Source organism: Xyrauchen texanus, chromosome 50 (genome assembly GCF_025860055.1).
Source record: "Xyrauchen texanus isolate HMW12.3.18 chromosome 50, RBS_HiC_50CHRs, whole genome shotgun sequence".
Taxonomy (NCBI): Eukaryota; Metazoa; Chordata; class Actinopteri; order Cypriniformes; family Catostomidae; genus Xyrauchen; species Xyrauchen texanus.
In genome coordinates this window covers 6,934,570-7,206,645 of record NC_068325.1, presented here as the reverse complement: position 1 = coordinate 7,206,645, position 272,076 = coordinate 6,934,570, and the positions used below count along the sequence as shown (strand labels likewise).

General features: G+C 38.3%; 2 protein-coding genes across 3 annotated transcripts; one reads left to right on the top strand and one right to left on the bottom strand.

The window, feature by feature from the left end:
• Positions 1-105,992: 105,992 nt before the first annotated feature.
• LOC127641508 (glutamate receptor-interacting protein 2-like) lies at positions 105,993-227,477 on the top strand. Its single transcript, XM_052124548.1, has 24 exons — positions 105,993-106,130; positions 171,726-171,806; positions 172,618-172,750; positions 173,572-173,717; positions 174,955-175,041; positions 175,818-175,893; positions 182,488-182,633; positions 182,968-183,115; positions 183,705-183,874; positions 190,570-190,710; positions 193,240-193,392; positions 194,926-195,115; positions 204,956-205,101; positions 205,225-205,305; positions 206,246-206,309; positions 208,034-208,179; positions 209,534-209,678; positions 213,080-213,219; positions 213,746-213,928; positions 217,472-217,622; positions 218,670-218,787; positions 221,625-221,852; positions 223,619-223,765; positions 227,046-227,477. The coding sequence occupies exons 1-24, from the start codon at positions 106,076-106,078 to the stop codon at positions 227,241-227,243; spliced, it is 3,273 nt and encodes a 1,090-aa protein (XP_051980508.1). The 5' UTR covers positions 105,993-106,075; the 3' UTR covers positions 227,244-227,477.
• Positions 227,478-238,246: 10,769 nt separating this feature from the next.
• On the bottom strand, positions 238,247-271,825 carry LOC127640960 (sodium- and chloride-dependent taurine transporter-like). 2 transcript variants are annotated; one of them, XM_052123702.1, is made up of 14 exons: positions 271,650-271,825; positions 260,308-260,537; positions 258,496-258,630; positions 255,768-256,002; positions 255,270-255,402; positions 254,132-254,266; positions 253,557-253,660; positions 253,321-253,445; positions 250,539-250,651; positions 247,879-248,016; positions 246,664-246,766; positions 244,298-244,398; positions 243,308-243,478; positions 238,247-241,949 (listed from the first exon to the last, which is right to left on the bottom strand). In XM_052123702.1, the coding sequence occupies exons 2-14, from the start codon at positions 260,534-260,536 to the stop codon at positions 241,794-241,796; spliced, it is 1,878 nt and encodes a 625-aa protein (XP_051979662.1). In that variant the 5' UTR covers position 260,537; positions 271,650-271,825; the 3' UTR covers positions 238,247-241,793. The 2 variants fall into 2 exon arrangements, with proteins under 2 accessions (XP_051979662.1, XP_051979661.1); XM_052123701.1 differs by lacking the exon at positions 271,650-271,825 and adding an exon at positions 264,691-264,817.
• Between the last annotated feature and the right edge of the window lie 251 nt (positions 271,826-272,076).

Genomic DNA, 272,076 nt, shown 5'->3' with positions numbered 1-272,076 from the left:
TATATATATATATATATATATATATATTTATACATACTAGAGCTGTCAATCGATAACATTTTTAATCAAATTAATTACGTGGTGTCCCTATTAATTAATCGCAATGAATCGCATATACAAATATTTGCTGAGAAAGCCCCTCATATAACAATAATTCAATATATAAAGATTATACATATTTATATCAATATATAATTATACATAGTTATCTTAAATTTTAATACATTTTATATATATATAATAAAAAAATTCAGATAATTAAAATGCATTACATTCTAATGGCAGAAGAGTTAATCATTGATAAGACAATACAAAAAGCAGCTATAGAATACAATGTATTGTTTACTACCATATTATTGATCATAAGTCAATCATTGGCACACAGTTCACAGCAATCCATTACACAAGTGAATTTGTCAATCAGTTCGAGATTTACTATGAGGGCTTGTTTAAGAGGCCGTCAATCTACAGCTGTGTCAGACATGCTTGTGTAGCGTCTCGGGTGCGTCGCATCATAAACATACAATATTTAGTTCACTCTTTCAAGTTAAATACAGTTTAATACTCAATCTTTAAACACATCTTGAGATCCCTTAGTTTGCATTTGCGCTCCTTCGAGTGTTTTGAACGCAAGAATGTAAAGTATGTTTGCGTTCTTCCTACTGAAGGGTTTTCTTCACTGTATAAACTGTGCGTTGCTCACACAGCTGAAATTTCACTTACTGCCCTCTGGAGTAAACAGGTGGTACTACAAGCTTGCATTTCTCAGGACTCTTCCTTATTATGGTGCAACTGATTGCGTTAATTTTTTTAACGCGTTATTTTATGTCAAATTAATCACACTGAATTCACGCGTTAAATCGAAAACCCTAATACATACACTTTTTTTTTTTGGTTCATGTCATATTGGACTGACACCAAGTGGTGTGGATGCAGCATCATTCAAACACAACAGTTTTCAGTTAAAGATGCCATTGTAGAAAGTCACTGTCATTCATGATTCATTTAATCCATGAGTGTCCAATGACAGGGCAGTTAATGTGATTAAGGGAGTAGTTTTCGACTGGTCATGTGATCCTAACATGGCCACCCCCATGAGGGGACCCTCTCCATGTAGAATAAAACAGCTTTTATAATGTTACTGATATGACTGGAGTCTTCATCACATGTGAGTACTCATGATTTTATACCTATGTTTCAAAATAACTATTTATTTCTTAAGCAGTAAAACTTTTTTATGAGGAAAGAAACGACTGAATGCACCTTTAAACATCCAAAACGCCTGACACAGCAACATCTTGACCAATGGTGTGTGTTTTGGGCGGGATCTGTTTGGACAACCAATGGCAGACTGGGGTAGTTTTCTCAGAATATGCTTTTTTAAACAAGTGATGCTAAGCAGTTTGTCGAAGCTAGTGGTGCAGAAATTACTTCACTATGTGTTTGAAACCAAGTAACTATCATACTGTACAAAACCCCTGCTAAAGTAAACGTTTATGTTATTGAACTTTTGACTCAAACCCTTACTGAGATATAGCCTTCGTGACAACTAGCCCCGGGTTTATCAATTTGTTTTTATATAGTGGTTGTGCTAGGTGGTCCAAGCGTTCACACACTTGGTAAATGAGGCGGCACTCCGTAAGTCATTTGCGCTTTGGTCTCGTGCACGGAGTGACAGCTGATCCCGCTCATGGACCACTGCATGAACACAACAGGATCTGTCCACGACACACCTGATCACCAAGAGATCTCCTGCGTCCTCCGTGTCCATCACCATTATTCTATCTGAGCAACTGTTTCTGCCTCGCGCCGCATAACGCATTACTTGTTTGCAATGCCAAGCTGGAGGAGAAACCTGACTTTCTGTCTGCAGAGAATGCACGATGAAGGTAAGTGAAGGGATTTATATCGAGGGTCGGTTGCATATACGCGTAGTATATGTGCGCAAATATGTGCGTAACAGGGATCAGGCATGGGCATTTACCACGTGTGACTGCGTTTGGTGCTCCAACGCACGTGTTTCTTGGTGGCATGTGTTTTTCTTTCTTTGTTTTGCGAATATAACGTGTTTAATGGGTTGTATAATGATGGACTAGGCTGAATGAGTTGTGCCCTAGTACGCAATGAAGCCACGAAGTACTCACCTGTCTAACATGGTGTGAGGAAAAAAGAGGTGCACTGGGTCATTCCTGTTATTGGATATCAAGTTTAACGCACCATTTTAAGGATTAAAATCATATTCGTTTGTTTTCTTTGATCACAATTAAGTGTATATAGGAGTGACATAAAAAAAAAAAATATTCTGGAACTAACTTGTAAAATAATATATATTATCTATAATTTAAACCAAACATGTTTTCTTGCAAATATAAAAATTATTTTGTAATCAATATGTAGTCCCCCCCCTCCTAAATACTCAATATTACTTTCCATCCGTCATGTGTAATATCCCTTTATTTTTTTATATGTAAGGTTTGTACAAACTGGCACCAAAGGTAAACAATACATACATAAATGAACACATATATATACTTTATGCCGGTCTTTTTTGTTTCTAATTCCATTCGAAGCAGAACCAAATTGATTAAATTCTTAAAAAAATGGTTGAAACTAGATTGGATTGGATTGGCTTTAGCCCTTTTTTTTTTTTTTTCACATGAATATGATGTTTTCGAAGTAAAAAAAAAACACCGTCTGTAGTGTCTTGTACAAAAAAGAAAATCACATGTTATCCTGTCATTCAATTTTTAAATAATTATAATATGCTTGATGACATCATCCTACAGGACGTGACCAGGTGGGAAATCATCAGCACAATAATTTGGTTGATTTTAATTTGATGAATTCGGTGATGTTTTGTGGTATTAGTTAGTTGATTTGTCTCCTAAACATCCCATCTTCTTTGAAATAATTTCAAATGGGAGTTGGGCTAAAATATCCAATTTAACTTCGTATTGACCTCGTCATATAGGCTTCCTCTCAATCCCCCAATGAGCAATGGCTAATTTTAGCTTTTTATTTCCATCCTGTTAGTTATTTTCTTGCCATTGTGTAAATAATCACTCTATGATCTTCTGTTCATAGAAGATCTCATGAATTGTTCATGTTGAAGTGAGAGTGTCAAGCTGTGAAGGCATTGTGTAAAACCATTGCACCATAGTTGCTTAACAAGAAATGGTTCACCCCAAAATTAAAATTCTGTCATAATTTACTCACCATACAACAACAATTCATAGTGAACATGGCTGTCAATTCCATAAAAGATCAAAAACTCAACTAAAGAACCATATAAGTAGTCCATATGGCTCATGAACCATTTCATAAGGTTTGTGAAGACTCGTATGATAGCTTTGTGTGAGGAACGGACTGAAATTTAGGTTGTTATTTCCCAAAAATGTTCCCCCAATAACTCCCAAATCTCATTCTTCATTTGCTTTCGGTTACAACACATGCTAGAAACCATGAGTCTAAAACCGAAAGTATACTTAAGTCAGATAAGAACGCTGAACGTCCATGTACTGAAAGCAGCAGCAGCATCATCATCAGCAGACTGCACGAGCACTGAATTTGCACAGCAAGATTATTCTAACCACGAGTCTTTGAATACGCAGAATGCACATGCACCTTGAATTATGTGCACTAATTAGTGGTTCCACAAGGTGGCAACACTCATATTTAAGCATTGCTGTCACGAAGAAGTGTAAGATTGCGATTAAGATTAAATTGCATCTAAACATCAGGAGATGAAGGTGAAAACAACAACAGTGGATTTGCAAGTCAAGAGCGCATGTGGGAGGATGTCAGGAGAAAGCTGCATTTGTATAACTTGTGTCTGAAGGACTATGAAGACATCTTTATGGGTCTAAACTCCTGAAGAGAAATAGTCCGGTGTCTAATATCAGTCATAGCATTCATGCGCCAACCACCTGTGTATGCACGCACAGTCATATGGAGTATACTTTGACTGGCTTGTGTTCGACTGTACTCAAATGCTGAGCATTCACGTCAAGTATACTTTGGGCTTAAAGTGGGGCATGGATCCCCTAGATTTGCCTCAAGCACCCCTAGAAACTTTGTATGCCCCCATCCTGACTGACAGTGAAACAATCAACATTGCCCCCCAAACATATAAGTGCCCCACCAAAGATCACATCCTAATACTTGCCAGAAACAACAGTGTTTTGGCATCACTGATGGCAAACTTGTTGTGAGGCATTTTAAAATCGGAACACTTTCAAAACTTTGGTGGATGTGAAGATTAACAGTGGGAAAATAACTTACATTTTGGTCTTTCCCTGGCATTAAGCATTATGGCAATGGTTTCAAAAGACTTGGAATAGTGTGCATGAGTAAATGGAGCATTTTTTCCATTTTGGACAAACTGCAAAGCTTCAAGATGCCCCTTTTTGTGGTGGAAGAAAAAGTAAAAGGGGAAAATAATGGCAGAATTTTTTTTTTATCTATCCCTTTAAAATTGGAAATTGGCCACTATCAGGGGATACGGTCCACATACATGACAAAAAGTTAATTTGCATTGGACTCGGTTTGGTCATCGTTGACCAAAGTGTAATTGAAACATTTGCAATGAACAAGCAAAAATGCTCAATCACTCACTCAGAAGCACATCCCATTTCCTTATCATAATTTGAGTTCCAAGACAGGAGATCTCATTAATCTTAAGAACCAAGATATATTCAAAAAAGCGGGATGAATTTGCAGTTTGCCAAGTGTGTGTGCATTTAGAGGAAGTTGTAGCACTGATAGAGGCTTGGCTGATCATATCTTGTAGTGTCTGCTGCAGTATATCTAGACACAATCCTGTGCTTTGCTCCAGCAAGTTTGATCATAGCTGCATGACTCAAGATTTTGAGTTGAATTTCTGCACCAAATTTTAAGCCATTGGCTTCCTAATTCTGAGTAGTAATGACCGATATTTCCTATCCCTGGTGGAAATAAAGCCTCCGCTTAAACCAACTTAAGTTGGTCACAGCCTTGCCAAACTGCTTGGGCTAGTCTGTTCTGATGGTTTTAGTGGGATTTTAGGCACTTGCCAGCTGGTCTGGTTGGGAAACCAGCTAACTGAGCAACTAAACGAGCTAAACGCCATCTTGGCCAGGACTGGTTTGAGCTGCATTTTCAGCAGGGGCTACATTTTGATAAGAGGCACCAATTTGATTTCTGTCAAAAGTATTTATTTGATCAGGCACCTATCTTTTCAAGTGATGTTTTACTGGCGCTATTTTTATAGAATCATTGTGATGCTATGGTGACGTGAGTTTGTGACATATATATAACCTTAATATTTTTTAATAATCGAGGGTGGACCTTTTCAAAGACACTTGTGATAAGCAACTCTTTCCAAGAAAACATCTTTGAATCCAATGGTTACAAAAATAGCTGGTGAATTACTATAGTATAAATGCAGAGGAGAACCTTAAAGATAACACACAACTCTCTCTTTATATCTGAACATTTCACCTTGACTCCTCTGAATGGGAGAACTGAAAGTGCAAGTTTCTCCTTGGAAACTCACTAAGCTGATGTGGAACGTTTTTCAGACTGGAAAGTAAAGCAGCAACAGGAAACTAGGAACAAGACAGAGCATTGGTCTATCATAAGCCAGTATTATATCCTTTTAAATTAAGAAATTAAAAATAACATTTATGTTCTTATGAGATGTAATCTACTGTCTTGACGTTGCTCTATGTGTAAAGTAATGTCAATAATTTAGAAACTAACCAGAGACTATAAAGCCAGAGACATGGCACTTTTGTATTAAAATGAATGGGAGAAATTGTAAGGCCCAATATTGCGGGTGTTGAAAAGGAAGGACATTCTGACATCTTACAGGTGAATGAGCCAATAAACTTTTAGATACAGCCATCACATTTCAGTCAACTCAAGAACGTGCAGGCACAGCTAAAGAACAATAAATTATACCATTGTTGTCAGATCGTAGAACTGATTTGAAATGTATTCTTTGATACTGACATTTTGAACCCTTGCAAAAATCAAGAGTTCTGGCAAACTTGCTTGTAAACTTGCCGCAAATTCGGCATGCATAATTGCACGTGAAAATGAGCTTTGCGGCAAAATCTTTATTGTTGCCAAAGGTTTGCTGCAGGTTCACCTGGTGAAGAGCTGCAAACTTCTGGCAAATATTTGCGGCTCATTTGCATTCGAAAATAATCAAGTGTTAAATTTGGGGCAAGGTCCGACGAGCCCGACACTAATTCTGATACCGCGTGATAGTAATGGTTGTTAACGTAAAGCCAAACAACATAAAATAACCATAAAAGCACCATTAGAGTAGTCCTTATGAGTTGTGCACATCTCAGACATCGTTTATATTATCCATTGAAAACAGCGCCGGAAGAACATTTGACCAGATTTTGAATGAAAAGTGAATAAAACTCTCTCAAGTGTACTCCGTTGTAACACAAAGTAGGCATGTACTTTTCAGAGAGGTGAATATTATCCAATGTATGTTAATATTGTTTTTGTTTGGGGTCAATTTGAAAATGCTGTTGGCATACTGCTAGGCCCTAAACAGAACAAGAGGTTTAAATAACCACTTTATACATTTTGTATTTTAAGAAAAGAACGAGTTCAGTCTTATTATAAAAAGACATATAATAAGATGCTTATTATAATTCCTAATAAGTTAGTGCTACGCTCTGTATGCAGTACTCTTTTGAAATTCAGAAAAAATGTATCTTGCCTGTTTCTAAGAGCCAAATGCTACACATTACTCCTCTGCCATACAGCCGTCATTTACTTCCTCCTATTTCTAGAACAGTCTGGAATTGCATGTATGTTAAATATCAAAGGTTTTGGCCCGTCGCTGAAGTCCAGTCATAGCAAACATTATTTAATTCATGCCATGACACTTTGAAGTCTCAAGTCATCACAGTTTCTTGTGTATTGAAAATGTTATTATGAGGGCAGTCAAATAAGGTTATTATTTTTTAGTTTTATTTGAAACGATAGTATAAGTTCTGATAATGCGAGACCCAAGTGTTCTGCTTGTTTTTCATGAATAAGGCTCATTGTATTGATAAATAGCAACCACTTGGATTCACCTGAATTATTGCTGCCCCTCAACACGTTTCTCAACCCATCTGATGCTGGTAGCTGTGTTTTGAAACATGGTTGCTGGTTTCTTAAGCTACAGTATATGACCAACTTGTAGCTGGTTTGTTGCTGGTCCAAGATGGTTTATCAGCTTGGACCAGCTAGAAACTCCCTACCATGTTTCAAAACACAGCTACTATCTTAAGATAGATTTTCCACCTGTTCAACTCGCCTCTCCAGAAGCACTTGATATTCCATTAAAATAATAATCTGAGCTTCGCTGTCACTCTCTGGGAATGCTGATGACTCTGGGGCTTCTCTGGGACACGCAGAAGCAGTAATGAAGAGATGTGTTGCACGCTATTTAGTTATTTATTTTATTTGTTTATGTAAATGGTTGACAAAGCGCAATGAGGGATATCTTGATTCTCTGGCTTGTCAAGCTCCTCGGAAGATGCTTTAAATAGATAGCCTTGGATGAAACACTCCCCAAAGGCTGGCGTTTAAAGCACTGTTGGAATAGTTAAGCACATAAACAGATCTCAAGACAAATCTGTAAAACATTTCCAGGGTGCTTGGTACAAGGAGAATACAGCAGTTTTTCTTCTCTAACAGGTTTTACCCAAACTCTCATCCCTAACCCGAACTCTTACTCTTAAACTGTGCTTGTCTTGTATTGAATTTGAGGATATTGGTCTAATTATGGATTGTTGTTGGACGGTCCCATTCATTAAGATTGATTACTGTAATTCACAGTCTAAACAGTTTAGCTGAAACGATAAACAGTAATGAGAATGTGTTTGGTCAATTTTATGTCCATTGGTGTAATGACTCACAATCTTTCTTTGTAGTGGCATCACTTCAATCAATCATTATAACTGGGGGTGATCATTTTTAGAAGGTCATTGATTCACCCCAGTTTTTGGTCAATAATATTGATATATTCATTGTTCAAAATTGTTACAAATTATAAATCTGAAAAAATTCAAAATTACAGACTATGCTTTTCGCTTCTGTTCTAAAGCTACTTTTCGAGTGTCAGTTGAAACGGGTGAAATATAAAGCAAGTATCTGGGGATCATCCTGTTTAAAACTTGCGCATTAAGATCGATTGTCATTACTGATAGGGTTATAGACTAATTTAAGTGTCTCTGATTCGCCATTGCCATTTCATTGCTCAATGGGCAAACACATTGTGAATGGAAACCTTTAAGGCAACAGGAGTAGACTTAAATCGAATGCTGTGATCGGCAATTTTCATTATTCGTTAATTGTGGCAGACGTAATAACAATCTTGATTACTTTTTGAATAATTGTGCAGCCCTACGTAAATGTAATTATTATGTTTGCATTTTGCATTTAGTCATTTGGCAGATTTTATCCAAAGTGACTTAGAATTTGAAGAAAGATACAGCATAAGCAATTCAACTTAAGGAAACCGTAACACTAAAAGTACTGCAATACTATTTTTCAGCTGCATTAGAAAAGTACTAACCAAGACAGAGGTTAGGGTGCAACTAGTATTGTTTTTTTATTATTATTATTTTGAGTGTATGATCAATTGCTCACGAAAATGTTGTCTTTAGACTTTTTGAAAGACTGAGAGGTATTCTGCTTCATGGTTGAAGTTGGGAAGTTCATTCCACCATCAAGGTACAGTGAAGCCAAAATTCTATAAAAGGAGCGGTGCCTTGTGGTACCAAGACACATTTGGTACCACAAGGCAGCGCTCATTTGCAGACTGCTGCCTTCTGGTGGGAACGTAGCTTTGCAGGATAGATTTTAGGTAAGCTGGCGCAGACCCAGTGACTGTTCAGTATCCCACCATCAGAGCCTTGAACTTGATATGTACAGCAGCTAGCAACCAGTGTAGAGAGACAAGGAGGGGTGTAACATGCTCTCTCTTAGGTTCATTGAAGACTAGCCATGCTGCATTCTGGATCATTTGCAGAGGCCTAATTGCGCATACAGGGAGGCTGGCTAAGAGAGCATTTCAGTAGGTCAGTCTAGATATGACAAGAGACTGAACAAGGAGTTGTGTGGCATGATTAGAGGAGAAGGGTCTTATCTTTCTTATTTTGAGTGCAAAGCTTCATGATCAGTCTGTTTTTTTAGATGTGGTCAGTGAAATTGAGTTGGTTGTCGATGGTTACCCCTACATTTCTGACCATTTTGGATGGTGTTATTGTAGATTAACCCAGCTGAATGGTGATGTTGTGCTCAACAGCAGGGTTACAATGGGTTACAATCTTACAGTGGCTAGCACCTATTTACAAACGTACATCTTAGAGCAAATCAGGTCAGACTACTGAGTGGAATATCACAATTAATATTGATGGGCAAAACTAATAGGGTTATCATTTGCCCCTCATTTTCGGATTGTTCTTACACCTCTGCGTGATTATGTCATGTTATTTTTATGTGAACGGAAAAGCTAGACTTTTTTTCTTTTTCTTTTTTTCTTTTGTCTGGAATGTTTTTTTTTTTTTACTTAATTACCATATTCAAATTGATCTTGGCCAGAATCTTCCTAAACATTCGTTTTTTTTTCAGCATGTGGTAAAGTGTTTAATTACCTTTCTTGGCTTCCTGAGCCTGGCATTTTGGCAGATTGTCTGTAAGCTGCCGCTTGCATGCTTATCAAGCAGATAACAGTTGGGATCATCAAGCAAATCTGATTGAGATAAATTCATTGAGCTTAATTTTATTCATACATCCATGCTTATTTCAGTGCATTATAGGATGTGAGGCTGCTGTACACTGAATGACTGCAACCTCAAAACAGATTGTGTCAATTGAATGCAGCTTGCCGTGAGACCATGTTAAGCGACACGTGTGCCAGCGCATTAATGAATCTTCATCTAGGGCACTCATTGGAAATGTGGGTAATGTGATTTGATGACTCACCAAAGCAGAAAAAAATAGCTTCATTTTCTCTCACCATCTCTTATCTTCAGAAGAATGCCACAGTTGTGTGTAATGCAGATCAAGCCAAGTGTAGCATACATTTCAGTGCACATTCACAGTTATAATCAATCTACTTCGGTCTTTGGTAGTCAAGTCCTGATCTGTCCAAGTATGCATGACAAAAGTGTAATCGAATATTTGAAAGAAGGATATCAGCTAATGAAGTGTTAAAATATGACATGCGTCACCATCATGTCTTTTAGAGACGAGGCCAATTGTGGTCAGATTTATGCGTAAATGTGCTGGACGAAGCTGAGCTACATGTCCATTATCAAGGTTGGTTAGTCCGGTGTAACAGGTAAAGGTGGGCATGGAAGAGGCGGGAACCGGCTTAACAGTAAACAAAGTTTAATGATGTATCTCAACTTAAAACAATATGAAACATGATCTTGTGTCTCTCTTTTTCTCGAACTGGCGTCTTCGGCTCCCCCTTATCTCACTCTCCTGCTGATCAGCTGATTCAGCGCTGGCCATGCACCCTCATAGCCCGGCCCGTTGCCCGATTCAGGTCGTGGCACCACCGGACTGACAACCCCCCCCCCCATCTCTGGAGGGGAGACGCTGCCCTTCCGGTCGTTGAGTCGGCCAGTGGTCCACCAAACCTGATGAACAGTAAACAAATTTTAATGATATAACCCAAAACAATATAAAACAAACATGAACACTGCGTCTCCCCCTTATCTCGCTCCCCCACAGATCAGCTGATTCCAGCAACGTCTGACTAAAGCATTTATATGACATTTTACAAAGATGGAATGATGTTTTAAGATGGCTGAAATTAAACTTGTAAAAGTGTATGTACTGTCAAGGCCCCAATATACTTCTGGAGATGTTCTTCTTTGTTCTGTGTTCAGGAGTAAAAGAAGTTCTAAACAGACGAGCAGCGGTATACTGTTTGCGAACATTCAAACACCAGTCATACTGCTGTGGGAGGCGCATTTAAATATGAAAACGCTACATGTAAAACCTAAACAAATATGACATTAAAATGTGTTATCAGTCACTTTATGCCTCTTTCTAGGAGTAGAATTCACATGAAGTCAGTAAGAAGCTCTTTTAACCACTCAATGATTATTTAAAGAAATATATATGCAGTATAAAATGTTTAATTTTGTCTTGTTTACATATTGAATTCATGACGCTAATGCGCTAACACACTACAAGCTGCCTTAATATGTACTGATTACACTGTTATTGTATTTTATGATGACAATGATACTACTTCAAAGATATTCAGAAAACAGACAAAAGAATGGTGATAGAGGCATATCTTACTTTGGGCAGATGTTTGAATGGCTTACGCAGCAGAGGGCACACGAGTGAATGGGCACTTGACAGTATTTGAGTGGATTTTATTTTGTAGACTAATTATACAAAAGAATCACATGACATGGTCTTGCACGCCAGTTGAATACTGACTGAAACACAAAACATAGTAGGTGGAGCTTCGGGTCACAGATATACAGATAACGATTTTTTCCTAAAAGTTTGCCCAGACGAGATCACCAGAAGGAACGCAAAAACACCTTCTTTTTGGCCAGATTTTGTTGTAAATTACATCATATGAAATGGACGAACGAACGGGTATGAAGTATAGCTGGACCTTCAACGTACAGATGAACTAAATTCCTAGTCAAAAACACAAAAATGTGTTTTCTATAGATGTTGTTTTGTATGTTGAATGTTGATTTCAAATCCCTTGTAAGAAATATTCACTGGAGTAAAGAAAGAGTGACAACTTGCCTCAGCCTCCTCCTATAATCCTGTGAATATTTGGTTCTTGTATAGATTGTTCTTATTTCTTACCTATGCAAGATTTAGTGAGGTTTTAAAAATATTTCCTGACCGTAAACGTTGCTCACTATGACTCGTACACGACATTGTGCTGAGTGACCCCGAAGGTTGATCTACACAGTGTCTTCAAGCATGGGCTTTTTGGCCTGCTTGGTTTTGTGCAGTAAAGCCTGTTGGGACATGATTGCTCTGAGGTGCAGTGGCCTGTGAATGCAGACAACCACAGTGAGGGCAGCTCCTGTGAAAGACAGTCTGGCATTTTTCACTTTGTCAGAGATCAGGGGTTGAGCTAGTTCAAGAATATACGGCTGTGCTCTTTCGCTGCGACGGCTTCAGCCTTTTATGTTGAGTTATATTTGAGAAACAGCGTTTGACCTTTTAAAATGTTTTCTCTTACGATTTGTTGTTTTTATTCTCTTTGTAAAGAAAAGGTTCCTCATTTTATCATTGCATTTGTTCTGTCCATGTGCTCATTGGGTTCTGGTCCCGTAGAAACCATGAAGTAATCAAGTTTACATTAACATTGGGGAGATTTAGGGTTGATGCTTGTGTTAGGGGGTAGGGTTAATAAAATATGCATTCCTGTTGACTGTATTACATAGTTTACAACTTAAAATACATCTGGCTTTTGTCTAGAGGTCTGCACAGGCCTTAAAATGAAACCCGACCAGTAACCGAGACGCGTGGCCCCACCGATTTGAAGACCGAACCCGAAATGCTCACTATATTTATAATTAATTTTCCTAAGTACTGTTGCAATAGTAACAGTAGTATTTTATGTAAGCTTCGTGGCCAACATTCGTAACCCTATTGAGTAAACATATACAGTTTTTACAAGGCATTTTGCCTCTCAGTAAACTAGAGCTGAAGGGGAAAACACGTGGCCTTACCATTTATTAAGCATTGAAATTTTGCTTGGTGCAGAACAATCTGGAATAATATGTAACAATGCAACAGTCCCCTCTTTGCAGCCTGATCTCCCCTCTTTGAAATGCCCAATTCCCAATGCGCTCTTAAGTCCTTGTGGTGGTGTAGTGACTCGCCTCGATCCGGGTGGTGGAGGACAAATCTCAGTTGCCTCAACACCTGAGACCGTCAATCTGCGCATCTTTATCACGTGGCTTGTTGAGCATTCTACCGTGGAGACATGGCACGTGTGGAGGCTTCACGCTATTCTATGTGGCATCCACTCACAACTCACCTCGTGCCCGAGAGCAAGAACCACATTATAGCGACCACGTGGAGGTTACCCCCACGTGATTCTACCCTCCCTATCAACCAGGCTAATTTGGTTGCTTGGGAGACCTACCCAGGCCTCCCAACTTGAAACTTTGTGAGAGATGCACTAAAACGATCTAGACGGCGCACAACAAATAAAACCGAACACGGGTGTCTTGACACGCGTTTTAAAAAATAGACTCTGTTTAATCTGTGCCGGTCGTGCAAAAGATGCTGAAGATGCAAGACGTGGTGCAACAGTCAAAAACATTCGTCCAACTGTAACAGTCAAGTCTGTGTACATGTTTTTGTTTTTTTTGTTTGGGGTTGTAATTGCACTACACACCTTGAGGGGGCAACAAGGAGTAATACTTTCAGGCATAAAACAGGTGTAGAGAGTAGAAGTAGCAGATTGGTAATGGAGGAATAAGCATGCTTTATGAATACAAAAGATCACTAGTCCTGATTGGGAAACTAAGAGTTTGATGCTCAATCGGAAGTAAGCAGTATTTATTTTCTTATGTTGACTGTTGGATGTATGAATATTTATTTTCCTAATGTAATGATTTTGTTTTGTAGAAGGACTTCACATTCTGTGGGGTTTGTACTTCTGTCGCTTATGCCTGATTGGGTTTGTTTGAAACTACATGAAGTGAGTTTAGAAGCCATATGTCTTACTTCTGTTGATCCTGAAATTGGATTATACCCGCACAGCTGTGGATCATGAAGCTGAATGTACCACCTATGTGATTTTGGATCAACAATAAGGTGGACTCTGGGAAGACGTGGAATTTGTATTCTTGGATCTGAGGTTTCCTGGACATTGAGTTTGAGACATTGGTCAATGAACTTTCAACGTGATTATCTTTGGCATTGTCACCTTCGTCATTATCATCAGTCAAAAACAGATAAGACTTTCATTTATATGTAACTGGTTATTGAGTAAAAAAAACCTGTAAGATCTTTTGTGTGTCCATAAGAGGGTTCCAAAAGATAAAAGAAAAATATAATGAATGAGAAGTATTCGTTTATTATTTTCTGCATGTCACAGATGGTTTAAGATTGGTAATAAATATTTCCTGTGTACTTAAACAACATATAGTTAGTGAAACCCACCCTATAAAAACAGATTTATAACTAATTCTTTTGTGAGGTTAAGGAGACAGTTATATAATAGCGCCCGAACAGGGACCCTAACTATATGTGTGGAAAATAGGAGCTAAGATGGCAAGTCAAACAGTGATGGATAAAGATGAGTGTGTGCCAGAGGTAGAGTTCTCATCTGACACATTCACCACGCCTAGAGAACCCGTTAGAGGTTTAATAGATACCTTTAGTGATCTATACATAGATTCTGAAAATGAAAGTGAAGACAGCATAGTTGATGCCTCAGATTGTGGTTTTCCACCACCTCCACCAACTGCCATAGAGAGAGAAACCTTTTCTGATTCCTTTACCAACCTTATCGAACAGCTCACTGGTAGAGTCAATGTGTTGGAAGAGCGAGTTGATGAATGGGTAAAGAATATGAGTGGCTTTGTTTCACAAGAGGAATTTCAGAACAAATGTAAAGGGATGGAAGATCGTTTGATGTATCAAATGGAACTTGAATGTGAGAGAATAAAGAAAGTTGGGGAAATGTCGGTGAAGGAACTCGGTCAGTCAATGATAGATTGTCTGAAAAGAAGGGATGTGCAGCTTGAAGCCAAGTTCAAATCACGAATTCCAATATCCACGCCTGTAACGTCTAAAATTTGGTGTGGTGCTCATGATTCTGGGCAAAATCAAAATCACACCTATGAAGTTCAGCAAGGATCTTTAACAAGTCAAGAGAAAACTATGTTAAAGGGGTCATGACATGGGTTTTTTTATTGTATTATTATGTTCCCTTAGGTGCAATTATAGTATTAATATATTTTTTTTTTAAGAAAAACTTTTAAAATCTAGTGATTTATGACCTTTTCCCACCCTGTTTCTCATCCTCTGATTCAAACAGTCTGTTTTGGGGGCGTTTTCCATTTAAGACTTCAGTGTTAACGCTCACTGTTATGATTGGCTAACGCCAGTGCCTATGTATCAATTATTGACGCCCCCAGCCAGAACAATATGCAAGTAAACTAAGTAAAAACACTGTGATTATTCATAATGAATGAAATTGCGCTTTAAAAAGTAGTTTAAAGTTTAAAATAGATTACTTACAGTTTGCATCGTCGTTGTTCCCAGAATAGTCGGCACGGACTTATCTTTGAGCAACAGTTTTCTGGCAAAGCCAGCATCATATTGAGATTTGTTCTCAAAACAGTCATCCTTAAAATGTACAGAACAAACGCTTAAGTTAACACTGCCGTGACTGGGTCGTCCGCAAAAAATAAACTGCATCCATTTTTCCCTGACGCCTGGATCTTTCGGCAGCTTATTCAGAGGTTTTGTTTGACCACAGCCAGGAACAGCACATCTGTGTGGCATCGTAATTTTCCTGTGCACAAGTAGTCTCTGTCAGAGCTCGCTGTCCATCGACTGAACACTTGTGAGGCGACGGCGATACTGAAATGAGCGTAGTTATCTTGGCGCTTATAGCGTAGTTATGTTGTGCTGGAGGCGGTCATATGCAAACGCTGTTACGTCACTTCTAACCGACACGTCACTTCTAACCATGAATCCAGAACCAGCTGTATTTTGAGCTTGATTAAATAAATGATTCGTTTAGAATGGGGAGGACGTCTTAAAATATTAAACTTGCAGGACGTTTTAATGATACAAAGACCTTTTATATACCAAAAGATCAAGGCAAATTTGGTTTCTCATGTCATGACCCCTTTAATGCCCTACAATCCACCGGACAAATTAGACTTTCCCTGTTTCAGTAATAAGCAAGATGAGGATCCTATTCTGTTCATTGAACGCTGTGAGGAGTACTTTGCAGTTAGACCACTGAGTGATCAGGAAATATTGGCTTCTCTTAATACAGTGCTTAAGGAAACGGCTAAAGACTGGTGGCAAGCAGAGAGAAGGAAAGTAAATAGTTGGGGGCAATTCAAGGATATCTTTCTACAGTCTTTTCTCAGCGAAGATTATGAAGATGTGGCGTCAAGACGGCTTATGGAGAGAAAGCAAGGGCCAAAGGAGAGCATAAGAGACTTTGCCTTTCATTATCGTGCTCTTTGTTTGAGATGGAGGAAGACTATGTCAGAGAAAGACATTGTATTGGCCATATTACGTAACTGCAATCCCCGCTTGGCTAGTTTGTTAAGAGGTACTGTGATAAAGGTGGGCTGAACTGGTTAGAATTGGAACACAAATTGAACGTGATTTTGATGAAGCAAAAAAATATTGGAGTCAAGTAAATTCTGGAGAGCAAAAAGAAATGTGCCAGCAAGCACTCGAGTGGTGCAGTCCATCGAAAAGCAACATCCAACTGTAACTAAGACGGTCAATATACCTATAATCCTACGGGATAGGTTTTTTCAGCCATGGTGGACACAGGTAGTTCATTGTCTTTAATTCAAGAATCAGTCTGGAAACAACTGAATCATGGTGAACCAAGTCAGCCGAGCAAGGGCCAAACATTTATGTTGGCCAATGGGCAAAAGCAAGCAGCTACTGGAAAGGTGACATGGCAGTGTAAAATGCAGGGTCAAAAATTTGCCTTGACACTGTTTATATTGAAAGACAGAGATTTAACAGTGCCGGTCATTTTAGGAATGGATTTCTTGTTGCATTCTGGGATTGTGCTGGATTTCAATAAAGCCCAATATAGTCTACCATCTACAAGCAGCCAAGAAGCAAACCAGTTTTTCCCCTTTGTGACGCTAAGATTCTTCTTCGTCAGTCTATTTCTACTTGGCCATGCCCACACTTCCCATTGATGACACAGTGGCTGAATCTATACACAGACTAATAGGTAAAGCAGGGACCACAACACTATACAAGGAAAAATTGGAACATCTGTTGACTGACTGGCCTACTGTATGCATAAAAGAGATTGGACATTCGAGCATGGTTAAACATCGGATTATAACCACTGATGAACTGCCAGTCAGAAAAAGGACATATAGACTGTCTGTGGATAAACAGAAATTTGTTGATGATGAAGTTCAGGAACTGTTGAGTAAAAATATCATACAACCATCTGTTTCACCGTGGGCATCTCCTGTCGTGGTGGTACCCAAAAAGGATGGAGGTAGCAGGTTGTGCATTGATTATAGAGGCTTAAATGCCAAAACACATCTTGATGCGTACCCCATGCCACAAATCCAGGAAATATTGGAGTCTTTCCATGGCACTACTATCTTCAGTACACTGGATCTCAAAAGTGGCTATTGGCAACTTGAGATGGAAGAGGATAGAGTTCAAAAAACAGCATTTGTGACATCAGCAGGCTTATTTGAATTCTTGCGTTTACCTTTTGGCCTCAAAAACTCAGCGGCCTCATTTCAGAGACTTATGGAGACAGTGTTGAGAGCCCTCAAAGGAAAGTGTTGTCTGGTATATATAGATGATGTAGTCGTGTACTCCAAAAACGAAGAGGAACACATCAATGACCTCACTCAGGTATTTCATTGTTTACACAATGCTGGACTTACGCTTAATCTAGGAAAGTGTCACTTCATGCAACGCGACATCACTTACCTGGGTCACATCATTTCGGCAGAGGGAGTCAAGACGGATCATAACAAAGTCTCAGCCATCAATAATTTTCCCACACCACAGTCTCTCAAAGAGGTACAGCGATTCTTAGGTTTAGCTGGGTGGTATCATCGTTTTATTCCACATTTCTCAATAAAAGCAGCACCTTTACATGCCCTCAAGCAAAAGAAATCCACCTGGATGTGGGAAGAAGAATGCCAAAGAGCTTTCAACACTATAAAACAGGACTTGACTCAAGCACCAGTTCTCCTGCCGCCGGACTTTAATAAACCATTTCGGGTCCAAACGGATGCAAGTGAGATGGGACTGGGTGCAGTACTTACCCAAGAAATGGAGGATGGTGAAAGAGTCATTTCATATGCATCCCGACTTCTCAGAGGAGCAGAGAAGTCGTATTCAGTATCTGAAAAGGAGTGTTTAGCAGTCATCTGGGCAGTTGAAAAATGGAGACCATATCTAGAAGGGAGGACATTTGAGGTCATTACCGATCACACTGCACTCACGTGGGTATTTCAGCATCCTAAGCCTTCATCGAGATTAACTCGTTGGACCATACGGTTGCAGGGTTATGACTTTACAGTCAAATATCGTAAAGGTCATTGCAATGTAGTGCCTGATGTGTTATCCAGGTCACCAGAACAACCATCTTCAGATATTATTGCAGTGGTACGGGGTTCAAAATCCAGCAACCTACCCACCAACCTACCAGTGGACATATCTAATATCTCGGCAGCACAACAAAAGGACCCAGAGATTCAAGAGCTAGTCTTAAAGGTAAAATCACAGACGGCCCAAGACATTTCTCGTGTACATTACCTGATTGAAAATGGTCTTTTGTTCCGGAGCATGCCAGACAGACAAATAGGTCAGAAACTACAACTCGTCATTCCCTCAGATTTGCGTAAAGAATTTCTGCATTATGCACATGACAGTCCTTTGAGTGGACATTTGGGTAGATTAAAACACTACTTAGACTACTAGACATGGTATGTTGGCCAAGAGTAAGATCTGACGTATGGAAGCATTGCAAAGAATGTATCACGTGCCAACAGTATAAACCATCCTTGAGCAAATTATCTGGTTACCTCCAATCTACACCCATTATCGAACCAGGTTATATGATTGGAGTCGACCTCAAGGGACCATTCCCAAAGAGTGTTAGGCAGAATGAACACCTTTTGGTCGTGGTTGACTATTGCTCTAAATGGGTGGAGTTGTTTCCATTGAGGCAGGCCAAGGCACCACGAATTGCCCAGATCCTGATAGAGGAGATTTTTACAAGATGGGGCACTCCTGCCTATCTTGTTTCTGACAGAGGGGCTCAGTTTACTTCAAATTTACTTAGCCAAGCATGCAAGCAATGGGGAGTTGTCCAAAAGCTCACGACCGCCTACCATCCTCAAACCAACCTCACTGAACGCATCAACCGGACTTTGAAGACAATGATGGCATCTTATGTCGAAGAACAGCATCGACACTGGGACCAATGGTTGCCTGAATTCCGATTTGCTATAAATACTGCTTGGCAGGAGAGTACCGGTCATTCCCCATCACAGATTGCCTTAGGTCGAAACATAAAAGGTCCAGTAGAAAGAGCAATTCAATTTCACAAGATACCCGATCCAACAAGTCCTATCTATCCAGTACTGGACAGACATCATCAACTCCTCCGTCTGGTAAAAGAGAATGTAGAAAAAGCACAAAACAAACAACAGCGATATTACAATCTGCGCCGCAAACAAAACCAGTATCAAGTTGGAGATGTAGTTTGGGTACGTGCTCATCCGTTGTCCAGAGCAGAGGAGGGTTTCATGGCTAAGTTATCTGGTAGGTGGAAGGGACCAGCCAGAATAGTTAAACGGCTAGGCCCCGTTAATTACTCTGTTGCTTTGCTTAATGACACTGAAAGGATATATACTTATCATGTGCAAAATTTAAAACCTTGCCACGGATATGTACAGGCTTAAAGTGAGGGGGTGCATATGTAACAGTCAAGTCTGTGTACATGTTTTTGTTTTTTTTTGTTGGTTGGGGTTGTAATTGCACTACACACCTTGAGGGGGCAACAAGGAGTAATACTTTCAGGCATAAAACAGGTGTAGAGAGTAGAAGTAGCAGATTGGTAATGGAGGAATAAGCATGCCTTATGAATACAAACGATCACTAGTCCTGATTGGGAAACTAAGAGTTTGATGCTCAATCGGAAGTAAGCAGTATTTATTTTCTTATGTTGACTGTTGGATGTATGAATATTTATTTTCCTAATGTAATGATTTTGTTTTGTAGAAGGACTTCACATTCTGTGGGGTTTGTACTTCTGTACGCTTATGCCTGATTGGGTTTGTTTGAAACTACATGAAGTGAGTTTAGAAGCCATATGTCTTACTTCTGTTGATCCTGAAATTGGATTATACCCGCACAGCTGTGGATCATGAAGCTGAATATACCACCTATGTGATTTTGGATCAGCAATAAGGTGGACTCTGGGAAGACGTGGAATTTGTATTCTTGGATCTGAGGTTTCCTGGACATTGAGTTTGAGACATTGGTCAATGAACTTTCAACGTGATTATCTTTGGCATCGTCACCTTCGTCATTATCATCAGTCAAAAACAGATAAGACTTTCATTTATATGTAACTGGTTATTGAGTAAAAAAAACCTGTAAGATCTTTTGTGTGTCCATAAGAGGGTTCCAAAAGATAAAAGAAAAATATAATGAATGAGAAGTATTCGTTTATTATTTTCTGCATGTCACAGATGGTTTAAGATTGGTAATAAACATTTCCTGTGTACTTAAACAACATATAGTTAGTGAAACCCACCCTATAAAAACAGATTTATAACTAATTATTTTGTGAGGTTAAGGAGACAGTTATACAACATGTGTTTTACATATTAAAGCAATGTGAAAACAGAACAGACGTGCTCAAAAACAAGTTCGGTGTGAACGGCCCCTAACTTGCGCATGTCTGTATGTGCGTGTGTGCATGCGTGAACAAGTTTGGTAGGCCTGTTTCTTTTTTCATTAATTACAAACACAAAGACCTAATTGAAAAACTGACCCGAACCCAGCCCGAAACCCTTCTTATTCTCTGGTCCCTTTGGGCTTGGGTCGGGTTGCAGATCTCTAATTTTGGTGCCAATTTCACCCAGAAATTGTAGCACACACGTGCCCATACGTTCAACAACCCTTCCAGATTTGGCCACTGGGGGACGGAGGTTCAAATTTCGGTACACACAAACCAATTTCAGCAGCAGACTGACTGTACAGTGCAGTCAACTACTGTAGTACTATTACCATTTCTTTCTGCTTCAAGAAAAATGAATCACCTTTTTAAACCTAAAATTATTTTCTGATTGGCTGTGATTTTGACATGTTGCTTAGCATTTTCGCTTTCGGTGTGCACAGACAAATTACTTTCAATCAAGCTTGTTATCTAATGTAAGGACATTGTGAAATATAGTAAACCAGATACTAATGCTTGACATGTTCTATGGCTCTAAGTTTGCCTCATTTAATTTGTCTGTGGAGAAATGAGTTTCCCCAGTGACTAAATCCAATGACACTGGGTGTCAGGCATAGAAAATGAATGTCTCCATTTGTAAATTTATAGACAGTCTATATCCCCTTCCTGTCTTTGTTTCTTTATCTCCATCACTTTGTTCCTTCTCAATTGTTCCGAGTCTATACTTTCAGCTTTTAATGTGCACATGTTGTCCACTGTAAAAACGTACACCGTTTTGGTGTACGTTTTTAACCTACAGAAGCGATTTTTAAATTTTTTGTCAAATGTGTCTCAATGATATCCAATCAAAAATTATTACTTACTGCACCTTGTACACTAAAGTCCACTTTTAATTTCATAAGGTCTTTAAGAAGCAGAATTCTGTGAATCTAAAGGGCTGTATCGGTTGTATTAAAATAGCTTTTATTTTGATTTCACCCTCTGCTCAGCTCACTGCACAATAGTTTGTTTATCAGTCACTAGAAGTCATCATTGCACTTTCTTCTTTTTGGATAATGGTCATTATTTAGTGTCATTCTGCCTTTCCAACCGAGTTGCTGTTGTGGTTTCAAGATTTGAGGTCAAGGGGAACAGCGCTGTTCTTTATCATTCTGGCTGCAGGGCCCTGTCACTTCATGTTTAAGATCTGCGTATCATTAAAAGAACATCTATTCCCATCTCTTCAGCACAAAGCCTCAGTTGTCATACTATCAATGTCTTATACCTAAGTTTCAAAGACTGCTCAATGTAGAAGTCATATTGAATTATATATTGCCCAAAGTTACCTAATATTTGAAGTTCAAACCAATAGTCACCTAAAAAGTACTGTAGTGGTACCATGGTTCAATGATGGTATCAGATGGTGATACAATGGTACTGAATGACTACCAAATGCATATACCATAGTGTTTACACAGTACTTTTAGGTACTTTAAAGAATACCATGGAATTTACCATGGTACATGGCCAGATATACATGGTAAAAAAGTATGGCTCCACAATCAGGAGCTTGCCGCTCCCTGGCATGCATTCAATGTAAAAAAAAAAAGGTTAGCCAAAACCTCCAAATAAGCTTATATTTTGAGTTTTGCAGTGAATTTTTTTTTTGCCTGTATATATTTATGCCATAGCTTGCACCTCGAAATTAAAGGTGTGCTGTTACTTTAGTCTTTTCAACATGTCCAAAAACACAGTATTACCATGTTGCATGTCCAACAACAGGGTTTTATTATGGTGGATGTACATAAAAAAAAAAGAAAAACAAACATGGTCAATGTAGATGTCCAAAAAAAGACTATGGTATTAAAATGGCACACTTTTTTCCCCTTTTTTGTTAGTGGTGTTCGTGTTTAATCCATTACATGCCTGTAATCCAATGATTAGCCACAACATTTAATTTCTAATAAAACTTTGAGAGCTTGCTGGTGTGCTTCCAGAGAAGCATTGTAATACATCATAGCACTCTTGATTTGAACAGTTTATGATATGTGCAAAGCTTCCGTGCGACCCATTGGAGTGCAAAAGGATCTTTTCTCTCTCAACCTTTGACTCAAACTGGCAGATCTGTCTGGTGTGAGCACTCACGCTCTCCTGATCTGCCCCTACGCCACACAAGTAGAACATGAGGTATCTGAGCAGGACAATTATCAGCGTGATGATTCACAAGAGAGATGTCTATGGGGGGCTTTACTTTTTTTTATTATTATTTTTTTTTTGTGTCGGTTGGCAGATGTTAAAGAAAGCTTTAGGGCAGCCATAGCAGAAATTCGCTCTGTAAAATGAAGAATATAATCCAAGATGAAAGCTTGTGTTGAGACTGCAAGCATCAAATCCCATTCACTGTTGTGTGAAACTGGCAGGAGGCCATGGAAACTGCAGTGTAAGCAATCTTTCTGGATGCGTAGCTTTCTTAGCCTAGCTAAAATGCACCAGTAGGCTCCAACGTATGGTTGCGAAAGGTGAAAAAGAGCATTTAGGGATAAAAAAAAAGTGTTTATGGTGACTACAGTATATACACTTGTGAAAGCTATGGCATAGCATTTGACCGATAGAAATGTGTACAATTTGTTGTCGCTGTCAGTTTAAAATTAAGCTGGAATACAACAAATAAGATTTCCGAAACCACAAGTGAACCAACCTCTCTGAAATTCTTATTGGTCAACAGATGGCTACGTCAGAGTGTATTGCCAATTTATTTTTTTAATTCTCAACTTTAGGTTTCAGTGACCAACACAATCTACAATCTACAACAATCTACAACAAAAATGCATATGGTTCAATATTTAATAAATCTGTCTCTTGGAAGGTTCAAACTAAATGTTATTTTTTCCATAGTGAAGACATCCTTCAAGACTTCGATCCAGTTGCTTATTTGTACAGAATTGGGTTTATACCAACATCAGTAATGGCCTTCTTGCTTTATGAAAGAAGGAATTTAATCAAATATTTATTCCGACTTTCCCATGTGTCCATGTCCAAGAGTTACAAAGAAACAAATAGTATATCTCCAGCAAAGTTCCTTCAATTATGAAGAGTGAGTAGTTGACCATTGCAGCTTGCAGATATTTCCCATTTCCTCCATAGTTATTACAGCACCACTCTCTTTTTAAATACATTAATATGTCATGTGCAAATAATACTATTTTATGCTCCTCTCCCTTTTATATGAATTCCTTTTATTTTGAGGTTCTGCCTAATCCATTGGCCTAGAGGTTCAATAAACAACACAAAAAGAAGAGACAGAAGGCGCACCTGGCTTGTGCCCCGCTCCAGTATAAATGTCCCTGACAAATTGCCATTTATTTTAATTCCTGTGGACGGTTTAGAATATATGTTTTGTACAACTTATTTTTTATCATGAAATTTAAACTTTAATTGAACCCTAATAAGAAAAAGCCAATTAACTGAATGAAAAGCCTTTTTGGCATTTAGGCTTAAAAGTACTGCCTGTAAGTTACTATCCTGAATGCGATTTAATAATGTGAAGAGTCCACCTAATATTATTTTGGGTTTGTCTGCCCCTAATAAAACCGGTCTGATCTAAACCTGTTCTGTCAGAATAGCTTCAACACTTTATTAATTTTTTTTACCTTTCCTAAAATGTAAGCATATATCTTATAATCTAAATTAAAGACAGAAATGGGTCTTTATGAGGCACAATGCTGTTTGTATTTTCCTTCTTTTAGTATCACAGAAATAACTGCTACCCTCCATGAGGGTGGTAATTCACCTTATAATACATAATTAAATGCAGATAGTAAGGTTGGAGTAATTTTCTGTTTAAATACCTTATACCACACTGATGTAAACCCATCTGGACACCGTTTTTGATACTGTTTTTCTCCCAAAAGTCTCTTCCTCTGGGTAATTTCTTTCATCATTATGTTGATTTGTTTACTCACTGGACTCGCTGATTGCCGAGATGGATTTGAGCAATCCAATTTAGGGTTTATTTGAACATTTAAAGTCACCTCCTCAAATGAAGATTCCTTGTGATTCAGAGGCTATCTTGTCTCTTATGAAGAGGTCTTCACGGGTCCACCCTAACCAGAGGATCCAAGACCTGGGGTCCCATTGTAGTGCTGCGGGTCCCGGGTCTGTTTAGCGTTGTGTAATACCAGAGTCGATCCGAGAAGACCCGGCTGTGATCAGACAAGAGCTGATGATGATGTGGATGTGTGTTGGAACTTGCAACAATATAAAATCAGGATGAGAAAGTGTGGGCCTGGATATAAGGTGAAAATCGGAGCGGTGCCACAACGAGCTGAGTGACGTCAGAGGCACATTAAGGGAGTTAAGGCACACTTTGAAAATTAGCAATGTTAAAGTTAGTAGCCATGGCAATTAACGAGCAATCGTTATTATAGTTCAAAAGGGCAAACAAAGTAATCTTATGCGAGATACAAAAAAACCTTTTTCTAAAAGTTTTTAACCTGATTCTAAACTTTTGAAGCTGAAATAATGAGTTGATTAGCTTAGCTGTTTCAATCAGCAAGAGTGGAATCACAGAAAACATGGATGTATTTTACCAACTTTTTTGGCAAGCAGGATGGATTATATGTGTCAGGAGAGAACGCTACCAATGTTACGTTAGCTAAGACACGAAGTAATACTATACTGTGTATATACTGTATATGTCTATAGTTTGAAACTTAGAAAACATCTCTTGCGACACCTGCATTCTGAGTTGTAGTCTGGCCATTTTTGTTTGAAAGCAAGACTGCATCCACATCTTCTGCTGTCAGTAAAGTGTGGTATGTGCGCATTGTGCTTAATGGCCCCTGCTGACAGGGGCTTGTAAAAACAAGCTTGTACATCAAGCAATTTCTTATTACGGTCCAGGGGAATGATTATTGCATTAACTTTTTTGATGTTTTATTTTTGATAATTGCAATGAATCATCGCATTAAATTGACTGCCCTAGTTGCTCCCAAACCCTGATATCGACCCCATTCTGCAGAGTTACTGAAAAGCAGGATCCCCCATCAGAAATGTTTGTCTTTTCCTGTGGCACTACTGATAGCACGTCATATGAGCAGCCTCAGAGACAGGTTCTGGACCTGTGTGGAAACCAGGAAGTAATCGAGTTCAAATAATATGATGTAGAGACCATGTTTTCACTCTAAAATGAAATTTTTACTTCACTGACAGTTAGGTTTAAGGTTGGGGTTTGGGTTAGTTGTATGGTTCATACAATATGCATGCCTGTTGACTGTATTACATCCTTTACAATGAAAAACAACTGTCTTTACAACTCTCCTTCGGCACCACTCTGTGGACATTTCACCTGGAATATGGAGCTCAAATGTGCCCAATGTTCAACACCAATTTTAAAAACAAATGCATATTTTTGAGTGTGATTTCACTCTGTAGAAGAGAAACTTTAGCTCAAGAAAAAGATGAGGATGTGTCATGTAGACACCGTATCCATTCCAATTCCTGTGATTATTGAGCCATCTCTCGCCATGCCAGATTAGAGCTAAGGAAGATGATGGATGATTGCTCTCAAACTTTCAGCTTTTTATGTAATCAATAGTGCTCGTCTGAACAATCTATATGCCATCATATCAATCATTCTGACTCAGCCTTTGCCGTTCATTTCACTCTTGGAAGTCTCGAGCAATTTTCACTCTGGATTGAAACTAACTGCTGACAGATGATTTCTTTGGCCATGAATATTGACTTTAATACCTTCTCCATTTTGCCTTTTGCTTTCTTCCCTTTCTTTTTTTTCTTCAACAAAAGCTACTTTACTCTTCAGGGCTTTATTGTAAGGGACTTGGCCTTCATGTCGGTTGCCTTTGTTTCCTGCCCCTTCGGTTACGTAATTCTATCCCCTGCACAGAAATCCAATAAGCACCTCACTGGGGAGAATTTATCACAGTGGGTCACCCAAATCAGTTCATACTGGTATTGATGTTTTCATATAGCCTTTAGAAAATGAGTTGAATTCGAATTTCTAAATGTCTGTAGTTTTGGCACTGGGGTTTGTAATGAATGGATGCCAAAAATAGTTTGGCAAGTTTTTTTTATTTTTAAAAAGCATGTTTGAGTACATAAATCCATACCCAAGTATTAGCAAGAGTAAAAACGATTATTGCCTTATTCTTACAGTATCTATTCATAAATGAATAATACAGGTTCAATATAAGATAAAGGCTAAATCAGCAGCATTTGTGGCATAATGTTTATTTGCATAAAACGTATTTAGATTTATAAAAAATAAAGAAGCAAAAATCAAGGTTAAAACTATGATTTAAACAACTTTACAGCTCATAATAAATGAGTTTTAACAGAATAATTCATGTGAGTGCTTTTATAAAATTATAAACTTGACATTTCTGCCTTTTTAAACATAATTATTTTTAAGGGAAAATGGGGGACAAATCGAAAATGTATTTTGTGCTAATCAACATTATGCCACACATGCTGTCGATTGAGTTTAACTTGTATTAAACCCGAATATATATATATATATATATATATATATATATATATATAATATAATATAATTGTGCAATGTCCCCAAAATATGCAAAAATCTGGAAACTCAATTCCACTACTCATGTTTCCATCCAAGTTCCGAATTTATTTTATGCACAAAATCTGAATATCGCAAAAACAATTGCAAATAAAGCAGCATCACTTCTGGTGGGTTTAAAAAAATAAATACAAATAATAATTAACTTCAGGTGCAATTGCTGCAAAATGGACATGTTGAAGCCACTGTGGCTCTTTTATTAAATGTAGCCTTGCTATGTCAACACACTTGTTAAAATTTTTTTTCGTATATGTTCATATATGTGACCCCCGCCCCCCCCTTCCCCAACCAACCTGCCAGATCTATCATCATTCCTTGTTGCACAACCTCATAATTTACAACAGATTTAACATGTTAGTTGTGTCTGTCAGTAGCCTCTCATGGACCGTATGGCTGCACTCTCCGGGGTCAGTCATGCATGTTTGCACAGCTGGGAGCCTGTGTGGTTACATGAGCACCATTGTACTGAATGTACCACATGGATGCCTGGGAAAATGTCTGTCAGTTCTGGTCCCACAGGCAGGAGGGTTTGGCAACACATCACGATATGCACAACGACAACATCACTCTGTTATTTAACCCTTTAACCTAATAATGATTACTCTATTGGAACTCCATCTTGATAATTTTTCTGACTGACTGATGCATGCCATCGCCATCTGCCCCTCACCCACCTAGATAAAAAGGACTTAATACGTTTGAATGCTGTTCGTAGACAACACAATAATTACTCTGCAACTGATTGGAAAGCTGAACCTACTGGGCCTGGACACCTCTCTGTGCAACTGGATCCTGGACTTCCTGACTGGGAGACCTCAGTCAGTCCGGATCGGGAACAGCATCACCACCACCACCACACTGAGCACTGGGGCCCCCCAGGGCTGTGTGCTCAGTCCACTGCTGTTCACTCTGCTGAATCACGACTGTGCAGCAATGCACAGCTCGAACCACATCAAGTTTGCCGATGACATAACCGTGGTGGGTCTCATCAGCAAGAACGACGAGTCAGCATACAGAGAGGAGGTGCAGCTCTAACGGACTGGTGTAGAGCCAACAACGTGTCTCTGAATGTCGACAAAACAAAAGAGATGGTTGTTGAATTTAGGAGAGCACAAGGTGAACACTCTCCGCTGAACATCGACGGTTCCTCTGTGGAGATCATCAAGAGCACCAAATTCCTTGGTGTTCACCTGGCAGATAACCTCACCTGGTCCCTCAACACCAGCTCTATTACCAAGAAAGCCCAGTAGCGTCTCTACTTTCTTCGAAGGCTGAGGAAAGCACATCTCCCACCGTGTGTGTTTTAACGGATTTGTACCTTGCCCAAATATTTTGCATACATTTTTATCCCAAAGCTGTACCGTTGTGCTGGATGCATAATCTGTGAACTTCTGCAGAATTTCACCTTTGACATTGAACCTGCATCAATCCCTGGTTGGCCTTGTTTTCCCCAATGGTAATCGGCAGACCAAAGACCATTGGCCGTTGGTCCCGAGAAAGCCTTGAGGAGGCACGATGAAGCCCCGGAAGTGACCGTGGAACGCAACTGGCCCTGGCACACACTAGCACACCCTCATTTGACTCAATAGTGGAAACACAGCTATTGACACCCTGTCTACAGGGATTGCGAGCGGCACAGTACATTTGGAGTGACTATCTAGGGACCAGATAATCGACCTAGAGACTAGAATGTAGGCTCTTTTTACTTGGGCCAGTAGTCAACCACCCAGAATCCCCTAGTAAAATGTAAAAATTATACTTGCCTTTTCATCTTTAAATATAAAATTTATATTTTAAGATGAATGAGGTGGGTGATCCACTAAATTAGGGTCCAGATCTAATTCAGGAGGTGCCAGATCTTGATTCGGCCGTTTCCAACACAAATTAAGCCCTGCTTTTAGGTCTGATTGTCAAGTTGAAGTGCTCCTTTCCAGAGACTATACATTACTGTCACTGACTGAACAGATTCTAGCACAGATGTCTGAGGGTTTCTCTCCAGTTCTAATCAACATTGTTGGTTGGCTGTTTATTGGTAACTTGATGTTTGAGCTTTTCAGTCAAAAGTCTTTGTTATTATAAATGAGCTTGCTCTCCTAAATTATCCTGTTTTTGCATAAAAACAGCACATAGTACTGCAAACATTGAACGTTGCAACTCAAAATAGATAAACTACTCTTGCTACCAGGTGTTAATGAAATTTCAAGCCGCTGGCGTGAAGAATAAAGGAAAGCTTCTTTTCTTTAGACATTTCCGAACAGCTGCAGGCTCCTGATAGTGGGAGAGCCATGTGCTGACTTAACGCTTATCTGTGCTTGTAGCATTATATTGACAATGATCTCATATTTTCAACTAATACAATTCCACAAGAATGTTCCACTTCAAAAGATTGGAAAAGCAGTGTTCGTACTATCTGCTGCATTTCTTCAGTGACAAATGGACAGCTAAATTTGTCCATGGGATTTGATTGAACTGACAGTATAAACCTGAATTCGATTGTGTTTCAAGTGATGTATGGAGACTAATGTTGCTGTTTTTTTTGGCACTTCTGAACTTTGGCACTTCTGAGGTGGTCAGACTAGGAGACCAGCTGGTCTGCCATCTAAACCAGCTGAGCCCCATCTTGGCCAGGCTAGGTGACAAGCTTAAACCAGCTAAGACCAGCATACCATCTTGTCTGTTTTTAAAGCTTAGCAAGACATAGCAACACTGACTTAACCAATTCTTGCTTGCCTTCATAGCCAGTTATAACCCCCTCAGTCAATTTAAATATGGGGTTATCTCTGTACAAACACTACGATATTTCTGGATGTCTTTCTTCAGGCTAAGCTCTGTTTAAAGAGTGTTTGACGTTTTGAATGGCTGCATTCTGTTTTGACTGAATTGCAGACTGTCTCTACTAAAGCCTTTTTTTTTGTAAAATAGATGCTTCCGGCAAGTCTGTTGCATGGTTGCTTTTCTCTCATCTTTTTTTAGGGATGCTAAAACAAGCTGATTATTCGTCTGCTCATTGTGAGATAAAATTAATTCTGCTCATTCATCAAGTGTGAAATTTCTGTTCCGCCTTTTTATACATACATTTTTATCAGTGTGTAAATTTGGGCTGTGTGTTACACTTTGAGCCATTTTAAATTCATATGGGAGAACAAATGAAAAGCTAATAAAATGTGTAAAGGAGTCAAAACAGCACCAGGAATTCCTCCGTTGCACACACAAATTGAGATAGGTTACAAGGACGGCTGACAGCAGTTCCGACACCTGTACCGAACTGAAATGGGCAACATAGCTCCTATGATGAGAAAAATTTCTTGTTCACACTTGTTCAAAAGAACCGCACTAACAGAGCAATCGCACCAGAGTTCGTTTTAATCTACGGTATTGAGAAAAAAATGCAACCGGACTGATAATCTCACATGCGTGTGCGCATCTCCTTTATTCCTTGTCTGCCTGTCAGACTCGTCAACTTGCGACACACGCATTATTTTCATTGGATATTTCAGTTAACTTGCATTGGGACGTCACGCGTCTCCAGACGCATATAACATGCTCAGGAAACGCACCAGTTTGAGATTTATACTTGCGCAAATTGGAAATATTCCACCTAATGTTATAGTTATTTTCTGCAATCTGGTTTCAATAATAATAGTGTTTGCTCAAAAATAAATGGATAAATAAAATAAGCCATCTGTTTTCACTGATAATAGTAATTGTGTAATACCATATACAGTGATCATTTCTGAGACTGTTATCATACCGTGAAAATCTCATACCGTTGCAACCCTAGTGTAACAGCACAGGAACGCTTCACTGCTTGTATCACTGTAATTATTTGTATTCACATGTTTCAAGGGAACATCGAGGAACAACAGGCTGTCAGTCTGTTCAGTGCTCTGTGACGCACAATTGTTGATCCTGCTTTGGCTTCTTTTGGAACTTTTTTTTTGTTAGTGGAGAAAAAAAATGAACAAAAATGTAGTCTAAAATATAAGTTACTTTTTAGAATGGTTGTTATCACACAAGCAAGTGCTGTTGTACTGAATATATTTGTACATACTGGTAAAGTGTATACCTTCAATACATTGTTATAGCTTTGCCAAGTTCTTAAAAGTAATAGTTATTTCTCTATTTTGCTCTTTTATGTTTATTTTTATTTGTTTGTTTTCAAATCAATCATTTATTTGTTGACTTAATGCCTAATGAATTTTACAGTGCTCATGTAGGGCGTACCCTGCAGTTTTGAAATATTTGTCATTTCAAATATCTTTCCATGCAACAGATCGCTACATTTTGCCCTGTTTTCCTCAGTCAATACCAGCTTTTTATCCTATTTATTATTTCACCCTGTGCTTTTCTACTAATGTTATTTCCACAGCTGAGTGACAGCCAAGTATCTATTTGCCAGTTTGTTGGGCCTTGCAATTATTTTATTCAGCTAATCGTTTGCACAATTTGGAGAGACTATAAAAGCAATTTTCTCTCCCTTTCTCCAGCTGTGATTTACAAATGGCAGTTAAATTCAGCATTATCTGTTTAGAGCTCAAATGTGTGAATATTTCAAAGACTGTGGTTTTGATGATATTCAAGGCTTAAGCAGAGCTTCTGAATAAACATTTCAAATGTATTAATATTTATTTAAAATGTAGGGCCTAGGTAGCTTGGCGAGTACCACCCCTGGAGACATGAGTTCCAATTCAGGGTGTGCTGAGTGACTCCAGCCAGGTCTCCTAAACAACCAAATTGGCCCGGTTGCTAGGGAGGGTAGGGTCACATCGGGTAACCTCTTTGTGGTTGCGATTAGTGGTTCTCGTTCTCAATGGGGAGTGTGGTAAGTTGTGAGTGGATTGCGGAGAGTAGCATGAGCCTCCACATGTTGTGAGTCTCCGCGGTGTCATGCACAGCGAGCCACGTGATAAGATGCGCAGATTGACCATCTCAGAAACTGAGGCAACTGAGACTTGTCCTCCTCCACCCGGATTGAGGCGAGTAAACGCACCAACATGGGGACCTACTAAGTAGTAGGAATTGGGCATTCCAAAACACGGAGAAAAGGGTATAAATTCAAATGCGAAAAAGTCTATTTATGTCAAGTAAAAGTGACAAGACAATAAGAATATATATATATTTTTAATGAAGTTTATAGCTGTCACAGTGTTGCATCATAGCTGTACAATTTCCAACTATTATTGTAGATTAAAACTATATAAAAAAATATATATTTTGTAAAAATATGTACTAGAAAGTACACAAAAAATCCTAATTGTTTGGACCTTGCATACATTATTTAACATTACATTTGTACACTCTTTTTGGCTAGTCCTCATTTTTAAATGAAATCTGTTTATTATTCTGAGATCAAACAATAGGAAATCGCTCTGTGGAAATTCTATGCTAATGAATGGAAGAGTGGATGACTTTGGGTAGGCTGCTTTTGGTTTTGTCATCGTTATTCATGCCCTTTGAATGTTACTCATGATCATTGTCTCACCCCACTGCCCTATTACTCAACAGCCCATGAGCACAACTTAATCTTTCCTTATAAAATGCAGTTCATTCCCTTCCATGCCAAAAGAGCTTAGTCATAGCATAGTTGACCCTGCAGTGAAACATTTCAGAACATTCATGAGGGCTTGACATTCAAAATACATGCAACGCAAACCACGATTGGCCAAATTACAGCTCCGTTTCAAATTCTAGAGAGCTGCCTTGCTCTCTACCATCTACATAGGCAGCTAAGTTCTAAGGGGCCTTTTGCAAATGATTGAGTTTTTGGTCAAGATGCCATTTCAAGTTAAAATAACTTTTTAAATATCTAAAGAACGCGTTTGGACATAGGCCCCTAAAGGCCACAGTATACTTAGGTTTTCCACGTGCTGGTACTTCTCGCGCACAATTTCGTTTGTAAACTGGCTATTTTTTATTCAGAATTAAATGTTTTATCAATACATTTTAGTGTTGAATGAAATGCAAGCGTATTTGTAGTTGACATTTCTTCAAAATAACGTTTTGAAAGTGGATCCTGCAGAAGCTACCACATGAACGAGGTATCTTAGAAGGCAGCATCATTAAAGAACTGCTAATTCATTTCAGAGTAAATACATAATTATCAAGATGATAAACATATTGAATATTGTAAATTGGCTGAAAAATATTGAGATTTCCTTTTCATCTTTTCATTTTTGCCTTTATTTTTCTTCCCTCCTTTTTTAAATTGTTTTCTTCATTTTCATTTTTCTTCCTTTCTTCCTTCATTACTTCTCACTTGTTCAATTTTCCTTCCTTTTTCCTTTGTTCCTTTTGTTTTTCTTTTTTGCTTCTCATTTGTATAATTTGTCCTTTCCTTCCTCCTTCCTTTCATTTTTCTTCCTTTTCATTTGTTTAATTATTCTTCCTTTCTTACTACTTTTCATTTCCCTTCCTTTCTTTTAATTTGTCTTCCTTCATTGTCATTTGTTTCATATTCATTCCTTTTAATTTATTTCATTTTCCTTCCTTCCACACAAAAAAATGCTTCTAGTGAAGCACACTGAAAACTCAACTCTCAGTTGATTCCAATTGTGTTTAAAACATTCGAAACGGGTTTGTCGTTAGCATGTTGCTAAGCTATCGCTGTGATTTTCCAATAAGCATAAAATGAAATATGAGCATATTCATATTCAAGATTTTGTTGACAGTATTCTGGAATTGGCTTCTCTGCCAAATCTACCACATGAACAAGGTGTCTAACAAGGCTACATAATGAAGTGAAAGATTCAGTTTGCCGATAATGAACTGCTGATGTCAGAGATGTATTCCCCAGAAGATACTGCATAGTTTAATCAATTTCTTCTCCATTTGTACATCTCTCACAGGGTGTAAAAACACATTTCCACATTTTCAGACGTTCATTAATTTAAGGAGAACTCCGTTCTTTCACACACTGTAGATTGTATGCGTTTGGGTGACTGTGGACAATGATGTCCTTTAGTTGTTGTCTGTCTCCTTGTGGGAGATATGACAGTAGATTCAGGTGGGCTGTTTATTCACATACTTGGTATCAAATTAAAGCTTAAAAAAATGTCTGCAGTCTATTTTGCAATTAGAACATTACAGTGAAAAACATATTTTAAAATGTTAAGAGTGCATTTTTAAAACATGCAACATGTGAGCGACAGTATGTTTCATGTTCTCTGCTTATGATCCAATCCAGTGATTGAAGAAAAAACAGCATGCATTTCATTAGGCTCATTTGAGATTAGCAAGTTCTGCACAGAACTATCACCGGTGATAACCGACAGGTGCATGCCAGTTAGAAATCTGTCTGACTTGCTGCGATATCATGACCACTTATGTCAAAAATACTCCTGCAAGAGTGAGGCAGTTGTAGCAGGCAGGCGTTTCTGAGTTGTGTGAACTGCAAGCACGAAGTCAAAAATATTGCAGATGACACAGCTTAATGTTCATTGGCTTAAACAACTGTGTTGTTTTGTTCTCTTTTAAAAAAAAATATTTATATAAATTACATGTGGAACATTCTAACAGTAAATGTTATAATGTTATAGAGCAATCACTGTATGGGATATGTGATTGGGATCATAATTCTGAAATATGTGTCTTTTTATTATTCTAAAATGTCTAATTTCAATAAAATATGGATACTAATGAATTTTTATGCTATCAAAATCAATGGCTGTGTCCAATCGTTCAATCATTCACTATTTCCCATATAGTGAATGGCAGTGAGTGCACTATATCTCAGCATTGATTGAACAAAATGAGTGAATTCGGACATATACATGAGCGTCAGATCTCTGGGGGTGTCACAGAAACAACGTCACATATGAAAGTTTACAATAATTGGGGCCGGTTGCATAAAGCACCTTAAGTGTAATTTTCCCTTAAGAATGCCCTAAAGTTTCCCTTATAATTCAAGGAGTTGCAGAAAATAACTATTTAAGGGGTTTATAATTAAAACATCATAATCCCTTTCGGTTTCCCATATGTATTTATTTTTTACTTAACGCCCTTAAAACACGTTAAGTGTTGCATGAAGCCCCTTAAGTGCCATTTTTCAAAGTGAACCTTAAGGTTGGGTAGTTGAAGGTTATCAAAAAGCAAGATGGCTTAGTTTATATAACCAATTGAAGAGTACAGTAGGTCAAGGCGATTTATTTCGTGATAGAAAAACCATTGCAGGAGTACATATTTGACCATCACATAATAAGAGAACTCGCCAACAAGCTGGAGGGCGATCTAATAGGAACGCACATGGAGAAAAAAGTTGTCACATGACAATGCTCCCCTCGTGCATTTATTTGCCACTTCAGAAGAGTTCGGACAATAATTTGCATATTAATAATGATAGTGTGAGTTTAATAGTCATTTAAATGTAAATCAAAACATAGTATGAAGTTAAAGTATTTCCTATGTGGTAAAATTGCCCAAATGATGGTCGGGACATTTCCAATCTTCTGAAATTGGGTATGGACATGTTGTATCCATGGTAACAGTCTAATTTTACTTTGGTAAAACCTTGCTCACTGTAGTAAATCCCTTAACGGTTTCCTTTTAGCTAAGAGAAGTGTCTAAGGGATTATATGCAACACCCTCATGTCAATTTAGGAGGTAAGGTAAAATACGCTAAGTGTTATACTTAAGGGAAAAACGTAGTGTTTTATGCAACATTTGGCCTTATGTGTTATTCTTATTAAATAATATATTAATACAATAAATCTTCATTCTGTTTAGGCAATAGTGTGAGGTTTCCATGGTTACATCGGCTGCACTTTCGCAGTTTAGAAAGCGACATAAACCATGTGATCATTTGGAGCGTTTCAGAAGATTTATCTTGCATGATTGATGGGAGAAAAATATGCTGAAAATGAAAATAGTTGCTGGCTCCAACTGCTAACAGCACTTACATTGTAACTAGTTATTTTAGAAGTTATAGAAACAGCTGCTGTTGCTCTGATGTTATTAGTGGACTGCACAACTGGCTATAGTAGCATTTGAAATGCTGTTTACAGATGATACTGTTGATAAAACCAAGATCCTAAGTTGACAAGGAATCAGTTCCTTTGCCTCTAAAAATGCCCTTTCTGCAGGGGAGAGCATTTTATTTAACCTGCAGCAGTGCTTCATGCATCATATCATTAAACAACGTTACATCAATATATGAATCAAACGCACTCAGAATGCCGACACTGTTTTCCACCCATAATTTTATTAGGCCATAGCTATGAAAATAATGCACTTCAATTACTTTTTACTATTTCACTTTAAAAAACACTTTCACTTGCACAATCAATGTATACGGCATCAGTATTTAAGATATCAAATATCACTTTACAATTTTACATCAGCAGTGTCTTCACATTATTCTAAAGAATTTTGAAGCAACTCATGTAAACACTTTGGGCTATTTCAAAGTCTGATAATATTGCCTTACTTCCTTGTGCCAGTTGGTGGCGCTATGACCGTTACCCATAATAGCTGCATAAATGTGATCAGCCCCCATTACAATACATACAGCTGAATTTTCATCAAAATCATACAATGCACACTATAAGGAAGATATAAGGAACTTCCTGTTTCACATTAGTGCCAAAAACAAAAAACATCCAGTGAGTGTCAGAGTGCCTTGTTGATAAGAGAAGTCAACGTAGAATGGTCAGACTGGTTCGAGCTGACAAAGACTACAGTTACTCAGATAACCACTCTGTACAATTGTGGTGAGCAGAATAGCTTCTCAAAATGCAAAAATCATCTAACCTTGAATCGGATGGGCTATAACAGCAGAAGACTTAATCACATATAATCACAATGGTCGTAATAAATTCAATTATTTATCAAATCATGTAATTCATTAGTTAATAATAAAATAATTTATTAATTGACTACTAATTTTAAGTTGTTAAGTAGATCTTTATTTGTTTTGGATAAGGTTGAACATACAATGCATTCAGAAAGTATTCAGACCCCTTCATTTTTTTCACATTTATTTTATATTTTAGCCTTATGTTAAAATGCTTTAAATTGTTTGTTTTTTTAGCACATCAATCTACACTCCATACCTCATAATGACGAAGCAAAAAACTTCTTTTTTTTTTTTTTTTAATAACTTTTATATTAATAGAAAAAACTGAAATATCACATTGACATAAGTATAAAGTACACTTGGAATTTATCTCAGGTGCATCCCATTTCTTTGGATCATCTTTGAGATGTTTGTACACTTTGATTGGAATACACCTGTGGCAAATTCAATTGATTGGACATGATTTGGATATACACTCACCTAAAGGATTATTAGGAACACCTGTTCAATTTCTCATTAATGCAATCATCTAAACAACCAATCACATGGCAGTTGCTTCAATGCATTTAGGGGTGTGGTCCTGGTCAAGACAATCTCCTAAACTCCAAACCAAATGTCAGAATGGGAAAGAAAGGTGATTTAAGCAATTTTGAGCGTGGCATGGTTGTGCCAGACGGGCCGGTCTGAGTATTTCACAATCTGCTCAGTTACTGCGATTTTCATGCACAACCATTTCTAGGGTTTACAAAGAATGGTGTGAAAAGGGAGATACATCCAGTATGCGGCAGTCCTGTGGGCAAAAATGCCTTGTTGATGCTAGAGGTCAGAGGAGAATGGGCCGACTGATTCAAGCTGATAGAAGAGCAACTTTGCCTGAAATAACCACTCGTTACAACCGAGGTATGCAGCAAAGCATTTGTGAAGCCACAACATGCACAACATTGAGGCGGATGGGCTACAACAGCAGAAGACCCCACCGGGTACCACTCATCTCCACTACAAATAGGAAAAAGAGGCTACAATTTGCAAGAGCTCACCAAAATTGGACAGTTGAAGACTGGAAAAATGTTGCCTGGTCTGATGAGTCTTGATTTCTGTTGAGACATTCAGATGGTAGAGTCAGAATTTGGCGTAAACAGAATGAGAACATGGATCCATCATGCCTTGTTACCACTGTGCAGGCTGCTGGTGGTGGTGTAATGGTGTGGGGGATGTTTTCTTGGCACACTTTAGGCCCCTTAGTGCCAATTGGGCATCGTTTAAATGCCACGGCCTACCTGAGCATTGTTTCTGACCATGTCTATCCCTTTATGGCCACCATGTACCCATCCTCTGATGGCTACTTCCAGCAGGATAATGCACCATGTCACAAAGCTCGAATCATTTCAAATTGGTTTCTTGAACATGACAATGAGTTCACTGTACTAAAATGGCCCCCACAGTCACCAGATCTCAACCCAATAGAGCATCTTTGGGATGTGGTGGAACGGGAGCTTCGTGCCCTGGATGTGCATCCCACAAATCTCCATCAACTGCAAGATGCTATCCTATCATTATGGGCCAACATTTCTAAAGAATGCTTTCAGCACCTTGTTGAATCAATGCCACGTAGAATTAAGGCAGTTCTGAAGGCGAAAGGTGGTCAAACACAGTATTAGTATGGTGTTCCTAATAATCCTTTAGGTGAGTGTAGAAGGTCTCACAGCTGTAAATGCATATCAGAGCAAAAAACAAGCCATGAAGTAGATGGAACTGCCTGCAAAGTTCAGAGACAGGATTGTGTCAAGGTACAGATCTGGGAAAGGCTACTTTTTTTTTTGGCTGCCTTAAAAGTTTCCAAGAGGACCATAATTCTTAAATGGAACAACCAGGACTTTCTTTGAGCTGGCTGCAAAAACTGAGCAATTGGGGGAGAAGAGCCTTAGGAGAGGTGACCAAGAACCCGATGGTCACTCTGGTTGAGGTTCTGAGATCATGTGTGGAGATGGGAGAATCTTGCAGAAGGACAACCATCACTGCAACACTCCACCGATCTGGGCTTTATGGCAGAGTGGCCAGACAAAAGCTTATCCTCAGTGCATTAATTAGCAAAAAATTACCTAAAGGACTCAAAGACTGTGACATACAAGATTCACTGGTCTGAAGAAATGAAGATTGAACTGTTTGGCCTCAATTCCAAGCATCATGTCTATAGGAACCAGGCACTGCTCATCACCTGTACGATACATCTCAGCGGTGAAGCATGGTGGTGGTAGCATTATGCTGTGGGGGTGTTTTTCAGTAGCAGGGACCGGGCGCTGGTCAGGGCTGGAGGTAAGCTAAACACCGCAAAATACAGAAATATCCTTAATGGAAACCTGGTCCAGAGCTCTCAGCACCTCAAACTGGGCCGAAGTTTCACCTTCCAACTGGACAACGACCCCAAGCACACAGCCAAGACAATGCAAGAGGGGCTTAGGGACAACTCTGTGAATGTCCTTGAGTGGTCCAGCCAGAGCCCGGACTTGAACCCATTCGAACATCTCTGGAGAGTCCTGAAAATGGCTGTCCACCGGTCCCCATCCACCATGACAGAGCTTGAGTATCTTCAGAGAAGAATGGCTGGAAATCTAGGTGTGGAAAGCTTGTCGCATTTTACCCAAAAAGACTTGAGGCTGGAATTGCTGCCAATGGTGCTTCAACTAAGAACTGATTTAAAGGTCTGAATAGTATGTCAGGGTGATTTTTATATTTGAGTTTTTTTCTTTTTAATAAATTTGCAAAGTTATCAAAAATCTGGTTTTTGCTTTGTCATTGTGGGGTATGGAGTGTAGATTGATGTGAAAAAGATAATAATTTAAAGCATTTTAGTATAAGGGTGCAACATAACAAATTGTGACAAAAATGAAGGAGTCTGAGTACTTTCTGAATGCACTGTAGAAAACATTGTCCTGGTTTTGAACTTCCTTCCAGTGTTGAAGGCTATCAATAAAAAAAGGCAAATGCCCAAGAAATTGAAAGACAATGTCAGTTATATCAAATGTGTTTTACTCCAATAAGGGTAAAAATTACCAATGGCAATATCTGTGACCAATGCCAGATCAGTGTTCCAATGGACATGTTTACTGATAAAAGTAACTACAATTTCCTGGTTCAATTGTACTTTGTATGTTTTTAGACATCAATTGATTTCATCCAGCTCCTCACATTTTCATGAACTTTCCTCATTCTTTCCTGCTTGCAGGTTTTGGCTGCTATTTTTGTCCACCTGAGAGGATATTTGGGTTATCCCTGCAGCCCATTCACAGTGTGGAAATACAGTCTTTGCTCTTTTAAATTAAGTGCTGCTTTACATGGAGTTGTTCACACACAAGCAATGTATACCACAAATTGATTTTTATTGTACCTCAGGGTCTACTACTGTTTAAATTTAAACAACTTGTCCCCTACAGGAGGAATTGAAGAAAATGCAGTCAAATGGATCCAGAACAAGTATTACAAGGTTGAATTCAAAGTGTTTCAAAATGTTTGCTTACTGATGATTGTTAGATTCCACCTTGTTAAAGCAGATATTAAACAAGCTGCCTTGTCAAGTCTGCTGAGGAACGAAGACATCAGCCTGGATTTTCACACTTTTTCAGCAGAATCAATGGAGCATTTTCTGTGCCGCACCGATGACCATGACATCAGATTTTTAGTGCAGACGTTGTAGTTTATTCTGTGTTTAGTGTGAAGAATAAACAAATTTGTTTGAAATTTGATTAATGGGAATGCTTATAGATGGCTTTCTCCGGGTATAGTAGACCTCCGTGGGCAAAACAATCATAAGTACTTGCTATTACTAGTCATACCTGGTGGCAACAGCGAGTTACGATTGACTACACTGTAGAGGTTGAAAGTCCTTATATGAAGATCATTTGCAATTTACTTACAAAATGTTCTGTTTCAGTGGCATGCCCAAAATTAAAGGCTTATAACTCTGCAGAAAAACAATGGTCAATTGTTTGGTATAATTTAAGGGAAAACTTTTCAAAAATTTTAATGATATATATGTTAAATTATGAGACATTCAGCATTAGAAACCTCAAACATTGAGCCAAAAATTCACTTTGATTTGACAATATAAATCTCTGGTTATAAATATGGCTCTGAAAAACTGCTTTTGTTTCGTTCCCAATGATGTTAACTGTAACTGATTACAATTTCTTGTTGATATGAAAAAGCAATCAAAATGTATAGCATTACAAATGTAATGTATGCAAGTGTCCAAATTTTTTTTATAAGAACAAATCTTGCACATGCAAATACAACATTGACTAATGCTAAGTTCTCTCTCCAATGCATACAGGCATGTGCAACAATATCTCATTCAGTTCCATTCTGTGTCATTTGAGCCATCAAGTCTGTGTCATATACTTGTCACCATCTCCTTGTGGCAATATTTAATTAGAATGAACAATCCTCTCTGCCCATATTTGGATGACTTACACCTCAGGTTGCAGCGATCTGAATCCTAATATAATGGTTTAGCATTCCATGATGCTGGACAACATATTACATCACTCCCAATCAAGCCATTGGATTCAGGAAAGCTTTGTCACGGCTCCGGTGAGTTAGTTGGTTTATTCTGTGTGTTTTGTTATTTTCTCTCCCTCATGTTTTGCAGGTGATGCCGGCATGCATGATTTTTTCTATGGGAACATTGATTATGCCACTGATTAGCATGATGGCAGCACCTGGTTCTCCTCCAATTCACTCGCTACTTAAACCCTTCATGTTCTCCGTAGTCTTTACTAGATTATTGTTTGATTTAAAGTAATTTAGCTCACACTCAGTGTAGTTGGTCCTGTCTCGTGTATCTGTTTGGGTGCCCGTCTCTGCCTGCGTGTCGGGAGTGTTGTTACCTTCCAGCTTGCTGTACTCTTGTTCTCTGCACCTCACTATGCTTCTACTGAGGATTCCTATGGATCTGCTCCTACTCGACTTCTACAACACAAACACTCTTCTTAGATCTACCCATTGTGCGATTTTTAGCACACACTCATTCACAAGATTCCTTCCCTCTATAGCAGACGGTGCCGGGATCTCCTGTCTTGGCCAGCACAGTTAGAATTATAATTTTTTGTAAATAAATCACTTGAACTGTTCCTCTGCTTTTGAGTCATTTTGTCTTGCTTTCACTCTCTGACAGAATAATCTAGCCAAGTATGGACCCAGTGGAGGAATCTACTCTTTACTCTGCCCTCACGCAGCGGGGAGTCCTGCTGGGACGTCAGCAGGAACAAATCTCTGCATCTAACTGGGCTCTGGAGATTATGGCATTACAGCTTGCTGAGCTCACAGTGGTTGTTCAACAACTCCGCCAACTTTTCGATGCTGGTCCCTCTCATGAAGCACCCTCACCTGCTCCGGCAGTTCCCCACTTCCCTGGGTTTTCAGAGGCTCGTATCCCTCCTCCAACCCTTTATTCAGGTGAGGTGGGATCCTGTAGCGCATTTCTTTCACAATGTTCCCTGTTCTTCATGTTACATCCCTCTGCTTTCCCATCGGAGACTATCAAGGTGGAATGTTTGATCGCACTCCTCATCAGAAGAGACGGTGAATGGGGGACTGCCATGTGAGACAACAGACATCCTTATTGCGCCTCTTTTCACGCTTCCTCCACGGAGCTCCGCCAAGTTTTTGATTGCTCAGCTCATGTTGAGGAGGCAGTGAGCATCCACGTTTCGATGATTTGGTGGATCTGGCCATCCGAGTCGATCAACGCCCTATGCCGCCGTCGACGTCACTCTCCTCCACCTCGGGTGGCCATTCCCTCCGCTCCACTTCTTTGGCCAGGTCACCAGAATCATGTCCCAACACTGAGCCTATGCAAGTTGGGAGAGCTCAGATTTCACATAAGGAGAAGCAGCAATGCCTTTTTAATGGACTATGCTTCATTGTGTCCGGTCTGGCCACCTCTCTGCTTCCTGTCTGGTAAAAAGACACCACTCATCAGTAGGAAGGGGGTTACTGGCAAGCGCAACACCTTTGGACAAAGTCCCCGGACTTCGTACACTTCTCCCAGTCTGGCTGCAGTATAAATTTACCTGTCACACGGTCCCAGCCCTGGTGGATTCCAGAGCTGAAGGGAACTTTATGGACATGACTTGGCTTCCAAATGGCGGCTTCCCATGGTCCAGTTGGATGAACCTATCACCACCCACACCCTCAGTGGCACGCCCCTGTCTGCCATCACCCAGTCCACCAAGCCAGTCACTTTCACCTCTGGTAATCATTCAGAGCAGCTGTCCAATTTACCTGATCCAATCTCTATCAGCACCAGTAGTGTTGGGTCATCCTTGGTTGGGTACGCATAACCCAAACACCGACTGATCAACCAACATTGTTCTTGCTTTGGGTCATTACTATTTGTCACACTGTCTTAATTCTGCCTTCCTTGTCCAGTCTTGTGTTTCGTTTTAGGATAAACCAGCAGATTTATCCGGAGTACCATTAATATACCAAGACTTGGGTTGTGTTCAGCATGTCCTGTGCTGTGACCCTTCCTCATCATCGCCCATATGACTGCAATTGAATAGATTCCTGGCACCTCACCTCCTCAGGGATGGCTGTATTCACTCTCGGATCCTGTGAAGGAGGAAATGAAGAGCCGTCTCCGATTGGCCAACCCCAGATTCTCGCAAGGCATTCGAGTTTTTGAGGTTCACTAACTTTTATCTGAGGTTTATTAGAAATTACAGCCAACTAGCTACACCTCAGATCTCGGGTCAGACAGATCTCACCTCCACCCGCACTGAATTTTTTATGTCACGCCGCTGGTGAGTTGGTCTGTTTATTCTGTGTGTTTTGTTATTTTCGCTCCCTCATGTTTCAGAGGAAAAGCCAGCATGCATGATCAGTTTTTCCATAGGAGTATTGATTGTTCCCAGGGGAATGCTGATCATGCCACTAATTTGTGTGCTAGCATCATCTGGTTCTCCTCTCACTCCCTACTTAAACCCTTTGTGTTCTCAGTAGTCTTTGCTAGATTATTGTTTGATGTAAAGTAACTTGCCTCACTCTCTCTGCCTAGTTGATCCTGTCTCTGTTTGGTTGCCAGTCTCTGCCTGCATGTCGGGAATGTGACGACTTTCAAATCTGCTTGCCGTTATTCTCTGCACCTCACTATGCTTCTACAGAGGATTCGTACGGATCTGCTCCTGACTTCCACAATGCACACATTCATCTACAAACACACACTTCACAGATCTGCCCATTGTGCAATTACGGCGCTCACTCATTCACAATACTCCTTTCCTCTATAGCAGCCAGTGCCAGGATCTCCAGTCTTCGCCAGCACAGTTAACATCATTCATTGTAAATAAATTACTCGAACTGTTCCTCTGCTTTTGGGTCCCTTTGTCTTTCTCTTGCTCTCTGACAAGCTTACGTGTTTTTTTGCCAGATAGCGCATTATGTGGTTTGTGCACATTGTACTTGGTGTGGATTATCTAATAATCTATGCATCCAAATACGTTGTCTGTGGGCTTGTTTTAACAGGAATCCCCTAATTTTATGTGATTAGTTTATGTTCTGTTTATTTTTCGTGACTTCATAATCGAAAAATAAACTTAGAAGCAACAACTTGTAAGCAATGCCTGTGTACTTGTAGCATGTATGTCAAAGACATGTATTTGCAGTAGCTATTACTCACTATATTTTTTAAGTGAGTAAAACACAGGCTGGTTGTTTTCTACTCTTTGATCAGTTTTTACCAATTGCATTAATATGTAGAGTGCACAATTATTAATAAATTATCAAAACAGAACACATCTGTTTGGACATGATTTGTCCTGTATTTAAGACAATCCGATGGAGTCACGGTGAAATAGTTCAAGATTGTTAATTTAACCTTGATATTCAATATAAATTGTGCCTATGGGAGGTAAGGGATCATCTGGAAATTCCTCACATTGTTCTAAAACGGTGAAGGGTGGTAAGGGACCATATGAAAACTTCAGCCTGCAATAACTCTGTGTCCCTTATTTTATAACTTCAAAAGTGGCAACCCTACCTCAGAGTCACAGTGTTACAATTTTCAGAGCAGTCAGCCCATAAACAGCTCGTTTACAGTTGACTCCATATTCAGATGGGAAATGAGAAAGTATTTTAATCAAATAAACAATCTTAAATTCATATTGTTTTGCATATATTCTTGGGTACATAAAATTATAAAAAAAATTACATTTGAAGTGTATATATAATGAATATTTAAAATCTTAAGAGTGAGTTTTCTAGAGATTTTCTTTGTTGAGTAAAGACCACTTCACCATAAATGTGTCCAAATAACTGAATATTCAAAACTTGTGTCTAAATTACAATTAGTTACAACTAATTTCTTGCATAATCCCATATTAAATCTTGATGTTAATTTATCAAAATACAGTTATTCATTGTTTGTTCATGTTTGTTCATATTGCATTTACTAATGATAACAACATTTGGTTACACTGGAAACATATACTAGGTATATGTTGACATGCACTATGAACTAACACGAACAATGAACAATTGTATTTTTATTAACTAACATTAACTAAATTAATAAATAAATAAATATATATATATTGCTCATTGTTAATTCATGACACCTAATGCATTTACTAATGTTAACAAATGTAACCATATTATAAAGTGCCACCAATTTTTGAATTTTCATGTTAACAAATACAATCTTACTGTAAATTGGGACCACAAACCCAATTTTCTGTATAGGAATCCTCTACAAAACTGAAAGCTGAACAAATGGGGTCCAAATTACCACATTTGTACCACAGTACTGAAAGGTCTAAACTCTGAAATGTTTGAACACTGATTCCAATATTTAAATGCATATAAAGCATTTAAATGGCAACCAGTCATTAATACAACCTTAAAAGTGTTTATTATCTGGTGCAAACGGCAGCAAAAGTGCAATTTTATTTTTCTCTGCAATGACAGTGACCAAATTATGTACAGCAATTAAAACTGTGGTTTTGTAAATGCTTAGCTAATGTAATCTGTGTAAATTGTTAATGCATGCTTGCATGCTAATGAATCAAATGTATAATGTATTCCATTAATGGATCCATATACACGTATACACACAAATGCACCTCATTGTTCATGCACATATTCCTGTCTCTGCTCAATATGATGTTTTATTAAGAGATTTTCTATTCTGACTTTTCATATATAGGAATTTGAATGATGCATATGATTTGGATATCAAAAGCAAAGCAAAGCCTGTTGCGTTAACAGGCTGATTAATTTTTCAGGCGCTCAGAGCCATTGTGGGTTCAGGTCACCCCTGGAGGGCATTTGTTTTATGAATGGCAGTAAAAGAGACCCTGTTGTGTACACCATCACAACTGACCCATAGGGGGAGCTCTTATGTCATAAATGATATTGAAGTGGGTTGTTGTGATGGATGCCCATGATAAAACATGTTTTTATGAAACAAATATATATATATAAGTTTCTTCTCTTTTCATTTTTAATGATATTAATAAAAATGAATTGCATTTGAAGAAAGCATTTACACTCTCTTGTTCTTAGACCACACTGTACCTTTGCATATACATATACAGCACATTTACATATCACGGTGGTAAGGATCCTACTGGTTGACTACCTACTGTATGCTTATATATGTCCAATACATACTGCAATAAAATACTCTCTGCATACTTGACACACACATAAGACATTAAAATGTATTCAATATCAATATATTATTCATTTGTGGGCTTAAAATTGAGAAGGTTACTGTCATTAGATGAGTCTGTTTAGAGCCGCAGAGTGAAAAAGTAATTTAGCAAACATTGAATGGTCTCTCTTTGTGAGGGAATCAAGGAGACTCTTGGAAATGAGATGTGCATCTGAGCATGAAGATTAATGTCACCTTTGAACTATTATATTACAGCACCTAAAATAATCAGGGCCGTACCGCTAATCTCTACTTTGATGAGATCCTGCCTTTAGTGGGAGTGAGACACACAGATGACTGCACACTTCAGTGCACTTACGATCCCTGAGTCACCGCGGGCTGTTCAGATCAGCTCTCAGTATCGTGCTGTTGTAGTCTTTTGAATTGTATGTGAAATGAGTAGGGCATCCGAATCCTCATTATTCAACGGTGGTTGGAGTTGGTGGTTCTTTTCAGCTATACTACTACTATACAGGATATTATTATATATTACAAGAAAGTTGTTCTTTGAGGTTAAATTGTACTTAAAAAATCCTTAAATACTGTGTTTGTCATAGATTCGGGTCACATTGCTTACGTTCCTCGGTATAGTATAACCAGAAATGTATTTATATTACATACCTGCATACCTAAAAAAAAAACTACTACTTTTTTAGTTGTCGAGGTATACGTTCTAGATGAAATCAAGGACATATACTGAAAGTATGGAAATCGGGAATCTAGTGAATTTTTGCACACAGTTTTCCAAATGATTCCCTTATCCTGCCATTGGTCATCAAGCAGATAGTCACGCCTCAAACTCATGTCATTGGTTGAGCCAAAAGTAGGGTTGCAGCGGTTGTATCGGTTTCACCACAGTAGGAAAATTGCCGGTTATCATACCATGTACATTTGCTTATCTACAGTACTGAGAAAACAAATGCATCCAGACGGAGAATCTGACCTGCGCGTGTGCATCTCCTTTCCTCCTCGACTGTCTGTCAGACTAGTCAACTTGTGCCACACACACACACACACGTGTAGCAGAGACAATGGCAGAGATAAACAAGGTGAGGGGGTCTGACGTAAGTGTGTGTGTGTGTGTGTGTGTGTGATTTAAAGCAGTGTTTCTCAACCGGTGGGTTGCACGTCTAGTCGGACCAGGTCGCGGACAGAAGGGAGAGAATAATTCCATGGTTCTCCCATTGAATATATTTCGGCGGCTGCCAAAGTGATAGCCTATTTAGGACTGCCGAGGCAGATTTAATGATAATCTCTCAATCAGCTAAAGGCTTCTCATCTACAATTTCGTACGAGTGTACGGAATCAGATCGCGATCATTATCTAGTCTTCTCTCTGGCGTGTGCAACAAACGTGCTTTTCTCAATATTGAGGAGCGCAGACCTCAAAACTGATGTGACCAATTTCAATTGTTTCACAATTTTACATGAGTAAAAGTAACTGTTATATTTTGAAAAAATGTTATAGTTTCATATTAAATAATCTAAAGGTAGAATCTATCCGAGACCGTTATCGTACCGTGAAAATCTCATACCTTTGCAATCATAGCCAGAAGTTGATGTGTGTTGACATGTATTTCACTTGACAATATCATCATATTCAATATTTAAACTTGATAACAGTCTGTTTCAATTGGAAAAAAAAAATACATTCTACAGTCAAAACAAATGCAAAGACCTAATATTCCATTATTTTTATTCGGATATACTTTCACAAAATGTTGCCTGTGCGCTACAATGGTCGAGACGTGGTCCCCATAGATCTTCCGTGGTGGAATACAATAATCGTTAGGCTATATTTGACCTTGTAAATGTTGTAGCGATTGCACTTTGGAAATTAAAAACAGGAGTTTGCAAAATATTGCTGTACTAGAGTATGTTTTCAAAAAGTCTCTGGCGGAGAAAAACACCGTTCCAGTGTAGACGAGGAGTTAACATAGCAAAATCGATGCCTTCTCATACGAATATGCATTTGTGTGGATGTGGACTCAGTTTTACGTTTAACAACGTCAATGTTTTCCAAATTTTACTGTAGGCCTCCTAGAGAATGCTTTTGAAAGTCCCTGGTGGAGGAAAACACCACTCCAGTGTAGACGAGAGGAGTAAACATAGCAAAATTAAGCCGCCTTAAACTAAAATATATTGGTGTTTTATGTTTCCTAACGTCATCGTTTTCCAAAGTTTGCAGACTCGAGAACATTTTCAAAAGTCTCCGGTTGAGGAAAACACCGTTCCAGTATAGACAAGAGGAGTAAACGTAGCAAAATCAATGCCTTTATAAACTAAAACATATTAGTGTGGATATGGCCTATGTAGACCATGTTATAGGTGTGCATTCAGAAGAGAACTGTTCCCTTTTGTACTTTTGGAGTTCTGGTGTGCTGTTGGACATGATTAAGTACCAAGAAGCCTCAGCATTAGATAAAATCACTTTCCAATTAGTTTTCTGGGTGTCCTCTGCACTATAATGTGTCACCAGGCACATCTGTGTAGGACACACAAATTCATCTAGTTTACAAAACCCAGCAATCATTCGTATTCCTTCCAGTTGATATGATCAGATACTATGGTACTATTTTACCATTCTGTATAATAATCATTGCCCAATAATAATTTGAAACATACATCATACCGACTTAATGCAAACTGGAAATTAGTGAGGCTCTGGATTTTTTTATTTTTGCAAATAAATTGAGTTGCTTTTTCAGGTGCTCCAGCAGTCAATCACCACAAGGTGGTGCTATGTTCATATTTAAAGTTGTGCTTTTGGTTGAGATGTGTTTTACGACGTGTCTTCAGATTCTCTTGCGTGTGCCCTCTCATTTAATGCCTCAGTTGATTCTGTCGTTTTCTATTGAGAATCTGTCAGATATCTTTGACAGCATTACTTGGAAAGCTAGAGCAGTCTTACGACAACAAAGTGTCTCTGCAGACTTGTTGAATTAATTTGGTAGTACATGGTTTGCTGTGACCTAACCTTTAAAAGCTTTTGTAATCTTGCCTCCATTTAATACACCATGTTTAATGCTGTTGTGATTATTTTGTCATCGTAGATGTGTTAATATCTTCTGCAAGTCAAATGTTTGCGTTATTTTCTTACGATTGGGGGAAGGTTTAGTAGGCCTTGATTACACCTTGTATTAACATCCGATCCATCTCGTCCGTGTCACTGCATGTTGATGAAAAAAACCAGCACAATTTTTATTATTTTGAGAAGAATGTTCATTATTCTAGGGCAGCTGTGGCTCAGGTGGTAGATTGCGACGGCCACTAATCGCAGGGTTGGTGGGTCGATTCCCAGCCCACACGAGTCCACATGCTGAAGTGTCCTTGTGCAAGACACTGAACCCCAAGTTGCTCCCAATGGCAGGCTAGTGCCTTGCATGGCAGCTCTGTGTGAATGGGTGAATGAGACACGGTGTAAAGCCCTTTGAATACCACAAAGGTTAAAAAGGTGGTATATAAGTGCAGACCATTTACCATTATTATTTTAGTTGAGAAATGTTATTAACTTTTAAGTGTTTCACATGATCTGTCGTGTCATTGCATGCTGATGTCAAGCAAATTGAATTGTGTGTATATTAGGAGACTGATATTATATACCAGGTGTAAATATGGCCATAGGGGTGGTTTGAAATTCAGCCTTCCACTCAAAAGTTTGTTTCCAGCATCATGGTGAATAAGGGCTGAAATAGATCAAATAGAAGTTTGCCAGAGGGGCCATAGCAGTATTGACAACTGGATACAGTTTTTTCCTGCTCCAGATCCAGCTACCCTTGAAAAGATGCTTAACTTTTATCCATCTTAAGTGGAGATATTCAAATAGTGACAAGATTATCAACTTTATGGTAAATGGTCTGCACTTAAATAGCACCTTTTAAGGCGCTTTTCAAAGCACTTTACACTGCTTCTGTTCACACTAACACACCAATGACAGCAGAGCTGCCATGCAAGGTGCTAGCCTGCCATTGGGAGCAACTTGGGGTTCAGTGTCCTGCCCAAGGACACTTCGGCATGTGGAGTCATGCAACATGGGAATCAAACCACCAACCCTGCGATTAGTGGCCAACCCGCTCTACCATCTGAGCCACAGCCGCCCCTAATGCATTTCTTTATCTGTTTAGCAAGTGGGCATTTTTGATTGAAACTACATTGAAAGCCAAAAATACAAACTGATAATAGTGTATTTCATCAGAGTTGCATGCTCCTTAATTTTATCAGACATAAAAACTATTGTGACAGAAGGTTTTGCTATGGTAGTACGATGAGAGTAGCTCTCAAAATTCATTTAGAAAGTTGTACTGACTTTTCTGTATTTGGTTTTACTTTGCCTCCATTTAAAGACCCATGAAAATGGTCTGTTAGCTTTGAAGCCACCTATATGCTGAATTAGCTTTTAGCAGACATGCACATTTTAAATGATCAGTCATAAAATGTATGGGTAAATTCTTTAGGAATCCAAGCTACAATTGCATTATCTAGGTCTGTTAGTTTGACTTTAGCAAAAAACTAACTTTTACGATTTAGGCCATTCTAAAGTGATTTTGTTACATTTTTAAAAGACTATTGCTTCACACTGAAATCAAACTTTTAAAGTGCATGTAAATGCACTCATTGTCAGTGATTTAACACCTTACTATTTGCCTTTATCTGCTCAATGGGGGGAGGGAGCTATTTCAATCTTTGTTTGTGGTGAAAAAGGTGCTGTGTAGGGGGTTGTGACACTGCAAAAGATTGTAGGAGATTTGGACTGGTTTGGATTTTCATATGGTTCTGTGGATCAGGACAAACCTGTGATTTTACACTAAAAAACTTTGGTGTGGTACTAGTACACATTTCTGTCCTATTACTTTAATGATCAGTTATATTTCAATAGATCAATAAAATGGGTAAAACAAGTCTAACAGATTTACATTGAAATAGGGACCCGAGCCATATCTAGGGACCAGAATGTACAGACTTTGGGTGGGCTCTTTTGACTTGGGCCAGTAAGCAACCACCTAGCAACTACCCTGAACACTTTAGGAAACACCTAGCACTGCCATAGAAAGCACCCACAACACACTAGCATCATGGCTTGAGCAAGATTCTTAAGCTTTATTACAGGGGATTGTCCCTGTAAATAATTGGGTAGAAGTATATGCTAAATGATTGCTTACTATCGTATGTTCAAAATCAATCATTTTAGACTTGCACAGTAACTGACCAGTCTGATCTTTAAATGAGATCCCCTGGCTTTAAGGATATTAATTCCTGGGGCTTCCCTCACATAGAGCTGGTGCTTTAACCTCAATATCCTTGATTATCCTGGTTCAATATAGCCTTGTTTAAAATGGCTCCATATAATATTTTCCTGGCTAAATCTCTCCTCCATTTTGCAGCAAACATCTAATATTTGGTCAGTGCCGGCCAAGTATCAACATTTCCAAATGACTGCAAATGGATCACATTGTAGGCTAAAGTGGCAAGATCTCCCTTACAAAAATCTAGAGTTCTGCCAAACTTGCCACAAATTTTCCACTCATTATTTGAACATGACTGGCGACCTGTCCAGGGTGTCCCCCGCCTTTCGCCCAATGTTAGCTGGGATAGGCTCCAGCCCCCGCGACCCTGTACACAGGATAAGCGGTTGATGATGGATGGATGGATGGATATTTGAACATGCACATGAGATTGGGATTTGCCGCAAATTACTGCCAGAAGTTTAAAGCTCTTCGGTAGTGGTGACCCCGCAGCAAACCTTTGGCAACAGTGGACAATTTGCAGCTTCTGGCAAACCCATGGCAACAATGAAGAGATTGCCACAAAGTACATTTGCTTTTCAAAATAATGAGTGGCAAATTTGCTGCAAGTTTGCCTCAGGGGTTTTGCCAGAACTCTTGATTTTTGTATATGTATTTATTTTTTTTAATTATCAGATCGTTAGGGCACAAAGTTTGGTTTTAACCAAGTTAACCACCCTGAACACCCAAGCAACCAACTAGCAATGCCCTAACAACCAACCACAACATCGGCATCACCTCTTCAAAACTTTTCTTCACTATATCACTATATCAATTCAATGATTAATTTATTAATCTCTAGTTAAGCAAGAGGCTTCTGTGCTCTGATGGAGTTCATCCTGGATGTCAAGGAAAAGCTTTTAGATCAACGTGCAGTTTCATTAAAAGAAAATGATTGCAACACACACTGCATTTTAAAACATCTCAGCCTGGTGGGTAGTACATTTGCTCCTGCATAAGGAAGACTTGAGTTAAAATCTGGCATTTTATAATCCAATTCCCCCCTTCTCTCTGTTCTTTCCTGTTTCCATTATCTCTGGCTGTTCGGAGTACTAGAATATGGAATACTAGCTTGCTGTATACAGAAGGAATTTTCACAATGGTTTGAGTATTGTTTTCAAATATGGTTTCCAATCAATGGTGCTCTGTAGAAAATGGTCTTTGGTCGAAGTCTTTGATTTAATGACAGTCAAACAGCTTGAGCAATTCATTAACAGCATTCTCATGTTGGCAAACTTTTTTCTTGATTTATCAAGTGTGTGTGTGTTGTCTGAGAGGTTAATTAGACTTTCATCAGCCCATAGTTTCATCTCTAGGGGTTTACTCTTTTGCACATAAACAAGGCTCTTCTCAACAATTATGAGCTTGATTAAAACAGGAATTAACAGAGGAGATGTTTGATGGGAATTCGTAGTGTCTTGTTAAAAATCTGTATTTTTAGGTTGTTATTTAAAACCCTGTTTTGCAGACATGGCAGCAGATTAAATTCCAATCAGTAGCATGGCTAAAATTTCGAATTGTGAATGACTATATTTCATTGTAGTCATGGGACATTAACCTGATGCTAATTGTTTGTGTCTTGTGTCATTTCTTTTTATGTTTTTGTGAAGCATAAATAATAAAAAATTATAATAATTAAAATGTAGTATGATCCAAGAACTTAGAAGTCAAACCTTTATGCTGAAAAGTGAAATGAAATGAAGACTTCCTTAAGAAGTTTGACAATATTTCATTATTATTTCTTAAAATAAGTAGTAAAGCAGTTTTGTTTTCAAATATAAATATATAACCAACATGCATGAATTCTGTTGTCATCTGATAACAAAATGTGAAATTACACCACAAAGATCACCCCATGTACTGTATGTCCAGGCCAATATGTTTCTTAAAATATCAGATAGAATTTTTTATGACATGGAAAATTCAGATTGTCAAATGGTAAACCCTAATAAAACTCCACATTCATGATTTGAAAATGATTTAAATGTGAACACTAAATATGTAAGGAAACTTACATATTACTTTTTAAAAATACTTTTTACTTTGTGGTTACGCCACTTTACATTTTTATTTCCAGTAATCATAAAATCAAACATCACTCCACATAGCCGCTTGACGCTTCTGGTGAACGGGACGCTTCAGCATCCTGTTTCCCCGCAGCACTTTGGCAGGAGTTGTGTATCCTTATAAGCAGGTGTATATTGTTATATACCGTATATTGTGTGTCTGTGTATATATATCTAAAAGAGTCGCTTACGTGTTCACATCTTTTTAAAATTCTGTAAAGTTCCGTAAGGTCTGCATGACAGCTGCCTTCACTGTCTGGTCCACTCCCACGCAGAGTCAGTTCTCATGGAGACAGACTGCCCTCACTGTGAGGGCACGAGTCTCAAGATGCTTCGCTCGTGAATCGTCCTCGTTCTGAGGGACGGTTGAGCCTCCCGTGCCCTCCCACCTGCCTCTTCTATCCCACCCGAGAGATCACACGAGGAGGCATGGCGTGGCCATGAAGTCTAGCAGGATAAATTTGAGGTGGTCCTCGTGCCGGCACATATCCTGTGAGTCCCTCAATCTCCATGTAACGCGTCTATGCCGATACATTATGTGCCCTTCGCAGGAGCACACAGCCTGGTCTCGTTCAGCAGTTCTGATGCTGGGGATGATGTCATGTATCTCGCTGCATCAGACGAGTGGTCAGTGGATGATGCTATAGCCCCTTACCCTAGGGCGAGTAGTGCATATGCACCTCTGACGTGTGCTATTGCGTCCTTTCAAGGGCGGTCGAAGAGCTCTATTGAGTGGTCTACTGGAGATGGCAGAAATACTTGATGGGCCTCCATGGGAAATACCACTGAAGAAACACAAGGCACGATTTGGCATTTGGCAAGCCTACACATGTGGCCTTTAAACGGAGCATGCTAAACGCGCCAGATTTGACGCATTCAGTCATGAACACCATTTTACAGACCAGAGAACCATCCAAGAGTTGCCTGTATGCGCCAAAATGGAATGTGTTTACTGATTGGTATCTTTCACATGGCAAAGACCCAGTAAACTTCCTCATACATTAAATTATAATATTTCTTCAAGAGCGATTAGATGCAGGACTTACTCTGTCAACGCAAGTTTATGTGATTACTATATCTGCCTATCACGCACCTGAAGCCGGCACAACTAAAGGCAAACATGATTTAATCATAAAGTTCCTTAGAGGAGCAAGAGGATTAAATCCACCTCAGCCGACTACAGTCCCGACTTGGGGCCTAACTTTGGTCCTAAAAGCGCTCACAGGGTCCCCCTTTGAGCCTTTGGGCTCTGTTGATTTGCACATGCTCGCCATTAAAGACCGCACTACTGCTGGCTCTGGCCTCAGTAAAACTGGTTGGTGACTTACATGTGCTATCAATTGAAAATTCCTGTCTGGAGTTTGGCCTGGTCTTTCAAAGCCACTGTCAAACCCATGTGCCTAAGGTTCAAACCACACCCTTCAGAGCGCAGGTGGTTCAATTTCAAGCCTCCTTCCCTCCTTCAGATGAGGAACAGTCCTTGCAATTTTAATGCCCTGTGCAGGCGCTACATGCATATGTTGAGCACACCCGCCAGTTCAGACTGTCTGATCAGCTCTTTGTGTGCTATGGAGGACACACAAAAGGAATGTCCATCTCCAAGCAAAGACTTTCTCACTGGATCGTTGATGCGATTGCCCTGGCTTACGAGTCGCAGGGTAAGATTTACCCAATTGGTGTTAAAGCACGCTCAACTAGAGGCATAGCATCCTCATGGGCATGGACAAATAGTGTGTATTTACAAGACATGTTTTGCAGCAGGATGGTATCCTCAAAACACATTTGCAAGGTTTTACAACCTAGAAGTAATGTCTCTCTTTTCACAAGTCCTAGCGCTTGCAATTTCATTTGCCAAACATATACATATTCTGCTCCCCTTTAAGCCTGCATTCAGGCTGTTGTAATCTACCATAAATCACAAGCTCTTTCATTATTAATAAACTCCCTTCCTGACTGGGTTTGTGAAGTAGTTAATTCATACTATATGATTAGTTCATAAATGCATTCGGAGTGCTCCCCTCCTCACTTGCGGCATACTCTGCGGGACAGCGGTGTCATGTTTCCTCTGGAAGGTTATGTCATGTAGTGCAACGTGATGGGATTCTATTCCCCATATGCATTATCAAACGCAATCCTTTAGTTTTGGTCACAGTCGAGGTTCAAGTTAAAATGATGCAATCATGATTTCAATGCTGCTGGGGAGAGTGATTTGTGACCGATTGTTTAGCTGTGTGTGTGGCTTACAGAAGATTAACTGTCCTCATGGGCTGAAACAGGGGCGTGTCCAGCTGGGGCATGGGGGGGCCATGGTCCCCCCTAGAATTTGGTTGTCTACCTCAGGTGCCACCGCAAATTCTAAACTATGTTTGGTCATTTTACCAGTTGGAGGCAGGCCTTCAATAAAACCAGGGTGAATCTGGTATAAATAAACCCTCAGTTGTTTATAGCTTAGTTCTTAGTTGATTAAATTAGTATAATATTAAAAAGAGTATAAATAGACATACATATAATAGGACATACATACAATAGGTGTAATGTACATGTGCAAGTGGTAATATATATGCAAGGTAGAGGTACAGTATATACTAGGGATGTCCCGATACCACTTTTTCCACTTCCGATCCGATTCCGATATCGGAAATCTCAGTATTGGCCGATACCGATCCCGATCCGATACAGTGTTGTTTTTTTACATAATCAGTTTATAATATCTTTACAGTATTGTGTGGAAATAATTGGGTGTACTCTTTAATAGGCTATGTAAAGAAAAACAACTGTTAACTACACATTATTTCAATATAAATGTATAGCTTAAGAAACACTTTATTATTAACTAGCATACTGGCACTCCCTGAGTTCTGATTACACGCACCTGCATATCATTAGTGGCTAATCAATGACTGCATAAATAAATACCCCGCTTTTGCACGCGCTCACACACACACACTCTCTCTCTCTCTCTCTCTCTCTCTACACACACACACACACACACACACACACACACACACACACACACACACACACACACACACACACACACACACACACACACTCACTTTCTCACTCTGTGCCTGTTCTCATCGATAGTATTTCTGGGACTCCAGAACTTTCTACTATGTCAATCATGTGTCTTCATTATTGCCTGCATGTATCATAAAATTGTTTTGAGTTATCTCTTTCATCATATCTATACACTGTCTGGATATTACTTACCTGCTGTTTGCCACTCTGCTTAACTGAATTTACTCACAATGTTTACATCACTGTTTCAATCCTCTGCTCAATAAACCCTGCAGAGTTCATATCTCTGCCTCTCCGTGAGTCTCTCCATGACAGCTTTAACTTTTAAACCCTCACCCTTTTTATTCACAGTTTAATTCGCTTCTTAATTAAATTCTGGTTAAATGCACCTCCAGTGCCTTTCTAAGTCCATATTATAAGTGAACCGAACTGCTGAGCATCTACATCTGAGATGTTCGTTTGTAGTGCACAAATATTGTGCACGGGTGAAGGCTATAAATAGCCGCGTGTGTGTGTAAAAGCACCATTCACTACCGCGCTGAAGCTGCGCGTGCAAGAACATATATGTTTACTTATTAAACACAGCCTATTGCAATTCACAGAGCTATCACATGGCTTCAAGTGGCTTTGAATAAAATGCACGAGTCATATGAACCGCTTTAATGGTGTTTTAACAGTTCTTTTATGTCATTTTTTAAGCTTGACAGTAACGAACTTGACTAACACAGAGTATCGGATTTGGGTCGGGCTCGTCAGACCGATACCCGATCCGTCTAAAAACGTCAGTATCGAAGCCGATACCGATCTAGGTATCGGATCGGGACATCCCTAGTATATACAGTTATTGAATTAAATCTGATTGGATTTATATGTACATGAGATATGTATTTACATTATTGTTCTATGGGAGAGTCCTGAGGCTGTTTAATTGTTCATATGGAAAATGGCCTGAGGGTAGAAACTGTTCTTGTGCCTGGATGTCCTGGCGCTCAGTGCTCTGTAGCGCTGGCCAGAGGGCAACAGTTCAAAGAGGGATTGGGCAGGGTGCTTGGGGTCCAGAGTGATTCTACCTGCACGTTTCCTCTCTCTGCAGACATACAGGTCTTGGCGGGGGGGCATCAGTATTCCTCTCAGCAGTCCTGACTGTCCGTTGTAGTTAGCTGAACCAGTCCAGACAGTTATAGATGTACACAGGACAGACTCTATGACGGCCGATTAGAACTGTGTCAGCAGCTCCTGTGGCAGGTTGAACTTTCTCAGCTGGCAAAGGAAATACAACCTCTGCTGGGCCTTCACAGTGGAGTCTATGTGGGTGTCCCACTTAAGGTCCTGAGAGATGGTAGAACCCAGGAACCTGAATGACTCCACTGCTGCCACAGTGCTGTTCAGGATGGTAAGGGGGGAAGTGTGGGGGGATTTCTCCTGAAGTCCACTATTACTTCCTCTGTTTTGAGCGTGTTCAGCTCAAGCTTGTTGTAACCACACCGCTAGATTTTTTTATCTAGTACCTGTTTGATGGGCACACGGTCAGTAATGTTTATTTTATGTGTTTATATTTTATATCTTTATCTTTATGTCAGTTTCTTTGGTTTATGGTTATGTTGTTTATGCTTAATGTTGGATTAAATGTGGGATTTTGTATTAAAATAGCCAATTGTATTGTCTCAATGTTTTGTTTAAATCAATTTCCTCCTGCACATTCCCATACTATTTTATTTGCATGTATTAGATCTTACGGTGTGTTGTGGAGTCAAAATATGTGAACGGAATAAAAGGAAGACAATCACAAAAATCAGTGAAAGAGACCAAATTTGTTTTATTCAACTGGGCTGCTACACCTCGTTGGTTTAAATCGGAATAAAAAGCTGTGTTAGAACATTATAGTTATTCGAGTGTACTCACTCTTAGTGAAACACTCCAGACAGTCATCCGAAATTAAATATGGTTTCATTGGCTTAAACGTGCACTGTAGATTGGTCCTCGAGACCGCAAAACTGTAGTGCACCCATGAAAAAGGCTTTAGGAAATCAGATGAGGGACCATTTCACTATAAACAATGGTTACATTCACTAAAAACACTGTACATGTTCCCTCAACCCCACATTTGTTTTTCACATAGGGTGAAAGCCATACAAATAGACAACAAGTGTACACATGTAAAAACCTTTTATTTTTCTGTTAATGCAATTATCAGATGACGCGTGACACGATGCCCATCTGACTTGCCTGAGGTTGGATTCTTAACACTAAATTGACCATTTTCTTGTCCAAGTTACACTTGATGCCACAGTTTGTCCCATCATTTATAATATAAATGATACTGAAAAAATACTAAATCTAAAAACAAAATGCTATTTGGTGTCTTTTGTGTTTTGCAGTACTAACATTTTATAACAGTTAATCATTTATGTAGCTAAGTAACATTCTCAAAATGTACATATCAGCTTATTGTTAATATTGGGTATGTTGAGTTATGCTTCATGCCACCCTTGAATGAGTCTGTGCCTCACATGGGCCACCCCAGTCAAATATGTGTGGACATGCCACTGGGCTGAAACTGCCCAAGTGGGTAATCAATTAAACAGTATAATTCATATGGTGTTTGACAGTGTTTTTGTCAGGTCGATCCAACTCTCCCTATGGTTCAGGATCTGACATGATATTTCTTCACGTCGCACATTTGACTGAACAAGCACATAAATCACAAAGCCAAATGATTAAACCTAACCTGATGTATTATTGATTTTGGCAGCCATTTATGAAATGTTAGATGCCCTGCACTGTTTGTTTGAGGTATGGACAGAAATTATGTATCAAAAATGCTGCGGAGGAGCAATAGTCTATGGAAATGTTATATTCCTTTTTTCTTTTTTATGTATGCCAAGCAGCTTGTTTTCCAGAAACGGATAACTATGTTTAAACTGGAGGATAACCATTAGTTTAGTCTACTAGTCAGGTACTGTATAATCTAATGTCTAAAAGTGGTGTTAATGAAATCTGCTTCCTGGCTGAGCAATTTTAGACAAATGTCATGTAAACCTCTGGTGTAATAATGGTGCCCCTTTATGATGCATGCAGAATTTTATGGAAATGTTTAGCACAATGTCCAAGCTGCTATTTCCCATACAATGAAATCATATAGTGACCAGGGGATTTCAATCCAAAAAAGGATAAACATCACATTGATAGTTTTGTGTGAGGAACTGACCAAAATCTAATTTATTATTTGCTGAAAATCTTCCCCCTTCGCAGCAACTCTCAAATCTGATAAACTTTGTGTGGCATCGTTGACTTCAAACCTTGAGGAACACATACTGCGTTTTCCGACATTGATGTCAAACCTGTCGTGACGTGTCTTGATGCGGCAATTTTGAAAAATTGCAAGCACAAATAAGATTTGAGAGCTGCAGCAAAGGGGATGCTTTTCAGCATAGAGTCACTGACAAATAAGGTTGTCTGAGCTGACAGAAATTATAAATCTTTTAAAACTCTTGCCTAAAATGCATGCATAAAGTTCATAGAAATGTAATTTTGTAATTTTTATAAAAATAATTATAAATATTTTTGAAAAACATGATCAGTAACATTTGAAAAACCATTAGTAGAATTTGTACATCAACATCTCTCTCATGTACATGCGCACACTATTCAGTGTTATTTTTTGTCAGTCATCTATCCTGGATGACAGAAGCGTCCCACCAGATTACGGGTTCACTTGTAACTCTACCCATATCCCTTGCTGAAATGTGCGCGTGTTAGCCAATGCCCATTTCTCTGTAGTGCAGCTGTTTAAAGTGACGCCCAGCTCCACAACAAGAAAACAAGCAGAGATGAGCGCCCCATTCTGCAATTGCCAAAGGAGGCTAACAGCAGCCAGCTGGAGGAACTTCAAAGAGTACTGGATCAGAGAAGCCGAGCCGTGTCGAGGTACAGAAGTTCTCAGCAGCATTCACACTGAGCCAACATGAAGGGAGTATGTACTCATGGCCTCAAATGCCTACCTGTTTGTTACCCGTTCCAAGTGCACTAAATCAAAGTGCACACTCCTTCGCTCACTGTGGGATATAATGGATTTAAGAGGACAGGCAAGTTCTACGAAAGTTGTAGTGTTTGTGTCAGGCCAGTTATTGTTGCTTATGGCTTAGATATAGTATGTAGAATTTAGGCTAACATTATGCTAACATACTGTTTTGCCTGCTAATGCTGATGGGTGGATTCTTTTTCTGCTAAAACACTTTACCTATCCTAGTTTAATTTGCCGAAACAACTATGAGTAAGGCAATTGTAGACTGACCTTCCGAAGATTGTAAACACAGGCTTTTTGTTGCTTTAGAACTTTGCTTTGGTTGAACGACCCACCATGTCAACTTCTGGCTCAACCAATGGTGGGAGTTTGTAGAGGAACTACCTGTTTATTCGACCAATGAAAGATGTGGGGAATATTTGTTATTGGTGTTTAAGGCAAGTGTCACCACTATTACTATTGCTCATACTTTGGTTTAGGGATTTTAACAAACTCCTAAACCTTAATATTAAACATTGGAGTTTAACGCGGCTTGCACAATTTATGCTAGGGGCATGAATGCTGCAACTTAGTGAGGTATGGTGTGCTATTACTTTTATATGCAATTAGACTTACATTTTGCCAGGTGGACTATAAACTGGCAAGAAACATTTTGTAAACCCTTTGAAATTACCTGCATTTACATGTTTAAATTTGTCTTACAATCTTGTTTGATCTTGAGCTAAGTTACAATAATGAACGAACACAATCTATTTTAAATAACAAAAATTATTGTATTGTTCTTGTACATATTCAAAAATGCACAGTGTATGTTGGAAAAAGTATGTGAACCCCTAGGCTAATGACATCAACAAAAGCTAATTCGAGATAGGAGTTGGTATGCCTTGCTTACAATTAATGAAACGAGATTGGAGGTGTGGGTTAGAGCGACTTCGACAAAAAAGAGATCTCAGAAGATCTACCATCAAGAATTGTTGCTTTGTATAAAGCAGGAAAGGATTATGAAGTTATCTTGAACAGCTTCGATACTCATTTGTCAACAGTTAGACAAATTGTCTATACATGGAGATGGTGTAGTACTGTGTCTACTCTCCCTAGAAGTGACCATCCAGCCAAGATGACTCCAAGGGCACACCGCAGAAGCTAGAGCTTCAAGTTAAAGACTTGAATGAACCATTGAAACTTGTTAACATCTCTGTTCATAAGTCTATTTTATGGAAAACATTAAACAGGCATGGCGCCCATGGCAGGACACCACGAAGGAAGCCGCTGCTTTCCAACAAAATCATTGCTGTGTGCCTGAGGTTTGCCAAAGAACACTTTGACACTCCGCAACTCTACTGGTTGAATGTTTTGTGAACTGTTAAATCTATGGATGAATTGTTTGGGAAGAACACACAGTACTACATATGGCATAAAAAGGGCACCTCATACCAACATGAAAACACTATACCAACAGTGAAGTTAGGTTGAGGGCACATCATAGTTTGGGGCTGCTTTGCTGTTTTGGGGCCTGGAATGCTTGCCATCATTGACGGAAAAATGAATAACGTTTTTTAAGATATCCTACAGGATAAGGTCAGGGTGGCTGTGTGCCAGCTGGAGCTCTGTAGAATTTGGATGATTCAGCAGGACAATGACCCTAAACATTGAAGTAAATCCACTACAGAATGGCTTAAAAACAAAATCCACCTTATAGGAGTGGCCCAGTCAGAGCCCAGACCTTAACCTAATAGAGATGCTGTGGAATAACCTCAAGAGAGCCGGTCACACCAGACATCCTAAGAATATGGCTGAGCTGAAGCAGTTCTGTAAGGTAGAATGGCCTAAAATTACTTATCAACATTGTGCAGGTCTAATTTGCAGCTACCGTAAACACTTGGTTAAGATTATTGCCTTCAAGGGTGGATCGACCAGTTATTCCATTCAAGGGTTCACTTACTTTTTCCACAGCACTGTGAATGTTTAATGGGATGTGTTCAATAATGACATGAAATATTATAATTGTTTGTGTGTTGTTAGCTTATGCACATTGTGTTTGTCTATACTCGTGAAATTGATGAAGATGAAATCACATTTTGTGACCAATCAATGCAGAAAATCAGCTAATTCTAAAGGGTTCACATAATTTTTTTGCCACTGTTAAATGGATGAAAACAATTACAAATCCTTTTTATACCATTAAAAATACATTACAAGCTTGTTCAAATACAAAAAAAATTATTGGTAGCTCAACTGATAGTGTTGCACTTGTGATGCAAAGGACCGGGATACGGGTTCCGAAGAGTCGAATGTGTCATAGAAAAGTCACAAAATGATGTGATTGCTTCAGCTATTGTGTTTTTCATCTCACATTTGCTTTTATTACACTTAGGGTGGTTTAGGTTTAAGGGTAAGAGTAGGGAGATAGGACTTGATTTAAAACTCAATAGAGCATTAACCTTATAAACCTCATCCGTTTAGGAGAACATTTAACTCGCTTTTAGCACCACACGGTGGACATTTCACCTCAGAACTACCGCGACACTTGTAATTAACCACATTAGTTTGTAGAAATTATTAACCCATTTGAATTTGACACCAAATTCTCTGTTATAAACCCATCTGATACGAGACACTTAATGGCTCAGTGCTGAAGCTAGTTGAAACAAGATTAAACTTGTCATATTAAACTACCATGACGAGGTAAACAAGAAAACATTGTTCCATTCACAACAGTAATTACAGGCTTCCACAAATCAGCGCCCTTATAGAAATATACCTGACAGTTACTGTAGTAACATTAACTGTAGTAGAAACTATGCTCAGAAATATTGTCAGAAATATTGTATATATATATATATATATATATATATATATATATATATATATATATATATATATATATTTGTAATAAATGTTAATATTATTAGCCTACAAAAATATGAAATATTGTATATTAGGGCAATAAAATTCACTTTTATGGAGGTTGTTTTTATTATTTCTACATGAGTTTAGGATATTGTTTTTCATTACAAATTCTATAGATTATATTATTATTATTTATTTTTTTTACAAATTAATTACAATCATTACATCTAACCATGGTGATTTAAATATAATTTTTTTTATCTGTGATTAACATGATATTTCTAATCCCATAGTTAAACTCTGGATACTATGCATGGACAATGGGAAATTGTCATAAATGCAACTACAATGCAGAATTTAACAAAAAAGCTTTTAAGAGTGGACACTCGTGAATTAAGTATGAAGTTGTGACTTTTTCTCCTTTGTAAATATGTTTAGTTATAATGAACTTTAAATGAAGAAGGAGAATTAAAGGTAGCTACACTCAGTAACTCTTTGCTCATGTCATCTTGGACTTACAGTGACACCTAGTGGTGTGGATGCAGCATCATTTCAAATCAGTAGTTTTCAGTTACAGATATCATTGTAGAAATTCCCTATTCACCATCAACCATGATTAATTTAATCAATGAGTGAAAGTGTCCAATAACAGGATGGTTAATGCGATTAAGTGAGTAGTATTCAGCTGGTCATGTGATTCTAAAATGGCAGCCCCCATGAGGGCGCCCCTGGCCCATGTAGAATAAAACAGCTTTTATAAGGTTACTGATATGACTGGAGTCCTCATCTCATGTGAATGCTCAGTGTACCTTTAAATAATTAAGCGTCTGGCAAATGGAAAACAATAGATTTTTTTTTTTTGGATAATATCAATATGTAACGTGTTCATGTTTTGGAACTGTATAGGTGGTCATATAAGATTCCTCATAACATGAACACTTTAAACAGTTTTTTTGTGTGTGTGATTGCCTTAGAATCTTGGATCTGTATTTTACTTGGATCTGTATTTTCAAGCATATACATAACCACCTCTGAATGTAAGTGTCTTATTCTGGTTGCAATCAAATGTGATGTCAAAACACGAGTCATAAATAATCCCGACACAATAAAGGACTCGGTTTAATAATTCTTTGACTTTTTACCCAGGAGGCACAGCAAATTAAAACTTTAACTTTAAAATCCTCTGACATTATGCCTCAGACATATCACCCTGCAGCTCTTGCCTGGTTGCCCACTAAAGCTAAGCAGGGTTGAGCCTGGCCAGTACCTGGATGGGAGACCTCCTGGGGAAAACCAAGGTTGCTGTTGGAAGTGGTGTTAGGGAGACCAGCAGGGGGTGCTCACACTGTGGTCTGTGTGGGTCCTAATGCCCCAGTATAGTGATGGGGACACTATACTGTAAAAAAAAGCACTGTCTTTTGGATGAGATGTTAAACTGAGGTCCTGACTCTCTGTGGTCATTAAAAATCCCAGGGCACTTCTTGTAAAGAGTAGGGGTGTAACCCTGGTGTCCTAGCCAAATTCCCCCCATTGGCCCCTATATATCATGGCCTCCTAATAATCTCCATATCCTGAATTGGCTACATCACTCTACCATCTCCTCTCTGCCAATAGCTAGCAGGTCATGTTTGTAAATGAGAAGTGGTTCTCAAACAGTTTACCTGGATAAATAAAGGTTAAATAAAAAAATTATAACATAACTGAGCAAGATTCTTTGACAGTCATGCTATCTACATTTTTTTCCAACTTAAAGAGAAGCATGTTGTTGTTGTTTTTTAAGAGTTCTGAAAGAGAGAGTTTGGTGCTGGCATACTAAATCAAATGAATCATTCACAACAGACTTCAAACAACTTTCATGTGTAAATTGAGAGACCAGACAGCATTTTCAACTGCTCCTAAAAACCTCCCGGATTTTGATTTCACCCTTCATTGGTTTATATTTTGGTTTAAAACTTCAAGCAGCAGCACTGTGACTCATTTCTATGGAGCGCCCCACTGATTGAAGTGCTTATGGGTTTGTTCAGATTGATGTTTGCAAGTGATGATAATGGGTTTGTACTTGTGGTTTTCCACGTTAATATCACTGTGGGTTTCTCCATTAGCTCATTACTTTAGCATTAGCCCTGTTCTAGAAAGATAGCCTACTGGTTGACTAAAGACTCTGTTGCACCTCAGTTCTGTATAATAATATTTTAGCTTAAAGTTCTGCAGTTGATAATGACTCACTTTAAAGCTATCACAAAAGTTCATGCAACTCTTGAATATGGTTTTGGTGAGAAACATTTCATGACCAAATGAACAGTTAAAATAATATTTATTTTTAATCAGAGTTCTTTCTTGGCTGCTCAACACACATCTGTAATGTACCAGGAGTACCTGTGAATGTAGAGCATTAGGTTTATTCATGCTGAGACACTAATTATCAGAATGGAAATGTAATTTGTCTGGTGTAATTAGAGGTCAGTATTTGCATATAAATGGAATAAGCAACGAGCAAATGAGACTTTATGTAGAACCACATTTTCAACAGCAGATTATGGAAAATAAGTCACAAAATGAATAAAATAAAACATGTCTGAAGCATCAAGATGAACATAATTTCCAAGTGTTTTAATCTGTGTTTAGGGTATAGATTGGTCTATAATTTTTAATGACTGGTTCTACCAACATAACTGCTAAAATAAGCTTATATACATCGTATGAAATGTTAGGACCCTTTCACAATCAATGTTTCCCAATGTGTTGAACAAGAGACTATTTAGCAGAGATGGGCAAATTCTATTAAAATTAATGGGAGAAATTGGAATGCCCAACGGTCGTACAGGTAAAAGAGCCAATCACCTTTTAGGTACAGACATCGTCTGTCAATTAACTCTAGAATGTGCATGCACATTAGCTATACAGGCAGGGAAAATTGCATTTGTAGCGTAATCTGAGGTACAGAAACACAAATTATGATTCCAGTGTTGTCAAATTTTACTGCTGATTTGAAATATGTTCTTTGTTCACAATCTTGACCAACCGTGCACTTAGAATTCAGTGTTCCCCAATTCAAGTATATAAGAGCTGCACTTTCATGACTGGAAATAGCTTCCTGAGAGCATTCCAAAGATGGCCGACCGTGGACTGACTTGCTAGAAAAACTATGAATGAACTCATGGATTAAAGCATCAAGCCACAGCATAACCTGTAATGCACGTTTGGATGCGAGTACTTGAAAGCAGAGTTGTTCGGCAAAATAATTTGTTTGATTTTATGCGTTGTTTCGTTCTGAAATGTGTCAGAACACAATTCATTATGCAAGGGAAATAGGCATTGTATTCTCAACATGGCCATAACGGGCACTGTTAGCATTAGTGCAAATTATTTGCTTCTATGGTTATTTATAAAAAAAAAATTTCCTCATAAGGTCAGTTGCTGGGTGCTTCTCAAATGGAAGGCTGTGAAACGAGGCTGTCTTCCAAGGGTTCTCACAATTGAGACCGTCAGCTCTGATTGATTATGTGGCATCTGAGATATCCAGCCTAATGAGGCTGCAGCCTTCCGATTGAGAAACACCCACTGTCATTGTTGCGCAACAGTTGAAGTAGAAACCAAGTCAAACCAAGATGTTGAACACATTGTAAATGTTTTTGTTGTGCACTGTAAACACTTCATTAATAAGAACACATTCCTTAACTTTGCTCAGATTTGAAGTCTTTTTTACTGGAAATATATCATAGTACACAATCTCAAACTCATAAATAAGAGCAAGTATAACACATTTCTTAAGTATTATGACATTGTTTATCTTTCTGATTGAGTTTCTATTTTATTGAAATGTTTTATAACAATGTTTTAATGTATCATAAATAATATATTTATATATTCTTGTAATTGTTCTTTGTTTGTGTAATATGCAAATTATGAAAAAGCAACATGAGACACTATCATGCTGATACAAAATAAATAATAATCTGCTGCAAATTAGTAAATTGACATGTTTATAACTAGCTATATAATCAATAATGATTTTTGTTATAATCTTGCGAAATAATAGAGTAATTACGGCATTGCCCAGCAGAGGTTAACTGCTAATGAGCGTAATGTAAAATTACGTGGGTAGACCAGAGTGGAAAAATCCAAACACAATTTAGCCGACTCGCTTGCATGCACTTTAAAAGTTGGATTTCAGTCAAATTTAAATAATTTGTCTTTTAAAAAATCATGTTAACACATAAGTCCAATTTTAATGGCAAAGTTGTACAAACAGACATTCATTATGTGTTGTAGCTCGGCTTTGGCCAGTATGTATCCAACTTACTTTGCAAAACAGAAGTAAGCAGAGGCTGCATTTCCAGTTAGTGTGACAAAGTTCCGCTGTTATTAGCCGCTAAATAATTAAAAGTACAATAATACAGAATTTAGTGATATGGGCTGATAAACTATCGTACAACTAAAGGATGTTCAGCAGAATAATGTCCTAATGTCAGATTATAACTTCAGCATTTATAGTAAAATAGTAAGTAAATAATTCACTTGTTGCTGTGTGTTGTATTGAAGAGACGGTAATAAAATCGGCTTTTTACTTTACCGCAATCGTGACGATACAGTGTAACTTGTCTCCATGTAAACCTCCATTAATATGTATTTGCATAACCTCCGATGATGCCTTTATTTATTTCCATTGGCGAATTTTCATAAGCCATGCTGAATGCGGGATCTGCTTGTCTGTTTACTATACACCTCTAAGTAAGAGAGAATAATGCTTTTATTATTTTGTCAGGATGAAACAAGATGCAGTTTTGGTGCAAAAAGTTGAAGCAGCATTTTACCAGCGGCTCTATTCTCTCTCTCTGTGAAGAACGGTAAGACTATACGCACTCTGAGCTAATATATTTATGAAAATATTTATATTAAAGGCTGGCAACATATATTGCCAGCCTTTAATATAAAGCAGCATAATGTAGTATTTTTTTTATCACTAAAATCGCTGGAAGTGGCTTATACTAGGGCTAGGCGATATGTTGATGTATATCGTGGCGACTTTAAAAATTGTCAATCGATAGAGATTTTGCTATATTGTGTATATCGCAATATGTAAATATCCATGTGCGCAGGGTGGGCTTCTCTATCAGTGGGCAGGGCTTCACGTGAGACTGAGAGAATTGAAGAAACATGGACTGGGACTTTACAGCATTTAAAAATGTTTTGCAGCTGCCCAAGCAAATTTAATGGCCTTCACTTTGTATTTGCCACTACAAAAGCGCTAAATATTCTTCTCAGCTGACACATAAATGTTTCACGTGACTTTGGCACGTGCTGTCTCTGGACCTCTGAAGTGCGCATGAGTCAGGCAGGCATTCCGTTATTTGCAGAATACTTTTACTATATTGTGATATATATCTTTATTGTGATAGAAAATTACTCATATTGTGATATAAGATTTTGCTCATATCACCCCTAGCTTATACCAGAAGTGGTCCACATTCTAGGTTGTAATGACAGTGCCTTAGTTACGTTGAAAAAGGTGGATACACATTAACTGGACCTCAATTGGCCTCGGTGTTGCTACACGGTGATGTGTGGCGTGTATTTAACACATCCTCAGCTGACATTCTTCCTTCAAGTATTCGATTACGTGTTGTGCCTTGTATACTTTGACAGAAAGATCAAAACTGTTGCTCGACTATGCAAAAAAACCTGTAATTCGATTAATACTGTGCACAGCATGGGGGACAATGTTCTCTGCCATGGTGACTGACTTCATCACTGAATAGCAAGTTTAGAGACCCGATGCCAGCAAGCCACACATCGGAGAGATTAAAATATAACTTTCATTTAAATTGTAGATCAGCACTGTGACACATTTTATGTTGCTCATTTTATTTCTATCAATTTATCTCCACAACTGAAGTCTTATGGCCATTATTGCCCTATTAATGATGTTGTTATCTTCATCCAAAAGGCTGATACTAGAACATATTTTAAAGAAACAGTTCACCCAAAAATTTAAATGTTGTGGTTATTGCCAACCCTCATATTGTGGAACACAAATGGGGAATTTCTTAATAAAAATGTGACCACTTTTGTACATTAAATTGAATAAGAACTGACACTTTCCAGCTCCAAAATCACAAAAAACAACAACAAAAACTCCCCAAAAAACACCATAAAAGTGATGCATAAGACTATATGTCAAGCCATATGATAACGATTGTGTGATGAACAGACCAAAATTTAAGTTGTTGTTCACTGAAACTTACTGAATTCACTTAAGAAGTGTTCGGTTTGAGATCAAATAGGTCTTTTGGGCCTGATGAATTGATTGATCCACAGATTCAATATTCAGATTGGTACACAAAACCAAATCTGAATAATTTGTTCAAGATTTTGACCCTGTGTTTTTGTGTGCTAATTATTTGTGTTTATTAAAGTTTCAAGTCATCAGTTTAGCAACATGCTAACATCAAACTAAATGGGAATCAACTTTGTTGTGTTAGCCAATCCTGTTAGCATTTCACATAAAGAACTTGAGAGCAAATATATCTTATGTGTCTTGATTGTTCCAGTTAGCTTAGCAACATGCTAACAGGAGACTCTAACAGGAGTTAGTCAGTCTCTTTGTTCATGTAAGGAATGCTAATTTTGTGAGGCGAATGACTGTTAACAGAGTTTATGCCCGTGAAGACTGTTTCAAATGAGGACATGTTAGGATGCTGCCTTAGAAAGTATAGACTGTAAGGCAGCTCAATAGTTTTTGGCACAGTTGTTTATTTAGCCTTTCAGAGTAGATTTTTTTGTCTCTTTATCTGTTGCGGGGGTCATGGATCACGATTCGACATTGTCTGGGGAACATTTATGTATACGATACACACACACACACACACATACATAAACATCCTTCCACTACAACACATCATACTGTCTCTTATATGCCACACAGCCACAGGGAATCACAAGTACGACGTTGGTTTGGCTAATTATATATATATATATATATATATATATATATATATATATATATATATATATATATATATATGTGTGTGTGTGTGTGTGTGTGTGTGTGTGTGTGTGTGCGTGTGTGTGCGTGTGTGCGTGCGCAAGCTGGTTGACTGATCCCATTTTTTTTTTCAGCTCAATTGTAGCCATACTCTCTCTCTCTCTCTCTCTCTCTCTCTGTCTCTCTCTTTCTGTCTCTCTCTCTCTCTCTGTCAGGATGAAAAGGCGCTGCATTATCTTTCCTCAGCACACAGTTGACCCACTTAAAACTCTGAAAGTATGACAATTTAAGAAAACTGGCAAACTCCATTTCTCTCCTCACTTCAGCGGGCATATAGGAACTTCACGGGAACACTGCAACTATTTAAAGGTGGTTTGTGACTGAAATGACAGATATCAGAAGACATTTTCAAGATTGGATTGACACTATTGTGTCTGGGTGTATTGTTTAGGTTGTGCAGCTCATAAGAAATACATCACTCAGAAAAGAAAATGTGGTTATTGTTTACTAACCCTAATGTCAATCCTGTATGAGTTTCTTTCTTACATAGGACAAAAGAGGAGATATTTACTAGAATGTTTTCGTTGCTTTTTTCTATACACTGAAAGTAAATGAGGCCTGAGGCTGTGGAGCTCCTAAAAGGACAAAAACACCATGAAAGTATTCCATATGACATGTACACCATATTCCAAGTCTTATGAACCCATATATTAATTTTGTTTGAGGAACAGATGCAATTTAAGTTGTTGTTCACTGATTGTTTTCCCCTTCCTCAAACACCAGGAACTTGCATTAATAAAGGTCATTTTTTATTTTATGTTGACGTTCTGTTTTGGTTTTAAAAGACCATAACTTATTTTCTCACAATGTCGACATACAAGTTACCTTGAGAAAAAAAGCCATTGTTTTGAAATTGTGCTTGGTGTCGTAGAAATTACACATTTAAGCTTTTGATATTAATATTCTTTGAATATCATGATGTGTATCAAAGTATGATTTCTCTTTAAATGTCTTATTTCTAATTTAAAATGTGTGTTTGATAAATGTGAATCCGTATACACACTTTCGTTTCCCATGTTGATTTATTCACTATCTATTCACCTATTTTTCATGTGTGCAAACCGCTTCATCTGATACAAACTGCTGCTCGTGTCCTAGATTTTAGATTCGTCTTTCTTGCCGAGAAAGACAGGTGAACTCAAAAGGAAATGGGAGCTCAGCAAAACAGAGCTTTAAAAAGTGATTTTCAAGCATTTAATCAGAGTTCCAATTTTCAGCTGCAGCGCTTTTCACTCATATTAAAACGTTTACAGTTTTCTGTGCCTGAGCCAATGTCTGGGTTACTAAAGCATTAATAAGCCTACGAATACAGCAGAAATAGATTTAAAGAGATAGTTCACCCATAAATGATAATCCTGCAATTTTTTCACCCTCATGCCACTCGAAACATAACCTTTACATTTACCATTAACACTGAGGACATTTTAGGCGTCATATCTAGGCTGCTCTCTTTCAAAATAAGTTTTACATTGAAATTGGATGGAGACTGCGGTTGTCAAGCTGAGACATTATTTGCTTGTAGTAGTCAACAAAGGAGGAACTGAAGTGTCAGGGCATGGAAGTGAATGAGATTGATACATTAATTAACATTTATTAAAATTACGATATCCTAATTGGATTGCATTATTCCTTTAATATTTGATTACCCATCATAAAACTAATTTAAGTGGACTGCCACAAATCAACCTCCTGTTAAACCATTTTAGACATCCAAACTAACTTGTTTTTTTTTTCATTCGCATCTGCCTGCCTCCTTTCCAATTACTCATAAGGATATCAATTTACTAATGAACTAAAACTACTGATTTAAAAAAAGGAAAGTGAGTATTAAAGACTTCCCATGCATGTGCGGGCACTTTGTTGGCTTAGTTCAGGGTCCTGTGGGTGTTTCCACAGCCTCTGGAGAACATAATGATGTTAATACTTAATTTAAAGAGCTTTCTTTTCTCCCTGCCACCCTCAACAGATCTCCCTTTCCTGTTTCAGCTGTGTGGGAGGAATGCAGAGTGAACAATCGTTTATAGCGACACATGGTACGGCAATTCCTCAGGAGATGAATTTCCCTCCAAAATGACTTAAAGGGAATTACAAGAGATTAACGCCTTCTCAGGCAACACCAGCAAACATTGTTTGGTTGTTAGGGCAACTGCAAACATCTTGAATTTTGCCACTGATTAGTGACAAATTTCTTGGTAAGATGTCGATACCATGCCAAACTCAACGTCTGGCTGTATTTTCAATGTCTAACGGCATTAGCACAACATTTTAAACATGTCCTGTAAAGTTAAAAATAGTAAAAATCTTTACATGCATCACACTGAATCAATATCCGTAAATAACAATCAGATGAATTTGGGGGTGGGTGTATATTGTGTGTATGGGAACTTAGTCAGGGTCAATGCATATTTAATTTAATATGAATGAAAATGAGGGTGTGAGGGATAGGCATACAGGGTTGTACTGTCCTGGGGTCTTATCTCATGTCCTATTTTCTCAACCCAAGTTTTTTGTCACCTGGAAAGGTTTTGAAAAGACATCAGATGCATTTGACTTAACAATACACATTAAGGTATTCAACAGTTCAACCCATTAGCCTCGTTTTCATTCACATCAAATATGGTGTCATAAATGGGAGCATGCATAAACTTGTAACTTGGTGGTCTGTATAGCTTTTTCAAATGTGAAATTAGCAATTTCTGCACCACTAGTGACTCTTAACAGATTTGCAATCTGTTTGTTTGAGTGGTCTGTCTGGACCAGACATAAAAATATTGGCTCAACAAATGGTCTGCACTTATATAGCACCTTTTTAACCTTAACGGTAATCAAAGTGCTTTGCACTGTGACTCATTCACCCATTCACACACCAATGGCAGCAGAGCTGCCATGCCAGGTGCTAGTCTGCCATTGGGAGCAACTTGGGGTTCAGTGTCTTGCCCAAGGACACTTCGCCACGTGGGGTCATGTGGGCCAGGATTCGAACCACCAACCCTGCAATTAGTGGCCGACCCGCTCTACCAACTGAGCCACAGCCACCCACTATGTGTGCAAACAAGTCTTAATTACAAGTCTGCATGTCATTATTTTTGCAATTCCATCCATTAAGGCGCTGATGTACTTCAAGCAAAATCGAAGAACAAACGAGTGACGTCATTTGGAACAAAATTTGTCCAAGAAGGTCTTTTTGAGTTTGTTTCGGTGCTTCGAAACAGCTCGCCTGCACAAATTCTTAAAAAAATTTGTACTGGCTGCTAAACACCTTCATACTGCCATTAGTCAATGCCATCAGTGGGAGGGACCCGGTGCTCCACCTACTTTGAGGCCGACAGCTAATTCTGGTTAAGTTCTAAAGTCTGTTAAAATCAGTCAACATGAACACAATGCCGTGCAGTTACCAAGCTGGTACAATCTAACCAACATCTATATGATTGTTTGCGTAGAAGCATTATTCAAGGTCATGTGATTTTTTTGGTTTGTTTGTTAAATTAGTCTTTTAAAGGAACAAAATCTACTCAAACTGTTCACACTGTTGTTTGATATGCTGATACATACATTTGCCGTCTGCTGCGGAAAGCCATTCACACATATATGTTAGAGATGTCCCTAACCATCTTTATTTTTTCTGTATTCTGCCAATTTATGCCTGTTATACACCCATCTTTGCAGTAGTATTAGTGTGATCATAAAAATGCATAGCCGGTGTGTTTTATGGCCAGTGCCACGTATATTGTATTAGCGCATAAGTGTAAACATGACAAATTACAAATGAAATACTGCATATGTATTATTTTAATCAGCACAGTTTTTTAAAAAAGCATCTTTTACTGATCCCATGTGACTTCTACTTATATGTGGCAGGGCGGAGGGCGGGCCCCGGTCGTGATCCTACGCACCCGGTCCCGTATTAGGCTAATTATGCCTCTGTGAGGGTTAACGGCTGACTGCAGGGGACCGTGCGGGAGAGAGAGATCGCTAGCGGACATGTCCGTCATGTGTGTGTAACGTATTCAATGGAAAGGAGGAGGCGAGAACTGGCTTGACGATATAAATCATATTTTAATAGTAAACTTAAAAGACAACATAAACACACACATGACGGACATGTCCGCTAACGATCTCTCTCTCCCGCACGGGTCCCCTGCAGTCAGCCTTTAACCCTCACGGAGGCATAATTAGCCTAATACGGGACCGGGTGCGTAGGATCACGACCCGGCCCCGCCCTCCACCCTGCCACATTATAGTTCTAACACATTTTAATGTGTTTGGCCAAATTTGGCTAAAGAGGGTATGATTTCAGGGGACCTGAACTCTCAGAAGCAATCAAGTTTCCAGTTTTATCATGTTGATCTGTAGCAAAATGGTTTCAAGTCGTCTTGGTTGATCTAACTTGCAGTGTGGCCATATCGCAGCTGCTGATCTATCCTCACCGTGAGGTCACCCCTCCTCTCTCTCTTACCAATTCTAATGAGGTATTATTAGCTGATTAGAGAAGACCCTCTTAAAAAGATGAAAGCCAGAGAGAGGGAGACGGAGAGCGAGTTGTAGAGAGGGAGGGTGGTAAAAAAAAGATCAACTCACTGCTAGTTGTGCCGTGGAAGCTCTGGGATAAACCTTCACAGTGTAAGAGAGGCAAACTGGGAAATATTTCTATTTATTTCACCCCCCTGCCTTCCTGTCTCTTGGCTTGCTACAAAAGAACAAGAAAGAAAAAGGGAAACAGACAAATTTAGCATCCAAGCAGCCAAAGCGTCTCGACAACACGCTTGTTGAGAAGACTCTCCGTGGCTAATGTGACATATTAAGGGTGGAATCTCGGGACATTTGGTCACACAAACGCAAAGGATGGATAGAGTGAGCCGGGTTTTGAACATCGTAAGACAGATGTCTCCAAGAAAACGGGAAAGGGGGTCTCATTGGGAGGTGGAGAGCCCCGAGACCTGCGAGGAAAGTCTGTGCTCTCTCAGCCTTTGCATTAGCGGTAAGACCACCCCTGCCAAACTTTCTCTCTCACTCTCTCTCTCTCGCTGTCTCCCCCTCCTCCCACTTCAATATATTTTCATTGTTATGTGGGTCTGATAATAACTTTGACCAGTGGTGATCTATCACATACACAGAGGAAAAAAACGTGTCTCTCTTTCTCTTTTTTCTGTCACTCTGGCTTCACTTATTTTCATCATCATTCCTCAGAAGAGATGATGAACTGAATTAATGGTGAAACTCTTAAAGTTCATGCAGAAAGCGCGGTCTATCGTTGCTAGTGTTGTTGCGTGGACCAAATTGATTTTGCATTGTCGTTCTAAATATTTAATGCAATGGATGTTTCAGAGTGAGGCACAATTTTAATTATCTACTTTATTTATTGTTTCGACTCTGTGCCTTTCTGTCTTTGATTCAGTAGGGTTTTCAAAGATCAGTACAGCTTCACCAGTATTAACTGAGTAAGGCATATAACTCAGTCATTGGGATATGACAGGCATGATTAATGACTGTTTTAGCAGAGGTTTCTACAGTAATTGACCTATGCATTATCATCTCCAGGATCTTTGAAGTCACTCAAGTTGCTCTTATGTTTGATTTTGTATCTGTGGTAAATGGATAAGTAAAGGAAAGTGTCCATCCTTTTAAACCTTTCATCTGAAAAGTGTCACACCACTTATTTCTTTGAAATGCTCGTAACAAATCTCCAGTTGCTGTTATTTTATTTTATATATATTTATTTACTTATTTGAATATTAAAACGGCAAAAAAACACCATAAATTTGGTCCATATGACTCAAGTACTATATTCCTATAAGCTAAAAGTCTTATGAAATCTTTCTGCATGGAACAAACTTAAATTTAAGTCATTGTTCACAGATGATCTTCGCTTCCATAAGGGCTTACATTTCTCATTCGTGCTTATGTTCAAGTAAAACAATGGTGACTGGACATGTTTTGTGCAAGTTTGGATGTTATTGACAGCAAATACAATTGGTTCTCAAAGTAATTCTGTAAAGTTACGGACAAGTGCCATATCCCAAAAAATTTACCTTTTCTAGAAATGTTACTAATGGCACCTTGTTCGAGCAGCCTCCAAGACATGGGTTTTGGTTCTACAGAAACCAGGAAGTACTTGCGTTCACATAATCAGTGATGTGCGTGATTCTGAGGTCAAATTGTCACTTTAATATTACATTTTTAATCCATTGATGGTAAGGTTTAAATGGTAAATGGTCTGCACTTATATACTGCCTTTTTAACCTTAGCGGTATTCAAAGCGATTTACATTGTGTCTCATTCACCCATTCACACACACATTCAAACACCAATGTCAGCAGAGCTGCCATGCAAGGCGCTAGCCTGCCATTGGGAGCAACTTGGGTTTCAGTGTCTTGCCCAAAGACACTTTGGCATGTGGAGTCATGTGGGCCGGGAATCAAACCGCCAACCCTGCGATTAGTGTCCAACCCGCTCTACCACCTGAGCCACAACCGCCACAAGGTTTAGGTTTAGGGTTGGGGTTTGGGTTAGGGTTAGTTTGTCAAATCCTGAACTCCTAGCATGAGCAATAGTAATTGTGATGCTCGCCTTAAACACTACTAAAAATACAGAACATTAAAGGAATAGTTCAGCCAAAAAAGAAAACTTATTATTACGAAAATGCATATATGGCAACAGCTGCGTGGGTTGTGTGTCAGTAACATCAAATGTAACTGGTTCTCGCTTGTCTCGTGATTACATTTCATGATGTCAAACCTTCAAAGATCTAAGACTAAGAATGTTTGAGCTTCTATTTTCCATACAAGGAAAGTTAATGAATTATAATATTAAGCTTCATAGATGAAAAAATAATAAAAGTATTCCATGTGACTTTGTGCAGACTGATGCACACTGTAAATTCGTTGACAGTAGGTCGAAAGTTCTTTATCTGAAATCAGTCTGTGTTTACCGAATTTTGAATCACTGCCCCCCCGTGGCCAAAGGTGGAAGTGTTGTTGAAAGTATGGTCATGTGTGAGCCCCAGTTTCTGGGTGAAATGTCCACAGGGTGGCACCAAAAGTGAGTTGTATTTTTTAGTTTAAATGATGTAATACAGTCAACAGGATTGCATATATTATACATACATAATATTAAACATGTGCATTTACCCTAATCTAACCCCTAACCCTAACTCTTAAGTATTAAGCTTCAACACAACTAGTCTCACACCAATTTAGTTACAGATATAAATGATACATCAAATCATGCAGCTTGTTGAGGAGAGGTGTGCCATTACTTTTCAAAGCAGTGAACAGAATATCGTAAAGACATGGGGGTGGGCTCTTTTGACGTGGGCCAGTAAGCCACCACCTATGAACCAACCAGAACACTTTAACAACCACATAGCAATGCCCTTGCATCCACCCACAACACCCTAATTTCATAGAGGCGAGTTTTACATTGCATTTTTTAATGATCATTTACCATAATATTTGGGATTTTGTTTTTATTATTAAAATCTCAGTCCCAAGGATTATAAACTCCCTAAACAACACAAGCTCTTGTGTGTTGCCCTGGATTGCTGTTCTAGGTGCATAGATTGCAACGTTACACCCATGTTAGTTTTTAAATATTTCATCTTGTATTCAATCACAATAAGATTGCTGTGCTTTACATCTTATATATTATTTAAATCCTGGTGGAATATATTTGCTGACGTATTCACAAAAGCTCTGTGTCTGTAATGAGGCATCTCACATCTACACTCAGGGGAGGCTGTCTTGCACTCTTATGACACTCTGTAATTATGAGCAATACTGTGTAATTAGATATCACTATTATATTATTGCTTAATGCGACACCATGTTCATTCCACAATGTCCTGAAATAATTATTCTGATGAGGATTATGCATTGGACTGGAATGCTTTGTAATGGCTTGTGGGCAAGTTTGCAGGTATGTTGGTAGTCTTCTCTGCTTCAGCTCTAATGTTTGCTCTTCGGCTCCTTTCCATGGCACCAACTTTGTTTTAGGAGTTAGAATAGGGTACAAAATAGGCCCTGAGACTAGGGATGGGCATTTTCATCTACTTTTGTAGTCAAGTACTCTAATTTACAAAAAAACAAGTAATCGATTGCTTGTAAATTAAATATGATGCATACATAAAAAATGATATATTATTTTATTCAGAAATGTTACCAAGAATGATTTCAAAATATGGTAACTTCAACAAACTATGCTTTTCTTTTGGGGGAAATAATTAAATGAACAATATGCATTAATAATAATAATAAAAACAAATAATAATAATAATAATAATAAAAAGATTAATATGTAAAAAACATTTGCACTCACCTAGAGTGTAGAAACATAGAAACCAATGCTGATGGCAATAGGGTTAAGCGCACACAGTATATAAACGCTTGAGTCTACATAAGCCATCACATTATTATAATTTCACATGCTATTATTCAGAAAAACAAGTGGTGAAAGTTGGCTTTTTATAAAATGCGTTCTGCCCATGTTTACAGATTTAACACACACATACTGGTCTGATAAGTTTCAGAGTTTCTTTTACCGCCTCGCAGTTTCTTTCCACCATAAAAGCAGATCCTTGTCTGCTGGTTTGCATGACTCCAACAAGAACCAAATATCAATAGAGAAAATTTAATAAGAAAAAAATATTACAAGTTTTGCTAGCACAGACATCATTCTTCTCTCTTCCATCGTCTTGACGACACACATCCACATCGCCTCCCACTGGCCTCAATTGTAACTGCAAGATTTACAGAGAGATTCAGACGGAAAGTACAGCTTAATTCAGTTCTGCTCTCAGCAGGCAACTGTGCAAAGTAAAATCAATTTACGATACGATAGTGTTTTTAATAGTCGACTAGCTGGTGCAGAACAAGTACTCGATTAGTCAATTACTTGTGCACATCCCTACCTGAGACTATTAAAATGTATTTTTTTCTTTTCAACAAATGTTCAGTGAAAAGAGGTGCTGTTTATTAACCTCAGATGGTCAAACTAAATGTGAAGTGAGTTGATTATTTTAAATGAGGTTTACAATCTTTGCAACCCTGTTACAAAACGGAATTAGGTGAGTTACTTACATTTCTGCAGAAGGGGCCAAATCATGTTCTTTTAAACAAATTTTAACAAATGGTAGATTTTTATGTTTTTGGGGAGAAATTATTCAGTTACAGGATTACACTCAAAATGACACTGCTAAATATTAGCATTTGTTTTTTTGGAACTAATTTTATTTTAATTTTTCTATTTTACTACAATTAACTGAATAGCAATACAACAGATTTTGTAAAAACTACAATATTGTCAAGACCTTTGAGGTGGGAAAGACCAAAACTGGCTTTTTAAGCTTTTTAGTATTTGATGCTAAACTACATTTCATGCTGTTAATGCTATGTTAGAATTTATCCAACATATCTAATTGTTCACATAACAAAAAACATGGCATTTGTGGTTTTACTGCTTTAAGCAAAGTAATGGGACACCGATTTTTGTGGAAAGCGAACGATAAAATCTTTCGATATGTCTGTCACTGCAAACTGATAAATAGAGGTCTAAATATGGCACCTACAATGTCTTTCTTGTAACTTGTATGAAGCCAGTACGACAAGAAAGAACAGAAAGTACGATCTGCTCTGGCTCAGTAGCAGGGTGCAAAATATACACAATCTTTCCAGTTTTCAACACACACAGAGTGCACCTGGGACATGGGAACTGTTTTCTAACCTTACAAAAAGAAAGCTGAAAGAGATCCAGATAGTCTGGGATCTCTGTGAAGACTCTGCATCATTCTGAAAGCTGTGGGGTATGACTTTACCTAAAATTTGGATGATATACAACAAAGATTTTTGCAGATAACTGGGCTGCAATTGGGCCTTCTTAATTGTCTCAAAGGCCTGTAACGTACTCTATGCATATTCAAAGTACATAAACGCAACCGTTTTAAACTACGCAAGCCCAGCTTCAGAATGCAAGTAAATGTTGTATTTCCAACATCACCCCAAGGGGTGCTATAGTAGGAATTATGGTAAACTGTCATCTTCAATGGCAACATGATCACATGAGAAGTTGGCATGTTGCTTCCAATAGTTCCTGTACCCTAGGATCGGCCACATTATGCCAGCTCTCTAAGGGTGTACTCACACTAGGCAATCTGTACTGTGCCTGAGCACATTTGACCCCCCCAAAGTCCAGTTCGTTTGACTAGTGTGATCGCTCCGTACCGTGCCTTGGCCCACTTGAAGAGGTGGGCGAGCATGGAACTCGAAAAATAACTTCACTGATGCGACTGGGCAAATGGATCACTTTGGTCTATGGCATAGGTACAGTGTTCACTGGAAATATGGGCTGACGAGTGCATACAGGAACAACTGAATACAACACAAGAACTCAGAGATATTTGGTCATATTTGCAACTATTTTCGTGCTGTGGATACCAAAGAACCATTGAGCAATGACGTGACAAGCTGAAAAAACTGTGGGTTCAGTATCTGAAGGTACGAAATGCTCTCTGGCAGCTAGTCGGAAAAAAGGATAAATTCCAGTGGTACGAGGGCCGTGTGTCACTGCTCTCTAAACGACTCAAAATAACTCCATTGTGCTCTGCAAAAGAGCTCTTTTCTTCCTGTTTTCTTCAAAACAAAAGTTGCGTCATAATGACGTAAGATATGCTTAGGCCAGAATGCTAAGTGCAATGTGAGTGTAGGGCAGTGGGTGAGTGGGGAGGGGGACAATCGTGCTTGGTCATGGTACAAGGCAACTGGTCCTAGCGTGAGTAACCGAGAGTGGTCCTAGCGTGATGCCCTAACAAGTGGCATCTCTTTTTAGACATTTTTGCATCTGCTTCAGCATGTTTTCCTTCCACTGTGGCACGACTGAAAGGGCGTTACATCAGCAATGTGGGAGACCCGGGTTCAAATCCTGCATTGAAACAAGGAAGTGTAATCGCGTTCATATAAACAGTGATTAGCATGATTCAGAGGTTGCATTTTCCCTCTAACATTAAATTTTTACGCCACTAATATTTAGGTTTAGCTTTGGGTTGAGGGGGTTCAGTTTATAAAAATGCATTCCTCTTCACTGTATTACGGCCTGGTACAGCTGAAAACAACTCGCTTTTGGCCCCTCTGTGGACATTTCACTCGGAAAATGGCCTAACAACATAGTGTCTTGCATTTCGGTTGGCACTGACCGATTTCAGCTAAAGAGAAGTCAACGTACTGTTTCCGATTTCAATAGTGTCGCTTTTCCAGTAACAAGCAAAATTTTCCGACTAGTAGCATTGTAACATCACAAAACGCTACATTGGTCACATTGTATTGCGAGCGCAGCATTGTAGCAGTGGGAGTAATCAAACACACTCACCTAAACCTGTCTCTCCTGTCTCTCTCATTGTAGTACTGGATAAAACTAATAATTTTAACTTTATCGGACTTTTTCGGACAGTTCATGTAAATTAACCGGTTGAAATAAACCTCACTTTAGCGTTGGAAACTCCAATTTATTTTAGTGAGACGTTCATTCGGACAGTTCACTTAAAGGACTAATTCACTTGAGTACCTGTATGGCCTTAAAGGGACATTGCCCTTAAGACAGTCGTCTTATTATTTTAAATGGAATATTTAGTTCACTGCTGCCGTTTATCGATATATATATTATACTGTGGTTGATATTTCCATCTGACTGCATCTACAATAACACATCAACGCCTACTTTACCTTATTACTTCCTTAGCCCGCCCAGTAGCGGTTCGCAATGAAATGGCAAAGAGAGAGCAGGACAGAGAGCCAATCAGAACAGTGAGTGTTTACTGTCAAGCCTTAAAGGAGAAGCAACACCAAAACCAAGCGTTTCTGACTGAGGGTCAGAATTAGGGTGGAAAATTATCATGTTTTACAAATATATTTCTACTAAAAAAACTTTACTAATACTAGTGAACCTCAAAGAACTTTCAAATAACAAAAAAATGGCATATCATGACCACCTTTAAGTACTGTTGAGTTTGTTTCATTGTGGTCTCGTTCATTCGAATTGGAGGACAATAACTTAGTTTTCATTGTCACGGAGCCTCAAAAACACACTATATATAAAATATATTGCACCCCACACTGGATCCTGAATATTTTAGGAGTGCTACACACGCAGAAAGAAAACACCAGCTGCATCTGCCATAGATTTTTTTTTCTGTCTCTCATCTGTTCACATGTCATCCATATCACTGAGAACATTCACCTACTTATTTCAGAAAAATATAAAGACAGAACCAGCAGGTTTCTGAGGCATCATGAGAATGGCGAGGGCGTCTGAAAGATTTGTGGGGAATCCAAACTAATTTGATTTCACAGCAAATATGGAATGATGAATGCTAGCTGGAATTTGGAAGTGCAGAAAATAGGTAATCCTCTTTTATACTGCTGTGCATTATATTTGATTTATGTCACAAGTAAAGGAGGTTTGGATCAGATTTATCCTAAGGCAAGATCTTTCTCCTTAACACTGCACTCTAATAAAGAAAAATGTTATTGCTCAGATGTTGCTCTTTCATAGCTGAGGAGACTTAAGACACCATGAAATCTGAAGTGGTGTTTAGTGGCCATCTGTAGCTATGCTAGTGTATTTCTAAAACTTGATGAAGTTTACTACACTATCCAATTAATCATATTGCTGTCTGGGAAAAACTGTTGAGATATTAAGATCTCGATTGTCATTTTTCTTCTCGATGGGCTCACTCTTGGCTTTGTAAAGTGTGGAATGTTGAGTAACCTCAGGAATCATTCTACCTCAGTTGTGTCTGAGATCAGACAGCCAGAAATTGGTGGATAAATATGGCAACCATGTGTCATCCCTTACCAACCACGAATACAGCTTCATTTTCAAGTATTGACTTATTTTCATCCTAAACAGTCATATCGTACTTATGTGGAGATTAAATTAGGTCAGAGAACATGGGGTTTTGTTTCACTAAAGCTTTGATTCACTCATTTCAACAATTATTTAGTCAATTCATGGCCTTTTTATGGACTGAACTCATTGGCAGAACTGAGATAATTGGGCATTCCAAATTGGGAGAAAAGGGGATAAAAAAAGATTTATGAAACTTAAAAAGGATCGGTCTCTGGCATTGTTTGGGGCTTAGTTTGATGTTAATGTATGATAAGCATGACTAAGCTCAATTTGTGTAGATACATGGGCAGCACATTTTTATTTTTCCATTTTGTTGGTTGATGTTAATATTAACTGAAGCTCTTGACCCATATTTGCATGATTTTATTCATTACGCTGCTGCCACTCGATTGGCTGATTGGATAATCGCATGAATATGTATATGTACAGGTGTACCTAATAAAGTAACTGGTGATTGTATGTTACTATACTATAGCCTACTGTATACAGGTGAAACTCGAAAAATTAGAATATCGTGCAAAAGTTCATTAATTTCAGTAATTCAACTTAAAAGGTGAAACTAATATATTATATAGACTCATTACAAGCAAAGTAAGATATTTCAAGCCTTTATTTGATATAATTTTTATGATTATGGCTTATAGCTTATGAAAACCCCAAATTCAGAATCTCAGAAAATTTGAATATTACATGAAATCAATAAAAAAAAAAGGATTTTAAATACAGAAATGTCGGCCCTCTGAAAAGTATAATCATGCATATGTACTCAGTACTTGGTTTGGGCCCCTTTTGCATTAGTTACTGCCTCAATGCGGCGTGACATGGATGCTATCAGCCTGTGGCACTGCTGAGGTGTTATGGAAGACCAAGATGCTTCAATAGCGGCCTTCAGCTCTTCTGCATTGTTTGGTCTCATGTCTCTCATCTTTCTCTTGGCAATGCCCCATAGATTCTCTATGGGGTTCAGGTCAGGCGAGTTTGCTGGCCAATCAAGCACAGTAATACCATGGTCATTGAACCAGGTTTTGGTATTTTTGGCAGTGTGGGCAGGTGCCAAGTCCTGCTGGAAAATGAAGTCAGCATCTCCATAAAGCTTGTCTGCTGAAGGAAGCATAAAGTGCTCTAAAATGTCCCGGTAGACGGCTGCCTTGACTCTGGACTTAATAAAGCACAGTGGACCAACACCAGCCGATGACATGGCTCCCCAAACCAACACAGACTGTGGAAACTTCACACTGGACTTCAAGCATCTTGGATTGTGTGCCTCTCCATTCTTCCTCCAGACTCTGGGACCTTGGTTTCCAAATGAGATGAAAAATTTGCTCTCATCAGAAAAGAGGACTTTGGACCACTGAGCAACAGACCAGTTCTTTTTTTCTTTAGCCAAGGTAAGACGGTTCTGACGTTGTTTGTTGTTCAGGAGCGGCTTGACAAGAGGAATACGACATTTGAAGCCTCAGTCCACTCCTTGTGAAGCTCCCCCACACATTTGAATGGCCTTTTCCTGACAATCCTCTCCAGGCTACGGTCATCCCTGCTGCTTGTGCACCTTTTTCTTCCACACTTTTCCCTTCCACTTAACTTTATATTAATGTGCTTTGATACAGCACTTTGAGAACATCCAACTTCTTTTGCAATTACCTTTTGAGGCTTTCCCTCCTTGTGGAGGGTGTCAGTGATGGTTTTCTGCACAACTGTCAGGTCAGCAGTCTTCCCCATGATTGTGAATTCAACTGAACCAGACTGAGAGACCATTTAAAGGCTCAGGAACCCTTTGCAGGTGTTTTGGATTAATTAGCTGATTAGAGTGTGACACTTTGAGCCTACAATACTGAACCTTTTCACAATATTCTAATTTTCTGAGATTCTGAATTTGGGGTTTTCATAAGCTGTAAGCCATAATCATCAAAATTATATCAAATAAAGGCTTGACATATCTTACTTTCCTTGTAATGAGTCTATATAATATATTAGTTTCACCTTTTAAGTTGAATTACTGAAATTAATGAACTTTTGCACGATATTCTAATTTTTCGAGTTTCACCTGTATGACTATACTACACTTTGTTATACTACACTATATCATACTAAAGGCTTCTATACTATACTATACTATACAGTACTATACTATATATGCTATCAATATACCTTCTATGCTATTTTATACTATAGCCTACTATACTATACACTATATTAAACCAAAGCCTTCTTTACTTTGCTTTATTGTATAGCCTTCTATCTTTAGCCTACTGTACTATACCATAGCCTGCTGTACTAAACTACATTATAGTATAATCTTCTATACTATAATGTATGTTACAAGGAGGAGGGCAGGGCCGGGCAGTGACTATGCATGCCAGGCCCCCAAACGGGCTAATCAGCCAAGGAGAGGGATAAATGTAGATGCATTGTTCCCTCTCCATGGCTGAATTGGGGGGCAGGCATGCATAGTCATGGGCCGGCCTCGCCGTCCTCCTCGTCACTCTATAACCTACCATACTATGCTATACTATACCATAGCCTTGTATGCTATACTATACTATACTGTACTATACTATACTATACTATAGCCTACTGAATATTACTATACTACACTAGATCATACTATAGCCTTCTATACTGTAGTGTATTATACTGTAGCCTTGTATGCTCTTTTATACTATAGCCTACTATACTATAGCCTTCAGTATATTACTATAGCACACTATATTATACTACACTAGATCATACTACAGTATAGCCTTCTATACAATACTATAGCCTACTATATACTATTCAAAATGGAAAAACGGGAAATTCATGGTATTAAATTCACCTTCTGGTAGAATAACTATGCCAAGCTGTCTGTAATGTAAAACACTACTATGCTATACTAGAATATACTATACTATACCTACAGTTGGTAGTGTACTTTTTCACTGGGAATTCAGCTATAAAGCAGTAGTGCAATCACACTTAAGGCTTTAACAGAAGCATTTATCTTGGCTTAACAATCTCAGGGTGGGTCTTTCTGGGTAGGTTTATATGTAATCATTAAAAGAAAATTCTCTATAGGCAGATTTATATGGGATTAAGGGGAATAAATATCCAGAGCCATTCCGTTGACTACTATTAACAATTTTGTACTTCCACCCTGTAAATACATAAAGAGGTGGATAAACTTCATTACATTAGCTGTCTAATTTTTGACATAACGAACTGACAAAATTCAAAAGAAAATAAGTCAACTTTTTTACTCATCTGAAAATCTGTATGGTTGCAGGTTTCAAAGTTTGTTGGTTTATCACAGAGTGGCTTCGTTCCTCCACTTACAGTTTGTTCCCTATGTGATAAGTGTGAACTGCAGGAAGCGCAATACAACTGAAAATGGATTTAAGGATCCTGCTTGTAAAAAAAAAACCTGCTGCCATCTCTTCTTTGACTTGTGAAATATATGGCACAAAGATTTAGCCACAATCACACAGAACTGTATGAAATGACAGTTCTTTTTCTCTTGTGGTTTTCAGTTTTAAGACCTTGAAAAGCAAGTTTACACTGTCACATCAGTACACAGTCTGTTTTTAAAGCAACTGTGACCTTATATGTTTCCTGTACTTTTACAGGATAAAAAAAGATCAGTCCTTTAAATCTCGAGTTCATCTCCTTTATATCTGAAGAAACATTCTCTGAAGTGATATTAAAGGAAAGTTTGATTATAGTGGCCATTAGAAATCCATTTAAAATCTCCCAGCTCATTCCCATCAGTGTTGGAACCATTACATACATTTCTTTTTATTACATTTAGTGGTGGAGTGACCTAGATGTTGGCTTACAAAATAATACATTTGAAGTCATAAGGCAAGGTTCTCTTTCAGCATTTCTCTGTATTTTGCTAAAGACATCCAGTTTCCACTCATAAAATGACCATGATGTTACCACCTCCATGCTTCACTGTAGGCATGTCTTTTGTTGGTTGAGATGTGATGAGTGTTGGAGTTGTGCCACAGTTATTGTTTTGTATTATGCTAGGAAGCTTAACTTGAACTGTCTCATGGTTCTTTCAGAGTAGTGGCTTCTTTTGTATTTTCCTTATGTATGGTAGTGTAATGCAGAGCTCTTGATAAGGTTGACTGATGCAGATTTATTTATCTGCTGAACATTGTAGCTCCTTCAAGGTGACTGTTGACCTCTTAGTGGCTTCTCTCCCAAGTCTCTCTTTTTTTAACCACCGAGAGTTTTGGTTGACAGCCTATGGTGATTTATCTTGGTTTGGTTTAATGGAGCCTCCATTTTTGAACCAACAGTGTTGATTGTGGTATCAAAACTATTGAATATTACTGTATTTTCTTTCTTTTCCTAATTATATTGTTTGTTTTATCATAGTCATCTCAGAGGTGACTTGACTTCGATTTCGAAAAACAGATTTCTTTGGGGGTGGAAAACGTAGTGTTTATTAAAAAGATTAAAACAAACTGTAAATCTTATGGGATTCCACAATTAAAACACTTGAATACGGAATTGTAGAGATCAGGTTTTCATTGGCTACATACACACAGCAAAGTTTTTGGAGTGAGAACTACAATTAAATGCGTGAGTCGGAGTGAATCCTCTATATTAACGTTTTGTGTATTAGGAATACTGTAGCTACTCCTGACATTGCGATGGTTGAAATAGGGATAGCCGTAGCAATGGTTTGGCATGCGGCTGAAAAACAGAAACATAAATGCCAACAGTTTAACCTGGTTGTTGTTCACTGTTTTTGACAAAACAGTTGATCAAAAGTTTTGCTGATGAATTCGGTCTGTGCTTACTGAAATTAAAATCACTGTCCTCAGTGGCCAAAGATGAATGAGAAGTTGAACATATGAGCGTGTGTGAGCTTCAGCATCTGGTTGCAATGTCCACAAGGTGGCACCAAAAGCGAGTTGTGTTTTTACTTGTAAATGACCCTGATACAGTCAACAGGAATGCATATTTTACTAACCATACTCCCTAACCCAAACCCCAACCCTAAACCTAACCATCAGTGGAGTAAAAGTGTAATTTTAGAGGGAAAATGCAACCCCTGAATCACGCTCACCATTGTTTGTGTGAACATGATTAATTCCTGGTTCCCACAGGACTAGAACCATATCTGTGTGTTTTTTTCCCTGACGTGACATCAGTAGTGCCAGAGGTAAATGTTCACATTTGAATTAATGAATGGAAGTCGATTTCTGGGTACATAAACTTTTTGACGCTACATGTCGATTTCCTGTGTGATCATGTAGCCAAAAGAGATTGACGTCACTGTGTTATCAACTAGTTGTTCAGTTCGATTTTATATATACAATGTGGATTAATTGTGTTTTTTTCAATCCCATAAATAACTAAACTGAGTATACAGAACAGGATTAAGTACCGAGACGAGGAGTGACAACCATATTTAGCAGTTGTGTGGCCACTGACACCTTTACTTGCGCACTTGAGTGCACTTTGTCTCAGTGATATCAGAAGCTCCACAAAATGAACCTATATCTTCTAGAATGTGCTCAAACAGATGAAGACGCTACTTTTTTGTTCTTCTTAAACTAGCTGTCTCATATTCCTTGTGATCCAGCCTCAAATTGTTGCTTTTACAAAATACTTTTTGACAGCTGTATTTTCAAAGCTTCAAAGTCTTTATTGGTGTAAAAAGCATGATTCTACAATCCAGAAATGTGCCCTTTCCCCCACACTTGTTTCGTTATTTTCATTCCTGTTATAAACTTGTAGCATTTTGGAACTTTGTTTGATAGACAGACTTTGACTAATTCCCTGTTCTTTCTTTCATTTTATCTTCTCAATTTTTTGAATTCTCTGCTCTCTACTCTTTTGTTTTCCAAGCAAAACCATAATTTTCATACAAACGCCAGTACAAAACACTGGGATCTTCCTCCAGGCTATAGGTTTCTTTCTCTATTTGCCTCTCTGTTGTGCGAAATACAGAATCTCTCCAGATTCATTTGTCGGGCGGCACGGTGTGAGTAGCCAGAAGCTTGGATCAAAGAGCCACGATTTACCCACAGTTTGAGGCTTCCAGCTCTTGTTCATGACTGATCTCAGCTATGATGTTCAACGTTTGTAAGGGAGTTCAATAAACCAGCCAATGACATGAACAAACAGTCTGAATGGGTGGCAACATAACGGTATGGTGGGGGGCGGATTTTGAGGTCTAGATTTTGTCATTTTTCTCCTTTCTTATTTTAATATCCCTCCTTACTTTTATAGACTGTTCTCTGATATTCTCCAGGATTAATCACACTGCAAAAAATAACTTGTTTGTCGTTACTAATTCAAATAATTATAAATAAAACATATATCATTCAGATATTCAGATATAAATTTATTTCATTATTTTGGTAGAGTTAAATATGGATTAGAGAATACTAAAAGTGGCTTTAGGAGCAAATGTATTGTTTGTTTTTCCCTTTTCCCATATTTTCCCAGGTTCCCAAATTCCCATCTAATACAGCTTAAGCCTAGTCAACAGCAACCCATTTTGCAGTTTAGTTTGTCAATCTGTCCTGTTTTCGCTGAATGCGTTCATCAAACTGTCTGCGCTATTTTTAAAGGTCTTAGTACATATGCGTAAGAGATGCATTTCTGATGTTTTCAGCATTATAAATTGTGTTTTTAGGTGTTGTGTAAAAGGTTTTTAAGCGATTTTAGATGTTCTAACTTCCAAGACGTTGAATTAACCATGGCCCCTCTTTCCAAAATCCCATGCATCAAAGATACTGTTGAGACTGATGTGGTCAAGTGCCCGTCCAGAGAGAAAGCAGTAAGGGCACTTACACCTGAGCTAAATTATGCTACATTAACACATGTCTCTAATTCCAGTGAGCATGGGAAGAGCAGTATATAAGCACCCATGCCACCAGCAGACGGGGGAGAGAGAGATACTGGGTTGAGAGCCTTAATTTGAAGCTGATTTGATTGTGTGAAGCCGATAAGTTCGTGTGAAGCTGTAAACCATGGAAATTGCCAATTAAAAGTTCCCTACCTATGTTTGAAGAATCCAGCTCCTGTATCTTCCTTCATTGTTACAGTGTGTTCCTACGGTTGTCAAACACTACAGTAGCAAAATAGCACCCTCAGCTGACAACTATTATGAATCTGAATATTGCATTGAGCCTCAATGATCCGCTTCAACTATAACATAATAAAAATGTGCAAAACGATTGACTGGCAGAAAGCGTCAAAGTCCACAGGCCGAATACGTTTGCTGTTTACAGAGACTGGTGAGATATTGCAGGACACTTATTTCAGTGATATAATTTAGGAATATTTTCTTCATATCATTCCATTTAAAACATAAATAAATAAATGCTTACAGCAACTTTAAGTGAAAAGTAGTTGAAACTTTGAAAATTGCAAGAACAGCGAAGGCTATGCTGTCTGGTGCGAACCATCAGAAGGTCTACTGCGGCACAAGTCACAGAAACTTTTAATGATGGGTAAAGGGAGGAATGTTTCACAACACACAATGCATCGCACCCTGCTGTGTATGGGGATGTGTAGCTGCAGACCGGTCGGAGTGCCCATGATGACCCCGTCTACCATTGAAAGCACCTACAATGGGCATGCGAGCATAGTAACTGCTGGACCTTGCTGGAAAGTGCTGGACCGTGCTGGAAGAGTGTCTGGTCCGATGAGTCCTGTTTTCTTTTATATCACATGGACGACCATTTACGTGTGTGCTGTTTACTTGGGGAAGTGATGCGAGGATGCACTGTGGGAAGACGACAAGCCGTTGGAGGGAGTGCGATGCTCTGGGCAATGTTCTGCAGGGGTCCGGCCATTCATGTGGACGTCAATTTGACACGTGCCCCCTACCTAAACATTGTTGCAGACCAGGTACACCCCTTCATGGCAATGGTATTCCCTGATGGCAGTGGCCTCTTTCAGTTGGTTAATGTGTCTTGTCACACTGCACACATTGTTCGGGAATGGTTTGAGGAACATGATGAAGAGTTCATTGAAGCCCTGGCCTCAATTCCCCAGATATTAAACTGAGCATCTGCGGAACGTGCTGGACCAACAAGTCTGATCCACAGCAGTTCTAACTCACAACTTAAAGGACTTGAAGGATCTGCTGCTAATGTCTTGGTGCCAAATACCACAGGATACCTACTGGAGTCTTGTATAGTTCATGCATTGGCAGGTCGGCACTGTTTTGGCAGCATGCGGAAGACCAACAGAGTATTAGGCAGGCGATTTATTACATTATGACTAATAAATGAGGGGTGATTTTTCGAAATTACAAAAATAATCTTAAATTAGAACTGGAATTACAAAGTGGAATCTGATTCATAACCAGATTCGTTAGATTACTTAAAGGTCTAGTTCACCCAAAAATGAAAATTCTGTCATTTACTTACCCTATGTTGACCCAAACCCATATTACTTTTTTCCCCGCTGTGTAACAAAAAAGGATATTTTTTTTAAAAGTACTAACATGGCTTTTTGTTCTTTTTGAAGCTTGACAGCCCAGTGTCGCTATTCACATTCATTAAATGGCAAAAAGCAGTGCAAAGACATTTTAAACATTTTGTGTTCCACAAAAGAAAGAAAATCACACAAGTATGACATACAAGCTAAATAAACAATGACAAATTTCATTTTTGGTTACATTTTTCCTTTAAGATTCCCATCCATAGCTTAGAGCATGTCAATGTTTCTCTGATTTCCAGGTGGTAAGTGGTATGTTGTAGAGAAGTAACAGACTGAGATTGTATTGCTGTTTCATGGAGTTACATCAGAGATTATGACTACACAGTCATACCTCAGAGATAAATGAAGATCTGGAGCTGAGTACTAGACTGTAAATCAAGGGAAGTACAGAGCTTCTGAGGTCCTGCCCCAAATTCTGCACTTAATGTGCACTTTTGGTCTTTTGGCATTCTCTCGAGCCAAATAAGCAAAGGGTGTCCCATTTGTTATTAAATGAATCACAGGGGTGCTCAAGAGCTCTCCATTTGTGCACCCTGTTATTAAGACAGTGGCATGAACTTAAAAGAGGATTATTGCCCCATAGTCCCTGTGACATTACCTCAGCAAAGTTTGAATTCAGAGGGGGACCGATCCAAGCCTGTGTGTAGATGAATAAAGAAACAAATTAATAAATAATTGAGCTAATGATTAAATGAACTAGAGAACAGGAAGTGGAGATTCAGCCAATGAGGCAGCCAATATACACTCGTCAACTCTCTACAAAGGCTTTGTTCACATGGCACATTAATCTTATAAAAAAAAAAAATATATTAGATTTTCAGGATTGAATATTCAAAGTGTAATTTTGCAAGTGAGGAAATCATCTGTTTGTTCAGACAGTGTATATCAATATCTGGTGTGTCATGGGCACAGAATAATAGATTGACAAAGATGCTACTTCATTTACTGTAGCATCCATTTAATTGTATTACAACTGTTTGATTAATGATTATGTAGCATTAGTTAAATACCGGCAAGATCTAGTGCATATTAACCTCTAGTGACTGTTCAGTACCAAGATAAACAATGATTCAATAAGTGAATTATATCTTACTATTAATGTAAGACGAAAATGAGGATCCACTCTGCCAATATCATTCAGTCGCCATCTATAAATTCCTTCAGAAAACGGCACATGGCGCATTTGCTCGTTTAGAATTTTTCTGTGGCAAAACTGGATTTGGATTACTTATGAAAACTGGGATGGATAATTGACAATGTTGTGTTATTACGGCGCAATATTTTGTGGGGAAAATCTACTTTTATGTTTCTGCTATTGTAGATTAAGCACAATTAAAGGCAAGGAGGTATTGCCCCAAGTGAAGGAGTTCAAGTACCTCGGGGTCTTGTTCACGAGTGAGGGGACAATGGAGTGGGAGGTTGGCCGGAGAATCGGGGCAGCGGGGGCGCACAAAAAGAGAGCTGAGCCGGAAGGCAAAGCTCTCGATCTACCGGTCAATGTTTGTTCCTACCCTCACCTATGGTCATGAAGGCTGGGTCATGACCGAAAGGACTAGGTCGCAAGTACAAACGGCCGAAATGGGCTTCCTCAGAAGGGTGGCGGCTTCTCCCTTAGAGATAGGGTGAGGAGCTCAGTCATCCGTGAGGAGCTCAGAGTAGAGCCGCTGCTCCTTTGTGTCGAAAGGAGTCAGTTGAGGTGGTTTGGCCATCTGGTAAGGATGCCCCCTGGCCGCCTCCCTAGGGAGGTGTTTCAGGCACGTCCAGCTGGGAGGAGGCCTCGGGGGAAGACCCAGGACTAGGTGGAGAGATTACATCTCCACACTGGCCTGGGAACGCCTCGGGGTCCCCCAGTCAGAGCTGGTTAATGTGGCTTGGGATAGGGAAGTTTGGGGCCCCCTGCTGGAGCAGCTGCCCCCGCGACCCAACTTCGGATAAGCGGTTAAAGATGGATGGATGGATGGATGGATGGACAATTAATGTAATTAAATCTGAGATTTGGTTTTGCTCAAGACGGTACTTTTTTTGCCCCCAGCTTTGCCCCCAGCTTTTCCCCCAGACTTTACATTGTGACTGTAGGAATGTGAAAATGTCTTGTATTCTTAATGTGAGTAGACTGTTATTTAAAGGTTAGCATAGCATTACTGAAAATTTCAAAATTACTCTCAGAAAAATTGTACGAGGTACAAAAAAGGTACAAGTCAAAATATTGATTATCAACATTATGCCACAAATGCTTTCAATTGAGCCTAACTTGGATTGAACCCGGAACATCCCTGTAATCTTATTTTAGCAACATTTGTTTCCAACCTTTACGTAGCCAGAAGTAAGCCAAAGTTGTTGGAATTTTCCATGTTATGCCCAAAGTACACTTTGGTCAAACACGTCCACAAACATGATGCGTGATGCAAATTTTGTCATCGGCAGAGTTCTCAAGGACTGATCGCGCACAGCCCGATTTTTCGAACCGTGCATCTTTGAACGCTAGAGTGCGCATGTGCCTGGAATTATTTACACTGATTTGTGGGTCCACAAGATGCCAACACTCATATTGGGATGTGGGCTTATTTTTTCTCAGATTTGCTCCACTGAACTGGTCATTTGCTGTAACCAAACTGAAAATAAACTTCTAAATTTCCACATGCTCACATGGCCCCAACTTCCCTCAAATCAAGCCTTGGCCAATCACAGATCAATATCAGTTAGCCCGCCAGTGCTTCGGTGACATTCACCTTGGCTCTGCCGTATAATTACCCAGCAGACACTCTCCATTAAGTCTGATAGCTGATAGCCTCCGTGCTGGGACAAGACATACAGAAGCACAACAGTCCTCCCACAGATGAATTCTGACTACAGATGTGGGCTAAATTGTCAGTTTTATTACAGATCAGCATCTGCTGAGTTCCAGGATCTGAACTATATTTTAAACTATACTGCACTACAAAGTCAAAACGGAGTAACTACGAAAACGTAGAAACTGGCTGAAAATGGCTTCAAAGTATGGGTTGATCGACATGTTTTTTTTTCAGGGCCGATAACGATTATTAGTAATCAAAGAGACTGATAACTGATATTTGGGGCTGATAAACTGTAAAAATGTAAATGTTAAATCATCAGTCAAAAAGTATTTTAAGAACTGGGCAAGAATGAGGACATTGTGGCCCAAAGACAACCAAAGTAGTGGACTATGGTGGATCGTCTACCATTTCTATATACATAAGACAACACCTGAGAGAAAATGTAAGAAAGCCAAATTTTATAATTTAAAATAGTGCAGTTAAAAAATACTAGTTTAGCTATAGTTAAGTATAAATAAGCAAACTATCAAATAATGGAAATGTTTTATAAGCAGAGAACTCGTAATTTCAAAGTGTTGGTTGTCTTTCTTGCATCCATGCCAGAGATGATGTTATCTCTGATTAATTTTTTACAAATGTAAATAAAATCTCTGTTTATTATCAATAGGCTCGAAACATGTTAATTAATAATGCAAATTTTTGATGAGAAAAACAATGGTTTCTAGAACCGTCAGAGTCCTATCGGACACATGAAGATTGTTTCTGCTTAATATGAATTTTCTGCAGTGTATATTAGCAAAAGATGCTCACTGTATTTCTCCACTACGGTTTACTGTCGTTAAAATAACTGCATCTGCAGCTCTACTATGCAGCGCTTCATGTCATGGGCCAGTGAAGAGAGGCAATGTCACGAGACATCATGACAACGATTGCCCCATCTCGCCGCTAATTGGTGACCGCTGGCATTGAATATTGTGATGTGTCTTGCAACTTCAGTATCTGCATTCTTACCTTTGAAAAAAGCTTGTCCTCTCAGTGATGCGTCGTTCTCTTACTGCTTTCCTCTCTCACTTCTCCCCCATGAATACGGAGTATAGTGTTGATTGGCCATTTACTTGTGACATATAACCAATCTGATAATACTGTGGGAGGGACATGGAGCCAGACTACAAGTTGTAACCTTTCAGAGACAGGTGGATTCAGAGCCAAAGGAGCGCATTTTAAAATGTATCAGCAATCAGACAAAATAATGATTCCGATAATTAGAAAAATTATGAATATCGAATCCGATTATCGGCCAGGACGATAATTGGTCAACCCCTACTTCAAATTTTTTTGATTGTCTTGCCAAATGTGGATTATAAAAATAGTTGAATGCTCTTAAAATGTAATTTCCATCACAATGTTTTTCAAACAAAATACATAATTTAAGATAAAGAGGAAAAAATGAAATTTCAAAAATTAAAAAATTCTTCTGTGATACATAGTGTGAAAAGTGTGTTTGTGACAGGGCGGAGGGCGGGGCTGGGTCGTGATCCTATACACCCGGTCCCATATTAGGCTAATTAAGCCTCCGAGAGGGATAAAGGTCGACTGCACAGTATTGTGCGGGAGAGAGAGATCGTTTACGGACATGTCCGTCATGTGTGTGTTTGTCTTTTAAGTTTATCATTAAAACTATTATTTATATTGTCAAGCCGGTTCTCGCCTCCTCCTTTACATTGATCCCTTTACAGGGTTTTAAGAGACTTTACTTTTGAAAGTTCACGGGGCCAAAAGTGCCCAAAGTTGATGAAACACCCAGATCAGAGAGAGAAACAAATCCCTGTCCTTAGTTCAAAGTTGATTCTTTTTCTATTTGGCAACTTTATTAAATAGCACAGAATAGGCCTGAATTCTGCTATTCTGGAAATGGCCTAGTTTGTGGTCTGCTTTTTGTGTGGGCGGCATACATGCATTTCAAACAGAGTTTACAAGTAAATCACACAACATGCCCAGACATCAAAATGCATCCATATTTCCCTTCACATTTCTTTAAATGAAACGAAAAAAAAATCAGAAACCTCTTAATGTTGGAAGCAAACCAGTTTTGCTAGAGTAGAAACTGATATCTGTAAAGCAGTGAAAAAAAAACGTTTTAGGAGATATTTTTTTCTTTAACGTGAACTCATTTTGAGAAATTCATATATATTTTAGTGGAATGCAAGACTCATACTTTATGAAAAAAAAAAAACTTGCTTGGAAAACTGGAAGCTGTAACTTTATGTTTGTCTTTCAACCTTATTAGCCACACATTGCTACATAAGTACAACGTTGAATGAAAATTTGACACATTATCTGACTCAGTGGCAGCAAAAACAGATAATTGTTCATTAAGAAATGTATCATAGATTCTCTTCTGTGAAATAGCTCTTTGTCAAGTTATCACATAAAACATAGTGTGTTACAAATTTCTTACAAATGAGTATACTCAATTTTGTTTTATATTGTTTGACGAGGAAGAATTAATTATGAACCAAAGAACTGTATTATGTAACTATTTATTTTTAATGAAGCAATATGAAACAGGGCTATCATTTTCATGAAAGAATGAGAAATGTGGGTGTACTGACAGTAGAACCTTTCACAGACGTTCCATATTACACTGTCAAGAAAAAGTATATGAACCCTTTGGAATTAGCTGGTTTTCTGCATTAATTGGCCATAAAATGTGATCTCATCTTCCTTTAAGTATAGACAAAGCACATTGTGTTTAAGCTAACAACAGAAACAATTATAATCTTTCATGTCTTTATTGACCACATCCCATTAAACATTCACAGTTCAAGAAAGTGAACCCCTAGGCTAAATACATCAACAAAAGCTAATTAGAGTTGGCAAACTTGGCATCAAATTAATGCAACGGGATTGGTGGTGTAAGTTAGAGCTACTTTAACTTATAAAAAAACACTCAAACATTTTGAGTTTGCTATTCACAAGAAGCATCTGCTGGCGTTGTCCATGCCTTGCAAAAAAGAGACAATCAACAAATGTTGCTATGCATAAAGCTGGAAATCGTTAAAAAGTTACCTCGAAGAGCTTAGATATTCATATGTCCACAGTTAGACAAATTGTCTATAAATGGGGACAATTTAGTACTATGGCTACTCTCCCTAGAATTGGCCGTCCAGCCAAGATGAATCAAAGGGCACACCACAGAATGCTCAGTAAGGTAAAAAAGAACCCTAGAGTGACAGCTTAAGACTTGAAGGAATCATTGGAACTTTTCATGAGTCTACTATACAGAAACATATACAGCCAAGGAAGCTTCTACTTTCCAAAAAATAGCATTGCTGCTTGCCAAAGACAACCTTGACATTCCACAACACTACTGGTAGAATTGTTTGTGGACTGATGAAACTATGGTTGAATTGTTTGGGAAGAACACGCAGTACTACGTATGGTGTAAAAAGGGCATTGCATACCAACATGAAAATATCATCCCAACGGTGAAGTACGGTGGAGGGAGCATCTTGATTTGAGGCTGCTTTGCTGCTCATTAAGGGATAAATGAATTCCTAAATGTATCAAGATATCCTACAGGATAATGTCAGGGTTACTGTGTGCCAACTGAAGCCGAGTAGAAGTTGAGTGTCACCCTGTCAAACACCCATATCCTGTATGCAACTCCTCTAACTCTATGTTCTCTCCTCTGAGTGACACAGAGGTCTCTAAACTCCTCCTCTCCCACCACCCCACCACCTGTTCCCTTGACCCTATTCCGTCTCACCTTCTCTAGGCCATCACTCCATCCATCCTAAATGCAGTCACATCTGTACTTACAGGCACTTTTCCCACTACATTTAAGGAGGCTGGAGCTGGAGGAACATTACAGACCAGTCTTTCTCATCCCATTCATGGCAAAAACATCAGTCAGGCTTCAATAGTGGACACTCCACCGAGACTACCCTGCTCTCTGTCACTGAGTTGCAGAGACAGGCGAAAGCTGAATCCAGATCATCTGTCCTGATTCTGCTGGACCTTTCTGCAGCCTTCAACACAGTCAACCATCAGATCTTCCTCTCCACCCTCTCTTTGCTGGGCATCACAGGAACTGTGCTTGACTGGTTTAATTCCTATCTCCCAGGTAGGTCCTTTCAAGGTAGCCTGGAGAGGTGAGAGGTGTACAAGCCACATCAGCTACTTACTGGGGTACCTCAGGGTTTGGTGCTTGGGCCACTTCTCTTCTCTATATACACAACATCACTGGGACCTATCATTCAGGCACATGGTTTTTCTTATCACTGCTACACTGATGACACACAATTCTTCTTGTCTTTCCAGCCCAACAACACCACAGTGACTGCTCGAATCTCTGCCTGCCTGGCAGACATCTCAGCCTGGATGAAGAAACACCACCTGCAACTTAACCCAGCCAAGACTGATCTCCTTGTATTTCCAGCCAACCCTGCTGTTGAACACAACATCACCATGCAGCTGGGTTTGTCTACTGTAACACCTTCCAAAACGGTCAGAAATCTAGGGGTAACCATCGATAACAAACTAAATTGCACAGACCACATCTCAAAGACTGCAAGATCATGTTGATTTACACTCTACAATATCAGGAAGATAAGACCCTTCCTCTCTAAACATGCCACACAACTTCTTGTTCAGTCACTTGTCAAAACTAGACTGGACTACTGTAATGCTCTCATTGCAGGCCTCCCTGCATGTGCAATTAGACCCCTGCAAATGATCCAGAATGCAGCAGCACATCTGGTCTTTAATCAACAAAAGAGAGCACATGTTAATACACTGCTTGTCTCTCTTCACTGGCTGCTGGTTGATGCATGTATCAAGTTCAAGGCTCTGATGCTGGCATAAAGAACAGTCACTGGGTCTGCTCCAGCATACCTAAAATAATTTCTGTAGAGCTACATGTTCACTAGAAGCCTGCAGTTGGCTAAGGATCGTCGCCTTGTTGTACCAACACAAAGAGGCACCAAAACACTTTCCCAGACTTTTGGCTTCATCTTACCACATTGGTGGAATAACCTTCCCAACTCCATCCGTGAAGCTGACTCACTTTCTTTCTTCAAAAAATGGCTAAAAACGCATCTTTTGTAAGTTGCTTTGGATAAAAGCGTCTACCGAATGAATAAATGTAAATGTAAATGAGTGATGCAGCAGGGCAAAGACCGTAAACATTGAAGTAAATTATAGAATAGCTTAAAAAAAAGAACATCCACCATATGGATGTGTCCAGTCAGAGCCCAGAACTTAACCTAATAGAGATGCTGTGGAATGGCTTCAAAAGAGCTGTTCACACCAGACATTCTGAGAATATGGCTGAGCTGAAGCAGTTCATTAAGGTAGAATGGTCCTTCTGAATGTTTTGCCGGTCCAATCCGCTGCTACTAGAAATGCTTGTTTGAGGTTATGGCTTCCAAAGAAGGAACAACCAGTTTGTTAAATCCAAGGGTTCACTTACATTTTCCACAGCACTGTGAATATTTAATGGTATGTGTTCAATAAAGACATGAATGACTATATTTATTTGTGTGTTTTTAGTAGGGATGCACCGAAATTTCGGCCGCCAGAAATTTTCGGCCGAAAATGGCACTTTCGGTTTTCGGCCGAAAGAGAAAAAAGGCCGAAAATATGAGCCGAAAATATATACCTCCTCACCCCGCCCCTCAGTGCTCTGATTTCAATCTGGATCGATCTAGCCCTTATCACAGCGCTACCCAACAAAGGCCGATCATGTCAGCGGTGTGGAAATTCTTCAAAGTTTCTGATAAGGACATCAAATTTGCGATCTGCAGTGTTTGTTCAGCATAACTTTCAAGATATATATACACAGAGTACAGCAAGAGATTCTACAGGAAAGCACCCCGATCCACAGCAGTGCCACACCTAGCGCTGCTACAACACAACTTGAGACGTATCTAGCTGAACTACGCCAGAAGCGACAATCCCCTTGACTACGGTCGCATAAACAAAGACCGCTTTCCTTTGCTTGCGCGGATTGCGCACAGGTATTTATATCTGCCCAAGCACCAGCACAGAGAGTGAGAGACTGTTCAGTGCAGCATCTCATGTTCTTGATGAACTTTCTGACAGGAGAAACTGTCAGAAAATTTAGCAACTTTTGTTCTTGAAGAGAAACCTGTCACTTGTAGTTAAATAGAAAGCGGTCCAATTTGATGTGTATAGCAATTACATTACACTTGTTCTTCACTTGAGGATACATCTGTCGTTTACAGCTGAGGTTGGATTTAGTTCAATTACTGCTGTTTTGCACTGTTGTTTTGCACAATCATTTTCACTTAAAGTGTACATACGTTTACATAAACAGAATAGAGCACTGATCTATATATATAATTATATATTATAGTTTTATATAGATCAGTGGAATAGAGGCCCTCTGCCATTCTGTGTTCTGCCTTTTGTTTTAATTAAAATTATTGTTGCATATTAAACTTTTTGAAAGATGCTAGCTAAGTTCATTACTTGACTGTTGTTTTTCATATAATAGTTTTCTAAAACTTTACATTATTTGGATAATTGTTAATAAAATCTGTAAAATTAGATTTTTACAGAACTGAAAGAAGAATAATTTTTAATATAGTTTTAATATATTTTGTGTCCAATTTTGGTGTTACTTTCAATAAAAGTGTGATTTATTTTATTGGTTTGTAGTTTTTCAATTCAGATTCATTAAATTCATGAAATTACTGAAAAAGTATCAAATTAATACAATTATACACAAAATTATTATTTTTTTTAAATAGGTAAAAATTTCGGTTTCGGTTTTCGGCCAAGTGCATCCTGGATTTTCGGGTTTCGGTTTCGGCCCAGAATTTTCATTTCGGTGCATCCCTAGTTTTTAGCTTAACCACCTTTTTTTCTCTATACATGTGACTTTAAGAAGATGAGATCACATTTTATGACCAATAATGAAGAAAAACAGTTAATTCCAAAGGTTTACATACTTTTTCTGTCCACCGTAACAGTTTCAGGAATTGCTCACTGTTATCTGCCTTTAATGCACCTTATTGTGATTTTTGTGTCACATTCTCAGTGATGCCACTGTAGTGGTCAGTTTTTTTCTTTTATCTTGCAGGTAAACCACTGTCGTGGCAAAGCAACAGTCTGAAAATGTATATACATTTTGCCACATTTATACCTCTCATCCACAATAGATGGAAGTGACGTTTCAAACACGTGTGATGTGTTGCCACTAGTTTTAGCATGTTAGCCAAACTCATTTCACATTTATATCTCAAATAATGAACATATTTGAAATACAAGCTCACAAAAGATGGGGTGATGGTAAAGGATTCAACTCATGTTTGTAAGGTGCTATCTTCACTGAAGTATTGCTAGTTGCCACATTAACTTTTATTTACAAATGTTTTGTCTGACCAGCATCGCAGCCAGGTATCTCTGCCCCTTCCGCTAAATACGACAAGCCGTTTGCACGTTTTGAAGAAATATGTCATCCAGATACTCGTACGCTTAATTTTTATGCATTTTCTACTACTCACACTAGAAGAAGACTTTATTTTGTCATATATTAAACATTTGCACATATATAGTGAAATTATTTTTTCACATATCCCAGCTAAACGGGGTCAGCGCGCAGGGTCAGCCATGATACGGCGCCCCTGGAGCAGATAGGATAAGGGCCTTGTTCAAGGGCCCAATAGTGTAATCTTGGCAGTGCTTGTGAACCCCTGACCTTCTGGTGAGTAACCCAGAGCCTTAACTGCGGAGCCCCCACTGCCCCCATCCACTGCCCCACTACTTACACTACAAAATGCTGTAGAATAGTGCAGAAGTCTGTGGTTTGGGACGCACCTTGAAACTTTTGAAACCTTGCTCCATATCCACATGCTTTGGAAAACGATGATGTTGAGAAACTAAAAGTGGAGGTTTCAAACTTAAATGGATTAGTGTGGACATGTTTCTAAACACAATAAAATGGGTTAAATCAAATGGAGCTATGCCTACCAGACTCACTTTTTGGTACGCAATTTAACTCTATTTTATATTCTGTGAATCTGAGTTATTACTAAATTAGTGAATTCTCACTTAAGAAAGTAAATCTCTGGACAACTGTGCCAGTTCAAAGCCTTTCGATCTTCATAATGCATATCATTAAGAGTGTGCTGTACTGTATCTCTAATGTAGATTATCATTTTTAATAAAACTACTGCCATCTACCATTTTGTTCATCTCTTTCTCAATTTAGCACATTGCTATAGCATCAAACCAATATGCATCATAAGGTAGCATCAGAATGATTAAAGAGCAGAATCAAATATGAACATCTCATCTTGATAAGATAAAATATCAATGAATCATTATATTAAATATGTCTTCTTTTTGTTTTTCATGTACTTGAATTTTATATGCATTTGATAAAAAGCCTCAAAATGCATATCTGTGAGATTTAAGGTATGTATCACTGAGTCAATAGTGGTTTCCGTGCAGCTCAATAAGATTTTATTATCAAGCACCAATAATTTACATATGTTAATTATGATTATATGCAAATATGAAAAAATGTGATCTGTGTTACAAGTTGTAGGTAACCTATTATGTGAGATTGCATGGCATGCATAAATGCAACTGTTACTGCAAGACAATGTTTCTGTCATGGTAGCACATGGGGCTACTAATGCAAAGGTTCTGGGTTTGATTCCTAGGGAACAGACATGCTGATTAAGATGAAGCTTGAATGACTTGTAAATCACTTTGGATTAAAGTGTCTGCCAAACAATATAACAATGTTTCTTAAGTTTAACCCCTTTCAAACCTAAACCTACAATTTTATCAGGAAAATAACTTTTGTGTACCACAGAAAAAAAGAAAACATCAGGGTTTGGAATGAGACGAGGGAAGTGTATTACTGGTTGACATACATCAGTCATTTGTATTGTACAAATAAATATTGAATGAGTCACCAAATTTGTTCACAGACATTTTGTTTTTGCATTTCAAATTGCCAGTGTTGTATAAATTTTAAATTCTGTTTGTTGATTGGTTGTTCTCTATAGAAATTAAAGTTGTAAAAACCAAGTCGTATGATATCTTACGATTTTGCCATTTCATAGTTGTAATGGATTTGTAATGGAAAAAATGCATACTTCAGCTTTAATATAATTAATTATTATTAAACACATCACATGAACTCATGTTGGTTTATTTTTATACTTTGTCTGCTTGTCTTGTTGTTTATTGGTTCAAAGTTGCCTTTCATGTCCTGTGTGAAATCTTTGTAAACCCCAAGCTTACTTATAATGCTACACAACTTAATTGGGCCAAGTACAGAGCCCTGGGGAACTCCTTAAATCAAGATTAAAAGTGCAGCCTCTTTGGGTCACATTCTTTTTTTGACACTATTAGTGTGCAGGCAGAAATATCGCCCTGCTAAGGAAAGATGTAAATAAGTTGTTTTGGTTACAACAGTTGTTCTTAGCAACTTGTATTCTGCACTTATATTTAGCATAACAAAAACAGGTTCAGGTTTGAACCTTTGTACATGCAAGGTAAGGTTTCTTCTACCCCATACCTATGTGCACTGTGCATCTTTGCGTATGAGGAGTGTTTGAAGTTGATGCATTGTATGGAGTATTGCGATCATCCCTTAACAACCACCATATTACAGGGCATGCTCAACTCTGTGGTACAGTGATTAATTACACCATCCTGCAAGCGGATTTCCAATATGGGGAAAGAGAGGAGAGTAATTCTATTCAATTCCCAAAAGCTTTTCAGTGTGTATGAACTATAGAGAAAGAAAGACAATGATCAATACTGCGAAAAAGATGTTTTGTAAGAGATTGCACAAAATTTTCTTAAACAGTATTTTTGTCTTGTTTAACAGTAAAAAATTCTTAACGTCCCTCCTTTTCTTTAAAAAAGGCAAAAATCACAGTTACAGTGAAGCACTTACAATGAAAGTGAATAAGATAAAAAAATGTAAGGGTTTAAAGGTAGAAAAGTGAAGCTTATAATTTCCTAAAAGCACTTACATTAATTATCTGTGAAAACTTGTGTATTATTTGACCTGTCACGTTTAGATCATCATTTACCGGCGTTACAGGTTTTATGGCGTTATGTCGATTGAACTTTTGATCACTGTAAAATCATATTAACATGCTTAATGTTTACGTTTTGTGTCTATATTTTTGAAACTGTCAGTCAACATTATGACACAAATGCTTTCAATTGAGCTTAACTTGTTCTAAACCCAGGAATGTTCTATTAATTGCATATTAATTATTAATTGCATATTAATTATGTATTCTCTGAAAACAAGTCTTAAAATCTTTTGCCGTTTTGCTTATCAAGTGCATTTATCTTGTTTTAAGGATGTTTTGATATTTTTACTGGAAAACAAGACAGAAATGCTGTTTAAGAAAAGGACGTTTTGCAGTGCAAGAAGAAAAGAGGGAGATATTGAGGAAAAAAGAAAGAACTCAGAACAGGGAGTGTGTGTGTGTGATGTTGGAAAAGATGAGTAGTTATAAATATTGATTACCATTCTTGTACCGATTGAAAGACATGATACGGAGCTCTCAGATGTGGAGGTGTTATTTGGCAGGAGCGTGAACAACTCGTGTATTCTCAGGCTCTTTTTTTTTTTCATCCTCACTCGCGATGTCATTCTGACAGATGCCGCCTCGCCTCAGAGCGCCACAACTTTCCTCAGCTTGGATGGGGATGTAACATGTAGAGAGCTAGAGAATAAGCAATTGCCTTTTCTTGTTTTGTCCCCCTGTCTTTACGGAGTGCCATGTGACTTCTTCCAGTGCTTTGGAGCTATTTTCCCCTCTCCCTCGCTTTTTTTTTTCAACCTCCAACAATGAGTCGCTGAAGAGGAGAGGAGGCGGTAAGAGGAGGATATGTTTTCCGTTTCACTCAAGTGCCGACTGGGGGTCATCAGACGCAGGATCAAGGGTATTGTGCAATGCACCACTTCTACACAAGCTTTTGGGATGGGGGTACAAACAAGTGTTGGGGAGGGGGATGTGTCTTGGGATTAGTTTGTGATTAGAGTGTGAGATGTTGTTTTCATTATTAGTAATTGGTGTCTTTCCTTGTCCAGTGATTTCTTGTTTTTTGGATTACCAGAGTGATTGCTGTCTTTTGTAGAGGAACTTCATTTAAGATGTGACTTGTTTCAAGGTGTTTTTGTCTAAATATCAAGAAAGCCAATGAAGAAACTGCTTCGCTAAACTCAATTGTGAATATTCTTAAAAAAAAAACAGCCAAGGACAATAAATACTTCAGGGATGCTTGTAAGTGTTTTAGTTTTGTATTTGTTGAATTTACAACCTCTTCTGGTCTTGAAAACCAATGAATGGCTCATTATTAATTTATTGTGTAATATCTATTTGAATTATTCATGAATTATCAACGTCAAGAGTGCCTTAACTGTTAATCTTTGCTATGCGTTAACGTTTCACTAAAAGTTATATTTGTAGACTTCAATTAAAAGGCCTTCACACTTCTCTGTAGTGACGTCAGTGGCAGAATTTTGCAGATGCCTGTGATTAAATTGATGTCTTTGACTGCAAAACTTCAAAGCCTCTCAGTGTTTTATCTTTATTTTACGTTGTAACCACTTCATTTTGACAGCACTGTAACATATACAGCTCTGGAAAACAAAAGTTAAGAGACCACTGTAATATTATCAGTTTCTCTGGATTTACTATTTATAGGTATGTGTTTGAGTAAAATGAACATTTTAGTTTTATTCTATAAATTATTGACAAGTTTTCTCCCAAATTCCAAATACAAATATTGTCATTTAGAGCATTTATTTGCAGAGAAGAACAACTGGTCAAAATAACAAAAAAAGAAGCCGTGTTTTCAGTCCTTGAATAATGTAAAAAAACATGTTCATTTTCATTTTAAACAATACAATAATAATGTTTTCACTTAGGAAGAGTTCAGAAATCAATATTTGGTGGAATAATCCTGATTTTCAATCACAGCTTTCATGCGTCATGGCATACTCTCTACCAGTCTTTCACATTGCTGTTGGGTGATTTTATGCCAAGCAGCTCGGTTTTGTTTGATGGCTTGTTTCCATCCATCTTCCTCTTGATAACATTCCAGAGGTTTTTAATGGGGTTCAGGTCTGGAGATTGGGCTGGCCATGACTCCATCCACACCTTGTTTGATCTGGCATTGTCCTGCCGGGATATCAGATCAGGGGGACATCAGATCAGATTTATCAGGTTTGGGGAACATTGTCAGAGCAGAATGAAGCAAGTTTTCTTCCTGGATAACCTTGTACGTTGCTTGAGTCATGCGTCCTTCACAAAGACAAATCTGCCCAATTCCAGCCTTGCTGAAGCACCACAAGATCATCACCGATCCTCCACCTGGTCATCTAATGGTCAGACGGATACCTGGAGAGGCCTTCAAACCACATTGTCTCGCACCCACTGTGAAATTTGGTGGAGGACCGATGATGATCAGGGGGTGCTTCAGCAAGGCTGGAATCAGGCAGATTAATTTTTGTGAGTTAAAACATTTGTGTTGTGTTGTTTAAAAATGAATATGAACTTGTTTTCTTTGCATTATTCGAGGTCTGAATTGTTTTATTTTTTTGTCATTTTGGCCAGTTGTAATTTTCTGCAAATAAATGCTCTAAATGACAATATTTTTATTTGGAATTTGGTAGAAATTTTGTGAGTACTTTGTAGAATAAACCATTCTGAGTAAATTCTAGAGACTGTTGTGTGTGAAAATCCCGGGATATCAGCAGTTACAGAAATACTCAAACCAGCTCATCTGGCAACAAAAATCATGCCACGGTCGAAATCACTGAGATCACAATTTGTTTCCATGCTGATGGTTAATGTGAAAATTAACTGAACCTCCTGACCTGTATCTGCATGATTTTATGCATTGCTCTGCTGCCACATGATTGGCTGATAAGATAATCACATAAATAAGTAGCAGTACAGGTGTTCCTAATAAAAAGCCAAAGTGAGTGTAGTTAGATATATGTGGGAAAAAAAGACAAAATATCTTATGCTACTCAAGTACATTTATCTTGTTTTAAGAATGTTTAGATATTTTTACTTGAAAACAAGACAGAAATACTCATTAAAATATATTTTTCTCACTGTTCCTTTCAACCAACAGACTAGAAGATCTAGCTTTAATGCATATGGGATCTCTTGCCTTAAGCTAGCTTTGCAAGTAATCAATAAATCTGTATAAAGCAAAGTTCAAGACTATAGATGTAACAAAACCCATATATGGCATCCTTATATGGGGGTGGAGATTGTTTGTAAGTGCTGGTCCTTGGCTGAAGTTCAATATGTTGTATCAGTTGTGGGTGATTTGCATGATTTCCCACTCTTCCATTGTGCCTTAAATTTTTTCCATTTTCCTGTTTGCATAATACATTGTTTCTTAGATCTCATGTATCATATAGACACCTTTTTCTTCTCAAGTTGCACGTTTCTTCATAATCATTCCATACACTGAAACATAATGCAACTACCTAAAGAAGCAGTTCACCAAACCAGAGACTATTTAGCCCGAGATGAAGCACTTGTGTTCATTCTTCTCGACTGCTAACACCATATAACCCTGATAGCACATGTACATCACCCAGACACCTTTTAGATTTTTAGATTTTAAGCTCATCTGCAATACGTCTATAAGACGTTTCCTCTGATGTCAATACAACATTCATTAGATGTCTTTGAGACATTTATGATTAAGAATGTTTGAAAATTGGATCTTTTTAAGATGTTTAGTAGATGCTAATTTAAATGCAGTGCTTTCCAGATGAAACACCCCTAAACAGACGTCTCGGAGGTGATGGGAACTGATTCTATTGGGCCAATTCTCCTAACCATTACTTCAACTCTCGAAACAAAGACACATTTCTCAAAACAATTCACAATTCACCTGTTTTCACACATTTGCATTTTTTGGTTTCGTAAGACAAAGAAAAACTGCCAGGATGTGATTTGTCATGTATTTTTAAGCCAGGCCCAGACGGACCCCCAGTTGGATGGCAAAATCGATTTGATGTGTCCCTTAAGGGGGGTACATTATTTTTCAACTTTGATGCTGATGAACCAGTTAGACCGGCACCACACTACACTTGCTGGTCTAAGCTGGTCCTTTCAGAAGTGCTGTCCTCATGCACTGTAATTGGTAAACTCTTCCCTCATTTTAGTTGATCTGCTTTATACAAGTTTATCCTTCTAAAAAGAAGCTAGTCTAAGCTGGTTTGCTTGTCTTAGCTGAACCCTCTAAAGTTGTCATGCTGTTCTAAGTGATGGTTTTAGAGAGGTTTTGGGGACTTGTCAGCTGCTCAGGCTGGAAGACCAGCAGACCGACCCGCTAAATACCAGCTTGGCTAGGCTGAAAAACCAGCTTAGAACAGCAAACTATCATTGACTGGTTTAATGTTTTTATGTTTTCACGAATGGAGTTATTTGATTAATAAAATCTGCAGTAGAAATTTTTCATATGTAATTTAGCAGATATATGCTAAACTAGACTAGAAATTTTATCTGAGAAGATTGATCAATCATGACAGTTTTATTGGATTTATATAAGGACAGGTGGGCTCAGGACAAGCTTGATAAGAATGCTAAGACTAGACGGACTGGATCTGAGATTTCAGTCTGAAAATCAACTTCTCGCTCAATTTCACTATGGAGCTAAGATACTAACCGAAAGCAGCAAGCCGTATAGTTGCAATTAAATGGGAGTGGCTTTTTTCACTTTGTGTAACTTTATGATACCCTTTCAACTTCGTTAATATTCTTTCAAATGATTTCCATTGCATAGTTTGAAAAGTGACAATGGGGAAAATTTACAAAGAATGAATTGCACCAGGTAAAAGCATTGTTTATTTGCATGTGTTGTCTGAAAATCAGCAGATTAGGCAATGGTTCAAATGCGCCCACAAAATCTGTGCTGAATGCAATTTACATTACAATTTAGCACTATTGCCAATCTAGCAGAGCAGTTCTAAACACTTTGTTGCAAAGAATGCATCAGACCCCACCGCATTTGATCATTATTTGATGAACTACTGCTGCTATAATTTTTTATATATATACCCTTTTCTCCCAATTTGGAATGCCCAATTCCCACTACATTGTAGGTCCTCGTGGTGGCACGGTTTCTCACCTCAATCCGGGTTGCGGAGGACAAGTCTCAGTTGCCTCCACTTCTTAGACCATCAATCCGAGCATTTTATGACATGGCTCAATTTTGCATGACACCACGGAGACTCACAGCATGTGGAAGCTAATGCTTCTCTCCGTGATCCACGCACAATGGTTAGCCCATGTGACTCTACCCTCCCTAGCAACCGGGCCAATTTGGTTGCTTAGGAGATCTGGCTGGAGTCACTCAGCACGCCCTGGATTTGAACTCACGACTCCAGCGTCAATACTCGCTGAGCTATTATTATTTTTTTGTTTATTGCAGACTGATCTTACAGTGAAATCGGAAACAGTAGGTTGACCTTTCTTTAGCTAAAATCGATCTGTGCTAACAGAAATTCGAAACACTGGCCCCATTGGTCAAAGCGATAAGTGTTGTTGGGTGTATGGGCACGTGTGAGCTCTATTTTCTGGGTGAATGTCCACAGAGGGGTGCCAAAAATGAGTTGTTTTCAGCTGTACAGGCTGTAATACAATGAAGAGGAATGCATATTTTATAAAAAACCCTTCAACCCAAATCCCAAACCTAAACTTAACCATCAGTGGAGTGAAAATGTAATGTTTGAGGGAAAAATGCAACCTCTGAATCATGCTCGTCACTGATGAAAACATGATAAACTGGAGCGGATTCAAAAATGTCTGATAGGAGGCGCTGCTTGTCGTTGAGGAGCATAATGTGACCAATCCTAGGTTACCAGAACTAGAAACAACATTCGACTTCCCACGTGATCATGTTATATATTGAAGTCGTATTTTTGTAATATTTGGCATTAATCCTGTTTTTTTTAAATGTCTAAGTTTGTTCCTCCAACTCTTTCTGAAATCAGTATTACATTTTAAGAGTTTAATTTAACTTGGCCGCCGTGCGAAGAAATACATTCAAGCCAGCCATACACGAACACACTTTTGAGACTATACATTTTTTGTGTGTCATTGTGCCAATACAGTCATGACAACTCGTAATAATTTGTACGATAAAACTTTTAGACCAACCAATCAACAAACATAATTTCGAATTGATATAAAACAGACATAATGTTTTAGCTAGCCTCCTATCCAAAACATTTTTTTTGAGAAAGGAATTGACCGTGAACAAATTTGCTTACTCATTACATATTAATGTATGCAATACAAATGAAATACGTCAATAACCTGCTATACATTTCATCCAGTGTTTTATTTATTCTGTGTTACACAAAATGTATATTAAAATCATGGTTAGGATTAAGGTTTTGGTTAGTGGTTATACTTTATGGTTAGATTTAAGTTTGGTTTCGAGAGTTAAACTTAGGAAAAATCATAGTTTGTTGGTTTGTTTATTTTACTCTATGGGAGTAAAAGTCGTACATTTTTATATACGAGCCAACCTGTATGTTTTCTTTTACGATTTTACAATCTCGTAAAATTATTATGACTCAAGAGACTGGGTTGCATTATGCCCGTTTTGCCTTCAAAACAAGTGAAAGTATGATGGAGCTTTCAAGGAAGACAAGATCAAAGAAAGGTACAATTGTGTGGAAGAACATAGACACTTTCTATCCCAATAATATCAGTGTGGAGGGCGAAATTACTTATAAAGGTGTAAATTGCAAAGATTTATGTGGATATGTTGTTAATGCTGGAATTCTGAACAGCATCTGTTTGAAGAAGAGGAAATAAGAGGAAGATTAAAGCAAGGAGATGAAAGATGTAGGTGACACGGTGTTCAGACAATCTAAGTGAATTACAAGAAGTCATGTATTCTACATCCATTCACTGGTATTTTCCAACAAATGGAAATCCATGTTTAAGGTGTTTGAATAATGTGGTGTGAGAAAATGAAAGTTACAAGGCCAATGATTACAAACAAAAGCTTTTCCTTTAGATCCATGTCATCCATGTCGCTGATATAAGAATGTTTCTAGATGGGGGTGATTTATTACTTTCTCGCACATGCATTATTTGACAACCTTGGAATGCTTTAGGGGCCCAGCTCTGCGCACTTTCATGTAGCACCGCCGCATCATATTAGTCACTGTTGTGCAAGGTTTTTCCACTGTGGGAATGTATACAAAGTGAAAAGATTGCATAGCATTGTTTGAAGATTTTATTGTTTTTGTAAATCACAACCTGATGTGTTTGTCTTTGCACTAGACTTGTTGTGTCTACTGAAGGTTTGTAGATGAGAAAGTTGGACTGTGAAAGATCTCAAAATATATTTGCTTCTTGTTTTGTCTCAAGTGTAAATCAAAAGCATAGGGGAAATGAATGCTTTGACTGTGAGATTAATTGCTTGTAGACCTAAAAATTCAATATTCAAAGGATCTTTTATGTTTGGTAGTTCTAAAGCTCTGATCAAACGGGATTCGTTTTCCAAACAACAGATATAATTATGAACATAACATCTTCTGATTCAGGAAGGATTAGGTTTGCTTTAGTTATTACTAAGGTGGGAGTGTTAGTTGTCTGGATGTGGGTGTTAAGGAAGGTTTGCTTAAATCAAAGCAAATACTTAAATGTTCAAATAAAATTTAAAGTATTTAAAATAGATAAACAATTATTATAAATAATATTTTATTATTATTACACCATTAGCCTACTGTGGACATCTGTGGACAAAAAAAGAACTTTCAGAAATAGTTTTTTCAGCAGTTTTTGAATCACTTTCCATAGAAATGTGTACATTGTGATGGATACATTGATGAGCCAAATCATTATGACCACCTGCCTAATATGCTGTTGATCCTCCATGTGCCACCAAAACAGCACCGACCCATCAAGACATGGATTGTACAAGACCCCTGAAAGTGTCCTGTGGTATCTGGCACCAAGACATTAGCAGCAGATCATTCAAGTCCTGTATGTTGCGAGGTGGAGCCGCTGTGGATCAGACTTGTTGGTTCAGCACATCCAACAGTTGCTCAGTCGGATTGAGATCAGGGGAATTTGGATGCCAGAGTAACACCTTGAACTCTTCATTATGTTCCTCAAACCATTCCGGAAACAAAGTGTGCAGTGTGGCAGGGTGCATTATCCTGCTAAAAGAGGCCACTGCCATCAGAGAACACATTGGCCATTAAGGGGTGTACCTGGCTGCAACAATGTTTAGGTAGGTGGCACGTGTCAAATTGGCGTCCATATGAATGGCCGGACCCAGTGTTTTCCAGTAGAACCTTGCCCAGAGCATAACACTCCCTCCACTGGCGTGTTGTCTTCCCACAGTGCATCCTGGTGCCATCACTTCCCCAGTTAAGCGGCACACATGTACACAGCACGTGATGTAATAGAAAACGGGACTCATCGGACCACATGATCTTTTTCCAGTGCTCAAGGTCTAGTCCTAACATTCATTTGCCCATTGTAGGCTCTTTCGATTGTTGTAACGCATTCCTCCCATAACCATCTGTGATGAGCAGAAGGGCGTGGCCGGGCCGTGAGGATGCACGCCTGGTGCTGAGTTGCCCCAATCAGTGACAGGTGTGCATCCTCACGGCCTGACCACACCATCCTCCTCGTCACACCATCATTCACATTTTCAGTGACTTATGCCACATTAGACCTTTTGTCAGTTCGGACCAGACGGCATAGCCTTCGTTGCCCTCGCGCATCAATGAGCATTTGGCGCCCAACACCCTGTATCCAGTTTGTGGTTTGTCCCTCTTCGGACTACTGTCGAAAGGTACTCTCACCACTGCTGACCGGGAGCATCCCACTTGCCGTTTCAGTGATGCTCTCATCTAGTTGTCTGGCCTTAACAATTTGGCCCATGTCAAATTCGCTCAGGTCTTTCCTCCTGCCCATTTCTCCTGCATTCAACACATTGACTAAGAGAACTGATTGTTCACTTACCATCTATTCTACCCAGACCTTGACATGTGGCCTTGTTAGGAAATGATCAACATTATTTGCTTCACCTGTTAGTGTCAACCCTAGGATGAATGTCAGTTTCAGTCACCACTTTCTTTGTGAACTTGAAGGTAAGTTAATTATGAGACAATATACATTTTAGGTGAACTGTCTCTTTAAGTTCATCTGCAAATGTTTCAGTAGACTAAATCATAACCCAGACCATCTCACTGCATCAAGCTGAGTCAACAGTGACACTGTGTTTTCATTAAATTGCAAATAGGAGTTGTACATATGTTTTCCTTTTTGACTAAAAAACTGACAACTCTGCCTTTTTATGTGTTTATCAAAGAAAAAGTATTTAGCACTAAAAAGAGTGTCAGCTATAGTAATAATCTTTTTAATGATATTGTTGTCAGTTTGTTGTTGTTGGCCCAGGGCAAAGCTTAACAAGAGAAGAGAAACTTCTCTCTTTGTGTGGGAAACATTTAACTGCAAATGCATTTACTGTCAGTGGGTTTTCAGAGATCTGCCAAATTATGAAGCAGAGCTTAAAGAATATTCCGGGTTCAATGAAAGTTAAGCTCATTCGACTGCATTTGTGGCATAATTGTAATTGTGGCAAATCCGTAAATGTTGGGTGGGATCACTGTTTCAAAAGTATAGCCACAAGAGGTAAAAAATATGATTGTTAACATGATTTTAGTGTGATAAAATCGCATACTAACCTTTTCTGTTTAAAGCTATATCCAACTGTAAAACTCTGTTGTTGTTATCGCTTGTATTATAGATCCACTACATTTACACACTTATTCCAATGATTAGCTTCTGTGGTAGCTCACCTGATAGAGTTTTGGACTTTAGACTCGCAGACTGAGTCTTGAGCCCAGCCAAGGAAGTTATGAATAAAATTGATGTCATAGAAGTGACACAAAATTATGTGATTGCTTCAGTAAATGTGTTTATTATGTTGAATTTGCTTTTAAAACACTATCGGTTAGGTTTAAGGCATTGGTTTAGGGCAGGGGTCGGGAACCTTTTTTCACTAAGGAGCCAATTTTTTTAGTTTTGGTTGATGCATTTTTTGGAAAGAGCCATACCAAAAACTAATAATTTACTATTTTAAAAACAAAGTTTTTCAATAAAATAAAGGTTTATATTGCCCATAGACTACTCAAAAACAAACAAATATGCAAATATTCGTAGGTAACATGTTGCAATATGGAATTGAGTACACGTGTTTGTGCGGGTCTCCAAAAAATTACTTAATTTTACAATTGTTCCTGAAAAATGTAACTTCGCTTTTGGGCTGGGTGATATGTAAAAAATATTTTAATGATAATCGCATTTAAAATATTGCGACATCCGATTATATGGTGAACACTTTTGCTTGATTGATTTTGCTCTAAACATTTTATACATTTATTGAAACACCAAAAACTTAAACAAAAGACATTTTTAAATTCAAATTGCACTTTAAACGAAAAAAAAAAAAAGCTATTAAAATAACTAAGTGATTAAAGAATCACATATATAACCACCTCCACAAATACACAAATTTACTTTCTCCTACGACCCCATTTGCCAATATCAGTATGCGGCAACAAGTGCAAATTAAGACCTAAAGACAATTATAAATGTAAATGTAATTATAATAATCATCATAATAAATAAGCCTAATAAGTTCTCTTGTGTTCCCAATAAATGCTGCCAAATGAGTGTTCTTATCGAATGTGTTTGTATTGCATTTGTTAATAAAGTTTATGCTGCCTAAAGAAAAGAAAATAGAACTACATTTTAGGTTCAAGGTGAACGTGTCTTGTATGACTTTATTATTTAATCACTTTCGTCATTGTTTCTTTAATTCAAAGATACCTGTATATATTACTGAACCTGCAGAGTTGTGTTCACAATGTATAAGTGCGAACTAAACTCGCAGTACCTCACGAGATGATCGGAGAACATTTGCAGCGTTCTAATAGACTACATTATTCTTACAAACAGTTCTCAGTTGAATGAAACAGAGAAAATGGAGTGATAACTCTTAACACGTGCTTGCTCCACGAGATAGGGTCCCGCACCCTTTGCACGTTTCTGAACAAACAGTGAATCAGACACGAGCATTGACAGCTTTTCTTTCATCTGTTCTTCAAAATATAATCATGTACATCAGCAAAATATTCTGCATGAAAAATCAGCATTTGGCGGGTGTTCATTTCAAACCTTGTTCAATAGGAGTAGCTGTATGATTCAAATATATACTAATTCGGAAGAAAGGAAATAAAAACTGTCATTGACTTCAAGCTCTGCAATCGCACCCACACTTTCTCTAGAATGTTTTAAAGGTTCATGTGTTGGTGAATGGTGAGACACCCAGAGAGCCACTTGATTTTTAACAAAGAGCCACTTGTGGCTCGCGAGCCATACGTTCCCGACCCCTGGTTTTGGGTAAGGATATCTGTTTTGTTCACCTCTCATTTATTTTTTAGGATCCTATTGTTTAGGTTTATTTTAAACTTTTAGGTTAGAGAGTCACGTTTTACTCATTAAAGCATCCATCTAATATTCACCTTAAAAATCTTGTCTGAATACAACGTAATTTCACTTGCTTTTGGTGCCCCCCAATGGACATTTCACTGGAAAACTGCAGTCAAATGTGTAATGAAGCATGTAAATTTGCTTTGCTGTTTTCCATTAAATAATCAAGACATCTTCATATTTAGTAATATTAATTAGCTTGCAATGAAGATAGTGAAGATAGCTTCATTAGTCATTCCACTGTGTCACAAATTAGCGAAAGTCTTTGCTAACAACATGAAATCCCATTTGTAGCTCTTGGATTTTAAATAATTCCATTACTTGGCAATCTTTCAGAAAACATTCCACTCAACCTGTTACACCCCTCATTTTAAAAGTCCCTGGACACAATCAATTTCTTCATGCAAATTTTCAGCACCCATTCCCCTACTCTAAAGCAGCCCACTTGTCCGTTCTCAAGAGACCTCCATCCTGCATTAAATTAATCAGGCAGTGCGTCCGGCTGCACGGTGGCACTGAATACTGAGAGAATGGTGGCATGTGTCCCGTTTGCTGATATGAGCTCCAGGATTCACAAGCAAGCCAGTGAGCTGGTACTGATATGAAGCGAGAGAGTGCCATATCTCAGAATGCTGAGATGGCTATCAGGCCTTCTCCTGAGTTTGTTGGCATGTTTGATGCTCTGCAGAGACCACAGTGGCATCCTGAGGCAGATCAGTATTGATCTGGCTCTGTTTGGTTTCATTTGAGAGACAAGAAAGCAAAAAGCATTTGGCGGAATTGCAGTGTCTGCCGATCTGATTGACTGCGAGGAAACTGATGAGCATTACAATGACTAAGGGCAGGATTGCAAAGCTTGGTTTTGGGGTGTTTCTTATACTTTCAAAGTCACTGACTTTGAACTATCTGCATTTACAGCAACTTTGCAGAGCACATGCAGTGAACAAAGAGTGCTTTTCACAAGCAGCCTCTGGAAGACTCATATTACAAGAGGTTGATGAGTTTGATGTTAGCATGTTGCTAAGCTAATGATACAATCACCCTGATCTCACAGTAATTATATGACTTTGCATGGTAGCTCAGCTGACAGTGAGTGTTGCACTTTAGATGTAAAGTACCTTTTTCCCTAATTTGTAATGTGACAAATTAATTACACCCCACATTGATCATCCATTTATTACTCTCAGATTTGTTCCCCAATCGTACTTGAGCTAAATGAAATGCTCTGTATAAAAGTCGAGATCAGTCCAGTTGGCCCCTAGTAACTTCCCCCATGCCTTCAGAATGCATTGGCATTTCAATTAGTGCAGTTTATCATTTTTATGGACAGTTTTTATGTATTTTTATTGTGTCCATAACTGTCATTTCAAATATAGGTCTAGAGTAAATTCAACTCCTCTTCCATTTGGGGATGACACCTTGCTTACCTCAAATATACATATCAAATATCTCATTTTCATTATTCATAATCCAGTCAGTGCTGTTGGGTGTCTCCTGACGTGTGTGCACTCTTACTGCCCTCTACTGATTAATGGCAGTCATGCAATATGTATGGCCCTTCCTCACTTATTGCATTCTCTTGAGAGGGATAAATTTAATGCATCTGTAATGGGGTACTATTGTATATTTGAGAATATGTCTATTCACAAATTAATGAATTGTTAAGTGCAGTGAGATTGTTCCATCGGTGTTCTTGTAGATTACATTCAATTCACTGATGGAGTGTATATATATATATATATATATATATATATATATATATATATATATATGTGTGTGTCAGATCAGAGCATGTTGTCACATTTCTATTGGGGCAAGTTGTCACGCTTAAGAAATGTATGAAATACAATATATTTTTGAACTTTTTGTGTTTCATAATTGATTTCAGATTTAATATAATAGGCGTTTTAATATCAGGTTCCATTAACCCAAATAGTATGCCACTATTGGGGCGTGTTGTTACAAAATTCAACATGTGTTCAGTGAACTTCCTATTTTTTCCTGGGTGGATAACTTTCAAAAATAAACCTGCCCAGAGAAATATTCACTAAAGTAAATGTATGATACACCATCTTACATGAACAAAATGAGCTTGTATGCACTCAAGTTTGAATGAATCTTAAATATGTATAGATTACAAAAGCAAGTTACTATTACCATTATTAATATGTCAGCACCTTTTATGTATGTTTAAGCACTTATTTGAGAATCGTTGTTGTAACAGATGTAACTTTAGTTGACTCCTCACATATGTGCTGTACCAAACAAGCTGTCATGGGCAAAAGTTGAATCACCTCACAGTAATGTGCAATTAAAATGCAGTGCAAAGTTAGGTGTGAGTTTCTAAACAGCAGATTTAGGCTTGCAAATTTTTACTTCAGAACCCATTTACTTATGTAGATTGACATATTTTCGAGTATTTTTTTCTTTTTCTTTTTTATTATTTTATCCATAGAGAATTGAATGGATCATGCAAAATGGGCGTTACTGTGCATACAATAATTGAGCCATTGTTTGGAGTGAAGGGGTTGAAAAAGAAGATTAGTGACTAAAGCCATAAAGGCAACTCATTTCAGAAGCAGAGCAAGTTTTTTTTACAATCACAATTAATCGTGCACCAATGCACCAACATGCACCCATGAATCCTGTTCACTCATACTGCATCACCCATGCACATGATATGCTTTCACAGTATGCATTCCCTTTGGAAAGGGCCTTCAATTCATTTGAAATGGTTCTCCAAAAACTAGTTACTTGCCTTGAACAAAAAATAAAGACATGTTTGAGTTCATATTGAAATCTCTGCCTGATTTCATGAAAATGTCATGGCTATGGCAACAGTTTTGCAAATTTTATTATGTGGTTAATTTCACATATCGCGGTGAAATATTCACTGAATGGCGCTAAAAGCAAGGTTTTTAAGGTTAATGCTCTATCGAGTTTTAAATCAACAATACCGACCTCCCAACCCTACACCTTAAACCTAAACCAAACCAATGTGTGAGAAATGCACCCGTGATGCAACCATGTAATTTTATGGTGCTTCTATGAAACTTTCAACACACTTGTCAACTCGCATGTTCTTTAGGATTCGGTCTTTTGCATCGCAAGTGCAAGCCTTTATGAGTTAAACTACTCTCTCTTTCCTAGCATTTGTCCCACATAGGTGCAGGGTCTGCTTTGTGATAGTCCGCATATATACATATTTGATTTGGCACAAGTTTTACTCCGGATGCTCTTCCTGACACAACCCCCAGTGGGTTGCATATTTTGCATATTTCTGGACTTGTGGAGGAAACCAGAGCACCCGGAAGAAACCCACACAAACACATGGAGAACATGCAAACTCCACACAGAAAGGGATTCGAACCCAGGACCTTCTTGATGTGAGGCAACAGTGCTAACCACTGAACCACCGTTCCACCTATGTGTAATTTAATCACATTTGAACAAGCTTGTAAATGTAGTCATGCACTATGGTAAAATGTTTTTTGATGTCGCAAAAAGTATGTGTTTATGAACTGATGATCTGCCATTTTACTTGTGATTAGTACATTGTTGTTGTAGCACCTCTAGTGTTCATTTCACCGGGAGACTGCCATTATACTGTACATACAACGAGCCCCATTACAATATTTTTAAATATATAGGTATAGTAATGTGATTATATGAGACCAGGTTGCAAAATCTTTTGATTTGATTATCTTGGCAAATCTGAGCACAGTTTGAGACATTTTGTAGACATGTGTCTCCCAATCAGTGGGCGTTTTCAAAATGGGATGGGCGTTTTTCAAGCACTTTAAATGATTTGCCTACTACAGAACAATGAGATTCCTTAATTTTATTGGATAGTAGAGAAATGCACATACTTGATTGGAAACGCCTATTGACTACCCTACTTTCATTGGATTGCTTAAAAATGCCCATCCCAGTTTTAAAACGCCCGAAGGTTGGGAAATGGCCATTATTGTTCTGCAGAGACCTATAATTCCCATTGTTGAGATCTCTTCTGAAACTCTAGAGGAGACACACAGTAAATTACTTGAATGTTTTTATCAGAAGAAAAATCTGAGAAACAGTCTTCATTTGCTCTTCATTTAATCTCATTGCTCTCTAGTAGAAACAATTGCGATATTTCAAAGATCTCATATGTGAGTATACTTTCCTGCAGGCTGACTTACTCTAAAACTGCTTAGCCTTTCAGAAACCATAGCAATGGAAGCAATGGTCCTTCCGTTGTACTCAGACGGATAATGAAAGCTTGTTTCGTGGTTGTTGGACCACAAATATGTCATTGACCGACACAGGCTGTTAGATGCACCATGGATCGGTGGACAAAAAATATTAAAGGCTGAAGCACAAGGCAAACAAAGTAAATACAAACATTATAAAAAGATTCTGCTGTCAAAGATAAATAAAAAAATAAATAAAGATGTATTATGAGTGTCCTCTGCTCTAGCTGATGCACACTTACCATCATACACAGCTGATATTAACAAGCATCATCACATTATTGCTGCTTCCTGTTGTTGTGGTGCATTAGATAACCAAATAAGTTGCTGATGGACATGCCAGACCAGAATCTATCAGAACATGATGACTGACACTCTTCACATTTGCTGAAGTATTGTTCGGAATACAAGTAACGCACATGTAAATTAATATTTGTATTGGATTGCAAAATTTAAGGTAATGTGATTGAATTTATTTGGATTGACGGAAATTAGTGTATGCAAACATTCTCATTGAGCATAAGTCAACAGATTTTCAGGTCATGTAACCAAATTAAACAGGGTTCCTTTAGCGTGTTAAGGCCATAAACAGTTTAAGGATAAAATGATTGGTACATGCAAATCTTTATCAATTACCCCGATTTTGCCATACATTTTTATTGTAACCTTTATGATAATACCTGTGCGAAAGCCTGTTTATGTTTTGATGTCACAAGCAGAGAATAATCTGATTATTTCAAATCTCATGTAAACATGGTTTTCTTATTTTGAGGGATTCTTTTTAACCTTATGCGACCCTGCATCCTTCTGCGTGGACATTGTGTTTTGGCTTCGCTATATGCAACTTAATTTAAACCAACTGATCTCAGATCAGAAGACTCTGGGCTGTCAGTAAATGGTGAAAATTTTGACGTACGTAGTCATGTTATAAAACAACATGGCACTGATCACAGCAGAGTTTGTCTTTGGGAGAAATAGCAACAAAGCTACATCTGGTTAGAAACCTAATTAAGTTTTTACATTAAAACCTGTTTGAGTCAAAAGATTTGAGTCTCTAGTTTCATCCAATATGCCATTTTAAAAATGTGTGCCATATATCGCGAAACGGTATGCCGTTAAACACAATGACAACTATAGTGGACAATAGCTCTAGTTTTTTATTAGAAATCCTATATTTACTGTGCATTATCACATTGAGAAAAAAATTGCTTTCAGAGGCTTTATATAGAGTTAGAATGAAAATAAGGTGCATTTCAAACTGTTCTGAGACCAGTGCTGACAGACAGCTCACTAGAGGTTAAGTAATTTACTAAATTGAAAGCAAGGGAGCACCCTATAGATATCCAATGCAGCCAAATGCATTCACTCCTAAAATCCAACGAAAGTTCAGTTTCAGTCTGCAGATGATGTTTGGATCACTCAATATGCTTGAGATGGGACAATGGTAATCAGTACTTAGATACAGAATTTATAATGTATCATTTGAATTTAACTTGGTTGGCAGTGATTGGATGATGCTGGTCATTACTTTGAATCAGAATAATTTATGCTACTTTCTGATGTGATGTCTATAAAGTCTAAAAAACATGAATAACCAACATTCCTGGAAACATAATACACTTTTGAACTTTTTTATAAAAAAATAAGCTTTACCTTGATATTATTTAACATTTCATAACCTATTATTAGGTGCTGTTAGTTACAAATCAAAAAGGGAAATGGAAAATGCACGTTACATAGGCGTTATATTTAGGCGTTATCGGCGTATTGTTGTACATGCAAACCAGCTCACTTTTTGTAGCCTTGGAAATGAAACACTGTTTCCTGGAACACCTTGACTTCCAGCCAATTAGATTAGATCTGACTGTTCTGAGAAAGCTCTTTTCACTTTTGTGTGCACTTTAATTCAGACAATCTGTGAACAATTCATTTTTCGTGCAGTCTGAAACTTCTAGTGAAACTTCTTTCTTGTCGCAGGAAAGGTATGACACGTAAAAATCCACCTTGAGCCTTGAACATGGCCATGTGATGCTCTGAAGTTCAACGCCACTCAGGTTTTGGCTCTGTGAAAGCGATATGCTTGAGTCCCGATGGATGGGAGCAATCAGGATGCTGCAGGAACAAGGGAGTACTCCAGAGAGCCGCTGATCAAAGCAGCTCCTCTTTCCCCGCCACTGTCTTGTTGACTTGCGATGACACAAGCACAAACTGATGAATATTTGATCCCATCCGGGGTTGCACTTGAGACAGCTAGCGCAAACCCAAAAGAGCAGCACAACAACAATTTGGAACAGTGTATGATGTTTTCTGTTGGCCGATATGAATAAAACCAATTGATGGAATTGGTACAGACAATAGTCCTTTAATGGACCTCTATAACCCTCAAATATTCTAACATATATTTCAGTTTCAGTATCTCCAGTCTCTTCAGCTCAGCAGTGACATGTTTCTGCCTCAATTACAAAATATCCTCAGGGTGAATCAGGCAAATGTTATTCCCCCATACTGTTCCCATGAGAAAGCTTTCAGCTCAGGCCAGAAGAACTGGCACATCTACCAATAAACCATTTGTATGAAAAATCAGAGGTTACGTTTGATACAATGTACAGAGCTGTTGAAAAGTAAGTACAAATGTGAGCTTCATATTTGCATGTTTAGATATTATGTTTCGACAAGATTTTTACAGTTTCTAAAACGATCATGTGAGCGTTGCCTGCATACTTTATTGGAAAAGCTGCCATGATGCTATATGAAGCCCTGGGTTGTTTCCAGGGCATTGCTATGCAGTTGCCAAGGTGTTCTGGGTGGTTGCAAGGGAGTTGCTAGTTGGTAGCCTTCCAGTCTCTAGTGTCTACGCCTATTACCACTTTACCATGTGGTTGCTACAGTAGGGTGTTTTGGGTGGTTGCAAGATGGTTGTCTTTTAACCTAGAGTAGCATGTTAATTTGTGGTTGCTACAGTGTTCTCTGTGGTTTCTATGGCATTGGTCCTTTGGTGCCAAAGTATTTTTTTAGTATGTCACTATGTGGTCGCTAGGGTGCTCTGGGTTGTTGCTAAGGTGTTGCAAGTTGGTAGCCTTCTAGACTATAGAGTCCACACCGAGTGTTTTTAAGCATGTTCCCTATGTGGTTGCTATGGCTTTCTAGGTGGTTGCTAGGGCATGACTAGGTAGTTGCCTTCTAGACCTGGGGTCTTCAACCATTTTCTAACCAGGGACCCTTGGTATGTAGAGAGACGTTGCAGGGACCCCTGTTGCATATTGTCGCATTTTATGCCCATAAACTTTTATAAGGTTACTGATTGGCCTATACCTGGAGTCTTCATCTCAGGTTAGTGATCGATTTTATGCATACGTTTAAAACTTACAGATAATTTCTGTTGAAGGACAACGTTTTGAGGACAAAATGACTGTATGCACCTTGTGTTATATGAGAGTTGCCATCATTGCAACCTATGGCAGCTTGATAATCTATATAAATATATATTTAGACATATTGCACATACATAGGTCTATACTGTATATTAAGTATAGGCTATTGTAACTGTAGGCTGACATTCGGACATCACAAAAAACGTATAGCAGACACATTTACTTACGCAACCCTCTACCGCAGCGCTGCTTAACATGATATGTGTTGCGTTATGACTGGCTCATAATGAGTGTGGGCGATGGGCTAATTTAATCAAACTTACAATGTTTCGCATTCCATTTAGTTCATATCAAAATAAAACAGGATGCAGGAATATGAGGAAGGATTACTGCAAGAGGAACATTTGGCATGCAGGTTCAAGGGGCTTCAGAATGTGGATGAACTAAAATACCTACTCCTCTCTCGCCAGGGTTGTGCGAGTGTGAGGCGATTGTTTGTGTTCCGCGACTACTGCAGGGTCCTGAATAATGCATAACGTGCGAGAAAGGGCAGCTGGTGAAGTTTCTGGTGCTCCCTAGGGAGTTGGTGCCCTACACAGGCTGCGTAATATGCTTAAAGGGAGCGCCGGTACTGTCTCTCACTCTTGTGCGAGTGATTAGTGAGGGCGGCTGTGGCTCAGGTGGTAGAGCGGGTCGGCTGCCAATCGCAGGGTTGGCGGTTCGAATCCTGGCCCACATGACTCCACATGCCGAAGTGTCCTTGGGCAAGACACTGAACCCCAAGTTGTTCCCAATGGTAGACTAGCGCCTTGCATGGCAGCTCTGCCGCCATTGGTGAATGAATGTGTGTGTGAATGGGTGATTGGGACACAGTGTAAAGCGCTTTGGTAACCTCTGAGGTTAGAAAAAAGCGCTATATAAGTGCAGACCATTTACCATTATTTTGAGTACCGTTGGTGGATCAAACAGTAATTTGTGGACCACTTACAGCACTACGACCCAATGTTGAAGACCCTGAGTGGTTGCTAGGGTGTTGCTAGGTGGTTGCCTTCAAGCCAAGTATTTTGCTATGTGGTTGCTATGATAACAATTTGTTTTAGTATGTTGCTATGTGGTTGCTAGGGCATTGCTATGTGGTTGCCATATGGCCTCCCTTTTCATACCCATAAATAAATATAAAATAAAATACTTCCTGCTATGGAAGATGAAATGAGATGTTAGACACCATGTTAGGGACTGAAAACCTCGGCCACCATTCACTTTCATTTCATTAAAAAAGATGCAAAGAAAGTGAATGTTGACTGAGGCTAACATTCTGCCTAACATTTCATGTTCCACAGAAGAAAGAAAGTCATATTGATTTTGTCACATTAAGATTTGGGCTTTAAATTAGATTTTCCATAACTCTCCATTTATTGGGTCATGGGGTTCAGTCTCATCTTTATGGCAGATGGACTCAAATTTAAGCAAGCCAACAGCCCCGAGCTGTAATGCTGCCACTAGGTGGCACTTTTGTCCAAGGCAGTTTTTAGGTTTAGCAACACATTTGATATTGTGGCTAAACACTCCTACCTTTGCCTTCTCAGTCCAGAATACATTATTCAATTGTCCTAATCTTCACCTAGGTGGTGTCTGACAAACTTCAATAAATAGTAGAGGCTATTTATAGTTTCCATAAATAGTAGAGGCTCCTTCCCATCGTTGTAGGTATGGAAAATTGGTGCATCTCTTTCAGATGGTTAACTTGTATGCTTTGACACTGATTGACACTTTTATTTTGTTGTAAATGACAGTATGTTATGGTTAGGTTATTGGAGATGTCCTGCAGCATTATTTGAACAACCCTTGGGATAAATTTGGTGGGATGGCCTGGCCAGGAGAGATTTCCAGCAGTTTGAAATTCCATTTGTAGATGATGGCAGTAGAGTGATTAATTCAAATTGCTAGGAGATGCCTTTAAAAGCCTTCCAGACTCAAAGCCACCTAGCAACCTTCCTGAAATATATAGCAGACCCCAAACACCTTAGTAACCACCTAGTAACCATCTTGAAAACTATAGCGGCCACAAAGCAACCAATCCAAACACCCACCATGAAAACCACCTCAAACACCATAGTAATCAGTCCACCTAGCAACCATTCTGAAATCTATAGCAGCCAGCTAGCAATCACCCTAATAACCACCTAGGAACAACCACCTGGGAACCCCAGGACAAACCTAGTAACCATCCTGAACACCCTAGCAACCACCCCAAACACCCTAGTAACCTTCTAGCAATCATGATCACCATGGTTACCACCCCAAACCCGATAGTAACAGTCCACCTAGCAACCATCCTGAACACTCCAGTAACAACCTAGCAACCACCCCAAACACCATAGTAACCACCTTGCAACCACCCCAAATACCCTAGTAACCACCTAGTAACTATCCTGAACACCTCAGTATCAACCAAGCAACCACCCCAAACACCCTAGTATCCATCTAGCAACCACCCCAAACACCATAGTAACCACCTTGCATCCACCCCAAATACCCTAGTAACTACCTAGTTAACATCCTGAACACCTCAGTATCAACCTAGCAACCACCCCAAACACCCTAGTATCCATCTAGCAACCACCCCAAACACCATAGTAACCAACAAGCAACCCTGAACACCATGACAACCACCCAAACACGTTAGTAACCAGTCCACCTAGCAACCATCCTGAACACTCCAGTAACAACTTAGCAACCACCCCAAACACCATAGTAGCCACCTTACAACCACCCCAAATACCCTAGTAACCACCTAGTTACCATCCTGAACACTGTAGCAGCCACATAGCAACCACCCCAAACACCCTAAAACATTAATAACCACCTAGCATGCCTGAACACAATGGCAACTACCTAGCAACCACCCCACACACCATAGTAACTAGTCCACCTAGCAACCATCCTGAAAACTATAGCAGCAACCTAGCAATAACCCCATAACCACATAGCAACCATCCTGAACATCCCAGCAACAACCTAACAACTGACCCCAAAAACCCTAGGAACCACCTAGCAACCATCCCTAACATTATAGCAACCACCTACCAATGCCCTAGTAACTAGCTAAAACACCCTAGCAACCACCCAAAACAACTTAGCAACCATCTAGCAATGCACTGTCAACCACCTTCAACACCCTAGTATCACTGTTGCAGAGACAAGCTTGCAGAGACAAGCACCACTCACATTTCCTTCCAAAAATGTACAAATCTAGTTTTGCATATGTTGAAGAACTTTTGACACTCATCTAAATAGCTTCATCAGTTATGTAATGTCGGAGTTTACGATCCAAACTGAATTTGGGAGCAGGCTGAGACAGACAGAGCGAGAGAGAGTATGATCGGCGATGAAGCGATGCTGTTGTTCATCCTCCCAAACGTCTCCACACTGTGGCTTCTCTATGACTTAGAGCTGCATGTGGTAAATTAATTGTTATGTCAGCTAATTCTCCACACACATAATAGCTTGTTGAAAATTATAATAACTGAAAGCCCAGCAGACACATGCACACAGATGGCTCCCCACTGCTTTAGGAGTCCTGAGGCGTTGAAATTAAGCTGTGCTGTATCATGGTCATTATTGCCAGTGTATGGAGTCACTGTATCACACTGGTACTTTGATGTCTTTTATATCTCTCACTAAATCTTTCCCACTGGCAATCCTTCTGGATATGGGATACATGCGGACTGACAAACATTGGATACAAAATTTTTCTTCGTCCAAGAATGATCTTGGAACTGTTAAATAACATTTGATAAGAACATTTTATTGTAATCTCTACAGTATTCTTAACCAATATACTGAAAATGATGCCATAAATCTGAAATATTGCTATACAAACAAACAAAAACATTGTTTATGTTTTAATTTAATTTAATATATAAACATATGTAGTGCTATGTAATTGATAAACAAATAAGCTATATGTTTATATATAATATTAATAGAAATATTGTTATATATAATATTTAATACAAGGGATACTCTGAAATTAAATTTCATAAAATACATAAAATGTCAAAAGAGTTATGCAATATTTAAAAAATAATATCCAATATTATAAAAGTTGTTTAAGCCTATATGTTATGCATTAATATGTTTTCTAAGTGTAAACAATATGCAGTATTTAAAATATATTATATATTAATTGTATATACTGTATTATTAATGTAAAATAATGTGATATAATAACATTTAATATTTCAATATTTCAAACCATTTTCCGTTTCAGTTGTTGTCATAATAATAATAATAATAATAATAATAATAATAACAATTATTATTATTATTATCTACATACAGTGGCAAGAACATTTTTGTTTACCCTTAGGAATTAGCTGGTTTTCTGCATTAATTGCTCATGAAATGTGATCTCATCTTCATTAAAGTCAAAGCACAATGTGCTTAAGCTAACAACACACCAACAATTATAATATTTCATGTCTTTAATGAACACATCCTATTAAACATTAACAGTGCTGTGGAAAAAGTAAGTGAATCCCTAAGCTAAAGACGTCAACAATAATGAATTTGAGTCAGGAGTCGACAAACATGGCATCCAATCAATGAAACTAGAGACACCTAGGTGTGAATTAGAGCTACTTTGACAAACGGTTTGAGTTTGATATTCACAGTAAGCATCTGCTGATGTGGACCATTCCTTGCAAAAAAGAGGTCTTAGAAGACCTACGATCAAGAATTGTTGCTTTGAATAAAGCTGGAAAGGGCTGCAAAGTTATCTCAAAGGGCTAAACACTTGTTTGAGGGAATTGCTGTCAAAGCAGGATCAACCTTTTTTTAAATCCCAAGGTTCACTTACTTTTTCCACAGAACTGTGAATAATTAATGGGATGTGTTCAATAAAGACATGAAATATTATAATTGTTTGTGTGTTGTTAGCTTAAGGACATTGTTGTTTGTCTATACTCGTGAAATTGATGAAGATGAAATCAAATTTTATGACCAATTAATGCAGAAAACCAGCTAATTCTAAAGAGTTCACATACTCGCTCTTGCCACTGTGTGTGTGTGTGTGTGTGTGTGTGTGTGTGTGTGTGTGTTTGTGTATATATATATATATATATATATATATACACACTACCTGTCAAAAGTTTTGAAACATTTACTCATTCTTTATTATAATCTTTAATTTAGTAATTAATTTAGAATAATAATAAAGTCACCAAAACAATGGAATAACATAAATGGAATTATGGGAATTATGTTGTGACTAAACAAAATCTAAAATAAATCAAAACTGTGTTATATTTTAGCATCTACAAAGTAGTCACCCTTTTTAGAATTTGTAGACATGTACTCTTGACATTTTCTCAAGCATCTTCTTGAGGAATCATCCTGGGATGCTTTTTAAACTGTATTGAAGGAGCTCCAATCTATGCTGGGCACTTATTGGCTGCTTTTTTTTATTATTCGGTCATCAATTTGACAAAAAATAACGTGTTATAAAAATGAACGCAATTAATCGCAATGCTCCCGGACCATAATAAGGAAGATTCCTGAGAAATGCATGCTTGTAGTACCACCTGTTTACTCCAGAGGGCAGTAAGTGAAATTTCAGCTGTATGAGCAACGCACAGTTTATACAGTGAAGAAAACACTTCAGTGGGCAGAACAACACAAACATGCGTTACGTTCTTGCATTCAAAACACTTGAAGGAGCGCAAAGGCGAACTAAGGGATCTCAAGATGTGTTTAAAGATTGAGTATTAAACTATATTTAACTTGACACAGTGACCTAAAAAATATTTTTATGACACAACGCACCCGAGACACTACACAAGCATGTCTGACACAGATGTACATTGACGGGCTCTTAAACAAGCCCTCATAATAAATCTCCAATGATTGACAAAAGATTTTTAAGATCATAAGAAACATTTCAGTCAAGTGTTTCAAAACAGAATAGCATACTGAGATGTGGTTTGGAGCTGTATTAGAGGCACAAGGGGGACAATATTAGACAGGCGGTTTTAATGTTGTGGCTGATCGTGTGTATATATATGTATATATATATATATATATATATATATATATATTATTATTATAGTCATTTTTGTCTATGAAGTCCACTTATGTTAGTATAATGTTTCTTGCAACAAAAATGTGTAGTTTATTTGACTATTTTCCACCCTCTCTCTGTGAAATAAGACATTTTTTGCTACTTTACCTTTAATAACTTTAGTAACAAAACTTGCATAAGGGTTGTGGGTTTAGTCAGAAAAGCCTCATTCATATAAAAAAAGTACCTCTAAACCGGGCACCCAAGCTGACTTAAAACTGCTTCCCAAACCTTTTTTTCCTGCACCAAAATTGTTTCATTGGTGACATGAAAGCCATTCCATCAGAAAGAGAACAAAAGCTTGGGGCATGAAAGCCACATTCAAACTATGATCCTATTATTACTGCTTCAAGTGAAGAGACTGGAGCTTTAAATGCTGACACAGTTTCTTTTAGAGTGTTTGCTTCTCGTGGAATGGCTGTGTTCACTCAGGGGGCACTACAAAGCTGTTTCAATTATAATAAAAAAAGACAAAGCACGTCAGGTCTATTGTATTTAAAGCAATATTACTATCATTTATATATATGGTTATTTAATGAAAATCTTACAAGCACTGTTTAGATTTAAGTATCATTGTTCTGTAATACTTTTGTGTATTTTCTTAAAGGAACAGTTCACCCAAAAATGAATACTCTCTCATCATTTACTCAGCCTCATGTCATCTCAGATGTGTATGACTTATTTTCTTCTGCTGAACACAAACAAAGATTTTAAGAAGAATTTCTCTGCTTTGTAGGTCCGTACAATGCAGGTGAATGGTGACCAAAACTTTGAAGCTATAAAAGGACATAAATGCAGCACAAAAGTAATCCAAACTACTCCAGTGGTTAAATCCATATCTTCAGAAGAGTTATGATAGGGCTGGGTGAGAAACAGATCAATATTTATGTCCTTTTTTACTTGGACTTTTACTTACACGCACAAAGAAAGTAAATCGCACTTAGGTTGGATTTTCTTTTTTTTTTTTAAACATTATACAATTTTGAAAAGGCAGAAACCACCCCAGAATTTAAGGACACAATGTCTCTGCAATGAGCACTCGAAATAATAATAATAATAATAATAATAATAATAATAATAAAATAAGTCTCTGGCTGAACTTGATTCAGCTGTGGACAGTGGTTCTACATGTTTAGAATGAGTTTTACATTTAAACTTAAAATTACTGTTATCACAACACAGACATTTTGTGTAGAAATAGCCTAGTTGAATTTGGTAAACCCAACAAAATTTGATGTGTCAATGTAACTGAAATAAATCTTTTTTGTTTGTAGTTTAGCAACCATGTTATGGTTAGCACAGCAATTGCTCAATGAAGCGAGCAATCAATTTCATCTGCGACATCTTCCTGTTCTCATGTTTAGCTCAAGCTCCACTCTTCACCATAATGGTAACCCGCAAAACTCCAACATAACAGAAACTCTTCTAAATCTCAACATAGCAAAACATTTAACACATATAATTATCCCCTTTCATGTTAACCTTGCACAAAAACACATTAAATAACACTTAATTTTAACATTTGCTCTCACTATTGGAAATGGAATTCCCCTACTCCCTTTCATCAATGCTACATTAACACCACAAAAAGTATTCATGTAGTCCCAACTCAAAGGGATTATGTAAACTTCCATTTTACAAATATAAATGGATAGAACGCAATAAAATCAAGTTGTGACAAAATTTTATAGAAGTGTTGCTTTAGTTCATTTTAATCAAAGCTGCACTACGTAGAGTACCTTTGTGCTCTGTAGCAACACCTGTGGTTGAAACTTAAAATTGCAAGCAATTTGCGGAAGAACATTTTATGTCAGTCGTGTTCTGGTGGATGAATCTCCAATTTGAGCTTACCTGGACATCGACTGTGTGTGATCATGACTGGAGCCGGAGTCATAGCGTGCTATTTTCATATTGATATTATGTTATGTGATTAAACATTTGAAATGGAAATATTATTTGCTTTGATAAAGATAAACAACACTCTTATTTACATATTTACATATTAATGCTTGAATTGTACTACAATTTTCAATGCACACAATAGCATGTAAACTAAAAACATAAAACGAGGATTCAATAATGATGGGGATTTAATATAATTTATAAATATAAAGAAGTCAATTTCATGGTTGGGGCCTGGGTAGCTCAGCGAGTATTCGAATCCAGGGTGTGCTGAGTGACTCCAGCCAGGTCTCCAAAGCAACCAAATTGGCCCGGTTGCTAGTGATAGTAGAGTTACATGGGGTAACCTCCTCGTGGTCGCGATTAAGTGGTTCTCGCTCTCAAGGCTGGGCATAGAAATGTATCAATTCTTCAACTACAAACTTTTCAGACATGTTTAGTAGGTAATGTTTTCTGGTTCATGCTCAACTGTGTTGTGTTCTTTTGTCACTATCGCTATGGAGGACCTGTTTTTATATAAGCAAATTGCCCCAATGTAACAAGAGGGCTTCGAGAACTGTTGCTCTCGTGCCCTGTTATGAACGTGCACAGGAGATCAAAGTCAATGAACATTTTCACTAATTAATACAGTAGATTTCAGTTTGTTTCTCACCAAACCTTATAGTATGCTTTCATTAGCTATCATGAGTATATTTACTCATTTACTCATTGAATAATTTATTAAACTTCTGAATTATACTATTGCATTCTTTTGAAGCTTAAAGGGGAAATCACCATAAACTGCCATTGTTTACGGCAATTTTTTTCACAATTTCTCCCTTTGTGTTAAGAAAAATAAAGAAAGTCGTATAAGGTTATAACAACACAGGGGTGAGTAAACAATGACTGAATTTTCATTTTTGGGTGAACTATCCCTTTAACATTTACGGATTGGCCCCATTCACTTTCATTGAAAGTGCCTAGATTTGTATTTATTTTTTTATTTTTTTTTAAAGAAAAGCAGTGGCAAGTAAATTTTTTGTGTTAAATACACATCATGCCGCAAATGTTATCGATTGAGCTTAACTTGTATTGAACTCGTAAATCTGTTTAAAAATGAACCAGGCATTTTCCTAACAGGTTGTTATTCTACATCTCTCCCACAAAACTATCAGATAGTTGTAGATGCAACATTTATGATGGGCATTCAGAGGCTCTGTTTTGTATAGGTGCTAAAGAGAAGCTGGGGCACAAAAAAAGGACAAATTAATACACTCGCTCGTGTAAACCCTCTTATCTTCAAGTTTATTCAGGAAGGCAGCAGTTTGAGGGCAGAGAGAGAGAAAAAATGCGAGGAAAAACTAGGGCATCAAAAGTCCCGAAGGCTTTGAGCATACATTTTGCATTTGTTAATCACAGATAGAGCGCGGAGGAGAGAGAGATGGAGAGATGGTGACTTCGCATAAAATTATGGTTAATAACGACTAATGATCACTACTCGGATGAGTAATTTAAATAGGCAAAGGGTGAAACCTCTTGCATCACGAAGCGCAGTTGCCTTGGCGACGCGTATCTGAAGTTGATTTTTTATCCCAAGCTTTGATTTTGACATTGATTGGCAGCCTTAAAAAGTACCTTGCTAGCGAGTGGAGACACTGTTGGGAATATCATTAGGAAGAATACGCACTACATAAGGAGCAAAGCAGCACACAGGAAATATTTGCAAAGCTGAAGGAAAGGAGAAGGACTATGCTCTTCCTACAGGCTATCCTGAGGAAACGGATACTTAAAGGTACTCAATGTTTTTATAAAAAGTCTTAATTGCAATCAAAGACTTTCTTTCATCACCATCTATTGTTCACTTCAGGCATTGCATGTTGATTATACAGCACGTGTACAGTGTAGTAGCCTTGTCAAAATATATTTAATGCGTAAAGTTGATGGCTTTGTTATTTGGGTAGCCTTGACGCACAGCTCATCAATTACGCGTCAGTTCCAGTGGCGACAGGAGCTGTCCAACCGTGTTTGTTGGTGCTACGGGTGTAAATGTTAGTTAAGAATTTATGATAATACATTCTGGCAGTTGTATATAAGGCATATCGCTCTCATGGTGGGCTGGGATTTCTTTGGTGTGGGCTGGGCACTTTGGGTGTCCGGAGTAAGTCCTGCACAACAGAATATGTGTGCTTATTTGGGGTATTTCAGGATGAGTGCAAATATAGCTCAATTAAAATCCTGAAACTACATTAGTATGCATCATTATTCAGTTATACTACCATATTAAATGAGGAAAGAATATAGCAAATATTTAGAGCTTGTTGATTCTGTTGGTCTTGGAGATTGGACATTCATTCATTTATTGGCTGGTTTGTTTTGACTATTTGTTCTTCTTCTTAGTCAGGCACCGTTATCATTATTCAGATCCACGTTTACTGTCGCGCTCTCATGGATGAAATATTTATGAGACACAGATCACAGCTTTGAAATGTCCGTGAGGTTCTGTGTAATGGGATGAATCTGCCAGTTGTTGATGAGAAAATCAAACAGATGAAATCCTGATGTGCCCTGTCCCATGTAGTTATATTTGTTATATAAAATATCTTATAGAGTTTATTATCGGATCAATTATCTAAATAATAAGAATTATAATTTCAGACTGTTCTTTATGAAAATAGCTAGAGGCTTTAAATAATGGATATACTAATTAACTTAGGTGGATGGAAAGATGGATGGATGATGGGTAGATGGATAGATGATGGATGGATGGATGGATGGAGGGAGGGAGGGAGGGATGGATGGATGGGTGGGTGGATAGATAGATGGATAGATAGATAGATGGATAGATGGATGAATAGATAGAGATGGATAGAGATGGATGGATGATGGAGGGAGGGAGGGAGGAGGGATGGATGGGTGGATAGATAGATGGATGGATTATGGATAGATGGATGGATGGATGGATAGATGGATAGATAGATGGATAGATGAGGGAGGGAGGGAGGGATAGATGGAGGGATGGATGGATGGATGGTTGGGTGGACAGATAGATGGATAGATAGATAGATAGATAGATGGATAGATAGCTGGATAGATGATGGTTGGATGGAGGGAGGGATAGAGGGAGGGATGGATGGATGGATTATGGATAGATGGATGAATAGATAGACAGATGGATAGATAGCTGGATAGATGATGGATGGATGGAGGGAGGGATAGAGGGAGGGATGGATGGATGGATGGATAGATAGATGAGGAAGGGAGGGATGGATGGATGGATGTAGGGATAGAGGGAGGGATGGATGGGTGGATAGATAGATGGATGAATAGACAGATGGATAGATAGCTGGATGGATGGAGGAGGGATAGAGGGAGGGATGGATGGATGGATGGATAGATAGATGGATGAATAGATGGATGAATAGATAGATAGATGGATAGATGAGGGAGGGAGGGATGGATGGATGGATGGGTGGAGAGATAGATGGATGAATAGATAAGATAGATGGATGGATTATGGATAGATGGATGGATTATGGATAGTTGGATGAATAGATAGATGGATAGATAGCTGGATGGATAGATAGATGGATAGATAGATAGCTGGATAGATGATGGATGGATGGAGGGAGGGATAGAGGGAGGGATGTATGGATGGATAGTATTTTTACATCATAATAGTACTACCTTGTTACTGCCTTTTCATTTTTACAGATTTTTATTTTTTTTAATCCTTGCACAACAACTTTCTTTCTGTAATACACTGAAGAAAAGGTTTACTTTTGAAACTTTTTTTCTTTGGAAAAAATTTCCATGCAGAAATCGCAAGTAAATTTAACCTCAATAGTTGGTGCCCAAAACACGGTGACGGTAGCCATCAACCGATAATATATTTGATCATGAACGGGTAATTTTGAGTAGAAAAGAACTTCACAAAAGAAGTTGTTAACAATTGTAACAACAAATTCAACAATAAAAACGGTGTAAATCAACTTGCAAACATTAACACCATGCTTGCTCATTTATTATTCAAGCCCGGCACTTGCTGGTAATACCAACTTTGAAAATTTAAGTAAATTTAACTTATTTTATTTACCGTTTAAATAGCAGAAATTAGCAAATACATTTGAAAAGATGTTCTACTTTAAAATTGCTACATGATGCATTATAAAGATAACAGGCAATCATACATAATATTTATTTATAAGCTAGAGCATTAATTTTTACATGTTTGAATGTAGAATTTACTTAATATTTTCAATTTCTCACTTTAATTTATTCAATGTAGAAAGTAATTGCTATATTTACATAAGTTAGTATAAAGTAAACAATTACTGTTACAGCAATTAGCATCATTACTGAAAACAATGGGAATAGTACAAATAAAACATCTGGAGAATTGAGTGGTAAAATGTGCTTAATTGACCTGAGAATAAATCACAATGCAAACAACTCTTAATGGTCCCAGATGTAGCTTTCATTTTCTTAATGCAAAATATGATTTAATATCTTTTTTTAATTATTATTATTATTATTTTATTTAGTGTTAAATAAAACCAGGACGTTTTCTCGACAAGTTACATCTGAATAACTTGTATAGCTACTTTCCTATACAAGTGTTACACCACTTTAATTGGAAAAGGAAAGTAGGGGAAAAATCACTCTTTGAAGAAATATTGTGACATGAATGCTCATAGAGTGCTTTGTTCTGTATTCTTTTTTAATTATTATCACATGTGTTCAGTCAATTGGTGATGACAACCAGCAGAATGCAGCAGACATCTTCTTATTGTCTGGAAAATGTCATACAATCTCTGTTTGTTATCACCACGACTTGGTTGTTACAATGTATATAGTATATTTTATTGTATATTCTAAAAAAAATTTATACTATGCACAAATATAAACAGTAGCTAAATGAACAGGTGTTTCATGTCATAGTTGTTACTATATTGTGTACTTTAACACAGCTGGTATGCTGAATTGTCCAATTAGCATTGAGGACCAGATCTATTCATTTTATAAAAGAGTTTATGTCTTTTCTTTTAAAATTGTTTAGTATTAAATGCATTTGTTTCTAGATTCAGTGCATACTTATATTTAAGAAGTTAATGGCAGATTGTATGTCTTATGATCTGCTAAACTATAAGATGTAAGGTGGCAGACATTGCTGCCCTTATCTCCCTTATTCACAAGCTCCAGATGTTGCGCATTCTCCGCACCGATTTTCTTCTTTGTTATTGTAAGCTTGCGACTCCATCCTGCTTTTATTTGCACAGATATGCAATGGCACTTGCTCTTATTGTCATGCAGCTCTGAGAGGGCATTCAGATCTCACTGTACATGCACCTTACTCAGTTGTTTGTGAGTAAGGTGCATATGCAATTGTTTCTGTAGTGCAAAAGCTGTCACAAGCAGCATGGTAACGATTAATTATAAAATGCATAGGTGAACACGAAATAAACTCAGCAAAAAAAGAAATGTCCCTTTTTCAGGACACTGTATTTTAGAGATAATTTTGTAAAAATCCAAATAACTTTACAGATCTTTATTGTAAAGGGTTTAAACAAAGTTTTCCATGCTTGTTCAATGAACCATAAACAATTAATGAACATGCACCTGTGGAATGTCATTAAGACACTTACAGCTTACAGACGGTAGGCAATTAAGTTCACAGTTATAAAAACGTAGGACACTAAAGAGACCTTCCTACTGACTCTGAAAAACACCAAAAGAAAGAGGTCTCTGCTCATCTGCATGAATGTGCCTTAGGCATGCTGTACGGAGGCATGAGGACTGCAGATGTGGCCAGGGCAATAAATTGCAATGTCCGTACTGCGAGACGCCTAAGACAGAACTACAGGGAGACAGGAAGGACAGCTGCTCATCCTCTCAGTGGCAGACCACATGTAACAACACCTGCACAGGATTGGTACATTGGAATATCACACCTGCAAGACAGATACATTATGGCAACAAATGGGCACAAACCCACCATTGCTGGACCAGACTGGACTGGCAAAAAGTGCTCTTCATTGATGAGTCACGGTTTTGTCTCAGGCTGCGATGAGATGGCCCATCTTGAGTTTGATGGCCCATCTTGAGTTTATCTTTGAAGGAATATGTGTTACACTGAGGCCTGTACTCTGGAGCGGGATCGATTTGGAGGTGGAGGGTCCGTCATGGTCTGGGGCGGTGTGTCACAGCATCATCGGACTGAGCTTGTTGTCATTGCAGGCAATCTCAATACTGTGCGTTACAGGGAAGACATCCTCCTCCCTCATGTGGTACCCTTCCTGCAGGCTCATCCTGACATGGCAATGCCACCAGCCATACTGCTCATTCTGTGTGTGATTTCCTACAAGACATGAATGTCAGTGTTCTGCCATGGCCAGTGAAGAGCTCGGATCTCAATACCATTGAGCACGTCTGGGACCTGTTGGATCGGAGGGTGAGGGCTAGGGCCATTCCCCCCAAAAATATTTGGGAAATTGCAAGTGCCTTGGTGGAAGAGTGGGGTAACATCTCACTGCAAGAACAGGCACATCTGGTGCAGTCCATGATGAGGAGATGCACTGAAGTACTTAATGCAGCTGGTGGCCACACCAGATACTGACTGTTACTTTAGATTTTGACCCCCTCTTTGCTCAGGGACACATTATTCCATTTCTGTTAGTCACATGTCTCTGAAATTTGTTCATTTTATGTCTTAGTAGTTTAATCGTTTTATGTTCATACAAATATTTACACATGTTAAGTGTGCTGAAAATAATAGCAGTTGAAAGTGAGACAACGTTTCTTTTTTTGAGTTAATATTCTTGTTTCTGGCTACGCCACTGCATCCTATGCATATATCTTTTTCTTTTTCTTTTTGTCCAAGATGCTGAGGGAGCATCTTTATTGTTCTATATTCTGTGTTGACATAGCTTTCAAATTGAAAATAGTGTGTGATTTTTGTTTTTTATTATTATTATTATTATTATTAATAGTAGTAGTTTCCCACAACAAAACATGGCGAGTGGCTTCCCCCGGGGCTGTTCGGTTTTAATGACTCAATTTTTCATTATTTGAGTTTGCTGAGAACAACTTGAATTCAATTTGCATTTTCATACTATAACATTACTTTTCTTGGCCCTCCTGTACTGAGAACAAATGAATAAGCACTCATTTTACAGTTTATTTTTGCTTTTTTTTACCATCTGTATTGGGCCCAAAACATATGCAATGATGTGAATATGCAAGTATGTTCTCTTTCATCATCTCGTGTTTGAGATCCACCTATGGGAAGGGCATCCGTACCTGACCTCTGCAGAAGCATCCAATTGCACCAAGTCTGGCTAGACAGACAGAAGCGTGTGACCTATGCTCGTTAAGGACCCATGCCCTTACCTAAGAGCATATAACAACCTGCACGGTTAAAATTCAGCCAGGTTAGCTGTTCCCTGTTTATTGCAAGCCGGCCACGCTTGCTTAAGCTACCACCAGGCTGCCTGCCTTTCTCTCTCACCACTTCCCCTGCTCCATGGCTGTGCGCCACAGATTTTACAGAGTTTTGCCCTAATATGGCATTTTCCAAACCTACGGCTTCCTCCGGGGTCAACCTATCGCGTGCCTGCCCGGCCGCGTGCGGTGCCCTCATCGCAGCCAGAGACCATCATCCTTTCTGTGTTGTGTGCATGGGTCTCAAACATTTGGAGCAGGCTCTAGAATTCGGGAAAACTGTAGCCACTGCCTGGTGCTGCCTAAAAAACTCTGGCGCTGGAGGCTCAAGGTCGCCGCTACCCAGTGCACCGACCTCGAACTCTCCGACTCTGATGGGGGAAACGGTGATGACGACGCGCTCCTGGGTCCCTCCCGGGGCGCAGCCTCTCTTAGCTGGGCCGATCAAAATAACCCCGCGTTCCCTGAGGTCATTCTCTCAGGGGTCCCCTCGTTCGCCAATTAGCCGGCTGGTTCTGGTGACGAAGACGATGCAGGCCTTCTCGAGGGTTCGGAGGCCGAGGAGGCCATCCCGTCTTCCAAGACTCCCCAGGCTAACGCCCCCACGGCCCTCCCGTAGTCCATCCTCATCGAGGTTTGAGAGCAAGCGGCCACTCGCCTCAATATCGAATGGCCAGCCCTACAAAGTGCCACTGACCAAGAGAGGGACGTGTATGACGGGAAACTCCTGGGACCCCCTCCCGACCCGAGGAAACAACTTCTCTCCATCCTCCCTGCATGTGCTAAGCATATGAGGTATTTTTGGGGGGACCCGCTCGACCTCAAATACGGTCTTGCGGGCCTCAAAATGAAGGATATGACAGCCATTGGCATAGGTGACCCCCCCCCCCCCGCCATCGACCCCTCTATCGCCAGACACCTTAATCCCTCTCAAGGTGGCCTACTTGCCCCCCCAAGCCTGTTCTCCCCAACAAAATGGACTGATTTTCTGCCTCCATACACCAGGCCTCTTTCAAAGCCTCGGCCTTGGCTGTCAGGGCCCTCAACATCTCCTCCCTTCTCTCTGCATACCAGACTGAACTCCTGATCGACGTGGGGCAGCAACTAGAGAAAGGGACCCCCACACCCTCTCTGTGGAAGGAGATTGTCACAGTCAATTACCTTTTTCTCCATAATGCCCGTCAGGCCGTCCAAGCCTCCGGGCGCTCTATGGCTTTCTCAGTGGCCGCTTTCTCAGTGGCCGGAGAATAGCTTAATCTGTCGGGCATCCCTGACAATGAGAAGCGACACATTGCGGGTGCCCCTGTAGAGCCTGGCCAAGGCTCACTTTGGCCCTGCCATCACTTTAATGCAACAGCGTTGCGACGATGAGAAAAAGGAGGACCTTTTTCGATCAGGCAGAGATTGGTGGATCTTTTTTTTTTCTTCTACAGGATTATTGGTAGTGTATTTGTTCTCCTGAAATTCCACTATTAAACACAATTTCTAAAACAAAAAAATTAAGTGACACTGACTGATGGCTTCAACAGAAGCATATACACTTGATTAACAACCTCAGAGTTTTAAAGGTTTATATGTTATCGTTAAAAATTTATTTGTCTATTGAAAGATTGAATCGAAGTTTTACTTCCGGAGCCAGACTGTTGTAATTTATTGCAGTCACTGATTACACTGTTTATTTGCACATGTGGTTTGCATTGTTCCCGGTACACCAAATAAATTGTGCAAATCAGGAATTGGTGTAAATACACACACACACATATATATATATATATATATATATATATATATATATATATATATTTAATGCAATTTGCACAGTGCTTAATTGAAATAGAAAGGCATGTTTGCAGTGAAAAAAAAATGACAATGACTTAATTTAAACACACTGCAGCACTATTTGAGTGCATTTAGTGCTTAGTTAAATGAAAGATGCCCAACTGTTTAGTGAATTTGCCTCATGGTACGTACAATAGTACCACACACTGGCAATGCAATGGACAAACATTTGTGTCTGCATTTGCATACATATGCAGAGTATGTGCTTTCCCTTAATCCTATCAAAGACGAAGCAATGTGCCGCCTGTGCCGTGAATTAAACTGATAGAGTCTTTGTGTTTGGTTCTGCTTGCAGGCCCTATTTATTTAATTAATTTATAAGTAGTCACATTTTGCAAAGAAATGAATGTTTGTTGCAAAGAGCCAGGTTTGCTAACAGTGAATTTGTCTGTAGTAAGCATTGCCTTTGATTATGAAAGCTTTAGGTTGTAGCTGTAGTATTTAGAAATGCTTCTGTTGTACAAAAGAGACATGCCCAGGGTTTACATTGCCCGTTAGACACTTTATACTGGATGAATATGTATTGATCTATAAGACACCCATTGGACCAAAATCCTGATATAGTTCACTTTTCCATTAAGTAGCCCTCTAAGAACTCAAAGTGTTGTTGGAATCGAATAATTGATGATGTTATGTTTTGAATGCAGTGTTGTCATTTTGTTACTTCGATATTGTTAGGACTCAGACCAGGATGACAATTCTCCCTTGAATGTTTGAGCAAATATGTATTGTAGTGTGTGTGTGTGTGTGTGTGTGTGTGTGTTGCGTTGTAGTATGTGTGTGAGTGTGTATGAATATTGTCCAAGTGCTCATCCTTTATGTAGAGTCTCAGCAGACTTCTTCCAACCTTCAGCAGCTTTGAAATGAAAAACTAAAAAGGCAGATAGTGTGAACTTGTATCTGAAGTATTTTCCTCACTGGAGGTGATCATGGTCAGACACTCCAAAAGGAATAACTAATGCCTGGAAGCAGTGAATTCTTTTACACTAAAGGTTATATTAGAAAATACATTAACTAATGATCTGTTAAGCATTATATAATTTGTTTTTAATGATTTATTAAAGATAGTTAATATTAAGTTTGGTGGAGGTTTCGTACTTGCATCAAATACTGATATTACTGCTAAACTTTGACCTGGTTCTGTTTTATATATGATCACAGATATCTGATGAACAACAGCAGGAGATTTAATGCAAATAAAATAATAAAAAAGGTATTTACAGGATCAATAAAAAGATGGATGAGTTGTTGCATGAGATGTACCAGGCTGTTGTAAGGTGTTATATAAAGGTGTTTTGTTTGTAAAATAAAAATTCAGAATCACTTACAGTAGGTGAATCTACTACAAAGTAAAGGCTTTATAGTGCTAGCTCTGGGACAGGACTTAAAATGGCACTAAATGAGTATTTTCTTAAGTGAATGAACTAAAACCATTTGTGAACAAACTGAACAAATCAGGCATGTCACCGTAAATGAACTGAGACATAATTTGTGGAAAAACATGAACACGAGGCACGTCATGTGTGAACAAACTGAGATATGTCAGTCGCAAAAAAACATTTTTAACAAACGAGACATGTCGTTCGCAAACAAACTGTGTTTATATAATTCGTGAACGATCAGTCTGTACGAGGATTGTCATTTATGAATGTGCTGAGACATGTCATTCACTACAAAATTAACGAACGAGGCATGTCATTGTGAATGAACTGAATGAACAAAGACTGTCATTCGTGAACGTATTGAACGAATTGAGACATACCATTCACAAACTAATGACTAGCCACATATAATTCACAAACTAACAAGTCTCATCATTTGTAAATAAAAATGAACCAATTGGGACATTTGTGAACAAACTGAATGATCGAGACATGACATTGGTAAACAAACTGAATGAACAAGGCATGTAGTTTCTGTCAGGAAGACTTGCAGACTTGAGTGAAATTGAAGATGACGTTTATTTGATGAATAAAAAAACAGAAAAGTAATGTCTCTTTTTTTGGCGTAAGCCCCGTCTGGTGGTCCGAAGTTGTAGTACTCGGAACCGTCATATCCTGCCTGAGATAGGAGGCAGGGGCGAGGAGCCTACCCCCATGCAGGACGGGTCTCAACTGGTGGTGGTGGGGTGGTGGAGGTTGCCGCGTTAGCACACTGAAACAGCAATGTGATAGATTGTGAGCCGACTTATAAAGCAATGGCTTACATGTGATTGGCTGGGAATTACCCAGCTAATGGTGCAATGATGTACAGCTGCTAGTCTTCCCGTTAGAACTACGCTGCGCTAACATTTATGAACAAACTGAATGATCGAGACATGACATTGGTGAACAATCTGAATGAATAAGGCATGTAGTTTATGAACAAATTGAATAAAAAAGGCATGTAGTTTATGAACAAACTGAATGAACAAGGCATGTAGTTTATGAACAGACTGAACAAATGAGGCAACTTGTTAATTTACAAACTGAAAGAATGAGGTATGTTGTTAAAGAACAAACCACGTAGTTCGTGAACAAATCGAATGAAAGAGGCATGTTGTTTGTGAACAAAAGCATGTAATTCACGATGGTACTGGGACATGTCATTTAAGAACAGACTGAACAAATTGAGACATGCAATTCACAAACTAACGACTAGCCACATTTAATTCACGAACGAACAAGACTCATCATTTGTAAACAAAATTAACCAATTGGGTTATGTTGTTATTTGAAATGTTATTTCTGAACAAACTGAACCATCTATGTTGCCTGTGAACAAATTGAATGATCGAAGCATGTCATTGGTGAACAAACTGTATGTACAAGGCATGTCGTTAACGAACAAACTGAATGAACAAGGTATGGCGTTCATTAACAAACTGAACGAATGAGGCGTGTCGTTAATGAACAAACCGGATGAACGAACCATGTCATTTGTGAACAAACTGAATGAAAGAAAGATGTTGTTTATGAACTAACTGACATGTTATTCATGATCGAACAGTGACATGTCATTCATGAACGTACTGAACGAATTGAGATAAGGAATTCACGACTTAACTAGCGACATGTAATGCGCAAACAAACAAGGCATATCATTTGTGAACAAACTGAACCAACTGGGACATGTTGCCAATGAACAAACTGAATGATCAAGAAATGTTGTTTATGATCGAACTGGGACATGTCATTCAAGAACAGACTGAACGAACAAGGAATGTAATTTGTTAATGTACTGAACGAATCTAGACATGTTATTCGCTAACAAATGGCATATTATTTGTGAACAAAGTAATCAAATTGGGACAATGTCAATAAACAAACTGAATGATTGAAGTACCTTTATGTCATACATGAATGAACTGAATTAACAAGGCATGTCATTTGTGAACAAACGATGCATATCAATCGTAAAAAAACTGGAACATGTCATTCAAGATCAAACTGAATGAACAAGGAATTAATTTAATGTACATACTGAAAAAAATAATACGTAATTCGCATACTGACTAAACAAATAAGGCCAATGTCAACTGTAAAAAAATTAAATAAAAGAGAACAATTTTGGATATGTCAGGAAAAAAGATTCAACTGTTCTTTTTACTCTTAATCAGTTCATGCATCATTAACTGATTATAATTAAGAAAACAGAGAATCTTATTCTTTTGGACACAGTGTTAAATCCTGTAATTAATATCCGTTATATATAGTGGTTTAAGCTCCTCTCTGTACTGCTTAAAGTGCTAATTAATTTTTGCCAGATTCCCCATGAGATTTATATATTTTTTTATTGGTGATCATTCTTGCATGCTGGATGAAGCGGGTTAGAAACAGGTACTAAAAGAATGTGAGCTTCATTGGTGGAGTTATTTCATTGCTGGTCCTCTTCATGTTGGGCAAACAATTTTAAAAGTATAGCTACCAAACTAAAAACGAATCATAACCTAAAGTAGCTAAAGTTACAATGAGTACTTTTCGATGCTAAAATATTTGACAGGTTTTAATAGTTTTCACTATTTGCAGTCACTGATGCAACTTGCATGGACAAACTGTTGTTTAGAGTACTGTTCATTTTTGAGGCAGATTGTTATATCTTTTTGTTGCCGGACTGATCTCTCTCTGATTTTGGCAACAGTAGGTCAAAGTTCTGCAGTTGAAATTGGTCTGTGCTTACCGAACTTCAAACCCTGATTCCAGTCGCCGAAGGTGGAAGTGTTGTTGAAGTTATGGGACTTTTTCAATTCGATCCTTCATGAATTACATGCCTCGCTTGATCATTTTTTGCACTAATGACTTAAGTGAGCTTCAGTTTCCAGGTTAAATATGCACAGAATGTTGAGTTTCATTTTTATTTATAAATGAGTAAAGATGAATGCATATTTTATTGGCCATTACGTCCTGAATCCTGAACCCTAAACTCAACCGTCAGTAGGGTAAAAATTTTATATTAGAGGGAAAATACAACCTCTGAATAACGCTCACCTTTGCTTATGTGAACACGATTACTTCCTGGTTTGTGTTTACTAGAACCCGTGTCTCTGAGGCTCCTTGTGCAACACACCGTCAGTAGTGCCACAGAAAAATTTAAAAATGTTTGAATGAATGCAAAGATGTATGATGGGAATAGCGCTTGTTAGTAACTAAGCAGAACGAGGTCTATTTCATGGTACTGGAACATTCGGTAGCAACATGTCGAGTTCCTGTATGATAATGTTGCTTTTGGACATTGATGCAACCATTCAAGTTCCAACAGCCTTAGGGAACCAAATGTCTGGAAAAGATTTGAAGCCTATGCATTAATATCGGCTTCCATATAGAATTGGCACAGTTTTGCTACTGAGCCTTCTGAAGATTATTTAGCGACCTCTTGTTGGCCTTACAAACAGCAATGGCCTTCATGTAGCTTGCTGATGTGGAACACATTACTTCAAATAACAAAAACACAAAGGCCCATTTAGCTGTCCTCAAAACTGCTCAAGGTTCAATTGGTTTCTAATGCTTCTGTGTTTTCTCTGTTCAGAAGATAACAGTAAAAAGTTGAGAAGGATTTTCTGGGTGAACGTTGGCCTAGTCATGCAAAAAGCATGGAAAATGCAAGAAAAAAAACATGTAAATCTGGTGAGACATGTATGCTGCTATTTGCCCTCATTATGTCAGGTTGGTGTATGCTATCTGTGGAAAGGCAAAGGATTTAACAACACCCTTAATTTAAGAGAACGAGGGAGAAAAGGAGAGAACAGCTTTTCGGGAACCATTTGCATTTCAAGTGCAGGGTTGAAAACAGCAACCTGCTGGTTCCCTAATGGTTGAATCTTCTTTCTCAACACATGTAAAGCCGTTACACTGCAGGAGTACAGCAATAACACCGAATTGTAACTACTTGAGAATAAGTCAGTAAACAAAAGGTCTACAGTGTTAATGCTGCACTCAGTGTTTTTCTGCTAAACTTTTAAACAAAAATACATTTAGGATAGTATTATTTGAATATACATGTTTAAAAAAAAAAATCAGTCTTAGAACAATCTGTTTTATTTTACATATAATGCTGGAAGCACATTCAGGAGCACTGCAATGTTAAGATCACATGACCAACCAAACGTTTCTTTCTTTAACTCGATAGTGCCCTGTAAATGGATGTGAATATTATTTTTGTCTTGGTCATTAAGTGAAAAAGAGAAAATAATAATTAAAATGTCAAAACGGGTCCATGCTGTCCAATCGTTTGAACGCACATCACATCGTATTTTTTTACTTCTGACCACGGAAGTATGAATTTTCAAGGACGATTAAACATGAGTCTATGACTTAATTATAAAGTAATACGTTGCCAATGGAAATCGAGTGAACAGGGCAACAAAGCTCAAGAAACAAGCTTGCCCAACAAGCTTTTAACGCAACTCACCTCAACTTGCATTGCAATCTCTAAAGGCCATACTGGGACATGTTGCCCATCAACAAACTGAACGATCAAGGCATGTTGTTCATGAACGAACTAGGACATGTTATTCAATAACAAACTGAACGAACAAAGAATGTAATTCGTAAACGCACTGAAAAACGTTTTTGTGTTGTAGTGTGGACGGGTTAGATATAGATATTTGAAAACTATGACGTATTTGTTGTCATGTGACGCAGTCATGTGATCCATTCAACCCAAAACAATGAAGACGGTGGCCCATGTTATAGCAGCATTATTGTACCTGTTATTCACTTTGAGAGCACTGTTAAAGATAAATGTTACTTTGTACAACTTTACAATGCATTCATTCAAATGTGACACATAATTTACTCGGAATCGTTGTCCGACAACGAAACACAAGGACAATTGCATTTCAGCGAACTCATGGAGTTGGAAGGAAATATGAAACGTGCCGAGACAGAGTTGAACTGCCGAATATCGTCTGATGGCCTCAGAGAATTGACCCGATTGAAATACAGATATAATAAAATTGTTTTTAGGGAAGGTGGAGTTTTGGCTATTCAGGACAAGACAGTGATACTTTGAGTCAGAGGACAAGGCAGGAAAACTTCTGGCCAGATAAAACAGAAAGAGTTTTTTCCTACAACTCCCTCAGTGAAATCTGCTGGTGGTGAAATATTTACCTCAGCCATTGATATTAATAATGCCTTTAAAGAGTTCTATGTTGATCTCTATAGTTCCACGCCTTCATCTACTGATGAAGATATTTGAAATTTTGTGGAACCATTAAAACTTCCTAAACTGACGGATGAGCAAAACAATTATCTTGATTCTGAGATAACATTGGAGGAGCTTGGCGAGTGCCAATGGCTTTGCCGCTGAGTTTTTTTTATACAGGTGAAACTCGAAAAATTAGAATATCGTGCAAAAGTTCATTAATTTCAGTAATTCAACTTAAAAGGTGAAACTAATATATTATATAGACTCATTACAAGCAAAGTAAGATATTTCAAGCCTTTATTTGATATCATTTTTATGATTATGGCTTACAGCTTATGAAAACCCCAAATTCAGAATCTCAGAAAATTAGAATATTACATGAAATCAATAAAAAAAAGGATTTTAAATACAGAAATGTCGGCCCTCTGAAAATTATAATCATGTATATGTACTCAGTACTTGGTTTGGGCCCCTTTTGCATTAATTACTGCCTCAATGCGGCGTGGCATGGATGCTATCAGCCTGTGGCACTGCTGAGGTGTTATGGAAGACCAAGATGCTTCAATAGCGGCCTTCAGCTCTTCTGCATTGTTTGGTCTCATGTCTCTCATCTTTCTCTTGGCAATGCCCCATAGATTCTCTATGGGGTTCAGGTCAGGCGAGTTTGCTGGCCAATCAAGCACAGTAATACCATGGTCGTTGAACCAGGTTTTGGTACTTTTGGCAGTGTGGGCAGGTGCCAAGTCCTGCTGGAAAATGAAGTCAGCATCTCCATAAAGCTTGTCTGCTGAAGGAAGCATGAAGTGCTCTAAAATGTCCCGGTAGACGGCTGCGTTGACTCTGGACTTAATAAAGCACAGTGGACCAACACCAGCCGATGACATGGCTCCCCAAACCAACACAGACTGTGGAAACTTCACACTGGACTTCAAGCATCTTGGATTGTGTGCCTCTCCATTCTTCCTCCAGACTCTGGGACCTTGGTTTCCAAATGAGATGCAAAATTTTCTCTCATCAGAAAAGAGGACTTTGGACCACTGAGCAACAGACCAGTTCTTTTTTTCTTTAGCCCAGGTAAGACGTTTGACATTTGAAGCCCATGTCCAGGACCCGTCTGTGTGTGGTGGCTCTTGATGCAGTAACTCCAGCCTCAGTCCACTCCTTGTTGAGCTCCCCCACACATTTGAATGGCCTTTTCCTGACAATCCTCTCCAGGCTACGGTCATCCCTGCTGCTTGTGCACCTTTTTCTTCCACACTTTTCCCTTCCACTTAACTTTCTATTAATGTGCTTTGATACAGCACTTTAAGAACATCCAACTTCTTTTGCAATTACCTTTTGAGGCTTTCCCTCCTTGTGGAGGGTGTCAGTGATGGTTTTCTGCACAACTGTCAGGTCAGCAGTCTTCCCCATGATTGTGAATTCAACTGAACCAGACTGAGAGACCATTTAAAGGCTCAGGAACCCTTTGCAGGTGTTTAGCTGATTAGAGTGTGACACTTTGAGCCTACAATACTGAACCTTTTCACAATATTCTAATTTTCTGAGATTCTGAATTTGGGGTTTTCATAAGCTGTAAGCCATAATCATCAAAATTATATCAAATAAAGGCTTGAAATATCTTACTTTGCTTGTAATGAGTCTATATAATATATTAGTTTCACCTTTTAAGTTGAATTACTGAAATTAATGAACTTTTGCACGATATTCTAATTTTTCGAGTTTCACCTGTATCTCATGGTACAGAATTGGCTCCTCACTTGCTAGAAGTTTATATGGAATCATTAAAGAATGGAAAGCTTCCACCAACCATGATGCAAGCCCAGATCAGTCTGATTCTTAAAAAGAACAAAGATCCAAGTGAGTGTAAAAGTTACCGTCCAATTTCCCAGATCCAGCTAGATGTTATAATATTATCAAATATTTGGGCTAACCGATTAAGTAAAGTTATGACATCTCTTATTTATATATAGAGTGGTGGTGGTGTAGTGGTCTAAACCACATAACTGGTAAACTTGTAATCAGAAGGTTGCTGGTTCAATCCCCACAGCCACCACCATTGTGTCCTTGAGCAAGGCACTTAACTCTAGGTTGCTCTGGGGGGATTGTACCTGTAATAAGTGCTCTGTAAGTCGCTTTGGATAAAAGTGTCTGCCAAATGCATAAATGTAAAATGTAAATGTATTCATTCAGATCAGGTGGGGTTTGATGATAACATTAGGCGTTTCATTAATATCATGTGGTCAGTAGCGAATGATCAGTCTCCGGTCACTGCCATCTCACTTGATGCCGAAAATGCTTTGATATGTTAGAATGGGAATTTCTTTTTAAGATTTTGGAAATGTATGGATTCGAGAATACTTTTATTAGTTTGATTGTTACTTTATAGACACCCGGTAGCAGAGGTACAAATTAATGGATTAATTTCAGATTATTTTATTCTGGATAGGGGCACCCGGCAGGGTTGCCCTCTTTGGCCATTATTGTTCTGTCTTGCCCTGGAATCATTAGTAGCCATGATAAGAAAGGAGGATGAAGAATTTTGGTTGATTCAGAGTTTTATGTGTAACGTATAAGGCGTCAAATGTAATTTTGCCCCAGACTCTGCATTTTAGGCAATGGGGAGGCCATCTATATAGGGAATAAACACATAAAAAATTGGGTCCTAACCAGGTTAATTGATCACCACACAAGTTGTTTCAAGGGGATGGAAGTCGGAACGCCATTTCAGGAGTGGTGCTCAGAGATGGGGAGGGTGGTGGCTTTCGAAGAAGGGTCATCTAGGTGACTGGGGAATTTGGATTTGTTTGTTGGGAAATGAGAGAAATATTTGGTATTCTTGGAGGGCTCTCGGGGTGCGGCAGTGGAGAGAGAGGTGTAGTTATTGATGTGTGTGATTTATATATATATATATGTGTTTTTTTTTTGTGTGTGTGTGTGTGTATGTGCTCATTTTTGACCACAGGGGTGTTTGTTGAGGGTCGGAGTGGGGTTGGGGATTGGGATTGGGAGGGGGGAGTGGTGGTAGTAGGGGTTAAATGTTGATTCTGTAAAAATATATATATATATATATATATGTTTTCCTTTCCTTTGTTTGTAGTGTGAATCAATAAAAATGTTAATCACAAACAATAATTACATCACTTCCATAGCAACATGCTAATCTATTCTAACCTAAACTGCAAAGGTTGCCGCTATTGAGAGTTTCTCCATGGGGCCTAGAATTGATCTTTCCGGTACTTCAAAGTGTTTCAGTGAATAGTTTTTGACTGTATTAATTGGCATTTAATTATCTTTCGTATCATCAAAGAGCCTCGGATATGAGTCATTATCAAAGATGAGTAATGTGGTAATTAATTTAACAGTCTCTAAATTAAGACTGAATTTTATTTTTATTAAGAATTGTATTTAATACCAAAAAAATATGTCCCTGATGTACAATTCTTTAAACTCCTTCAACATGGCACCAGAAAGATTGTGAAAATGTTATATAACACACTGTAACTGACTGACTGAGCAACAAAACTACTGGGTAATTGTACAGTACATTATGTGGAAACTAAATTGATGTTGTGCTCCATTACAAATTATTTAAGAGGTTATTAAAAAGTCTTAACTGCCTTTTGACAGGTTCATGAGCTGTACATAACGACTCTGCCTCATGTCGTGCTGCAAAGAAGCTTATGTATAATCTCACACCTTCAGTTTATTTTTTAACCGTCTATCTCTCTCTCTCCTGTATGAGTTTTCTGTAATCTTTGATTGATGGCTGACTAACTAGTCATCTGATGAATAATCTTAAGCTGCATCAAAAGCTTCCGTCGAGGTAGGGGAATTGCGCTTGGAAAGCTTCATTGTATTAGACCAAAAAACTGGATGTGCTGCACAAATATATCAAATAAAGCTTCCCAGGTAATGCCCTATTTAAGAAGTTTTGGGTAACTGATCCTGCAGATCATTTCAGACTGATCATGCTGGAAAATCATGACAGGATTTTTTGTATGCTATAACTTTTTTAACAATTTTTTTCAACTTTTAGGAGTACACTAGCAGATAGATGGCTCAAAGACAAGTCACAAAAATCCATTGTTTTTCATGGGGTATTTAAAACATTACCTCATGCTGTTTTTGGAGTTCTTATTGGTGTACTGAGGCATCAATTTGATTGTAGTTGCAAAGCAGAAAGTTTGTAACCGAGGTGGCCTGAAATATTTAGATGTTCACAATCCCGAAGCCAGAGCAACAACTGGGACCACCTGGAAAGAAAACCAATTTGCATTCTGATTGGGTCTTGATATTCTCCATGGAGTCAGATTGAGCACAATGCAATTTTGATATGGTATTAATGTTTAAGCCCAGTTCTTCGCAAAGTATTATTTGCACTGAGATTACAAGAAGCTCTCAAGACGAGCCATATGCTGATAATTCAGTAAGACCCTGCTGGAGTTTTACAAAACAGTCATTGTCCAAAATGTAGTCCCCCGGGAATTAAACAGAACATTTTTATTTCTCAACTATCTTCTACAAAGTGAAAAATGAATTTTGTACCAAAATGCTGGAGAATTTGCACAGCCTTTCACATACATGAAATGAAAAGATGTGAGAAGCACCTATTTCAGTTTTTTTATAACATAACTATAAAGAGCTAGGGCACCAACAATGTGTCACTTGAGTCATCTTATAGTAATCAAAGTTTTCAAACTATTTTGTAGCTCATTTAATGGAAACACTATGGACAATTGTGTTATGTGGATCATATCTAAATTCTCAGAATATGGTTGAATTGGATGGGGGGGAAGAGCCTTCCCATGAAAGGCTGTTGAGGGCCTTTTAGTCATTGATGTCAGAGGGGCATGTTGATGGCTTGCAGGCGACAAAAAGGAAGGAGGCACGGAACACGACTGATTTAGGGGGCAGAACCGCAGGTCAGAATCACTCTGGGAGGCGGTGAAGAGAACAGAGTCTTAGGGTCTCTATCTAGAGCTGATTTGTGTCATTGTCAGTATCTGTCTGAAAGGACTCCGGGGCGAGACTTACTTTCGACTCATACTGCCTTTTCTTTACAAAAAGCAAAAATCGATGTGACAGAAATATGATGCTTACAACGTTATAAAAGCACTTACATTAATTCTTATGTTAAAACTCTTTTGTTATGTGAACTGTAAAATTGTCTAAATTGTCGTTTTAGTGTTTATAGCATTACATCGTCATGGCAAAAAAGTTGTAAAATTGATATAACTTAACACAGAAAAGGCTAGTAAGCAATTTGATCACACTAAAATCATGTTAACATGCACATTGTTTACATTTGTGGCAATACTTGTGAAACAGTGAGTATTTTAATATTTATAGAATGGCCCCATTCACTTCCATTGTAAGTGTCTGATTTTGTTTTGTATTTAAAGGAAAGGAGAGACTAGTCAGAATGAGGTAATCAACATTGTGCCACAAATGCTTTCAACTGAGCTTAAGTTGTATTGAATACAGAATATTCTTTTTAAATCTCATTCATTTGTGCAACTATTCCAATGTAGTGCATCAAAACTCGTGTTTTTGCAGCTTAGTTCCAATAAATGGTTTGGAGGATTGGGCAATATGTTTTGAGTACTAAAAGTTGGAGTATGTTTACAAAGTACATTGAACTCTATTATTAAAGATCAAGGAATATAGTTTTTTATGATATCCTCCCTTTTTTTTATTTAAACAAACTGCCCTGCTTGTTTTAAAACAACAAGTCTTTTAAAGGCAGCATGACCACTTAAATGATTAATCATTAAGAAGTTCAGTCATGAATCTGTACATGATGCAAGCTGATATGTCCTTTGACATGTAATCTTTTAGACAAAGAGAGAGCACACAATTTGATTGGCTATCAAGAGTTTTCTCTCTGAAACCCTCATCCTCCCCAGCACCACCCGTCTATATCTGCTTCAAATGGATTTTAGGTTTGTCTATTTGTGCAGCAGCATGTCTTACATTCTCAACACAGTCTGTGTGTCTTTTTACATTCTAGTAGTAGAAAAGTCTGCCAAGACCAAACCTATGAACATGTCATATCCATTATAACAACTTAAATTTATGACTAATCTTCTGTAATGCAATATATTTTTGAGCATAAAGTATAGTGTATTCAACAAGAAAAAGTGCTGGGTGTGACTTGATTTTATGCATCAGAAATTCAGTGAATCATGAAAAGTGGTCTCTTTATTACAGGTGGTTGGATGGGGAGAGGTTGAAAAATAAGTGGACTTTACAAAAAATATATTTATAAAGTACAAAGGGTCAACCCTGAGAGCAAATGTACATCACCATCAACATTTGATGTGTTTACATCTGGAAGACGTATTTTTTAGGTTGTTTGCTCATCTGATATACGTCTGTTAGACGTTTCCTCCTTGGACATCAACAAGACATTCAGCAAATGTCTTGGAGACATACATAATTTTGAATGTTTGTAATTATGAACTTTTTAAGATATTTAGCAGATGTTCATTAGAATGTGAGGCTTTCCAGATGAAAATATCTGAAAACGACATCTCTGAGATTTAAGTGTGCTATCTGGGAACTTGGTTATTTGACCACAAAATGACTGACATTTGATCATTTAATGATGTAAATCATAGTTATTGGATTTAATATAAACTGGTCAAATACTAAAACAATAGCTTGAATATGAAAAGAAAAAAAGTATTTTATCTGTCTTTTACATCCAGAATGAATTCCTTTTATTTAGCTCAAAGATTTACATTTGTGTGAAAATCAAAGTAGAAACCAAAAATCTGTAGGGATGGAGGGATGGTATATCCCCACTCGGCAAAAAGACAGCTTGCGTAGCTACAGAGAGAGAGAGTGTGTCTGCACCTATGAGTGTGTGTGAGTGAGTCTACACACACACAGAGCTGTACCCTGTGATCAGACAGAGAGACGCTTCTGTTGCCTGAATAACTGTGATTCTTGTGTGTGTGCGCATTTGAACCAAACACGGCAACATGCTCTGTGGGCTGCGACGAGAGGTGAAGAACAGCTTTGGTGAGAATTGCTCTTTATTGGCTTGAAATACTGAGAATTATTTCAGCCTCAACCTCTTGCAAATGTGAGATGAGGTCATTTAAAGTTTTTTGCTTTTGAGACTATAACTTTTTCTCTTTTAATTGTCTGTTTTATCTTCTCATTTGGATTAGGTTGGTTCTTCATGAAGTTCTAAATTAATATAAAAAAAAACCTGTCATCATTTACCATGTTGTGACTTACTTTCTTCTACTGATCACAGAGGAGATTTTAAACAGAATGTCTCAGTCACCATTAACTTTCATTTACTCTTCTATACAAAAAAGTGAATGGTGACGGAGTCATTTTGCCATTTATGTTCCACAGAATAAAGAAAGTCAAATGGGTTTGGAACTATATTAATTAAACATTTTGGGTAAACTGTCAATTTGAAAGCTAAATGGTTCTGTTTTGTTTGTAAGATCTGCTTTAATTGATTGGTTATTTCATAGATTAAATAAACGTTTTTAATCCACAGATTACAAACACATTACGAACCCTAACTATATATGTCATCTATAGTTGCTGAAGAATATATGTTATCTTGTATAATGTGTTCTTGCACATATTGTCTATATTATACATGCTGTCATACATGGTATAAAGGACATTTCCTGGTGAAATATTGTTGGTAAAATGTGTACTACAAAAAGTACCATGTTGGTACCATGTTTTTTTGGACATGGTACAATGGTGAAGCTAATTAAACCTCAAGTTGAATGACCCTTCCTTCCTTAGTACAGTGAAAAAACATACAAACAAATAAAATATATAAAATAAAATAATGATTATATAATATAGATTGTTTAAATTGTAAAATATTTATACAGCATGGTAGTATTTGTTGTACTGCCTTTAACTAAGGCTGCTTTAAAAAAAAAAAAAATAAATTATAAAATGCAATAATTTTACTGTAAATTGTTGGGATGTCTCAATTCCATTAATGGTATCGGAATCGGGTCCGATACCACTTGTACTTGTGCTTGTAAATATAATCCGATACCGAAAACCAATACCATCTGATGTGAATGTCATTACGTAAACATTCAGCGCACAAATTAAAATCGCTTTATATCCTAGTGAGATTATTTAACAACAAAAGCTGAAATTCAATTAGATAAATATATAGTTTGCATGTGCTGAAACTATAATAAATAAATCCAATGTAGTATTTTATTTTGTGCTGTGAGGTTCTGTATATAAGCACTTAGTTTGATACAATATTATGTTGAAAATGAGAACAAGCGCACATCAAACTGGAAGGCAACCACACTCACGAAACACAGGCAGAAATGGGCAACCAAACAGATACATGAGACAGGACCAGCTATGCAGAGAGAGTGAGGTAAGTACTTCATATCAAACAACAATCTAGCAAAGATACTGAGAACACGAAGGGCTTAAGTAGGGAGTGAATCAGTGGAGAACCCTATCTAGTGGTATGATCAGCGTTGCCCTGGGAACAATCATTGTTCAAATGGAAACACAGATCATGCATGCCAGCATTCCCCCCCCCGAAATGGTACCCAATAGCTCTCCTCAGGCCCATAACCCTCCCTGTCAACCAGGTACTGGAACCCTCTGCCCCTCCGCCTGATGTCAATCAGTCTCCTGACCGTGCATGCCAGAGACCCCTCAACAAGACGCGGAGGAGGTGGGACGGGTGTGGTGGGGTGTAAATTTGAGTGTAAACTGGACTTAATTTTGGAGACAAAATAAACAGGGTGAATGCATTTGAGGTGAGGAGGTAGTTTAAGATGGACTGCCAATGGACTAATGACGTTGGTGATGGGAAATGGCCGAAACACTTCGGACCCAGCTAACGTGTGGGGAGTCTGAGTGGAATGTCCTTAGAGGACAACCAAACTTTCTGCTCGCACACGTAAGCTGGGGCATAGACTGGTGCCAGTCTGCTGACCTCTTAACACGAGTGCCAGTCTGCCTTCCAGGTACGCCGGCACCTCTGAATAAAAGTGTGGGCAGACGGAACCTGAACAGCGGTTTCTTGTGTGGGGAAAATTGTGAAAAATAGTGCCCAGGGAGCCTGTCTAGAGTTAAGGCATTTGGCGCTATGGATTTACTTTAGGTTCGTATGATCAGTCCAGACCACGAAAGGTACCCCAAACCCTCAAACCAATAATGCCACTCGCTCAAAGCCAATCAGACAGCCAGTAAATCTCGGTTACCTATGTCGTTGTTCCATTCTGCTGGTGTTAAGCGGTGTGAAAAAAATCACACAGATACATCTTTCTGGCCGAGGAAGAGTACTGTGACAGGACCACTCCAACACCAACCACAGACGCATCCACCTATACCATGAACTGACATTCAGGGTTGGGAGTAACAATGATGGGTGAGGTAGAAAACTGCCCCTTTAATTTAGAGTAGGCCTCAGCCCACGGGGAGCAACAAAAGTCAGTGCGGGTGGAGGCGAGATCCGTCAGCGGAGTCTGGGCTTGGCCAATCAGATATGGCTTTGACTGTAGCAGGGCCCATGCGCACTCCCTCGGACGAAACGATAACCCAGGAACGAAACTGACTGTGCATGAAAAGCGAACTTCTCTGCCTTGACGGTCAGCCAATTCTCTAGTGGTCACTGAAGCACCTGCCTAAGGTGCTGAACATGTCTCTGGATATTCTGGGAGAAGATCAGAATATCATCTATACAGACAAACACAAAACGATCAACCATGTCTCTAAGCACGTCATTTACGAACCCCGGGAATACAGCGGGAACATTGACCAATCTGAAAGGCATGACCAAATATTCAAAGTGCCCCTATGGGTGATAAAATCCCTCATCCACTCATCCCCCTTCCTAATCCGGTCAAGGTGGTAAGCATTGCGTAAATCCAACTTTGTAAAGACGGACACTCCCTGCAAGAGTTCCAAAGGTGAGGACATCAATGGCAAAGGATAGCGATTCTTCACTGTGATGTCATTCAGCCCCTGATAATCTATACAGGGTCTAAGTGAGCCATCCTTCTCCACGAAGAATCACACAGTCGCACGGTCAATGAGGAGGAATGGTCTCAGCACGAGACCGGCTGAACACTGCCCTCAAGTCATGGTATGTCAAAGTTACTCAGGATACATTCGCCGGTACATCATGCAACAAAACACAAGACTGGACAGGGGAGACAGTTAAGACAGTGTGACAAAGAGTAAGGACTTCAAGAAAGAACAGTGTTGGTTGACCAGTCTATGTCTGGGTTGTGTATTACCAACCAAGAATGCCCAACACTATTGGTGCCGATGGAGATTGGAGCAGGTAAAAGGATAACTGATCCATATGATTTCCAGAGATGAAGGTTACTGGATTTGTGGACTGGGTGATGACGGACAGGGGCGTGCCACTGAGGGTGTGGGCGGTGATAGGTTCATCCAATTGGACCATAGGAAGCCATAATTTGGAAGCCAAGTCGATAAAGTCGATCCATAAAGTTTCCTTTGGCTCCAGAATCCACCAGGGCTGAGACTGTGTGACAGGTAGATCCATACTGCAGCTGGGCCGGCAGAAGTAAAAGAAGTCCAGGGGCTTTGTCCAAACGTGTTGCACTTGCCAATAACCCCCTTCTTACTGTCAAGCGATGTCTTTTACCGTGGCCATGCAATGTCAAAATCGGTGAATCATGTGTTCATAGGCGAGTGTGTGCATTATGGAAGTCAGGAGCAGATCCTTAGCAATCCTCCGTTGAAGCGTGGCGCCCAGCAGACTGGAAGGGGATCACTCTCCCTACACGCAGGCAGAGATGAGGAATCCTCCGTTGAGGACTCGTGAGTATAGAGAACAAGCATTCAGCAAACTGGAAGGCAACCACACTCCTGACACGAGGGCAGAGATGGACAACAAAACAGATACACGAGACAGGACCAACAGGGCATGGTGAGGTAAGTACTTTACATCAAACAACAATCTAGCAAAGATACTGAGAACATAAAAGCTTAAGTAGGGAGCGGATCAGCGGAACCAAGTGCTGCTAGCACCTTAATTAGTGGCATGAACAGCGTTGCCCTGGGAACAATAAATGTTCCCATGGAAACACAGATTATGCATCCCAGCAGCGCCTGCGAGACATGAGGGAGAAAAAAATAATAAAACACACAGAGCAAACCGCAAAACTCACCAGAGCCATGACAATTAATTGCTGTATTTTCATTTGATAAAATTTTAAATTAATGCATTTATTTAAGCACCATTTTGATGAAGAAATGGTATCGGGACATCCCTAATAAATTGTCTGTAATATAATGAAAAACATTTAAAATATAAAACAAAATCCAACTGGAACACATCTGGATACATTATATTATAAAGAATTTAGGGGGGAAATGTGCTTTATTCTCATAAAAAATCTTAATGGCTTAATCTTAATGGATTTATGCAAAATACAATTTCTTATATTTTACTTTTCATTTTGGGGTGAAAACTTTACCAGAAATGTTTTTGACTGGTATCGTGAGATTCACCGGTAACAATTATTTTTTTGTATTTTTTTTACAACATCTATTAATCTTTGTTATTGTTAGTTAATAAAAATACTATTGTTAATTGTTAGTTCATGTTAGTTCATAGTGAATTAACTAATGTTAACAATATTGGTTTTAAAAATATATTACTATTTGTTTAAATTAACATTAACTAAGATTAATAAATGCTTAATAAATATTGTTTGTTGTTAGATCATTTTAATTAATGTTAACAAATTGAAACTTACTGTAAAGTGTTACCAATTCACCCACCATAACTGAGGTATATTTTAGTATTTTAGAGGGTTTTTCAGGAAACCTTTTTTAAAATCGTTATTTTTGCAATTCCTTTTGTTGTCGCTAGAGGCTCAGAAATAACACTTTAAATATTGCATAATCAATGCATAAAAAATATCACTCTGTCATAAAATTGACATAAAAATCACATAAATGTGGATACGCATTTTGATCTTTCTCCTGCTTATGACTGACGGCATGTTTTGAGATGAAAATCATATTTATGGGCTCCACTGGGTGAATCAGAGGACGATGATCTAATGAAGATTAGCAGAGGAAACCGTCATGCAACACAGTTCAGTCTAATGTTCTCCCAGCGGGGGCCAGACACGAGGAGAGGGTGTGTGTTTGTGTGTGTGCACGCTCGCGCGTAATGATGCTTAAACACTAGCTGAGCAGGAGAGATAGAGAGAGGTAAAGTGATCTTATCAATGTTAAGCATGCTTGCCATACAACACAAACACTGCCGAACATCTACCGCCAGGTTTTGCTGTCATAATCCTGTGAACAGCAATTACAATCTCATCTCCTAAATATCTGATATAATAAGCTGCATGTTTTATGAGCAAGGGGCGGGAGATGTGTAGAACTTTGTCAGTGATGGTTGTTCTAATTAAGCAAAAATCTGTGGAGTTTTAAGGGCACAGATTCTGTATCAATCTGGGCATCATCTTTCTTTATCTACCTTCTGTTTTCATTTTCCTCTGTATGGACTGAAGCGTTTGTTTAACAGTGTTTCCCATATTTACTGTTATTATATCTTGGTTTAAGAGTACTTTAGGGAACATATTTTTTCCAGATAAAAAAAGGCTGTTTTCTAGATGTGTCAAGAATAAAATGGCATTCAATGAGATCGCAGTGACAGAATCCAAATTTGGCAGATAGTTTGATAAGACATGTTAAGCTAATGATGGGTGATTCGCAGGCTAAGACGCAATCTTTGGACTTCCCATTTTCTGTGCTGTTTCAAAAGTATAGCCACAAGACGTTAACAATGTGCATGTTAACATGAATATAGTGTGATAAATTGCTTACTAACCTTTTCTGTGTAAAGCAGCAGTACTCAAAATGGTCCGCTAGGTGCTTGTCAGTAATTTAGCTAATTGGTTTCGATTTCAGTGTGCATGAACTTTCGGAAGCAGCAAGTCGATTTCCTGTGTTCATCATGTTGAACATACACTCACTAAGCACTTTATTAGGAATACCTGTACACCTACTTATTCATGTGATTTTATAATCAGCCAATCGTGTGGCAGCAGTGCAGTGCATAAAGTCATGGGTCAGGAGCTTCAGTTAATGTTCACATCAACCATCAGAATGAAACAATGTGATCTGAGTGATTTCGACCGTGACATGTTTGTTGGTGCCAGACGGGCTGGTTTGAGGATTTCTGTAACTGCTGATCTCCTGGGATATTCACACACATCAGTCTCTAGAGTTTACTCAGAATGGTGCCAAAAACTAAAAACATCCACTGTGCAGCAGTTCTGCAGACAGAAATGCCTTGTTAATGATAGAGGACAATGGAGAATGGCCAGACTGGTTCAACCTGACAGAAAGTCTACGGTAACTCAGATAACCACTCTGTACAATTGCAGTGAGCAGAATAGCATCTCAGAATGCCCAACATGTCGAACCTTGAGGCAGATGGTCTACGACAGCAGAAGACCACGCCGGGCACTTTATTAGGACCATAGTGTCCTAAAAGTGCTCAATGAGTGTATAATTAAATTCAGGTCAAATAGATTTTTCCAAAAGTGTCAGTGGTTGGTAAATGTAGCCTCCTCTGACAGAAAAAAACAACTCTGCCAATGCGTACATGGATATTTGTATTTTTCCATTTGTTTTCCAAGTGATGGGTTGGTTTGATGGTTTACACACCAGTTATAAAGCAAGCGGTTCTACTGAATCCTTTTAAACTTGAACACTGAAAATACAATGATAATAACAATTGAATAATCAACTTTTAATAATCTCAGTCAATTTGAAGAAACAATGATTACGCCAACAGCCACCTTTCTCCACCACCCACGCAGAATGGGTTGACACCACGTAGAAGAGCATAGCATCCTCCTTCACTGTCTTTCCTGTGACTAATATCCCATTTACATAGCTGGCATTTTGAAACCGCTCATTACACTAATTGTGCCTTGTTTGTCCAGATGCTGCTTTGCTTGTTGTGTTGAGTTATTAACAGTAAAGCGAGATATATTGATGGAAGGTGACTTCCATCTAAACTTGGTATAATAATTTGATTTCAAAGTACTCTTTAAATAATAATGTACATGACCATTGCATATTTGTGCTGTGAACACAACAGCATTTCTGGATGTCTGGAGATTCTTATTAATCAATGGATACCTTTAGGGGTGCTAACATTTTGCTATGTGAATACGGAACACTAGAGCATTATGAGCACTTTAATATGGGACAGGTATCCCCCTCAAGCTTTTCAACATCCAACTGGGTATGGGGGTACCACAAAAATAGTCATCCCATACAGGACCTCATCATTTTGGCCATAATATAGGATGTCCCGGCTAATACAGGACAGTTGGAAACGTTAACTCTAGCCTTAATAAAACAGGTTTACATCAGCACTTTTTGCCTCAAGCAATGTAAACAGTGCTGTCAGTTGATTAAAATTATGTGATTAATCGCATATTTTTTTAGTTAATCGTGATTAATCGCAGATTTTGAAAGTGCTGAAATTTTTTCTGTCAAAATGCATTTATTTCTATCTTATGAAAGAAAAGAAAACAATATTTAACAATATAATGCTTTATTAACATTTTCCAAACAGAGCCTTCGACAGTATAAAGATTTACAATTTAATTATATACAATTTAATAAATTCAAGTAACATTAAATGTTTCCCAAAGTCTAAGTGGGTTTGAAATAACTAGTCTCCCCATAGGTTGAATTACATTTTAACTCTCATCCTCCACAATATTAATCTGCCAGTAGACTGTGGCTATACGCTTTGTTAGAGCAATCGTGAAGCTGCATTCAGATTTGGAGCTGTACGGTCTCAGAATGCTAGACAACCTTACTTCACAACATAGCACACGCCAGCAAGATGGGGAATTGCGCAATATGTGATCAGCACTAATAATGGGGCAAAGTTTGGGCCGTTAACCTCAAATGGAATCGTCCACGATCTTCTCAGGAATGCATAAGGGTGTTTTTTGAAACAAGAGACATAGACATACTCTTACTACTTCTGCCATGTCTTGTACTATGCAATTCCGACTCCACCATGGACAGATAATATTAACTCAGTGGGGGTTGGCTTGTAGCTTTCTCACCCTCTACTATGTACCATTGACATGTTGTTACTCCTTTAGTTTAAATTTGCTGTGAATTATGGTTGTGTCTGGGGGATGGAAATGCATTACATATCCCGCGGTGAGAAGCAGACAGCCGGAAGGAGGGGCCAGAGGTTAACACACTGAAATTTGTTCCCTGTTTAAGATCCCACACCCCTGTTGTCAGACAAATAGCACAATCTGCCTGACATTACTTTATACCAGTCTTGGAATGCAAAATCATACAGCTACCTTTTTGCCAGGGCAATTTAGATTTTTTTCCTTGCTAGATTTACATCCTATAACATCCTGTCACATCAAATAGGTCTTATTCTTGCAACATTTTTATGTGCTAATAGTTTTTAAAATATCAACATCTTTTAAAGAAGCTCTGTCTAGAAAAAAGAATACCTTTTTATGGCTTAAAAGCTGTGTCTCTACATTTTTTGAACACTGATATTTATGAAACATTTATAAAGTAAGGCAAAATCAACATCAGCATTAATTCTGAAGGTCCTCTTTCCATATTGCACTCTATGAGTTCATCAAGGTCACAATGGCTTTGATGCATCCCTCCTTTAAAAGAAGCACAAATCTGGGTTACAGTGAATTGCACTTACAATGGAAGGAAATTCCGTAAAAGTTAAAATACTCACTGTTTCAAAAGTAGAGCCACGAGACGTAAACAGTATGTGTGATAACTTGATTTTACATCCATTCATTTCCATTGTAAACTGAGACAGAATAGCTGCCTTCTAAACCCTACTAAGCTTGCCTAGTTATTATCTGTCATTAACTACATAGGCAGCTATCTTAAGAGGCATCATCCTAACCCATCTACATAGGCATCAACGTTGCATGATGCGCAATAACACTGTAACGATCCCTTGTTGTCCGTCCCGTGTTTTCCGTTTTCACTTATCACATTCCGTGTCACGATCCCTTGTTTGTCTGTACTGTGTTTTCTGTTTCACTCATCACTGCCGTCTCTGTGTTATTGTCCGCACCTGTTTGTTATTTTGTTATCGCCATGTCTGTCTATTTAAACCCGCTTGTTTTCCCCTTTCATTTGTCGTTCGTTGACGTGTCATGTTCGTGCCTACGTTTGTAAAGCTCTTGTGTGTTCTCAGTTCATCTTCCCTGCAGTCTGCTGGTTCGCTCGAGGATAACCCCGCTGTTCATGTTTTCCTGTTGTTTGTTCGTTCAAGGTTACCCCGCCCTTCGTGAATGTTCGCTCCCTGTTCACCCTTTGTATGTTATCTCATGTTTTAGTTTCTTTTTCCCATCCTGGACTTTTCCTTTGTTCCTGTGTTTGTATTGTTATTATTTGCTTCTTAATAAAACCGCGTTTGGATCCGCACATCCCGTCTGCCTCTTCCTCACATCATAACAAACACTCTCAGTGAGAAGCACATTGGAAACTCAATCACAACTGATTTCCATAGAGTTTGATGTTAGCAAATCTTATGATCTGCTACAGTAATAAGCATCAAATTATGTAGCATACACAAATATGGTTTAAAATAATCCAATATTTAATTATCCCTTTCAGTGTTTACAGTCAACGATCCTATCACTCTATCCACCATCTTGGAAGATGGATGAACTTTCGCAATACATTCTGTGATTGCTTTATCTGGAAAGCTTCATGCATATGATGTTTTAAAATGCTGTTTAGGTAGGCAGCGCACTAGGTTTTGGAACAGATCTTAAATCCACACTGCAATGCTGATAAAGCTGTTTGCTTTGAAACCCCTCATATTTGTTTATTCCAGAGCTCATCCAATGCATATTTAAAAGAACAGCTGTGCAAACATGAAAGGGCGTTATTGGCAGCTGTGAGACTTAATGGTGTGTTTTCAAGAACTGGTTTTGGTTAATGTACCTGTAACATTGCTAAGTACCATTGCATTACATAAAACAAATAACATAACATTTAAAACATAACAATGGTGTTGAGGTTGAGTGCTTTCAAATGCAAGTAAACCTTTTACCAACTACCCCTCCCAGTGGAATATTGTATTGCTGAGAGATTGTTCTTTTATAGCTCTAGAGAGTTCTCAGATCCAATGTTTCTTCCTAAATTACCTCATGTTCGATTAGTGTGAATGTGTTCACACATTAAGCGTTAACCCTTTAAGCTCAAAAGGGCCCTGCGTGCCCATGATATTTAAAAAAATATATGTTTTCTTATTTTTTAATACAAAATACTACTTTCTTGACCACTGAACATATTATTGTAATTGGTAAAAACATCAAACCCTTCAAATAGCCATGTGTCATATGTTGTTGGAAAGCTCTCAACGAGAAGAATAATCACTTCTTTTTTGTTGTTGTTGTATTTTTGCTTATTTTTTTGGTTGATTTATAATCCTTTAATCTTCAGATCTTTTTTTAAAAAAAAGATTTTTCTTTCCTGTTGACCTCCAAATTTTAGCCTTCCAAGAGATTGAAGGAATATAGCAACAATATTGTAACAACATTCTTGGATCATTACCCAGTGGGTTGTTGATTAGTTAAGTATCTCAGTCATGGATCTCTGTATCTCTGAGGAACGCTGCACTTTAAATGACCCTACTTTCTTATCGGGCCCCTACTTCCAGTCCCAGTTCTTTCATGCCCAGAAACCCTGCGCAATTCCTTTGCCACAGTGCTCTGTACCCTCAATCCCCTCAGTGATGGCAGTCATAATGATAACGTGCCATGACACTGCTCTCAGAGAAACCTGTGCCGTGTGTTTGCAGCGTGACTTGCTTTGATCTAAAATACTGGTTCCCACTTACCTCCACACGGTTTCATAGGACATTCATTGTACAGGCTGAGACATAGGGGAGGTGTTACCTTAGTGTCTAGATGTTCCAGAACTCAGACACCCCCAACGGTACAGTATGGTCTGCCTGAGAAAACATCACTGAATGCGACCCACAAGGATTATGATGGTTAGCTATGAAAGTGTTTTAAAGCCTTTTTCAATTGGTTTAAACACCAAGGTTTTTCCATTTTATGTGTTGTAAGTTTCGTTATTTTTCCCACCTTTCTGAAGGTGAAGTGTGTATTTTTTCTATGTTAAAATGCTTTTTCTTCAATTTAATATGCAGAGACAATTTTAAGTTAGTGATCCGTAGGTTGATTTGCCCAGAAAGTATAAACAATGTGATTCTGAGGTGCTCAAAACATTAGTCTATTTGTTTGAGCATCCCAAACATAGTAACATTGGCTAAACCAATAACACAACTTTTGGAAATCAATGAATCATTTATGTGAATTAGATCATTTACCTCACTGTACCAAACCGTTTGAAAGAACCGACTAACTAAAATAAATCAGCGTTCCCAATCCAAAATATAAGGGAATCATTTATTTTAAACAGTTCATTTAGATACACAATCCAAGAGAACGGATTCACTTCCCAGCACTACGTCCTCCACAGAGAGAGGACAGTTGAGTTTAGCATTTATTTCTGCCTTCACTCCATTGCTGCCTTTACAACACAGTGTGACAAATGTAGGGATTTTTACAGCACTACTCATTGAAAAATGTAGCTCTTTACTGGAAAAGCAACACTATTGTGAAAATAGCTGAGCAACTGTAATGTTACTAAAACATTTTGTTAAGTTAGTAGCATCACTATTTTTAGTTAGCTCCCCAACACTGGATTAGTCACTGTAGTTTGTTAATAGATTTTTGTTTTGTGTGTCGTTCCATTATGCTGCAAATGTATGTGTTTCTTGGTTCTATGTGTGTAAGTTTGTTTGTAATCAGTGTCGAGCACATACGGTATCACCCAACTTGCCTGATTCTTTCCTGTACAAAGCTTCAAGCTGTTTGGTGCTGATAATGGGGTGTAATTACTGGTGGATATGTGGAGTTTAAACAAAGAGAAACTCAAGCTCTCTCAGATTACAGCTATGGTATCTTCAGGCTAATTAGAGCCATTCAGTTTAGCAATTTATAAAAAAAAAAAAAAAAAAAGGTGCTCAGTCATTTGATTGGCAAAGGACAAAAAAGAAAAAAGGAAAATGCAACCTCGGAGGATTTTTGGAGGATTTCAATTATTGAACACATAGCTGATGATGAGCACAAAACTACTCAAATGGAATGCAGAAGTTATGAAATTGGGAACTTTTTATGTATATTTAGCCTGGTATTCTGTCTTCTGACACCTGCATACAGGCATATTTATAGAAAACATTTGAATGAACTGTACGGGACCATTAAGAGCAAACCTAATAACCTATTCTAAAAGGAATTCTCTCAGTAAAAGTTACCCAACATGTTATGGTTAAATAGTCAGGGCATTGCTGAATTAATTAACAGGAAGCAAATCTAAAAAAAATGGGCAGAAAGGTTGTGCATATTTTGCGACCTGAGTAGACTGTTGACGCGATCAATCCCTGAACTTGAAAAAGTCAGTTTGGATGGAGCAATACACACTTTGTTCACACTGCAGCTGATTGTGGACCAAATCAGATTTTTTACTCCCATGTGACAGTTGTACTAAAGTGTAAAAGCACTCATAGCAACTTGCGTTTCGCAACTCTGCTTCCCGTGGCATGACCAGTGATCCCACTGATAGTTTGCTTCTCTTATGAGTGGACATTTTCCTGCGCGTGCTGCAAGCAGGCTAGAAGCAGCGCGTCTTCTCACTCGTGAGTGTGGCACGTGCCAAAAAATGCAACGTTTAAAGCGCTATAGCAGTATTTGTTTCATGCATGACACTTGTTTGGGTATCAAGAATGCACAGTTTGGGGGCCTGGGTAGCTCAGTGATTAAAGACGCTGACTACCACCCCAGGAGTTGCGAGTTTGAATCCAGGACGTGCTGAGTGACTCCAGCCAGGTCTCCTAGGCAACCAAATTGGCCAGAATATCGTGAAGCCTCCACACGGACTATATCTCCACGGTAATGCGTTCAACAAGCCACATGGGCATTACAAATTGGGGAGAAAATATGATAAAAGAAAAAAAGAATACTCTGTTTATATTAACACCTGATGAGCCAATTTCTCTTCCCAGTCCAGCCCTGCCTGAATTCCGGTATTTACGCTGTCAGTCATATAGGTTCTGATTTATTGTTGCTGTAGTAACCGAAGTACGAGCTGTAAAGGCGCAGCCCTCTTCCGGAACGGGGCGGGGAGCAGCAGGTCATTTGCATTTAAAGAGACACACAAAATCAGCGTGTTTTTGATTCCACCCAATAAGAGGCATATATAACAGGGTATAATAAATGATCCGTGGGGTATTTTGAGCTTAAACTTCACAGACACATTCTGGGGACACCTGAGACTTATATTATATCTTGTAAAAAGGGGCATAATAGGTCTCCTTTAACCAATAGATTCAGAAAAAGCAAATGTGAAATGAAAAACGCAATTGCTGAAGCAACCATGTCATTTTTTATGCTTTCCCAGATTCATCTGGAAAGCATCAAAGTCTAATTAACATCTGCTAAACATCTTAAAAAGATCAGATTTACATACATTCTAAATCATAAATGTCTCAAAGACTCTTTATGATGAATGTTTTATTGACATCTGAGAGGAAACGTTTTATAGACATATTGCAGATGACCAAACAACATTAAAAATACACCTTTTAGATGTATCTGCACACTCATCAAATGTCTGGGTGATGTACGTGTGCAGGGTACATGACATGACGGCTGGCTTTACGAGTAAGGTACCTGTCACAGCTAAATCGCTTCCTTTGATAGGTGACACATGATGCTTTCCAAAGCCCCGAACGAGCGGATTTTTGGCAAGGAGGGGGGTTTTGTAGGTTTGGTCTTTGGTGTTAGCACTGGAGGCTAATCCCACCGTTGAGCTCTGTCAGTAATAGCTTGCACAAATCCTACAATAAACACTTTAGATTGCTCCCGGTGGACTGTACTCACATTCTGACTAACACACTGTATGTTTTTCACCACTTGTCTGGTCTCATTCTGTCCGGCCTTGACTCTGGCAAGTGGTACAAGGTAATGTTTTTTTTGTATTGTCATACTGTCTGGTTTGGTCACGTCAGAGAAACATAATTGTCAAAACAGAAGAGAATTGGTTGGAATTATGGTTATTTTTAGTACTCACTACTGTTGCTATAGTAAGGGATTTGAACTAGCCATATCTAGAGACCAGAGTATCATAGAGACATGGTGGTGAGTAAACAACATGTGTAAAAAACACGAAACAACCAACAAAAACACTCTAGAAATGCCCTAGCAACCACCCATAAGAAATCGCAGCAAATTTGGCCTGTGCCAGTCACACTTTTCTTCATAAAAATTACAAATCTAATTTTTTAAGACACAGTATGCATTCATACTTGCTGAACTGGCCCAGTTTTATATGCGGTAAATGGTAAATTAAGGGTCTTTTACACTAGAGCTTTTGGTGCAGATCTGAGTTTGTTTGAAGCCAGAGTTTGGTTTGTTTGGTTAGTGTGAAGGGGTTTTACAGAAACATGGATGCACACTAGAGAGCTGCACAAGCCTATTCCTTTAAGGCTTTGTCTTTTGATTGCAAAGAGTCACTAACAAAGTGATAACAAATTCATTAGTACGATAACAATGGCGGCTGCGAGTGTTGCCCCATTTCAGCTGTCACTGTCTGAGTACATTAATAGTGTGTTTGTCCTGTAGGCGTGAAAAGATGAACTGAATTGCGCCAAGCATAAGGAAAGATGATTGAGTGTTGATGTGCCCTGAGCACAAGGGGGGAATCCTAATGTATGTAGAAAGTTTGGAGAAATTAAAACTATGGTGCTCATGAATATTTTATCAATTCAAAATGATGCAAGTGCACTCAAGTATTTGGTTTGACAGCAACACATTGCTACAGCAGAGGTTTGTCACGCAAATGTTTTCTGTACAAGAATGATTCGGTTTAGCATCAGGGGATGGCAGCTCTGTATATGCACCTCCCTGGGTAAAGAAACCTATGACAAACAATGAGTCATAGTTGATCTCTGAATGAATACAAACCTGATGCTGAAATAAATACATGAAAGTGCTTTCTTGAAATATGAATGATGTGTACTGGATTTTGGGTAGCAATTTATAACTAGATTTGCAAATGTTCTGAAATAATGTTGTAACAATTGATGCAATGGTTGTGTTGGTGGTTGGCAAGGTATTGCTGTGTGGTTGCAAAGGTGTTTCTTTTAGTTGGAGGTTAAAGTCCAGTCTACAGTATATGATATACTGTACCAACACGCTGTCTACACCTGACGCAGAACCCCATTATAATCAATGATGCTGTCTACACTGGAAGCGTCTGTTGTGGAGCGTCCATCCCTCCGCCAGTAAACAGGTGTCCGGTTCCATTTTGCACTGAACGTACTGGCGTTACTACTGCCAACAAGACAAATAAATGGTTTAGAATGTTCAGTGTAGACAGCCTCAAGCCGTTACGTCACATGGTGTAGACAGTGTGCTAGTCTTCTAATTCGTAAGTCTGCTCTATCTAGAAAAAGTAGCAAACTTCTTCTCAACAAGGCACATGATTTAAGGTATCTCCACAATAATATGATTTAGTTTTAAAACGCATTTACTTTGCTACGTTTTGGCCTTCTGTCCAATCTGAGATGCCATTTTTGTCCAACAAAAATTGAGCTTTCCCAAAATGCTCTACAAAGTGGATAACATTGAAAACTCAATCTTCGTGTTGTAGTGTGGACAGGGAAAATGGAGATATCTGAAAATGATGATGCAGTCATGTGATCTATTCAACCGAAAACAATCAAGATGGCGGCCCATGTTGTAGCGACTTCTGCTATTCTCTTTGATAGCATTGTTAAAGATAAATGTTACTTTGTACAACCTTCACATTGCATTCCTTCAAAGGATAAGTTTACTCAGAATTGCTCTCCGACAGTGGAACATGAGGACAATTGCTTTTCAGACCTGGAAATGACGCAGGGCTATGCTTCTTACATTTTTTATTTTATTTGCATGCACAGGAAAGCATTTTTAGTTGTTTCAGTGTGGATGAGCAACTTTTGGAAACTTGGAAAATGGCAGTGTGGATGGAGAGCGTTTCGAAATCGAAAATGCCTTTTTAAAATTTAAATGAATTTATGGGGATGTAGCCTATGTGTTTAGCACAAATGTGTTATTTGGCAAAGTTTAGCCAATACTTTCAAAATCTGTTCAAATCACGAAACCCTAAATATGAGCATTAGTTATGATGCTTTTCTTAGCAAACCCCACAAAACAATTAGCCTAATTTTTTCATAAACATTTTTATATGCCTACCATTAAATTATCTTATTTCTTTAAATACAGAAGGCATCATGTTCACAGCCAGTTTGAGAGTTGGCAGTTTAATTTAATGATTATGTCTCTCTCGCCTTACAGATGATGGGCTGTACTCTAAAGGAAACAAGGACTCAACGGGGCCTGACAACTCGCTCACGTCCAGACGACAAAGCATCCCAGGTATGTTCAAAACCCTTTCTGTTTCCTATTTGTTTGCGCCCACACACAACTACTAACGCCCATCACAGGGTAAGCCAGCTTTGCCAATCTCTTTTGAAGTTGGGGATTGTGTTAGTGTCTTTTCCCATCGAGGACACATAAGTTCTTCTTGGCACATTGGCTTCAATTGCTGTTTGAGATTGAGTGTGTTGGGGGTGCTGCTAACAGATTTCTCCAGATGCTCCTTGTGGTACTTGAGAAGTTTAAGTCATTGCTAGCTGGAATAACTGCTGATATAAGACTTCTCTCTTCTTGAACATAAATTGGATTAGGGGAGTTAACTACAAGCTATTTTTTTTCAACGATCTTCATAAATATGATCATTTACTGATAAACAGGAGATTGGCTTTGGGATTGTTGTGTCTGAGATTTGAACTTGGTCACCTGTGATGATGTTTTCACAAAGAAAATTCAATTTTCAATCAGTTACCATGATAAAGGCTACAATGAAAAGGTTATCAAATTACTTTTGGATTGACAGATTAAGGCAATTTCAGGTCTGAAAAATATTTTGATGGAGAGACAACAACTGTGAAATTTTGTGTTTTCCCTGTGTACGCAAGGCATAGTGTGTGAGATGTGTCCACTCCATTCTACTTCTGACAAAATAAAAGATACGAAAAAAGAAATGTAGTTCTAGTCTAAACCAACACAGACAATGGAGTAGTTAGATTGGACTCTGATTAACCACTATCAGACATTTCATTTAATTTGAAATCTGTGATTTTGCTTTTTCATGTATTTTTGGTTGGGTTTGTATTCTGGACAAAAGAGCTGCGTGGTGTTACACTGGTTGAGCTGATTAAAAAAGAGGGCAGCACTTTGGGTCTCACCATCTCAGGCGGGACCGACAAGGACGGTAAACCCCGTGTTTCCAATCTACGGCCGGGTGGACTTGCTGCTAGGTGAGAGATTTGACATCCTCAATGCAACCACACAAATTCATTCAAAATTTCTTCATAACACACACATCAAGAATCCATGTAGTTAGCCTTGAACACTATCTTGAAACTGTTGCTCTCCAATGACAGTAGCTGAACATAAAAGAAGATTGTTTAGTCAGTTTAACACTGAGAATGCAACGTGTACTGCCGATATCTTATGAATTGTGCTCTGACACATTTCAGAAAGCAACAATACACCTGCATTCACAAACTTACATACAAGTAAAAAAGTGTGTTTTCTGAACTTCAATTGTTTCTAATTTTCTTGTGGCTGGTATAAGGATGTTATGAAACGCTTCTGGGCTGATGACACATTTTTGTCAGGCATCATTGTGCTAGCTCATGTAGGCCCAGAGGACAAAGGGAATGAATAGCATTAATTTGTCTAATTAGCATCTAAATGAACATATGTGTACTCCCTGTGGGGTGTTAGGCGACTGATAAAGAATTCTCAATTTGCATTTACTTTCCATTCAAAAGATAATGATGTTTTTTGGTTTGACCAGTGTTTGGACACTTCTCTAGACTGCCAGAAGTTTCTTGTTAATTGTCTACATTCAAAGTTAACAATTTTCACAAAACTATGTTAATTCAATGTTAAATTTAAAACATGAGAAAAGCCAATCTTTACACTGTTTAGCAAAATATGCTGCACTGACCATCATTTCTTAGTTATTTAATAAAATATTTTACAACAATAGCAGTAGCAAATAGCAAAAGCAATCTCTTTTGTTAAAATTAAGTACTTTACAATGAAGTACTCTAATTTGTATCTGTCTCAGGAGTGATCAACTCAATGTGGGCGACTACATCAAGTCAGTCAATGGCATCAACCTAACCAAACTGCGTCATGATGAGATTATCAGTCTGTTAAAGAACGTAGGAGAGCGTGTCGTGCTGGAAGTGGAGTATGAACTGCCTTCAGCTGGTAGGAAGTTGAGTATTTTGACTTTTGCCTGTCATGTAGCATGTGTCTGTCACTCAAACCCAATCTAAACCAATTCCATGGCTCGATTCATGAGTGAATATCCTCACCTCAGGTTGTGTAGTTAAACACAGTAATACCCTACTTGTTATAGACGCATGATGATCAAAGGCATGATCCAAATCATTTCAGAATGCATGGCCGCATGTTGTTTTTAACTTAATAGAATGTTCATGGTTCAATACAAGTGAAGCTCGATCAACAGCATTTGTGGCATAATGTGGGGAAAAAAATGATACGGCTTTTCATTGATTTTTTAGACATACAAATCCTGAAAAATAACCCGTTTCAACTATAAACCGTAAAACTCTACTAAAAGTCGTTGTCAACTTTTTGGAGTACACTAGCCTATAAATGGCTGCAAAGCCAATAGACATGGACTAAAATCCACAAAGCTCCTTTTTTGATTTCATAGGGTTCCCTTGATATTAATGATTATTAAACCAATTTATGGCCAATTTACCTGCATTGGCGAATAATTTTGCTGGCTTGACCGATTAACAAAAGGGCTAGTTCCAACCAATTCAAAAATCTACCAATAACCTTGTCAACAGATAATATTTTTCAATGATTTTAGTAAACATGGAATACATATTGATTAAAAAAAGTGTTTGTTTGATTTCAGAAATGTTGTGTTGTAATGAAATTGTATATCAACGTTAAATCAACCAAATATTCCCTAACAAAAAATCTAGAGTTCTGACAAACTTGCTGGAAACTTGCCGCAAATTTCCCTCTCATTATAACTTTCACATGCAAATTAGCTTGCGAAGTTTGACAGAACTCATGATTTTTGTAAGGGTTTACATTTTAAATGTGGCTTAAGTGTCCAAATACTTTTTAGGGCCATTGTATCAGACATTTTCATAAAACCCCATCAAAATCTTATCAACTTTGACATTCATATATCCACACAGCCTGATTTTCATGTTTCGAGGTGATTGTCTCATTGGCTCAGTTTGGCATGGTGGTGGTGAAATATTGTGATTGTTAGCCAGCCTATAATGTGTATGACAGAAAAACTGCAGTTTATATGCTCTGTTGGTGCCTGACCTTCTGCTAAACATCAGTTTGTGCCTGGGTTTATTTATCCAATTGTCCTGATCTGGCCACTTGCCCAGTAAAAGGTGCTGATTTAGAGACCCTATCACCTCTCTCCTGTTTCTGTTTTCCCTCTTAGCTCCAGACAGTACCTCAGGTGTTATTTCCAAGACAATCGACATCTGTTTGCAGAAAGAAGGCAACAGCTTTGGATTTGTAATGCGAGGTGGGTTTGTATTTTATTGGGGTTATCGTTGTCTTTATTTTATAACTATAAAGCTGGTCTGAGTCATGACGTAAGTTTTTAGGCCAACCCAGATTTGGAACGCTAATTCGCTATGAGTTACCTCAGGAATATTTAGAATAACGGTTTTCAATGAGTATAATGGTGGTAACAATTAAGTGAAGAGACTTTAACCTTTTGTTCAACAACATAAGTTAAACAGCCATACATCAAATGTTAATTTTGAAGCCGCTGTTCTTTTTAAAAAACATACATTGCTAACAACTTGTCACTTGCTAGCAACCTGCATATCTACAGCAACAAAACAATTTCAAAATACATGTTTGAGGTAACTTATGTGGAAGTAAAAGTCTCTTAAAAAAATGTTAACCACAGATGTTATTTCTCAACAGAAAAAAATATATAGCCTATATATAAGTTGCTAACAACTTGCTACTTGCACACATCAAAATACATTTTTGAGGTATGACTGTGTGTTTTTGTTGTTGAACTGAAGTCTCTTTAAGTAATATTACCACACACCTTATTTTACTTATTCATTGAAAATTGCTATTCTAAAAATGCACTGGGAATCCCGAGGGGTCCCCTCAAAAATGCTAGTTTTCTTCTAGGTTTTAGGACTACTCTCTAAACAGTTCTGTTATAATCATTTCATCATTTTATTAAAATTAAATGAAATATAAAGTCTGTTTCCACACCTGACTTCCTGTAGTATTCTTGTAGAAATGGTCTTTCATACTGTTTGTGTTAAACCACAGGTGGCTCCCATGAGGACTGGCACAAAACTAGACCTTTAGTGGTTACACATGTACGACCAGGTGGCCCTGCTGACAGGTAATGTTTTTTTTTACCATTGTTTATCACCTTTTCCACCACCAGTTCATTTTAAATGGTCCTATGGTGTGACAAAATGCTATTGTTTATATATATATATATATATATATTCCATGTCATCTATCAATTAATATGGTTATACTATATAAACTACATAAATTGAGTTAGATTTGCTGAATAAAAAGTGTTTCTGTGCCTGTCACTGTGCGTTTAATTTTATTACCGCACCTTCATTGCCGTAAAATGATGTAGAGTTGCTTAGGAGTTTATTCTGACACCTAACAGTGTGGATGTACATAGCATCACTTGAACATAAAATATTTTGGTCATTCACAAAGTGTCCAATAATAGAGATAAAGTGAAATATTAAGTTGGTCATGTGATCTAAACATGGTGGCTACCATATAGGTGGACCACCCTGATGTACAATAAAACCGATATTTCTAGGCCATTGATTTCGCTGCAGACTTCATCTCATTTGACTGTAAATTATTTGTAACAAAACGCAATATTCCTATTCCATATTATTCAAAAGTAATGTGCCTATAATGTACACCAACAACATAAGCAATACGTACACTTCTGGCTGCAATTGACTTTCATGTTTAAAGCTTCACATCTCAACACTCTGTCTGTACTGTAGCCTTTACAATCCAGAAATTGGGGCAGATTGAGCCTCTCTTCTTTGCATCAACTCTCCCTCTCTCCCTCTCTCTCTCTTTCTTTCTCACTCGCAGCCTGTGAGGCTAGTTATTATTCTTAATTTAGGGATTTTGCGTGCCTCCCTTTATAACCACTTTTACTAACTCATATCAGCATTACGCAACCTGCCAAAAGAGGAAAAGACATGTATGTCTAGAGAAGGAACATCTTCAATAAGATGCCTTTGTTGATAGAGACAAAGACATCCTGGCTGTGTTGATTGACATGTGGAAATTTTGGGTATTGTCTATACTGAAGGCACCAGATGTTTCAAGAGGAAAATATAAGACTCTCAAACAAGTCTTCCCACATGTACTGTCCTGTAGCCTTAATCGTTAGTGTGGAATATCTTGAAACTCGCTGCTTGTGACTTCATAAATATAATTTGCTCAAATATATTTTCAAGAAACCAAAAACAGCATTGGCCAATGAAGTCTCAGGTAGCACTTTATTGTAAAAATGTAAAACAATACAATACTGCTCTAGTCACTAAACATTGTTTGCGTGAGAATTGTGAGCCCATTTAAAAAAGGCTCTGCCATTCACAAAATTGAAATACAATGAATAATCACAATTTAATCAAGTGAAAAGTTTGGCAGTCATTGCAAAAATGAGTTTCGAAAATGCTTTCCTCAAACTTTGGAAACGATGACAAGGAAACTGAAAACAGAGTTTTCAAAGAGGCATGAGTATTTGTAGCCTGCTAGCCTGCTTAGCATTGCTTATTCTTATTCACATATGTTCATCATTTTATCCTCCACTTTTCTACTGTTTCATCTGTGTATATTTTACCTGTTGCTGCTGACGCCTAGATCGAGTCTGTGTTTGTAGCCTGCTATCTTTTTTAGCATTGCTTATCTGTCTGTTTTCAGCATTTAATCCTTAACATCTGCCATTTTTCAGCATGCATCAGGTTTTCCCCTGCATTATTCTCTTATAGCGATTCAACTGCGTGCATTTTCCACATGCATCCGATTTCTATTTTTTATTGCGATTAAACTATGCGTAATTTACATCGCGCACCCATTTTTCTCCTCTGTGTTACACGGATTATTGCATCGATCTCAAAGCACCGCTTATCAAGAACAACCATAACAACAAACAATTGTGTGAGTGATTCACATCGATTTCAAACCCTCACCACTCAGGAACAACCAACAACAACAATCAGTTGCGGTAAGTCATGGCATCCGCTCATATTATTTCTTCCTGCATTGCATGTCACCTGGTTACAATAGCTTCTTCCTACAGCAGTGAGGGATTCACATGTGATAAATGTAAGGAATTAATCAGGCTGACGTAGAAGTTTAATGAGTTAGAGACATGCATTCGAATGCTAGTGTAGGTCAGTGAGAAAGAGAAGCCAGTAGATACTGTTTCGGATGCGGGTAGAACATCGAGCAACACACACATTTTGGTTCCAGCTCTAGAACCCCCGCAGCATACTCACTTATCAAAGCGACACCACTCTTCCGTTCCTGTTAGTGTTTCCAATCGATTCTCCCCTCTCAGTGATGCACCCACTGAGAATCATGTTGAAAGAATCCTAATAATGGGTGATTCTGTTGTAAGGAATGTGGAAATAAAGACTCCAGCCACTACCGTTAAATGGATTTTCTGTGCAAGAGCGTCTCACATCAGATAAAATTGTGAAAAAAAGTGCTGGCTAATGTTAAACGTAGATTTTCTAAAATTGTTATTCATTTCAGCACTAATGTTCTCCCTGCTCGTCGTGGTGATGAGGTTTGTAGTAGATTGGTGTCACTGAATGGCTGGATGTCTGAGTGGTGTCTGGAGAAAAGCATAGGATTTATAGAAAATTGGAAGAGTTTTTGGGGTACTTTGGGGACCTGACCTGCTAAAGAGAGATGGACACCATCCCTCCAGGGAAGATGCCGCTCTCCTCTCAAGTAATTTGTCTCATAGCAATGATAGTATTTGACTAACTGGGGCCCAGGTCAGGAAGCAGACAAACTGGTTAATCCGAATGTCTGCTAGCTGCCTCGAGACGTCACACAGGTCACATAAATTACAACACATAGAGACTATATCTCCTAGATATCACATAGAGACCGTGTCTGTTCCCCAACATAAAACTCTTACTGAATAATTTAGAAAAAAACTGATTAAGGTCAAACTTAAACAAAACAAAAAATCTAAAGATAAAAATCATATGAAGGTAGGGCTACTAAACATTAGATCTCTTTCCACCAAAGCACCAATTGTAAATTATTTCTGATCATTGTTTGGATGCACTCTGTTTGACTGAAACCTGGCTTAAACCGGATTAATATAATAGTTTAAATGAATCTGCTCCCCCAGGTTATTGTTATAAACATGAGTCGAGGACGAGGTGTTGCTACAATTTACAGTGACGTTTTTGATGCTACTCAGAGAACTGGATATAAGTTTAAGTTTAATAATAATGCTTAATGTGACACCTTCAGATATAAATTAAAAAACGACTTTTGCCCTTGCTACAGTATATAGATCAACCGGGCCTTATGCTGATTTCCTTGAATCTGCAATTTGCTATCTTTTTATCAGATCTTGTAGTTACTGTAGATAGAGCTTAAATTGTTGGTGACTTCAACAGTCAAATAGATAATGAAAATGACACATTGGGACTAGTATTTATAGATATTCTCAACTCTCTTGGAGTCAGACAAAATGTGATAGGACTAACTCATCACCATAGTCATAGGCTAGATTTAATTCTGTCATATGGAGTTGATGCTGATACTATAGAAACTTTACTGCAAAGCAATGACATCTTAGATCATTACCTCGTCTCTTGTATGCTGCAATCAGCAAATGTTACTCAATCTACACATCGTTCAGGTAGAACTATTATTTTGACCACTAAAGATAGCTTCACTAACAATCTTCCAGATCTATCTCATAAACTCAGTAAGCCCCAAAGCCTAGAAGAACTTGATTAAATAACAGAAAATATGAATACAGTTTTCTCTAACACTCTTGATATTTTCACCCCCCTTCGATTAAAGAAAATTAAAGCAAAAAGCCCTGCACCATGGTACAATGATCACACTCATGCTCTCAATAGAGCAGCTTGGAAAATGGAGTTCAATTGGAAGAATAAAGAATTAGAGGAATTTTGCAGTGCCTGAAAGAATAGTGTCTGTATCTACAGGGATCAGTTTTAGGGCCTCTGCGTTTCTTTTTATATATACTTCCCATGTGAGATATTATCAGGAATTGTGGAATAAGTTTCTACTGTAATGCCGACGATACACAACTTTATATTTCATCAAAACCTGATGAGATTTCAGAATTCTCCAAATTAGCAGAGTGTATTAATGAAATAAAAGACAGAAATTTCCTTCTACTTAATTTCGACAAAACAGAGGTACTAATTATTGGACCAAAATCCTCTTAAAACAAGCCACTAAAGTATAATTTGACTCTCGATGAATGTACTGTTACATCATCTTCAACAGCGAAGAACTTAGGTGTTATATTTGATACCAATCTGTCCTTTGAAAATCAAATATCCAGTGTTTGTGGAACAGCATTCTTCCACCTAAGAAATATTGCTAAATTACGGCACATGCTGTCTGTTCGCAAAATTCTGGCCTTTTAATAGTTCCTAAAATTTCAAAATCCACAAAAGGTCCACAAAAAGATCCTTTTCATATTTGGCTCCTAAACTATGGAATAGTCTCCCTAACACTGTTCGAGATGCAGTCACACTCACTCAGTTTAAGTCTAGATTAAAGACTCATCTATTTCACCAGGCATACACCTCATTTATCCTTCAACCCACAATTAGGCAGCTTTAGTTTAGTCTGCTGGAACCAGAAACCAGAAATATTGATCATGATCTGTATCTCTGCAATAAATTGTATGGCATCTATGCTAATATTATTCTATTTGTTTTCCTGTCTCAACCTTGGGACTCCTATCCTGTGGTCATCAGTACCAGCCGGATCCAGCTCCATTCCTGCTTAATATCGAACTCCACTGCTACGTGTCTACGAGTGATGATGACTAATAGCAGCCGGTGCCAGCCAAACATCACTGGAGTCTATTACGATGGACTTCAGAGGATGAACTGATGCCAACTCCATCCATAAGGCATGGGATACATCATATGCCATTGCCTGAACCTTGGACTTAGGATAGACCTCACAAAAATGACCAGCAGGTTGAACTGCGATGCACCTCACTGGTCTCTGCCTGCATCACCTCGGCCTAATGATGGACTACACTCTTATAATGGAATAGATAGACTATCAATTAATTGCCAACAAAACCCTCCATCAGCCAACTAACAAGGACCATTGCATCTATGTGAACTTCTGCAGTTAATCCAGGATGGACTTCAAAGACATTCGTCATTAATCTTACAGTTCAAACTAAATCTATGTTTAAACACTGTCACAACACTTACTTAGTTTAATCATTTTAAACCATGACTTGCACTATACATAAGTAATATTGGTATTATATTCATAATGTTAGCCAGAGGGGAACTGGCCCCCACTGTGAGTCTGGTTTCTCCAGAGGTTATTTTTCTCCATTAATCAACATCTTATGGAGTTTTGTGTTCCTTGCCACAGTCGCCTTCGGCTTGCTCACTGGGGTTATAAATACAATTATTATTGAATTACTTATTTTTAAACAAAATTCACAATCGTATTTTATCAAACTACACAATGATGACTAAAACATAGTATATTGTAGATATTACAGTTTAATGTTAATGCATGATTTTTCTGTAAAGCTGCTTTGAAACGATGTGTGTTGTGAAAGGTGCTGTACAAATAAAAATGACTTGAAGCAGATTAGTGTTGATGTGGCCTCAGTCAACTCTTGGTTTGCCTTTAAGTATAATTTTTTTCCAAAGTGTTCCACAAATGTAATGCGGCTGTGTTGTATTTTGGTCATAAATATAGATTGAATTCTATAGACAAAAGTTTCATTTAAATGTACAGCCTAAACAAAACGTTCCATGAGTGTTTTCAAAGATTTTTTTTTAAAGTTTTGAGGCTGCTTAAATAAAATCTGCCAAGTATGTATTTTCACAATGTTTCCAGAACGATTAAACATTTTTAAATGTTGTACTGTGACATAACTGCAACCAGTGCTGGGTAGATTACTTTTGAATTGGATATGTTACTGATAACAAATTATACGACATAAATTGTAGTCAGTAACATAATATATTGGATTACATTTTAAGGTAATCTAATTTTATTACTTGTGGATTACTTTTTAATTACTTCTGACCTAATTCTTGTTTATTTGATGTCACATGATTTTGAGTAGGATAAGCGTATAATTTGACAATGTTGCATAATAGATCAAAATATGAGAATTGATTTGAGTGTTTTGGTGTGTGGTTTACTGAAATAAAAAGGCACTTAAAATGTTCTTCTGGCAATTTTGATATTACAAACACATTCAAATGTCTGAAGAAGTGCATACATGTACATTTTTGAAGCCAGGTACAATATTGTGACGTAAAACTAGCTTTAGTGCACTAATGCAATTGGTTTCCATTTATGTGTGGATTACCGCTCCATCTTTAGTGCAATTATGGCTGGTCTCTAGTATTAGCCCCCATTCAAAAATATTTGAAGACTTACTAAACTAATAATACAACTAATAATACAAAAAATAATACGAATTAGAGGGCATTTTGTACTCATGTTATCCATAAAACGAAACTGTAATCTGATTGCAAAAATTTTAAATGTATTCTAATCTAATTACAAGCACTTGATTTTGTAATCTGATTACATAATGCAGATTACATGTAATCTGTTACTATCCAGCACTGACTGCAACCATAATGTAACATTGTGAAATGTTGTAAAAAGTTTCATTTTTGAGGAGGTAATCGTGTTCGCATGTATTCTTGTGCAGAGAAGGGACGTTAAAAGCAGCCGATCGGATCCTAAGTGTGGATGGTGTGCCATTACACAGTGCCAGTCACAGCGATGCCCTGACTGTACTGACCCAGTGTGGCCAAGAAGCCCTGTTCCAGATCGAGTACGATGTCTCCATCATGGGTGAGTCAAAAGTGAGCTCTGCTTCATAGAGCATTAGATTAATAAGGACCCTGAGTGGATCTCAAAAGTCAAATTTGAGGATTTTCCAGAAATGACATTCTAGATCATGTTGTAGGGATGTTGTAAGAGCATGTTGTAGCATGTTTTAAATTGTAGGGATTACACAGATTAGTCCAATAGTTTTACCATTATATAATTGCACAACAGACTTCTAAGATGGTTTGAGGTCTTTGGTTGAGAACCATTGTGATAGTGGCAACTATATATTGAACCCAACAGAAAGCCCACAGTCTAAGAATACTATCCTCATTTCTCCTTATCACCTGCCTTCCAGACTCCGTGACAAACGCTTCAGGTCCACTGCTGGTTGAGATTGCCAAGGCGCCAGGAGCAAGTCTGGGAATTTCTCTGACCACTGCCATGCACAGGAACAAGCAAGCTATCGTCATTGACAAGATCAAACCTGGCAGCGTGGTGGACAGGTACACATTTAATGGGCCTTATTCATGAAATACATGTTGTTGTTGTTGTTTTCATTATTAGAATTGTAGACTCGTTTTAGGATTGTAAAATGTTTTATAGCTAATGTAATCTTGTCATTATACCATTTTAAAGACAACAAGACACGGTATTCTCATTTAACTTCCATAATGTGACATATTACCAAGGGAATTATGAAGGGCTGAAATTTATTCTATATCACGATCCATAACATGTTTGGCTATGATGTTATTAGGGGTGTTTGCTAAACTGGGTGAAAATATTTATATTGAAAGAGGGACTTGTGCCATATCTAGCAGAATATCTTGGAGAATAAAGAATACCATAGTGAGTTATGGGTGGACTTTTGACTTGGGTCATTATTCCCAAAAAATAAATTAGTTGGTTAACATGTGTCTTGGTTATTTCAACAGAAATGTCATTAAAAAAGCAAACACATTTTTATGAAAGATTTAGCAAACAAGTATTTCGGGATTGAATGCACTGATGAGAATTACATGTTGTGAATTTATGTTGTCTTAACACTTACACATTTGTGACAGTTCTAGCAGGTGTCTGTTTTTGTCTCAGGTCAGGAGCATTACACGTGGGTGATCATATCTTGTCTATAGATGGTACAAGCACAGAGCATTGTTCAGTTCTGGAGGCAACACAGCTAGTGGCCAGCACCTCTGATCAGACCAAACTAGAGATCCTGCCAGCACACCAAACACGACTACCCTGGAAACCCCAGGACACTGGTGAGAGAAGAGTGAAACATGGAATTCTGCTGCAGTTTTTCAGAAATGGATAAAGCCTAATATGAGATGTCTTCAATAGATAGTTGATTTTGATCTTGGAACAGGCATAAAATGTGTCTGGAAAACTGCTTTACTAATTTGCTGGTTCCTGTCATTATGTTGGCTTGACAAACATTATAAAATGAATGGATGGATGGATGGATGGATAGATGTATGGATGGATGGATGGTGGGTGGGTGGGTGAATGGATAGATAGATAGATAAATGGTTCCACCACAGTATCTTTTGGAGGAGAGCAACCAATTTGTTTTCCTGTTTACTCCAAATGAGGTCATTATATTCTCCCACTAATTATCAAGATACAAGCTTCATATGCATCCTGTCTTGAGTGCCCAGTCCAAAAGAGGACTTTGCTGTCATCTCATCTGCTGTCATCTAGTTTAATTAGCTTCTCGTTCTGCTTGACGTCGCCCCACAATTTAGTCTGCGGGCTAGATTTAATCAGGGAGACCTGCCCACCCTAGAAAAACAACAGACAGCCGCACAATCTCAAACTGAGACGCAATGGACGCAGACTCATATTAGTTATTTTCAGCCCCGTTTACATGCAAATGCAGGATATGAACAGATGTCTAATGGTGTGGACCACATTGCTTTGAAAGCCTGAATTAGTATACAGTATTATAGTCTGCATGAGGTCTCTAGCATTTTGTAGCTGAGAATCCAATCAATAGTGTAATATCGCTTGCCCTATAAACATATTTGATAATTACACAGCTTTGTGGATGCACCCAATGATCAGGCAACTCCAATTATGGGAGACATTGTGAGCAATATTGAAACTTCAGATGGTTGTTGTTATTATGTTGGCTTGACAAAGCCAACATATTGTTATTCTACAGAATTAGTTTAGGGTTTTTACAAAATCCCTAAACAAAGACCAAATTGTCCGATTGTAACTCCTAGAGCTTTCAAGCTACAACCACCAAACTTGGTACAGACCTTCAGACTGTTCTAACTTAGTGTACTATCTCTTTTCTAACTGATCAGGCTTTCGGTTTTCCTGTATCTGACCTTTAAAATGGCCAAAATCTCTTATATTAACATATCTAGCTGTCATGCTATTTGACTTTTTCTGTTGGACCTGCAAAATTTTCAAAATGCAAGCTTAAAAATTAATTTCAACCCTTAGACTATGCTTTGTCATGCCAGCATCAAAGTTTGCCATAAACTATATTTCAATAGTTTGCATTTGAAGTTCTTGGCATTTGTGCGCCCTCTTGGAAAACATCACACTCTGCAATCATCCATAATTTTGATTTTCAAATTTCAATCAGGTCCATTTAATTTGGGGCCCCACTTGTGGAAGCACTCACCAATGCTGCAATAAATACAATTTTATTAAAAATTCTCAGCCCCAAACCTGTTTGAAATGACATGAGGGTGAAGGAAATTACTAAAAAAAATTATTGGATGAATTATTCTTTTGATTATGACTCATAATTAACAAAATGCCCATCTCTTCAATGTCATGCAACATTTACACAGTACATTGTAATAAGTGTATGATGCCAGGATGGCCCCAACTCAATATTTACTTGCAGATTTAGGAATGAGAGTTCCTGATGCATATGGACAAGAAAAGTAATTTACTCTTTCAGGATCTTTCAGGTCTCTTTCAGGACCTGTCAAAATATCAAATTGCAATATATAGGTCAGCCCCTGCCATGCTGAATGAGATAGAAATCTGTAATGATGGAAACTATATTTGCGGGTACAAACTATCAACTCTGGCATGACATCAATCATGAATTGACACCCACTCGTGGGGTCCAAGTTGATAGAAACTTCACTCAGAAAATAGATGGAGTTTGATGTTTTGCTGCCTGACTCCTACATTTTGGACAAAAAGGCATTTAATATTCATGTATGTCTCTACGTACCAGCTCATTTGGGAACATATGCTGTCTTTGAGATCTTGGAAATATTAACAATACAAATTTTAACCTCTTCAGCTGTGCTGCATATTTTGGCAGCCACCTGCATTTTTCACTCCCAAATTTAAAATCTCACCTTACACACATACAAAGGACTCATTTCAAACTATTAGTCTCATTTTATAGAATATACATTGTATATTTAAAATCTTGTGATTAATTATTTATCCAGGCATGCTGTCTTTGAAAGCCTGTGATTCAGGCTCTGTTTGCTCTATGTCCTGCTAAAAGTGTTATTTCATTATATGAGCACTCAATGCAATGGGCTCGTCCATAGACATTCAGTCTATACTGTGATCCAACGCCCTTTCCCCAAAGTTTTGTGAAATATCTCAGCCTCTGAGTGGACTAGAAACCTAATCTAGGTAACGTTGGGAAGCTGTTCTATTAAGTTCTATTAACTTTACATGGGATCATAAGAGACATCGAGACATGGTGTAGCATTTGAAAATGTCTAACTAACTCATGTTTGCACAGAATAACACCTAAAAATATAGAAAACTATATGGCCAAAATATAGAAAACTATATTTTTCCATTAAACTAGAAAACATTAAATAACTAATTAGCCAAACCTAGCACAATTAACCTTAGAGCTAGTCAACTGCAGGTTCAATCTATGTTTAGATGAATTACTTGGTATTTAAAAGCAGTTTTGTAATCTCCTTACTCATATTAAGCTCCCGTCGCATCAGCCTGCGTGGGAGACTTTACGGTCATCTTTTTGCTGTTCTCAATTCCTACATCAAGAGACACTGTCGTTTTTCCTCAAGACATAGTAGATGAGCTTAGCATAAGCCACAAGGAAGGAGGATTTAGCACTCAAACATTCAGAGAGCCTCAATGGCTCTTAGCCAAACACATACTAGTATATAACCTGGCTTTCGAAACTCTGTGTGAAAGTTTCATTACTTAATTACTCGTCATATCATGTGTGACAAAAATACAAACATAATGTTCATTTATACTGCAGTGCCATGTATGCAGAAGTTGCGGGTTGTTTAGTAAAGTACCAAAGATTAAAAAAAGTAGCGAGTAGGGTTAACTAAAACCGTAATGTTAACCACACACACATCTCTCCGAGTGTTAAAAGCCTCTTATGCTTTTTTAGGAATGTTGGATGGTAAATCAAAGTTACTGAATGTCAAATTATTTATAGGGATTGTCTCTCATCTAAAGCATCAGGAAAGCATGGTTAAAAGTTGACTTCAGTAAGAACTTTGAAAATCGAAATAATTATTTGTGGATATTTTAGCTATGTATATTCAAAATGACATTGTCACTCATTACAAAAGGAATTATTAATTTCATCTGACGTTTTGACAGTATGTACATTGTATTAAAGTGTTTAGCTAGAGTTGCTTCAGGACAACTTTAGTTACCCAAATAATTTTTATTAAAGAGTTAATCATCTTATTACTGACTGCCCATGAAACTGAAGTTACAGTTTCTGCCTGTACAGGAGGCATGTTTGTTTAATCTTAAGGAGTGTCATGCATGAAAGAGCATTTGCAATGTACTGCTGTAAATTAAATGAGATATTCAATGAGGAAACAATGTAGAGCGAAACCTATCTTTGAGAATTTATTATAAAGATTTAATTGATGTTTGCATTTTCTTAAAACTACAATTTCACCCATTTTTATCCTAGGCTTTTCAGACTGATCTCACAGTGAAATCGGAAACAGTAGGTTGACTTTTCTTTAGCTAAAATAGGTCCGTGCATGCCGAAATTCAAAACACTGCCACCACTGGCCAAAGCAGTAAGTGTTGTTGGGCGTATGGGAATATTTGAGCTCCATTTTCCTAGTGTAATGTCCACAAGGGGCGCAAAAAGCAAGTTGTAAAGCAAGTTGTTTTCAGCTGTACAGGCTGTAATACAGTGAAGAGGAATGCATATTTTATAAAGTGTACCACCCAACCCAAACTTAAACCTAGCCATCAGTGGAGTAAAAATATAATGTTAGAGAGAAACATATAATCTTGGAATTGCACTTGTCACTGATTTTGCAAATGCAATTACTTTATTTCGATGCAAGATTAGAACCCGGGTCTCCCACGCAGGTGATGCAATGTGCTTTCAGTCCTGCCACAAGGGAAGTTTTGAAACTGATGCAAGAATGTTCGATAGGGGATTGTGCTTGGCAGAGAGTTAGAATACAATGTCCGATCCTAGGGTACTGAAACTCTCTGAAACAACATGGCGACTTCCCACGTGATCATTTTGGAGTTTCAATGGAGAGGACAATTTGTTTAGATTTGTCACAATGCAAATTTCCCAGGTCGGGTTAACTAAACTTTTTAGGAGTATTTGAGTTTTTCTAAGGTTCCATTCAGACCAAACTTGTTCTTGCGTAACAAATGATGCACCACAACAATGAATTGGAATGTGGGTATCTTGAGACATGTTCTGAAAAGTTTTAATTTGACACAGTGTCATAAAAATGTGTTGCTCTTGCATGAGATGCTAAATGTGTTGTGTTTTTATCCGCAATCTTCAAAGATGTCCATCTAGCTCATGTTTACATAGAAAATCAATTAAAAACAGTGCAGACTGATGCGAAAACCCACTTGGCACTAAAAGTACCTGTATTTGAGCATTCCAATGCATATGAATAAAAGTGAAGCTATAGTGTGAATGCCCCTTTATTCCGAGAACATACACTATACAATACATTACTTGTTTCAAACTATACATTTTACAGGGTCATATAAATTCAGTCCTCTGCAATTATCAGACCTACCATTATAAGTTCACTATAAGCACACAGAGATACTGCAATCCTGCAGAACAAAAAGCATGCACATACACAGAAGCACTTAATTATAAAACCTACCTACAGCAGGCAGGACTTCATTAGCCTGTTTTCTAATGAGCTTCCTCATTGTTTTGCATGCACAGTAATTTACAACAGAACAGTATTAGTGACTGATATTATCACTCAAGTGCAACTTCAGCAGGCCCACGAGTCTCCACACGAAAGGATTCCAGAGATCAAATGAGGATTAATTAAAACAATATTGAGAGGGGCCATAACATGTTGTTACAGTACATGAGGTTGTATATGTACAGTGCAAAGTTTTAGTCAGTTGATAAACAGTGATGACACAAAGACATGAAAATGTATTTAAAATAAAAATACAACATACCTCAGTTTAAATGTATCAATACTAAATACTGTGTGGAAAATAATTTTAATGATCAAAATTAAGTACAGTATTTTGTATCTTGAAAATACACAAAATACATGTAAAATTTGCCATTCAATAAAGTATCACTATTAGGCTGAAATGTATCTGGACCTACAGTACTCTGAATTCAAAGAACTTTTAGGTGTACAACTGTTTAGCAACTTTTGTTTTCATTTCACCTACCTCTTCAGTCAAGTAAGGACAATTACATATAAACAGGTAAATGATTACAAAATGCCAAATAGCAGCCATTTCTATACTTATTTCTGTCCAGGTTACACTGCAGCCTGCTTTTTCTTTTGTCAAACTCTATTAAATAAATCATGTGTAAAACAGTGGGTACTTTTCTAATAAATACACAGGCAGTTGCTAGCATCAACAACTGATTAGCTAGCAAGGCTTACTAGCTAGCGCTACTTTCCAGTGCTAGTGCTAATCCTTTTCCCCCTTGCCAGTTTTCTTTTATTCCTTCATGCTAACTGAATGTAAAACTGAATGATGTTCCATTTAGCTTGCTAGCTAGCAATCTAGCTAAAGATAGCTAGTGAACTCGCTAACGATAGTTAGACTAGCTCACTAGCTGGCTGCTGACTAGTTTTGATTTCCTCACTGTTTGACACACGTTGCACTGGATGGCGAGAAGTATCATGCCTTAATATTTTAATGGAAATTAAAGAACAGTTGTCAGAAATTGTGATTTTTGCAACAAATAGAATCAACCTTCATATCCTCACCTCACCCTATCTTTTGCTGCCTTCAAGTGCACCTGGGAAGCTCATACCTCTGAGTTGGGCATTCGTTACTTTGACATGTCACTTATTTAAGTGGGAAACAAAATACATAAAAAGCCAAACTTGAACAATATTAAATAAATTACAGAAAATCTATTTTTTTTTGTGATTAAACCTGAATCACTTATACCACACATGTGATTTATTAATGCATGGTATCTAACTTATTATTAATTAATTTGCTTAAAATAAACTGTGAAGGGTAAGCCATTAGTTGTCTGTCATATAAAACAAATTAATATTATTGAAATAAAATACAGAATTTGAAATAATTTAGCAAAATCATTGCTTCCTATCATCTTTCATGTTGACACACCCCTTCCAATGTCCCAACTTGGCAACTCATTTATCATCTAGAGTTCATAGTTTTTCACTCATTAATACAACTTTGCAGGGTCATTCATGTGCTCAGAACTCGTAATTATGATATTTCCAACTTTTGGACAGTTCTGTAAATCAAAAATAGTCAACCCTGTCAACTAAGTAATTTTCAAATCTGTTATGCTGCAAAACTTAGATTTAATCTCAAAGTTTGGTTCACTCAAGAATGAAAATTCTGTTATTATTAAAACGTGGTATATAAAATATATTTAATATTTTATTATTCATATTTTATTTGGAATTTCTGTAAAGTTTTTAGAACAGCTGTAACCGAGAAGCTTGTAATGAATAACTCAAGTTGTCATTTTGTAGTTGATTTGTATGTGTTTGTGTAGTGAAAGTCCAGAAAAGTGACCACCCCCACTGCTGGGACCCCTGTGTGAATTACTGCCATACTCAACATCCTGCTCACTGTAAAACAGCAACATGGACATCTGCTTCCAGTAACCCTTCTATTTCTCAGGATTACTGCAAATGTAACCACATCGACATCACTCATACATTATTATCAAATTATCAACATGATTTTAAACATAAATAAAGATGTTTTGATACATTTCTTCTTCCCTTAAGCAGTGAAAACTCCTGAAATTGTTAAAGGGGTCATATTCTACACTTTTGTAGTGTTTTGCAATGTATTAATTGAAATAAACCCAAGAAAAAGTATGTGAACCCTTTGGAATTACCAGCATTTATGTATACAGTGTAAATGGTCTGCACTTATATAGCGCCTTTTTAAGCCTTAACGGTATATAAAGCACTTTACACTGTGATTCATTCACCCATTCACACACATTCATACAGCAATGGCGGCAGAGCTGCTATGTAAGGTGCTAGCCTGCCATTGGGAGCAACTTGGGGTTCAGTGTCTTGCCCAAGGACACATCGGCATGTGGAGTCATGTGGGCCGGGATTCGAACCACCAACCCTGTGATTAGTGGCCGACCTGCTCACACTTTGAAGTGTCAACATGAAGTGTCTTAATATCTGGTTTGATCTTCAAACAAACACAATCTTTTTAACTAATAATACACAAATTACTGTATTGTTCTTGTACATATTTAATATTTAATTTGAACATTCACAGTGTAGGTTTGAAAAAGTATGTGAACCCCTAGGCTAATGACGTCAACAAAAGCTGGCATACCTGGCATCCAGTTAATGAAACGATATTGGAGTTGGAGGTTAGAGCTACTTTGACTTAGAAAAACATTTTGATTTTGCTATTCACAAGAAACTTCTGCTGACTCGGACCATGCCTTGCAAAAAAGATATCTCAGAAAACCGACGATCTAGAATTGTTGCTTTGCATAAAGCTAGAAAGCGTTACAAAGATATCTCGAAGAGCTTAGATATATATCTGTCCACAGTAAGACAAACTGTCTATAAATGGAGACTATTTAGGACTGTGGGTACTCTCCCTAGAAGTGGCCATCCAGCCAAGAGAAAAAAGAACCATAGAGTGACAGCTAAAGATTTGAAGGTATCGTCAAAACTTGTTAACATCTCTTTTCATAAGTCTATTATACAGAAACAGGCATTATGTCCATGGCAGGACACCACGAAGTAAGCCGCTGCTTTCCAACAAAAACATGTCTACATGCCTGAAGTTTGCCAAAGACCACCTTGACACTCTACAACGCTGCTGGGAATTTTTTTAGACTGATGAAACTAAGTTGAATTTTTGGCAAGAACATACAGCACCAGGCATGGCGTAAAACGGGCACAGCATACCAACATGAAATGACCATCCCAATGGTGAAAAACGGTGGAAGAAACATCATGAGTTTGGGGCTGCTTCTGGGCCTGGACTGCTTGCCATCATCGAGGGAGAAAATGTATTACGTTTATCAAGATATCCTACAGGATAAGGTCAGGGTGACTTTGCACCAGTTGTAGCTCAGAAGAAGTTGGGTGATGCAGCAGGACAATGACACTAAACATCGAAGTAATTCCACTACAGAATGGCTTCAAATAAAGAAAATAAACATTTTGAAGTAGCCCAGTCAGAGCTCAGGCCTTAACCCAATAGAGATGCTGTGGAATAACCTCAAGAGAGCCGTTCAAACCAGACATCCTGAGAATATGACTGAGCTGAATAAGTTCTGTAAGGAAACATGGTCCAAAATTACATCTGAATGTTGTGCAAGCATAATCTGCAGCTACAGGAAACACTTGTTTGAGGGAATTGCTGTCAAAGGAGGATCGACCAGTTATTAAATCCAAGGGTTCACTTACTTTTTCCACATCACTGTGAATGTTGTGTTAAATAATTGGATGTGTTAAATAATGTGTATAAAAAATATAATTTTTTGTGTTTTGTTAGCTTAAGGACATTGTTGTTGTTAAAAACCAGCTAATTCCAAAGAGTTCACATACTCGCTCTTGCCACTGTTAAATGTAAGTCAGGGTTTCTTGCACCAATTAGAAATATAGCCATACTTCAGTTTTGCATGACCATTTTCCACAATAGCCTTTACCCTTAATGTTAAACAAATTAAAGAGGCTGCTATTTGCATCTTTAAGACATATTTATATAAATGTTATGGTTGGCTCATGTTAATTATTTGGCTTGTTGAGAAAAGGTTGACATTACCTCTCAAGTGATCATACTTTTGCAGATCAGACTGACTGAGTTTTGCACCATTCACAATTTTGATGTAGTTGATGAAAAAGTCTCGGTGTTTAAACCTTCTGGAACCTATAGCCATTCTTCTTCATTTAAATGTAAAATGGCCTTATATTGATATGGAAAATTGTTCTTAACCTAGTCATCTACCTCACAGCTGTTACCTCCAAATGTAATATAACATCCCCTGACTCTCCTTAAATAATAAAGGCTTGAAGTAGTAGAATAGATCTGCAAAGACTTGCAAGGGAACAGTAGAATCTGGACCATTAATCTGCAGTGAACGCTCAGTCACTTGGCCCAATGCCTCTTTTACCTCTTAGCTTTGACTTTTTAATGTGGTTTCACTGTCTGACTCATTTTCTCTCTTCTGTAGTGGTAGTCTGCACTAACTTCTCCCCTGGCTCCACCACTACATCAGGCGTAACCAGCCAGGGTTCCAGCACGCTGCCCCGAGCCGCCCCTCCCATGAGCCCCCGCAACTCCATGCTGAAGAGAAGACAGAGGAAAAAAGAGCACAAGAGCTCCTGTAGGTGACTGTTTTTCCTGTGTGTGTGTGATGTTTCAAAACTATTTTGACATCATATGAGGTTATACATTTCAATGTCATTATGACCTGATTAGAAAGCTATACATACCAATATCACTTTGTCATACTAATATCATTATTTCATCATTATGGCCTTGTTAGAGGCCTAAACATACCAATATCATTATTTCATCTGAAACTTAACAATAGTATTATGACCTCATAAGAGAGCTATTTATATGTATATATTTAATCTGAGGTTATACACTCACTGAGGACTTTTATGGTCCTATTAAATTGCCCAACGTGGTCTTCTGCAGTTGTTGTCCATCCACCACAAGGTTTGACGTGTTGCGTATTCTGAGATGTTTTTTTGCTTACTACAATTGTACAGTCTGGCCATTCTCCATTGACCTCTCTTTTTAATAAGGCATTTCATCTGCAGAACTGCTACTTACTGGATGTTTTTTGTTTTTGGCACCATTCTAGTGTAAACTTCAAAGAGACTGTTTTGTGTGAAAATCCAATGAGACCAGCAGTTACAGAAATACTCAAACCAGCCTGTCTGGTACCAAAAATCATGCCACAGTCGAAATCACTGATATCAACCCTGAAATGAGTTTTTGCTGGGTGGGATGTCTGTGTGATAACTACACTACCCATGATCCTGAAGGGAAACAATCCTCCAATCAGAGAGTTGCAGCAAACAAAGTGTGCCAAAATATATGTTGTGTTTATTCCTATAAGCAAAAACTTTAAATCTATAGTTTTATATTTTTTCTATCATTTTTAATTCAATTATGTCATTGGCAATGCTGCATGGGATTGTAGTTCATTCCCTCATTAAAGACGTTAAGTATACAATCTTGTACCTTTTTGTAATGTTGTGATTCGTCTCGAAGTTGGTTGGTTTGGTTCATGCTTTAGTACTCTTTTATGAAGACTTTTATCAAATCAAATGGGAAAAATACCAAGAACCAAGACAGGTTCAAGTGGGCAGGCCCTGTTGCACTCTGCTGGAATCTAGATGTGTTTCAAAATAATTGTGACCTTGTCTGGGGTCAGACAGACATGACAGTAGCACAATAATAGATTATTATTAATAATATTTTTAGAATTTCTTTTTGCATCCTACGTCACAAACATTTTTAATAACTTTTTTCTGTTTAACTTTTTGTGCATTTTACAGAAATATCAGTTTTCTTGAAATGCCCGGTTTCAAAATGTAGCTTGCTGTCTTGCTGTCAACTGCCAACATAGACAGCTGCCTTCTAAGTGAATTATTTGGAATGCTACTCATCGTGCCACACAAATAACAGTAGATTTGACTACTATTTGACGTTAGCATGTTGCTAAGCTAACGACGTGATACTCTAGTATGCATAAAAATCACACAATATTGGCTTAAAATTCTCACTAAGTAGGCAGCTCGCTAGGTTTTAAAACAGAGCTTATATGTGCATACAGTCTCTATGTGTGAATTAATAATATACTAAGCTTATGTTATGTCTTTGGTGGCGTCTCTGTGTTTAGCGGTATCTTTAGCCTCAAGTTCTGTGGGCCCTGGTGGTCAGATAGTCCACACAGAGTCCAGTGAGGTGACTCTGAAAGGAGACCCTCTAAATGGGTTTGGGGTTCAGCTACAAGGTGGAATATTTGCAACGGAAACCCTCTCTGCCCCCCCTCTGATCCGCTTCATAGAGCCGGACAGTTCGGCCGAAAGGTAAGTTCTTAGTCATATATCAGGGTTATTAATATTACTGTGTATTAAGGGATAATTCTGTCACCATATACTTACCCTCATGTTGTAAATGTATCTGGTTTTAAGGATGTTTAGATATTTGTACTGGATATAATCATTTATAATGTGTAAGAGATAGATTTTTGTTCCTATATTCATATACTTCCTGTGAAGGCAACATACCTAAAAAACACACTCTCAACACCCCAAATATTCTGTATTCAGGATCTATCCTGGAGTAATGCCTGGGTTTTATCACCATGACTCAATTTGTTGTTTAATTTTTCTTTTTATTGTATTTGTTCTGCAGCACAGGGTTTGTATACACTGACTTGAAGAGAGGTATTTGAAAATGATCAAGCAGGATCATGCTTGAGTAGATATTACCTCAGAATCTGGGTCAAGACTCAACGGGGGCTCAGACTGCAAAAATATCATGCCTTTTATCAGCACAAATTAATAATGAGACAATACCTTTGAACATATTAATAGCCGGAGTGTGTTACTGTCACTTTTGTAGACTTAATAGGGAGGGTTCTTCTGACGTTTGAAGATCATTAGGTTTCTGTTCCAAAAGCTAGGTAGCATGAATATTATATACCTTCGAAAAAGTTGTCAATTTGAAATAGAATGCTTTCTGTACAGAACATTATCATACAATCAAGTAATCTAATTTAAAATAGAATATTTTACACTATGTTTGTGTGTGCCATGTATTTTTATGCATATTAGAGTATCAGGTTGTTAGCTTAGCAATATGCTAACACCAAACACTATTGAAATCAAGTCAGTCGAATATGCATTTAGCATGAACAGCGTTATCTGTATATTGCGGACTGAAGGATTTGAATATAGGTAGGTGAATGCTCATCCACTACAGGGCTCCGGTAAGAAGCGTGACAGGAGACAGGGAACTGTTAAACTCTTTATCTTTGAATGTTCACACACATTGGCACCTTCCAGCTGTACTGAATTTTCTCTTATACATGGTATTGAATGTGGTTTTTCTATAATAAACAGAATAAAAAGATACATCAGTGTATGTCTAATAACTTTAAGTCACACAAACATAAACAGCGACTCACTACTGACACGTTATTTATATATAAACCAACGTCACATAGAATTACAGCTGCAACTATATACACGTGAATCACTGTATATAACTCTCATATTATGATGTTGTGCACAATGTAAAGTTCGGTTGCACTAGCTAAATAGTTGAATACAACAATGTAACAAGCATACATCAACTTATAACTGTGTATAAATAAATAAACTTACATTCAATCACGCACATTAACACCTGAGGAAATGGCGGAGAAACGGCTGGTGAAAATGAAAGTAAACACAATAGCGGACTAGCGGAAACTAACATTACCGAGCAGCGTATACAGTAAACGTTCATAATAAAAGTCCTTCTCGTATACTCTTATATAGGGAATTTAGAACAGCCGCCCCCAGATTAGCATAGCTAAGATGTGTAAAGATAAACTCCCTAGTCCTTGGAGTCGGTGTCACCTCCACCCGGAAGTGCTGGAAGTCTGACAAGTTTGGCCACAGGTCATAGGTATAAGTGGTCATTGACCTTGATTTGAGCTGACCGAATGTGTCCATCATCACTGGTAATCAACTTGACAACCCTACCAGTTGGCCATTGAGCTCTGGGAAGCTGCGCATCCATAATCATTACCACCATGCCCTCAGTTAAATCCTGGGTTTCTCGTTGCCACTTCTGACAAGGCTGGAGACTTGGAAGGTAATGTCGAATGTAGTATGACCAGAAGTGATCCACAATGGTCTGAGAATGTCGCCAGTGGCGCTTGGATAGTGGTTCGGGAGTGTAGATCACCTGGGGAAGTGAGGCATCTCGCCGCCCCATAAGCAGCATGTTTGGGGTAACCGGATCTATGTCTGCAACATCAGATGAGACATATCCTAATGGCTTGCTGTTGAGAATGCCCTCTACTTCAATCAGTACTGTACGTAGTACTTCCTCTGGAACCGACTGGCTCCTGATAACTACCCGCAGGGCAGACTTTACTGATCTAATCTCCCTTTCCCATGCGCCTCCAAAGTGTGGTGCGGCAGGAGGATTCATTTTAAAGTTGATCTGATGACTAGCTAATAACTCTTGCAGTTTAGGTTCCATTCCTTTGAATGCTTCCCTTAGCTCGGTCTCAGCTCCTCGGAAATTGGTCCCCTGATCTGAGAGGATTTAGGATGGGGTGCCTCTGCGGGCTATAAAGCGTCTGAGTGCCAACAAAAATGCATCCGTATCAATGCTGTTGAGGAGGTCAAGGTGAATGCATCTGGTTATCAAGCACTTGAAGATGACTCCCCATCGCTTTTCAGTGCGACGGCCAATCTTCACAATGAAGGGCCCAAAGCAGTCAACTCCAGTTGAGAAAAAAGGCGGTTTGTACACTCGCAGGCGAGCTAAAGGTAAGTCAGCCATGATAGGCACGGTCGGCTTGGCTCTCCACTTCTGGCACTCCACACACTCTCTCTGATGTTGCCTTACTGCTTGTCTGCCTCTCAGGATACAGTAGTGGCGACGGAGTTCAGCAAAAACCCTGTCCGGTCCTGGGTGAAGGAGGCGTTCATCAAAGTGCTTTATGAGAAGTTTAGTCACCTTATGGTGCGGGTGTAAAACCACTGGGTGGATCTCCGTTTGACTTAAGCTATCCAGTTTCCGCAGTCTTCCTCCCACACGGATCAGACCTAGTGTGCAATCCAACTCTGGTGCAAGTGTGTTCAGACGGCTGGGTGCAGGCACAGGTTTCGCTGCCTTCAAGGCCTTAAGTTCCTCTGAGAAGGTCTCCTCCTGACATCGACTCAATATGAGTGTTTCTGCACTCCGGTAATCAGGGTGCTGCATGCTCATGTCTTTGGTAGCCGCCCCGTGAAGAAACTGGTAGGAAGCATTAATCAAGTCCTTCCAGCAAGTGTGCTGGGATACATCAGGAATGCCAGAACCTTGATCATTCACAACTAGACCACAAAAGACTACTTTCTTTGTCTCTGATATGTCATCTTGTGCCTCTATCAAAGGTGTGACTGGCCAGTGATCTGATGGTTCACAAAGAAATTTTGGACCCTCACTCCACCTGCTTGGGTTCGCCAGCTCTGTAAGTGTCTTCCCTCTAGTGATATCATCCACCGGGTTATTAGGGGAATCCACATACCTCCATGAGTGAAGCTCGGTCAACTCTTGGATTTCTGCCACTCTTGTCCCAACAAAAACTTTGTACCTACAAGACTCGGACCGTATCCAAGTCAGGACAGTCGTAGAGTCAGTCCATAATGTCAATTCCCCTATGGGGATAGTCAGTTCCTTGCTGATGAAATTGGCGAGCTGGGCACTGGTCAGAGCTGCGCAGAGTTCGAGACGTGGGATTGACAGCTGTCGTTTGGGGGCTACCCTAGAGCGGGCCATGACAAAGGAGGTATGAATCTCTCCATACTGCTCAACAAGGAGGTAAGCAACTGATCCATAGGCCACCTCTGATGCATCACCAAACACATGCAAGTTAAATTTTGGTGTCCCCATATCAAAGTTGGAAGGGATGTAGCATCAGTTAAGCTTGATCTTGCCGAGGTCAGGCAACTCCTTCTCCCATATTTTCCACTTCTCTAGCAAGTCTGAGGGAAGGTTCGGATCATCCCAATCCCTTGGTTTGGCCCAAAGCTTCTGGACAAGTATCTTGGCCCGTGTGGTAAAGGGAATGATAAACCCTAGGGGATCATATTGTGACGCTAAGACCTTGTAAATGTGTCTCATCGTTGGAGGGTGCTCTACCATGGCACGATGCCGGTAGCCCAGTTGATCCTCTAGACAGCGCCACATCAAACCCAGAGCTGGTTCCAAAGGATCCAAATTATACTGTTGCAACCACAGTTCAATGCTCTCTGAACGAGGCGTTGATGATAAATGCTGAACGAATGAAGGTACATTAGAAGCCCACTGTCTTATTTCGAAGCCCCCTAAGGCTAGAAGTGGTCTCATCTTGTCGATCAGTTGCTTAGCTTCCGTAAATGTGGGAAGACTTTGTAGACAATTGTCTACGTAAAAGCTTCGCTCTATAGACTGCAGTACTTCTTCATTCCCGGGCTGTTGGCTGCGAACATGTGTCTGTAGAGCAAAGGTAGCACAGCAGGGACTGCAGGTCGTCCCAAAAGGCTAGACTTTCCACTCGTAGACGTCAGGCGGATCCTCCCTCTGCATGTTCCTCCAAATAAACCTCAGCAGGGGTTTGTCTTTGGGTAAGAGTCTCACCGGGTGAAACATGCCGCATATATCACCACTAATGGCCACCGGAGACTGCCGAAACCGAAGGAGGACTCCCATCAATGACACACCAAGGCTGGGTCCAGGAAGCAGCTGCTGATTAAGGGAGATACCCTGATGCATGAAGGAGCAGTTAAAAACCAGCCGGTCTTTGCCGTTGTGGTGTACAAGGTGGTGCGGTATGAACCATGACTCCTCATTGGGCTGCAGATTCTCTGGTGGTACCTTAACAACATAACCTGAATCGAGGAGTTTCTGTATTTCAGCTTCATACACCTGAGCTCTCTCTGCATCTTTGCTGAGATGCTTCTCAGTGTTCCTGAGGCGGGACAAGACTGACTCCTTGGTTCCTCTCAGAGGTGCGCAATCCCTTGCATGAAGGAGTGGAGTAGCATAACGCCAAATGCCATTAACTTCTACACGTTGTGTGCTGGTCTCCAGCATATTCACAGCCGCTTGATCCTGTTTTGATCGTGTGACCAACTTTTCACTGCGGTATGGAAGGACGTCAACATGTTGGTAAACAGGATCTCGATTTGGAGTAAGAGAAGTGAATAAGCATTGTGATGACGGTACCTGATGTGGGAGAAGTCCATCTGGTCCCTGGAGAACCCAACCGAGCTGTGTACGTACAGCTGCCGGTCCACCAGCTGGTCCTAGTCTGATGGGCTCCTTAGCTGTGATTAAGTTTGGGTAGTCAGATCCAATTAGGAGAAGGGGCTGCACCTTATCAAAGGATGGAATATGAATCCCTCTGAGGTGGTAATAGCATCGCTGAAGCCTCTTAATGGGATAGGTTTGCTCAGTTAACGTAAGGAGAGGAGCAGTAAACACATTTGTGAGGCTGTACTTCTCATTTGGACTTGACTGTGTGAAAAGCAGCAGGTCAATTGATTGTCCTTTCAAATCTGTTACATCATGTCTGATGGTGCGAAGGGCCATAATCTCTTCCCTACCCGCAAGTCCTAGCTGCTGAACTGCTGCTGGAAGAACAATACTCCGTTGGGTGCCATCATCCAGGATAGCATATGTTGGTACAGACCTCTTGCCTTTCCACAGCAATACTGGGACGACTTTCAGGTAAACACGTCCTGTGGAGCTAGGGGAAGTCAGATATGCTCGATCAGCAGACATCGTAAGTAAAACAAGGTTGGAACCCTCCTTGGCGATGGAATGCAGGACACAGAGGTGTATATTGCCACATTCTCTACAAGGCCTCTTTAGCGTGCATTCCTCACATTTATGACTTGTACGACCACATTTCCAACATCTCTTGCCATCCTTTATCCACTTGAGAATCTGTTCAGGTGAGCGCTCAGTGATTTCATTGCACTGCGACAAGTAGTGCTCTTGACTTTTGCAGAACAGACACAGACGTTTCAGTTTCTTGACTAATTGCTGACCATGAGCGGGCTCTGGATGGACATTATGTACTGTACTGACCTCTTTGGGTTGGTCGCTGCCATGATAAACTGCAGTGAATCGAGTTTGGGGTTTCGGCATGGGTTGGCGTTCCCTCCGTGGGACTTGAACTCTCTCTGTCTGGTAACGCTGTACCATTTTAGATGACAGACGCTGAGCCTCTGCCTTCACCTTCAACCAGTCAGCGAGGTCATGAAGATTATACGGGTTGAGGCTGTCAGTGCTCAGTCGGCCTCATAACTGGAGGTGCTCAATGAAACTATCTCTGTAATGTTTGGGTAGCTTACTGAGTAGTCTGTCGACATGGCCCGTGCAAGTGAGTTCTCTTCCTTGTGGCCCCTCAAGTGACATCAACATGCCTACTAACAAATCAACATTGAGTGCAAAACTCTGAAAAGCCTTTGCATCCCCTGCTCTAATATCAAGTGAATTCAACAGGGATGCAATTTCACTTTGTGCCAACTGATGAGGTTGGTCGTACTGCCGTTGCAATGCTGTCATAGCTGCTGCATAGGGCGCTGGATGGTGTCGGCATGCTTGGGTTATTAGCCTTGCTTCCTCCAGAACTAACTGTTCCATCAGCACCCTGTATTTATAATGTTCAGTAAGCTCAGTGTGAGGATTGAGGAGATTGTCCAAAGCCATCTTTAGATCCGTAAACTCTCTCTCATTATCATTCACAAGCTTTGGTAATTTTGGGATTGGAACTGGCTGGAGTGGAAGTGCTGCAGGTATTGGCTGATAAACAGGAGTTGGAGGTAGTGGCGGGTACATCACTGGAGATTTGATCCAGGTCTGTCCTGGAATGTGTGTGGAAGGCTGAGTGACACAATACCCTGGGAATGAGGATGGAAGTCGATTAGGGTCTGGCATGGTGAATGACTGCCGTTGTGGTTGGCATGACACAGCAGTCTGTAACTGATAGACAGGCGGAACACAAGTTGTGTAAGCTGTGGTAACTAGAGACAGCTTCACTGATGTAATAGTACGTGGCAATGATGAGGTAAGCTGATATGAAGGACGCAAATCTGGTGCGCTGGATAAGGTTTGCTGATGTAACGTTACATGTGGTGCAGGTAAATGCGAAACACCAAAGTATGACGGAGTCGTACCATATGTGGTATTAGACTTAGTTTGCGTCATGTGCCATGGGGCTGACTGTGGAGAAATGTCTCTGGTGGCTGCAGCAGCTTGGAATGACTGGCTTGCATACTGGATTGGTATAGATGGCACTGCAGTAGCTTTCAGTCTGACCACAGGTGGTGAAATAGCTCTAGCCTGTTCTTCATCTCTAAGTGAAGGTGAAACAGAACCACTGCTGTGTGACTCACATGCGGATTGACTATGATATTCTCTTTGAGCTACCGGTGAACTAGATTGACTAAAGGATCTCTCAGCATCTAGCTGTCTAGCAAAAACACCAGATACATTCTCAACACTGCCTGTATGACATGTAGCTTGACCTGCTCCATACTGCACCAGAGATAACTCACTCATGGGAAGCTGATCCACTGTCGAGACTGGCTCGGCCTGTCCACTGCGGTTTAGCTGTGCTGTTGGGTGATACATCCTTGGCTGGTGGTATGAACTGTCATACAGCCTATGGTCTGGTATGAGAGATTTAGGTAATGTAATGTCATAAGCTTGCAGATGTGTTGAGAGCTGACGTGCTCTGGCCTGTAGTCGAACAGAATGTGTGGTATCAGGAGAGTAATGTTGACTCTGTTGCTCCATATCACCGTAATGAGTGTAGCAATCTGGCTCGAAGGACCAAATATTGCGGACTGAAGGATTTGAATATAGGTAGGTGAATGCTCATCCACTACAGGGCTCCGGTAAGAAGCGTGACAGGAGACAGGGAACTGTTAAACTCTTTATCTTTGAATGTTCACACACATTGGCACCTTCCAGCTGTACTGAATTTTCTCTTATACATGGTATTGAATGTGGTTTTTCTTTAATAAACAGAATAAAAAGATACATCAGTGTATGTCTAATAACTTTAAGTCACACAAACATAAACAGCGACTCACTACTGACACGTTATTTATATAAATAGAATTACAGTTGCAACCATATACACGTGAATCACTGTATATAACTCTCATATTATGATGTTGTGCACAATGTAAAGTTCGGTTGCACTAGCTAAATAGTTGAATACAACAATGTAACAAGCATACATCAACTTATAACTGTGTATAAATAAATAAACTTACATTCAATCACGCACATTAACACCTGAGGAAATGGCGGAGAAACGGCTGGTGAAAATGAAAGTAAACACAATAGCGGACTAGCGGAAACTAACGTTACCCAGCAGCATATACAGTAAACGTTCATAATAAAAGTCCTTCTCGTATACTCTTATATAGGGAATTTAGAACACTGTATGATGCACAACAGTTGCTGCCTATGCAGAGTTTTCCAATCAGTCACTTATAAAATTAGAATTCAGTTAGAATGCTCCCTTAGAAATCATTTGCCGTAGTTAGCAAGGCAGCGCTCTAGATTTTGGAACAGAGCCTATAAGTCTAAATTAAGGGTTTTACTTTTAGCTTGCTTATATTGCCCAGAATATTTTGGGAAAAGAAGTTTACAAAGCTGTGAAACCATTTCAAATTCACGTCACAGCAGTAAAAAGACATTAGCATTGCATGCGGGTGGTCTCATCATGACAAGAGACATGTTTGACTTTCATTGCTGTTCCTGGTTGATAGTTTACCTTATGTAACATATCCATAGTGTAATTGCATAACCTAAACTCTGCCTGCCACCATCACAGGTCACCTTTCTTTATATACAGACCAGTAAAGTATGTTTTGGTTTGTTTTTGCAGCGTACTGCGTGAGTCAGTTGCTACATGAGATATACTCATTGTATAATGAAACGAGTGATCTAATGTGTGTTGAGCTGTCTTTTACTCTGGCAGTGTGTGACATTTGCGTTGTTTGGGTAGGGAGTCATACTGTGTCAGATCAGTTTTTCTTTTTCATGCACACACGGTTTCCTACAATGATACTGGGTTTGCATACGGAAATATGTGCATGAGTTATTGTTGTTTGCGTTTGATAAAATTCCCTTATTAAAATCACACTAAATTTACAAAACCAGGCATGCAGTCTGGTCCACTTCGCAGCTTATTCGGTACTGTTGGTTGCTAGTAAGTGTCATTGGCAAATGCTTATTGAAAAATAGCCAATTTGTTGTTGCAAATTGGGGCCAGTGTAAATGCCCTTAAGACAAAAAAGCTTGTTTGACTGTCGTGTAAAGCCAGGTGGGTAAATCCAAAATTGACGATATCACAACTTTAGACAAAAAACGTATTCACATATGCAGCAGTTCTCATCAATGAACAGCCACACAGAAAACACGGAACAAAATAATTGAAATGTGTTTATACCTTGTGGTCATAATTGAAAGTTACTGTCTATCCTAAAGTAATAAATATGGATTATTACATACTAAGACAGTGGGATATATGGTTGTGCTTGTGGATATCTAGTTTACTTGCTACTAAGTGTCTCAAACAAAACAAAACAAAACAGAATATGTTTTAATGGTTTGATGCCACCAACCTCGCAATCCAGTAGTTAGTTCTAAGGGATAGGAATCATAAGGAATTATTAGTATAACAATTACTATTACCGATTACAACAAACTCATAATGTTTAGACCTTTCTATAACTACATATTGGGATATGTCAGACTGATCTCACACTAAAATCGGAAAAAAACAGGTTTACTTTTCTTTAGCAAAGATTGGTCCATGCTGACCAAAAAACATTGCCCCTAGTGGCCAAAGTGGAAAGTGTTGTTGAACATATGGCCGCCAAAAGCGACTTGTAAAGCGAGCTGTTTTCAGCTGTACAGAATGTAAAAGAGTAAAGAGAAATGCATCCCCCCCATCACCATCATAAACCTAACCTATCACAGAGAAGTTTAGTATGGGGTTCTGTCCACATCAGTGGATAAATGTCTGCTATTAAAGGACAACATTTCACAGAACCAAAAGTCATGAAAAACATCTGGTTCCAGTATTTAAAAAACAAAAACAAAGAGTTTCTTCAAAGAGATTCTTCTTACTTTCACCTTGTTTTGACTGGCAGGTGTGGGCTGATTCAAGTTGGAGATAGAGTGCTATCCATCAATGGAATTCCTACAGAAGATGGAACGCTGGAAGAGGCCAGTCAGCTGCTCCGAGACGCTGCTTTGGCAAATAAGGTCACACTTGAGATTGAGTTTGATGTTGCAGGTAAGTTAGGCCACCTTTTTCACCAAGACTCTTTTAGTTCTTTTTAATTTGTATTTCATTTAAAATTGGTAGCAATTGTAATTATACACAAATGATGTACTCTTGGTTTTGTTTACTGGGCAGAATCAGTTGTGCCTAGCAGTGGAACATTCCATGTGAAACTGCAGAAGAAGAGAGGAGTAGAACTGGGCATCATTATCAGTGGTAAGTTCTGAATACACTCAAAAAAAGAAAATCAACAATCCAACAGATAGATAGACAGACAGACAGACAGACAGATAGATAGACAGATAGATAGATAGATAGATAGATAGATAGATAGATAGATAGATAGATAGATGACAGATAGATAGATAGATAGACAGACAGACAGACAGACAGACAGATAGATAGACAGATAGATAGATAGATAGATAGATAGATGACAGATAGATAGATAGACAGACAGATAGATAGATAGATAGATAGATAGATAGATAGACAGACAGACAGACAGATGACAGATAGATAGACAGACAGACAGATGATAGACAGACAGACAGACAGATGATATATAGATAGATAGATAGACAGACAGACAGATGATAGATAGATGATAGACAGACAGACAGACAAACAGATGATAGATAGACAGACAGACAGATGTTAGATAGACAGACAGATGATAGATAGATAGATAGATAGACAGACAGACAGACAGACAGATAGATAGATAGACAGACAGACAGATGATAGATTAGATAGACAGACAGACAGACAGATGATAGGTAGATAGACAGACAGACAGACAGACAGACGATAGATAGACAGACAGACAGACAGACAGACAGACAGACAGACAGACAGACAGACAGACAGACAGACAGATAGATAGATAGATAGATAGATAGATAGATAGATAGATAGATAGATAGATAGATAGATAGATAGATAAGAGAACAGAAAGAAAGAGGATAGATAGATAGTTAGTTAGTTAGTTAGTTAGTTAGTTAGTTAGTTAGTTAGTTAGTTAGTTAGTTTGTTAGTTAGTTAGTTTGTTTGTTTGTTTCTAGTGTGTCTTGAAACTGTGTTTGTACATGTGAGGGTGTGTTTGTGTGTGGCATACTGAAATGTTGTGCTTCTGATGTGTTTTCTCTTTCAACAGCCAGTAAAAAAACAGGAGAAGCTCTTATCATTTCTGACATTAAAAAAGGCAGCATGGCTCACAGGTAAGAACAACACACACCTTCACAGTCATCCAGTGTTAACACACATTGAAGACTACAACAAATACTACAAAGATTTATAAATATAATTTACAATGTATGTATTTTATCGTATTATTTCACATTCACATTATTTTGTATTTCATAGTATACCACATCAAACATATTTTTTCATATTAGAGCAAAGAGAATGAGACGTTTTTTGTGTTCTGATAATGTGCAACAATGTTTTTAATTGTCATGAAAATTAGGACACAATTAAAAATAAAATGAAAAAATTGTCATAAAAAAGGCTTACTTAAAAACAAATGACATTCGTATTTATTTTGTATATATTTTTGTTTTGTGTTTTTTTGTGTTGTTTTTTATTTTATTTTGCTTTTGTTTTTTATTTGATTTTGTTTGTTTTTTAGTTTTTAGTTTTTTTACTTTGTTTTAGTATGTTTGTTGTTTGGCTTTACTTCTGTTGTTTTTTTTCTGTTTTTTTTTTGTTTTTATTGCATTTTGTTTTACTTGTTTTGTGGTTTGTTTTGATTTGATTAAGCTTTTGTTTTGCTTTTATTTGTTGTGTTTGCTTTGGTTGTTTTCTGTGCTTTGATATGTTTCGTTTTTTTCCTATGCTTTGTTTTGTTTGCTTTAATTTGTTTTAGTTTTTTACTTACATTTGATTTGCTTTAATTTAGTTTGTTTGCTTTGCTTATTTCTTTATTTGGTTTGATACTTAGATTTTCTTTGCTTTAATTTAGTTTTGTTTGAACATCACACAATGTGCACAATCATACAGTGTGAAAGCATCTATGTGTCTTTAATATCCAGAAGAGAGAGACAAACTCCAGATATCAATTAAAGTGAATTAAAGTCCTCCTAGATCCATATCAGTTCGTATATAAAGCAGGCCACAGTACTGAAGATGCCATTATTACTTTGACACATTTAGTGAGTAAACACTTAGACAGGTTGCAGACTACTTATACACTAGTTATTTTTCTTTACTTTTCATCTGCTATCAATACCATAAAACCAAATATTTTGTTGTCAAAAATGATAAACCTCAAAGTTTATACACATATAGTATAATAACAAAATGTGGGTTGCCACAGTGTTGTATCAGCTCACCATTACTATTCACTTTATATAATGATGATTGTGTTGCAGAAGATACTTAGAATAGCACATTATATAATTATTGAGATCCAACATGTGCTTCGTGATGAGTATAAACTTCTGCCATCAGGAAGGAGGTTTAGGATGCAAGCTTAAATTTATAAAAACAATATATAAAAGTATCATAAAAGCACCATCAAATTAGTCCATATGACTTATGTGCTATATTTCAAGTTTTCTGAAGCCATACAATAACATTGTGTTAGGAACCTAAACCTAAACCTAAATCTTCCCTTCCACTGTAGCTGTCAAATCTTTTAATTCCCATATCATATTTTCCACGTTGTGCTGAGTTTGATGTCAGTGAACACTGTTGGTTCTTGAGTGACATCAAACCTGATGTGATACTAAAAAAGGACAGAATGTTTCTGGAAGGCCCAGAATGGCCAAATATAAGCATTACATACATTTTAGTTTACTTGGATGACATGTTTTACAATCATTATTGTTTAAAAAAAAAACAAAAAAAAACTCTTTGTATATGCATTACAGAAAAATGTAGCAAGTACACACTTTGCTGCCACAGAAGGGACTGAAGTGTTTTTCATGGTTCTTTCCTGCAGAACAGGAACTCTGGAGCCCGGAGACAAGCTGCTGGCCATAGATAACATCCGCCTGGAGAACTGCTCCATGGAGGACGCTGTCCAGATTCTCCAGCAGAGTGAAGACCTGGTCAAACTCAAGATCCGCAAGGACGAGGACAACTCAGGTGTGTGTTTGTGTAGACCTGCAGTCCTTAGTGGAAGTTTCTCTTTCTTTCTCTTTTTCTTTCTTTTTTCTTTCTTTTTTTTCTTTTTTCTTTCTTTTATTTCTGTCTGTCTGTCTTTCTTTTTTCATTCTGTATATGTTCTGTCTTTCTTTGTCTTTTTTACATTTGCTTTCTGTCTGTCTGTCCTTTTTCTTTTCTTTATTTGTTTTTCATTCTGTATTTTTGTCTATCTTTGTGTTTTTTGTTTTCTGTCTTTCTTTCTTTCTTTCTTTCTTTCTTTCTTTCTTTCTTTCTTTCTTTCTTTCTTTCTTTCTTTCGGTCTCTGTATTTCTTTTTGTTATTTGTCTTTTTCTCTGTCTCTCTGTCTTTATTTCTGTGTCTGTCTTTCTTTTTTCTATCTATCTATCTATCTATCTATCTATCTATCTATCTATCTATCTATCTATCTATCTATCTATCTCTATCTATCTATCTATCTATCTATCTATCTATCTAATCTTTTTCTTTCTTTCTTTTTTCATTCTGTATTTTTTGTCTATCTTTACTTTCTTTCTTTCTTTCTTTGTCTATCTGTCTGTCTGTCTGTCTTTGTGACCCCAGTGGAATGGAAACATGTATATAATTCTACCTTCGACCAGCAGGTGTCAGTACACACCTACTAAACAAATGCAAATCCTTCTATCTCAAAGAATCCAACTATGATGCATCAGACCTATTTCCTCTATATCAAACATAATATCAAATTGTGTTTCCATTGTGTTATTTTCCTTTCTATGAACGAGAAACATTGTTTCATCATTCAACACATCAGCTCTGAGACATTGATATGTTGCTAGTAAAGCTCATATTGTTGTGAGTAGAAACACGATCTGTGGTCAGAATAACGGATAAGTCAGTCATTGTGTCTTACCAATCCTTTTGAAATGAAAATGAGCATTTAAGATCTGTAGACAGGTTTCTATGCTGACATATTTCCAGCTCAAGAACATATAAATGAAAAATGGTGTTGTGCTCTTGTGTTTATAATGTTGAATGATTAATAGAATATTGATATTGATAGAGTTGATTTAAATGTATGTCTGAGAAATATATCATTTTGGGTGCCTTCAAACTATAGATACAATTTTATTTGTAAATTTTTTGAAGAAAATGTGAGTGGCGCTTGCCTTTGCAAAGCATATTGCCATGATGTGGTTGCTAAGGTATTCTAAGTGCTTTTTAACACATTACTATGTGGTTGCTGATGTGCTCTGTGTGATTGCTAGGGGGTTGAGCTTAGCAAAGGGTCAATCTGCCTATTCCTTTTTCATTTTCTTGGTCTCTTTCTCCTGTCCCAATCCACCCCCTCATCTAGATGAGCAGGAGGCATCTGGCTCCATTATCTACACTGTGGAGCTGAAGCGGTATGGCGGCCCGCTGGGCATTACTATCTCCGGCACAGAGGAGCCCTTTGACCCCATCATCATCTCAGGCCTGACCAAGAGGGGTCTCGCTGAGAGGTGAGCCCCCCGGGTCAGACAGGTCGACTCCCATTCCCCCCCATGTAGAACTGGTATGACACCCACTGCTGCCCAGCGGCCAGATAAGCACACTGTGTCCCTCTCTCTCTCTTTCTCTCTCTCTATCTTTCTAGTTATTTATTTGAATGCTGGTACTGGATGTGTGCAGGAAATAGCATCTGATTAGCATGAAAGCTTGTAAATCACTTAAGTAAATATTACAATGGTGCCATTAAAAGTGCTAAAGTCAATGGAATATTTTCCTATATTAATCTTAAATTTCTAAAGTATGTTTATTTAAAAAATGTTGTTAATAGTAGAACATTGTGAAAATAAAAGAATATTTTCTAGATTAATAATTATGGATAGTGCATGGTAAAGTGCAAATATTAAAGTAATAGTTCACAAAAAAATCATTTACGCACCCTCATGCCATCCCAGATGTATTATTTTCTTTTGTCTGCTGAACACAAACAAAGATTTTTAGAAGAATTTCTCAGCTCTGTGGGTCAGTACAATGCAAGTGAATGGTGACCAGAACTTTGAAGGTACAAAAAGCATATAAAGGAAGAATAAAAGTAATCCATATGATTCCAGTGATTTAATCCATTGTGTCAGTTTAAGGATGGGCAAGGAGGAGGTCAACATAAAGGTTTAGTGATAAAAATGAACTTAAAACAACATAAAACATAAATGAACGAACAGACTCATGCTGCGCTGCCACATGCATCTCTCTCTCTCTCTCGAACTGGCGCCTCTGACTCGTCTTTATCCTCCTCCTGACTTATTAACCCGATTCAGGGCCTGGCCCGGCCCCGCCCCCTCCTCTTCACATCCATATCTTCAGAAGTGACATGACAGGTGTGAGTAAGAGACAGATAAATATTTTAGTCCTTTTTTAGATTCTCCTCCTTGCCCAGTAGGTAAAAATAAAAGAAGAATGTGAAATTGAAAGTGAAGATTTATAGTAAAAAAGGACTTACATATTGTTCTATTTTTCACCCACACTGATCATATCGCTTATGAAGATATGGATTTAACCACTGGAGTTGTATTAATTACTTTTATGCTGCCTTTATGCGCTTTTTGGACCTTCAAAGTTCTGGCCACCATTCACTTGCACTGTATGGACCTACAGAGCTGAAATATTCTTCTAAAAAACTAAATTGTGTTCAGCAGAAGAAAGATCGTCACACACATCTGGGATGGCTTGAGTGTAAGTAAATGATGAGAGAATTTTCATTTTTCAAACTATTTTCAAACTATCCCTTTAAGAAGATTTGTTCGATTTTTTTGAAATTGCAATACATAACTTGATATCATTTGAGTTACAGTAAATCTTGGGATGTTTTATGCCATTATAACCTAAAAAATATTGCATACTTACTGTGTATTTGCCTACAAACTTTAAGATATTTCACATAAATCTAGCTGTAGTGTGATGCCCAGGCTCTGACCAAACAAAACTTCTGTGATGCTAAAATGACATGTACATGTTAAAATAATATAATTGTGTATAATGGTGATGAATAACAAGAATCTGTTTATGTTAAACTGATTAATAATTGCCAGATATGCCATTCTGTTCTTGGAAAGTAATTGAGTTTGTCTGATATCCTCATAAATGGTCTATTAAATGTTCATTTGTTGTTCCTGGTTAAAATGTTATATTGTGTCTAAACTGAGCATCAAAGTCTTTCATGCACACACACACACACGCGCGCGCACATTTAAAGGGATAGTTTACCCCAAAAATAATTATATTATCATTTACTCAACTTCATGTCATTCAAAAAATTGAGTATCCTAAATGGCAACCTCCACACAGAAATATACACTGCCGGCCAAAAGTTTGGAATAATGTTCAGATTTTGCTCTTATGGAAAGAAATTGGTACTTTTATTCACCAAAGTGGCATTCAACTGATCACATTGTATAGTCAGGACATTATTAATGTGAAAAATGACTGTTACAATTTGATAAAACATGTCAGAACTTCATAAACTACTTCAAAGAGTTCTCATCAAATAAATCCTTCACGTACAGCAATGACAGCTTTGCAGATTCTTGGCATTCTAGCTGTCAGTTTGTCCAGATACCCAGGTGACATTTCACCCCACACTTCCTGTAGCACTTGATATAGATGTGACTGTCTTGTCGGGCACTTCTCATGCACCTTAAAGTCTAGCTGATCCCACAAATCTCAATGGGGTTAAGATCCATAACACTCGGGGGCCTAGGTATCTCAGCGAGTATTGACGCTGACTACCACCCCTGGAATCGCAAGTTAGAATCCAGGGTGTGCTGAGTGACTCCAGCCAGGTCTCCTAAGCAATCAAATTGGCCCGGTTGCTAGGCAGGGTAGAGTCACATGGGGTAACCTTGTGGTCGCGATTAGTGGTTCTTGTTCTCAATGGGGCACGTGGTAAGTTGTGTGTGGATTGCGGAGAATAGCGTCCGCATGCTGTGAGTTTCCCGGTGTCATGCACAGCGACCCACGTGATAAGATGCGTGGATTAACAGTCTCAGAAGCGAAGGCAACTGAGACTTGTCCTCTGCCACCTGGATTGAGGTGAGTAACCGCGACTGGCTTCTTTGCCCACTCTAACCTTTTCTCTTTTTTTCTGTTTCAAACTGGCTTTTTTTTTACAATTCTTCCCATAAGTCCTGCACCCCTGAGTCTTCTCTTTACTGTTGTACATGAATCTGGTGTTGAGCGGGTAGAATTCAATGAAGCTGTCAGCTGAGGACATGTGAGGCGTTTATTTCTCAAACTAGAGACTCTGATGTACTTATCCTCTTGTTTAGTTGCACATCTGGCCTTCCACATCTCTTTCTGTCCTTGGTACAGCCAGCTATCCTTTGTCTTTGAAGAATATAGTGTACACTTTTGTATGAAATCCTCATTTGTTTGGCAATTTCAAGCATTGCATAGCCTTAATTCCTCAAAACAATGATTGACTGATGAGTTTCTAAAGAAAGCTGTGTCTTTTTTGCCATTTCTGACCCAATATTGACCTAAGACATGCGAGTTTATTGCAAATTGTGGCAACTCAAAAACAAAAACAAAGATAATGTTAATCTTCAATGTAATAGCTTTCAGCTGTTGATATAATGGCAAGTGATTTTCTAGTATCAAATGATCAATTAGCATGATTATTCAAGGATAAGTTGTTGGAGTGAAGCTGCTGTTTAGATTTGAACAAAAATGACTTTTTTCAAATAGTCATGGTGCAGTTTTTTTACATCAGTAATGTTGTGACTATACTTTGTGATCAGTTGAATGCCACTTTGGTGAATTAAAGTGCCAATTTCCTACTGAAACAGCAAAATCTGTACATTATTCCAAACTTTTTGCTGCCGGTGTATGTTTGCCATTGTGCCAATGGTTTCTCTTGCAGGACTGGAGCCATTCACGTTGGAGATCGAATTCTGGCCATCAACAACGTCAGCCTAAAGGGAAAACCGCTCAGTGAAGCCATACACCTGCTACAGATGGCAGGAGAGACCGTCACCCTCAAAATCAAGAAACAGTCAGACAGTAAGTTGCAAACATAAAGGATTGTATGCAATACATGACAGTTAACACACCCGTGACAATATCAGGAACACATTTAGTCCAAGGCATGTCCAATAGAGTAAGAAATTTGATTTTAAAAAAGTGCTTTTTCTCCATATTAATTAACTAGCTGGAGAAAAAACTGTTTATTCCAATTATTTATATTAACAAATGTACCTATTTGTTGAGCATTGCTGTTTTTTATCATATTGTTGTTGCCACTATAAGCCAATCGAGGCCATTCATTACAGTTTTGCACTACTGTGGTAATATGATAATAACGTAAATCACTTTAATGCATGGCTTTGACAATCAAATCTGTGTCTTGTAGTTTGCTTAGTCCAACATATTTAAAATACCATGAAAGTTTCTAAGTAAACACTTTCTGATCTGGATCTGTTTTGCATTTAAATGTGTACACACTTGGCAGCAAATCGTGTTTAAGTAAATAATTAGATGCTTAACCTTATATTTGAATTGAAACACTGGCTGTCACTTTCCTTTTCAGCACAAGATGATCAAAAGAAAGACTATGATCTTGATAACGAGCTCAGCGATAACGAGGACGAGATGACAGACTCGCAGAAGACCAATAAACTGTCAGAGATTTATTCCACCACCATTCCCAGTGTGGACTCGGCGATGGAGTCATGGGATGGCTCGGGAATCGATGCTGGTTATAGCAATCAAGGTGGGCTTGATTTTAATGCTACCTTTGGCCAATGTTCACAGATCTCTGCACCATCTATGATAATTCTCTCTAAAAAAATAGAATTGGGTTTATTGGTTTAAAATCTCTCAATACATTTTTTCCATTTAATTTACTGGTGCAAATCACTGTGTGAACGCATCTTTAGAGTTGAAGTGCTTTATATGTTTAAAGTCATTACATTGAACACAGTTAACCTTTTAATGCATAACTCGGTATTTAGTGACCCGGGACCTCATTCCACCTCATTTAACTAATCCAATTTTTGGAGTTATGCCCCCACTTCTTTAGAATTCCTCAACCTTTCTCTTATGATTCTCTAACAATAAAAAAGAAAAAGAAAACAAAACCATTTAATTGTTTGATTACCAAATGTGTATAGAGTCTTTAGTGACCCAAGATATGTAATATGTAACATAAACACCCAATACAGAAACGTCCCTTTTTCAGGACACTGTATTTTAAAGATAATTTTGTAAAAATCTAAATAACTTTACAGATCTTTATTGTAAAGGGTTTAAACAAAGTTTTCCATGCTTGTTCAATGATCATAAACAATTAATGAACATGCACCTGTGGAACAGTCATTAAGACACTAACAGCTTACAGACGGTAGGCAATTAAGGTCACAGTTATAAAAACTTAGGACATTTAAGTGAGGCTTTTCCACTGCACGGTACAGCTCGAGTTCAGAGAGAATCGTCTCTACCAGTGTCACTGGATTTGTGACACGCGACCCATTAGTTTAAAGTTAGCTATAGCGATAGCAGTATCATTTGTTCACACGACTTTCGAACTGTAAAAAGATATGGCTGTGCGCAAAACCACGCCGTGGTCAATATACGAGGTGAATGAGCGTCCTCTCGTTAGCGATGAACGAAATGACGCAAAATTAAAAAGTCTTTCAGTAAGTGTCTCAGCTGTTGGCCGCACACAGCTACCACCGGACCTACCAACAGTGTAGGGAAAATTAAAAAAAAACTTAAAATTGATTACAGAACCATCAAGGACCACAACAGCTGGAGTGGTTCAAACAGAAGATAGTGGAAGTGGTTCGACCAAATGGACACTATCTATGGCAATGGGAGGGAGAGTGCCCTGACTCGGCCATGGTGTTATTGGATTCCACGATGGAGGATGGTACATTTTTTTAAATTAACTCTATATTCTGCTTGAAAGCTTCACTTTATTTAGTTGACCAGCTACTGGAAAGCTTGCTTCTAAAATAACCCGGCCAATTTAACTGTTGCACTTGTGTAAAATCACTATGCAACAACTGCTTTATGCAGCACAATGAGCTAGTAGCTAACAGCTAGCGGTCGTGTTATTGTTTATGGTCAGTAATGTTTGTCACATTTAAAATGATGTCACAGCAGTAGAAGCGGCACAAATATGACGATCAGCCTATAATCCCACCCACGTTGAGGCGGCAGTAAACTGCAGCACGCAAGCTCAGAAAAGTAAAGTGAGCAGAGTCGAGTCGAACCGTAACGTTCAGTTGAAAAGTACCATAAGAGACATTTCTACTGACTCTGAAAAACACCAAAAGAAAGATGCCAGGGTCTCTGCTCATCTGTGTGAACATGCCTTAGGTATGCTGCAAGGAGGCATGAGGACTGCAGATGTGGCCAGGGCAATAAAGTGCAATGTCCGTACTGTTAGACGCCTAAAACAGCGCTACAGACAAGAAGGACAGCTGATCGTCCTCACAGTGGCAGACCATGTGTAACAACACCTGCACAGGATCGGTACATCCGAATATCACACCTGTGGTATAGGACAGGTATAGGATGGCAACAACAGCTGCCTGAGTTACACCAGGAACGCACAATCCCTCCATCAGTTCTCAGACTGTCCACAATAGGCTGAGAGAAGTTGGACTGAGAGCTTGTAGGCCTGTTGTATGGCAGGTCCTTACCAGGAATGAGCGTTACACCAAGGCCTGTACTCTGGAGCGGGATTGATATGGAGGTGGAGAGTCCGTCATGGTCTGGGGCAGTGTGTCACAGCATTATCGGACTGAGCTTGTTGTCAACACTGTGCGTTAAAGGGAAGAAATCCTCCTCCCTCATGTGATACTCTTCCTGCAGGCTAATCCTGACCTGACCCTCCAGCATGACAATGCCACCAGCCATACTGCTCGTTCTGTGTGTGTTTTCCTACAAGACATGAATGTCAGTGTTCTGCCATGGCCAGTGAAGAGCCCGGATCTCAGTCCCATTGAGCACGTCTGGGACTTGTTGGATCTGAGGGTGAGGGCTAGGGCCATTCCCCCCAGAAATATCCGGGAACTTGCAAGTGCCTTGGTGGATGAGTAGGGTAACATCTCACAGCAAGAACAGGCACATCTGGTGCAGTCCATGATGAGGAGATGCACTGCAGTACTTGACTACTATATCATGTCAATTTTCTGTGCAATGGTGGTGAATTTTCAGTATCCCAAATGTGTGTACACATACATATTATACTTGTTATTTCTTACTAATGGTGGCGCTGTTGTTTCAATGATTTATGTGATTTACATTTGACATTGCTATTTGATGAAGACGCAACATGGAAGTAAACTATAGCAAGTGTAAAACACAAACAGTATGGTATGAGTATTTCCATTTTGGTGTATTACTGATATTATGTAAGTTGTACGTCTATTTAGACTAGATAACTGCCTAAGAAAATACATATGTGTAACTTTTGTGTAGCTTATGTGTTAGGTGTAGCTCAATATGCGTTTGACAGCCAGTTGAGTCTCATAAAATGTCAGCGTGGAAGTAATGAATCCTGTTCTATCATTTGTTGCATCATCTCGTTGATATATGAAAAATTAAACACCAACATATAAAAATATATTCTATTCTGTTATTTTCTAATCATCTTAAAATCATTTAAAACTGTTACACTATATTGGCATTTTGTTGGAAAGCAGCGGCTTCCTTCGTGGTGTCCTGCCATGGACACCATGCCTTTTTTATGTTTTCCATATAGTAGACTCATTAACAGAAATGTTATCCAGTTCCAATGATTCATTCAAGTCTTAAGCTGTCACTCTAGGTTTCTTTATTACCTCATTGAGCATTATGCAGTGTGCCCTTTGAGTCATCTTGGTTGGACGGCCACTTCTAGAGAGAGGAGCCACAGTACTACACAGGGTGGCTGTGGCTCAGTTGGTAGAGCTGGTCCGCCACTAATCGCAGGGTTGGTCCACACAACTCCACATGCCGAAGTGTCCTTGGGCAAGACACTGATCCCCAAGTTGCTCCTAATGGCAGGCTAGCAGCACCTTACATAGCAGCTCTACCGCCATTGGTGTGTGAATGGGTGAATGTGTAACAGTGTAAAGTGCTTTGAATACCGATAAGGTTAAAAAGGTGCTATATAAGTGCAGACCATTTACTAAATCATCTCCATATATAGACAGTTTGTCTTAATGTGGAAAGATTAATATCTAAGCTCTTCAAGATAACTTTGTAACCCTTTTCCCTTCTGACAGCCCTAGTAAAAATAAAACTTCTTCACACTCCTCCTAAGGTGCCTACATCCATCAGGCTGCTGGAATAGCATTACACCCTCACGAGTGGCGTAGCACCAAACAGAGAAACAGCACCCCTCCTCCCACCCGCAAAAACTACCCCTTCAGTGATGGAGGCTTCAGCGAAGATGATTGGGACAAGGCTACTGGGTAAGACAGGAAGCTGGACACGTTAACTGTACCATGTTTCTATATTAATACCGTACACAGATTTCCAACAAATTTGCTCCTCTGGCCTTCTATAAAGACAGCTGAATTGAATACAATTACATGTGTTAACTGGTAACCTCCTGTTGACTTATAGTTGAGTAATAGTTCACCCAAAAATGTGGTTGAAGTTATGAATTTAATGACATATTTGTCGTTTCTCATTTAAACCAACCAAATGACTTGGAATATGACAGATATGAAAGATTTTCATTTTATCCCCTTTTTCTCCTAATTTGCCCAATTCCCACTACTTAGTAGGTTTGTGTGGTGGCGCGGACACTCGCCTCAATCCAGGTGGTGGAGGAAAAATCTCAGTTGCCTCCGCTTCTGAGACTGTTAATCCGCACATCTCATCACGTGACTCACTGTGCATGACACTGCTGAGACTCACAGCATGTGGAAGCTCATGCTACTCTCTACGATCCACATACAACTTGCCACACTCCCCACTGAGAGCGAGAATCACTAATCACAACCACGAAGAGGTTACCCCATGTGACTCTACCCTCCCTAATAACCGGGCCAATTTGGTTGCTTAGGAGACCTGGCTTGAGTCACTCAGCAGGCCCTGGATTCGAACTCGCGACTCCAGGGGTGTTAGTCAGTGTCAATACTCGCTGAGCTACTAAGGCCCCCTTCTTTTTTCACTTTTATAAGTGATGCTATATCCATTGCCATTGTATTAAGAAAAGACACCAGGGGATCTTCATTTGAACACCTTCTTCTGTGTTCCACTGTAAATCTTCAGCCTATTAGGTATATTATGTTCTCATTGCAAAATACCCCTTACAAGTCTCATGACTTCTGACTATTTTATCTGTCAAATTTATTACATTCTGTAAATACCAATGCTTCAGCCCTTGTTTCTTTTGCAAGAAGCCTTCTCACCACTATTCCTTGCTGACCTTCTTAACGTGCCAAGTCCAGTGCCAGTGTGCCAGATAACAGTGCCAGCTTGACTTATTCTAATCTCTGCTTCTACCACAGATACGCCAGCCAGACTCATACCGATGGACTGATAATGGAGCAGGAAGATAGTTTCTGGTGCCAGGCCCTGGAAGACCTGGAAACATGTGGGCAATCCGAGCTTCTGCGTGAGATTGAGGTAAACCAAAGTCTCTTTAAGGGAAGTAATTTTGCACGGCAACCATCTTGGCAGCACCCCTGGGCAGCTATTTTCTAAGTAGGTAATTTGTATATTAGCGCAGCTCCAGACTTTCTTGTGAAGATTCAAAAATGTTTCAGTTACATCTAGTGCCTCCTGAAAGTGTTTGGACACTTAACCCACACTTAAAAATGCAGGAATATATTTGTATTATATAACAAAATAGCAAAACAATGGCATTTATTTATGAATGGTGCGATTTATCCTATTTATTAACATACTAGCTGTCAGCAGTCAGCCTTTAACCCTCACAGAGGCATAATTAGCCTAATACGGGACCGGGTGTGTTGGATCACGACCCGGCCCCGCCCTCCGCCCTGCCACAATGGTAAACATAAGTTTCCCCCTTTTATGTTTATCCACCCCTAAATGAAAATTTTGTTGCTCTCGCTAAGCTGCGACAGCTTCCTATTTCACCTATATATAGTATTTATGCGACGGACCCGATTCTTAGTGAATTCCACATTTGACCTCCGAGATCCGAGTGTGACTGCTATGTGTATTTTCCATTTCCCTTTTTGATTTGTAACGAGTAGCACCTAATAAACATGCAAAAAAATAAGCAATTTTAATTAATGTTGGTTATTCATGTTTTTGAGACATTACAGATATAACATCTTAAATTAGCATAATTAATTCAGATTCAAAATAATGGCCAGCATCATCCAATCACGTTAAAATTTACATTTACGCATTTGGCAGACGCTTTCATCTAAAGCGACTTACAGTGCACTTATTACAGGGACAATCCCCCCGGAGCAACCTGGAGTTAAGTGCCTTGCTCAAGGACACAATGGTGGTGGCTGTGGGGCTCGAACCAGCGTCCTTCTGATTACCAGATTACCAGTTATGTACTTTAGACCACTACACCACCACCACTCCATAAAATGATACATTATAATACTAATGATTTACATAATACTGATTATCATTTTCCCATATCTGCCAAACATGTTGAGTGGTCCAAACATCATCTCCAGCCTGAAACTGAAACACTTTTGCTCCCTTATAGTGAATGACTTGACCTCCAGTTGCTGTCTGTCTGCACTGGTCTCAGAACAGTTCAAAATGCACCTTATTTTCATCCTAACTCCATATGAAGCCTCTGAAAGCAAGGGTTTCTAAGGAAAAAATGCACTAAAGTACACATTAGAGTCTTTTGTGTTCATCAGTGTGGTGTTTCACGATAAATCTCTCATTTAAAAATGGCATATCGGATGAAACTAGAGACTACTTTTTTGACTCAAACAGGTTTCAAAGTAGACACTTAATACGGTTTCTTACCAGATGTAGCTGTGTTGCCATTTCTCCCAAAGACAAACTCCGCTGTGGTCAGCACCATGTTGTTTTGTAAAATGACTAATTTTAAGCCTTTACTGACAGCCCAGAGTCATCTAAACTGAGATCAGCTGGTTTAAATGAATTAAAATGATGTGTTGCATATAGCGAAGCTTAAATAGAACGTCCAGTCATGTGTACACGAGATCGCACAAGGTTAATGTTTAAAATCAAATATCTGTATGCCAACCACTACACTACTGTTGCCACAATATTGTGCAAGTGTGCAATTTCTCACATCAAAATTTCAAAAATATATCCTGGTTATGGATGTTGAATGATTGTCTTATTTCATAACTGGTTGCGAAAACAATGAGCCTTGTTCTTACACAACCAGCTGAGTAAAGTCATGGAAGTATGGGGAAGTAATTTTTGATCACATTGGCTAGTGAGGTCAGCGATAGATCACATGTTCATTCTCTGGTCTTTGAGAAAGTATTTTCTTGCCTTTTTGTCATCATCTGCCTTCTTGGTATTATATTGCTTAATAATGCGGAACTATTGTTATTTTTGTAAATTGCTTCAATATTGTAAACTAAATTTTTGTAGCTCTGTGCTGACCATTTATGGCTTGATTTTGAGTTAAAATCCTGTTCAATTTCAGCTCTAAAGAGTTGGAAATGCCTTCTGTGAACTCACAATTATTACAAAGAACGTACAACAGAGATTTCCAGCTGCAGCTCTTTGGAAATACACCAGACTGGAGCTCATTAAAGGGAAATGAGGATCAGCTTCATGGCCTCCAGTCAATAGGGTTTTATTAAATGAGATGATTGTTTAATAAGCACTCAGAGGCTTACACACAGTGCCCTATTGTAACATTGTGGCCTAAAGGTCCTTTCACATGACTTGTGTTAAGGCTTCAAGGCATTGCTCAGCACAATAATCATGCCCTGTTTTGACCTCCACATTAAATGTTTTGCATATAGCATCATGTAGGGGTGCGCTTGATGAATCGAAATCTTATATAATAGTATGAGTATTAAAAAAAATGGTTAATATACTGTATTTATGCCTAAAAAATTTAAGAATGGTTTATATTTTAATAATCATGTTGTAATGCCTATTTTTGGACAATACAGTGAATACGATATTTTATAATTGAAAGATACTTTGCTTAATCTCATTTGATTATTTTCTGAATGTGGGCTTTATGGAAGGTGTAAAATCTCTGTGCATGCATCAGGAAACCCACTGAAAATAAACAAGATATATGCAATTCATTAAAAAATACTAAAATTGTGTTTATAATTAAGGAATTCGAATAAGTCATGCAAATTATCCGGTAATCATTGGCTGCGCTTTAAAATGTCCACAGCAAAATTGTATTCTTGTATTTTTAATAGCACCACGTTACAAGGATTTGCTCCATAGAGTTGATGTGAAAAGGCTTTGATAGCACAGTGATCAGTGTCTGTGGTTGGCTCTCACACCCCTAGGCATCAATAATGACCGGCAGTGCCCTGAGTTTGGGTGTGGAGAGTGGAAAGTCCCACAACGAAACGGTCAGCCAACCCCACCTTAGCCCTCTGCGGAAGAACCCACATCTTCACAATGACACCAAGAATAAGAGCACTCTCCGCATGTCTGAGAAGACCTGGGAATCACGGAGGATCAAAGAAGAGATTCAGGATATTCTGTCACCCACACCATTAGAGCTTCACAAGGTGGGTAAACTCCACAAAATCATCAAATAATACAACAAACTCCACAACATCATCAAATAACACAACAAACTCCACAACATCATTGTAAAGCTTCTCACAGGAAGGAGGACAGGAAACAGGTCTTCAGCACAAGGTAAGCTTTTAATTCTCTTTGGTTTTACAGTATTCCTAACACACCCACAATATAATGCCAAACACTGAGTTTGCTTGTCGTCTGTCTCTGACTGGAGGCTCTGTGTCTGTTTTTATGCCGCTCTCCTCGTGCTCACTGGAATTAGAGACAGGTGTTAGGCATAATTTAGCTCAGGTGTAAGCGCCCTTACCGCTTTCCTCTCCCGGATGGGCGCTTGACCACGCCCGCTGCCACAATCATCAAATAACACAACAAACTCCACAACATCTTCAAATAACACAACAAACTCAACAACATCATCAAATGAAACAACAAACTCCACAACATCATCAAACAACACAACAAACTCCACAACATCATCAAATAACACAACAAACTCCACAACATCATCAAATAACACAACAAACTCAACAACATCATCAAATGAAACAACAAACTCCACAACATCATCAAATAACACAACAAACATCATCATATAACACAACAAACTCCACAACATCATCAAATGAAACAACTAACTCAACAATGTCATTATGACAACATACTGCACTGCATCAGCAATTATTTATATATCAGTAATGTTGTTTTTTTTTATGATTAACCACTGGGAATCTTCTCAGAAAAAGTCCCTGGGGAAAGACAATGAGAAATTATTGCCATCACCGTAAGTTAATGTTGCAGGGGCTTTTTCATGGGACAGTAAATCAAGAACATTTGTACGTCAAACTCAAAGGTGTTTTTTCCTGGAATTACTTGATGCAATTGTATTACAGAAATTCAAAACCAATAAGTTATGACTCTTACAGATCAGTCTAGTCAGCTTATCTGTGGTTTACTTCCAGTGAACACTGACATGTCCCAGGAGTCTAATCTGTAATTATTTACTCGGGTTATTACAAACCCAGTGCTGTTATTTTTTTCTGTGGAACAAAACAGGATAAATCTTGATGTCTGATGACTACTACTTGACAAAGATTATGGGTCTGTTCCAGAATGTAGTGAGTTCCCTAACTGTCTCCTGCCTACATAGGCAGCTGTCTTCTATGGCAGCATCCTAATTGAAATGGAGAGACAGATTTGGAAAAACATAGGTAATAACTCCACATGTCATTTAAATATTGCTACTAGCTCGCAGCACACGGGATAGTCAACTCGTAACTAATTTCAACATAAGTGATGCAAGAGGAACGACACAATACCCTAATGAGCATAACTATGCAGAACACACACAGATATTCAATAATTTTATATTGATACTTTCAGTATTTTATGGATTTTAAGTATGTTTATAATCACAATTTCTCTGGCTTGGTCCACCATCTTGGATTTATTGTTTCCACTGTGCACTATGGTCCATTCTAAGATACCATAGGAAGCAGAATGATTAAGATACCTACCTTCTGGAACAGCCTTTGTGTCAGGAGAGCGCCTCTGATGTCTTAAAGGGCTGCCTCAAGAGGCAGCTCACTTGGTTTTGGAACAGACCCTATTTACAGTTAGGGTTAGGGTTAAGAGAGGTTGGGTCATCATTTTACAGTAGTTTAACATACACATTTTCTCCTGAACATTGGTCCACATCTTCAGAATACAATTAGCTTCTGGATAATTTGACGAAATCATTTCCATTTTTCAGGTGACTGTGATGAAAGACCCAGAGTGCGATGACTTTGGATTTAGCGTGTCTGACGGTTTCTTGGAAAAGGGTGTTTATGTGAACATGATCAGACCTGAGGGCCCAGCGGACCGCGCCGGACTCAAACCCTACGATAGGATCCTCCAGGTGCCTCCCTCTTCTCAGGTCTTCACATGCTGGTTCTTGCCCCCTCTCTTCCAGCTATACAAACTGTTTTACTCAGTTAAACATAAACTCAATCTGAGAGAATGAGCTTCGTGAGCATCAGTACAAGTGTTGGGGAAGCTACTTTGAAACTGTAACTTGCCAACCTTCAGTTTAAGCTACTTATAATTTAAAATAGACATATGACATGCTATTAACAAAAAGTAGATAAATACCGTTAAGCTATTTAGGAAGCTAATATCTTTTCAAATATATAACTATGACATGGTATCAAGTTTTTGTAACCTGAGTGGTCTTCTTGCGGCAAACTTGTAGCAACTTGTTAGTAGCGTCACTACTTTTAGTTAGTAACTCCTCAACACTGTGCTTATACACAACCTTACACCAATTATGCTTAATAAGTCATCAAGTATAGTCATGTAAATGCCTTAAACAGCTTTCCTTTTTAAGTGTAAGATCATAAACGGTTTTAGTATAAACCCAGATTAACAAAGTTGTTTTTTGCCCATTATCCCGATTTCACTCCACACGTAAACACCATTACTGATACCCTTACCAGCTTATCCAATGTGGGCAAGTGCTGTGCATATGACTGTTTACGTTTTGACACTAAAGGCAGAGAAAAAACTGATGATTTGAAATCTCATGTAAATGTGGTTTTCTTGCGTTGTCAGATTTTTGGAATACGCTGATTTTCGGTACTTTTCAGTATACTTTTGTGCATGTAAAAGCATTAATTGATCAATAGGCTTTTGGGTCTGGTAGGACCTGAAGTGTAAGACTGTTATTTCACATGATTGGTGAATCATCTGCATGGCTACACAGCGGTTGTGGTCAAATTCTAGAGAACGTCTCACTTGTCTCGCTAATCTCTTACACTTCAGTGGGTGTGGAAATGATTAAATCTTTGTCAACATTATGCTTAAAAGCTGTGGTGAGTTAACCATTGTGAAGAAGTAACTTCAACCCGAGGCAGAGTGTGTTAGTTCACATTGTCTATGTACTGTGCCTTAGTCAGTGTTTTTGTCTTGTTTTCCAGTACAAATATCTACAAATCCTGAAAACAAAATATATTATACTTTAGGAGCACAATTGTACAAAATTATCAGACATGTTTAAAGAGTATATATATATATATATATATATATATATATATATATATATATATATATATACTCTTTAAATCTTGATTATTTCTTATTCAACATATTCAAGATATGGGGCTCTATTTTCGTGAGTGTGCAAAGCACAGCGCTATGCGCAATGATCGTGCGCTACATCTTATCCAATTTTTGTGAGCGCTAATTCTGAGTGTTTGTGCTACTCTGGGTGTAGATGCGCTATTTTCCTCAGAATTGGGTCGATGCGATAAGACGTTTCAATATTACGTCTTAACTCAACTTAGCGCAAAGTCCAAATTCAGTTCCTGCATTTGCAGTTGGGAGATTCCACCAGTAGGTGGTAAGTAAGTTCAAATTATGAAAGTACAGAACGTCAAATTATGTCCCTTCTAGAGTTGTTAAAGCCATTGTTTGAAACAAAAAATTATTAGATTTGTGTTAAACTTTATAGAGGTCATGGTATATTTTTTCAATTATTATTATTATTTGTATTGCTATATTTATATGTATTATTATTCTTGTATATTTACAATTGTATTTATGATTTCATTTTGACTAGTAATTTTCTACCCTGTTGTAAAGTGATTTTTAAGTCACTGCAAAAGGAGCTGGTGGAAGAAATTGGAGAGAGTAAAATGTTTTGATTTAGTATGATTTTTTGACCACTTAGTTCTTTTTTTTATATATATTTTTTCTCCCCAATTTTGCATGCCCAATTTCCAATGCCCTCTAAGTCCTCGTGGTGGCGTAATGACTCAATCCGGGTGGCGGAGGACAAATCTCAGTGGCCTCCGCATCTAAGACCATCAGTCCGCGCATTCTATTGCGTGGCTTGTTGAGCACATTACCTCAGAGCGCATGTGGAGGCTCACGCTATTCTCCGTGGCATTCACGCACAACATGTCCCACCGAGAGCGAGAACCACATTATAGCGACCACAAGGAGGTTAACCCAATATGACTCTACCCATCCTAGCAACCAGGTCAACTGGTTGCTTAGGAAGCCTGACTGGAGACACTCAGCACGTCCTGGATTCGAACTTGCGACTCCAGGTGTGGTAGTCAGCGTCTTTACATTCTGCGCTACCCAGCCTTCCTGAAAATTTTGTTATTTTAATGATATTTCAATTTTTTTAAGTGTTATTTGAATTTAGTTTACGTTTTGGTTTAATTTTTTGTTTCAACAAATAAATCGCATTTTTTAAAATCAATGTCTATAGGTAGAAGTTAAGTGCATGCAGATTCATCACCGTTAATATTAGCCATGATTTGTGTCAGTAGATGAAAATTATTAATAATACTTACATTCTCTGTAATTTAATGGAGCCTACATTCATATAAACCACATTTAACAAGGATTGTGAAATAATGTAAATCCATATTTCTATTCTAATTAATTGCATACAGTCCATTTACACTACCAACCTCTTATGAATGTGCTGTCTTTGTTTTAGGATGGGGACGGTGCCGGAAAAGAACTTCCCTTGACCTGTTTAGCACCTTGTGCATGCAATTTCGCCAAACCCACTTGCGCCTAGACTTAGCGCTTGCTTGCACGAAAATACCAAAACTTCATGGCCATGTCCATTGGCTTTGCGCTTATGACTGAAGGCATTGCATTGTGCTCTTTAAATAGGGCCCCATGTTCTCTATAGATATAGTATAGATAAAATATTGTACATTTATCTAACGTTTAGATCTAAACATCAAAAATACTGATTATGAAAAGTGTGGATCTGAGTTGGTTATAAAAACATGCTATGCTTAAGATTCAGTTCATTTTGTCCTAAAATTCCACCCAAAAGTGCAATCTATAAATTAGCCTGATTATAGTGTTTATTATTGCTCAAGAAATAACACATTTCGAATAGCATTTTTGACACTGCGGGAAGGAGACTGACTTATAGTCAATGAAAGTCAACAATTTTGTAGTTTATTCCCATTTTCTGATTTGGCTCAATATAGCTTGCTGTGGCTTTCGATGAGATTTTTAATCTCACTTATTCTCAACATTTTCCGTTGACACTCATAGTGCATAGTGATGCTCACTTTCAAATGGCCTGAAAATGATACCTGTGTAGTTTTTATATATATATATATATATATATATATATATATATATATACATTTCTTCTCCACCAGGTGAACCATGTGCGGACACGTGATTTCGACTGCTGTTTGGCTGTGCCTCTCATCACAGAAGCTGGAGACAAACTTGAGTTGGTGATTAGCCGAAACCCGTTAGCACAGCCGGGTGTCGCCCAGCCCCATGACTGCCATCCCCACTTCACATCTGTAGGCCATTACCGTGAGCACCAGGCCAGCACACTGGACCTGTGACCATTAAGAAACTTGGACTGTGACCACACTGGACTATTTGTTGCAATGGACTATCATGAGCCACAATTCCCTGTTTTCATTACAAAATTCAAATGAACTAAAATGTAATATAACCTTAAAAGGTTATAAAGAGGGATCTTGGAAACGCTATAGAGTGCAACAAAAGAGCGACATTTCAGTACAGTACTGGAAAGGATCTGAGCCAGTTTTTATAAATATAAAATGACAAAAAAATATTATATATATATATATATATATATATATATATATATATATATATATATATATATATATATAAAAAGAAAAAGAACTTGGACTGCTACAATGTACACTGTACAAGAAATTCGCAGCAGATAACAGCAAAGATGCTGTGTCCAGTTTTTTATTTTGTTTTGTTGTGTTGCTGGACTTGAAAGGAATTCCCCCATCTAATGCAAGTATTTTATTTTATTTTATTTTTGTATTGTTTTTATTTTGTTTTGTTGTTGGGTTGTTGGCCCAATCTAGTGCGAGTAACTTTTTAAAAATCTTTTTTGTTTTGATTTGTTGCCAGACTTGAAAGGCCCCATCTACTGCGAGTAAAAAAAAATGATTTGATCTTTGTTGGTTTGTTTTTTGTTGTTGTTGGACTTGAAAGGAGTTTGCCCCATCTACTGCGAGTAAAAAAAAAATATCTTATCTTTTTTGTTTTGTTGTATTGCTGGTCTTGAAAGGACTTTCCCCATCTAATGTAAGTATTTATTTAAATTTTTTATTGTTTTTATTTTGTTTTGTTGTTGGACTTGAAAGTAGTTTGCCCCATCTAGTGCGAGTAACTTTTTTGTTTTGATTTGTTGCTAGACTTGAAAGGACTTTGCCCAATCTACTGCGAGTAACATTTTTTATTTGATCTTTTTTGTTTTGTTTTGTTGCTAGATATGAAAGAACTTTTCCCATATAATGCAAGTAATTCTTTTTTTTATCCTTTTTTTGTTGTTGTTGGTGGACTTGAAGGGACATCTAATTCAAATAACATATTTATTTTAATTTAATTTAAAAACAATTTTTGTTCTGTTTTCTTTGTATTGTTCTTTGTTTTTGTTTTTTTTAAGATGAAAAAATTATACTGTGTCCAAGCATTTACAAAAGAGAAAAGGATGCAGCTTGATGAGTATATCCTTGTTGGACTTCAGCGTTTATATGTCCTTTTTATGTTTTATTTCAGAAACTGTGTTTTAGTGAAAAGAAAACTCCAAATTTTTATTTTTTACATTTGAGCGAGTCACTGCAGGAACACCTTCAGGCACACATTGCCCTTTCTCACAAACACATACTACTATATACAGATGAAACACCACTATTCTTTGTATACACTCCCTCAAAACAAACTAAAACTATTTTCCATGTCACACACAAACATTCAAATATTTTAGCCTATGTGGGCCACAACAACAATGCACAAGGTGACTGCCTGCTGCTCAGAAAAGGAAAAAGCTGTGTAACATCACCAACAAAGACTTCACAGCCACTTGTATCAACACCACATGATGTCACACAGTTCCTGTTCTTTACGGACATATGCATTTACTTGCTAAAGATGTTTTTGTTTCTCATAATTCTGACCTAACACACTTCCTCAAGAATTTGGGAGAAACTGTGAAATGAGAGGCAAACGATTACTTTGTTAATGCTTTATAAGTGTGCAGTACACTCTTCCTTTCCCCACATCTTTAAACAACCTGTATGCACTCATGCAGCAATATTTCAAGGTCTGACATGTCTCATTGACAATTTCAAAAACTTAGGGTCAATTTCACTAAACAGTTGTGCCACTTCTGTATTTCAGCACAAAAACCTGTGACTTATTCACTGATCATTTGCAGTCTAGCTTACTGTGGTAAGTACTGTGACACCCCTATGTTCTTTCCCCACTTTTCAATCCTTATCATTTAACACCATACTACTGCCACTATGGAGTATTCACAGCAGTCCATGCATATGTCCAAACATCAAGGACATGTCATAATAAGGTACTGTCACAATAGACTGCCACCAAGCTGTCATTTGCCACCACTGGCCAAATATTTCAAATGTTTCCGCTATAGGCTATTTCGGATTCACCAGCCCTTAGAGCATTTGTAAAGCCGTCATATCATTAACTCATGTTTGGAGTTTCTCTGTATCCAAGGTCACAATTCTGTGGCCATGCGACCCCAAAGTCTGTTAACCAGCACTGAACATTAGAGTATTATTTTTGGTAAGTATTTTTATTTAGTATATAATTATGGCCAGTTATTTGTAGGGTGGCGGAGGGTTTTCCTGAAAAGTAAGAAAATAATTGTTAATGTTTTATACAATATATTCACTGTTAAACACTAAAACATGACCCAAAAGTGTACCTTTGTCTCTTTAATGAGTGCAGACTTCAGGATGTACTATGGTGCACCTAAAAAACAAAAGCAAATACCGAACCCCCAAAAAAGTCGTTATCAAAGTCAACAATAGGTTTTGATTCTTTTGCTTTTTAAGCATTCTTCCCACACTTAAAAGCAAATTTTTGGGGTAATTCCAATTTCTATTCTTTATAGCCCTTAAATATAGTCCCATCTACATCGCAACACTTACTCTGATCAATTCTATGGATTAGATGAATTTATTTCATTTCCCTGCTGTTTTTTGGAAAGCACAAGCTAAATATGTTTGTATTAAGCACTCAGGGGCGTATACACTAAACAGTTGCGCCACTTTTGTGTGTGGTTTTTCAGTGCAAAAGCTGCATCTTATTCACTAACCACCTGCTATCTAGTCATTGTCATTCTTTTATGTGCAAACATGCCATCTTTCTATTTAAATTGTGCTTATTATAGATCGTGCACGGAACAATTTACATTGCCCTATTACCGCCAGAAGACAGGTGTCTGAATCACAGTAGTGGAGTGATGATCTACCATGTGCTGCTTCCTCCACTACATCCTTGCTCAGAACTGTCCCGCAAGGTTGGAATTGCGGTGTGCAAATTGCGTTCATCATAGAATTTGTGAGCACATATGCACCATTGCCTGATCTGCACAATTTCTTTAGTGAATTGCGTGCTAATCCAGCGCAGACAGCACATGCAAATATAAGCATCGCTTTTACTGGGTGCCATTCATTTTTAGTGAATTCACCCCTCATTGTTCTAAATCTTTGTTTCTTATCAGTCGAGCAGTGACCGTGAGCCCAACGCATCAGTTCGCTTCTTGGCCCCTGCAGGTATTTTTACATGCCACTAACTTCCTGTCTATTTTATGTAACTCAACCAACGGTTAAAAAACTAACCACAAAAAATAAGATTGTTATTTATTGAGATCTCTTGTTTTAAGGTCTGCTTTGCGGTAGACCAGGTTTTGGTTGCAGTTTGCCACATTGCAGGACGAAAGCCAGCAAGCAAAGTTTTATCTTGAGACAACACACTTTGAGGGACAATTTTAAGTTTTCCTTTCTTTTTCAGGGTGTTTTAACCATGGGAATGTTTAATGTGAGTATTTTAACAGGTTGTATGTACTATCCCAGAAGGAAAAACAATGGAGATCCTTTTATATGTGCAATATTGAGGCCAGAGGCAGATTTTACATAAGCTTTATAAAGTGCTAAATGTGTTCACCCCTATGCATTTTGAATGCCTGACTATTGTATGCATTGATATTAATGTGTATTTTTAAATGTGTAATATGAAAGTTCTATTCTGTGTACAGTATTTTTATATGAACTCTAAACCATGCTGTTTCCACAGTATATTGAAGCACAATGACGAAAGTGAACTGATAATCAAGTCTATTCTGGGTTGACGACTGGTTTGGTGTTGAAACTCATTCCGTATCAATACGGGAATGTGACAATTAAATCATTTTCTAAAACACATCAGAATAAAAGAGGTTAAAATGTACCATTTTGAGTCATATTTCCTGTCTTTCGGATGAGGCGTTAAACCAAGGTCCTGACTCTCTGTGGTCATTATAAATCTTCTTGTAAAGAGTAGGGGTATAACCCCGGTGTCCTGGCCAAATTCCCCCCTTTGGCCCCTATCTATCATGGCCTCTTAATTATCTCCATCCTTGAATTGTCTACATCACTCTACTCTCCTCTCCACCAATAACTAATGTATGGTGAGCGTTCTGGCGCACTATAGCTGCAGTTGCATCATCCAGGTGGATGCTGCACACTGGTGGTTGTTGAGGACATTCCCCCTATACTATGCAGAGCGGTTTGAGTGCCTAGAGCGCCATAGTCGTGAGCGCCATATAAAATGTAAGGAATTATTATAATTATTATATTTTGTGTATAATCTCTGTGCACTGCTGTACTGAAATATGAATCTGTGCAAGAGGCATGTCAAGGGCCTGAAGCGATGCATCTGTTGTAAAGACCCCAAATTACATCTTAACCGAACATCTTTAAATGTTTACATGCATTGTAATCAGTGTTGGGTAAGTTACTCAAAATAGTAATTCACAAAAAATGACCAATTACTTTTCAAAAATTCTAATCAGATTACTTTATTGATTACTATTTTGGAAAAGTAATCAAATTACTCAGTACTCTCCTTTCAAGTTACATTTGAAACGTTTTTGGATTTCTGCTTAGTTCAAAATAGTATTTACATTTTATCCTTGTCCCTAAAATGTAATGTTACACAACCTAGTATGCCCCTTTTACAAGATGTCCCAGAATGTGTCTGTGAAGTTCCAACTCAAAATACCCCACGGATCATTTATTATACCCTGTTATAAATGCCTCTTTTTGAGTTGAATCAAAAACACGCTGTTTTCGTGTGTGTCTCTTTAAATGCAAACGAGTTGCTGCTCCCCGCCTCCTTTCCGGAAGAGGGCTATGCCTTTACAGCTTGTGCTTCGGTTACTACTGCAACAACAAATCAGAACCTATATGACTGACAGTGTAAATACCGGAGTGCAGGCAGGGCTTGACTGGGAAGAGAAATCGGCCAGATTACCAGTCCAGCTTGTCCACTGCGTCTTCAGTGGCTCTGATGCCAGAAGTACATGAATACTCTTATGTTCACTTTTACAGCCAACAACAGAACACTTATGATGCTTACGAAGCTTCTTATCACTGTATCTGCTCCAGCTCTGTGTGTAGATCACTCAGTGGAGGAGGGAGGAGTCCGTCACCAGTCGTGGGCGAAGCTTGCTCTAAAGTAACATCAATTTAGAGCAGAAATGAAAACCGTTCATTTTGACACACTGTTATTAGTTAATAGAAATATAAGAAAGAGGAGTGGGTGGACTTTTAACATTGTTGGGTGGTTGTGTACACACACTGCACATAAACTCACATTTATGTACAAACACCATGTAAAAGTGAATTTTGCATAATAGGTCCCCTTTAAAAGTAATTCAATTAAAGTTACTAATTAATTTGTAATCAGATTACACCCAACACTGGTTATAATTCACTGCTGATTGCTGATGTAATCAGAGACTATTTAGCAGAGACAGGCCACTTCTATTAAAATGAATGGGAGAAATTGAAACGCAGAAAGGTGTTTGCCCATATGTCGGCACACAAGTCAGAATTGAGGCAAGCTATGAAAACATGATGAAACTAAAGTAAGTTTCTAAATACAGTCTAATTTTGACATACATTATTGGCTCCTGTATACATTATTTGGACAAAGCAGGGATAGGAAACAGAAAGGAGAGATGAGTTTGTGGGAGGTAAACAAACTACATGATAAACAAACTACATCCTCAGAGTCAGGTTTCAGACATGAAATGACAAAGCATCAAGTCTCAGGAAAACCTCTGTCAAGTCTGGAATTGTAGAAAAAATAAACACATTTTTGTGTTCTGTTGTACTGTCTTGGATTATGATAACATTGAATCAATCTTTCGGAAATTAAAATAACTTAATTCACTACATTAGGACACTACATAAACAGTTGGCAGTAACTATGACTGCTGTATGCTAATAACCTAGCGACTAAAAATGACTATAGTTTGGCTTGTTTTGAGTTGTTGTTGCAAGTAAACTTAATGAGTTTCAAATGTCAGTTTAAACTTACACCAATTATGTTAGCAAGCTAGTTATTCATTTATAGAAACGACACTTCTGCATTTATAAAGTTAGAGATAGCTCAGCTAGTTTCACAAGCTAGCAACCAAATTCAGCCAGTTTAGCTACCAACTCTGCCAAGCGACCAACTCTCTGTTCATTCTGAGACAGGGTATGCATTTTATGCCGTAAAACATGATGAGAATGTTCATGTACATTATGTTGAAGATACTTAAATAAATATTTTCATAAAGATTAATATCTCTACATGTTTACCTTTCCCAGTACTTGTTGCAGTGCAGGAATAGTGGGTTAAGCAAGGTTTTGTATAGTGCATTGTGTTTCACGCTTCTTGCACGCAGCAGGCTTTCAAGAAAGAAAAAGTGATATGAGTAATGGGTGGCCCGTGCCCCAGTAGACCTTTATGTCTAGCAACGCCCCTGCTTACAGGTAAAAGAGCTAATCGCCTGACAATCAGCACAAGAACGCACATGCAGATTAGCTAAACAAGCAGAGAAAATTGTGTTTACTGTTGATTTGAAATATGTTCTTTGATTGAAATCTTGACCAACCGTTTTGGAGATATCAGTCTATCCCCATTCAAGTAGATAGGAGATGCACTTGTTTACAAAGAAAAATAGCTGCCTGAGAGCATTCCAAAGATGGCCGACAGTGGACTGACTTGCTAGAAAATACTTGTGTCGAGGTTTAACTCACAAATAAATGTAAAAAATATTGTGCATTGTACCTGGCCTCATTCATGAAATATATACATCCATCCATCCATCGTCAACCACTTATCCTGTGTACAGGGTCGCGGGGGGCTGGAGCCTATCCCAGCTAACATTGGGCGAAAGGCGGGGGACACCCTGGACAGGTCGCCAGTCCATCGCAGGGCCACACAAAGACAGATTTACACTCACACTCACCTCCACGGCAATTTTTTTGGAGACACCAATTAACCTAGCCTGCATGTCTTTTGGATGGTGGGAGGAAGCCGGAGTACCCGGAGAGAACCCACACAGACACGGGGAGAACATGCAAACTCCACACAGAAAGGCCGGGGCAACCAGGGTTTGAACACACGACCTTCTTGCTGTGAGGCGACAGTGCTAACCGCTGCACCACCGTGGAAATATATACATATATATATATATATATATATATTTTAATTAAATCACTCTAAATTGTCCCACTCAACATAACAATTTACATAAGAATAGTTTAATGAACAACTTATATTGAAATTAATTCTGCTTGTATTTCATAAATAAGGTCCAATAGGCGAATTTCTGTCTAAATCCTTAGTTAAACCATTCTTTCGTAAAGGGATGCATTTAATTCTACACAACAGTTTACGTAAAAATGGTTTTATCCAAGATTTACTTGTGTTTTTGTCATGTTTTATGAATATGGCCTGATTACTGTGTAAATCACATGTTAAACCATTTTTCACATTTCATTAATGAGCCAAATGTCCAAAATCTACTTCTGTCCTCATGGTCCTCCTTTGAGTTCACAATTTGGTAACATAATGTTGCATATGTTACTACTGACGGTTAGAGTAGGCTCTGCATATGGCCACATTGAGGGGTCATAGCTGCCATAAATCATAAAATTACAAATGGGAAACCCTTAATTTAGTACATCAACGAAATTCCTAAACCTGGTGTCTCACTATCCAACTCCAGACAACTCGATTTTGGTAAGAAAAATCTTATTGGTCACAAGACAACAAGAGCCCATCCCAGCAACTAACATTTTATTTCAAACACAACAAAGTGCCTCCCCAGTTGTTGGAGCCATTAACTCAGCAGGGAGTTGAGTCAGCCCTCCAGCTGGCAGAAACAAATGCAAGCTTTGACTCCCTCCCACAGGCATAATTTACGGGTGGGATGAGTGTGAGATGTCCCTTCCACTTTTTGCCTTTGCCAGTTTTGTCCCCAACACTTTCTCAAATAGCTTTAATCATGTAAGTATCTAATGCATAAGAAACATCTCCAGTTCTTCAGCTGGAGATTCCATTTGTTCATGTGTTATATAAAGTGGTGATCCAGCACTGGATGTTGTTATTTTTTTAACATAACCATGACTGCTTGTTGCAGCTGTTATAAGTGGCATTGAGTGACATGTTGTTCTCAACTGCATCCAGACACGTTCCCGCTTGTTTCCGCAGCATGATCTCCTTTCCATTTAATTTGCAAACCAAAATGCAAACAGACTCACAGTAAATATTATTTGACATCATCTGAACATAACCTAAGTAATGTTCATGGGTTTCGCCACTTTATAAAACAAAGTGACGACCCATCTCCCTCCGACTTGTCATTATGCAAATGAAGCATTTAATTGAAAATCGAAGGCCAAATCGAGACGTGTTTCTACAGTAAAGAAATACATAAAAATTGGCCGTTTGCCAATCAGTGGGTGCTTTCAAACTGGGATGGGTGTTTTTCAACTGCCTTACATGATTTGTCTACTACATTGAGGTTCCCTACTTTCATTGGATAGTAGAGAATCCCCCATCTTGGTTTAGAAACGCCCACTGATAACAACATTGAGATTCCCTTCCTTCATTGGATAGTTGAAAAACACCTATCCCGGATTAAAAATGGCCACAGATTGGGAAACGTCCATGACTGTTCTGCATTAACATATACTTAGAAAATTCCACTAGTGGAAGTCCAACGTAAGCTAAGGCCACAAGTGCACATCAAGTGTAACTGCAGATGTCATGCTTTACATTGCAGTGTTCCTTCTTGTATCATGTCCAAGTAGTGCAGAGGTAAATTAAGTACAGATATACCATGTCCTGTCCCTTGGCAACTGTTTTTAACATGAGGCCTTTAAAAACACAGTGTCACTGTGGGTGATTTGATGTAACACTCTTCTACTGAGCTGACAAGCAGTCTTTGAATTGCTGTTATGTTCTTTTCAATTGTTCTCTAAAATGGCTTTTCAACACCTGGGAAACAGGCAGGGCTATTTTTAAAAGTGAATTGTGGGAGTTAAGCTGTATGGCACAAGAGGCACATACGTGTTCGAGGATCAGTTTTGCTCAGTGTACAAGTTATACAACCAATTTCTTTTTTCTATTTTCAATATCAGTAAATAAAATCATTTTGTAAATCCAATTAATCAAAAATGCTTCTTAAGCACCACCAGATTGCCGTTTGTTTTATGATGTATTTTACTCTTTTGTAATTTGCAATGTTCTTCATGGAGCATATTGACCTGAAAATTTACTTGTAAAATGAGTCATGTAATTTTTCCCTTCCTTTCATCAGAAGCATGCCTAGTATTGAGTTTATTTTTGTTTGTAGGTCATGGTGAGCTGCCAAAAATGCAACATTTACAAGGGTGAAGGATGCTTAGGTCAGGGAAAAACAACACTTTGAGAGGTTGACAGCCAAGCCAAGCTAAACATTATGTTCTTTAATATGTCCAGAATAAAGATCATCAAATTTCATCTGAATAAAGCCCAGCCAGCACTTTGTGAAGAGTGAAGAAAATACAACAGTGGTGGTAAACACGATTTATGTATTTTTTGTAACGAAAATGTGAGTGGTATATGCCAATGCAAAACTCCACCCGCCTGATTCTGGGGTGTTGGGGGAGGTTATCAGGCCATTGCTATGCTGTTGCTAAGGTGTTCTGTGTGGTTGCAAGGTAGCTGGTTACTGGCCTAATTAAAAAACGAACAAAAACAAAACAAGTTTCTGTAGTTTCTTAGTTTCGTGTAGCCACATTTTTGACAAGTGGCAAACAGTTGAGTCTGGTCTACTTTACAGGTTAATGTAGTAAAGAACCACCCACTTAAACAAGAGTAGAACATTTGACACACATGTAAAGCAACCAATCTGTTTATGAACAACCTTCAAAAATCCCTTTTTATCCAAGTAAATTTGTAAAATTGAACTTTTCTTAATCCATTTGAGTTTGGACTACATGAATACTTTTTGTAGCATTGATCAAACTAGGCAGGAGATTTCCATTTTCCAGCATGCTTTGCACAGGACAGGATGGGTTGAACAAATGTTCAAATTAAAGGTGCACTCAGTCATTTTGAAGTATGTCGAAGGGGCTTACATTGTCTTACACTGACACCTAGTGGCCTGGATGCTGCATCATTCAAACACAGTAGTTTAAAGTTACTATTAAAGTTACGAAATTCACTATGCACAGTAAACCAGAATGAATTTATTCCATGAATGAAAGTGTCCAATAAAAGGACAGTTACTGAGATTAAGCGAGTAGTATTCAGATGGTCTTGTGATGTTAACATGGCTGCCCCCATGAGGCGCCCCTGCACCATGTAGAATAAAACAGCTTTCATAAAGTTACTGATATAGCTGATATGACTCTTCATTTCAGAGTTGTCATGATTTTATACATATTTTTCTAAAATACTATTCATTTCTAATTAAAACTTTTTAAATGAGAGGAAAAATGACTGAGTGTTAATTTATGCTTTTGTGATGACAATAGAAGATTTATTTATTAATGTTTAATGTTCTGTTGTAATTGTATTTAAAAAGAGTGTCTATTATGGAGTTTTGGGGGTTAGCATTGTGGTGAAGAATTGCACTTGGTCAAGCTTAACTACAAAAATATCTTGAAATTCTGTTAAAAATTGTTTTAGATGGAGTAGCATGTCATAGTGCAGGATATGCAAAAAGTATTTAATGTCAACTTTGTCATCTACTATATGATATCCCTTTCAAACACATGTATATGAATATTCCTGACTTGGTCTTTTGGATATTGGCCATTTATATATCGCCAAGCCCTCCATTCCTAACCACCCAACAACAACTAATCAACTTAACTAAGCTATATTATGCTTTCTGAATATACTGTATATGTATGATACATTATAAACCATATCTATCAGTACAGTAAATTATTGTGTACAAATACACTGCTACTTATCCAGCAAATGTACACTGCTCACCAAAGAACAAAACAAAAGATTTTTAAAAGATAAATGTTTATTTAGAGATAAAAAGTTGTTTTTTTTTTCTTGTTTTTTTTTTAGGTACTTTAAATATTTTATTGTTACACTTGCTTTTTTACTTACAGATGTCCTCAAAAATAAAAAAATAAAATATTTCTATTCATTACTTCAAAAAGGTTATATCTTGAATTTATAAACACTGTCCTTCTTAGCTGTTCTTAATAAATGGAAGGGTTCAAAGAGACTTGCAATAGAGCACAATCGGTCAATGTCTCTATTACGCTCGTATTAGAAACCAAAGACTGGGCATCAATCTCTTTTGCTAAAAAAATAAGCCTCTTTCAACATTTGTATTGCATTTCCATTTGAAATTTAGTTTAAAAGCTGAAGTGTGTCATTTCCGCACCACTAGCGTCACTAAACGGAATTGCAAAAGACTGTTTTCAATCAGGTTTCCCAAACACTACCCCGATCTTGCAATGGTCGAACAAACAAAAAGTCCTGCCCCAAACTTACTCCATTGGTTGGGCCAAGATTATTATGTCAGGATGGTTGGTACGCTCAACAAACCGAGCAATCATACGGTAGCGGTATAGGAAAAAAGCTTTTTAACTTTTTTGTTTTTTTAAATTGCACACTTCAGCTTTAAATTGTAGTTACACTTCTTCAATGAAGCATAACTATGGTACCAAGATAGAAACTTTTGAAATTAATTGAACATCTCCCTTTGTGATTGGCTGCAGTTCTGTTTAACTTCGAAAAATAATATTTCAGCCAATAAATGCAATGCATATAAATGGATTGAACATGTACTTTCTCATTTAAAAAATGAAATTATATAAATTATCACAGAAAGTAGAACTGCATTGAGTTTTTGGTGTTGTTACAGCATCCCATAAATGGTAGCTTAAATTGGCCCCTGTTCATTGATTTTGACATTATACAATGCTATGTTGAGCATACACCCTTGCCCTCAAATCATAAGTAATTCAACACTTCCAAGTACCAACGTTTTGAAAGACCTGTGAAGACAGTTACAATGCATATTGTTCTACAAAGTATTGCACATTACAGTTTGCAGCAAGCTCTTTTTGTGTGTTTTTAGATTTGATTAACAGTTGTAGATATGATCTATTGGTATTTGTTGTACAGAACAGTCAAATACAGTGACTTTTTTTAATACGAAAGGCAAATGTGATTGGAAACAAAAATAAACAGCTTAGATTTGATATATAAAAACAAAAACTACCCCTGAATCTATGTGAGTAATCTTGCCGGACAGCCTCACATTCCAAAAACCCTAAATAAGAACGTACTTGGTGTTTATAAATCATGTGACGTGATATTAATGATTGAATATGGTAGGTTGCAAAGGCAGCCTAGCTAGCGTCTTTAGTAATAGTATTTAGTAATGGAAGATCCTAGATTCTCCAGTTCAATAGTGGAAAAGACTGCTAAGAATTAGTGTGACATGCATTTCCAAGGTTATGCATCATCAGATAAGAACACTTACAAAACAGACTTGATGTACATGAACTTTGCACCATAGTGGAGGATGTAGTGTCCGTTGTGCTAGTGGTATAGAGCTTAAACATTACTCTGAAAACAAGCAGGGCTAATCAACCCGATTCTTCCAGACAGCACAAACTACAGTCTAAATGATTTGTTAGGACACACTTAGCTTCATAACATTGAAGATCTACAATAATGCATAACACAAAAAAAATAAAAATATCCTTATCAGTATTCTTGTCGTTTTCCAGTAAAAAAATCCTTAAAATAAGATCATTTTACTTGGATATTAAGTAGGGATGTCATAAAATATCTATATATCAGTATATATATTTTATCGTTATATATTTGTGGCATCAATATATTCAAATAAGCCAATGAATAAATTAGAAGCCCAATTTGCATGCTTTCCAATTCACTCAGTTGGCCTCTGTTTTAACAGTTTGGTGTAATAGAATGGGGAGACCACAAGAGGGCGATATACCAATTACTGAAGCCAGTCATTATCACACACACACACACACACACTTACAAATGATTTTTGTACTACTTCAAGAATTAACAATGTGACGTGAATTTGCAGGTTAGTGAAACTGGTGTAACTACGCAACATTTATTATGCAATTTCTCTTTATGTAGCCATGAATAGGTCTTTCGTTCAAGCTGGCAAACCACAAGAAGACATACTTGTTACTGAAAATACATTGTGCAGTCTCTATGAATGATACTTAAACACAATATATCATCCAGTAATTCTAGAGTAAATAATATTTGTCCTTTGATAATGATTTGGGTCGAATTTAATGGAAAACTATGCGATTTGCACTCTGCCGTGGTGCAGGGCGTTGACGGTGTGTGCGTGTCTTTGTAGAAAACAAACGAATCGATCCCAAGCCTAATATTAAGACGTGTTTTCTTTTTGTAGACATACATTTCACAAAAATGTGTGAGGTTTGATGTTTAAAACAAAAACAAAAAACAATATGCCAAAAGGGGGTTATTATCGTAACCAATTTTCGTAAAGGAAATTACATTTATTTAAGCTCAATCTACAGCATTTGTGGCATAATTACCAACTTGTTGATTACCGACTTGACCTTCCTTTTCAATAAAAAAAGCAAGATTGAGGTTACAGAGAAACACTTACAATGGAAGTGAATGGGGCAAATGTTTGGATGGTTTAAAGGCAAAAAATGTGAAGCTTACAATTTTATAAAAGCACTTACATTATATTAATTCTTCTGTGTGTATTATTTGAAATGTAAAGTTGTTGCAATTTTTTCACACTAAAATTATGTTAACGTTTATATTGATTATGTCTAAGTATTTTAATGTTTACGGATTGGCCCCATTCACTTCCATTGTAAGTGCCTCACTGTAACCTCAGTCTTGTGTAAACAATATTATGCCACAAATGCTGTCGAATTGAGCTTAACTTGTATTGAACACGGGATATTCCGTAAAGGACATTTAGATATCTTTTTTTACTGGAAAACAAGACAAAAATACTGATGAGGAAAATATTTTTTACCTAAAATGATGAGCAGTTCACCACGGGTGAACAGGTGGATTTTTCGTATTTGTTTTTAAATCTGAGTACACCAATTTTACTTGTCAGACATGATCCATGATTACTCTTTCACTATTTATGCAGCCCTTTGTGGGTTTTCCCCATAATTTTACTTTAAAAATAAGCACAGCTCACTTAAATTCAAACATGTACAAGATAAAATGTACAAAAATAGAACAGTCGTAGTTCTAATTTAGATACTGTTGTATGTGATCTCTTCTCTCTCTAATAACAGTGGCAATAACAGTAATATAATAGTAATTTGATAAAAATATTAAAAATACAGACAGAAAAAATTTAACTTTCTCTGTAGAAAACAACAACAACAACAAGGACTCCTAGTGCAGATGCGTAGCAATGTAAACCTGGTCCTACGACTATGTCAAAAGAGTATATTTTTAATAAATGTATATATAGAATCACATATATACTGTATATATAATGGAAAAGCAGGTCATTTGATTCCTCTCACAGAGAGCTTTCACATCATAGTTTCTACAATGGTATGGGTGGGCTTCGTCAAACTTCCGTTCCAGTTGGGGTCCAGAGGCTGCGACAGCTCGTTGCTTTTGGGCCGGTAGTCTTTGGGGCAAGAACTGGCCCCTCCCCTCACGGGTGCTGCCACAGCTTTGATCCTCTGGAGGGAAATGTAAATTTAAGGTTTTAGCTCAGTCAATAATGATAGCTCATTTTAATGTAGATGGTAAAATTGCTTAATAGATCTTTTACATATGCATGTATTGTAAAACACATTAAGCGGCTCTAGTGTTCTTTTAACCAGGAAACTGCTGAGATACATACAATGAGTCACGAAAAAAATCATTTTGCAAAAAAATTGTATCGTAACTTGATTCTATAAGACCAGGTTTAAATTAATTTGCAAATGAAGAGCATCAAGTCGCATATATGTTTCAAAACCTAGTTAGCTGCGTACAGTATTTATTGTTTTCCAAATTATGTAGAAATGTAGAGCATTTTCGAAAGTCTTTGTTTTTATAGTGGAGAAAAACTCTGTTCTATTTCTTTCAAATGAAAACGGATTATAGATGTGGCCCAAGATACAGTACCCTCTTTTGGCAGCTTTGCATATATCCTTTGCAGAGAAGACAATATCTGAATGTGCCAAACTCAATGAAAAATAATCATCCAAGATGGATGGAAAAAACTATTATAAATATTACAATATTTGTGTGTGCCTTGTTTATTTACATTTATTTGAGTATTGCTGTTAGCTTAGCATGATGCTAACCTCAAACTTTATTTAAATTAATTGTAAATTGTAAAAGACACATAAGTGTTATTTGTATAGCGCACAGAGTTGTAGAGAGCTCCCAATCAGCCACTTATGAGGTTGCATTTAATTTAGCTGCCTATGCAGGCACTGGAAGTCTAGTCAGCTCACTAGCTTTTGGAACAGAGCATTAATTACCCCAGAAAAGATAAAAACAATTAAGTCACAGAAAATAAACATTTGTCCTTTCGCAACCACTGAGGCTACACCCACATTAATCCAGATACATTTGAAAATGTTACTTCAATTTTGTAAATGCTCTCTGTTCACACTGCCATTTTCAAACGTTTCTAAAAGCTGTTCATCCACATTGAAACATATGAAAAAGTCCCTGACTGCACATGCCTAAAAAAAAAACTAAAAAAACATGAGGCCCCAAGTCATTTCCATCTACAGTCTGAAATGCAATTGTCCTCGTGTTGCACTGCTGGAGTAAATTCCCGTAGCCTTTGAAGAAATACAATGTGAAGGTTGTACAAAATAACATATTGCCATCTTGATTTTTTGGGTTAAATGTATCACATGACAACAAATACATCATATCTCCATTGTCCCTGTCCACACTACACCCCGAAGGTGGTGTTTTCAAATGTATCCACTTGGATGAGGTTTTATCGAAAAGCTCAGTTTTTGCTGGCCATAACGTAGCGCAATTGATGCATTTTCTAAATAAAACATATTAGTGTAGATGTAGAATAACTCACCTCTATGAGGGGCCCATCTGATTGAATGATTTTGATCACAACCACCATTGGTATGCAGATCATGGACGCAAGAGCAAGGGTCCAGCCAACTCCAATGGACCAATCTGGGTACTCGTAGACTTTGTTGTACCTCAATGGTGTATATTTGACCAATGAGAAGACAAAGCATCCCTGGAAAAGGAGACACATAAGGGTCACCTCAGAGTACGCCAACAATTCAGGGTTCATGCAATTACTCACTGATTAATAAAAATGGCAGTATGAAATGCTCCACACTGTCTAAAGGAGTAAAACTGTATAAACATCAACTGTAAATCCTCTTTTTCTGTTGAACACAAGGTCATTCACTGCATTATTTAGGGTTTACCAAGTTTTCAAAACACCTAAACGGGTTAATCTGCTGTACAAGAACCATTTAACCTAAAAGAACATAAAAAAACTTGTCACTCATGAAAGGCAATATGGCTTTATATAAAGAAAGGATTTCCTTTGTCCTCAGTTCAGAGAAAAACTACATTCATGATCTAATGGAAACTAATCCTGCACTAGTGCTCAGATCCTTCCATTCATTCTGTTGGCCAGGCAGATGGTCACCCCATCTGGAGCTCTGTAACAGTGAGTCGGGAGTCAGATTTTTGCAACAAATCCAAAGCGGAAAAGCAGTTTTTGCATGTAGCTGCATAGGGAAGGGAAGTTTGCACACAATCCTGAACATTGTGGTCGTAGATTGTATTAATGTAATGGGCCTAAGTGGGCAGTTACAAGCTATGGACACAAATTCACAATTATATTCTTATTTAGTTTCAAAGTTAATCAGACTTTCGATGCCATATTATTTTTTTTTATTATTTTAATTAATAAAACTACAAAAAACTGCAACTTTTAGAGTACAATCAGGTCCGCGTTGGGCAGTCATTCACACCTGCAGGTACGTACTTCTGTAAAGTTTCTGTTTAAACTCTTTTTATTTAACTGAGAATTAAACCTTACCACACACAGACAAGGTGTGACTATAGTCCAGCTCCACTTCATCCAGGGATTTGGTCTGTATCCAATCATCTCTTCAATCGCATCATAGAAATTATCAGCGCCTGTGAGAAAGAGGAATGTGTTTATGTATGACCTATGCAACACAGTTAGTAGATTGGTTTAATTCATGATTTAAGGCTGCACTACTACAAACACAAAACTGACCAAGAAATGACACAGCAGTGTTTGAGGAAAAGTGTACAGACAATGCCAAAGAAATAAGTGGAAAATGTGTGTAGATTTTTTGGTCAGAATTTACATCCATTCAAAAATAAGTACTGATTATTTCACCAACCTAACTCTGAAAACATAGTGGAATAAACAGTTGTTCTTCACGCTATCATGTTATCATGTTTATTGCTACAAAATGTTTTACTATAAGCAATCTCTACAGATTCGATGCCACAAACCAGTAAAATTGTACTTATAACTTGTAGAAACCAGCTAATCATATTGAAGCTTGTGATTTTGGAAAGCTCTAGGCATTTTTGAGTGCGATATGCATCAGATTGTCCATAGGCATGCCGTGTAAGGTGAGATACAAATACTAAATCTTTTGTGCTGCATTTTGCAGTTAGAGTACATTACCAGCAAAGTCCCCAGTAGCAAAAAGCATCAATACATCTACCTGCATGCTGGTTGTAAGCCATTTCGTCAATGGCTCTGTTTTCAACAGGAGTTGGCATGTACAGACCTATTCAGGGCTCATTTCGATTTTTAAATCAAGGTCATGACAGTGGGGAACAAAGAGCTTCTGTACACTTTCTCAGAATAGGGCTAAATGGCACAGCAGAAACCTTGTTTTGGGCACTAAATCATGGCTGTGATTGATCATAACAAAGTACCAGACCTGAGCTGAAATGTCAGAGTCATAGGTCATTTATTCATTGTCCAATAAAGTATTTTGTCAGCTATGAAGGATTTGTCTGATCTCTCAAGAAACTTATTTTGGTGGTTTGCTTGGTGGCACCTTCCAAGATGTTGTTTTTCAACAAAAAGTGTAAGTGCTGGTCTTTATCAATAAATTGTCAGTGAATTAATGTGCTTAATCATGTAATTAAAAAATGTAACAACTTAGTCTCATGTTAGTATACCTAGATTTTGGCTAAATGTTTTTTACGTGGCTCTTTCATGGTGAAATGTTCTGTAGGGGCACTACAACAACAATTACTTTTAATCAATTTCACACAAATAAAGTAAAATGGCAGATTATAAGTTCATAAACCATGTTTCTCACACAATGCAATCTTATGACATATAAACACATTTAAAGCACTTTTTACTATGGCACATGACTTGTAAGGCGGTGCATTTTAAAGTTGTACATTGTATAACCAACTACATTAACAAGCTAGTTCAAGTGCAAACAAATTTCGCATTAGCTCAACTGATAGAACGTTGCACTTGTGATGCAAAGGATGGGTGTATGAGTGCTAAAGAGCATGTGAGTTGACACATGAGCTGGAAGTTTCTAAAATGCACCACAAAATGACATAGGCTAGGGAGGTGTTTTGTTTTGTTGATTTAAACTTGATAGAGCATTAACCTTTGAAACCTCATCTGTTTGGGAGAACATTTAACTCTTTTAGTGCCACAAAGTGGACATTTCACCTTGGAACTGACGTGATACTTGTAATGAGCCATGCAATACTTTGTATAAATGTCACCAGAGTCACGTAATTTCCATGAAATCTGTCTGCATATTAATTAACTATGTAAATGGTTGAAATAAAATACATAAAATTATAAGTAACAGTTTCTTACAATTAAAAAAGTATTAGATAAAGGGCTTATTGGTTGAGCTAAATGCAGTCATGTCTAAAAATAGAAAAACATGTATTGAGACTATCAACTTGTCTTCCCACTTCCTGCGTGCTGCATTTTAATGCAAATGGTAAATATTTTAATAGGCGGTAACCAAGTAGTTTTTAAAATGAATGAGCATATCTACAAATATTCTTCTACAATATATTAAATATCTATTTAAACTATTTCGAAATAATGACCTTGTTACAGTTTCAATTGTTGAATATTATAGGGAAGAATTAGACCAGTGAGATAGGACAGGCCCAAATTCTCAATTTGAGGGGCCTTTGGAAAGTTTAAAATTACAAAATACTTTTAATATTATGTTCAGTTTTATGTTAAATAATACTTTTTCTAACATATCTAATATCTCTCTGTCGGACATGTGATTTGTGCCTTTATTGTTTAAAAAAATGTAGCAGGACACCAATTTGTACCCTATTCATGGTAAGTGCCTACAGTATACCACACTATTCTATTCAGAGAAGTTCCATTTTCTGTGCTCTTGATTTTGGACTTACCATAAACCCAGGCTACAGCAATACATTCAAAGAATGCAACCCATAAAAGGCACACGCCACTGGCTGCATAGTAGTCAAAGAGTTGAAACACATACATGCCACCCTAAAAAAAAAGACAAGAAATGAAAATTTAACAGGCTACAGAACATAGTATAACTGCAGTCAAAAAAGCTGACACAATAGAGGACTGTTATGACCAGTACCATCTCAAAGCGGGGGTTGGCTGAACAGTCGACTAGTTTTCTTTTGGTAACAAACACTTTTGTAGCAAAATTCATTCAGGGGTGACATAAGATATTCTGTCGCTGGAAAAAATGGGACATTGTGGCCAGAGCCACAAAATAGCATTCCTATTTTATCATTGTTCCAGAGGCTTAGCAATCAGGGGTCACCCACTAATGTGGGCCAGAGAAATCTTTTTTTTGCATTGTCAGAACAAGTTGTGGTCGCCTAGTATAGCAATAAGGTTCCTTCCTCAAAGCAGGTCAAGACTTCCATAAAAAGACATGGAAGTGAAGGATATAAGGCATTGCAGGAAGTGAAGGACCCTTTCCTAATGGGAGAGAGCTTTGGCTCTAGATCTGAAATGACTAGCGTTCCTCTTGATTACAGGAAATGAGGGTTTGGTTTAGGGCCATATACTATCAAATGACAATGTCACTAAAATCCTAAAAGGAAACCATATGGTGTTGGACCATTCAACTAAGCTGCATTTGATACACTCTCTATTTAGCCAGGAGAAACTAGCTGGTCCAATAGGTGACCGAAGTGGTGAACACTAGATTTTTAAAATATTTTTGGGGGGGCTGAAATAACACCATCCCACATTTTTGTGGCGAGACAAACAAGAGCAACCGTCTTTCTACCTGGTCGGATGCAGAAATGTTCAGTATTGAAAGCTTTGTGTTCCGTATTGCAGTGGAAAAATGCTCAAGGAGTTCAATGCTTTAAAGTCCTATGATGCAATGCTTGAGGGGGACCCTGTCCCGTTTTGAAGTGCTCAAAAATGCCATGTTTGCGAAATGTTGGCAACCCTACTTTAAAGTGAGGCACTGTCCACTGCCATTAAAAAGACGAGGGGTTATCTTCATTAAAACATCTCCTTTTGTGTTACACATAAGAAAAAATTAATATGGGCTTGGAATGAGAATTTCTATTTTTTTGTGAACTATTCCTTTAAGAAGTAAAGGAGTTCAGCTACTATACAGTACTTACCTTGGTGACCATTGTAAGTCCCAATAGGTAGCTCATGAAACACACTATAGCTATGAAAATTTCACGCCGATATCCCTTCCGTAGGAAGGATGGATACAGATCCACTAGGGATGTGATCTGCCCTTCCACTTCGACAAACTGGCGGGGGGGAAAGAAAAAAGGTTGTTAGCATTTTAGATGAAAACTGGTTAGATGTATGCTGACTCAAGCTGAAATGTTTTAACCATATGCCTACATACGTTTTAAGTGGCTTCTCTGTCTGTTAGCTTTGAGGCTGTTTGCTAGCATATTACTAAAAGTTGACAAAAGACATAAAATATTTAGCTGTTATATGTGTGACACTCTTGTTCTACCCCCTCCGTACGGGATTCGAACCTAGGTCTCCGGCATGGGAGGCGGGTGCTCTAACAAGGAGGCTAAAGGCTACAGCCTCTAGTGTCAGTCGTTAGTGCACCTCTTGAGGTCAGGAGAGTGAGGATCCGTTACACTTGTATTCAAAATTAATGGATTTTTTTTCTGTTCATAACAAAATGTATCAAAAATATTTAGGACATCACCTTGTACACACTCTTGAATGAGAATGTTCCTTCCCCTAACACCACCTGCCACTGACTAGCAATAGCAAGAAGCAAATCAAGGGTTACAGTTGTGGTGTAAACTAAAAGGCTATTAGCTACCCTCACGAAAATCGAGAGTTCGTTGCAAATTTTCCGCAAAATCACCACTTATAATTTTCACATGAAAATGAGCTTTGCGGCACACTTGCGGCAAATCGTCCATTGTTGCCAAAGGTTTGCCGGAGGTTCCCCACTACCGGCGAAGAGCTGGAAACTTCTCGGCAAACCTTTTTGGCGAATCAAAACCTAATTTGCATGTGAAAATAACAAGCTGAAAATGTGATTTTTTTTGTAAGGGTATAAAAAATAAAAATTGGATAAGCTCTTTTATATGTCCCGCCTCAACTTCCTGTTTCAATAAGAAAATACGTCAACAAAGGAAAGAACTAATTTCTATGGATCTACAAAGAGTGACATACCGTAGTAAACGAGTCTATTACCCAAGTACTGTAAGCTCACAAGTACTGTACAAAGAAATCCCTTTAATGTGATTTAGCTCAGCTGAGCGAATATCATATAAAGTTTTTCATTTAGCCATCCGAGCACCACGCTCTGGTACAGTGAACACCCTGGATGTGGATGGATACTGATTTAGCAGAGTGTTCAATTTCACTGGAGCGAGAAATGTGATAGTAGAGGGCTTGAACTGCTGCACGGACGATTAGCTGCCACCATTTTTTTTTTCTCTGTTTGTTATGTTCTCTCTCCTGCACTATAAAACCTTGCTTAACTGTTGTGTTTCAAAGATTTACCTTTACCAACCAAGAAAAACATTCTATATGTAGATGTTCACATTCTATAGAGCAGCGGTCACCAATTAGTGAGTCCGGACCCTGGCTTGGTTCCATCCGGACCATGAGATAATGACAACGATTGTCATATCTTAACATTTCTATAGTTTTAGTGAGCAGTGTTTCAAAACAACAGAGCTATACACACCACAAGCACTCAGGGGGCGATCAGCGCTATATCATCTTTTACTCAAGCGCCGAATAAGCTTCATTCCTATTCCATGCATTTTGCCTCTGCCTCGCGATATACACGAGGCATCGCGTAACGCCTGATGAGTTCCAGGTGCGGTTATTTTAACAACAGCAGCGGAGACACTGTGAGCAGCAATGTATATGGAGACTGGCATCTTTGCAGAAAATGAGAATAAAGCTGAGTGAAACTATCTTCATCTGTCTGATAAATGACTAAGAGAGTAAGAAGGTCACAAAGATACTGAGGTGCGTGACCAGATAGAGCTTTATATACATAGAGCAGAATTTTAAAATCTATCCTCCATTATATGGGGAGCCAGTGTAGGGATGCTAATACTGGTGTAATGTGGTCAGACTTTCTAGACCCTGTAAGGAGCCTAGCAGCTGCATTCTGGACCAACTACAAATGGGACAAAGCAGTTTGCGGCAGTCCGGTATACAATGAGTTGCAGTAATCTAACCTTGACGATATTATCGAATGAATCACAATTTCTAAATCTGATTTAGAGAGAAAGTGTTTTACTTTTTTAATTGATCTCAGATGGAAAAAGCTGCTCTTAACAACAGCACTGATTTGTCTATTTAAAAGTAGTGATGAGTCCAAGATCACTCCAAGGCCCCTTGCATGATTTTGCACATTTAATGATAGCAGACCTAGTTGTTCGACCAGTCCAGGTAAAGAGGACTTGGAAGTGCAAAGAATCAGGACTTCAGTTTTACTCTCATTTAATTGTAAGAAATTGTCAGCCAGCCAGAAAGCACAAGCCAGCCAGCACTCTTTATTTTAAAATTTAGATATGTTTGTCAAATTCTAGGAGTACACAAGCATATACTGTAGCTAGCTTCAATGCTTATAGACATGGACTAAAAGCCACATAACTCCCATTTTGAATGCATGAGGTCTTTAAAACATTACCAGAGCAACATTTTGGTAGTGCTTGGATAAACATTGCTACAGGGACATTTCCCTTGTAAAACTGGGAATAACAGTTTTACTGTCTCATAAGTAATCGTGGTATTGAATCTGTTTAGCATACCAGTCTATCATTTTAAAACTTACCTGACTGTCGAGGCCCAACAGTAGAAGCATGACGAAGAAAAGAACGGCCCAAAACGTAGGCAGTGGCATCATAGTGACAGCTTTAGGGTAAGCAATGAAGGCCAGGCCAGGACCTATTGGGTAGAGAACAGAAAGAAGGGAAACACAATTAGCAGGGCTAGCCATGTGCACACTTTGATCTATGCCGCTGTGGCGCGTTTCGTCGTCGGCACAGACCAAAACGAGACATAAAACGAAAAATAGAGCGAGTATCTTCAAAACAAAGTGATCAAGCCAGGCAAGATTACTGCTAATGGTTCGCTGCAAGTCCAATGACTCATCGCAGTTTCTTGAGAAATTAGCATCATGATGTTAGCTTCAGCTAATATTGAAATCTAGAAAACGAGCTTTCTAGGTTTCATGAGAGTAGTGCTATTTCCCATGTATTTCACCACTAATTATGTATAACACCACAAAGAACAACTTTAAAAATGCAACAGAGACAACATACAAACACCTCTTGCTAACATTACTGCAACATCAGGATTCAACCTGTTCAACAGAGATTTTAAAAAACAGCACAACACAAAGATAAAACCAAAGAAGAACTCAAAACAATAACCAAAGTAACAAAGCCTTAATGTCCAAGTAGCAACTAGCTCCTAGACTTCTCTCAACTCCAAACTCAACTTCGACACTCGTCTTTGCACCATCCTCTTTTTTTACTTCATGTCATTTGAAATGCTTAATTTTAAAAAGTATCCAACCAAATCATAAAGTCTTCCTGTTATGGATCCGGTGGCTCAGTACAAACTTCATTTTGCTAATCTGCACAGAGGTTCAAGTAAAGTTTAAGTTTGTCTGCCATATAAACAAAGTGATAAAGATGTACTGTATCTCTCATGCACCTCATTCGAGCCAAACACACTTAGACCAGAGTCTCTTCTGTGACTGGCCAAAGCATGAACAGTGTGGAAGACTACACATTTGAAACCAATAAAAGAGAGCAATCAAAACATCAATGGCTCTCTCTCCTTGTGAGAGCCTCTTAAACAAGAAGTTGAACCACAGGAGAAAAAAAACAGTTATAAATCTTAATACAGTATGAGAGATGAAGAGCCATCTTGAGAATAGTCCAATATCCCTGCTGAAAAGACCAGCTTAGACCAGCATGCATTTCCATGCTGGCCCAGCCTGATTTATTCTTGTCTGGTGCTGGTCTAGCTGGTGGATCTGGTTCACCAGTGTGGGCTTTTTTCATGATTTTGGTAGACAAAGAACGTCTTATTGTTTAACCTAGTTAAGAAGCGGGTAAGGGGGAACACCAGCACACCAGCATCCCATGCAGGGACTAACCTGTTTTTTGCTGGTAATTGCTGGTATGCTCTAGCTGGTGGATCAGCAATAATTATCTGATGAAGTTGGTAAACCAGCATGGTCTTTCATTTGATAAAGGTTGACCAAGAAGACTTGCTTTTTAGCTGGTTAAGAACCCTGCTGGGGGCACCAGCACACGAACGTCCCATGCTGGGGATCAAGACGTGGTCACACTACACTTTGCGCTCTATTCACTCTCACTCAAACACATCCGAATGCAGCAGAGTGGAAATGTAAGCTCATGCGAAAATATTTTGTAAAACGCTGCGTATGAAAGTTCAAGCTTGGTGAACTCTGAACTGTGAATTCGAAGGACAAGAGGAAACATGACCAATAGGAGACCAGAACGTCACATGCTGACCTCTTGGCTCAATTCAAAGGATACATATTTTAAAGTTGTGAGATTTATTGTTGCAAGAAAGTGAGACATAATTAAAAAAAAAAAAAGAAAATATTTAATGTTATTTGTGATTCATAATTTACTTACACCAGAAGCTCTTCTGCGTGACATAATATACTGGATCATTGCATTGTCCAAAAAAAATTTGTGAGCTCAAAGCCTAGTGTGACCACCCCTTTAGCCTTGTTTTTGCCTGTTAGTGCTGGTGCTGGTCACTTAGCTGGTGAAGCTGGTTGACCATCATTGGTCTTGTGATGCTGGTTGACCAAGGAAGTCTTGCTGGTTAAGCATGTTAAGAAGCCTGGTGGGAACACCAGCACACCAGCCTACTGGGGACCAGCATGCAAAACATATAACGTTGACCAACTCTGCTGGTCTATTCAGCAGGGATAGTTTACAGGGTAGAAGAAGGAACCAATAGGAAATGACTTGGTGACCTTAGACAAACTGCTTTAATAGATGTTGAGGAATTGAATCCAAAATCTTGCAAAGGCATGTTTAAAACAGATCAGGTAACTATTCCATCTGTAAATTGCCTTTGTAATGAAGATGGCACAAGATGCTTGATGATTCTGCTCACTCTTGTCAATCCAGCTGTGGAAACCGGCTTGAACGGCACTCACTGCTAAATTGTTGCTGTTTCACTAAACGGTTGATTCTTCTCCATTAGTGGACTAGGGCTTAATTTTTTCCAGTGGCTCCAGGAACATTCTCTTCATACAGTTCTATAATCTGTATGACGAATCCAAGCAAATTCCATTTCCGTCGAGAGACCCTCTACGTTATTCAATCAATATAATTTTTTTGGTTGTTTTTTAACAGCTGAATGTCAAAACGGCGAAGTTCCAAATTGTACAGTTTCTTTTTTCATTCATTTTTCGGAGTCCCAGATGTTTTATTCTAATTGTTCTTTTTGCTTCCAAATTGTCTATAGTCTTCGTTGTTTTTCACTACAGGTTTGACCAAACTTTTTTGGTGTTGTTTGCAGCAGCAGTGCCCACCATCACTGCTACTTGACCCTCGTACCTGACTCTGCCACATCGGCTATGTCCACCCCTTGCTCTTGTGCCATGAAGCCCAGGACGGAAAATATTGCGAAGCCAGACACAAAACTGGTAGCGCTGTTCAGGCCTCCCAGCAGCAAACAGTCCCTATGTCACACATATGTCATGGAGTTTGTTAATTAACACAAAGGAACCCTACGTTCCCACTTTTGCCCGTTGACTGGACTAATCCCCCCTCCCCGGGTTGTCGAAACCCACCTGTAACAGTTGTATTTGTATTTGTTGTAGCTTCCCAAAGACGTCATGGCTCCCAGACAGATGGCGTAAGAAAAGAATATCTGCGTTCCCGCATCAATCCACACCTAGACACAAGATGCCAAACTGTTTGTTGACTGACAACATGAATGGCAACACCAGTTAATTCTAACTTGTTTTGTTGATTAACTGGCGGGGAAAACTGAAATATTTGCATGAATTCTGTCTCTCATAGGTCCTTCCGAGCTGTATACACCATTAAGAGCTGATATAAATTGTTACTACTCCATGTCATGTTTATATTTGTGTAGCATTCTGAGTGAGGCTATCAAGAGCTTATTTATGTTGACTGTTTATTACATCCTCAGAGATGAGGCATTCTCTGTAAAATAGAACCTAGTCTTGAGTTTCTAATAGTAAACTGTACATCCAAAGCTCATTCTGTGTCACTGATGTACATTATTTAAAGGGTAAACATAACTTTGTCAGCCATCGAGAACTATCCCCTTTTAGGGTGAACTATCCCTTAATTTTAAACTCCTATTTGAGAAGATGTGTAGGTAGCCATGAGATCTTACCTCTGGGTCTCTAAGGCGAGTCACATTTGGGTACAGATAGAATTTGATGCCCTCGGCTGCCCCAGGAAGAGTGACACCCCGTACTAGTAAGACGATTAGCATGACGAACGGGAATGTTGCTGTGACATACACAACCTAAGTAGACAGGACAGTAATGGTAAAGTTAAATTAAATGCTACTGTTGTACGATAAAACCACAAGTGTGGTTGAGGATTTGACAATTTAGAAAAGTAAAGCAGAGCTATTTCTCAGGGTTTTTACAAGATTTGTCAACCATTCCAATAATCTGAATAGGACATTCTGTCAAAACTGTTTCCACGGCTAACATGCAATTTACAGCTTAACTTGACTGATGGATTAATACTGGCTTCAGTCGATATGCTTTTTGGTTAGAAAGTGGGAAAAAGAAAGCTGTTTCCCTCCGATTTCTTTTATATATGGTTTGGCCCAAATTCTATTGACCACAATGCAGAGGAGCACCTAAAACAACACTAATTATCTGTAAATAGTTTTGAAATTGCACTGTGCCACAACAAATATGCACATTCTCAAGGCTAAAATCACAGTTACAAAACTATTTGAGATTCAAAATGATGGTCAGTGTAGAGGGAAAAGAGTCTTAAATGCTCGCATTACTATAAAACAATTGATTTAAAACTGCATGACCGCAGGTGATGTGTACACTAGTCAAAAGAAGGTGTCTGCTGATTGACTTTGCATTCTCTATTGGGGAAGAGTTTCACTATCATTATAATGGGTGCAAGTCACCAGGTTACGGCTGTTATGTTCATGCTGATAACACTAGCTGAGATCAAATAGCCTACCTAGATACTAATCAAGAGCAATATATAAGCCTGCTGGTCACCCTGGTCTTGTCTGCTGGAGTTAGAGGCGTTTTGGGCACTTGTTTGCTGCTCATGCTGGGCGACCAGAAGGTTAACCAATTGAAGACCAGCTAGACCTGGTTGGTTGTCCAGCTAGACCACCTGAAGACCAGTTAGGCCAGGCTGGGAGACCAGCAGAAAACAACTAAGAACTGTCAAGCAGCTTCGGCTGGAGAAGAGTTCTTAGTCTCTTAGCTAAGGAGAGTTTTTAGCTGACTCGAGTTGAGAAAATGCATAAAGGTAGCCAAACTCACCTTCCCAGTGGACTTCACACCTTTCCAGATGCAGAAGAAGCAGATGACCCACATAGCAAGAAGACAAAGGGCTAGGTCCCATTTAACGTTACCTACATCTTCAATACCATCCGAGATGCTGAGGACATTTCGTCTGTGATGGAGAGAATGTGTGATGTCAGAAAGCATTTCAAAAGTGGTTCAAGCAATTGGAGAAACTACAGATTATGCCACGTTGGATGCAGGCTAAAAAAAACAGCTTATACCAGTCTAGAGTGGTTAGCTGGTCTCTCAGCCTGGCCAAGCTAATCTTGTTGGTACATAACACCACAGCTTTTTCTTCAGTTAAATCTTGATTACTGGTCTGTCTGCTGGTTTTAGAGAGGTTTTAGAGAGTCCTTATCAGCTGGTCTTGAAGGAAGATTGCAATACCAGCTTGGCAAGGCTGGGAGACCAGAAAACAGGCTAGGCTAGTGAAACCCATAGTAAATACCAAACATATTATTACTGAGTACTTACTCCCAGAACTCAGTGACTGGGGAAGTGAAGTTAGTGGCGTTTGCTGCAGCCCAGAGTGTTTTGTTCTTGCGGAGGGTGTCCTCCACACAATTTGCCGTGTTCCATTTGTTGTTGCAGCTTGCCCAAGGGAGCTCTGGTTGAAAGCATTGGAACAGGTAGTACAAGCCCCAGGCCAGGATTACGATATAGTAGATGTTCAGTAGAGAGACGATCACGATGGATGCGTAGCCGATGCCTGCACAAAAAGGGAATTACCAAAAATTAGCCAATAACATACAGGACTAACACAGCATGTGGTCTCCCATCCTGGTCAGGCTGGTCTGGTTTGCTGGTTTTAACTGGGTTTTGGGCACTCATCAGCTGATCAGGCTGGGAGACCATCTGACCGACCAGCAAATCCAGGTGAACACCAGCTTGGCCTGGCTGGGAGACCAGCAAGAAAGATTAAGTCAGCTAAGACCAGCAAACATCTTAAGGGCTGGTCACCCTTAATGTGTTTTTGTATCCTTCTAGGCATCACGTTTTATAAATGCCATATCAGGGAAAAAAAGAATGTCAACTTCGCTTTTTATTGCAGCAAGAACGTGTTTGGTCAGAATGGTCCCTTAAGTAACTTTAAGCATTTTTTTTTTCAGGCGACTGCAAGAGTAGATAAATAACTGTCAAACTTCTGTGAGAAGTTTAATAAAACACTTGTCCTTGCTGCTTAAACACGGAATAAACTTGTCCAGAGATGGAGGAAAATTATGTAAGTAATTGTTTCAGAGTCTGAGTTGTGTAAATCAATGCTGGCTAGGTTGACTGGAAAGAAAAACAGACCGAGATGTTGCCTCATTCGCTGGCACAAGGGTAAGTGTTATTCATCAATTTCAACTTAATGATTGTTCTCTGGTAGACTGTTTAAATAAGTAATGAATCTGTGGTCAGGAGAGATTTTTGTGAGGTTTGATAAGCTCTTTGTTATATAAGAGTATTCAGTGATACTTTTTGAGGGAATCTGGTTCTTTTTTCAAGCAAGCAAGCAGTCATTTAGCAGACACTTGTATCCAAAGCGACAGGACCAATCCCCCTGGAGAATTTGGGCTGTTCAAGGACACAATGGTGATGGGCTCATGGCTTCCTCTTAGTTGGGATCGAACCAGAAACCTTCGGGTTACCAGCTCTGAGATTTAGCAACATCACACCACACCTTAAGACAAAGCCCAAGAGATGACCAGTTACGCAAACTACTCTTTGTCAGCACCTGCTCTTATTAACCAACTGATACACAGCTGCCAACAGTGTTACCTGCTCTAGCTAGCTGGTGTAGTTATTTTAATGGGCCAAAGACCAATTTTCATTGGACATTAGGCTCTAAAAACATCATTCAGGGTCCTGCTCTGATGCTGTGCTTCACTGGGAGTCTAAGGGAACATCGTGATTTCTATTTGCACTGGAAAAAAATATGAGAGTTTATTGCACGTTGGGCTTTCAATCACTGTATTTTTGCCAAGCTTGGAAGTCCGACTTCATTATTCTCTATAATAATTGTTATGATATGATGATAACTGATATAGTAATCCAATGGGCGTAATTTCACAATTGAATCAATGATTTATGTGACTGATAGCGTTTAAATGTAAAATCAATGTGTGGATTTTGGTGAAAAAGATGCATTTAAGCCAGATGCACACTATACAATTTTTATGGTCCGTTATGATTGTTACTTGTCGGACAGTATGATATGATCCCACTTGGACCTTAGGTTAAAGACATGGAACACTGAGTGAAATTATGTCAGACTTTACAATACATATCATAGCCAAGACTTTGGTCCCAATTGTCCCAATTGACAGTGCTGACTGTGTGAATTATCTTATGTGGCCGTCGTAGGAGCAGTCACACTTCACGACAGCAACATAAAATTCCGGACACTGACAGAAATTCGTTGCAGGCTAGGATTCATCACAAAGGCAACTGATCAGCCATAGGTTTACATGTCACATTAAGCGATCACAGACTGACAATTTTTGCCCTACGACAAGAGACATCTTTTATGATCCCAGAAATGTGTCTAAAATGGAAAAATCGTGACCAAGATTGAACACTGTGAACCCTGCTTTAGTCTGATGTAACCCATTTAATTTACTTTTCAGATTTTGTAGATATTGCAAAAATAAAATTTTGAACTTAAGTCAATTAATTTAGTAATTTAAGATTTTATATATATATTTTTTTTTTAATTAGATTATTACAGTAGTATTTTGAGAAGCAGATTTTGGGAGCAACATTGCTGACACCAAAATAACAAATTGTGCCATTGATATGTCATTTCTATGCTTGCCCACTCTTCAAAAGCACAAGCCACTGAAACACACTATGAAAAATTGCCTTAACCCTTTAAAACGTCAACCCTAAACCTTACCCTAAATGCTATTTATATAAGCCGATGTATCCCTGCTCTGGCATTAAATGAGATGTGAATTTAATATCTTACATACCACATTTCAAAACATGTATTTTTGCACTACTTATCTTCAGATACAGCTGGTGGTATCTGTGACACACCTTACATTTTTGGAAGGTAGTCTCCTTACCACATATTAATATAACTTTTGTGCTGATTACTAACCAGTCCATGTGTGTTAGTTCAGTGATTAAACTGCTTTCAGTTTCGTTTATTCCAAGAAATAGGTTTGGTTCTTTATACTCTGGTAAAAATAAATACATGCTTGATTAGGAATCTCACCTGTAAATATGGGGCAAAGTTTCTCCCAACAAGTGATACCTCCCTCAGAGGTGAACTGGCCGAGTGCCACCTCCAGGAAGAACACAGGCAGTCCTCCACCGAACAGGAAAATGAAGTAAGGGATGAGAAAAGCACCTAGATGGAACCCAAGAGAAGATTCACTTAAATCTTTCAGTAATTATATCTTATTAAATACCGGGTTAGTGTTTTACTCTTATGTCTCATCGGAGGTTAGCAAGTTCAGTATGGGGTTTCGACACTTTCTCACATGGTTTTTTTGTACTTCCTGTTGTTGTGTAGTGAGTGTGATGACAGTTATGTCCTCAACCAAAGTCTAAGTGCTCAGACCTTTTTTAGAAGTCCCTGTAAATGGGTGTATACTGTATATACAATTATGTAAATTGTTTGAAAAAATATCTAAAAACTGTAAAAATGTCTAAGGAAAATGTTAATGGAAAAGTTACCACATGAATGCAGTTAATCAGATTCACTTCAGATTCAGTTCACCCAATAAATGTTAAGCTTTTGTCGTTCTAAACCTGTATGTTTTCTGGATTTCACCGAACATGGAAAAGGGGATACTTGGCAGATTGTCCAATTTGCTCATTTTTCCATATAATGACACCATAAAAGCACACCAGAAGTACCATAACATTAGTCCATAAGACTCTGTGTGATGAACGGACCAACATTTATGATGGAGAAAGGGTCCAAAATGTACTTTTTAGCCAACCATCCAAGGAGTCTGGTAGACGAAAAAAGATTTCTTTCAGGAAATGTTTTATTGTTTTTTTTATTGAAACAATTTATTATTGTTTTACTGCATTTTAAAAGTGAATTTGACAGACATTGGTTGTGCTTTATGTCTCATGTAGATTCAGTAGCAAAGTTGCTGCGCTGAAAAACACAGTCCGTTTATTTTAGTCTGGCTTTATCTCTGCATCATTGCTGTATGAGTGTGTTTCATCATTGCATCATTGGTGTATGAGTGTGAATGTGTGGGGGAATGGGACACAGTGTAAAGTGCTTTGGTAACCTCTAAGGTTAAAAAAGGCGCTAAATAAGTGCAGACAATTTACCATCATCAGAATGATGCACATTCAAAACCGTTAATGAAATGGTTATGGTAATTCTACTATTACCAGAGAATTTTTGTGTGTGGTGGTGAATCATTTAAACTTACTCACACATCCATTCGAAATACGAGAGTGGTTTACCTTCTTCACAATGGCATGAACGGTCCAGAACATTGCCTTCATCTTGTTTCTAGATATATTACTAATTGAGGCTATTGATGGGCAGCGACCAACTAGCTAGGGCCATGCTATTTAAACACCTGCGGCATTACTGACTGTAGGCCTACAAAGCCCCCTTGAGCACAAAAATGGAACATTACATTTAGAAGCTGACAGACATTAATGAAATTAAAAATTCACTGGCCAAATAGAAAATGTACCTGCATTTAGCGCTTGGAGGGTGTTATTTTTCTAACCCTATAGATGGAGGGAAAGATTTTCAACTTTTCAGTATGGCTATAAATTTAGCATCATCTGGCTTAATTTTATGGTGCTTTTTCTCCTTTTCAGAGCTTGATAGTAATATTACCTTTCACTTGTATTGTATAGAAAAGAGCAGTCAGGACATTCTGCTTTGTTGAAATAAACGATGAGAATTTTTTTCATTTTTGGGTGTTCTATTCCTTTAAATTCTTCGAAGCAAATTCTACTTGATTAGAACTAGCAAACCTTTTTTTTATTCATTACAATGTCATATCAGTTGTCAAAATCCAAGTGTATCAACAAATATACTCACCTCCGCCATTCTTGTAGCAGAGGTATGGGAAACGCCAAACGTTGCCTAAACCAACGAAGCCCCCGGCGACTGACAGAAGAAAGTCAAGCTTGCTAGCCCATTTTTCTCTCTGGGGGTGTTTTCCTTCTGCTTCATCCTCTGGCCTCGTACCTGGGCTCTTTCCTGGAGACGGTTTCAGAATATCTTTGTGGAAGTCCTTTAGACACTGGAGTTTCTCTTTCTGGGCCATGCTAATGTAGGCAGAAAACAATAGGTCAAAACTGATCTCTTGACAGAACCCCAAAGGTCTTATAACTGCAGACATTAAACTTTTTTATAATTTGTCCAAACATGAATACTTTGTTTAGAATAGCAGCTTTTCCAAATGTGAGAAATGTTCACACCAGAGGGTTACTTGATGGTTAAAACGATACAAGACAAATGTGAGGTTTTAAGACAGGAAGTTGCATACAACACAGGAGACGCACAGTGTCACAACTGCCAGCAACTTTAAGATCCTATCACAATACATTGTATAATCAGCCTAGCTGCGATCAACAAATAAACATACAGTATAAAACCAGTGGTGAAACTGAAATGATTCTCAGTGCTTTGTTCCTTTGTTGACCATAAATTGACAATGGAAACCACCAAAACTTCGCTCTGGCATTTTGGAGTAAGGAAGTAAGTACAGAAACAATATGTTGAGAAATTGTATATCAGGCAAACAGACATAATGTATCATGCACTTGACCGGAGAAAAACTAACATATGTGATTTAGCATTTGCAACTAAATGTATATATTAAATGTACAGAAACTTTAATATTTAGAACATCCGACTGAAAAATACAACTAAATCACATAAAAAGTCTGGGTATTGCCAACGACTTCACAATATAATACACATAGATTATACGTATACGTCATGATTCAACACATCGCAACGCATCACTATATCATAACTGGATCGCAACTGTTAAAAAAAGTAAGCACCATCGTCAGCATTGGCGGCATAATGTTGATTACCACCAAAAATTTATTTTGAATGGCCCTTCCTTAAAAAAAAATAAGGCACTTACAATTAAAGTGAATAGAACAAGCCCGTTAAAATGTTCACTGTTTCAAAAATATAGCCACAAGACATGAACAACATCGTGTTAACATGATTTTAGTGCGCTAAAACTGCTTACTAAACTTTTCTGTAATGTAATATCCAATTTAACAACTTTGTTGCCAAGATGGCGTAACGCCGTAAACCCTAAAAACAGACTGTAAAAACATTGATTTAAACAACTTTAAAGCTCAAATAATACACACGTTTTAACAGAAAAATTAATTTAAGTACTTTTATAAAATCATAAGCTTCTCATTTTTGCCTTTTAAACCCTCCAAAAATTTGACCCATTCACTTCCAATGTAAGTGCCTCAATAACGTCGATTTTTGCTTTTTTTAAGGAGGGATGAGATTAAATTATTTTTGTGGTAATCAGCATTATGCCACAAATGATTTATATTGAGTTTAACTTGTATTTTACCCAGAATATTCCATTAAAACTCTCGATTCATTCATGGGGTTTAGATTTATAGCTTGAGAAGTGGTCAGTGTTTATCCTGCCAATGTCCCTTTACTGAACAGTGTTTACGCTTACAGGATTCTATTCAAAGACAGAGTAATTATGTCAGGCTTGGCATCTTCTGTTTCAAAGCATGAACCAAACTTGCCATGGAGCCCCAAGATGAAATAACAGAGAGTAATATACTGAAGTCAGCTCCAACATCCCTGCCCACTCCAAACTACCTACAGCTTTGAAATGCCTGAACAAACTATAGCCCCACTGTGAGGCCGGTTTCTTAAACACAAGTCTGCTTTTTTCCTGCTCTCAAGGAGACGGAAGAAGACGGGGGAAGATTCATGGTGCTCTTGACACTCAATAAATACCCATATATTCGGTTTTCCGTTCCTTTCAGGGCTGTTTCGTAATAAACATACAAATTAATAAACATCCTAAAGCCCTGTCCCAATTCCCCCACTTGCGGTTTTGATCTTGCCTACTTACCGACTTGTCTTTCGTATTTCCGGTGTTTGGCCACTAGTGTGGAAGTAAGTGAGTGTGCGAATGACTTTTGATTACACGTTGGGAAACAACTTTATTCTATAAACCTGTGTGATGCATTAATAGCTACTAATACAAACCATTTCAATTATATGCTGATAAATCACCAAAATCACCAGCATTATTAGGCAAGAACAAACAAATAAGGTGATTATTGGGCGAGAAGGATAACAAAGAGGTAAATAAATATACACATAAATAATATTTGTAACTATGATGCTGATATTAAGTCATCCCAAACACGTTATATAATGTTGAATATTCTCATTTATACTGAAATATCTATCAAATAAATATATGCTTCACTTACATTTCACTATCTGATTGTAATAAATAACTTGTGTTGAAAAGCTTCCCTTAACGTCATCATGGCAAAAATACATTGAAGGGTAGGCGTGGGGCGTGGCTCTTGATCGTGATGAACTCTGGGATACACTTATCCTGAAAGACTCCTCCAAAGTGGTATTCACACTAGTGTGGATTTAGAGTGGGTTAAGTGCACTATATATCTGTCTGTCGGCCTGTCTGTCTGTCTATCTATCATATTTGACTATCTGACAGTCTGTCTGACTACATATAGTAGCTAGCTGGTTGTTTGTCTTACTTTAATGTCTGTGTAACATCAAACTTTTTAAACTACTTTAAACTAGGAGCCTGGGTAACTCAGTGAGTATTGACGCTGACTACCACCCCTGGAGTCACGATGTTCGAATCCAGGTTGTGCTAAGAGACTCAAGCCAGTTCTCCTAAGCAACCAAATTGGCCCAGTTGTTAGGGAGGGTAGAGTCACATGGGGTAACCTCCTCGTGGTCGCTATAATGTGTGGTTCTTGCTCTCGGTTGGGTATGTGGTGAGTTGTGCATTGATGCTGCAGAGAATATCGTGAAGCCTCTACACGCGCTGCGTCTCCGCGGTAGCACACTCAATAAGCCATGTGATAAGATGCGCGTATTGACGGTATCTGACGCGGAGGCAACTGAGATTTGTCCTCCACCATCTGAATTGAGGCGAGTCACTACAACACCACGAGGACTTAGAGCGCATTGGGAATTGGGCATTCCAAATTTGGCATTCCAAAATTCCATACTTTAAACATTCAGACAGTCTTCGTCAACTTGTCAAGTCTATTCATGCCAACATCAAAGTTTCTCTTAACAAAATGTACCTGTCTAGTTGAACAAATTCTTCTTTGTTAGGTATGACAAATTGAACAAGGCCAACAAACCCCAAATTAATAGTTAACTGTCATGTAGTATTTGTGTGTTATTTCCACTATAAATTCACCAGTAAAACAATGTCCCATTGCCAACTAACTGAGTTTCTATTCTATATTTTCGAAAACAGACCGGAAGCACACTAGGTGATTCACACTAGATTGGTACACAATTGTTTGAAGCAGCAATTTCAGAGGTCTAAAAAGATCAACAAATGCCGATCATCCCCTTGAGGTAGGTTAAATCTGTATATTTCCAAGGCTTAAGAGCTCGCTACAACTCAAACACATTCTGTTACATAACTAGAGCAAAATCCATACCAGCACTTTCCTATTCTATTCAAAACATTGTGACCCAAACTACTCTGGCAGAGATTCAAAGCAAACAATCTTAGTTAAAAATATGACTAAACTTGCAAGACCTTGTTTAATTGATTCAAATTGCACTGCCGTTTTTTGCCCATAGGTGGACAGCAAGAATTAAGAAATACAATTTATAGTACGAAACAAAATGTTTACAGATAAGACAAATACCATTTCATTAACGTTCCACCTTTTAATACAGGGTTTTTACACCTTTTGACCAATGAATTTCCAATAATTGATGACCAGTGATTTTTCCAAGACTTTTCAATTGGCTCAAGATTACTGGATAAGGATATTTCAAATTAATTTAATTTCACTCCAAAAGAGCTTTTGCTATCCGATACCTAGAAAGAAAATGTATTCACAAAATAAATTTCCATTACTTTTTCTATGGCATTTTAAGATGTTCCAGGACTTTTCCAGGCCTTGAAATCCAAGTGTTTTAGGTTTCCCATTATAGCAAGTATATTCTTATATTTTAAATGTGCAACAAATCCTTTGCCTTAAAGTATAAAATAAAAACATCAACAAAGTTGTACCTTTACAACTTTATTCTTTACATTCCTAAGTGGCCAAACATTATGGGCACTTTCTCAGTTTACACACAAACACAACCCCTACGTGAAAAAGAAACCCAAATCTCTATAAGGCAAACAAGAATTTCCTCTATATGTCAACACAGTTCATTTATGCCATGTCTTTCACTTACATTTCCTTCATGGCTGAGTCCAATTGGTCTATGTTGTTCTCTCAGTAGACACCATACCTCTGACCACACAGCCCCAATCTCTCAGGCTCAGAGTAAGCCGAGGTGACACCCCGACCCTCCCACAGACTAAGACAATTAAAAGCCATCAGCAGATTGGTCACAGCTTTGGAGCAGGGGATTACCCGAGCGATGGTAAATTTCCACTCCCCAAGAACATCAGAGGTCTATCTGAAACTTTTTATCTTTGCATGTGCGTTGTCCACTTGTGGCAATCCGAGCCGCAGACGCGACAAACAAGAGCATGTGGAAGGCAATCCACACCTCTGATGTGTTTCACTTGAACAGCTGATGGCTTGCAGGCTGGCTGTTGTCATGCCTGCTACTATTAATAGCTTTTTCTATCAAGACATGTGGCTCTGGCTAAGATGTTTGTCATGGAATGCCCAGCCAAATAATTCCTTTAAACTATCATTTAATACAATATGAACATGAAGCATTTAGTACTAATTACACCAAAACTGAAAATTCTATCATTGTTTAATGTACTGTCATGTTGTTCCAAACCTGTATGACAGATAAAAAGAAAGTCAAAAGGGATTTACAATGACATTAGGGTGAATAAAATACATTTTTAGAACAAACTTTTTACATTTCATAGTGGACCTTCAAAAGGCTTCTAAAAAGGCTTCTATGTCCGCATCTGTTGTTTTTCAATTGTTTATGTAAACGTACTCAATGGACTCGTTTTTTGACCTTTGTGCCATGTCTTGTTTTTTGGAATTTCGTTTTTTAAGATGTTGCGTCAAGTTCAATAGAACTTAAACTTTTGCGCGTCTCAAGTCACCTGCATTTTTGTGCTCGTATCCGCTGCTTTTTTAAATGGTTTATGCAAACACGCACTAGTCAGTGGACTTTGACCATTTAGCAAAGTCTTGTTTTTTCAGCATCGCATTTTTTCTATGCTGTTGCAAGTTAAAATGACTTTAAACGTGTCTTTGACACCTGCGTTCGTGTCACGTTCCGTTGTTTTTCAATTATTTAAAAGTGCATTAAACGGACGTCTTTGACCTTTGCGCAGTGTTTCGTTATTTTTTCAGAAGCCATGTTAACTTAAAAAGAACTTCAACTTTTGAAAACAAGTCTCAAGGCACCTGCATTTTTGTTTCCGTATCCACTGTTTTTTAATTGTTTATATAGACATGCACTAGAAGGACATTTTTAACTATTGCACCACGTCTTCTTTTTTCGCCGTGTCAAGTTAAAAGCAACTTTAATTTTTAAAAACGCGTCTAAACCTGAGACCTGTGTTTTTGTGTCCATATTTGCTGATTTTTTATTATGTAAATGTACTAGACTGACATCTTTGCCCGTTGCACCACTTCTCTATTTTTTCACTGTCAAGTTTTTTAGACGTTAGAACTTCTAATTTTAAAAAATGCATCTCAACACACCTGTGTTCTTGTGTACGAATACGCTGATATTCAATTGTTTATGTAAACATGCCATGTCACATTTGTTATACGCCATGCCAAGTTTAGAAGAACTTTCAACAATGCCTCTCAAGAAATCTGCATGTTTGACTGTTGTACCTTGTCTTGTTGTTTTTCAGCTTCGAATGGCTGCTTAATCTAACAGTCAACTTTAGATGTTGTTGTTTGTTGTGGCGGTATCAAATAGCCATGGCAAAGCAGTGCACAGAGTGCACATTTTGCACAATATTTGACTGACTTACAAATGTGCCTCAGATTCTGGTCAACATAGCATAGACAAAACCCAGTACATTTGCATAGGCCAAAATGTGGAAAGTGACAAAAGGGTATTGTAAGGGGGGACTTGTCTTGTTTCCCCCAGGCTTTGCATTTGCCAGCAAACATTGTAAACATTGTCGATAAATGGACAATGGCGATTTGTCATTCGAGGACCATTTTCATCATCTTCAGTCCAGGAAATTTGTTCAGAAAGCTGGAACAAAGAACCCCTTTTCCATTTTAGCCCATTTTGCAAGGAGAGCAGACTACATTGGAACATTGGCTAAGTCTGCTTTATTCTGAAGTAGCATCAGTATACTTACAACAGTAGTAGACCCCCTTCAGTCCAAAACATGCAACCAATCAATAGAGCGTCCTTCATTCCAAGAAGCCTCCAAGTAGCACCTAATTAGAAGTGATTTGTTCTTCCGCATCTATAGGTAAGTGAGTTATAGTAGCTCCTCTCGCATGTCGCCTGTGGCCTTCGGGGCTTTTGTGAACATTAATGTTGAGGTCACAACATCCTGAGCACCAAAATCCTGACTATCAAGGGAGACTTCAGGTCTGCAGTTTGTATGAAGTGCTTGGCCCATTGCATAACTGTCCCTATTTAAAAACCATGAACATTTCCTAAGAGCTGAAAGCATGTGAAACACTTTGCTTCCTGCACTCATTCCACCACATAGACTGGAGTCCAGAGCATAAGAAAAATCACACTGAAACGGTACAGTATGCATGAAACTGAAGTCATGAGCAGCTGAGTAATTGACAGCAAAGACCACTATACTGTGGTGGCGAATCAAACAGCAGAGCAGATCACACTCCAGTATCCACCAAGAACGTTTACCCTTGTGTACTTACGACTTCACAAATGTCATGCTTGTTCTAGTGGAATATATGTCACCCGACCAAACCAACATGCATAAAGTGGCAAGCCAAAGAGTCGACTGATCCAACAAAAACAAACTAAAATCTTTAATCTGCTGAACAAGTTCTCTTTCATGAGCTACCTGTGAAAATCCCAGATTCCCAATAAATGCATGGAGAATGAAGCTGGTTTTATCAAAAATGTGCAAGTCTTTATGGGTCATGAATAAAGGTATGTGAAACTAGACAGTTCACATACCGCAAGCTGATCATGCATATCAAAAAGATAAAGTGTAGAGCAAAAACAATGAATGTTTAAAGGAAGAGGGCCAGTGAGCAATGCAGCATTTGTTACAATGCCTTTCCTGATTTTGTTTAATAGGCGATTTGTGTTTTAAGGAATCTATTGAATGCAAATTTTGCATTGTTTGATCGCTCTGTCTGAAACTGGGCCCAAAAATGTAAATGAATAGAAACATAACAAGAGAACTAGGTCTAAATCAACATGCTGCAATGCTAGAGTTCAAAGTTTACACACCTAAATTCTGGGCTGAACGGTTTGTTGGCACTATGAAACAGTATTTATTTTGTTAACATGTCTGAATTAATTTTTTTATGATATCAATTTAAAGGTACAAACACTGATAGCTTACAGCCTCATGTTTGCAACCCTCTTTATAGACACCAAGATATAGACACCACGGTGAATTACTCTGTTTGTTGTCTAACCAAGTCTTTTTTTGGAAGAAAATGGCATCCGTCCTAAATGCATATTAGCTGTTACTCTTATCAGCAAGTGCTAGGTGTGCAAGTTGGCATGTGCAAAGGGTCGTAATGAAAACTCTGTATCCGGAATTATGTTTGTTTGAGCAGGGCAACTGACTGCCATTGAGCTGCTTGGCTTCCGCATAACCTTTTTAGTACTAGATTAAGTAAACCTGCTTTGTCTCTGAATTCCAAAATGTATACAAGATAATCCTAAAACAGTTGTCATTTTATCTCCATTAAGATAAGTCTGTATGGACAAAGTGAAACAATATGTTCAAATAGGACTCGTTCTATTGTTTGTCCATAAAAGATCAGACGGGCTTCTTCGGGCGTCTCGTTGCATCTCACTGTTGCTTGTTTTGAGCATTGCGTTTTTAAGATGGCGTGTCAAGTTAGGGACTACAAACTTGACGCAGCACAATGAATTAAACAGAACGCAGGTGTCTCAAAACTCTTTTTAACGGTTGACGTTGTTTTAAGTTGACAAAAGCATGTAAGAAACTCCATCTCGAGATGCTGACAATAAAGGAAGACGCGCCGTAACAACGTCAATGTAGCAAATGTTTACATCGGAAAACAATTGGAAAACAGCACGGATGGAGGCAAAACACATTCGGTGTGAATGGTCCCCTAGATGCTCCAAAAACCCATCTGAAGAGCTTGGTTAAGTTCCAAGTTTAAGTTGCGTTTTGCTCTAGCTGTTTTAAAGACCCAAGAACGTGGCCTGTGTCAACCGACCCCAAAAGATGCATTCGAGAAAACCAACTGAAACCAACATCTGATTACTCTGAGTATTGAATGTGCGTCCGTATTACAAACTTTCGCAAAATGATTCGCTGTGTTGTTTCAGACGGCAGTATATTCCCACCTCCGTTCGGCTGGGAAGTTCATCGATAAAGTGTTTTGCTGGTAGCACCATATAATGCATTGCTTGCAATATTTTCAATTCAATACAGCATACAAGTTTTATCCAACAGGTTGTTGTTGCACTCATAGGCGCAGATTTAGGTAGGGATGGTAGGGACATGTCCCTATCAACTTTCAGAAAATCGGTAATGTCCCGATCAACACTTCACCATATGGAAAATGCTTTAAATTGATATTGTGTTTTTTTATTTGACTTTTCTCAGTACCATTATTCATGTGTTAATTATTATTCTACCTCTTCTGAGGCAGCGCATTATCTGCGTTTTCACGTGGCACCTATTACTTTTCTCAATGCTATTGAGGATGCACCAATTACGTTTGTTTGTAATATTGATATTGAATTTCAGTACCGATAACCAATAATTCACTGCTCATTGCTGCCGATACGATAACCGATATTTAAAAAAAGTTTCATTTTGAATCCTTTAACCTAGAACTGCTAGCTAATTCATAAAAAGTATCTAATTTGAAAAATATGTGACATTTAAAAGCTTGGAATTTGGACTTAAGGTTTGGCGGATGTAACATGAATCAGAAATGTGTCTGTGTTACAATGTGCGCTGATCTGAAGTAAATGACAATACACTTGAGTAAATTCTATGGTGCCCATTTATAAAAGTGTATAGGGTAATCCTGATGACTCACTAACAGAAAGAGAAATTCTAACAACTGTAATAATGCGTTAAACCAAAATGAGGCGATATACAGCATGTAACCAACAACATTAAACAACAAAACACACAATGCAAACCCTAATCTCTGTATACATAATACTTGTGGTAGCAAGCAGACTGTGAGTGCAGTGGGGGTGTGTGTTATGTATGTGTGCATGCATTGTGCTCATGCACATCTCATTCACAGACGCTTTTTACAGCACTCATCCGTAACTGTTCCACTGTATAACTTATAAAATGTGAACACAATAATCATAATAGGAATAGGTGGAAACACAGATCGAGTAGTTATGAGTCATAACATTAGAAAAGTCTCAACTCATAAAATACAACAAGCACATTCGTTTCACTCAAAAACTGTTTTAGACTTCTCGTGTTGCTTTGTGGGGATTACTTCAAGATCTATGCAGCATCCCATTGTGTTTGGGCTTGTTTTAATCGCAATGCTGTGCTGTAAGTAGCGATGTGCTATTTCCCACATTCTCTCAACGTTTTATGAAGAAATAAATGAAAATGATTGCCCCCAAGTAACATGCATGTTTTTACTGAGTTCTCCTTAATGAAGCATAAACAGAATATACAGAATAAAAAGCATGTTTTGTCAATAAAATATACAATCAAATGAGGCCTTCGTGATCTAAATAGTAATTAGTTGTAAACCTAATACCTAATGCCTAATTTGTAATAGATTAAAATGTAACTACATATAAATAAACAATATGAGGAAAGATTAAGTGGGAGTGAGGGGAGTTGGAAAGCATAAAAATGTAAAGTGGTGTCAGTCCTCCATTATTCCCATAATTTGTATATTTTTATTTGTACATGTATACAGCTTTAGATTTCCATGTGTTTAATACTGGATAATACGTATTACAGAATGCCACTTCATGTCCCTTGGATATCTTTGATTTCTACGTACTTGTGAAAAATGTTGCAAGGTGAGGATTTCTTTAAAAAAAAAAAAAAAAAAAATCATAAATAGTTTTTATTTATCTATTAATAGGAAACTAGAAATAATGCTATTTTGATTATATATTACCAGGCTGAGATTCTTGCATTTTCTTAATTTAATTTACCAACATTTTGAATATTTTCCACATTGCAATGTCCCACCCAACTTTCAAACCAAACCTACATCCTTGGTTGCAATGTTAATCTTGTTGAGGTTATAGCACACTTTGTATGTGAAAGATGAACAAAAATCCATTTAAAACAATTTCTACTTTGTTTTTCCCAACTGTCAGGCTAAACTCTATATGAAAACCATCGCTGATGTTTCCATCGTGGGCATTTGCTGTCTATTCTTAACTTTCTGCTGTCAGCACTCAGTTATATTTGCCTGTAGTGGGAGTGTAAGAAACTGACAAGTGCAGAAACTTATCATAATTGTTTATGTCAAAACTGACTCGTAATTCTGGTATGATGTGTTAAAGCTATGTTAAATCATTATTAATCTAAAACTGAGGAAGAAAAAGAAACCAACATGCAAGATCACCTTTCGTACAAATGTGCAAAGCAGTGACTATATCATTATTACATATAGCCTTCCGAATAATAACAGTTTAATAACAAGAGATGAGATAAATATATATATATATATATATATATATATATATATATATATATATATATATATAAAACTGTTTAACCACTTCCTGGATGTCTTCAAACTGTTACCACCATCTGACACGTAAAAATAAACATCTTAATTTTCAAATAGCTTAAAATATATTTGACAGGCTATATATTTTTTTAACTTAAAAAAAAAATATGAAATATGAAAACCACTAAAGCTTTAATTATATATATATATATATATATATATATATATATATATATATATATATATATATATATATATACACACACACACACACACACACACACACACACACACACACACACACACACAGTATATATATATATACAGTGTCTCCCAGCAATGCATTAGCAAACAGAGGAAATCATTTGTTACCTTTACTGTTTATATGTTCCTTTAATTCCTTTGAAATGCTCTTGTCCCTTCTGTATTGTGCGGCGGTTGGGTGCTGAATAACATCGGCGTCGGTAAAAATTAGTTTATGAGCTTTTTTCTGACCTTTGTCTCTCGACATGGGTGACCATCATCACAAATGGAAAAACACCGGCCTGCCTCTTCAGTGCGTCGCTTCTTAAAGCGCCAGCTTCCTGCGTTCAGAAAAGCCGCCTGCAGACCGCATCATCTCTGCTGTGCGTTCTTGCGCCCCTAGGTGTCCTCAAGAGCACCATCAGAGGTTCAACTATCTACAAACACCCATCTTCTGCACTTGATTGTAGTTTTCTAATCAAATCACTTTTGCAAAACACAATATAGCGGCTAGTTTCAATCAGAAAGGGCTTAAATTATAATATTTATCCTACAT

Excerpts from the sequence above, each read along its gene's own strand:
- LOC127641508 (XM_052124548.1), top strand. The coding sequence starts at position 106,076 with ATGTTTTCCGTTTCACTCAAGTGCCGACTGGGGGTCATCAGACGCAGG. Across the intron at positions 209,679-213,079 it reads AAGAGGGGTCTCGCTGAGAG|GACTGGAGCCATTCACGTTG; the intron begins GTGAGCCCCCCG and ends TTTCTCTTGCAG. Across the intron at positions 218,788-221,624 it reads AGCTTCTGCGTGAGATTGAG|GCATCAATAATGACCGGCAG; the intron begins GTAAACCAAAGT and ends TCACACCCCTAG.
- LOC127640960 (XM_052123701.1), bottom strand. Across the intron at positions 258,631-260,307 it reads CTGCTACAAGAATGGCGGAG|GTGCTTTTCTCATCCCTTAC; the intron begins GTGAGTATATTT and ends GGTTCCATCTAG. Across the intron at positions 246,767-247,878 it reads GACTTACAATGGTCACCAAG|GGTGGCATGTATGTGTTTCA; the intron begins GTAAGTACTGTA and ends CTTTTTTTTTAG.